The 288358-nt window shown below is 42.1% G+C and overlaps 15 protein-coding genes, 1 long non-coding RNA gene and 1 pseudogene across 33 annotated transcripts in view; 12 read left to right on the top strand and 5 right to left on the bottom strand.

The window, feature by feature from the left end:
* Positions 1 to 52893, top strand: part of osbpl8 (oxysterol binding protein-like 8) — a 52967-nt gene extending 74 nt beyond the window's left edge. The window contains exons 1-25 of one of the 9 annotated variants that reach the window (XM_058076959.1): positions 1 to 229; positions 3106 to 3155; positions 6903 to 7004; positions 25645 to 25681; positions 27732 to 27902; positions 38418 to 38491; positions 39706 to 39786; positions 39973 to 40074; positions 40224 to 40427; positions 41380 to 41464; positions 42938 to 43094; positions 43186 to 43411; positions 43567 to 43751; positions 43877 to 43958; positions 44028 to 44126; positions 44337 to 44433; positions 44514 to 44612; positions 45217 to 45314; positions 45650 to 45739; positions 46659 to 46795; positions 46872 to 47057; positions 47307 to 47460; positions 47954 to 48056; positions 49117 to 49222; positions 49410 to 52893. The exon at positions 1 to 229 is cut by the window's left edge and continues 74 nt beyond it. In XM_058076959.1, coding sequence (XP_057932942.1) covers positions 6954 to 7004; positions 25645 to 25681; positions 27732 to 27902; positions 38418 to 38491; positions 39706 to 39786; positions 39973 to 40074; positions 40224 to 40427; positions 41380 to 41464; positions 42938 to 43094; positions 43186 to 43411; positions 43567 to 43751; positions 43877 to 43958; positions 44028 to 44126; positions 44337 to 44433; positions 44514 to 44612; positions 45217 to 45314; positions 45650 to 45739; positions 46659 to 46795; positions 46872 to 47057; positions 47307 to 47460; positions 47954 to 48056; positions 49117 to 49222; positions 49410 to 49539 — 2754 coding nt within the window. In that variant the 5' untranslated portion in view covers positions 1 to 229; positions 3106 to 3155; positions 6903 to 6953 and the 3' untranslated portion in view covers positions 49540 to 52893. Of the gene's footprint in view, positions 230 to 3105; positions 3156 to 6902; positions 7005 to 11743; positions 13118 to 25644; positions 25682 to 27731; positions 27903 to 32390; positions 32554 to 34651; positions 34912 to 38417; positions 38492 to 39705; positions 39787 to 39972; positions 40075 to 40223; positions 40428 to 41379; positions 41465 to 42937; positions 43095 to 43185; positions 43412 to 43566; positions 43752 to 43876; positions 43959 to 44027; positions 44127 to 44336; positions 44434 to 44513; positions 44613 to 45216; positions 45315 to 45649; positions 45740 to 46658; positions 46796 to 46871; positions 47058 to 47306; positions 47461 to 47953; positions 48057 to 49116; positions 49223 to 49409 lie in introns of those variants that run through there. The other 8 variants (XM_058076960.1, XM_058076964.1, XM_058076967.1 and 5 more) reach the window with 8 other exon arrangements.
* A 1039-nt stretch (positions 52894 to 53932) lies between these two features.
* LOC131132285 (uncharacterized) lies at positions 53933 to 61122 on the top strand. The gene is made up of 6 exons (XR_009130339.1): positions 53933 to 54060; positions 54156 to 54197; positions 54429 to 54502; positions 56775 to 56828; positions 59339 to 59375; positions 59449 to 61122. It is a non-coding gene; the product is annotated as an uncharacterized LOC131132285 (long non-coding RNA).
* Positions 61123 to 64097: 2975 nt separating this feature from the next.
* Positions 64098 to 82404, top strand: nap1l1 (nucleosome assembly protein 1-like 1). 3 transcript variants are annotated; one of them, XM_058077778.1, is made up of 16 exons: positions 64098 to 64228; positions 66180 to 66216; positions 66479 to 66567; positions 66922 to 67024; positions 67635 to 67776; positions 76140 to 76232; positions 76371 to 76499; positions 76682 to 76753; positions 77292 to 77431; positions 77527 to 77672; positions 79014 to 79033; positions 79117 to 79239; positions 79405 to 79437; positions 79614 to 79664; positions 80213 to 80249; positions 81299 to 82404. In XM_058077778.1, exons 2-15 carry the CDS (start codon positions 66200 to 66202, stop codon positions 80216 to 80218), a joined length of 1164 nt encoding a protein of 387 aa, XP_057933761.1. In that variant the 5' UTR covers positions 64098 to 64228; positions 66180 to 66199; the 3' UTR covers positions 80219 to 80249; positions 81299 to 82404. The 3 variants fall into 3 exon arrangements, with proteins under 3 accessions (XP_057933761.1, XP_057933760.1, XP_057933759.1); XM_058077777.1 differs by lacking the exon at positions 80213 to 80249 and having other exon boundaries at positions 76140 to 76220; XM_058077776.1 differs by lacking the exon at positions 80213 to 80249.
* A 726-nt stretch (positions 82405 to 83130) lies between these two features.
* On the top strand, positions 83131 to 86434 carry phlda1 (pleckstrin homology-like domain, family A, member 1). Its single transcript, XM_058077779.1, has 2 exons — positions 83131 to 83769; positions 84318 to 86434. Exon 1 carries the CDS (start codon positions 83244 to 83246, stop codon positions 83727 to 83729), a length of 486 nt encoding a protein of 161 aa, XP_057933762.1. The 5' UTR covers positions 83131 to 83243; the 3' UTR covers positions 83730 to 83769; positions 84318 to 86434.
* Positions 86435 to 129298: 42864 nt separating this feature from the next.
* Positions 129299 to 139893, bottom strand: LOC131132433 (cAMP-regulated D2 protein). Its single transcript, XM_058078041.1, has 8 exons — positions 139412 to 139893; positions 138186 to 138387; positions 137906 to 138039; positions 137710 to 137837; positions 137460 to 137578; positions 134905 to 135045; positions 134642 to 134814; positions 129299 to 129967 (listed from the first exon to the last, which is right to left on the bottom strand). The coding sequence occupies exons 1-8, from the start codon at positions 139853 to 139855 to the stop codon at positions 129515 to 129517; spliced, it is 1794 nt and encodes a 597-aa protein (XP_057934024.1). The 5' UTR covers positions 139856 to 139893; the 3' UTR covers positions 129299 to 129514.
* Positions 139894 to 141048: 1155 nt separating this feature from the next.
* LOC131132432 (uncharacterized) lies at positions 141049 to 149695 on the top strand. The gene is made up of 19 exons (XM_058078040.1): positions 141049 to 141203; positions 141277 to 141335; positions 141397 to 141457; positions 141683 to 141825; positions 141906 to 141970; positions 142043 to 142136; positions 142528 to 142797; positions 144522 to 144806; positions 145056 to 145292; positions 145524 to 145841; positions 145935 to 146038; positions 146919 to 147138; positions 147226 to 147378; positions 147598 to 147788; positions 148151 to 148302; positions 148502 to 148759; positions 148853 to 149006; positions 149089 to 149221; positions 149551 to 149695. Coding segments are annotated over exons 1-19 (3024 nt in total). The 5' UTR covers positions 141049 to 141201; the 3' UTR covers positions 149676 to 149695.
* A 175-nt stretch (positions 149696 to 149870) lies between these two features.
* krr1 (KRR1 small subunit processome component homolog) lies at positions 149871 to 153015 on the top strand. The gene is made up of 10 exons (XM_058078042.1): positions 149871 to 150024; positions 150409 to 150584; positions 150643 to 150777; positions 150865 to 150990; positions 151084 to 151167; positions 151671 to 151727; positions 151940 to 152110; positions 152198 to 152275; positions 152514 to 152610; positions 152674 to 153015. Exons 1-10 carry the CDS (start codon positions 149949 to 149951, stop codon positions 152823 to 152825), a joined length of 1152 nt encoding a protein of 383 aa, XP_057934025.1. The 5' UTR covers positions 149871 to 149948; the 3' UTR covers positions 152826 to 153015.
* A 1764-nt stretch (positions 153016 to 154779) lies between these two features.
* Positions 154780 to 158267, bottom strand: cdnf (cerebral dopamine neurotrophic factor; the record flags this gene model as incomplete). Its single annotated transcript, XM_058078043.1, has 4 exons — positions 154780 to 156425; positions 156855 to 156996; positions 157193 to 157320; positions 158252 to 158267. Coding segments are annotated over 4 exons (453 nt in total), but the record flags the coding sequence as incomplete, so codon positions are not given.
* A 459-nt stretch (positions 158268 to 158726) lies between these two features.
* Positions 158727 to 162356, top strand: hspa14 (heat shock protein 14). The gene is made up of 14 exons (XM_058077742.1): positions 158727 to 158820; positions 159089 to 159169; positions 159354 to 159436; positions 160115 to 160163; positions 160238 to 160343; positions 160409 to 160499; positions 160568 to 160672; positions 160770 to 160931; positions 161013 to 161168; positions 161245 to 161347; positions 161422 to 161637; positions 161751 to 161915; positions 162034 to 162101; positions 162170 to 162356. The coding sequence occupies exons 1-14, from the start codon at positions 158764 to 158766 to the stop codon at positions 162246 to 162248; spliced, it is 1521 nt and encodes a 506-aa protein (XP_057933725.1). The 5' UTR covers positions 158727 to 158763; the 3' UTR covers positions 162249 to 162356.
* Positions 162357 to 162686: 330 nt separating this feature from the next.
* Positions 162687 to 165015, bottom strand: LOC131132396 (prolactin-like). The gene is made up of 5 exons (XM_058077988.1): positions 164974 to 165015; positions 164720 to 164898; positions 163901 to 164008; positions 163556 to 163735; positions 162687 to 163056 (listed from the first exon to the last, which is right to left on the bottom strand). The coding sequence occupies exons 1-5, from the start codon at positions 164993 to 164995 to the stop codon at positions 162862 to 162864; spliced, it is 684 nt and encodes a 227-aa protein (XP_057933971.1). The 5' UTR covers positions 164996 to 165015; the 3' UTR covers positions 162687 to 162861.
* A 3648-nt stretch (positions 165016 to 168663) lies between these two features.
* Positions 168664 to 176778, top strand: rint1 (RAD50 interactor 1). Its single transcript, XM_058078072.1, has 15 exons — positions 168664 to 168923; positions 168991 to 169116; positions 169373 to 169488; positions 169572 to 169745; positions 169811 to 169951; positions 170030 to 170219; positions 170328 to 170438; positions 170519 to 170744; positions 170810 to 170947; positions 171014 to 171108; positions 171378 to 171482; positions 172363 to 172583; positions 172665 to 172845; positions 173331 to 173449; positions 176005 to 176778. The coding sequence occupies exons 1-15, from the start codon at positions 168690 to 168692 to the stop codon at positions 176216 to 176218; spliced, it is 2391 nt and encodes a 796-aa protein (XP_057934055.1). The 5' UTR covers positions 168664 to 168689; the 3' UTR covers positions 176219 to 176778.
* On the bottom strand, positions 175745 to 177458 carry nopchap1 (NOP protein chaperone 1). The gene is made up of 4 exons (XM_058078083.1): positions 177294 to 177458; positions 177057 to 177125; positions 176852 to 176985; positions 175745 to 176782 (listed from the first exon to the last, which is right to left on the bottom strand). The coding sequence occupies exons 1-4, from the start codon at positions 177352 to 177354 to the stop codon at positions 176609 to 176611; spliced, it is 438 nt and encodes a 145-aa protein (XP_057934066.1). The 5' UTR covers positions 177355 to 177458; the 3' UTR covers positions 175745 to 176608.
* Positions 177459 to 177595: 137 nt separating this feature from the next.
* On the top strand, positions 177596 to 241905 carry slc41a2b (solute carrier family 41 member 2b). Of its 4 annotated transcripts, XR_009130368.1 has the most exons (12): positions 177596 to 177762; positions 178418 to 179048; positions 179265 to 179372; positions 183467 to 183538; positions 184323 to 184467; positions 184563 to 184709; positions 187867 to 188014; positions 188623 to 188702; positions 194317 to 194448; positions 194521 to 194669; positions 226531 to 226616; positions 240779 to 241905. XR_009130368.1 is itself a non-coding variant. In XM_058078076.1 (11 exons), exons 2-11 carry the CDS (start codon positions 178512 to 178514, stop codon positions 226561 to 226563), a joined length of 1551 nt encoding a protein of 516 aa, XP_057934059.1. In that variant the 5' UTR covers positions 177596 to 177762; positions 178418 to 178511; the 3' UTR covers positions 226564 to 228752. The 4 variants fall into 4 exon arrangements, 3 of the variants coding, with proteins under 3 accessions (XP_057934059.1, XP_057934057.1, XP_057934058.1); XM_058078076.1 differs by lacking the exon at positions 240779 to 241905 and having other exon boundaries at positions 226531 to 228752; XM_058078074.1 differs by lacking the exons at positions 226531 to 226616; positions 240779 to 241905 and adding an exon at positions 198195 to 200548.
* On the top strand, positions 179385 to 181623 carry LOC131132456 (uncharacterized; annotated as a pseudogene).
* chst11 (carbohydrate (chondroitin 4) sulfotransferase 11) lies at positions 206704 to 267033 on the bottom strand. 3 transcript variants are annotated; one of them, XM_058078078.1, is made up of 4 exons: positions 265924 to 267033; positions 224710 to 224795; positions 211639 to 211868; positions 206704 to 210459 (listed from the first exon to the last, which is right to left on the bottom strand). In XM_058078078.1, the coding sequence occupies exons 1-4, from the start codon at positions 266024 to 266026 to the stop codon at positions 209832 to 209834; spliced, it is 1047 nt and encodes a 348-aa protein (XP_057934061.1). In that variant the 5' UTR covers positions 266027 to 267033; the 3' UTR covers positions 206704 to 209831. The 3 variants fall into 3 exon arrangements, with proteins under 3 accessions (XP_057934061.1, XP_057934062.1, XP_057934060.1); XM_058078079.1 differs by lacking the exon at positions 265924 to 267033 and adding an exon at positions 251679 to 261042; XM_058078077.1 differs by having other exon boundaries at positions 206705 to 210459; positions 265909 to 267020.
* Positions 267034 to 272355: 5322 nt separating this feature from the next.
* LOC131132458 (nuclear transcription factor Y subunit beta-like) lies at positions 272356 to 276293 on the top strand. Of its 3 annotated transcripts, none has more exons than XM_058078080.1 (7): positions 272356 to 272536; positions 273550 to 273640; positions 274578 to 274708; positions 274809 to 275006; positions 275419 to 275488; positions 275568 to 275647; positions 275808 to 276293. In XM_058078080.1, exons 2-7 carry the CDS (start codon positions 273550 to 273552, stop codon positions 275838 to 275840), a joined length of 603 nt encoding a protein of 200 aa, XP_057934063.1. In that variant the 5' UTR covers positions 272356 to 272536; the 3' UTR covers positions 275841 to 276293. The 3 variants fall into 3 exon arrangements, with proteins under 3 accessions (XP_057934063.1, XP_057934065.1, XP_057934064.1); XM_058078082.1 differs by lacking the exon at positions 272356 to 272536 and adding an exon at positions 272614 to 272676; XM_058078081.1 differs by lacking the exon at positions 272356 to 272536 and adding an exon at positions 272673 to 272822.
* A 7330-nt stretch (positions 276294 to 283623) lies between these two features.
* podxl (podocalyxin-like) overlaps positions 283624 to 288358 on the top strand; it is a 12641-nt gene continuing 7906 nt past the window's right edge. The window contains exon 1 of the mRNA XM_058078010.1: positions 283624 to 284023. Within this exon, the coding sequence (XP_057933993.1) occupies positions 283981 to 284023 (43 nt within the window). The 5' untranslated portion in view covers positions 283624 to 283980. The remainder of the gene's footprint in view (positions 284024 to 288358) is intronic.

Below are 288358 nucleotides of genomic sequence, written 5' to 3'. Positions count from 1 at the left end.
CTATTTTTTTGTTTTACTATTCGTAGTTTACACTTGATTGGACTCATATATTTGCTTTAAATGGAATAAAATGGACCGCTGTGGGCTGAAGTTATCGACGCGGATGTGGCTAAACGTCTGTCACAGTTAAACTAGTCAAGCTAACAGCTAGCAGACAGCCACTCTGTGAAGACGGATATAATCAGTCAGCATTTTCCTTCAATGAGCCTCTGTGTAAAGATAAGCACAGGTGAGTGGCAAGCAAACCAGATAACATATTTTAGAATGGCATCGCTGTTTTTCTTTTTACAGCTGTGACATAGGCAGCTGGCACTGCTAATGTTTACGGTGGGTTCCTCTTTGAATACGAGCAGACTGCAATGTATTATATAATAATCTAGGATTTTCACGTTTGATCAGAAAGCTTCAGCCTTCTGCTAAACCCCTGCATCAAGTATGTCTACAAGCGGGTTGATCATAGTTGCAGTGGATTGGTGTGTGATTCCACAAATCTGCATTTGCAAGACATGCGCTCCTATATTTAGCATCTTATGGAGCTTCTAATCTCACACTCCCCTTCTGTGTACGTTACTTTCCCTGCATCACGTGACCCCCCCACACACACGCTGGTGTTCCACCCAGGTGCTATGTTACCACTTACCACGTTTTTGTGCCATTATTATTATTATTTTGACATTTTCCACATCATTGTGGGTGTGTCAAAGGTGAAACATTGTAGTATTGTCATCTGTGTTAGCTACAACCGCTACAAAATAATGTCCTAATTGAAAATGCCATTTTACATTTTTGAGCCTGGTGGCTTTTTATGGAACAGGAAGTTTGCACGATGCTGCTATTCCAATTCCCTGCAAATTTGCATTGTTAATGAATGGTTATTCCAGACTTTACATGACAAATGTTTGTTGAGTCAATTCTCAAGCAAGCCACTTGCACATTTTCCATGCAAATTATGTTTCCATCCTCTTCCCCTCCGCCCAAACCCTAGCTCACAATAGCTACACTTGATTCTGGTTATATCTTATAACCAAGCCAGAAAATCTGCAAATATACAGTATGGAGACAGTAATCTATCTTGGGAGACAGCTTTGTGTAATACTGGCTTGGAAAGTAAACAGACAGTAATTGGTTTCAGTTTGCAGTGTTATATCACAGAGATAGAGATTATGGCTGGGCGTGGAAAATGTTATTTTTTTTTTTTAGTGACGCTGCCATATTGCAAAACCGACAGCCTTACATGACACTTAGTCATCATATGTGATGACTCTCACATGTTCATATGTTCAAATGCTACAGTGAGTTTGTTTTCACCCACAGCAACCTTCTCTTTGACCGCTTAAGCAAAGGACTCATAACAAATTCTGTTTGACTCAGAAGGTTATCAAAATGCCAAAGCTGGCACATGATTTTTCACTCTGCTGGAACACCCATGTGTTGTTTCAAATACATTAGCTGATTGCCTTTTTGTTCTTGTCATTGTGGATTTATGCAGTAGCACACAGATCCAGCTCTGGATGACAATTTTCTTTTCCCGTCCTCTGCCTACTATTTTGTTTTGGGGGGAAATCAAGTGACTTGTTCAAGATAACACCAACAAGGCTGTTGTGCAGTTGTGACAACTTGAGGCAGTGGAATCATAATTGTTTACATTTTCAAGTCAACGCGTCAATAACATGTTAATGAACATTTCCTTTAACTGCACTATTTTTAAAAAGTGCGATTAATGTGTCTAAATCTATATCTATACTTAAATCTATAAATTCATTTATTCATTCATTTTCAACTGCTTTTCCTCACAAGGGTGCGGGGGGTGATGGAGCCCATCCCAGCTGTCTTCGGGCGAGAGGCGGGGTACACCCCGGACTGGTCGCCAGCCAATCACAGGGCACATATAGACAAACAACCATTCACACTCACATTCATACCTATGGACAATTTGGAGTGGCCAATTAACCTAGCATGTTTTTGGAATGTGGGAGGAAACCGGAGTACCCGGAGAAAACCCACACATGCACAGGGAGAACATGCAAACTCCACACAGAGATGGCCGAGGGTGGAATTGAACCCTGGTCTCCTAGCTGTGAGGCCTGCGCGCTAACCACTCGCTCACCGTGCAGCCCTAAATCTATAAATAACAAATTTAAATATTTGTAAATAATAACACATCAGAATTCAAAATGCAGTTTATAAATGAAACTTTCTATTATTAAGGAGAAAAAAAATCAAAATTCACAATGGTGAACCTTCCCAGCAGTGGCTGGCCAACCCAAATTACCCTAAGAGAACAGCAATGACCCACCCAAGAGGTCACAAAAGACCCCACGGCAATAATACCTGCAGGCCTCGCTTGCCTCAGTTAAGGTCAGTATTCATGACTGCACCATAAGAAAGACACTAGGTGAAAACGGCATTCATGGCAGAGTTCCAAGATGAAAAGCACTTAACAAAATTTATCCAGAAAACTTCTTGATGATCCCCAAGACCTTTGGGAAAACACCCTGCGGTCTGACAAGACAAAAGTTGAACTTTTTTGGAAAGGGTGAACCCCTCACAGCTGGCATAAAAGTACCAACAGTAAAATATGGTGGTGGTAGTGTGATGGTTTGGGGCTGTTTTGCTGCATCAGGACCTGGAAGACTCACTGTGATAAATGGAACCATGAATTCTGGTGTCTACCAAAAAAATCTGCAAAGATGAGTGGGCTAGAATTACATTTGTTTGATGAGCTTAAATAATTAGTGTGACAAAAATTTGACATTAGGATGGGGGGAAACACTTTAACACTACTGTATAAAATGCAAGATCTTTCTGTGGCTGGGTCACATTTATTTTTAAAAAGCTTATAACCTAAAGGGGCTACAGTTGAAATTACAATTTTTTTAGTGTGTGGACCTTTCAAAGAGACATGTCTCCACAATAAAGAAAAGGTTGTGCTGCACAAACATAGAAAAACATGCACAGGAGTTGGTCTGTCTTGGGCTTTTCCTCCGCAGATACTGACAGCCCTGCAGCACCAGCCTACATTTATAGGGGGCGGGAGAAAAATGTTGGTGATGTCATCTTAATGTGCGTCTCTCTTCCCCCCACTCTCTTTTTTCCTCCATCCAGGATCTGTGTTGTGAATATTATGGTGCTTTCTTCTGCCCCAGCCGCATGAGGTACGTCCTATCATCACTCTCAACTAGTGCACGCCGAGTTAGTCCGATTTCCTGCATGCTTGCATGCATGTGATATAATTCATCTGTTGTTTGTATGTGATCCCGTTTGGGAAGTAATCCCACTCGTGTGTCCTGTCTTGTGAATTGGTATAGCATGGTTCTCAACAGAAATGACCTTTGCACTTCCTCTTTTTGACATTTGAAATCTCCAGGCTGCTTATGACAACATCTGACTGAGCACCTGTGTTTGTCTTTCTTTTTAGTCTTATGTAAGAGGTATCGCTTGCTTCTGCTTGCGCACACTCGCGCGCTATAACAGAAACATTCAAATCAGGCAGCATGCGTCACATTATTTTTCCACTGTGCAGCTTTATGTGGTAGATTGAGCCCTGTCAGTTAAAGAGCTAAACAGACGCATTGTTGTGCTGCCACAAGAGGATGGAACACGTTCGAGGTCGCCACAGTCTCCTTGACACCTTGCGGAGTTCAGTCTGGCTTGTCATCGAGCTCATCAGCATTCTCATCCGCATGTCGCTCCAGTGGATAGCTCCATCAGATAGCTGGATGTTATTCAGAGTGTTGCTGTCACAAGCATTGCATGGTTTGGGATATTACAAGGTGACACTCTAGCAAGCTCTGACAGAATGTATAAGGATGGACATGGTTGTACCAATGCACCATTTGACAGTGTTTGTGTTGTATTGAATTTTGCCTCAGAGCTCAAGTGTACTGTACTGTATAAAAGTGTAAGCCAGGTGTGTCCAAACCTTTTCCACCGAGGGTCCCATACTGAAAAATGAACGGATGCAAGGGCCACTTTGATATTTTGTAAAACAACACATGTAGAGATGCCATTCATCCATCCATCCAGGTTTATGGTATGCTGGAGCCTATCCCAGCTGTCTTCGGGCGAGACACGGGGTACACCCTGGACTGGTCGCCAGCCAATCGCAGGGCACATATAAGACAAACAACCATTCACACTCACATTCATACCTATGGACAATTTGGAGTCACCAATTAACCTAGCATGTTTTTGGAATGTGGGAGGAAACCGGAGTACCCGGAGAAAACCCACACATGCACAGGGAGAACATGCAAACTCCACACTGAGATGGCCGAGGGTGGAATTGAACCCTGGTCTCCTAGCTGTGAGGCCTGCGCGCTAACCACTATTATTATATTATGGACAATTTGGAGTCACCACTTAATAAGAAGTTACATATGTATCAAGAAAAAAACAATCTCACCTTTGTGATATAGGTGGAAAAACGTATTATTAGCATGAACGTTGCTTTTTTTTTCCCCCATTTTAATTAAATGTATTAAATAATGAATTAATTTCACTTTATTCCCATAATATCATACTTTATTTTGTTTTGTTTGTCATACTATTACACTTTTAAAAATAACCAATTTTTTGGTTTCACATTTCAAATTTATGCTACTAAAACGAGGTTACAGATATAAAATTATGAGTTTATTCCAGTAAAATTGCAACTTTTTTTCACGCAATTACTTTTTTTCGCTTCATATTTTGACTTTATTCTGGTAAAATTACAGCTGTTTTTGCTGTTGTTGTTGCCATAATATTTTGACTTCAATCTCATAACATTCTAGCTTTTTGTTGTTGTTGTTTTCTTTCTCACAATATTACGACTTAAAAAAAAAAAAAAAAAAAAAATTATACTTGAACTTTATGTTACTAAAATACCAACCTTTAGAATGTGCCGCAGACAAACTAAAAAAACAGCCAGGGGCTTGCAAATGCCCCGCTAGCTACACTACTGGTGTAAGCTCACTCTTCTATATGAACCGTTTGGGCAGTACTTTCATCACTCTGGTTTTCTTTTTCTGACAAGTACACCACATGGTGGCGCTGTTATTAAAACCCAAAGCTTCACCCTGTAAATTGGGTTGATTTGAGATTTCTCACACAGCCCAGTGCGCTCTAAGCCCCATAGGGAGTGCCACAAACGTCATTTACAGCCTCGACAGGTACACATGTAATTGTACATTGTTGAATTCTCACTGGTCAGCCATGGTAATATTACACTGTTCTTACTCACATGTTTGATTAATATTCTGCCATCCCTATGACCTACATGGGCTATTCCATTTGCCTCCCCCTGGAGCATGTACCAAACTGGGACAAGCACATGATTTAATTGGATCATGCAAGTTAAATTGCCCATTTCCCCTTTCTCTTGTTTCCTCCTTCAGCTTAAGGTTAATTTAGGAAAACATAGTTTGACTAGCAGCTTTATAAATAGGCGTATATAGTGTATTTTGGTCGGGATATTTTGTAGTTTATTTTCCAGGTTGTAGTCTGCTTTTCTTCATAAAGGGATAGTTATGATTTTCTCATCAGCAGTGTAGTGCATCAACAGCGACATTTCCCCCCCACTTTGTCCCGTTTTTCCACCTCCCACTTCTGTGGCTGACACGTTAGGCTGATTCATAGACTTGATTGCTGAAGCATATCCTTGAGACCGAAGGCCACATCAGTATTGTGTGTGTGTGTGTGTGTGTGTGATTCCAAGAGGTCTGTTAGTGCAGCAGAGTTTTATCGGTCCTGGCCATTTGTTGCATGGTAGGGACCAATGGACAGGGAAGGAATATAAAAAATCCTTTTTTGTTGGTGCTGTTTTTATATGAGAGCGGACAAAGAATCTGTAAAAACTGGAGAACATAACAAAATTATACTTGTTTTGTCTTGGTTAATTGGTTCCAGATCCGAGCGAGATAAGTGAATTTATGTGAAGTGGGATTCAATATGAATAAATTCTATATTTTTGTAGTTAGAACATATAAAACTTTTCTACCCTGATAGTCACCTTTGCACTTTTTTATTACCCAATGTAGTGGACATAAAAATAGCAATTAAGACATTCATGACATTAATAAGCAAACATTGACTCAAACGTTAGCATTGACAGCGTACTTCCTGCGGTGGCTATTATCTCATCAATGCCACATTACTGACACCTATGCTTCACGTAGTCCCTGAATATGTACAGTTTTCATAGATTTGCATATTCTACGGCAAGTAGGGAAGAGTGAGGGCGTGATTTTATACAGACAAACAGTGCATCCACGCGTTGGTGACTCAGACCATGTGAAGAATGGATGGAGGTTGTTTTAGTAGTGTTTTAGTAGTGTTTTAGTGTTTTAGACACGAGACAGTTCCAAGTACAGTTCGAACCGTCCACTCTTTAAAGTCAAGTGTGTAATGCACTAGCATGAAACAGCATCTGCGTGGCTTTTCTGTCCCGTCTCCTCCTCCCAGCACACATTTCTGTGTTCACCATAAAGGTGAACATGAAAATCAAAAGGCAGGGGGTACTATCCTCTTATTTCTTGAAGGCTGGCCACTCTGCTAGAGTCCTGAACGATGCTGGTATCAGCAACTCAATTAGTGGTTTGTCCAGTTAATGGGCTAAGCAAGAACCGGAAAAGATACAGGTATAGTAGATAGTAGACAAAGGTTAAAACAATGCCATGCCCCAGTGCTTCCATAGGAGAAACAAGCTCAGGTGGAATGGGAAGAGACAGACTGAAAGAGTGGATTTCGAAGACTCACTGGGGGGGATGCTGACCAGGGGGCCTGGGCCAGCTGATCTTCCATCCTGATGTTTCTTGTTTATTGAGGGCATTTTGAAAATCCACACATTTTCATGTTGACAGTTGCTGCTGTAGTCATTTCCTCTGCCAGTAACACTTAGTATTGCCTCACTCTCCTGACAGATATACAGTTATCTGAGAGGCGCTGACAGGCCCACGGCTTTCAGCTTTAACATGACCATGGAGTCCTCTTCTGAGTCCCAACAGGAGACCGAGACAACTTTGGTGAGTCGGTACATATCCAGCATATACTGTTGCGATATGTTTTGGTATGCTCTTATCCACATTTTCAGATTTTTTCCCCTCTTCTTTAAATTATAAATAATTTGTATTAGAGGGTGTTGTTTTACAAGTCAAGTCACTCAGTCAGATCAGTTCTGATATGATGGATTTCCTTAATTGGTAGCAAGTGGAGGGCACAGTCCCCTCCAGGCTACCAAATGGCTGACATATTGTCGTATCACAGAAGAAAGTAAACCAATTTCTTGATTGTATGTAGTGATTTACTGACAGATAAACATTCCCTTCAATGCGCAAACTTCTGCACGCTATCTGCACTCCTCCATGCTTTTCCACTTCCTGCTTGCTTTGGAGCGCTTTAATACATGGCAAAGATGCCCTATAAATGTATATTGGGGATTGGGCATTCGGGTTGAAAAACAAATATAAATATGTCTTTGGTAGCGAATGAGTTAATAGGTAATGTATACATATGTTAAATGATATACTACAGTGTGTTCCCGCTCAAGGTAATGTGAAGGAAAATTACATTTAGGAAGCCCATACAATCTTGTCTAAATGGCAATTGACAGTGATGATTTGCTGTAATCAATGATGGCCTTTTATCAAACATCATGCATACACTCTAAACTAAATTAGTCAATAATGAGACATTGTTTTCCCAAGTGCTCTTGATTAGCCTTAATGATTACCTGAAAGTGCTTTTCATGTTTACCTGTCACAGACGTGTATCCAAGACAAAACAATTTGCTGTATACACAGCATGGAGTGTATCCGAAAAGTATTCACAGTGTTTTGTCTTTTCTGCATTTTTATGTGACAGCCTTATTCCAAAAATAGATTTTTTACAATTTTACACACTTCACCACATGATGACAACACGAACAAATACATTCTTTTGAAATGTATTAAAAATATAAAACCTAGAAATCATTGCAGCAGACAGTTTTTTGATTGCCTCAAGGCAATCCCGTCTGGGTGGTCTGCAGACAATTCCTTTGACTTCATGCTTGGTTTGTGCTCTGCCATGCACTGTCAACTGTGCAACCTTATATAGACAGGTGTGTGCCTTTCCAAATCATGTCAGATCAAGTACATTTACAACGGGTGGAAATAGGATGCACAAGTTCAAGTTTTGGTGTGACAATGTGAACTGTGAATACTTGCGGGTGCGTTGTAATATTTCAAATATAATATGAAAATTATAGTAGTAATTTACTATAGTAATCAAACCGCACCTACAAAATTTAAAGAGAAAAAAGTTCAACAATAACCTACCAGAAAAGGCATTCACCACTGTCCTCCCCATCGTTACCAAAACTAAAACCACTAAAGTCATCTTCGGCCTCACAATTGACACGCCTCATAATTTTTTTCATCACACTCTTTGTCAGCCTCTTTCTCTCATTCATTGCTGCTCTGGGAGACAAGACACTTGTCTTGAGCCACTTAGCTTGAATGATCCTTTCCATCACCAGGTAGTCCAGCGTTTCGAAACCAGTTGGTATAGTGGACGGTTGGCGAAGCTGTAGTAATTGTATACTTGATCAAACTTACTTCAGATGTGTCAGAGATTGCCGGATAACAAATGATAACGTGACATTAGCTTCTACTTTATTTGTCCATGTCACTGCCTCCCGAAGCTGCACTCTCAGCATCATGGGAAATGTCATTTTTAAAGTCGTAAATGAGCTGCATCACTGTACAAGCCACAGGGTTCAAAATGTCTGAAAAAAGTAGTAGGTTATACACTTGAAATTACAAGGGCTGTAAATTACAGCTGCTACTATTGCCATATAGACCTGGTCATGCCTTTTATGTCATGTAGACCTGATCATGCATTTTATTAGCGCTTCCAGAAAGTCTTAATACGTCAACGTCTTCCTTTCTTTCAACTCCCAAGTTTTTCACTGTGTCCTTTCATTTCACCTTAGCCGTAATCCTCTGTAGCCATTTCTTCTGCAGTGAGTGGGTGTGCAATTATAATTGCAGATAGCTCGCTTGATAACATGCATCTTTCCTCACGCAGAGAGAGACATAGAGGGGTCATTGGGTTGCAGACCTGAAAGCCTTTCATCCTTTCCTTGAGTCTTTTTTAGAGTGGGAGTAGGCTGCATGATTAAGTCGGTAATGACCAAAGGCTTCTGAAAGTCATTTTGATTGCTTCCTTGTCAAGATTTTTTGATGAAAGTGCTGTGGGATGCCGCAGCCCAGTGTGTTATCACCTGATCACTCATCTCAGAGCAGCAGCAGCAGTGCCAACTGGTGTGAGCTGTAGACTGTGGGATGCATTGTGTTACTGCCTCACTGTTTGGTTAATGGGTCCGGCAGTAGAGAGGATGGCTCTTCAGAAGAGATGAAAGCCTCTGGGAAATATGCCAATTTATTTTTTATTTTTTGGCCACTCTCCGCATGCTGACATCCACAGTCAAGAGATGTGTCGCCAAACACCACGCAGTCTGCTTTTGTTTTCAGGTTCCATTAGGCATTTCTTCATGCGTTCATTTGGATGATCTTCATGACTCTTGAAACATCAGACTCATATTACAAAAAATAGCGGCCTCCGCTCTAGTAGACGTGAGTAGCACAGTATTTATACAAATAGTAGTAATTCTGACATCAAGGAGATGTCACAAGATTAGAACTTAATTACAAAACTTTAAATAAAAGTAGTGATTTAAAAGAGCAGATTGAATGACAATGTAAATTATTTTCACAATTACAAATTAAACTGAGTGGTTAGCGCCCAGACCTCACAGCTAGGAGACCAGGGTTCAATTCCACCCTCGGCCATCTCTGTGTGGAGTTTGCATGTTCTCCCCGTGCATGCGTGGGTTTTCTCCAGGAACTCCAGCTTCCTCCCACATTCCAAAAACATGCTCGGTTAATTGGCGACTCCAAATTGTCCATAGGTAGGAATCAAATTCAAAGTTCAAAAACACTTTATTTATCCCCGAGGGGCAATTTAAAAGACACAGAGAGCAGCATATCGAATAAAAATGTAGAAAGCAGACAAGGACAAGTAAAAGAGCAGACGCTCCTGAACACACATGTACCTAAGAGAATAAATAGTAATTAAATAATTTTAAAAAGTATAACAAGCTAAAGGGAGGTTGTGCGAAATCTGGATAGGGAGGGGTCCAAGTTCAGAAGCCGGACTGCTGTAGAGACAAAGGTAGCCCTCCTCCTTTGTGTTCTACATCGTGGGCATCTTAGTCTCCGACCCGATGGAAGCCACTCAAACACGGGGTGTAGCGCGGGGGAAGGGTCCTGTAGAATCCTGTATGCAGTCCGGGTTATTTGTTGATCGCAGTGTATAGAAAGAGCTCTCACAGGATGGCCAATGATTTTGAAACAAACTTTTGAAATACTGATTAAACGAGTCCGGTCCTGTAGATGCAGTGAATAAAACCATGAAATGAATGAAAAGGTCAAAATGTTCTCAATAAAAGCATAATAGAAGGTCAGCAAAATGTTTTTGTTCACTCCAAAGGAACTCAGCTTCCTCAACATGCACTGCCTCTGATGGCACTTCTTGAGGATGTCCTCAAGAAGTGCCATCCTGACATGTGAGTGTGAATGGTTGTTTGTCTATATGTGCCCTGTGATTGGCTGGCGACCAGTCCAGGGTGTACCCTGCCTCTCGCCCAAAGACAGCTGGGATAGGCTCCAGCACTCTGCGACCCTCGTTAGGATAAGCGGTAGAAAATGAATGAATGAATGAATGAATGAACAAATTAAACTGCATAACGATTTTCATAAATTGTTGTCCGATTTCCCAGAGAAGTAAGTAATTCTGATAGGTTGTGCATTTAGTTCAGCATCAATACTACTACTGTAAATGTTAAAAGAAGTGGCCGTATAAAATAACAAAACCACGCCTTACCCGAACCCACACAAATAAAACTTAGTTTTTTCTAAACACAAGGGTCTGTCATTCTGCCCCTGTGACCCTTTGCAATACAGCCTTTCCTCTGATTCTAGCTTGACTAATATAAATTATTTCTAAATGCCAGCGTATGGTACAAACACTTTGTTCTCGGCCCAAAAATGTCAGCACACATGAGAGGAATGAGCTAGCCGCGAAGAAAAAAAAGGAAAGGTGAAGACTGAGTGTGAGAATGCTTCAACTTCTGTTCATCGACATGCTGACTCGGGCTTCTACTGGCCAGAGCCAACTTGACACCTATGGTGATTTTGACATATCGATTGCATGATAGTAAATGCTGGAAGTAAAGAAGAAAACAAATCAATGGTTTTATCTTGAATTTGGCATGAGATTTTGGGTGGGATTGAGAACAGTTGTCAACCCAATATGGATTTATTGAGGCTGTGATGAAAAGAAGATTGGATCAAAAGTCATGAATGTGTAGTCCCGTCACGATAATATTTAAATCGATTAATTGCACAATGTATATAAAAAAATAAAAACAATGTTGCTAATTTTTCCGGCCACGATAAACTGACATGCGCATGCGTGTGTTTTGCCTCATTTCTCTTGACCACACAGGCTGGATGACAAGAGGGTTCACTCAACAAAATTGATGGAGCAAAATGCGAATAATCATGATTAAATATTTTTATTGATTTGTCATATAAATTTTATATAGTGCTGTAATGTAATGTAATGTAATGTCGGCAATTTGTTTTTGTGTAATTCATGCACACCAGAGCAAGCACGCCTCGCTGTTACTTGTTACTTGTTGGAATAACTCCGTATTGCCACTTTTTCGTTCGTCCAGTCTTGAAATTTAGTTTTAATCAAAAACAAACTTTCTGCAGCAGTCCAGTGCTGATTGCTCGCCTACATTTTTTAAAATCGAATAACGTCTTGAGCTGCGTGTTACGTCATATCTCAGCATTCGCTGAAAGAACGCACCCGGGAACAGGAACAGGAAGTTCAATCTTGCTAATATTTTAGAATTAAGCTCGGCACATGTTTTATATAGATATGTATTTTCTTTTTTAATAAAACTGGACGTGTGAAGGGCGTATAGAAGGGTTTAGATTCTGTTCCACAGATGGCGGTAATGAACACGAAAGCTGCTTGCCAACCGCCAATAAACAACAGAAGAAGAAAAAAACCACGAAGAAGAACGCAGTCTGACAACTTTCCGTTTGAGCGGGTACAAGATACCTCAATCTGATTGGGGAAGGGAATATTCCACCCCTGTGAATCCGATTATATATTCATTCGGATTGGCACTTTTCTTTCGGAATGAGGTGTATACAAAGGTTTGATTCTTTCCGTTTGAGCAAATAACCCGAATGGAATTGGAATATTTGGGTCCATGTATACGTGGCTACTGACTGGCTGTAGCTTGTCATTTTTGACAGTCGTAGTCTTTATTTCAAATTTGTTCTGTGTGTTCCATCATGGAACTGGCAGCATTGACTCTTGAACTGCGTGTGTCAAGTACAATGTTTCCCACCCAACATTCATCCTATCCTTACAGCAGCACACTCACAGAGCACTCTGTGGAACATGCCAGACCTCTGTTTCACCTTGCTTAAATTTGTGGAGGCAAAACCACGCAAACAGTTACGACCAGTTAATGGAAATGGTAGTAGAAGAGCCCGCATTTATTGTTTCCATTATAATCATGCACTTGTCTTTCTCTGGGGTGATCGTTTATTGGTGCAGAAGGGCTTCAGTCAACATTAGCATGATGGCTGTCCCTCGGGACACATCCACACGGAGCTGTGACTTGCTCCAATAACTGCTCCCATACACACAAGGTCCAGATTGTGGCTTTTAGTTCGGCCCTGTGTAAACAATGCCTGCCCACTTCCTCGTTTTTGCTGTGATTTGTATGGTTCCCAAAAAAAGACATGGAGTCAAAGGCTGTTTTGTGATGTAATACAGAACCAAATTAACACAAACAGGTTGTGTTAAAAAGATGAAAGCTGAGGAAGAGTGATGCAACAAATAAACACAGAGGACATTTAGTCATCAAGGCTGAGAGAGGAGAGTCTTCATCAGTGAGAGAGTGCCTTGTCTCCTCCCTTCAGTGTTGTTCTACCCGTGCGGTTCTGAGCTCAGTCGTACAGCTTTCATGTGACCACGCCGCAGCAGCAAGCTCACCTCCCTCGACACGGTATGCATTTCCTCTATTGTCTCTGCAAGGGAGCCTTAAACAGGAAACAGACTGTATGGCAGGCTTGACTAGCAGTTTGATCCATGACTGATTCTGTGTATTATTGCATTTGGAGAGCGTATAATCTTGCTGTGAGATGAGTACATAGGTTACATCATATTTTCTCAGATGTTATATGTGTCTTTGTTGTTTATGGCTTCTTAATGCTTTTGCTATTTAGAGCTACTGCGTGTGTTTACAGTTATCCTGCTGCAGCAGTCTTACAACCAATAAATTGTTCCGATCAAGGTTATTGACTAAGAGGAGGTCTGTTCATTCAGTCAGATGGAAGACATGCACCTATGTATGATATATAGACTGCATTTGTCTATTTCAGAACGGTTTTAAACTGTGTGTTAGACTTGGAGTTTCATCCTTTACATAGTAAAAAAAAGTCCAATGTTGATTCTCGACATGGCAGTTTTCAACACATGCTGCTCTGCTTTACTTTTATGTGCAGAGTGTGAGTAATTTGATGATTGGTTTGGTTCAAACTCTTGATGCGTTTGCTCTGTATGGTTTGTTGGGTAAAGGCAATCATCCAAACCCTGTTGTGCACCAAACATGTGGAGCTATGCCGCTTGACAAATGAGCTGGCAAGTGAATTCAGGTGCTCGTGTTTACCACTTTACATTTTTTGTACGCAAGTTGCCTTTTAATAACAATCTTGTTCTGGGGGTGGAAAACAATGAATGATTGGTCAGTCAGACATTGATTGTCGTTGTGTTTCAACCTGTTTAGCATAAGCTTCCATTGTAACTGGGAGGGCAAAGAGAGGAGCGGAGAGGAGACGTGAAAATGGAGGAACATGTGAGAGTTGCTGGTCCAATGAATTCGGAATGCATATATCAAAAACACCCAATGGCATCATTGATAAAGAGTGATGTGCTTTCTTTGTAAGGAGTTTACCATCAAAGCAGCTCAACTTTGAATCTGCGACCGAATGTTTTTGCCAAGTGAATAGCTGCGGGCCGATAAACATAGTGGAAGACATGGGTAACATATGGGTGTTGCAAACTGCGTCCAGTGACTCCTCATGCAAGTCACCGCGCAAGACAGCAGTGATTACCAAAATCAGCATGATGTTCGACAGCAAAAAGCAAAACAGATTGTAACATTTTAGTTGCAGATTCGTCCAACTGTGTTGCTGCAACTATAGATCACTGGACGTCAGTTGGTTCAGTGTTCAAAACTATAATACAATATGTATGACACTTCTCGGATTGGCCTGTGGCAAGCTTCATACTAGCGTGTGATCACTCCCTTCTTACCAAACTTACTGCAGTTGAACTATTATTGTATCTTAGTTTATGCACTTTGCCTAGCTGTCAATGGCTGTGCAGCTAGCTAGAGATTTACGCCTAGCTTCTGGGCTTCGGACTCCAAATGTGACTTTTTACCACAGCGGCATTTTGTTTTTAAAACAAACAAGCAATGTGGGATTGTCAAACCAGGCCACTGACCAGTAGCATTCATCATAAATACATTGACCAATGTACAGTTAATCCATGTGATCAGTATTAGCTGATCTCCCCATGGATGATCGGTATCAGCAACATAAAACCCTAATCGGAGCTTTACTTTATAATACATATGTCCGATGGGCTGCAAATGGCCTCTGGGCTGCACTATAGAGAGAACCTTGAAAATTGTTGCTTTGACATATTCATTCACTATTAATATTAATTCAATATTAATTCAAGCCCTAATCAGGTTCCACCACAGTTGTTTTGAATTCTGATACAGATAGATTCACTGGCAATAAACCAAACAAATTTGGACAGAAACAGCATAACGGTGACATAAAAATACATGTAAAGACTGTTGTATGCGTTTAGCATGTAATTGACTCAGGACATCCCCATAAAGTACACACTGACACTTACTGTGTGTTCCCAAATGACCATAAAATTTGGTACACACACTGAGGAGACTGGCAACCACACTCTGTAAAATTTGAGCATGATTGGTTGAAAGACATGGTCACTGTCAAGGGTGCGACTCGGCAACGAATTGGCCATAAGTCTTTGACCATTTGTCGAATAATGACACATTTTGAGTGCATTTGTGTTCCATTTATGATAGCATGTATTCCAAAGCATTTTGAGCACAACCCATAGGTGGCGCCACCAATGTCATTTACAGTGACATGACAAAATGAGGACACTCAACAAAAGTAGTGCTGTTTGACAAGTTTGTACGCTTCTTCCTGTTTAGTCTTGGGTGTGCTGTGAACCTGCATTGCCATTCCATTGCCAGGTTACTATATGTATACTGTATACACACATATATAACCTTTTCAGCAGTCCAATGTCCCTACAACTACCCCTTGTTTCCAAGGTCAGCCACACAGTATCCCTGAACCTGATTATTCTTGCAGAGATGAAATCAAGTCAGTCACCACTCGCTCTTGGAGGCCAACAGACCCTCCTACTTAGCTTCACCCCCCACACACATGTTTTGTAGTGAGGACAGACGTGTTGAAACCCTATCATCTAATGAAATGCAGAGTGCGGGTGGTCCAGTATCAAGTTAAAATTTCCTTCGCACCACCACCAGGAGCATACTGTATACCGAGAGGTAATGTTTGGTGTGCTGTTGCTGGTCTCTGCATGGATTTCCTGCCAGGCCCCATGCACATTTCCTTTCAGTCGTCCTCCACCCTTATTATTATCTGCTCTGTAGTTTTTAGAATGTCCTAAATAGGTCTGATAATTGTAGCACTTCCTCTTTAAATATGACTCATAGACTGTACAGCATAACCTGTGCCTCAGAGTCCCGTGCTTGCCAGGCAGAAACCCCCCACATGTGCTGACAGATGTGCCAGTTCTTGATGGATAAAGCCACTGTGACAGTCCTGCTCGCTGTAGTTTTCACACTTGGCCAGTGATACACAGCAGGTAGTGTTGGGTAAATGAAGCAGACCTTGTACGGCCAGTCTTAGATGTTTTTAAATATTCAATGAATGCAGATCATGCAGTCTTGAATTATGCTTGAAAGTTGACAAAAACAATTCATTTTACCTGTCTTTGCATTATTATTAAAGAGTATCAATGCTTTCATTTTCTATGCCGTTTGTTCTCACAGGGGTCTCAGGGGTATGCTGGCTGGAGCCTATCCCAGCTGACTTTGGGCGAGAGGCAGATTACACCCTGGACTGGTGACTGGCCAATCGCAGGGCACATATAGGAGTAAATAAGAGTGATTCTATGCCAGTCACAGGAACCACTGCTCTATCATTATATTATTGTCATTTAATCCTGTAAAACAATGTTCAGATATGGAATAACACTTGGTAAAGTCAAGTACTGATCTCAGTATTCCAAGAATGTATTCTCAAAGTGTCTAAGCCAGGGGTGGGCAAACTACGGCCCGGGGGCCACATCCGACCCGCCAACTGTTTGAATACGGCCCGCCCGTTCTTTCCAAAGTATTTCATTTAAAGTCAACATACAAGCTGGCATCATGGCTTGAGACGACATTTTCATGGTTTTATCAATTTCGTTATTTGATGCGATCTGTTGTTTACAAAGTGCTCCTGAAAAAAGGGACACAAGCACATAATAATAATATTAAATAATAAATTTATTCTTCGTATTATAAATTGATAACGCACTTTACATCAAATAAATGATCTCAAAGTGCACATATAGCAGATTGCATAACACTTTTACAGATACAATAATTTTGTTATTTGATGCGGTCTGTTGTTTACAAAGTGCTCCTGAAAAAAGGGACACAGGCACATAATAATAATAATAATAATAACAAAAAATAATAATATAAAATAATAATAACAAATAATATAAAATAATACTAAATTTATTCTTCTTATTATAAATGTATAACACACTTTACATCATCATAATAATAATAAAATAATAATATAAAATAATAATAACAAATAATATCAAATAATAATAAATTTATTCTTATTATTATAAATTTATAACGCACTTTACATCAAATAAATTATCTTGAAGTGCACACATAGCAGATTACAATAATTTCGTTATTTGATGCGGTCTGTTATGTCACGTCCGGTTGCCCTTGTTTGTGCTTCTTTCTCCCTCCTGTCATTTTCTGTTACTCCAGATCCGTTGCACCTGGCTGGAGGCGGAGCCGTTGAACGCACCTGAAGCTGATGACCCCTGTCCGGTATTTAAGCTCACCTCTAACTGCTGGCCGTCGCTGGATTATTCGCCTTCGTCACCCGATGCTACCAAACCCTGTTTCTCTAGTTTATGCGTTCAGCGGCTCGAGCCTCCACCAGCCCTGCTCTATATATATATATATTATTTTTCCATGGTGTACCCCTTTTCCACACCATCGCCTTTTGTTACCCTTTTGGACTCATTAAACTGTTTGACTGAACTCACCTGCCTCCTGCCTCCGCGTCTGGGATCCTGGCCCAACCAAGCCGTGACAGAATAATCCAGCCAACAGAATGGACCCCGTCGACGCGGACCCCGTCAAGGAATCCCTTCGTCTCCAAGCCTTGCGCCTGTCCCAGCAGGAGGAACAGTTCGGCGTACTTGGAGCTAGCATGCACAACCTAGCAGAGCGACAAGACGCCCGCATGGCCGCACTCGAGGCTCAGCTCGGCGCCGTGCTGTCCGCCATTCAGGTCCACCCGGCTCTCACAGCACCACAAGCGCCGGATCCTCCTCCTCCCTCGGTCGCAGTCTCCAGCCCGGCAGCCCCGTGTCCCCTGCTCTCAAGACCGGAGCGATTCTCCGGGGACTCAGGTGACGTGCACACCTTTTTAACCCAGTGCGAGCTACATTTCGAGCTCCAAGCTGCCGCTTACCCTACGGAGCGCGCCCGAGTGGCCTTCGCCACCTCCCACCTCACGGGCAAGGCGGGGGCCTGGGCCACGGCCGAATGGAGCCGACGCTCGGCCATCTGCTCCTCCTTCTCCACTTTTGCGAGGGCATTGGAGCAGGTTTTCCAACGAGACCCTCCCGGCCGCGAGGCTGCCCGCTCCCTCCTGAGGCTTCGCCAGGGCAGGCGTCGCGTATCCGATTACGCCATCGAGTTCCGCGCGCTCGCGGCAAAGAGCGACTGGAACCCTTCGGCCCTTCTGGACGTCTTTTCCGATGGGCTCGCTGAGCGGATAAGGGACCATATGATTCCACTGGAGACGCCGGGTGAGCTGGGCGACCTGATCGCCCTGGCGGTGCGCATCGAGAAGCGCCTGGACTTCCGGGAGCAAGACAGGCTGCTCCGACGTGCCGACCCCCCCTTCGCCCGGGGCTCCTTCGATGTTCTCCCCTCCGACGGCAGGCAATCCATTCCCTCGGGCACGCCCCCTATGCCGGCGTTGGAGGAACCCATGCAGCTTGGTGGTCATCGTCTCACGTCGGCCGAGAGGAAGCGTCGGGTGCAGCTCCACCTTTGCCTCTACTGTGGCCATGCGGACCACTCGATCTCCCGCTGTCCCGTCCGCCCGGACAGCCAACGCTCCCAAGCGTCGGCCAAGCTTCTTCCTGGTTCGCCGGTGGAGCCTCCGACCACGCCCACTTCCGCGATCACGCCAGCGACCAATCGACTACAGTTGCCAGGTACACTCTCTTGGTCGGATATCTGTGTGGATATCACGGCATTTATTGACTCTGGCTCGGACGACTGTTTCCTCGACGAGGCGTTTGTTGTTAATTCTGCTATTCCTGTGATACCGTTATCCTCTGCCAAAGTTGTTCGTTCTCTGGATGGGCGTCATCTGGCTAACGTCACTCACCAGTCCCGCCCCCTTTCGCTCCGCCTGGCAGGCAATCACATTGAGAACTTGACTTTTTTTATCATTCCCTCACGCTCTGCCCCGGTAGTATTAGGGCTTAATTGGTTGAGCAGGCACAATCCCCACATAGACTGGTCTAAACCAGCTATCGCTAGCTGGAGCATTTTTTGTCACACGCACTGTTTCAGCGGGGCGTGTCCCCGTCCCTCAGACACTCGCGCCCCCGCACCAGAGAGGATCGACCTTACTTCGGTTCCCCCTGTCTATCATGACCTTCGAGACGTTTTCAGCAAGCACAGAGCCATGTCACTCCCCCCGCACCGTCCGTACGACTGTTGCATTAATCTCCACCCCGGCGCCGCGCTCCCTTCCTCGCGGCTGTATAACGTGTCTAAGCCTGAGAGGGAGGCTATCGAAGATTACATATCTTCCTCGCTCGCCGCTGGTCTCATTCGCCCTTCTTCCTCCCCGTTAGCTGCCGGTTTCTTTTTTGTAGAGAAGAAGGATAAGTCACTCCGCCCTTGTGTTGATTACCGCGCTTTCAATAACATCACGGTCAAGAACAAATACCCACTCCCATTATTGGATTCCGCATTTAATTCCCTCAGTTCTGCTAAGTTCTTCACTAAACTTGATCTCCGCAACGCTTACCACCTCGTCCGCATCCGGAAGGGGGACGAGTGGAAGACCGCATTTAACACCCCCATTGGCCATTTTGAATACCTCGTCATGCCCTTTGGTCTCACCAATGCACCCGCCGTTTTTCAGTGTCTTATTAATGACGTACTACGCGATATGCTTGGTCGCTTCGTTTTTGTTTATCTGGATGATATTTTGATTTTTTCGGACTCTCTTGAGGAACACACCCAGCAGGTGCGGCTGGTATTACAGAGGCTCCTTGCCAACAGACTTTTTGTCAAGGCGGAGAAATGTACTTTCCACGCTCTCTCTGTTTCTTTTCTGGGGTTCATTGTGGAGAAGGGGCAACTCCGAGCCGACCCTGCCAAGATCCAGGCTGTGGTCCAGTGGCCCCCTCCTACATCAAGGAAGGACCTTCAAAGGTTTCTGGGCTTCGCTAATTTTTACCGCCGCTTTATTCAGGACTTCAGTCGGGTTGCAGAACCTTTGAACCGTCTCACATCCCCTAAGAGTCCGTTTGTATGGACCCCAGATGCCAGTGCCGCTTTTGAAGACCTTAAATTGCGTTTCACCTCGGCTCCTGTCCTGGCTCACCCTGACCCCTTGTCTCAATTTTTTGTCGAGGTTGATGCGTCCGACACCGGCGTGGGGGCTGTCCTCTCCCAGCGCTCCACCACCGACCACAAGTTGCACCCCTGCGCCTTCTTCTCACGTCGCCTGACCCCGGCAGAGAGAAATTACGACATCGGCAATAGGGAATTATTGGCCGTTGTCTTGGCGCTGCAGGAGTGGAGGCACTGGCTGGAGGGTTCTGAGGTCCCTTTTGTTGTTCTCACGGACCATAAAAACCTGGCCTATCTCCGTTCGGCTCACAGGCTCAACCCCCGGCAGGCACGATGGGCGCTTTTCCTAACCCGTTTTGACTTTTCCCTGACCTTCCGCCCTGGCTCCAGAAACGGCAAGCCCGACGCCCTCTCCAGGATGTACTCCCCACCCTTGGACGCTCCTCCCAAGGAGACCATCCTTCCTCAGTCCCGTATCCTGGGGGGGCTTCAGTGGGAGGTAGAGAAGCAGGTAATGGATGCCATGGTGGACTCCTCCCCCCCGAGTGACTGCCCGGCCGGGCGTCTGTTCGTGGTCCCGGGCCTTCGCTCTCAGGTCCTTCGCTGGGCGCACGAGTCCAAGCTCGCCTGCCACTCTGGAATTGCACGCACAATCTTCCTCCTGTCTCAGCGCTTCTGGTGGCCTTCCCTGCGGGCTGACGTCAGGGAGTTTGTGGCCGCCTGTACGACCTGTGCAAGAAATAAACCGTCCCATCAGGCTCCAGCCGGTCTTCTGCGCCCTCTGCCCATCCCCACCCGGCCGTGGTCCCATGTGGCTTTGGACTTTGTAACGGGTCTTCCCCCTTCCAACGGCAACACAGTCATCCTCACCATCGTCGACAGGTTCTCGAAGATGGCCCATTTTGTTGCCCTCCCCAAACTCCCCTCGGCGCTCGAGACAGCTCAACTCCTGGTCCACCATGTCTTCAGGCTCCACGGCATCCCCCTCGATGTGGTCTCTGACCGGGGTCCCCAGTTCTCCTCGGCAGTTTGGAGGGCTTTTTGCAGGGCCATGGGGGCTACCGCCAGCTTGTCGTCAGGCTACCACCCGCAGACGAACGGCCAGTCTGAGCGAGCTAACCAGGACTTGGAGGCTGCCATTCGCTGCGTTTGCCACCAGCAGCCCGCCTCTTGGGCCATCAACCTGCCGTGGATAGAGTATGCCCGCAATTCCCTCGTCTGCTCGGCCACAGGCCTTTCGCCTTTCCACGGAGCGTATGGGTACCAGCCCCCAGCTTTTCCTTCACTGGAGGCAGAGTCTGCAGTCCCTTCCGTCTCTGCCCACCTACGCCGTGCTCGCCTGGCCTGGCGTAACACCCGGAAGGCCCTGGCACGCACAGCCGAGCGCAACCAGCGTCTGGCCAATCGCCACCGCTTGCCGGCCCCCGAATACAAACCTGGCCAGAGGGTATGGCTGTCGACTCGGGACTTGCCCCTCCACACAAACTCCAGGAAACTACAGCCCAGATTCATCGGTCCTTACCCTGTGGAACGGGTCATCTGCCCCTCCTCTGTCCTGCTGCGCCTCCCAGATGCCCTGGGAATACACCCCACCTTCCACGTCTCCCTCATTAAACCTGTCAGCGTCAGCGACCTCAGCCCTCCGGAGGCGCCTCCACCTCCTCCCAGGCTAATAGACGGCCACCCGGCTTTCTCGGTCAAGGCCATTTTGGATGTGAGAAGAAGGGGCAGGGGTTTCCAGTACTTGGTCGACTGGGAGGGGTACAGCCCCGAGGACCGCTCATGGGTTTCTCGTGCCCTCATTTTGGATCCTAAACTGCTCTCTGACTTTTACAGCCGCTTCCCGGAGAAGCCAGGTAGGCCGCCAGGTGGCGCCCATCCTTAAGGGGGGGATACTGTCACGTCCGGTTGCCCTTGTTTGTGCTTCTTTCTCCCTCCTGTAATTTTCTGTTACTCCAGATCCGTTGCACCTGGCTGGAGGCGGAGCCGTTGAACGCACCTGAAGCTGATGACCCCTGTCCGGTATTTAAGCTCACCTCTAACTGCTGGCCGTCGCTGGATTATTCGCCTTCGTCACCCGATGCTTCCAAACCCTGTTTCTCTAGTTTATGCGTTCAGCGGCTCGAGCCTCCACCAGCCCTGCTCTATATATATATATATTATTTTTCCATGGTGTACCCCTTTTCCACACCATCGCCTTTTGTTACCCTTTTGGACTCATTAAACTGTTTGACTGAACTCACCTGCCTCCTGCCTCCGCGTCTGGGATCCTGGCCCAACCAAGCCGTGACATGTTATTTACAAAGTGCTCCTGAAAAAAGGGACACAGGCACATAATAATAATAATAATAATAATAATAACAAATAATAATAATATAACATAATAAAAAATATTCTTATTATAAATTTATAACACACTTTACATCAAATAAATGATCTCAAAGTGCACATATAGCAGATTGCATGATACTTTTACAGATACAATAATTTCGTTATTTGATGTGGTCTGTTATTTACAAAGTGCTCTTGAAAAAAGGGACACAAGCATATAATAATAATAATACAATTAATAATAATAAATAATAATAATATAAATAATAATGCATTTATTATTATAAATTTATAATGCACTTTACATCCAATAAATGATCTCAAAGTGCCCATAAAGCAGATTGCATGACACGTTTACAGATACAATTAAGATATTTTAAGATATGCCTTTATTTGTCCCTCAGTGGGGAAGTTTGTAATCATTCAATCATTCCAGGTGGCCTCTTACGTGTAAAATATCGAGTCTGGCCCCTCGTGCGGCCCGCCAGTCAAAAAGTTTGCCCACCCCTGGTCTAAGCCAACAAATAACTGACAAGACAAGATGACTCATCTTTTCAGCTGCATGAAATATGTCTCTCTTCTTCCTGAGTCACATCTTTGCGTGTACATAATACTTGTTATATTTGACACACAAACCACAATGCTAAAATAGACCAGAAACTAAACTCCTAAAGAGTGTTTAGGTTTTGCATGATAGAGAAAAAGGGGCTGTTTTTATCCCCTCGTTCTAAAATAAACGGGCCAGAGACGGTGTAAGCTCTGAGAGATGTTTACCCATTATGTAATATGTGGTATTTTATACCACGTAAGCACTCATCATCTTATAGAGAGTGTGCTGTACTCAAGGCTGCATGCAAGAGATGATGCTAATTTATAAATACCATGCGAGTTGCATTCCTGCAGCGTCGGAACTTATACCTACATTAGTCACTCACACTGTACACAAAACACACAAAGGACATAAAATACAGTAATAAAAAATACAGTTAAATGGCACAATGTTCTGTACACAGCATAGGAAGGGGCGTTGCAAGGGAGGGAGAGACAGGCTTGACGTTTTCCGGGTGACCTAGTATTTTTCTTGTGAAAGGGGCTTCCAGAGTGGGGGAAAAAGTGTAAACACTGGCTTATTATCATCTTCAGTTTGCAGTTTCACAACACAAGCATAGCAATGAGCTCAGCCAAGGTTCAGTAGCAAAACCACTATATGAAGAGCTTGCAACCAAAAGGCGCTAAATCCATTTTGACTGATTTTGAGAAAATCAATGATTTTTAATTACGCACATATCAATCTATTTGGTCATCAAGTCTATATTGCAAATGAAAGAGCTATCAATATAGGTCATAAAAATGCATGCTATAAAAATCCTGCACACACCATGTATTTTATATATTTTTTTTATTTAATTTTTTTTTCTGATTTAGCGCCTTTTGGCTGAAATAAATTTGAAGTCACCTTTAACTTCTTCAATGGCATTGTTGTAAAAGAATGTAAGGTGCTTTAATGTGCTATGCTAATAAAATAATTACAACACAGAAGCCATTCTCAACATAAAACACCCCCCCCCCCCACCCACACACACACACACACACACATGCACTCGTTCACCTTCACACATTACAGAAACAAAATGTTATAACCTACCACTAGTACACAGTTACTGACAAAATTTTGTTAAGATATTATAGCACACATTAACATCATCCACATTCCATGATGATCAGCTTTAACACAACTCAACATACCCAATTATACAAGACAATGGTACAAGACATGTCATACATTGCAGGTGCATTCAACCTGTAGGCTGCAGTAGAGCGACACATGAAAAATAACAATTTGCAGACAATAATTTTATTAAAAGCAGTGCTCATATTTGACTGCACCATGAAGGTGACAGTGACAAAAATCATCTCATTACAAACTCTTTACATTGTATGTTTTTTAGTACAAGTAAAATAATGTTTCTCATGAAAGTTGGAGGTGTCAAGGTAGAGACATGCCTTTTATGGCGTAAAAAAAACTTCCATGTTACAGAATACTGTAAAAACACAATTTGTGTTCTCCTGAATTGCATAACATACTGTAACTATCATACATGTACTTAATGTACACAAACAAAACAGGATGCGCACTGATACTGGCTTTCTGTATGTGCAGTGCCAACTGTATTCTTCTCTCTGATTGGTCAGATTATCAATAGATGGGAAACTTGGGCCAATCAGCATAAAGAATAAAGAAAGGGATTTAGCTCCTTTTGGTTGAAATCTGAAATGGAAATAGCGCCTTTTGGTTGAAAGCATAAATTTCATATAACTTTTTTTTCATATTTTTTAAAATGATTTCAAGACCAAAATATGTGATTTGGATACACATGACATAGGTCTATTAAACTCATGAAAAACATGCAACTTAGTGAAAATTGGATTTAGCGCCTTTTGGTTGCAAGCTCTTCATATGTTGATGCCGTCCCACAAACTGTTAGCTTCCACCTCTGACGCTCATTGACAGCTCTCTTAATCCCTTTCGCCTTATTGTTTTAAGCGCCTCTTAGTAGTCGTTGATCCTCTCAGCGAGTGGCTCTAAAGGCTGGAACCAATCACGAGGCATCCTCTGTAGGTTTTCTCTTCCTGATTAACCGAGTAATATCCAATCATTGGAATCGGTGGCTTTGTCTTTGGGCTCACTGAGCTGCCAGTGTTTGTGTTTTGTCTGATTGAGGATTTTGGGAATCCTGACGGTGACCTCCGGTTTTCCAGGTGTAGAAAGTCCAACTGAGATTGAAATTATTTTGAGTACTCTGTAATATGTGTCAAATGAGTCCAAAGAAATGTATTTTATAAAAGGTCAATTAAAATCAAGGAGGTGGTTAGCCATTGTCGTCATTAGCCATACCCTTTCCATCATGTCACATGTTTGTATCCCCGGTTCATATTTTGGTTAAACTAATGTCTGTTTTTCCATTGTGTTTTTTGTGTCTATTTTATTATATTCGTTGGCTGCGGCTTCCCCTCCTGCTGTTGATGCCTCTGCACACAAATGCGTCTGCCATCATCGGGTCGACAACGCATGGTGGATGCCACCCGCCGCCTCACCCCGCTTTGTCTATCTATTTGTTTCACAAACTTTATCCTTTGCTCGTTCCTTTTCACGCTGTCCATTTCCTCTTTCTTGTATTCCTCTTCCCCGTCTCTCTACCCTTCATACCTGTTAGAACCTTACAGAGTTGAGAGAGCCCCATGCCACCTCCGGTAAGCCAATACACTTTATTTTTTGTGCAAACATGACAACGATCGGTATAGATCAGGGGTCGGCAACCTTTACTATGAAAAGAGCCATTTCACCCACTTGCCCACTAAAGAAAAATAGCCTGGAGCCGCAAAACGTTGTATGTTTAAAACAACATTGGAGGGAAAAAAAAAAAAGACGAGTTGGAGTACTCTTGCTAGTACTGGAGATAAACTTTTGTTTTTAAATGAGCTCTAATTTATTTTTTAGAATCGTCAAATAACTCATTAATAATAATTAATAACTCAAATAACTCAAAGTATTACTCATTTCCCTTCATGTTAACCTGTCAGAGAGAACTGGATAGCATCCTGTCTGCTCATTCAGTCACCAGTCAGAACTCAGTCAGGATGCATTCATGGTCTCACACAAAGTTGGATTTTTGTAAACTCATAACGAAGATGTGCATTTTCACCACTCGGGTGCTTAAAAAATATTCAAGCATTGCAAAGGGAGCCGCAACAAAGAGACTGGAGAGCCACATGCGGCTCTGGAGCCGCGGGTTGCTGACCCCTGGTATAGATGAAACGCGCAACATAACGGCTGCATATGTGTAGGAACTGGACCTGATAGCTGAGACAGGTGTTAGTCACAGAAGCCCCCAATACACTATAGAATTGTATTATTACCGTAAATGTTGTGGTTATATAGCGTACCTATAAATAAGAAGTAGGGTAGTATAAGTAAGAGTAGGGGACCTTAATGGAATTCTTTTGAGTGCATGAGAAAGTGGAAAGAAAATGGTAGCTTATTGTAAACACTGCAACAAGCAGCAACAGAACCCATGTTGTGATACCCGTCTGGAGCAAGCTACTCAGATAGCATTAATACAGCTGAAACAAAGTAAAAGTAAGTTGTGACATACCAGCAGGGTCTGCTGGTTGAAACATATTACAGTGCATGCAGAGGTAGGTGAACCTGCTGGATTCTGACCATTCATGATACCTCATATGCAGTCATGGCAATGTTAATTAGAGACCATGGCGCCGATGTGCTTTTGGCGGCGAAAGGGGATTTAGCAGTCAATTGATTTGAGGTGTTCATTGCATGATTCATGGTAAGATTATTACAAAAATGCTAATATACAATGCAAAGGTCTCACTCATCCAAGCCTGGCAAGATCTCTCATATATTGGCTCCATATATGGAATTTTGAATTGCAAACAGGCATCCCCACACAATAATTGGTAATAATGAAACCTTACTACTAATTTGTATGTACCATAGTTCATTTTGGCTGTGTAATGACATGTTTACACCAGCAGAGGGTGCGGCATGGAGCTGAATCAGACGAGAGACTGTGCGGTTAGCAAATGATCATGAGAGGATGCTGACTTTGGATGTCTATATTTGTATTGGCAACACAGTGCTCTCTTTTTTGTGTAACATTTGCTACTGGTCCAGATTCCCATTGGCCTGATGTTGCCACATTGCAAATGAATTGCTGCTCTTTAACAATTGAAAAGCCAGCATTTCAAGAAATGCTCCAAATGTTATATAGACAGTACAAATTACCTGTGATAAAATACATGTCACAAGTCCACAATTTTACAGAGTGAAAGATGACATAAAGGAAATATTGCATTATTATGATATATTATTATTATTGTTATTTATAATAACATTAGTGCTTTATTTGCTCTCAAACAGTGCTGACAATAATATCAGCTAGCTTCACCTGGTGGAACAGTAATCATTTCAAAATGCACCAGCTTTGTTTTTGTTTGTCCAGTCAAGTCATTTTCTTTGTGCTTTAAAAAAAAAAAAAAAGTAACGTTAAAATCTTGTTTCATCTCGTTCTCAACCCAATTTTATTCAATGTCTTGTCTTGTGAGTTCAGTGTCTCGGGACACCTCTATCATGCGGAAATATAGTGTAATATGTGAGGACCCTTTAATTATACAGTACAACGTGGTGTTGTAACGTTATACACATACACGTCATACAGAGATAATGTCCCAATTTGATGGAGTATTGATGGATTCCAATGTCTACATGTGTCTGTGTTTGCAGCAGCCATAGTGTCCGGCGATGAAACGGTCCTTCTGACACCAGGCAGGATGAGCCAGCGCCAGGTGAAGGAACGGGACAAGGAGAAGGAGAAGGAGGCAGGCCTCCAAACACCCAACCGGGAACACATAGCCTCTCCCTCGTCACTCAGCCCTGGTGTCAGCTATAGCCATGGTGAGTTTGGAACGTTCCACGGCATGGAGTCTTGATGCTACATAAATTCTTGATGCTACATAAATGCAGTACGTTTGGACCTGTTGTGATAAGTCACATTTTTTGTGTGCCTAAACTAATTAATGTAAAATCTAATTATTTTCATTGATGATTTTTTTCATGATCGATTTTTTTAAAAATTACTTAAATGACTTAATCAGGAAAGTCTACTATTTTCACTTTTAAAAATGCAGCGTGTTTTACGTGTGCCATCAAATGTCTTACATTTGGAATTGGTTGATCAGAATAGCATCACAGTCACAGCACCGAGGTTATGGACATGGACTCTCATGCAACAAAATGAACATATTACCCACACTTTATTTATGGAGTGATTAACCTTAAAAAGACCTCATTTTTGCAGCCAGCTGTTGGGGTTGTACTCATGTCTGCACCTTCCTCCCAGACAATGACTCATGCAGTCTGAAGTGGTTTATAGCAGCCTGCCTGCTGCTCATTCAATTGTTGGGATTGCTTGAAATTAAGAAAAGGATTGGGTTTTTAGTTGAAATTTTGATTTTTTTTTCTTTTACCTACAAAAAAAAGTTAATTCCAGTGTAAAATGAGATTGAGTGATTCTCTTGTGCTTTTTGGTCTTGTGCGCCCTCTGGTGGATTGAAAGTGTTGCTGGGGAACAGGATTGCTGTACATTTTGTTTTTACTGAAATGACATAAAATATAATATAATAGCATTCAACTGACCTGTTGGATGACTGTTTCATTCTTATGAATACATTTTGTGCATCTAAATCATGGAGGGGTCTGAAATTTTCATCGTAGGTGCATGTCCACTGTGAGAGAGATAAACTAAAAAGAAAAATCCAGAAATCACAATGCATGATTTTTTTAACAATTTATTTGTGTGATACAGCTGCTAATAAGTATTTGAACACCTGAGAAAATGAATGTTAATATTTGGTACAGTAGCCTTTGTTTGCTATTACAGAGGTCAAACGTTTCCTGTAGTTTTTCACCAGGTTTGCACACACTGGAGGAGGGATCTTGGCCCACTCCTCCACACAGATCTTCTCTAGATCAGTCAGGTTTCTGGGCTGTCGCTGAGAAACATGGAGTTTGAGCTCCCTCCAAAGATTTTCGATTGGGTTCAGGTCTGGAGACTGGCTGGGCCATGCTAGAACCTTGATATGCTTCTTACGGAGCCACTCCTTGGTTTTCCTGGCTGTGTGCTTCGGGTCGTTGTCGTGTTGGAAGACCCAGCCACGACCCATCTTCAATGCTCTGACAGAGGGAAGGAGGTTGTTCCCCAAAATCTCACAATACACGGCCCCAGTCATCCTCTCTTTAATGCAGTGCACTCGTCCTGTCCCATGTGCAGAAAAACACCCCCAAAGCATGATGCTACCACCCCCATGCTTCACAGTAGGGATGGTGTTCTTCGGATTGTACTCTTCATTCTTCTTCCTCCAAACACGCTTATTGGAATTATGACCAAAAAGTTCTATTTTGGTCTCATCTGACCATAAAACTTTCTCCCATGACTCCTCTGTATCATCCAAATGGTCATATGCAAACTTAAGACGGGCCTTGACATGTGCTGGTTTAAGCAGGGGAACCTTTCGTGCCATGCATGATTTCACATCATGACGTCTTAGTGTATTACCTACAGTAACCTTGGAAACGGTGGTCCCAGCTCTTTTCAGGTCATCGACCAAGTCCTGTCGTGTAGTTCTGGGCTGATTCCTCACCTTTCTTAGAATCATTGAGACCCCACGAGGTGATATCTTGCATGGGGCTCCACTCCGATTGAGATTGACCGTCATGTTTAGCTTCTTCCATTTTCTAATGATAGCTCCAACAGTGGACCTTTTTTCACCAAGCTGCTTGGTAATTGCTCCGTAGCCCTTTCCAGCCTTGTGGAGGTGTACAATTTTGTCTCTGGTGTCTTTGGACAGCTCTTTGGTCTTCGCCATGTTACAAGTTAAAGTCTTACTGATTGTATGGGGTGGACAGGTGTCTTTATGCAGCTAACGACCTCAAACAGGTGCATCTGATTCAGGATGATACATGGAGTGCAGGTGGACTTCTAATGGGCAGACTAACAGGTCTTTCAGGGTCAGAATTCTAGATGATACACAGGTGTTCAAATACTTATTTGCAGCTGTATCACACAAATAAATTGTTAAAAAATCATGCATTGTGATTTCTGGATTTTTCTTTTTAGTTTATCTCTCTCACAGTGGACATGCACCTACGATGAAAATTTCAGACCCCTCCATGATTTCTAAGTGGGAGAAATAGCAAAATAGCAGGGTGTTCAAATACTTATTTTCTTCACTGTATATACGTCTATATACATTATGTTAAGATTACTCACCTTAAATATCTTTCACTGTGTTATTCAAATATGCTGGAGGGCCAAAATATATACAGTATATCAGAGCCCAAGCCCATAGTATATACACACCTGCTATAGTGGAACCTTTTATTATCCATGTGGTTGCCGGTTTACGCCACTAGAGGGAGTACAAACAGCAGGAAATGACTTGACAAGCTCCCATTGACTACTATGGGGAGATACTGTATTTAGCATTGGCCATTAAAATAAAATCAAAATGTAATCAGATGAAGGTGTACCTCGCCTCATACCTGAAGTCAGCTGGGATAGGCTCCAGCATACCATGAATTGTGGTATGTGAGAACAAATATAAGGTGGAAAAATAAATAATTTGAGCGTCTGACACAGTGTGTTAAGTAGGCGGTGTGAGATATTGTCCAAGATGGCACATATCTTGGACTGGTGCCAAAAAGCCCAGATGCCCCCACAGTTTTTATTCTGGCCCTGCCAAGCTGCTCATCGGGTTCCACTACATCCTTCGATCTGCTGCTCCAGCAAACATGAGGAGCTCTGACTGTACATCATAAATTCATAAAACAACCTCAGTAATAGAGTCTAATGGAATTCAGTGTAAATATTTCCTTTATCATTTCAGATTCTCGTGTCTCAACTAAGGAGTATTTTTTATTTTTTAACCGTGAACCGTCTTCTGGTTGATCTTTTTGCTTTGAACTGCGAGTTACAATTTGGGTGACGAGTTGCTAGCTCCTGGCAGGCATAGCCGAGGACAGCTATTTGGAGGCTTTTGTCAATGTGACCATGACCGAAGACAAGAATTGACCTAAATAGCATTAGCAGTATGCTAGCCAGTCACTGGGAGAGATTTTCAACACGTCAGCAAAACATCCGTACATTATAGCAATCTAATGTATCTTATTTAAAATGTATTATGTAAACTTACGACAGGAACAACATCAAATTAAACCCGCTAAATGAAAATAGAGCCACCATCCACCAGTACAAGCCTGGAGAGGTGCGTCACACATATACTGTACTGTATGCACGTTAGCACTTGGGACCAAATACGAGTTGTGCAATGTGTACCAAATCGGTTTCCGCAAGGAGATTTACATCCTTTCTTATTATAGAGAAAAAAATATTGATTGTGATTAATCGAGTTAAATTGTGGGTGTGATTAATCACAATTAATTGATTGACAGCCTTAATACAAATATTACATAGTTATGGATCCTATCATAACTATGACTACTACTGGTTCCCATGATCTGGGTTTGAATCTCTGTTGGACATCTCTGTGTGGACTTTGCATTGCTCCAACATGACAAAAAAGTGAATGGTTGTTTGTCTATATGTGCCATGCGATTATTGGCATCTTTTAATGATTAAGGGCCTGGGGTTTTTTTTTTTTTTTAGAAGTGAGGTCTGCTACTGACTGAAGGGTAAACTCTTTCCTCAATTGTCAACACGTTAGCAGTGAGTATTGTAGCTTAAAATGAAGCATGTCATGTTTTTGTTGGTGGAGTGCATGGAGTGCATCACTAATCACCAGAGTGACTCTCCATGGTCTGCCTGCCAAGTACTTTCATTATGACTCACTGAAACCAAAAGAAACCTAGAAGCTTTTCGAAAATTAAAAATGTTACTTATTTGAGAAAATCCATAGAAAGGGATGAGGTCCATAAATAGTGTTTGCAATAAAGGGCAGCTGGGGTCAGCCTGTAACTGTCAGTTTCTCTCATTAGTGTCTCGTCAAAAAGCACTGATTTGTACGAAACCTCTTGATGGTAGTAGCTGCTACATCTGGTAGATTTATGTACCTCTGCATGCACTTGAAATGGTGGTTTCACCACTCAGCTGTTACTTTTTAGCAGTGTTACAACCTTGGTTCTGTCACTGCGGTGTTGTTGTGCAGTGTACTGTTTATAAACGGCATACGGAAGGGATGAGGTTAATAAATAGTGCTGGCAACAAAGAGCAGCTGGGGTCAGCATGGATTTAAGGTTCATCTTGTGGGATTATGGCCTGTTAGACGGGGCTAACAAGATGGCAGTTAGGAGGCCGGGCTTTATCCTCACCCTCGGCCAATCTCAATCCACTGCTGCTTTTTTTTACCTATGATCTCATCCAATGAATGTGAAGAGTCCTAAGAGAGGAGACTCTGCTTGACAGTGAAGAGCCATACGGCATAAGTGGAAGTAAAACAGGGCGGTATGATGGGAAATTTCGTGGTTGCAAGGACTTGGATCGGCTTGGATGGCCGGAGGCTTGTCTGGGCTGACGCGGTGTGGATCTAAAGTAAGCATGTTTTGATCACAGGAGATTAGGCTGTATTTATACGAAAAGGCTGTCTTTTGCAACTTTTATCAATCATAATTGTACTCGAGGTAGTAAAGGAAGTAAAGGAAATGACCATAAATGTAATAAATGACAGTTGTCCACAAGTTAAGTGGAATATAGCAGCAGAAGACGTCCGTAGGATGACAGCGTTCATAAAGCTTCTTTGTTTAAATCTAATCCCAGGCTTACAGGGTCTACTAGGAAACTGGAGTTGTTTATCTGCATGTGACCACTTGTTTGCAACAAGTAATACTGGAGTTGCATTGTATCAAGAAATTTACTCCATTGGTCACAGTACCATTGATAGGTCACCTTTTTTTTTAGCCCTGTATAGATTATATGCAACATTTCCCACCCTCCATGTATGAATGACTGTACAAAAGCGGTCACAACATGACTTATACTAACCCGAAGGAGATGCAAGACATTATATGGTAACTTTAATAAGAACTAGTGACTTCATGAGACTAATTTGGTTTCTATTATCTTCTGCACTCCGTGTGTGTATGCTAGCGGCCCCGCTTCCGCCCACCGAGATGAAAGACTGTATGCCAAGGCGCTGAAACCAATGCACAAAGTGAACCAATGCCACAAAATTGTATTTATTATTTTAATTTATTGTGTGATTGAGTCATGTCGTCGTAGTCATCGTAGGCCTAGTACTCACATGTCCGTTTTTTTTTCTGAAAGAAAAATGTTCACGTTCTTATCGATATCTTGTGACAACCCTAATAAAAATGGAAAAGTAATTTTATTTTGTATGCTAAACCTTCAGAGTTGGTGAAATACATGTCATTACAACCGACAACCATTTCAGATAATGAATTACACTACATACGTAGGTCGTAGTTCGAAGTGGTTCAAACTTTCCTTTCTGGGTTGAAGATTTGAAATGTTAAATAACAACGTGGAACTAAAAACTAATCAAACCAAAAATGTCTTCCATTGTCAGTCCAAACTCAGCATTAATATCATCTTGATTGATGATATATGCAAATACACTCTACATATACTGCACATACAGTTTATAATAAACGGTGCAGTTAATGCTTCTATTCATTGAGTCAGAGTCTCTGATATTTGCCTGGTGTGTGTGTGGCCAATAAAAGTTAATAACCGCCATTCACCGTAGGTGGCTCTACTTAACTGTTCCTCGTCAAACACCTTCTGACAGCACTGGCTACTTTTGAAGTGTCACGACTGGTGTACATCCGGCAGCTTCATCTACCTTTATCTACCTCTATCTACATACAATTTCAGTTTGTCGCTGTCCAACTCATGCGTGTCACTTTCTCTACTGTTGGTCACAATGAACTCATCAGCACTATCAAAGCCGACTTTGCAGTTTACTCCTTTCCACGATTACAACATTGGTTCTACTGCTGCTGTATTGTGCGACATACTTGTTCATAAAAAGACGCTTTCTCGTGCACTGCTAATCATTATTAGTTTTCAGTTTAGGCCTTACCAGTGTTACAACATTGGTTCTGCCGTTGCTGTTGCTCAAGACCTGACAATTATCTTTCCACTTTCTAATATGCACCAGATCTTTATGTATCAAGGTGTAAGGATTAAGGTAAAAAAATGAAAGTGTTTATATATAATTAGTTTTCACAGCATCAGCTATAACTAGAGTATTTGTGTTAATCTGGCAGTGTGTGCAACTTGACTGTAAATACAATTAGTCTTTTAGGATGAAGCTGTTTTTGTATTCTATTTCCACCCCCATAATGCTAATATACATGAAGGGGCCGTACATGACTTGATGAACAAATGATTGAGCTGGATGGAAACGATGTAAATCAGCGTCCTTGGTCAAGCATGAAGCTCTAGCATCGGTCTGTTTTCCAACTTGCATGCAGCTCTCCTCCCCATCCGGAGGGGAGTGAGTAGGAGGGGCTGTGAGGTATTTACAGGCTGCTGCGTGTGTTCTCACTCTCAGTCTGGAGTGTTCATTAGGGAGAAAGACAGGCAGCAGTCGAGGAAAGACACAATACAGCACTAGAGTCTGAGCTCTCTCTGTCTCTTTTGGTCCACTGGCTCCTCTCACTGGCAGCATCAACCCAGGACTCCCCTTGACCCTCTACTCTTGGGTTTTCTTAACCACACCCTACCCTTTTGTCCCGCCCTCAACCGACGGATCACCCGCCTCTCCACCCGCCGGCCCCATGATGAAGGAGGAGGGCCTGCTGCGCCGCCGTTTTTCCACGTGTGGCGGCACGACCTCGCTGCGACCTCCGCACCCGGACGGACGCAAACTCATCCGCAATGCCTCCTTCGGGGGCTATAATGAGCTGTCGCCCATTTCACTGCCAGGTGGGTTGTCAGCGCTTTCTAGGAAGTAGGTAGATGTAGTTTGGTTCCACCTTGTGATTGACACGTGTTTGGAATAGAGAGTTGCTGAGTCATATGGTAGTTTTTCTGTTAGTGTGATGGTCATTTGTTGCGCTTTCAACACACACACTGCCTCACTAAAGAGCTCATGTTGAATGGAAAAGTTGGACGGTATGGTGAACTCTACCATGGAGAATAGCGTCACTGCTATTTCCATGGCAACCCTGCATTAACTTCTGGAAACCTTGTGTTTGCATTAGGAGCGTGCAGTGCAGTATGTGCATCTTGTATTTCATCTTATTACAGTGGCTTTAAAGTAAACATTACTTACCAACCCTTGAGCCCTGAGCCCCCCCCCAGAAAAAAACAAAAACAAGATAATATTCTGCAACATAAAGTTAAGGATGTATGTTGGACAATGTCAAGTTGGACAATACATTTGTTGTTTTTTATGCCCCTGATTTTAAGATTAGTAGTCGTTGTTAATGTTGTGTACTGTACATAATAATGTTGTTTATGTGTGGATTGTAGTCATGTGCTCACTCGGACCAACAATGTTATCATTCTTTTTAATTGAGTGTGTTTTATGTCACCTTCTCCTTTATAATTAGCGCGTCCTCCAGCAAATACTTGAGTCATTGTATTTGTCTCCCAGTTACACTCACAGCCGAAGTGCCTCCTTAGTTTACATGCTAACAGGCACGTTTTTGTTTTTTTTATGTAGCAGGCAACATCTGCTGCAGTCACACTTTGTTTTATCCTTGCAAATGTCTGCTGAACTGTCACCACTCGTGGCGTCTGTCTAGCTTGAAGTAATTTCAATTTGTTGGCGTGGAAAACAGATGAGGGTATTTTGATGAGTCATGTTTGTTTGTATGCAGCCTTTCTGCAGAGTGTCTGCACTGGCTCAAAGAAGCGCTGAAGTAATGGTCAATAATGTGTCATTTGGGGTCATTTTCCAAACCTAAACCTTTTAACAATGCCAACATGTCAGTTAGTCATGTGCCGGTAACTGGTTTGAAGGTACTGTATATGACGGTATGAAAAGATAATGTTCTTTTAAAACCAAAAAAAAATTTCTGTCACACCGTTAAGTGGAGGTCCACTTAACAGGCGTGGGCTGTATTGCCAAAAATCAGGCATGGATGGCGCTGAGGTTAGCTGCCTCGTTAGCATGACTGGGCTACATCCGGCAGCTTTATGCATGTTACTTTCTGTACTGTTGCTTACAAGGAACTCATCCACGCTATTAATGCTGACTGAGCAGTTTATTCCTTACCACGATTACATCATTGGTTCTATTGCTGCTGTGTGTGAGACAAAGAGTTATATTTTCCTTCAAGCTTTCTCATGCGCTCAAATCATGAATATAAGTTTTTAGTTTAGGCAAATAAAGGCACCAGCAATTAGAGCCTTTATGGTACACTGTATTGTTAAACAAGGAAGAACTGTAAAAGTCTACCCAATAATTGCTTTAATATAGTCTCCCCTATGGTAAGTCCAGACTAACCATCCTAACACTTCCACTCTTTGTTGTTGTGTATTCTTAATAAAGCATGCCCCAGATAAGGATTGTTCCCAATTTTTGTTTGAGTGGAGCTGCCATATTTTTGATTTAGACACACTGGAGAGGCTGTTTCCATAACAAAATTGCTAAGATGTGTTGTTTTCATATTGATAGCAGCCAGCCCACCAAAATAGGCTGCTGTTTTTCCACCCTACTTCCATATTTACCATAGTAATGATTAAGAGTCATTATCAATTATCACAACAATGTATTTATGTACTTGAAATGGCAATTAAAGAAGCCTTACTGCATATACATCAGCTACCATTGATTCTCAGAAATGTGGTATCTAATAAAATGGCCTGCATGGTGGCCGATTGGAGTTCGCATATTCTCCACATGTGTTGGTTTTCTGCCAACTCAAAAGTGTCTATTGGTATCAATGTGAATGGTTGTTGTCTATGGTCTATTTTTGAAATACAAGTGATATGTCGTATTCTGGTCAAAAGGCGGCACAAAACAAAACATTGACACATTACATTACATTACTTTAAAACTGCAAGAAGTCAGCCACGGAAAAAAAGTTATCCTCCCATTCTGTGTGGAAGTGATAGGTTTTGGGCTTTTTAAGTTTAGAAGAAATAAAATTGAGGTGAGCTGATTAATGTCTAGCTAGCCAGCTTGCTAGGTACCGGCTGTTTTGAGTCCAGGCAGCATAAGAGGTGCACCATGCGTTGTAAACAATGAATAATATTTGAAGTCTACAGGGCTCTAATGATGTTAAAAACCATAAAGTCAAGGTTTCTGTGCTCTGTGATGTAATCATACATTTGTATGGTAATCCCTCTCCACTTTACGGCTTTAAAACTTCGGCTTTCCTTCTGTCAAGGATGACTCACAAACACCTTCCACCACACTCTCATCTCTTTAGGATGCATTTGTACAGTAACTGCCTCCTGTATGACATTTCTTTGTATTTGATTGTATGATTAGCAAGGATAACGGCTCATGGCTGTGTGAGTGGTTGTTTCCCAACCTGAAAGTTGTGCATTCAGTCGATGATGTCAAAGTATCCTTTGGGCAAGATACTAAACCCCCAGTTGGTCCAGAATCTGCGTCATCAGTAGGTTAATATGTCAAAGCGCTTTGAGTGCCTTGGAGGTGGGAAAGGGCTATACAAGTGAAAGACCATTTACCATTGTGCCTGTTATGAGATAGCAATAAAAGCCTGTTCTCCCTGTAATCAATTCTGGCTTTTGTCTGTTTCGCCAGACAGAAAAGTAACATGACTAACACATGCAGGATTACATCTAACAAGCCCTTTTTTTAGTATCCTTGTGTCCAGATGGTTGCATTCAAAATAAGCCAATTGTGGACATGTCTCTGTTCTTGCTTAAAGGTTATGCTTTCTACCAGTAGTTATGTAATATAAGATATGTAAGTGCAAAAAAGGACAGTGCCATCCACCCTCAAGCCATACCATTATGAAGATAACAGAGGCAGAGAAGTCTAGACAGGGCTCTGACTTTATCTAGCCTCTGAAATCTATCAGCGGTGTTGTCATTAGCTCAGTGGCAAAGGACAAATAAAAGCAAAAATCAGCACCAAAAACAGCAGTGACATCTGGTTTGAGATCAGGTTGTCTGATGGCAAATACACCACAGCACAATATTTTGGATTTCAAAACAGGAAAGACATCCTCTCCATGAATTATTCCACCCCCAACACCCTCTTGATACGTTGAAACTGGAGGATGCTGAGTCATGCAACCCTATAATACGTGAATTGCTCTGGAGTTGTTTACCGACAGATGCTGTCAAGTGGTGCAGGTGTCTGATGGGTTGTACATAATATTTATAATTATATAACATGTTTATCACTGTTTATATAGCACCTTTCAAAACGGAGTTACAAAGTGCTTTACAGAACATCAGTGTGATTCAAAATATATTCAACAGTCTTGTTTTTTGGTTTCTTGCAGGGTTCGAGAGAGGGAAGGAGGACCTTTTGTCTTTGCCTTTGAAAGAGGACTCAATTTCCATATCTAAAAGCAAGGTGCACACATAATATGATCAAAATTGTTCAATGAATACCTCTACGTACGTAATGTACGTAATGTACATAATGATGTGGAGGTTTTTTCCTTTCCTCATGTTTGGGGATTTATTTAAGACCACATTTAACCCTGCTAAAGAACCACAAGTCATCCCCGTCTGTTGATTGGCTTGTATAGATACAGGCATACACACACCTGCAATACACATTCAGTGAACTGTGCATGAAAGCCATTGGCCTTACGAGTAAAGCAATGCAAACGAACCTTCCAGATTATTACATATAATACTTACCCGTAAATTGCCATGTATGCTGTAGTCAAATATAGAATATAGTCAAGAATATAGTTAATATTAAGACAAAAAAGAAACAAGAAAAGTCGTAATTTTATGATAACCATCATTTTGAAGAGAAAAAACATAATTTTAGTTGCATTTTTTTGAAAATTAGGTTGAGGAAAACATTATGCTATGGGAATAAAGCGATATTTTACGAAAAGTACATTTACGACGATTATTTGAGAAGAAATATTAGAAGAAATCTAATGAAATATTTTGAAAATTTCTTGGGAAAAAAAATGCAAAATGGGCAATAATTAGGCAATCAGTAGGCATCCTTTGCCCATTTTTCAGGATATGGCCCTCTTTGGAAAAACTTTGGACACCCTTCATCTCCACAGTCAAATAACGACTGGGGTGTCAAATCAGCTCCAGGTCAAAAAACAACTGTGGCTGTAGGCAACCTTCTGATGGTCATAGTTTATTACAGTCATGTGTAACAGACTTTCAGATTTTGAAGAGTTTGTTCACTTTTTGCGATGAATATGTGCCATAGTAAAGTTAATCGGGTGTGTCCATAACAACCTCATAAATCTATTAAAAATAAATGTTGACAAAGACGCTGTGCCCCAATAAATTGAGGGATTAAAAGATATACATTCGGGTATGTAGTAGATAAACAGGTGTGTGTACTGTCGTTTACAATGAACTCATGATATTAAGGCAGACTGAGGCTCCTTATTGTTGTTACAACATTGGTTCCGTTTTTGAAGTGTTGTACAATATTCTTGTCAATAAATGTTCATTTATTTTACTCTTCTACTTTCTCATGCACTCCTAATCATTATTAACTTTACAAAAAATGACATTGCTGATGTTTGATGGTGTTACTGCAGTAAAATCAGTCCTGATGATGTGTCATTGGTGCATTTGCAGTCTGAAACAAAGCTGTACAATGGCTCTGACAAGGATGTTTCAGCGTCTGGTGGCAAGCTCACAAAGAAGGAGTCCCTCAAGGTAACAACAGTCTTAAATCGGTGTATACATGGTTAATCTGTAATAACCAGTAATGAAGGAAAATATGTTTACATTGTAAGAGCAATGTATGTGAATTAATCACATACACATATGTGTAGTTCACGTAGAGAACGGGCAGGATACGATACAAGGATACAAAGTCTGATTGTACTCAACCGTCTGTAGGTCCAAAAGAAGAACTACAGGGAGGAAAAGAAGAGGGCAACGAAAGAGCTGCTCAGCACAATCACAGATCCTTCTGTTATCGTCATGGCTGACTGGCTGAAGGTGAACAACAATTTACATTTTGATATGTTATTATGTTAAATCTATACCTGTAAATATAAACTGGTTTGAATCCCAAATGATCCTTGTTCTGTCACATTCCACATGGCAAGTATTGTAGTTGCAGTACAACCTGTCATATTCACCTGCAGATCCGCGGAACCTTAAAAAGCTGGACTAAGCTGTGGTGCGTGCTGAAACCGGGGGTTCTGCTCATTTATAAAACCCACAAGAACGGCCAGTGGGTGGGGACGGTGCTACTCAATGCCTGTGAGCTCATTGAAAGACCCTCCAAGAAGGATGGCTTCTGCTTCAAGCTCTTCCATCCTCTCGAGCAGTCCATCTGGGCCGTCAAGGTCAGAATGTGTTGCCACATATGGTCTATGGAACTTATATGAATTCTTTTATTCATATAAGTGTCAGAAAACATCCCATCCCCCTCATTATAGACCATAGCTACATAGTAGATTAGGCCTGGCATTACACAGTCATTGGTGCACAGAAAGTACAAAATTTGTGTATATTCCTGAGTCTATTTCTTATTTTTGTGACCCGTATCATTAAAAAAATGAGCTTTAAAATATACAATCAAAGAATTGCGCTCATCAAAATGAATTACAACCATTTTGGTTAATGAACATAGATTCCTGGTGGTGTATTGGTACGCTCCTGCCCTTCATGGCAAAAGGCATGGGCTCTATTCCCGGCCACGGTTGTGTCAGGAAGGGCATCCGGTGTAAAAACTAGGCCAAAACCATTCATTCGATTGTTTTGTTGTGGTGACCCCTGACAAGGACAAGCCGAAAGTGGTAAACAGAAAGTGCCAAATCGTCATTATTATGTTATATTGTTGTTATTGTTGTTAGGTTCTAGCTCAGACATATTATTTACTGCAGTGTTATATAAATGTCAACATTTCTCGAAAAAAAAGGTAAAATGAAAGACTGAACCTTTTATCTATAATCCAGAACTACCCCTTCAATGATGTAACACATGACAAAGGATGGTCACATAAAGCCATGCAAGATTATTTAGTCCAAATGTGACCTTCTGTGAGTGAAACAAAGACAAAATGGTATTTTCACTTCAACCCAAATCCTCTGAGTGAATTAAATATGGAAACAGATGTGAATGTCAAGTGCAAAATGAAGGGATTGTCTCATCCACTCCAGTGGCGATTTGTTATTCATCGTTTAAAGTGTCTTCCTATTTGTCTGCACTATGGCAATCATAATTGTTGATGTTTATGGATGTCATTTTGTTTTCTGTCTGTACATTATGAATAATTCAACACCCTTTTGTCTGCAGGGTCCAAAAGGGGAAGCGGTGGGCTCCATCACTCAGCCGTTACCCAGCAGCCACCTCATCTTCCGTGCCGCGTCAGAGTCCGACGGTAAAAGATAAGCTGTTGTTCATACTTGCAGCCTTAGTTGGATTAGGAGAATAAAGTCATGATATTATGAGAAAGGTGCCATTTTACTTTGCAGAAAAGTTCTTATTTAAGGAGAATATCAAGTAATATTCTGATTAAAAACATGTAATTTTTAAGAAGCTTAAATTGAAATATTCAAGACCTGACAAAACGACAGTAGTCAATGCAGTTCATGAACAAACCTGACTAATCCTAACCCTCACTACTACTCATTAGTTCCTCATTAGTTCTTTATTAGTGCCTCAGTCAGCACTCTAAATTCATGTACTTTAGTTCCTCAGTAACTACTCATTAGATACTCATGTCTTTATTAGTTCCTCAGTAACTATTCAAAATATATCTGCTTTAGTTCCTCAGTAACTACTCATTAGTTCGTTATTTCCTCAGTAATCACGTTACATTTGTTTTAGTTTCTCAGTAACTATTCCTTAGTTCCTCATCCGTTCTTTATTAGTTCCTCTGTAACTACTCTTAAATTTCAGTGCCTTAATCATTAGTTTTTAATTAGTTTTTCATTAGTTCCACAGCAACTACTCATTAGTTAATTAGTTCTTCGGTTGCTACTTAAATGTATGTGTTTTAGTTCCTCAGTAACAATTCATTAGTTCCTCATTAGTTATTAGTTATTAGTTATTCGATAACTACTCTAAATGTATGTGCCTTAGTAATTAGTTCTTAATTCGTTCATTAGTTCCACAGTAACTACTCTTAAATGTATGCGCTTCGGTCATTAATTTCTCAGTAACTACTCGTTAGTGCATTAGTTCTTCAGTGAATACTCTAAAATTATGTGCTTTGGTTTCTCAGTAACTAGTTACTCATGAGTTCTTCATTAGTGCCTCAGTAACTACTCTAAACGCATGTGCCCTAGTCTTTAGTTCCTCAGTAACTATTCTCAATTCATGTGCACCCATTAACTTAAAAAAAAGCTGTGGATTGAATATACCCCCTCAACTCCCACCTGCCCCCCCAAATTTAGCTTGACAAGCTTGCTTGTCCTTTGAGAATCTGTCCTTGGTGCTAGAACACACACGCATCTGTCCATGGTCCTGACTCATATACATTTTCCGTACCTGCACTGCGTGTCTTTGGTCCCTGTCCTTGGTGCTGAAACACCGGAACGCACACCTCACACCAGTCTGTGTTTCTGCAGCAGGAGTGCCAAAGCTTTGTGTGAATTCTTATTTTTGTCCTAATGATAATGACAAATATTGTCAACACAAAAACTAATACACATACAGTCCAAACATATCGCAAAATGCTTTTTTCAGAATAGAGAATTTGTCTTTAGTAGTAAGAAACATTTAGCCTTGAACATAGATTGTTCATGGACCGGATTTAGTCAAGTTTCAAAATGATTCGCTTGAAATTCATTAGCTTAAAAATGAAAAGCTTTTTTGAGCACTTGAGTAAGTTTGGTTATGTGTCCCACAGGTCGCTGCTGGATGGACGCCCTTGAGCTGGCGCTGAAGTGTTCTGGCCTTTTAAAAAGAACTATGATCCGGGAGGGAAAGGAAGACACAAGCACATTGACATCTGGAGGAGACCATTCCCTTAACTTTTACAGCCTCCTGCGTGCCCACAACATGCAGTCAGTAGAACACACACACACACACACACAACACACATCTCTCTCTTCCTGGCTGACCTTTCTCATATTTGCTATTATTCACCCGGAAAAGGTTCAACGACAGTGATCATTTGAAAGACCCGGATCTATACTCCGACAAGTCCGACAGAGAGGGCGAGCAGGACCACGAGGAGTCTGACCCGGAAGGCTTGGAGAAGAGTGAGGAGAGTGACAGTGACACATCGGAACGGCAAGATGATTCGTATATTGACTTGGACCCCAATGAACATCTGCGGGAAACTTCTTACCTGGAGCAGTCACATGAGGAACTGGGAGAGGTAGGGGAAGATGTATAGAAACAAAAGAAGGAACAGACTAATTAAACACCCCCAGAAACTCAAGCTAATTCAAGCATTTCTGTACACCAATGAAATAATCAAATGTATAGATTATTTTAGGCGTGCATAGTTATTAGGGCTGATTTCTTCCGCAGGCCGGTGAGGCAGCCCAGACTGAGACAGTGTCCGAGGAGAACAAGTCCTTGATATGGACTCTACTGAAGCAGGTGCGGCCCGGTATGGATCTGTCCAAGGTGGTGCTGCCCACGTTCATCCTGGAGCCAAGGTCCTTCCTGGACAAACTCTCCGACTACTACTACCATGCAGACTTCCTGTCTGAGTAAGAGCTTCCCTCGTATTCCCTGTTCCACTATAAGTCATTTCTCACAGCCAATCAATGAATAATGGAATGGTCGTATTTAAACGTGATAGATCATTTTTCTTTTTTTTTTTTTTTTAAATCAGGGCTGCAGTGGAGGAGAACGCCTATAACCGGATGAAAAAGGTGGTGAAGTGGTACATCTCTGGGTTTTACAAAAAGCCAAAGGTCAGAATTTGAAACATATTTCACCACACTATTAGTCTGGTGTCACTAATGTGCTTGGAAAACTGACAGGGCTTGAAGAAGCCTTACAATCCTATTATTGGAGAGACGTACCGCTGCATGTGGCTCCACCAGAAGACAACCAGTAAGACCTTCTACATTGCCGAACAGGTAACAGCACCGCCTCAAAACTTGTGCAGTTTTGAGCTCAACCAACCACAAAAGTCCCAACAATTATGCAGTGGGCAATTTGATTTTTTACTTGCATGACAGTTTAAAATGAATACATTTAAGGGTTACAACTTAGAAATCAGTCATTGTGGTTCCACTGCAAAAGTAGTAGTTATATCTGATATTGTGTCTTTGCATCAACATGTTTAGGTATCCCATCATCCACCTGTGTCAGCCTTCTACGTCAGCAACAGGAAGGATGGCTTCTGCCTCAGTGGTAGCATCCTTGCCAAGTCCAAGTTCTACGGTACACCTAATATGCTAATATTTCATTGAGAGTGACCTGTCTACTGTGTTCTCATGCATGTCTTTGGTATTACCTTTTAGGTAACTCCCTGTCAGCCATATTAGACGGCGAGGCTCGACTCACGTTTCTGAACCGAGGAGAAGACTATGTGATGAACATGCCCTATGCTCACTGTAAAGGTCAGCATGAGTCTCCTCCTGTTATCCGCTTCCCTGTGGCTGCATTTCATATTTAATGTCATTATTGAAGACTCATTTAAATGGAATTACAATGGAAGTATTTGTCAAATTTGAGGGGCCTTTTTGCTCATTTTTTCCACTTGTACTTATGTTTAGTTTTTTTCAACTTTTCTTGTTTAATTTTACGCCACAGATGACTAAAAATCAAGCTCCTGGCCACACTTTGGATATATATGCTCATATTAATGCATCATAGTCACGGGGAACGTCTAATTAGCAAGCAGCAGGCAATTACGTATTTTTGATCAAATCCACAAGATGTGAAGCTTCATACATACAACTTTACATGCACTTTAAAGTATTGCTTCTCAGCGTGGTTCACCATTTTGATCCTTGTCACTATAACAACATTGGTTCTGTTGCTGTGTGTTGGGCCATATACTTGTTAATGAATGAAAATACAGTCGAATAAAGCTGCTGTTCTTTCTACTTTCTCATGATGATGGTTAACAATGAAGCTGTTTTATTTAATATTGAGGTTAAATAGGAATGTTGATGTTATATTGAGCATTCATGGTGTGTTTATTTTCATATTTTCCGACAGGCATCTTATACGGCACCATGACATTGGAGCTGGGGGGTCAGATAACTATTGGGTGTGAGAAGACAGGTTACAGTGCTCAACTGGAATTCAAACTCAAGGTATGACAGCAGATTTGATGTATTTTACCTTTTTTAAAAAAAATCAATTTTTTATGCGAGTTTGGTGAACATTTTTCACTCCCACAATCACCCTCTCCGCCTTTTTGCTTCTTCCCCTCCCTGCGTAAAACCCCACCTTCCATGTGTCACATCTCGTAATAGAGACAGGTACTTTACATTAAAAGCCACTGCAGATGCATTAAACCTCTAAGAGATCTAGTGTCATTTTGCATAGTAAAGTCAGCTTTTTTAAATCTCCCTTCATACCCCATTTGGCATATATGTCTCCTTTCCCTGCCTTTTTTCTACCCCTATCCTCTCTTTCTCCTTTCTAGCCATTTTTGGGAAGCAGTGACTGTGTCAATCAGGTGTCCGGAAAGATCAAGCTGGGAAAGGAAGTCTTAGCAACACTCGAGGGACACTGGGTAAGAATAACCTAGAAAAGCTCATAAAAATGCCTATGATGTTGAATCGTGCGTCACATCATGTCGTGGCAATACCCAGACACCACGCAAGCATGTTTTTACATAAAATAATAAGTGCAAAAATGTAACAGAATTGATGAATTGTAGTTGATGTTTCATCTCATCCTAAAGTACCCAATGAAGTCTCCAACAAGTGCTTTTATTTAAGAGGAAGGGGTGTTAATTAGGAGCAGGCAAAAATTGAAGAGAAATTTTAGCATTGATTAAACATAACTAGGAAAGAACTCGGCAAGCTCAGACCCCTGCCAAGCATAGTGAAAAAAAAAATCATAGCCCTTCATTTTATGGATCATTATTTGATATTTTCTGTTCTTATGGTCAAGTGCCCTGACCATTTTTTAGTGGAGTTATATATGCACAAATGCCAAAAACACTCCTATCTCGCAATGTTAAAATATAATCCTGGATCCAGATGGTGGTCCGGATCACCCCCCGAAATTGAATCAGTTCTTGTGTATGCAAATTCTGAGAATTCCTGAAAATTTCATCCAAATCCATTCAGAACTTTTCATGTAAAAGATAAATGTTTCAGATAAACATTGGCAAAAACAGAACTTGGCCGAGGTAATAGCTCCTTTTTTTTTTTTTTTACTTTAATGACTTGGAGTGCATGAGAAAGTGTAACGGTTTGACTACATGGTCCAACAGAACCAATGATGTAATACTGCTGATAAGTTCATTGGAAACAACAGTACTGCAAGGTAACAAGCTAAAGTGCATGTAGAGGTAGATAAAGTCTGCTGACCACTCATGATACTTCAAATGCAAATGCCCACGGCATGTACCAGCCACTTTGAGACTCGATAATAATGATGTACAATGGAAGCTGTGTAACCTGTATACATTCTGCCATTTTCAGGACAGTGAGATCTTCATCAACGACAAGAAGACAGGAACAGTGGACACCTTCTGGAACCCTACACCGGACCTCCGGCAAAGCCGTCTGACCCGCTGCACCGTCCCTCCAGAGGAGCAGGGGGAGTTTGAATCGGAGAGGTTGGCCTATTGACACCTATTAACGTCTTTCAGGTGGTAAAAGTCTCCACATAATGACTCCTCTGACCTTTTGTAGACTGTGGCAGCACGTGACCCGCGCCATCAACAACAAGGACCAGACGGAAGCCACCAACGAGAAGTTCATCCTGGAGGAAAATCAGAGGAAGTCTGCACGGGAAAGGAAAGCCAAATGCGAGGAGTGGATCCCCACTTTGTTTGAGCAGGACCCTGTCAGTGGAGAGTGGCATTACAAATACGCTGAGTAAGTTTCATTTGAGGAATATTTTCACCCAGGACATTTATCAAATGCATGTCATTGTCACGGTTGGCATAGGTGAGTAGAGGTTACCATAACAACAGGCTTATTAGAAGTATTAAAATATTGTGAGCGTTGGCCCTCTAGTGGTTATAATTTGTAATTTTCATGCACAAGTCGCCATCATGGTTGTGTTTTGTTATGGTATTGTATAACACCACCCATCTCCTCCCCACACATGCTCTTCTTCTGCAGCACAAGACCGTGGGATCCCCTCAACGACTTGATCCAGTTTGAAAAAGACGGTTGCATCCAGACCAAGGTCCGACACCGCACCCCTATGGTACGTTCTGGCAGTCTTATTAGTCTGAGTAACCAGGGGTCGCGGCGGGACAATTGCAAGTGCCAGGTAGGTTGTCCCCTTTCAGAAACAATTTTCAGCCATCCATGCAGCACTTGTTTTGTCTTCATTGCTTTGCTGCCACCGCTTGTCATCGCCTCTATTTTTTTTCTTTTCTTCATCCAACCAGCTTTTTTGGGCTTTTTTTTGTTCTTGCCTGCCTTCTTGTTTTGTCTGTCTGGGAGGAAAGGAGATCAAACTGCATCAGATGATCTGCTTTCTCTGGCTGGATGCAGCATGAGCATGTAGCCTGCACTTCTGAATTTGCACATTAGTTCATTTGCTTTCAGTTGCACACCTTGTTACAATTCCATTGACCACGTGATATTATAATATAATGGCACATTAGCTTCATGTAAATGCTAAATGAACGATGTCCCAGTATTCCTTGCACCAGTGCTTACCATCATGTTTGTGTATGTAAAAAAAAAATGCATCAGTATATGTTGCATGGATTGACTGAGCAGTCTTAACGTGTTTTTTGCTGTTATGGTATGTGTAGGTAACGGTGCCAAAGAGGAAACACAAAAGTGACAAGCCTAAAAGCCCAGAAAGTGGCTGTTCTTCACCAGAACTTGACCGCCAGGACTCCTCTGGAAGTGAACGTGAGTGTGACAAACACGCACCCACTAAAAATAGAATCCCTTGTTGAGTTTCTTGTCATTTTTTTCTCTTACTGGCTGACAAATAAATCATCATAATGACATACATACCCACGAAGCATGTATGCAAACCTCAACGGTACACAGGCAGAAAACCATAAGCAAGATTGGGTCTACAAAAACCAGACAAGATTTTATCATTACTTTTAATTATTTTCTAATTTAATTGCTACTACGTTACAATTTTCTGTACTCTGTGTGTATGCTACCAGCCCCGTCTCCACCCACCGAGACTGTATGACTGACAAAAAGGGCTCACTCTGTTCATGCTGTTGTTCTATGGATAAATAAAACTACTGAAACCAACCTCTCTGCAAGGAGACAAGGAAAACAGACACGCTATCTTGAGGCAGGCAAAATTATGGAGTTCGTTTTTATTTATTATTGTGTGATAAACTGATTGGGGCTGCGCGGTGGTTGAGTGGTTAGCACGCAGGCCTCACAGCTAGCATGTTTTCAATCCCACCCTCGGCCATCTCTGTGTGGAGTTTGCATGTTCTCCCCGTGCATGCGTGGGTTTTCTCCGGGTACTCTGGGTTCCCCCCACATTCCAAAAACATGCTAGGTTAATTGGCGACTCCAAATTGTCCATAGGTATGAATGTGAGTGTGAATGGTTGTTTGTCTATATGTGCCCTGTGATTAGCTGGCGACCAGTCCAGGGTGTACCCCACCTCTGGCCCGAAGACAGCTGGGATAGGCTCCAGCACCCCTCGCTACCCTCGTGAGAATAAGCGGTGGAAAATGAATGAATGAATAAAATGTTTCTGAATGAATATTATTCTCCCAGGCATTGTGCCAACGTGCACATGTCATTTTTATGTACGCTTTCAGAGACAATAATTTAGCAAAAAACATGCAAAGTGCCAAAAGTATGTATGAGTTCCAAATATATGTATGGAAAACGACAAAGTCTTTATTGCTTCTAGTCATGTGAATAACTTGGTAGATGCTCCTGTACTTGTGTGACACACTTTCAACAGATGCAAAATGTGTCGTTCCAGGACATAAAAGTAAACACAACAGTCGTCTGCGCAAGAAAGGTGCAGACCTGAGTGAACTACAAAGTGCCATTGAATCCATAAAGCAGACACAGGAGGACATTAACAGGTGAGATTGATGTGTCAGCCTACCCTTTGTCTTGCAGGGGGCAGCAGCCCAAGCAGGGAAGCCCAGAAAAAAAACCTGGAGCTGATTGGTGAACAGTTGTAGCTCCAGGTTTTGTTTTAAGATGTGTAGTGAAGCCTTGTTTGCTTTTGTTGTTGTCAAGATTAAGATGTCCTCCCTGTCTTCTCAGGAGCATGAGCCTGCTCCGGAGTCGTACCGCGAGCCGAGCAGAGGGCGCCTCTTTCCTGCAGCAGCGCGATTATGTCATCATAGTGGCCCTCATCGTCCTGCAGGTTCTGATTAACTACGTCTTCAAGTAGCAGCCATAACACACGCACGCACACACAGATTGGTCATCACACATTCCAATGTGGGTTGCAGACTTTTTTCTACCCACAAAGTGATGACGGCATTGTCAAATCAAGTTAACAAAAAATATATTTATTGCTCAGCAATCCGTTCCAAAATGCTCCACAGATTTCAAAGCAGAGAGCACGGCCATTTTCAAGGGAAGTGGAAATGCTGTGTTGTTTCACATTTCACTCCGAACCACAGGGAACACGCAAGAGCCATGGGACTGTTCAGGCTAACACACTATATCGATTTATATCTATAAATCTATATATATTTTAATTTGTATTTGTTCTCAGAAACACATTGATACGGGAGAGGAACCAAAAGTGGTCCAAGCTGTGTGAATTGAAGCGTTTTTATCACATGACAAGGGTTTGCAAAACAGCAAGAAAATATCCAAAATGTCATGTTTAAAAAAAAAAATGACATGTACAGGTAGAAGCACATTAGAACTTTGTACAGTATGTTGTCTTCTGCACAAGTGCACTGGAAACGTCCAAACTGTGATTATTATACTTTTTATCATTATTATTAGTAGCTTGTAATCTACAGTGACCACTGCCCTGCATTGTTTGCCGACCAAGGCTGAAATTACGGTTTTAAGTGTTCTTAAGTTCAGTGAAGCTAAAATGCCTTCCTGGCGGTAAAACATTCCTTCCTAAATGTAAATTCCACAATTCTTATAATTGTAAAAAGCAATAGGAAGCTGTTGCTTGTCTTCATTTAGCTTAGCTTACAATGAAGGTCAGGGAATAGAAAGCTATTATTCATCTAAAAACTGCCTTTGTGGAGTTGATAGCAATTTAAAGTACATAGTTAAACATTCCTTAATTATGTACATTTGCGCATACTGTAATACCCTTTATTCGCTGCTGTCGTAAATGAGCTTATCTTAGCTTAGCTTATATTAGCTTAGCCTAGCTTCGCTTAACCTAGCCTAGCTAAACCCCTCTTGGTTTAAAATCAAAGCCAGGGAAGATGGAGACCAGCTAGCCATTAAAATAATTCACTACTGGAGTTTTGTGGTGAAATGCAGATATTGTTTGACAAATTTATGATACAATGATGCCAATTTTGACATTGGAACATTAATATTAATAGTGGTCGTCAGCTTTAGCTTAGCTTAATTAACCACAAGAAGTCACTCACACTTTTCACCCTGATGGAAAAAAACTTTTAAATAATAAAATACGAAATAAAATCAGACACAGTTTTACTTGTTTCCACTTTAAATTTGCAAATGAATCTTTTAAAACTGTACCACTCTGAAGAATACATGTCAAATACCTTTTAACCATTTAGGTTTACCAATCATTTTTTATTAGAAAAAAACTACACAGAAGTATGAAATATTTATTATTATTTTTTTTTTTTTTACATATTTAAAATATTTTAACACTTCAAAGGCCAGTATGATTGTATACTGGGTTTTTTTTTTAACAGAAAACAAGCTAAAGTAAAATCATACATCCTGGCATAGTTGTTTTCGCCTGTTTTAAATTGTAACCCCATATTTATATAGGTAAAGAATACTGCGCCTATGGATCTAGTCTCACAAATGGATTCACTCAACATTTTCCAGCATGAAGATGCTTTGACATGCTGTTGTGTAATTGCTGGTTTTGTAAGTTCAATACAGTGCACACTGTACGTATGTAATTGTTTCTTAAAACGGGCTTAATAACCGTGTGAGAGGGTTTAAGAGTATCAAAATGGGCATTTTTTTGTGCTTTTATGGTTTTGTTCATGTTTTTGCTGCATGCTTTGAATGGGCAAACACGTTCGGCATCTGTTGGCTGAATACCGAAATGTATTTTTAAAAAAGCAAACTGATCTTACGAGCCTAAAATAATTGTTTTGGTTGTCCATGTTAGGATCAACGTGGTATCAAAAAATAGCTTCTTTTAAAAGGTTTTCAGTGGGACATTTTTTGCCGTTTTAGGCTAATTTAAGGACCACTTGAATTCATCAACACAAGAAAATATACATGTTAATGTCAATTTCATATCGGAAGGATTTCGATATAAAGTGTGGGCAAATTTTGCAAAATCACCGCTTCCAGTGCTTTTGTGCCGCAGTGCAACCGAGAATAGACATTTGAATCGTAGCGAAATTCGAGATCAAGCTTTTTACTGGTACCAACAATCACTTTAGTATACAAAGCTTCCGTAAGTAGCAGTGTGTAGATTGTTAGTTCCTGTGTCACGGTGTAAATAATAATAATAATAATAATAATAACAATAGCAGGACTTTTTACACCCCTTGTGTCCAAATTAGGTGGAGGGATATTATTAATGATGTGACTCGGCCAATGAAATGTATCCACTCTTTTTATCCAATGACATTATAACGTAAGCCTTGTCGACGTTTACATATCCTGTTGCCTCCGCCGTCAGCAGACTGTTACGCCATGAAAAGCAAGACTGGTAGCAGCAGCATCATCGTCGTCATCCCCCAGGGTGTTAACCCCAGCCGACCCGTGTGTGTATGTGTGTATGTTTGTGTGTGTCGCATCTTGTGTGTCCTCATTGCCTCGTTCATGTCATGAAAAGGACATCCAGTTGTTAGAATGTGGGGAAATAAAAGTGCCTTTTACAGTTTAGAGGGGGATGAAGAAGGTAAAGTACTGTTTTGTTTTTGGGTTTTTTTTGGAGGGGGCGGGGTGGTTAGTGGTTTTTAGAGCGGACGTGCCATACCAAGCCTTAGAAACAAGCCTGACTCTGCGTGAGGCCTCCCCGCCCCCCTCCTTACGTGAAGGTGTCGCCATAGTAACGCACTCACAGGTGTCCGGATCATTGTCTCCCATCCATCACATTTTATTTATTCTTTTCTATGTTTTGTCTCACTTTTTACACTAAGTACCACCTCCAAAATATACCAGCGTTTTTGCTACCTCTGCTTACCATCACAGCTGAGCGTTGTGGCTCGCAGGTAATTTGGCTTGTGGCTCAATTTCAGCAAATCTTTGCTTAACAAATGTGAATTGTACAATAATTTCATTTGTACAATCATTTCATATGTACTGTATATGTCTGTAATTGTACTAAATTCTGAGTACCACTAGATGGAGCCCGCGTGCCGCCAGTGGTAGTTGTACCACAGTTTGGGGATCAATGTTACTTGGTTTTATTAATTTATTTGAAAGTGCGCCTCAGAAACTGCCCTCTAAATTGTGTAAAGTCAACCCTATCCATGTACACCCACATACACGCAACCCTGTGTACCTTAAAATGTATTAACTGTATCCTCAAGGCAACGGTGACATGTTGACGTTTATGGTCATGTGTGAAATACCCACATAATAAAAAAAACTAATAACAGCCAGTGTGTATTTTTATTTCAATATACACTTTTTGTTACTGTTACTAGTCTAAGGATGGTCAGACAATTTGTGATCAAGGAAAGCCAGGAAAACGCTGGTGAGCAAAAAAAAAAAAATCCCAACCTTTTAATCAACAATTATGTTTCCTATGAATATTAAAAAAAACTATAGACACAATTTTAAGTGGTCTTTGAAACATTACTATTGACACTCCCTAACTGGATTGTATGTTTAAACTCCCCAACTAGTATTTTCAAGACCTATGGATGACCGATTTTGTCATTTATTATTTTGTAGTTTTTTGTTGTAATTTTCTCATTTGTGAGCAGCTTAACAATATATCAATATATCATTGCCAGTGGTGTGCAGTCAGTCAGTGGCCTATTTTACAGATTCATAGATTTGCTCCTCGGGGCCAGCTAGCAGTGACTTTCCCATCTTCTGATTGGTTGATCAGAGCAAATCTACAATGACTGGCTGAGGAGGAGAACTTGACATCTCTAGTGAGTACATGTATTTTATTTCAAACATTTTATTGTTTGTCACGTTATTAGATAAATATTGACTGAACTGCTTTGGATGATGAAGTCGTGTACTAGTTCCATCTGTGTAATTTAAAACCAGTAATGAAGGTCAGGGGTATCGATGGCAATGTATTAAAAAATAAGGAGACAATATTAGCAATGCAGTATAGGCAACATGGCGATCTGTCAGACACAGACTGTGTTGGAGGTGCTTGAAGTTGGAACAGTAATGTTGCCATTGTTAAATATGGGCGAGGCTGGATAGAAATTGTCATGTTTTTTTAACCTGCCAAAAGAAATGCCCCTACTGAAGCCCCCCTTTATTATTACTGTTATTTTGATGGTTTGGTTTCAATAAAGTTTTGTTTGGAAAAAAGCCTTTCTATACGGTAGCTGTAATGCTAATTAGGCTTAAATAGCAAGTGCCCACCTTGCTAGCCGAATGTTTTTCTTTGCGTTTGAGAAATTTTAAACTCCATGTTTAAAAAAAGACATTCTTACAATATAATTTAGCAATATTTTTGTTTTGTTTTTTTATTTTTGTAAATGTATTTACATTACTTATTGCTGTCCTGTCGGTGCCAAAATGTGTTTTCATCATTACTCGACAAAAATATTTATCTAGTACTATACTGTGATCTGTGAGTATTTTTTTTTACTATCTCAAACAGTGTTTATAAAGTTTGATGTGTATTTCAAAATGGTTTAAACGTGTTCACTGGTGCTGGTTTCACAGTGGCCACTAGGTGGCAGCAAGCCAATCAACTGAGTATACATGGTGAGTCATGGAAAACTATGTGTTTCGAATGTTTAAAGTACTTAATAAAAATAGGATAAAATGATGAATATAAAATGTTTCTCTTGGAAAATAATGGAAACTAAAACATCTGTTCCAGAGACCATGAGCGACTAAATGCGATTTTTAATCGTTTTTTTAACTGTGCTTAACTGTTTATTTTGTTTATTGTTCAGTATAAAAAATGAATTTTCCCTCTTCATCCACTTTCAGCCTCCTGAAATGTGAGCATGGTTTTGACGATGGAGTGAAGCAGTGAAAGGTGGAGGAAATGGACAGGTGGAAAGGTGGGTCAAAAGTTAAGATTTCCCGTCACCATGGAAACAGGATGAGGGAAGCGCTTCATGTTGTGTAATGTAAACCTAACACAGACTCCACCCCCTTGGCATTGTTGTGGCCACAAAGCAGGGTGACTTGCCTTTCCATCTTGCAGCACTTGATATGAACAAAAATGGCAGCATTGCATGCCTAAACAGGGACTTTCTGTCCATCACTCGTGCATAAGACTACCTGGAAGCCCCGATGGGCATGAGTGAGTTCATTGATAAATACATGAGGTCATGCAGTGCAGCGAGGCTGGCGAGGTTGCGATGGGTGCTGGCTCAGCATTGTGTTTATCCCCCGCCCTCGCCCTTCCGCATGGTATAAACAGAACATGAAAAGAACTGCAGCAGTGAGCTGCTCTCATTCACAGCTGGATTAGGCGTCTTTCTGGAGCCTTCCTTTTCACCATTCATCAACACACTAAATAACATTGTGGCGAGAGCTCCGCATCATGTTGCCAGGTCTCCTCCGGCTTCATGTCCAAGTGGGAGGGGGGTGCTGCTATTTTTAGAGAGAGGAATTACTTGGGGGAACACCTAGAAGTACAACGGAAGATACAGTAGCTCGCAAAAGATGTGATCACAGGATATAATAGACATGAAACTTGGATGTACTTTAGACTAGTCAGTGTACAGCTTCTGTAGTGAAAATCTACTGAAAAGATTGTCACAATGTATAATAATATTAAGACAGAGCTCAATTGCCAGAGAATAGAGACTGTGTGTGCTACCAATGGACATTTTAGCAGCCGATACAACCTTATAAAGGAGGAAATGTAGCCTTAAAGGTGTTTATTGTCTATTCTCCCCTGCAACTTGCATCAGCGGGGCCATAAATAACCGCTGTAACCCGACTTAAAGTATTGACGTCTTCTCCTCTAACAGTCTTATTAGCACTGCAATTAATCCATCGACACTCATGCAAACCACCCAAGCCCACCCACTCTGGAAGACACCCTGACTGGCTGGCATTCAAAGGAAACAACACGGGAAAGAGGCGCCACCAGGATGAAGGGTGGGGTGGTGGGGTGGTGGGGTGGCTGCTTCACAATCAAAAGGACGCCAGGCGATGACTCAGATTTCTGAGGCGCTGTCTCCTCCGGTTGCCAGCCTGCCGGTCAAGTGTGGCAGACAAAGTGCTGACTCGTCGGCGTGTTGTCAGATGTTTGCCGTCCACACAGACATATAGCTCAGTCTATAGATGCATTTGTTATGCTCATCATATTTTACACCTGTAGAAGGTGACCAGCAATTGTAAATGCCTTTTGACTAGTATATTGATTATATATAGATTGATCCCTCTCTGATGGTGTCATTCAAACCAGCTGTACAGGCACTATTTGAAATAAAGTTAATAACTAAATGATAAAAGTGTAAAAAGAAGTTAACCACTATGACGGAAAACACTCATTTAATGTGTTAATGGCATAATAGCATAAAGCGAAGGTTAGTTGTCAAAAGACCTCATTTGTCACAGACAAGTGACAATGACTCACATAAGTGGTGGTCCTGGACTCACGAGGGTCGGGGTACAACCTGGACTGGTCGCCAGCCAATCACAGGGCACATATAGACAAACAACCATTCACACTCACATTCATACCTATGGACAATTTGGAGTCACCAATTAACCTAGCATGTTTTTGGAATGTGGGAGGAAACCGGAGTACCCGGAGAAAACCCACGCATGCACGGGGAGAACATGCAAACTCCACACAGAGATGGCCAAGGGTGGAATTGAACTTTCTTTTATTATATCTACTGTATTGTGTAATAGAAATGTAACTATAGGGTGTTATTTAATGTTTACAGTGCTCTAATAATGTATTTAGAAAATCAAACAGGCTTTCTAAGCTCTAGCTATGAAAATAGTCCATTTTGCAGGCCAAGCACAAAGAGCAAGGACATGGGCGCCTCTGTGGCACCCATTTAAAACTTAGAGAACTCCTCTTTCAAACTGTCACTTGACTCATTACGTGATGATACTTGAGAACTGAAGCAATGCGTAGGAAGTAGGTTCATTCGTTTTAAGTAACCCAATGTTATGAGAATAAAGAGCTGTTGTATGTTGACGTCAACTTAATTGGGCATTTTTTAATAATAATGATAACACTGAGGTCGATGTAAGTGGGACAATACTAATACTGCTACAATACTAATGCTAATGTTGGCCCTTTTTTTTAGCTGTTTGATTCTTGTTGAAACAATACCTTCTCCTCTTCAAATCTGCCTCCAGACTACTTCCATGCAAAAGGAGGCAGGCCAAGTACATGCGAGCAGTGCTGCGCAGGTAAGCATAAAGTGCTTCTAATAATACCGCTCAAAAGGGGAGCAGTTAAATGTTATATTCATAACATCAGAAAAACGCTATGCAGCTTCAGTTGGGAAGAACGGTGGGTTTATCATTAGCTTAGCCACACTCCGGAGTAAATAAATGTAATGAAAATAGAGCAATTCAAGATAAATGACCCTTTCTATTTAAACAGAAAGGACAAGGACAAATAACACGGCTGTCGTCGACAGATAAACATGTGATGTAACGTGTGGAAATTGTCGCCGCTGTGATGACTCAGTAGTCGGTCGCTACAAGGGCGGATGCTTTTTACTACCAAAAGATCCAGATGTGCAGTAGATGTGGTGATATCAGGATTAAAGTGCGATAGCTTTTGTTCGAGGATCGGGCCAAAATATGCTTGCAAGAGCTGATTCGTGGGAAGGACAAGTCAGATTTAACTGTGAACAGTCCAAAAATATGTTAAGTACACTGGTGGTGAATGAGTGATAATCAAGGATTTTTAAGTGTATGACGGTTTGTTGACTGTGCTTTCCTTTATTTGTGCATGCGGTTGTGAAAACAAACGTCTGAGAAGTCTACCGTTGGTCTTTCATGGTAAGCGGCTGTTCCTGTCCTGTTGCCCTATCGACTCGACAAACTCCTCAAAGACTCAACTTGGACTTTGACTTGAATGACTCAGGACTTGCCTTTGACGTTAGTCTGATGACTTGACGATATCTGAGGATTTTTAGTGAGTGTTTTGAGTAAAATGTCCCACCAAGTATTCAATATATCATTTCCAGCGTAATTGAATTGAATTCAAACCGACGACTTCACTCTTGAATCGACCTCTCTTTTCTTGACTTGAGACATGACTTGGACTTGAACATCTTTACTGGGATTAAAGACTCAAAACTTACTTGAGACTTGCAAAACACTGACTTTCTCCCACTCCTGGTATTAATGTACCGCTCCCAGCTTGATGCAGTAATGTATGTAGTACTCAGCACATATAGGTCGGCCTATTGCATTCCTTCTTTTGACCGCTGACAATGACCTCAAATGGGCCGACACGGCACTTTTCATTGAACCTGAGGATTAAAACCCACTCCATCTTCTCGGAGGGCCGGCCCACTCCGTGTTGTAAACCGCCGCCCGGGCCTCACATCGCCATGAATGGAAAAGTCATTTTTGCATGCACAGTCATTTTCCTCATAGTGTACTGGAATTGTAGTGGAGGGGGAGGAGGGTTCTGGGAGCTGATGCGATATTTACAAGCAAGGTTGCACATAAATAAATGAGCTAATTCAATCAAACTATACATGTACTATACACTGTACATGTGGTACTTGGGGTATGAATGAGTCCAGTACCTAAATTATACCTGAAAGAGCGTCTAGTACTGTACGTATGTATCCAACCGTTTCATTTGCCTTAGCATGCATCAGCTGGCGATATCGTCATCATACCCCGTATAGCTTCAAAGTTCCAAACTCATTTAGAATAGCAACTTTGGAAATAGCTTCTTTGATCATATATTTGAATCCCTGTCAGGACAGATTAATGTCAGCGGGACAGATGCTGGTTATATGAGTGTTTTCGGCGCATGGAATAGTGACACCAGTGAACAGAATTACAGAGCAGCTTGACAGCACAAAGCTGAGCTGTTTTTCATTTCACTGCAGGACTATTTATAAGTGCTGTTAAATCTGCCTGGAGAGGCGGGGGCGTGTGTTTATTATTTAATATTTTACCTTAATTAATGATAATGGAAGTGCCATGATGTTGCCGCGACGACAGCGGCAGATTAAACTCACTTAGCCGGTAAACAAAAACAACATTTTTCACTCTTTCAGATTGCTTCCATCCCCATCCCCTCTATTTTGGGCAAACAATGTCTGTTGTGTACAAATAGTACCATTGTGTCCTGTGGGGGATGTTTGAATTCATCATTTTTTGATGTGTTCGTCTTGTTACCTAGTTGAAATCTGTATTTTTATTCATTATAATGATGTTCAGTAAACCCTGAGAATGCCCGATCTCGTCCCCACCCTCGGCCACCTCTGTGTGGATTTTGCATGTTCTCCCCGTGCATGCGTGGGTTTTCTCCGGGTACTCCGGTGTCCTCCCACATTCCAAAAACATGCTAGGTTAATTGGCCACTCCAAATTGTCCATAGGTATGAATGTGAGTGTGAATGGTTGTTTGTCTATATGTGCCCTGTGATTGGCTGGCAACCAGTCCAGGGTGTACCCAGCCTCTCGCCCGAAGACAGCTGGGATAGGCTTCCAGCACCCCCGCGACCCTCTTGAGGATAAGCGGTAGAAAATGAATGATTGAATGTTCAGTAAATTAAATTAATTGTGTGCTTGTTTTAATGCTGTGTAACTAGACTCGTCGTTCCATACAACTGCTTTGCAATAATGATAAAGTTAATACTACAACAAATAACAATAATAATAATAACAAAACTGATCAATTTTTGGAGAAATTACCCCTTTGGGTCTCACATTTTTTGTCAACAGGAGCGGTTGACTGTATGTTGACGTGGACTTACTGTAGGTGTGTACTTTTTGGTTACAAGAACACATGATGAGCACGACCTTTAACATTGACCTTCAGGCATGTCTTTCAGATTTCCACAGCTGGAAAAGAAGTGAAGGCTCAGGACTGGTGACGCAACATCCTAACAATACTGAGAGCATCATAGCTGGCAGCTAAGCTTGTAACCCTTGGCTACCATTACCCCATCTTCCTCCTCCCTCCCTCCTTCTCCTGCCTCCCATATCTTATTGTTATGCAACAGGGGTTTACGCCATGTGCTACTGACTAGTTAAGTATTTATCAAGCCTCTTGTATAAGCGGCGGACAGGAGGCGGCTGTCGGTTGACCCAGCTCCGTCTTTCCTCTGTGCTTGATCAGTTTTCCTCACATTCTGAGTGAGCTCAGTGTGTGCTCCCCCAGGAAGCCCTGACTCATCCCGTCAATTCAGCACTTGTCGTGTGTTGTGCCCGCGTGAGAGGAGCTCGGTCTCCCATATTTCCTGATAATGCCCACTTTCCATGCAGCGTCACAACTCGGGAGCTGTGTGCCACACTCAAAATCACACGACAAGGCGTTTGGCAGCCTCACCATAAAACTCCCTGTTTTGTATGCAAACATGCGGGGAAGCGAGCAAAAAGGTGAACCTTCTTCAGGTTTTTTTAACAACATTTCCACCAGATTTATAAAAAAGATTTTTCATAAAACTGCTTAGTTTTTTGTTATTAATTTTCAATTTGCTGGAGCCTATCCCAGCTGATTTTGGGCACACTCTGGACTGGCTAAAGACAAAGAATGCACAATTTACAGTCACCAATGAAACCTAAAATGCCAAATTTTTGTACACACAGGGGAGAAAATGCAAGCTCCACACAGTGATGCCCATACAACATCTTCCTGACTAAGATGCTAACCACTTGCTAACCACCACAGTACGGCACCCTGATTATGCAGTCCTCTTCAAATTCCATCTGTCATGTGGTCAATACTATTATAGCTGAGACAAGACATCACTCCTTCCTCATCACCTCCCTGCTGTGTTTGCTCAGCCAGCTGAGGTTTGGCCATCATCAGCCCTCTCTTATAATCCATTTTAACTGACAGAAAGAAGTCGGGCGAGAATAAGATGACATCGGTCATTGTTCAGGCTGATATTCCAACATGAATATTTCAAACTGGCACCCTAGCCAGACACCTCTTGACAGCTGCCAAGGAGATGTTGACGACGAGGGGATTGTTGTCAGATGAAAGATGTGATCAAAACAACCTGAGGTGGATTGGTTTGACACATCTGAATGTGCCTCATTAATGTGTATGGCCTCCACGTACTTGTATGCGCTCCCTAAGGTGTGATACTGATGAGACCACGGATGGTTCCAGGGGCATCCATCAAACTATTACCGTATGACAAAAGATATTTTTCATCGTGCAACAGCACACTCTGACACCAAGTGTTTGTCATGAAAGTAGAAGATTGGAATATTCACCCTCACACGCCAGTGCTTTTGCCTAGCGCAGGGGTCGGCAACCTTTACTATGAAAAGAGCCATTTCACCCACTTGCCCACTAAAGAAAAATAGCCTGGAGCCGCAAAACGTTGTATGTTTAAAACAACATTGGAGGGAAAAAAAAAAGACGAGTTGGAGTACTCTTGCTAGTACTGGAGATAAACTTTTGTTTTTAAATGAGCTCTAATTTATTTTTTAGAATCGTCAAATAACTCATTAATAATAATTAATAACTCAAAGTATTACTCATTTCCCTTCATGTTAACCTGTCAGAGAGAACTGGATAGCATCCTGTCTCCTCATTCAGTCACCAGTCAGAACTCAGTCAGGATGCATTCATGGTCTCACACAAAGTTGGATTTTTGTAAACTCATAACAAAGACGTGCATTTTCACCACACGGGTGCTAAAAAATATTCAAGCATTGCAAAGGGAGCCGCAACAAAGAGGCTGGAGAGCCACATGCGGCTCTGGAGCCGCGGGTTGCTGACCCCTGGCCTAGCGCTTGATCACAACTAAGGCCCCATTTGCAATTGATGGTCGCATTAAACAATCCATTAGGGAGCCTAGCAGTGTGGACTGCAGGCATTGGGTGACAATTTGGAGGGTGCTTGTCACAGCTAATCTGACAGCTGTTTGCTTTTACAGTAACCTTTATCTGAGTCAGTCAGTCCATCCATCCATCCATCTGTTCGCCCGTCCGTGTAATACTCATCTACAGAATGAGTGAAAAGTTCTTCGCTTTTTCAGTGTACCCACACTGGCCTCAGAACTTCAAACGATTGATTGTCGTGATTTATGCCTGTCCATCTCTCCATCTATCATCCGGCCATCTACAGTATGTCACAAAAATGAGTACACCCCTCACATTTCTGCAAATATTTTATTATATCTTTTCATGGGACAACACTGAAGAAATGAAACTTTGCTACAATGTAAAGTAGTCAGTGTACAGCTTGTATAACAGTGTAAATTTACTGTCCCCTCAAAATAACTCAATACACAGACCTTAATGTCTAAACTGCAGGCAACAAAAGTGAATACACCCCTAAGTGAAAATGTCCAAATTGGGCCCAATTAGCCATTTTCTTTCCCCAGTGTCATGTGACCCATTAGTGTTACAAGGTCTCAGGTCTGAATGGGGAGCATGTGTGTTAAATTTGGTTTTATCACTCTCACACTCTCTCATACTGGTCACTGGAAGTTTAACATGGCACCTCATGGCAAAGAACTCTCTGAGGATCTGAAAAAAAGAATTGCTGCGCTACACGAAGATGGCTTAGGCTATAAGAAGATTGCCAACACTCTGAAACTGAGCAGCAGCACGGTGGCCAAGACCATACAGCGGTTTAACATCACAGGTTCCACTCAGAACAGGCCTAGCCATAGTCGACCAAAGAAGTTGAGTGCACGTGCCCAGCGTCATATCCAGAGGTTGTCTTTGGAAAATAGACGCCTGAGTGCTGCCAGCATTGCTGCAGAGGTTGAAGGGATGGGTGGTCAACCTGTCAGTGCTCAGACCATACGTCGCACTCTGCATCAAATTGGTCTGCATGGCTGTCATCCCAGAAAGGAGCCTCTTCTAAAGATGATGCATAAGAAAGCCCGCAAACAGTTTGCTGAAGATAAGCAGACTAAAGACATGGATTACTGGAACCATGTCCTGTGGTCTGATGAGACCAAGATAAGCTTATTTGGTTCAGATGGTGTCAAGCGTGTGTGGCGGAAACCAGGTGAGGAGTACAAAGACGAATGTGTTTTACCTACAGTCAAACATGGTGGTGGGAGTGTCATGGTCTGGGGCTGCATGAGTGCTGCCGGCACTGGGGAGCTACAGTTCATTGAAGGAACCATGAATGCCAACATGTACTGTGACATCCTGAAGCAGAGCATGATCCCCTCCCTTCGGAAACTGGGCCGCAGGGCAGTATTCCAACATGACAATGACCCCAAACACACCTCCAAGACAACCACTGCTTTGCTAAAGAAGTTAAGGGTGAATGTGATGGACTGGCCAAGCATGTCTCCGGACCTAAATCCTATTGAGCATCTGTGGGGCATCCTCAAACTGAAGGTGAAGGAGCACAAGGTCTCTAACATCCACCAGCTCCGTGATGTCGTCATGGAGGAGTGGAAGAGGATTCCAGTGACAACCTGTGAAGCTCTGGTGAACTCCATGCCCAAGAGGGTTAAGGCAGTGCTGGAAAATAATGGTGGCCACACAAAATATTGACACTTTTGGCCCAATTTGGACATTTTCACTTAGGGGTGTATTCACTTTTGTTGCCTGCAGTTTAGACATTAAGGTCTGTGTATTGAGTTATTTTGAGGGGACAGTAAATTTACACTGTTATACAAGCTGTACACTGACTACTTTACATTGTAGCAAAGTTTCATTTCTTCAGTGTTGTCCCATGAAAAGATATAGTAAAATATTTGCAGAAATGTGAAGGGTGTACTCACTTTTGTGACATACTGTATGTCTCTGTCTGTCCGTCTGGCTTTCCAGTCATCATTCTCTCCACCCATCCAGCAATTCATCCATCCATTTTTGTATAGCACTGAAGCAACCCTCATTTGATTTTTCTTTCCAACCTTCCTGCTGACCCAGTTTCCTCTCCTGGATATGACAGCAAACCACCTCCCATTATCTGTTGCAATGTCTGTTCCCGAGTCAGTTGCTGATGTGACTCAGCAAAAATGTTTATTTGTGGGTATCAGTTATGGATATCAGCACGTGGGCACACTTTCTATTATGGGATAAGGCTGTGTTCTGACATTTCAGGATTGGGCTACAGTCATCAATTTTACCTATTAGCAATTAGCTGCCAAGTCCCTGCCTGCCGAGATGTTTGACTTGATGGAGGCCATGTTTTTCATCAAGGTTGACACCCACAAAACATCCAGTCCTGTAAAAATAATTACAACACCCCATATGACTCTAGATGGATAAATTATGAGGTTACTTTTTGTGCACTCATTTTTGAATGAGGTTGTGTCGATGTTGAAAAGAGATGGTCATACCGTTTTAATCAAAGGTATTTTTCTGCATACTAGTATTCATATTACTGTAATGTGTCTATGTATATAGATATATATATATACTTTTTTTTTATTGTGGCACAGACGAACACGTGTCCCTCTCCCTCCAGGGACCCTCACAGCCACAGCCCCGCCCATTTCCAGTGTTACCCGGGTGACTGCCAGTGTACGTGATGACGTCAGATGTATATGAGCGCAAGCGGCGGGATCTCTCTCCTTTTTTTTTACCGCCATCGGAGCGGAGTCTTTTTCCTCCTTCCCCTCTGGTACGGACACACTGCGTAGCGCCGCCTCAGCAGCACCAGCCGCCTGCCACAGAGCGAAGGTAAGCAGCATCGTCGCCAACGCCCTAGAAACTCAAGCGGCGCTTTGGAGGCGACGTTCAGACATTTTAGCGACATTTAATAACACGCGACGGTGGCGGGAAAGACGGCTAACGCTAGTGAAGTAGCAGCCATTGAGACTGTCTCCTCCATGTTAACGTACCGCACGTTTGGAAAACATTGAGGCTGCCACGACTGGCATCATAACCGGATGAACAACACATTACAAAATACAACACAAAATGTCGCCGTATTTAGATTTTTTGTTCACGTGTTGTCTATGTTTGAGTTAACCTTATTTTCGGAATGCAGGGACTCGCACTGCCATAAGTCGCGTATGATGTTACGGATGGGTGGTACACTAAAAACAATGTCAATTAGGAGGTTAGTAGTGGGCACGCATCTTCAACACTTGTTTAAAGGGGTTTAAAAGCGGTTCCTCCCAGTAGCCAGCTAGCAAGCAAGTAGCGCTTAAGCTAGCACGCGCAAGTGCATTGACAATGGCAGCAAGGCCAGCTAAAGTTAGCTTGCGCACTAGCTTCTTTTCGTGCATTAGCTTGTTGATGATACATTTCGTTATGTCTCTTTTAATCAACTGCGTTAAAATCCATGACAGTGATCTTATAGTGCACTTCAGGCAGTCGGCTCATGTAATTTCTAAGTCAATGATGCCATGCTGCACTTGAATGTGCAACACGTGGTCGCAGGGCAGCATCAGCAGATTTGACAAAGGTCAGTCACGCAAAAATGTCAATCTTCAATGTCTAATATGCCATATAATTGCTAGAAATGCTTGTGAAATGTGTAGGTGTTGCTCGGACATGGATACTTTCGTCACCATGGCAGTTTTTAACTGTCCATATTGCATGCAGATGTCAACAATCCATTGCTTTGGTGCATAATTACTCTGCAGTTACTAAGGAAACTTTTTTTACACGTTTTACGCAACATATTAGAACAAATGGCCTTTAACAGCTACTAAAAGCCCTTTGCGGTCAATAATTTGTTGTGGTATCATGCAAGACATTTGCTTGGATGCCTCATTTCTGCTATTTTTCAAGCTCATGCATGGTCTTTAACAAGTTTTGGCTTGTTAAATAGCATATATGGGTTTTAATTTTTAAAGTGGTGTCTGTTATGCGTACGCTATGTGAGACCCACGGGCCGTGCTCATCTCTCGCAATTCCGCTTAGCATTTTGAGTGCATAAGTGCATTCGCACTGAGAAGTACACCATAATGCAGTGTGCCTCAGTACCTGGATTTTGCATTCAACACGTCCTCAAATGGCAAGTGTGCTGCGATGGACACTAACCGCTGGGAAGGGAGGGACTAACCTGAGAGGTTGCAATTCACAATTAAAAAGCACTACATTGGCAATGAAAGTTTGCAGTGTACATTGTGTACCTACTGCAGTGCAAGTGTGGAAATGTGCATTTTGGAACACAGCCCCAGAATGCTGTTAAGTGCAACAAAGCCGGAAGTCTGCACCCTCTCTCCATCATCTGTGCACTTCATCTCTTGCATCCCGATCCAGAGTGTGAGCTACATTACAGTCACATGTTAACAGCATCATTATGCTAGGCCTGCCTATTTGCTAGAGAAAAACAAATTGATGCAGACTAACAGTTTGCAGAGCCCCGGGTTTATTTTTAAAGATGTGTAGTGAAGCCTGTTCAGGGAGGGTCAGGCTTGTCATAACTGTTATAACGTCATGGAAAAAAGTGTAATGCTCACCTTGTTTCTCCCCAGTCTTAATTGGTTGCATTGGCAAATTATGTCAAGTGCAATGGAGAACATGAGTTAAGAGTATGAGCATTTACTGTGGGCGGGGACAGAATTCCCATGCACCCCCACCAAAATGAAGATTGGTTCGATGTGTCGTTAATAATTCAAGAGGCCAACCTGTTTGTGTCATCCAGTACCTCTTACCCATTTTTCTTGTTATATTTTAGTAACTCAAGACTCAGCAGAGATGGCAGACATTGACAAGTGAGTATGACTGAATATCAAATTTGAACAATTTGGGGGTATGCGACACCTACTGGTGAAGATTCTGCATTCAATAACCCTGCAGTTCATCCATGTGTTGGGGTGTCATGTTTCATTCAGTGAGTGCTTGCAAGAACATCATGGCTTCTCTCAGAACAGTGTGACATAAGATGATCATTTCAACAACCAGTGTGTTAGTTTGAAAATATTTAGCAAATTGAGCACATTGACTGACCTTCACCCCCTGTTTCTACCCGAGCAGCAAAGATCAAGCTGAAATGGACCCGGCAGATATGGAGGACGTGGAGGATGTGGAGGAGGAGGAAACGGTAGAAAATTCCAAAAGCAAAGGTAAGATGACGGAAGATTTCTTACTAGGAACCACTTGCTATAATGTGACACTTAACAAGCCAATTCCACCATTAGAAGGTGTTAGTGGCTTGTGTACTTCAATAATAAGTACAGTACTTGTTTTGTATATTACTGTGGGTCAGAGGTGTCCAAAGTGCGACCTTCAATGTAATTATTGGCTGTGGCTTCTTTTAGAACACTTAAGGTAATCTGGGGTTACTTTCCCAAAGACTGAGGCATTGCAGCCCCGAATCAAATAAAAGGATTTTTAATCTGACTTCATATTCGATCAAACTTTATTCTGTTCTTACTAATTAAGTTTGCCCGTATGACAGTACCTTTGTGTGTCCACAGCTCGTCAGCTGACAGAGCAGCTTATGCAGAATCCACAGATCCTGGCTGCGCTACAAGGTGGCCTTGAAGGCCTGAACGGTTCACCATCAGGGTACATAGAGAGGTGAGTGTGTGTTGGCGTTAAGTCATTATCGCGAAAGTAGAATTTTAAAGACTGATGACTGGTTGTCTGGTTTTTGAGATGCACCCACTTTCCATCCCATGTGAATGAGTATTTGACAGTCTTAGCTCGCAGCATCCAATAGCTTTGGACCAAGCAAGTATTCCCTGTGCCAGGCTAGTGCAGGTATATTAATTTACCTCGCTGTGCAGAAATTTGAGTCTGTGCTGCTTCAAAAAAGATTTCCTGGCCGCCACTCCAGGGATAAAACAATAGTGGCTTGCAAAGGAATGTTATACATTTTCATCACAAGCAGTGTTAAGTTGTGTGATGGTGCTGAATAGCTCCATTTAAGTGAAAGCCACTTTGAAAGCACCTAATGAGTAAACAAGAATTGGACAAAGTACACTGGCATGCTCTTCAGTCACAGCAGGCAGTCTGGCCGGTTTATTGTGTCTGCAAGTATGCTGCTCATTCAGATCCACAATGCATCTTATGCTAAATGTGTCCCCTGCATGCATTCGTTACATCCCTTCCTAATAGAAGTTCTTGTTTTGGGGTTTTTTTATTTACCGATTTTTATGCAACATAATTTCCATGTGTCCTTCCACAGTTTACCAAAGGTTGTAAAGCGGCGCATCAACGCCCTCAAGAACCTGCAGGTGAAGTGCGCTCACATTGAGGCCAAATTCTACGAAGAGGTCCACGAACTGGAGAGAAAATACGCTGCTCTTTATCAGCCGCTCTTCGACAAAGTACGGCACTTTTGCTTTTATTTTTTTTACGTTTAACTTTTTTAAAAACTTAAAGGCACTTTACAATGGGGCAAGGCATGCTGTTTACAAAATTAGCCAAAATGGGGTTAAAGAAGCAAGTTTGAAGAGATTAATTTTTACATGAGACTAAAAGGACAACAGGTCAGTGCAATTACGGAGAGTCCAGAAGGAGGGGGCAGCAAAACTAAAGGCTCTCGCCCCAGGTATGGTGCCTGGCTGTTGAGGGTGGAGACAGCAGGTTGGCGTCGGAGGAATGAAGGGTACAGTTGGGGGGTGAGGAGGAGGCCAGTGACGAGGGACGGGAAGCCAGGGACGGGAAGCCAGTGGAGGTTTTGGATGGGTGATGTCATGTGAGCGAGTGAGTAAACGGGAAGCAGAGTTCTGAATAAATGGAAGTCCAAGTCTAGTGGTGATGAATATATGAATGAGGGTTTAACCAGTAGAAAGAGATGGACGAAGACTGGCAATGTGTGTGTGTGTGTGTGTGTGTGTGTATATATATATATATATATATATATATATATATATATATATATATATATATATATGTATATATATATATATATATGTATATATATATAATTATTATTATGGACTGGCTCAGTAGCCAGCCCATAGACTGCTACTTGCAGTAGCAGTCTATGGGCTGGCTACTGAGCCAGCCCATATTGTTATTCCTTGTGGTGTTTACCAATTTTTATTATGGACTGGCTCAGTAGCCAGCCCATAGACTGCTACTTGCAGTAGCAGTCTATGGGCTGGCTACTGAGCCAGCCCATATTGTTATTGCTTGTGGTGTTTAGTTATTTTTCTTCTTATTATATCTTAATCTTCCCATTTTTGCGCGCGTAATGCGGCCAAAACCGCAAGAAGGACCCCCACACATGTTACACCGTCGGAATCGTGACGCTCGGGACTACAGCGGTATTTATTTTTTGGAACGTTTCGTGTAACCATGGCGACGCTATTCGCGATAGAAAAAAAAATCGGCCACTAGATTAGGTACACCATTCTATTTTTAGAACAGCCGCATTCCAGAGAAAACGAGAATTTACAGACTTTTCACAGCCTTGTAGCTCAGCCATACGGCCACGTAGAAACGTGATTGATGGCTCATTTTTTAGATAAACTTCTGAACTCTCTCTGTGGCTAAATGCTAATTGCTAGCATGTTAGCATGTTAGCATTTAAGCTAATTTACTCACGTTTAAAGGCAAATACACACATGGCATGATATAGGGAGGTTATAGGACGACCTTGGCACTTTCTAAACTTGAGGCTCTCTTGCTAGGTGCTAGCATGATAACTGTTAGCATGTTAGCATTTAAGCTAATTTACTCACGTTTAAAGGCAAATACACACATGTATGATATAGGGAGGTTATAGGACAACCTTGGAACTTTCTAAACTTGAAACCCTCTTGCTAGGTGCTAGCATGGTAGCCGTTAGCATGTTAGCATTTAAGCTAATTTACTCATGTCTAAAGGCAAATACACATATGGCATGGTGTAGGGAGGTTATAGGACAACCTTGGCACTTTCTAAACTTGAGGCTGTCTTGCTAGGTGCTAGCATAATGATTGTTAGCATGTTAGCATTTAAGCTAATTTACTCACGTTTAAAGGCAAATATACACATGACATGATGTGGGGAGGTTATAGGGCATCCTTGGTAGTTTCTAAACTTGAGGCTGTCTTGCTAGGTGCTAGCATGTTAGTCGTTAGCATGTTAGCATTTAAGCTAATTTACTCATATCTAAAGGCAAATACACACATGGCATGATGTAGGGATGTTATAGGACAACCTTGGCACTTTCTAAACTTGAGGCTCTCTTGCTAGGTGCTAGCATGATAACTGTTAGCATGTTAGCATTTAAGCTAATTTACTCACGTTTAAAGGCAAATACACACATGTATGATATAGGGAGGTTATAGGACAACCTTGGAACTTTCTAAACTTGAAACCCTCTTGCTAGGTGCTAGCATGGTAGCCGTTAGCATGTTAGCATTTAAGCTAATTTACTCATGTCTAAAGGCAAATACACATATGGCATGGTGTAGGGAGGTTATAGGACAACCTTGGCACTTTCTAAACTTGAGGCTGTCTTGCTAGGTGCTAGCATAATGATTGTTAGCATGTTAGCATTTAAGCTAATTTACTCACGTTTAAAGGCAAATATACACATGACATGATGTGGGGAGGTTATAGGGCATCCTTGGTAGTTTCTAAACTTGAGGCTGTCTTGCTAGGTGCTAGCATGTTAGTCGTTAGCATGTTAGCATTTAAGCTAATTTACTCATATCTAAAGGCAAATACACACATGGCATGATGTAGGGATGTTATAGGACAACCTTGGCACTTTCTAAACTTGGGACTCTCTTGCTAGGTGCTAGCATGATGACTGTTAGCATGTTAGCATTTAAGCTACTTTGCTCATGTTTAAAGGCAAATACACACATGCATGATGCTGGGACGTTATAGGGCATCCTTGGCAGTTTCTAAACTTGAGGCTGTCTTGTTAGGTGTTAGCATGTTAGCCGTTAGCATGTTAGCATTTAAGCTAATTTACTCATGTCTAAAGGCAAATACACACATGGCATGATGTAGGGAGGTTATAGGACAACCTTGGCACTTTCTAAACTTGAGGCTCTCTTGCTAGGTGCTAGCATGACGACTGTTAGCATGTTAGCATTTAAGCTAATTTACTCACATTGAAGGCAAATACACACATGGCATGATATAGGGAGGTTATAGGACAACCTTGGCACTTTGTAAACTTGAAACCCTCTTGCTAGGTGCTAGCATGGTAGCCGTTAGCATGTTAGCATTTAAGCTAATTTACTCATGTCTAAAGGCAAATACACACATGGCATGATGTAGGGAGGTTATAGGACAACCTTGGCACTTTCTAAACTTGGGACTCTCTTGCTAGGTGCTAGCATGATGACTGTTAGCATGTTAGCATTTAAGCTACTTTGCTCATGTTTAAAGGCAAATACACACATGCATGATGCTGGGACGTTATAGGGCATCCTTGGCACTTTCTCAACTTGATGCTCTCTTGCTAGGTGCTAGCATGGTAGCCGTTAGCATGTTAGCATTTAAGCTAATTTACTCATGTCTAAAGGCAAATACACACATGGCATGATGTAGGGAGGTTATAGGACAACCTTGGCACTTTCTAAACTTGAGGCTCTCTTGCTAGATGCTAGCATGACGACTGTTAGCATGTTAGCATTTAAGCTAATTTACTCACATTGAAGGCAAATACACACATGGCATGATATAGGGAGGTTATAGGACAACCTTGGCACTTTGTAAACTTGAAACCCTCTTGCTAGGTGCTAGCATGGTAGCCGTTAGCATGTTAGCATTTAAGCTAATTTACTCATGTCTAAAGGCAAATACACACATGGCATGATGTAGGGAGGTTATAGGACAACCTTGGCACTTTCTCAACTTGATGCTCTCTTGCTAGGTGCTAGCATAATGATTGTTAGCATGTTAGCATTTAAGCTAATTTACTCATGTTTAAAGGCAAATACACACATGACATGATGTGGGGATGTTGTAGGACAACCTTGGCACTTTCTCAACTTGATGCTCTCTTGCTAGGTGCTAGCATGGTAGCCGTTAGCATGTTAGCATTTAAGCTAATTTGCTCACGTTTAAAGGCAAATACACACATGCATGATGCAGGGACGTCATAGGACATCCTTGGCAGTTTCTAAACTTAAGGCTGTCTTGCTAGGTGCTAGCATGTTAGCATTTAAGCTAATTTATTCATGTCTAAAGGCAAATACACACATGGCATGATATAGGGAGGTTATAGGACAACCTTGGCACTTTCTAAACTTGAGGCTCTCTTGCTAGGTGCTAGCATGATAACTGTTAGCATGTTAGCATTTAAGCTAATTTACTCACATTTAAAGGCAAATACACACATGGCATGATGTAGGGAGGTTATAGGACAACCTTGGCACTTTCTAAACTTGAGGCTCTCTTGCTAGGTGCTAGCATAATGATTGTTAGCATGTTAGCATTTAAGCTAATTTACTCAAGTTTAAAGGCAATTACACACTTGGCATTATGTGGGGACACTATGGGACTGCATCAACTTTTTCCGTACTTGAGGCTTTCTTGCTAGGTGCTACCGCGGTAGCCGTTGGCCCACCGGGCCCGAGGTTCACAGCACAGGTGGCCAGTCCATCAAAATTTCCGCGGGAATTTTCTAGTTATTCTTATATCTTAATCTTCCACTTTTTGTGCGCGTAATGCGGCCAAAACCGCAAGAAGGACCCCCACACATGTTACACCGTCGGAATCGTGACGCTCGGGACTACAGCGGTATTTATTTTTTGGAACGTTTCGTGTAACCATGGCGACGCTATTTGCGATAGAAAAAAAAATCGGCCACTAGATTAGGTACACCATTCTATTTTTAGAACAGCCGCATTCCAGAGAAAACGAGAATTTACAGACTTTTCACAGCCTTGTAGCTCAGCCATACGGCCACGTAGAAACGTGGTTGATGGCTCATTATTTAGATAAACTTCTGAACACTCTCTGTGGCTAAATGCTAATTGCTAGCATGTTAGCATGTTAGCATTTAAGCTAATTTACTCATGTTTAAAGGCAAATACACCCATGGCATGATGCAGGGAGGTTCTAGGACAACCTTGGCAGTTTCTAAACTTGAGGCTCTCTTGCTAGGTGCTAGCATGGACCCGTTAGCATGTTAGCATTTAAGCTAATTTACTCACGTTTAAAGGCAATTGCACACATGACATGATGTAGGGAGGTTATAGGACAACCTTAGCATTTTCTAAACTTGAGGCTCTCTTGCTAGGTGCTAGCATGGTAGCCGTTAGCATGTTAGCATTTAAGCTAATTTACTCATGTCTAAAGGCAAATACACATATGGAATGGTGTAGGGAGGTTATAGGACAACCTTGGCACTTTCTAAACTTGAGGCTCTCTTGCTAGGTGCTAGCATAATGATTGTTAGCATGTTAGCATTTAAGCTAATTTACTCACGTTTAAAGGCAAATACACACATGACATGATGCAGGGACGTTATAGGACATCCTGGGCAGTTTCTAGACTTGAGGCTGTCTTGCTCGGTGCTAGCATGTTAGCCGTTAGCATGTTAGCATTTAAGCTAATTTACTCATGTCTAAAGGCAAATACACACATGGCATGATGTAGGGAGGTTATAGGACAACCTTGGCAGTTTCTAAACTTGAGGCTGTCTTGCTAGGTGCTAGCATGATGACTGTTAGCATGTTAGCATTTAAGCTAATTTGCTCATGTTTAAAGGCAAATACACACATGCATGATGCAGGGACATTATAGGACATCCTTGGCACTTTCTAAACTTGAGGCTCTCTTGCTAGGTGCTAGCATAATGACTGTTAGCGTGTTAGCATATAAGCTAATTTACTCACGTTTAAAGGCAAATACACACATGGCATGATGTGGGGAGGTTATAGGACAACCTTGGTAGTTTCTAAACTTAAGGCTGTCTTGCTAGGTGCTAGCATGTTAGCCGTTAGCATGTTAGCATTTAAGCTAATTTACTCATGTCTAAAGGCAAATACACACATGGCATGATGTAGGGATGTTATAGGACAACCTTGGCACTTTCTAAACTTGGGATTCTCTGGCTAGGTGCTAGCATGATGACTGTTAGCATGTTAGCATTTAAGCTAATTTGCTCATGTTTAAAGGCAAATACACACATGCATGATGCAGGGACGTTATATGACATCCTTGGCAGTTTCTAAACTTGAGGCTGTCTGGCTAGGTGCTAGCATGTTAGCCGTTCGCATGTTAGCATTTAAGCTAATTTACTCATTTCTAAAGGCAAATACACACAAGGCATGATATAGGGAGGTTATAGGACAACCTTGGCACTTTTTAAACTTGAGGGTCTCTTGCTAGGTGCTAGCATGATAACTGTTACCATGTTAGCATTTAAGCTAATTTACCCACGTTTAAAGGCAAATACACACATGGCATGATATAAGGAGGTTGAAGGACAACCTTGGCACTTTGTAAACTTGAAACTCTCTTGCTAGGTGCTAGCATGTTAGCCGTTATCATGTTAGCATTTAAGCTAATTTACTCATGTTTAAAAGCAAATACACACATGCATGATGCAGGGACGTTATAGGACATCCTTGGCACTTTCTAAACTTGAGGCTCTCTTGCTAGGTGCTAGCATAATGACTGTTAGCGTGTTAGCATATAAGCTAATTTACTCACGTTTAAAGGCAAATACACACATGGCATGATGTGGGGAGGTTATAGGACAACCTTGGCAGTTTCTAAACTTCAGGCCCTCTTGCTAGGTGCTAGCATGGTAGCCGTTAGCATGTTAGCATTTAAGCTAATTTACTCATGTCTACAGGCAAATGCACACATGACATGATGTAGGGAGGTTATAGGACAACCTTGGCACTTTCTAAACTTGAGGCTCTCTTGCTAGGTGCTAGCATGATAACTGTTAGCATGTTAGCATCTAAGCTAATTTACTCACGTTTAAAGGCAAATACACACATGGCATGATATAGGGAGGTTATAGGACAACCTTGGCACTTTGTAAACTTGAAACCCTCTTGCTAGGTGCTAACATGGTAGCCGTTAGCATGTTAGCATTTAAGCTAATTTACTCGTGTCTAAAGGTATATACACACATGGCATGATGTAGGGATGTTATAGAACAACCTTGGCACTTTCTAAACTTGATGCTCTCTTGCTAGGTGCTAGCGTGGTAGCCGTTAGCATGTTAGCATTTAAGCTAATTTACTCATGTCTAAAGGCAAATACACACAACGCATGATGTAGGGAGGTTATAGGACAACCTTGGCACTTTCTAAACTTGAGGCTCTCTTGCTAGGTGCTAGCATAATGATTGTTAGCATGTTAGCATTTAAGCTAATTTACTCACGTTTAAAGGCAAATACACACATGGCATGATGTAGGGAGGTGATAGGACAACCTTGGCACTTTCTAAACTTGGGACTCTCTTGCTAGGTGCTAGCATGATGACTGTTAGCATGTTAGCATTTAAGCTAATTTGCTCACGTTTAAAGGCAATTGCACACATGACATGATGTAGGGAGGTTATAGGACATCCTTGGCAGTTTCTAAACTTAAGGCTGTCTTGCTAGGTGCTAGCATGTTAGCATTTAAGCTAATTTACTCATGTCTAAAGGCAAATACACACATGGCATGATGTAGGGAGGTTATAGGACAACCTTGGCACTTTCTAAACTTGAGGCTCTCTTCCTAGGTGCTAGCATGATAACTGTTAGCATGTTAGCATTTAAGCTAATTTACTCAAGTTTAAAGGCAATTACACACTTGGCATGATGTGGGGACACTATGGGACTGCATCAACTTTTTCCGTACTTGAGGCTTTCTTGCTAGGTGCTACCGCGGTAGCCGTTGGCCCACCGGGCCCGAGGTTCACAGCACAGGTGGCCAGTCCATCAAAATTTCCGCGGGAATTTTCTAGTTATTATTATTATTTTTTGGGTGGAATGCAATTCGGCTTGTCTGGCTGATGTAGTGGTCAAAGGTGCTGTCAAGGAAAAGGACAAAGATATCAGACGTGAGTTGAGGAAGAAAGCGAGACAGGAGGTGTGCGTGTGTTGAGGTAGTGATTGATATGGAGAGGTGACTATCGTCGGTGAAACTGAAGAGCATGACGGCAGATGATGCTACTGAGGGCAAGTAAATGCAGGATGAAGAGGGGGGGACCAAGCACCAATCCCTGGGGGACTCCTTGGACAGGTAGACAGTGTAGGAGCCGTGGTTGATGTGTCAGTGAGGTATGATTGAATGAGTGCAGTTCCAGTAATGGCGAGGGTGCATGGAAGGTAACAGAGGAGGATGGAGTGACTGATGGTGGCGGGAGCTGCAGGATAAGGATGGGTGAGGTGGTCCGAGTCTGAAGTGAGAAGGTCATTTCTGATTTTGAGAAGGGCTATTTCTATACTGTGGTATGAGCGGAATCCAGATTGAAATGGTTCAAATAGGTTATTGGAGTTGAGATGAGTTTAGCCGAGCAGTGACGACACTATCCGAAGATTTTGTAGAGGAATTGGAGGTTAGAGATTGGCCCGGTCATAATGTCTTGGCTGATACTTGTAAAGAGTGGAAAACCTACATGTTATGATATAGGAAGCTTATTAAACACTGGCCATCCAGAAGTGACACTGGCTGTATCTCTGAAGGAAAAAAAAAGCCACTTAAGTTTTGTTTGGTTTGCATCACATACAAAATGGGTACAGCCATTGCTTGGGGGCCCAAACTTATTTCCTCGTTGTTTTTGCAGAGAAGTGACATAGTCAAAGCAGCTTATGAGCCCAAAGATGAGGAGTGTGAATGGAAGGCGGATGAGGGGGAAGAGCTGACAGTAAGTAAGCAGGTACAGGTGACTTGTACACTTGCATATCTTTTCATTGCACTTTCTTTGTTTGCTACTAATAAAAAGCAATTAATGCTGTCGCTTAAAATGAAGGTGCATACTGTAGTATTGTAAATTTGGAAAATGTTCACCCTGCAGGATGAGATGAAAGAGAAGGCCAAGCTAGAAGAGGAGAAGAAGGACGAGGAGAAGGAGGACCCCAAAGGCATCCCAGAGTTCTGGTTAACTGTTTTCAAAAACGTGGACCTGCTGAGCGACATGCTGCAGGTACGTTCACGGCTAAGGTGTGCCTCCATCTGCTGGACAAAATGAAAATGGAACCCCACAGTAAAAGTGATTTTTGTCAGTGGTGCTCTGGGGCACATTCCTCTCATGTCATGAAAAAGTTGATTTTGTATCATGGGGAACCTTTTAAATTATACATGACTGATGTTGTGTTGTCTCCTCAGGAACATGATGAGCCCATCCTTAAACATTTACAAGACATCAAAGTGAAATTCTCAGATCCGGGCCAACCCATGGTGAGTAATTGGGATGCAGTGGAACCCGCTTGAGTTGGTCCCATATGTCGACAACTCATCAAACCCTGGTCCACTTTGTTTTTATCACTAAAAAGTGCAGATTTAAGTCGAAGTCAGCCACTTTTGTAAACTTAAAAAGGGGTCATTTCGTTAAAAAAAATGGTCTGTTTATGTTGACTTTGTAGTGATAATGTCCTAATTAGGAATAGTGCAATCCGGATGCTGCCAATTTCAATACTGATCATCAATGAATAGTCAAACATCAGAATTTCCTGGCTTCCAATGTTAAATGAAATTCAAGCTTTTTAGCATGCTGCCACTGCAAGATTTTTCATGGCATGTGTTGCAGAATGAAAACTTGACAAACGTTTAATATACGTTTGGCCAAAGTCCCAAGTAAATGTTCCAGCAATTACTAGTTTTGATGTGAACCACTTAAGTTGACAATCAGCACATCATGGGGTATCCACTGAAATAGGTTCCACTGTGCTTGTACTTATAAAATATTGTCTGAACACAAGTTTGTGTTTTTCTTCAGAGCTTTACGCTAGAGTTTCACTTTGATACCAACGACTTCTTCACAAACACAATGTTGACAAAAACCTACCAAATGAGGTCGGAGCCTGACGAGAGTGACCCTTTTTCATTTGACGGACCCGAGATCATGTCTTGCACAGGGTGAGGAAACTGAAGTGTACAAGATGCAAATGTGTTTTTTCCCCTCCACTGAATGATTCCCATGTACGAAACTCTCTCTTGCTTTCACATCACAGTTGCACGATCGACTGGACAAAGGGCAAGAACGTCACGTTGAAAACAATCAAGAAGAAGCAGAAGCACAAGGGGCGCGGCACAGTCAGGACGGTCACCAAAACAGTGCCCAATGACTCGTTTTTCAACTTTTTCACTCCACCAGAAGGTATGCTTCCAGAGGTCTACTGGCACAGTGGAACACGTTTACATTGGCGTTTGTATAGCGACATGACTGACTAGAGAGATGAGAATGAGTGACAATTAAGGATTGTGATGTCAGCCATGTGTAGGCTTGACAATCATTTCAATTTGAACCATTCCTCCTTTGGCTTCTTGATTCTTGAAAATGAGGCTTTTTAATGGCAGTGTCAAGTTTTCATGGTTTTAATTGAGGGCGCAAGCTAGAGTTATTTGGTTGAAATTAGTGGTGAGTCGGACAAGTCCCACCATGATTTTATTCTAGCAGCTGTTGAAATAATACCGGGACCAAAGAATAAGTACCAATTTAATCTTCTATTGGATTGAATACAAAACAAGATCATACTATTGCGTACCCAAGCCCACAGAAGCAGTTAGCAATTTCTCCTGATTTTTGGGTTTCTCTTTCTATGAAAACCTTCTCTTCTCCTCCCCTTTGGTGTTTTTGTCAACCACCTCAGGCAAAGTTAGGAACACCTCTCACACGACTGGAGACATGTCCTTCAACAGGACAATGAGTGTGAGTCATCAGGATAAGAAGTCTGAGTGGGAGATGTCCTTTGACTAGACTGTGTGTGTGTTCAATATAATAAACAGGAAGTGATATATTGTATCTTCTTTCCTGAGGAGGATAGAGCGTACACTTGTACAGATATAACACACAAACCTAGTCAGATGGAGAAATATTTCCTCCATGTTCAACCAGTATAAAAAAAAATATATATATATTTTTGCAGCCGAGTGCAAAACTTTTCATGCAGACGGTTCCCGTGGTCGCACAGAACTGGGCAATTTGATGCGACAAACCTCATTCCTCAAACGATGACTGTCTTAACTATAAGAAAAAGGAACGAGCCCCTGGGTTTAAACACTTCATACTTGGCTGCCACTGCATTGTCCATAAAACTAAATACCACACGCATAAAGGGTGAATGAGTTTTTCCTCATACTTGCTGTGGCGGATTATTCTGATTGACAAAGCATTCCACACTACTACTAAAGTGTAGGATTTGTTTATCGGATCGATATTGATGTTCTGGGCTACAATAATGTATCTTATTGGAAGTGAAAAAGGCACCCCTGATAAATGGACCCATTTTTCTTGCAAGTGACCCAATGGGGTCTTATATGGTTTAAGACTGGTCAACCACATATGTTGACTTAAGAGGGCACTAGTCGTATTTTAGGAATAGGAACAGTAATTTGATGAGTTGGTCCCACACAGACGGGTTTTCAATATAAATGTATTTCACTGTAATAAATATTTCATTTGAATATCTCTTATACACACGTTTTGTTTCTTCCCCAGTTCCTGAAAATGGAGAATTGGTAAGTGGAGTTTTGCAAAGCATCAATCAGCTACTTGCTTGTTTTCATATTGCCATCTAACGCGTCCAAAATCTATTCATCAGGATGAAGACTCTGAGGCGGTCCTCGCTGCCGACTTTGAGATCGGCCACTTCATCCGTGAGCGTATTGTTCCTCGGGCTGTGTTGTATTTCACGGGGGAGGCCATCGAGGATGACGATGACGATGTGAGTGCCAGCATCTCCAACTTTCTTTCCTGCTTTTTATTGAAATTTGTTGAACTTGAACCTAACAGGCTTTTTGGATCGTTCATAATATGCACATTCCTATAGGTTTAATAGTCATATTGTCTGTATATTGCTGCGTATCTAATGCCCGTGTCTGTTTTGCAGTATGATGAAGAGGGTGAGGAGGCTGATGATGAGGTAAGGCTGCCTTGGCTCTAGATTGGGGGTGCTCATTACGAAGGTTTAGTAGAGTTGGTAGCTCTTTGGGACTGAAAGTATGAGCACCCCTGCTCGAGAAGGCTTAAATTATAATTATATAATTAAATTATCTTTTTTGGGGTATTAAATCCTCTTTTGGCTGTCGTTTCGTTCAGGAAGGTGAGGAGGAAGCCGATGAGGAAAACGACCCCGACTACGATCCCAAGGTGAGTGGGCTCCTCCCTTTCTGGGGTGGACACTATGTTTTGGTGTGGCCTTGCACAGCAGTTCTCAGCATCAGCTGGTGACATTTCTGCAGCTTGACCTTTTTTAAAGCCTTTGACGGGGCATGAGTCGGAGTGTCCTGTCATATGACAACATGAAACCCTCAAGGGCACCTGATGAGAACTGCTGTTGTAAATGGCAATTCAACATACAGATCACATACTATCTAATGCATCTCATTAGTATGTTCAGCTGCAGCTTTTTATTTTGTAGCTTCTGGGCTAAAACTGAACACTCATAACACACGCTGCTTTTTTTCACCACTATATTTTATTGAAGTATCCACATACAATGTTAGGTCACCATGTGAACCAGCATGCTGCTTTTTGGTTAAAAAAAACCCCACCAACAACCTCTGACATTTTGTGATGCTAGTTGGGCTCCTTTTTTTTTTTTTTTGCTGCTTCTACTCATTGATGTTTCTTCATCTCCGATCGGTCACTTCTTTTGGCATATTTTGTCAGCTCCTCTTTAAATTTTTCCTCACTAGGTTTAAGTGGTGACAGTAGAAAAATAACCCTGTCCTGGTAGGTACAGCTTGTCAACTGTCAGCTTACTACCACCACCTTTTCACCCCTTCACCTCTTTGGTTCTTGGCCGTCTTCTGTTATTCCATCTCTTTGTGCACCCCGCCCCCCCAACGCACCACGCCCTGCCCGCCCAGTCTCATTAACCCATTGGTTTGCGTGTCTGTTTTGACCTTTAACCCATAGTGCGTGCTGCATTTGTACTCATTTCTGTATGTCGAAGCTAGTCTAGCTGTTTGGTTTTTTTTTTGGTTGCTATTGGAATTGTATGGTTTTGTGATGGCTGTGTTTTTTTTTTATACCATTTGGAATGTCACAGCTACATTTAATTTTTATCATCCTGCCTCACTGATCTCTACTAAGTGCTTTTTAATACAGTAGATCCCCGCTGTGATGGCTGCTCTTATTAAAAAGCCTATTTTTGATACTCTTAAGCCATATGATATGCCTCTCACCGTTTATTAAACGCATTTCAAATTCAGCTTTACCTATTTAGGCATACATGCAATACAGCTATAAATGTGCAGTTACACAATACGGCTTGTCAAAGCGTCCTGCTCTAAACTGAGGAAATGAATTTGAGACAGCGCCCTCTGCTGGATTCATAGCTGCAGCACTTTCCCCACCCACCCTCTGCAGATAGCGCCATCAAGCCACTTTCTATTTTAATAAATGCTGAAACGTGAAAACACGGGGTATGCTATATTTTGGTCACTAAACAAGCACGAAATGCAAGCAGCAAAATTTTGGATGTAAACCTAAAAACTTGCTAACCTGGGCGGATGTTAACTGAGGTACCATCATCTTGAACGCAGAAAAGATGTTTGTGTCTCTTTGCTGAAAAGTCTTAATATATTCCAAACATCCCTAGTTTACGTACTAGTAAAATATAACTAATTGTGGGGAAAATAAATTTGACAAGTTTAAGAACACCACCCGAGTAGATACTTTGCAGTTGGATAAACATGGCATATATGTGACAACAATCTATGTAGTACCTGAGCTTAATGTGTGCTCCCATCCCCCCTTTCCTTATTGGTGTCTTGCAGAAAGATACAGCCTCCCCAGCTGAGTGCAAGAATCAGTGAAGCCTGACTTTGCTGCCTTGAGAGGATCAACTGCACTGTTAACTTCTAAATTTAAACATGGGATCTATATATATATATATATATATATATATATATATATATATATATATATATATATACACACACACACATAAAAAATAGTAACTTACCGCCTTATAATGTTTTTGTATTTTTCTTGGTAGAGAATTTGAAGGGTTTTCGTTACAAAAAAAGAAAACATGGTAATATACTTGGAGCCGTATGGCTCACTATATAGTATTTTACTAGACCTGTTTTTTCTTCTCTGTACAATATAGACTAGAGGAAAAAACTCCAGAAGCATGTTCACTGCTAAACTAGTTGGGATTCTTGTGAAGTTTTTTGTGGTATTTGCTCTTAGACAACAGCTGTGGTTGAGACTGCATCCTATTAATTTGTCTTGGTGGGGGCTTTAGCACTTAAACACTGTCAAATAGGTTTTTTTTGGCCATAGTTTCCTCTCGAAGCATTCCAGTAAACAAAGTAATCAGTTCCGTTTGATTGTGAGACTCTACTAAAAGATTGATTCAACAAGTGAGGCAAGCCGCTGACATTCCGTAGAATGAGGAAGAGGGTGACGTCTTTTTGGATAGCACTTTATCGTGGTGTACCAGTCCTTTCATCCCTTTTTTGTGTAGAACATGCAGTAGTAGCGCGGTGTGTAACAAGATTCCATTTTGTCGTTATCCCTCCCTCATTCGCCTCCCGTGTCTATGGAACTCAGCCCATTTTGAACACTGTGAAAGAGAAGAGGGCATGTGTGGCAAGTGACCCGCCAACCCTCCTTTGTATTGTAGAAGGCCACAGGCGACTGCTCGTCATGGCAATGATAAAATCAAAACTGAAAAGGCAGTGTAGCTTGCCATATAGCCAGTGCCCGTGTAGAGTCGTCATAGTGGTCACGGGGGAAACAAAAAAGCAAGAGTGCCTGTTGGGGGTTCTGTTTAAAGAGCAGCTGTTGTCGAGGCAAAATTGCGATGCTACAAATACTAATGTACTCAATAACTGTACGTGTATGTATATGAATAAATTGGTTAAACATGTCACAACTTTTTTGTACACGTTATTGCTAGAAAATCAACTTGCATGGCTAAGGGATCAGCAGAGGTCACTGTTGTCCTTTGCCTTACTACAAGATGGCGACCAAAGCACTACTATTTTTACTACCTCGATTAAATACCCCAGTTTACCTTCAAATACATATGGCTTGTGGCATGCTATGTGAAATATTAACCAATTTAATTTTTAATTTCAGCATAATTCAATGTTATTTTTTAAAGGTGTTCAGAGTACCACTAGATGGAGCCCACGTACCACCAGTGGAACGTGGTACTACCACTGTTTGAGAATGAAGGATACACGAGAACAAAAATGTTAAAATAGGCACTATTTAGGAATAATTCTGGGGAAAACATTTTTTGCAGTAATTTATAATGGATGATTAGGACTGCATTTTCACAATTGATGCTATCACAAAAGGTTATTTATATATACTTAATTGTACAAATGAGATTATTTTCATGAGCAAAACGAACTTGAATATATTAATACATTAAATATGTAATGTTTTTATTTGTATTAAATTACTTCATATTTTGGCCATGTATTATAGCAATAAATGAGATTACACCTGATTGCCCGATTGTGGAGCGAAAGTGCCCCCCCTCCCCGGTCGGTAGTAGCAATTATGTCTCAGGAGCCACTCTTATGGGCGGTGCCGCAGTCGGACCACTCCCGCCCCTCTCAGACAACCAGACGTTCCAAACAAGCAAACCTCTACAGACATACCCCCTCCAACACTCTGCCGGTGTCCCGTATGCCTTCACCCGCCCCTGGGTAGACCTCCGCGTCTGTGTCGGACCGCGCCTGGAAGAAGGTGGAGGTGAATATGTTGGAAAACGGGAGGAAGGTGTTGAAGGAAGGCGTGCTAGAAAAGAGAAGCGACGGCCTGCTGCAGCTGTGGAAGAAGAAGCTGTGCGTCCTGACAGAGGACGGCGTGCTGCTCCTGCCGCCCAAGCAGCACGATCACCCGCAGCAGCAGCACCACCACCACCACCACCACGGCGGCGGCGGCGGTGGAGATACGGGGAAAGTCAAAGAGCTCCACTTCGCCAACATGAAGACTGTGGACTGCGTGGAGCGGAAAGGGAAGTACGTCTACTTCACCGTGGTCATGTCTGAAGGGAAGGAGATCGACTTCAGGTGCCCGCAGGACGTGGGCTGGAACGCGGAGATCACCCTGCAGATGGTCCAGTACAAGAACCGCCAGGCGATTCTGGCTGTCAAGTCCACCCGGCAGAAGCAGCAGCTGCTCGTCGTCCACATGCCCGTTCAGAGCCACAAGACCCTCCGGAGCTCGCCGAATGTGGCGTGACCTGCGAGAGACCCCAGCCGACAATCGTGCGCCATTTGCGGTAAGAGGGAGACGACAAAGGGGGGCGACGGTCCCTCTGGTCAGGGGACCACCTGGGGAATCCCCGTGTGACTTGGACCGGTTCCTTTCCTTTGTTCTTTGTCCTGGATATTATTCACCACTTGGCTTGATTTTGCATCTGAAGTGACAGTTCATACTTTGATACGAATACATATAACATGGCTGCATACATTATTTAGTATATTTATGCATTATTGTACAAAAGTAAATAAAGTGCAATAGTAAAAATGTCACATTAAATTGAAATGCATGCCAAAAACAGACCATAAATGAAGACAATTACAGCTTTTGATGGATGTTGAAACATACAAATTACAACATATAACATACAACATATACATTAAAATTAAATCTGAGTAAGAAAAGGGGGAAAAACTTAAAAGGCAAATATAATCTGAATTTAGCACAGCTATATGGAGTTAACTACATCAATATTATGTTTGGAAGTTATTTTATTACATTTTTAGGTTAACATTTCACCCGGCTTTCCCCTGTGCGTCCACTGTGTCTAATTGATTCCATCCACAGGTTAATTGGACACTGGAGGATGAATATGGACCCCCTCTCACCCTCACATTTTGCGCATCTGCACCAACCAGTTCTTCGGGACAAGTCCTCTTTTTCCATGTTGTGGTGCCCCTCACCAATCTCCCCTTTTTTCAATACACAGACTTACTTCACTAAAGACTGATGGACTAAAAGCCTGTGGAAGTGTATTGTCATGTGCAATTATTTATTAGATGTGTATATATTTTTTCTATAAAAGTGTTGATGAATGTGGTTGTTGGATGAGCGCAGGAAGGAAGTACATGTCTTTGTCTTATTAGGATGGTCATTTGTTAGCACAACCAAAGATTAGCTCATCATTCTCAAATACAGTGCTTTTTAAAAAAAATCAAACTAATAGAGATGTACGTATACATATGAAATGTACAAAGAGGCGGTACTTGTTAAAAGGAACAATTGAATGGAATTATCAGTCCCAGTATCGACCATTAGCGACGAACAAGGTAAGTATTAAGATACACCAACTACTGTAAATGCTTAAAGGTTGCCACTATCGGCTACGTGTATTGATCATACCCGCCTTGGACAGGGTTAAAGGCCGATTTGACCGAGCTCCGTTGCTAACAGCTGCATGTCCAAAACAGAAGCTGTTAGTTTGTTAGCTATGTATCACCCTCCCTGACAAACACTCCCTTTATGAGAGTTGAAAGTGTTCCGCTGTTCCATATGTGAGCCATTTTAATGTTAATTGTCACCTTTTATGTTGGCCATAATGGGCTTTGTAGTGTTAGCCTGGAGCTGGCTAGCCTCCTTGTTAGCTTTGTGCTAACATGGTTGTGCTGACATTATCCTTTTTGGAAAAAATAATATTGTGAGCTAAGCTTAGTTTTTGTTCATTAACAGCTAATTATCCCTAAACATTGAACATTACACTGTCAAGAAAGGGTGACATTTGACTATTGTTCTGATAAAGGGTTATAAAAAGGGTTGGTTAAGAAAAATGTGTGTTTTGAGCCAATTGTTTGATATGTTAGCTAATTTTGCTCAATGTCTCATTTAAATTAATAGTGTTAGCTTAAGGCTAACATGTTCCCACAGTCGGCCATTGTTAACATGATGCTAGCAACGTTATTTGGCAACCATTTGACTACTCTCCTGCTAAAGGGTTAAAAATAGCTTAATGATGAGCTTATGAGCTTTTCAACATGTTTGAGGTTTGCTTGGGGAAAAAAGTGTGTTTTGAACCAGGTTGATATGTTAGCTATTTTTGCTCATTAGCTCATTTTAAATTCGTAGCGTTAGCTGGGCGCTAACCTGTTCCCACAGTTGGCTATTGTTAGCATAATGCTAGCGATGTTATTTGTCAACCATTATACAATTGTCCTGAAAAAGGGTTTATACATTGTTTATGAATATCTTAATAATGACCTCATCAACTAGTTCTTCATAATATTTGTAAAAATGAAATTGTAAAATTTCAATTGGGCCTTTGTAGTGTTCGCCTGGTGCTAATATGTCCCCACAATCAGCTATTGTTAGCACATTTGGGCTTTATTTAATGGCCAGAATTATCCACTTAAGTAAAGTTATTTGGGTATGAAAAGGAAATGATAAATATTATGACTTTATTCTCATAATAATATAACTTTCCCCATTACTTTATGCTACTAAAATGACATTAAACATCCTCATATCAGTTTATTATTGTAAAATTGCGACCTTGTAAAATTGTAACATTCTAACTATTTCCGCAACCTAGTTTTCCAAATTTGTTTTGTTATTTTTCATAATATTATGACTTTTAAAAAAGCCATCATCACCGACCTTGAGATCTATTTTCATACCTCCGAATGATACATTCCATTAAAAAATGAAGAGAAAACTGCACTGGTGCCTTTTCCTTCTTTCTCAGTTCATCAGGGTCACTCGTGCGCCCTTTCCAGACTTTCGTGTTCGACAGTGCCTCCCGTTTCCTGGTCTAAAAGTAGCAGGTGTGTAGGATTTCAGTGCCAGTTGCTTTGTCGTGTCAAAATGCATCTGGCCTAATTGGATGAATGACGACATTGTATGTGACGCGTGACCACTGAGATTGTGGTTTTCTATACAGAAGACCGTTGTTTGAATGGTCACCTTTTACCGAGAGTGCTGAAAACTAAAAAGGCATAGAAAAGTAACGACAGAAACATTTAAAAGCATGCTTCAAAGATGGTCATGGCACTAACTCACCTTAATATTGTTCAGATATAGGCTGTAAATGCCCCCCTGGGGCCACATTCTTAACAGCACTGCTTTAAATGGACACTGTTTGACAATGATAGCATTATTATAGGCATGCAACCAAAACAACCACAGCACTGTTGCAGAGTGTACATTTAAAATTTAGGACAACCTGCACACCATATTACAAGCACATTATTGTTTGTATTGGTTGTAGTTGGATTGCTGCCCTGCATCATAAGAGCAACAGGAACAAGGTACATTGATAAGTATTCAGGATATAGATGATACGTATTTGAAGGGGTTACTTCTATTGCAGTTGTCCTTGAAGCAGAACAACTCGTGAGTGGAGGACATGATTATTAAGTTACTTCCTCCCAACAAGGCGGCATCTCCCTTTGAACGAGCAGGCAGCAGCAGCTGCTGCTGTTGCTGCTGTTGTTACCCAACACGTCTCTTTAGCGCCACGTTGGCAAATGCACACTGACCGCCAACGTATTCCTCGCCACTGCCAAGTCTTTGGGACTTGAGCTTGTGACACTGGGAGTGTGCTGACCTGTGAGGTAATAGCAACCTGACAGGGAGGCAATGAGGATGGAACACAGCAAAGCTGGGGGTGGGTGGATCAAGCCAAGTAGCCATCCTGTCAACGGCAAGGGTGACATCAGTATCGAATCAACACTTATGTGATGAGATTGATATTTTTTAGTTCTCGTCTGTGTATATTGAGATACATAGGGCACAGTTAGCCCTGGTTAGTGTTGATTTCAGTTAACTCATTCAATCCCAGCCATTTATTCCAAAGACAACCCTTAAGGACTGATTTCAGATGATTTTGATGATCTTTCAAGGCACACAGAATATTGTGTTCTATAGCTATATAAACATGGAACCTATCAAAAGAAAGATTAGACTCTTGTCTTTCATCAGACAAAAAAGTAGTTACCTTTTTCCATTCTTTAGTAGTCAGCAATAGAACATATGTAAGTTTCAGTGTTGTGACAGCTCAAATATCGAAACATCAATACCAACATACTAAACAATACAACAAAGGGGTTGTTTTACTTCAAAATAACCACTTATTTGCAAAACACCATAAACAAGTTAAATTTTTCATATTTATATTATATTATGTTATATTAATAATATATATTATAATATGTTATTATTATATTAGATTTAAATATTTTTATATTTATGCATTAAAATTTCCTTATAATGTGTAACCTTCTGCACACTACACTCCTCCACTCGATCTCACGTCCTCCTTCCTGTCAAGTGTGCCTTGCCCTTAACATTATCCCTGACGAGCTCTTATCAAAAGCACTTCTGCCCCATTGTGGCCGTTTTTATGGCTTAACAGTTCTCTGAAGTGAAATTAATTTTGTGTGTGTATACGTATATTTTCTTCTGATTATAAGTTAACATCACCACATTTTCAAGTAAAAAGTCTCAGTATTGGCTAGTATACTGGCCATGCATTTCATTGGTATCAGTTCAATACCAAAATTTCCACTATCCCAAATCGAAGACATCCCTGCATGGCCTTGTTCTGATTTTGCGCATTCAATTATGTCATTGGTTTTCTGGTACTGCATCATGTTTATGGCACCCACGGCCTTCTTTGTAATGAGTAACGTGCCGGAATCGATTTTAATGTGATGGAGCGTAATAAGATGATGAACACAACATCACTTGAGAATGCGTATTGATCTAATACAAGCACGTTTATTACATACAGTTGTCAAAGTATGGGGTCCGTAGGGGAAGATGGGGGTGTGGGGTGTTCTGGTCGGTACCTGTTGGTTGGTTGCTGTTGAAGTGGAGAACCCAGAACCCAACAACCGCCCTCTGGATGCCATGGTGCCTTCGCGAAGGCACTTCCGGATCAGAGGGGTAATGATGGTTGGTGGCCGTTTGATCGTTGGTTATGTGGCAATGTTGGGGGTGCTTTTGGTTTCTATAAGACTTGGGTCTGCCTGCCAGGGCACTGGCCCTCTGGACTATATCTTGTGTGTCATACTGTACTCCTCCAGGGAGTGTTCCTTCAAAGTGTGTTTGTATGAACGTTTAAGGACCTTTCTGCACTTCGGCATTCCCCAAACTGGGAACTTTGTATGAAGGTGGGGCCCCTGCTACGGTTGGTGGTGCCCTCTTGGTTCATTGGCAGGTTGGCGATTTGGGGGGTACTTTTGTTTTTCACCTGCCCTCAACTCCCCGGGTGGACACACACCCACATGGCAGTCTGAATTGAGAAGGAGCTTGGTTGGCTATGGGCTGTCTGTGTTGTAGGGTGCTGATCCCGGGTGGCACGAGTTTCACAAATATGCTTCAGTCAGTGAATAATAAGTATTCAATGAGTTACCTTTACTGTACATTTAAGATTAAGATTAAGATTAAGATATGCCTTTATTCGTCCCTCAGTGGGGAAATTTGTATTGCACAGCAGCAAGAGTACAGAGTCAGTTAAGCAGTACAAAATACACAATATAGAAAAATAAACAATATAAACAACCCAAGTATTAACAAAAATCAACAGTTTTTCCCAGAGTTATATACAATACAGTATGTAGATAATATGAGACGAGATGAGATATATGACCAGTCTATACACTGAGATCTTGTTAGAGAGTTAATATGAGGCATTATGGAAATACTTCACAATGGGGTCTGGAGTAACTATACTGACTATAAAAAGCAAGTATTACACAGATGTACATAGTGGTGTACAAGTCTATTGGGAGCAGTGCTGGTTGTACAGCCTGACAGCTGCAGGAAGAAAAGACCTGCGATATCGCTCCTTCACACACTTGGGGTGAAGCATTTACAAATTAATCATGAAATTTACTTGTTGATAAGGAAGCCAACCTGCACGGTGGGCGAGTGGTTAGCATGCAGGCCTCACGACTAGGAGACCTGAGTTCAGTTCCACCCTCGGACATCTCTGTGTGGAGTTTGCATGTTCTCCCCGTGCATGCGTGGGTTTTCCCGTGTACTATGGTTTTGGTTTCCTCCCACATTCCAAAAACATGCTAGGTTAATTAGCCACTCCAAATTGTCCATAGGTATGAATGTGAGTGTGAATGGTTGTTTGTCTATATGTGCCCTGTGATTGGCTGGTGACCAGTCCAGGGTGTACCCCACCTCTAGCCTGAAGACAGCTGGGATAGGCTCCAGTAATCCCCACGACCCTCGTGACGATAAGCGGTAGAAAATGAATGCATCATTTGTATAATATATTTTGAGATGATTTTACTTAGCTGTTGGTCATAATCATTGCCCAACTTGAGGCTGTGGAGTGGATAGTCCTACATAGCAGACCTCCATTCTAAATGCTCAGTGTTATTAGGCACTCTACTTGATGTAATGAGCCGTTAGCCATCCAAGTAGAGGGCGCAATGGGATATAAAAATACAGAGCGACTCTATGACGCTGCTTCCCATCTGCTTGTAGATTTGTGTCTTTTTTAAATCATCGATTCTCAATCGGTGGTGTAGGCTTTTTAGGTGATATAAGACGTTTGAGTATCTTGTGTTTTTATTCCAAATATGTTTTTTATGCAGCAGGGTGTGGTTTATTAATATTCCTATATAGGTGGTGATAACACTAGTAACAGTCCTGTATCTTGTTGAGCCTTAGAAAATGTCTGACATGTCAGCTGTTTATGTGGAATGAGCAATGACACTGGACTGACATGCTGTGCCTGCTAACAGCTAGCCCCGATGAGCTCACGTTGGACTGAAACGCTGCAGGCAAAAATGCTAACATGATCATTTTTAGCATGCTAACACCTAACATGGAAACACTACGTATGTTGTGTCTCTGTTGATTAGTTTGCGCACTGCTGCCACCTAGCGAGAACGTGAGTTACAGCCCGGGAGTCTGGTTTAGCATGCTAGCTTGTTCAAGGTTGGGTTGAATAGGAACAGAAGGGCAACTTTTAATGCTGTGTGGATTGTAGTTTTGTTGCTGTTGCTATTTCACACAGCTTTGCGATAATGATGAAGTTAATATGACAAAACATTCCGACATGAAGAGACCCATTTTTAATGAATATTTTCACATTTTCTACCGACAAAGCTATGCTTATAGGTTGTCAATATAAGTGAGTTCTACTGTAGCAGTGTTCATTTACTGCCCGTTTTTGAATTCAAAATATGTACAGCATAAGGTCTGAATCTGACTGAACAGCATTACACATCTGGTGACTTTAAAAAGTCCTTCGCTGCGTGTCAAGCTTGACTATCCCGTGCATAAAAGAGTCTATTAATCGCCAGGTAACTGCAGACAATTTCAAAAACAGGGTGCAGATATTTGTGCAGGCCTCAGGCTGTTTGTGAGGCTCTTGTGTTTTTATTGTACACACACATTGCAAATCATCCCTGCTGTCAGCGTGAATGTGCAGGTGGTTTTAACTGCAAATAAAAAACACACACACAAAACACAGCTGCACACCCACAGGTGATACGGCGTCTGCCGTGATAACAGCAGCCGGGTATAGTCGAAACAACCTCCCTTCGCTTTTCCTGAAGGTCAGCGACGGAGGCGACAGCTGTCTCACCGCCAGTTGCCGGCCTCCCACTGTTTGTGAGAAAAGCTTACTTCCTCTTTTACATGCGATAACACCGTTGTCACAGTGGCATTATCATCTCCCAGGAGGCAAACAACAGTTAAGAATCATGCAAATCGGGACGGACGCTGCTTTGTGTGTGCAATGGAGCTGGTTTGGTGACTAAGATGCTTTCTCCTGATTGTTTTTTTCCCCTGTTTTATTTCCCCAGGCAGCATGGCATTAGGGAAACACATTCTAATAATATATTATGATTTCCTTCTCATTGCTTTTGTGTTGCCTTTTTGGTGGCTTTCAATGTGATGACTCACATTGAAAGCCCTTCATGCCCATAAAGTTTTTATTTCTCTAAAGGTCCTGAGGACCTTTTCGTGCAATTCAGGTTCTTTTTTTTATTTTGAAGGCATTTTGACTGTGTTGAATGAATATAGGTGAGATGCAGATTAAAAATGTCCCCTCAGTTTCTTAAATTAACCTACAACGGCAAACCTGAACAATAACCGTATGTCCAGACAGAAAAAGTCCCATTTCTCTCAAACTTTCAATTTCAATTTGGACTAGTGGCCTTCAGTTTTTCCTTTTTTTCTATCTATCTAGGAAATGATGCTGCGTTTTCCCATTCAAAGCATGCAGCAAAACACACATTTTATTGTTTTCTGCAAGGGTGCCAAAGCCATGCGTCTCCGGGCATGCTGTCGGGTCTTAAATGTTTGACAGTTTATTTTCAAATACATCCATTTTGACTTAACAGCCATGTCCGTTTTTTGTGATTTTAATTTTAATGGGGATCTACTAGGCTCATTTGTCGACCTTTTGTATTGAGCAGCTACACTAGATTTCCCAGAATCTGCACCTATTCCAGTTTCCTTGGATTGCCAAAACGGTTTGTTTAAATTTCTGCCTCCGTGAATGATCACTCCGCTGTGATTGGTCATGCGGACTACCTCTGCAGTGCTGCCAAACCGAATAGGTGTAGGAGTTGATCATAAATAAATGAAACCTTTGGAGAGCGACTTGAAAAGGATGGTTACGTAGGTACTGTGGAGCTCAGGAGAACCGGGACGTGAGGATGCTGCGTCCACCTCGTCTGCCTGAGGAGGAGCACTCATTGTCGGACACACTTAGTCAGAGGCCGTGGACTCAGAAACCGGATGTGAGGGTGCTGTGTTTACTAAGTGCACACATCAGTAGTGGAAATGTGGTCATTACACATTTTTTGCGGGACTACTAGTTTTTAAAAACACTTGGGTAGACCCACCGATTGCGGTGAAAGATGCTGACATCGATGAGCTTGTAAATTGCATGCATGCACATATGGCGCTCCCTGTATGCCCACTTCATAATGCTAAACATACAACTTCTTGCTTACACTAAATAAACACGTTGCTCACGGTGAAATCTTCCACAAAGAAAGAGTGCTACAGGGCAGGAGGAAGGCAGGCGTACCCTGGCATGCCCATATAAGGAAGTCACATGGAGCCAGTGTTAGAAAAAAAACTCTGAAACTTCAGAACCATACCAAATGTCTTCCAGAGCTCACTTCCACTTCCAAATGCACGAACCTCATTATCTCAAACTTTGGCATCATTTAACACGAGAATACAAAATTCTAACAACAAGCGGAAAAAGCATAATAGGTCCCCTGATCTGGAAAGAGTTGTCTGCACTCAGTTTTACGTGTGAATGCTTCTACTGGAAAAACAACTGGGAAATCTTATACACATGTTCATCATGACAGGTGTCATGGTGTAACAAAAGCAGCTGACCTGACATTTGTATAACATCGCAACCTTTTGTTTTTGCAAAGCAGCAACACGCTTGACATTTTTCCGTTCCGCTTGTTCATCATGCGTGAAAATCTATCCAGTTACAGGGCTCTACGTTAAAAACAAAAATGACTTGCCCATGGGGAATCCTTAAGGTGAGAACTACTTGCCCGAGCTTGCCCCATGTAAAATGAAAAGACTGCCATAATGATATCATATATCAATATATGCTGATAATTCATCAGATAATAGTACTGATGCATTGTATTTGGAGGAATGTCTGAAAATTTGTGGAGATGTATGTTAACATGGCAAGCCATGCTACCTTACACATGGTAGTCGTAGTAAGCAGTGATATTTATAAGTTGTGCACCACAATGAAACATTAGACACATTTGTGTACTAGTAAAGTGTTTTTAATCCAGAAAAAAATGCTCAATGGTCAAACAATAATTTGTGAAGTAAAGGTGAGAAAAATACACAGAGAAATGAAACCGCTAGGTTTTGTAGCTTGTGCAAAATCAGCACTTGGTATTGGATCTAATGGGTGGTGTTTCATTGTGACCACTTCAAATTGTCACAGCAATGTGATTCACTCACCTGTGCCATCATTTGATTTGCTGCCGCTAATAAAATACTTGTTTAGGAGGCACTGGTTCATCACTTTTTGCTCTTTTCCTTCAGAAGTTGTTGAAGAATTAGACGATGTTGGCAGGGACGCCATGATAGATGTTTTCCTAGTCAAACGATCGCTGATTGGTTGATCGCGAACAAGAACAGGTGTGGGTAAAACGCGGATTGTGGATTACGGACCGTGGTCTAAATAAACGATTCTGATTGGTCCATTTCAAGATTTGCAAGGATTGGTTTGCAAATTACCACCGGAATTACACAGTCCGTGTTTTACCAACACCCAACAAGAACCGCTTTAAAAAAAACTCTTGGCAGTATGGCATGCTAAAGTGCACTTGCCCGACGGGAATATTAATGATTGGAATTACTTGCCCGAATTTTGTTTTAACTTGCCCCGGGCCATCGGTACATCGTTATTGTCGAGCCCTGAGTTAGACACACACGGTATTGGACCATTTTAGTTTGCAGGTACCATTTGTGGTGGATTTAGTCCATCCTCTTTAGTTTCTGCATGTGAAAGTGTGTTTAGTTGTTAAGGAGGCCCTTAAGTCGATAATATTGTTTGCATGCATGAGAAAACAGTGTGTACAAAAGTGCCTCTAAGGAATTGTTCAGCATAACAAGTAACAAGTTACTGCTCCAGTAAACTAAACATTCACACACAATTTGTACAGAAACTGCAAAATTTGCAGTTGCGATACAACCAGGCGGTCGAGACCCTCACGGATGGGGGATGGGGGTGTGAGGTGGAGGATGAGAGCTGGATGATGAGTGGGAAGTGAAGAGTGGAGGGGGGTGGATATTGATGCTTCTTTCAATGTCACCCTGGAATACAACACACTTCATCACTTTCTCCTCTTGTCATCCTGTGACTCCGCCCGAGCTAGTATTTCATAACACCCCCCAACCACCACCACCACCACCTCATAGTAATCAAACGCCCGTCACGCAGACAGGTAGGGGCATTTTTTTCCCCCTCAAGCGATACTGTCAGCTTTATGGATGTTCCGCAGCCTGCGCAGTGACTCATCCAGAATCAAAACCAGACGGGCTGCGTGAACTTCATTTAAACGGTGGGATTGTCTCCTCATGGCCACTGGCACGCCTCACTGAGTTGGGTTAGATAGGAAATTTTGTGTTTGAGGTTTGCCTCCTTGATCCATCACACACACACACATACACACACACACACACACACACACACACAATATGACTGTGAGTTTGAACCAAAGGAAAATGATGAATTCATTGGTTGGAACTGTGAGATAGGGGATGGGTACAATGGCTAAAAAGGTCAGCTACTAAATTTAATTATACAAGAAACTGCTAGGTGCATTGAAAATGATTCAACACACAGTCATTATTGTCTAAATACACAATCCTCTTACACTCCTCCATGATGACATCACTGGTGGATGTTAGACACTTTGTCCCACAAGCGCTCAGTTGGGGCTCAATTGGCTTTTTTGTCAAAAAACGATATGCCGATATTGTCCAACTCTCACCGATATCAGCCGATACCGATATGTCTAACATGACATGTGGAATCGGGAAAATAAATCAGATACCGATATCAACCCATACCACATTTTTATGCTGATATCAGGCCGATAATTATCGCTACCAATAATTATTATCGGACATCCCGAATTATTTTCATTCATTCTTTCATTCATTTTCTACCGCTTATCCTCACGAGGGTCACAGGGGGGTGCTGGAGCCTATCCCAGCTGTCTTCAGGCGAGAGGCAGGGTACACCCTGGACTGGTCGCCAGCCAATCACAGGGCACATATAGACAAACAACCATTCACACTCACATGCATACCTATGGACAATTTGGAGTCGCCAATTAACCTAGCATGTTTTTGGAATGTGGGAGGAAACCGGAGTACCCGGAGAAAACCCACGCATGCACAGGGAGAACATGCAAACTCCACACAGAGATGGCCGAGGGTGGAATTGAACTCGGGTCTCCTACCTGTAAGGTCTGTGCGCTCCTAATTATTTTCTTAGTCAATTCATCTGTATGCCGTTTTTCAAATAATCAGGTAATTTCAGGTGATTTTTGTACATATTCAAATAAGTAAACGATAAATCGAATAATAAAATAGTTATTGATTAATTGGATAATGTATTAATCCTCAATTAATTATTGCAGTGCTATAGTACGTATATTTCTCAATGAATGGTCTTTTGTTTTTCAATGGAAACGATTTTGGGATGTGAGTAATTGGTCGTCTTTATGCCGTAAAGCTTTCATCCACCGCCATAAAAGCAAGAAATTATATAAAAATAATTCAATACATTAATACCACAAAGTAAGATTGAAAAGCAATACAACTGAATCCTAACGACCCTTCACCAACATCAGTTCAGGTTGTGAGATGTGCAGTGAAATAGAAGTGTGGCCTCTCTAAACTCCAAAAATGGTCTTGCAAAAACATTTCTGCTTTAAAATGGAAGCTCCTCAGCAAAGCAGCGCCGTCTCGCAATTTACCTCACTGAATAAATCATTAACTCCGGCCTCATGCGGACGCTTCCATGCATCTGCAACCAGCGCAAGTAGGGCGGAGGCGTAATGGGGTTTTGTGTGTGTGTGTGTGGGGGGGGAGGGGGGGATACACTCTGAAGAACTGAAGAACTTTTTAATTTAGATTAAGGGCAGTGCAACTACAGTGTATTCAATAAATCAACCAATCAGAGTCCAGGCTTTTGAATGTTAATTTCATGGTATACAATAGTAGTACAACTCTGGATTTTAGCAGATGTACCTAATGCTTCAGCGAGTCGTCTTGGAAAAATGTGCGGCCAGCCTCCAGCTCGCTGTGATGAAGATGAAATAAACTATACTTAAACATGGAAGGGGAAAGCTATTCATTATTGATGATCCACTCTCTGTGAAGATGCCCTAAATAGACTTGTGTAGTTAGAAATCCAATGCTTGTGAGCCGCTGAGCACTTGTGGTCATTATCACAACATTTAGTACCTACAGGACTTTTGTTTTCTGTTTACTTCCTCGTTAAATGACTCGCTAGTGGATAGCTGGAAGGGGGGAGCGATAGTGAGCTTTGTCTTTCAATGCTACTACAATAGCTGGACCAGAAAAGCATCAGTATTCAGTCAAGGTTCTGTAGACACCAAGCTAAAGATGAAGCTAATGTTAATAAATGATACCTGTGATTATATCTGAACGAGATGCAGTGGCTGCAATGCATCGTGGGAGTACACATTTCGAGAGGTGTTTCAAAAGTTCAGAAGTGTTTGGTATCAGATTGCTTTGGGTTTGTCGTCCTGTTTCATGAACAAACTTTGAATGATGATTTGTCTGTCCCATACCTGGAGTGGACCCAATCAGCAGCAAATGAGGAAGAGCACTAGACAGGCATGGAGCAGCAGTATAAAACCAGCTTTTCTTTTCTTTCCAATAACAACAAACCTCATGTAGTCAAATTGTTTCATCATTCGGCAGCTTGCACTGTGGCATGATAGTGACCATGCCCGCTTCATTCGTGTTTTCCCATAACCACCCGTTCCTATGGCAGCAATGGGGGAGAATGACGAGACTGGCGCTTGAGTGACTATTGTCAAGCAGTGTTTCGAAGATGACTTTGATGTTGAAGTTTGGATGGAGAGCTTTGCTGAAGTCATACATACCATAATGTATGTATAACTCATCCTATAGGATCTTTAATTGTAACTGATGAAAATTGAATACTTGACAAAAATGTAGTTGGATGATGTGTATGTACAAACAATGTCATACAGCAAGAAGTTAATTAGTAGTAAGTGTAGTAGTGGTTAGACATAGCATTGCATGTACACAGTGGTCCTGCTGGGACCCCCAATGAATGTGTGGTGGGTTTGGCCCACCTCCTGGACCAGAAAAGTGTCATTTCAGCAACTTGAAAAAACACAATATGGTGACAAATCTGAAAAAACGGCAGAAAATCGTCAGAAAAGTGTTTCTATCAGGTTTGTATTAGATAGAACAATATAATTTCACACAATGACAGAAAAAAAGTTAATAAAGCCCTGGCCAATAGCACTCCTAATAAATGAACTGAAAAATGTATAGTCAATCCATGTGATCAGTATTGGTATTGGCCGATTTCTCTCATGGATGATCGGAGGATCCCTTAAAATAATACAATTATTCTCTGAGTTTATGAACAATATAAAAATATGTATAAATATAACAATACAATACAATATAACAACATATTACAATATCAACAAGGTGATAATATGAAAAGAACAAAAATACATTTCTGAAAATAAACACAAGATGAGCGGTGACCTAAAGGTCAAAATTCAGTTGTCATCTGACTGGTTGTCCTGTATGTCAATCAAGTAACGGGGATGGATGATAGGTTGACATCGTAAGTTCTGCTGCACTTAGAGACGTTGTTTGATTTGATTGGTCGCCCGAAGGGCAACATTCAGTTGTCATCTGAATGGCTGCCCTGTATATCAATCAAGTGACGGCATTGATGCTAGGATGATATTTTTTTAATGTCACGCCGCGATCGACCAGTACCACCTCCGCGATCGACCGGTAGATCGCGATCGACTTAATGAGCACCCCTGTCATAAACTGTATACTGTAGAACAAAGGTGCAGTATTCTATATCAAGTCTTTGATCGCTAGGGAAAAAACCCCCCATGACAAATAAACTCATGCTGTGGGAGTCAGGGGGCAGACCCACTCGTCTAATATCCTCCAGGTCTGTCCGAGACTTCAAATGAACATCAACAGGAAGTGAAGGCAACATGTGACAGCCATTGGCGACTTGGCGGTTATCAGGCATTGCACTCCTGCAGAATTAGATCAGAGAAAGCTGTCACACACACACTGGTATAGGAATACACACACAAATAAAGAGGAAAGGAAGCAGAAGACCAGTTAGAGCCATTTCCTTGTTCCATGTCCTGCTGAGTGGACTAATTGGAAAGTAAAGTCGTTAATCTGCCACCGGGTTCTGGTTGCACCCTCTATAAACAGTCTGATGTGTGTTTGTGTGCGTGTGTGTGTGGGCGCGCAAACGTTTTGTATTTCTTCAACAGCTGTCTCCATCAATCAACACCAAGCAGGCATTTGCGTTGGCTGAGAGACCCCCCCCCCCCCAAGTGTTTGACAGGCAGGCGGAGCGGTTGGACAAGCCAGATGTGAGAAACCTATTTTCATCTAAGCGAGAAAATAACCCAGAGCCATCGCAACACTTTTTTCTTGTAGTCACGGAAACAACTTGATAACACTTAGATAAGAGTCAACATTCCTGTGGCCGTTGCTGGCACAAGACTGCGGAGATGGTTTTTTTCAACGCCCTCTTCTGTGATTCTATTCAGCAATCCATTATTTTGGTACTTCTATCTTTGAAGCATTCAGTAGAGGTCTCGCTCTGATCAATATTTCACTGCTGACTGCAGTGAAATGAGAGGCACGTGCGGCGAGAAACTCCCTTTTTATCAGCATCGCCGGTCACTTCGTTAACTTCTGCACAATCCAATCCAATAATCCAAAAGTTATGCTAAATAAAACTAAAACAAACAAAAACAACAGCAGTACTATTGATGGATCTGTTGTTTTTGGATCATATCCATTGTGAAGGTGTACCTAATGTTGAGACCAAGGCTAAAAAAGTCCAGTCGAGTCCACAGCTGGCACCCAGAGCAAGGCTCCTTTGGACTCAGTGTCATCATCTAGCTCTCCTTTTGATCATAGAGGAAGCATGGCGGCCTGCAGTTGCTTTATCGCCCTCATTCATTTCTTATCAGACACACGGCAGCAATAAATCCCTCCGTTTTCTTTGGCCCCCCGCCTCCGCCCCCTGCAGCAGCGTTACAGGAAAGGCAATAACTTACCAGGATGTGGTTTTTGCTTTACCACTGTGCCAAATTCCTCATGCTGCCGACACTAACCGTTTCTGATTGAACGCAGCAGACGGCGATTTGTCTGGCTGTCAGATGGGGGTCTGCTGAAGCACGAAACGGTCTAGGAGAGACCCGTTTCCTGCTCAGGGGTCAGAGGGCAACACAGGGGTGAGGTCAGATGGTGGAAGGTCTCGTTCCATGTGTTATATGAGCAAGAGAATACATCTGGTTGTCCTTATGTTGCACGTCATAGATAATTACTGTAGAATTAGACACAAAATTAGACACACTCCTACGCTGTCCTCTTCTTGTTTCTTTGGATTTTTGGTTGATTTTATTCAATTTGGATGCATCTGGATTTGGTAAATGATGGAGTATATATTGACCATTTTTAGCATGTTTACAATCATTCTTAAATAAGCGAAAATATTAAGTAGTTAAATATGAAAAGTTAACTTTTCAGTAATAATAATTCAGAACTCCCCAAGTACACGCCCACCACGTAGCTATGCTACAGCATTCGTCACATTATTGCATGTATAAAGTAATTCATGGCCGTTTTCACCCTCCTTCTGAAAAATATAACCACTAAAGTTAGCTTCTTCAGTGTCGGAATTGAACAACCTGACAATTCCTTCATTACACAGTTTGTAAGTCTCTCACTCTACGCAATAGTCCAGCCTTTCACTATACTGAAACTATACAGAAAGACACACTATAAACCAGGGGTGCTCACACTTTTTCAGCATGCGAGCTACTTTTAAAATGACCGAGTCAAAATGATCTACCCACTACAAAAATGCAAAACATCTATTTATTTTCAAATGTATTGAGGATTATTTGTACGTACAATGTATGTTGGTGTACCTTACATAACCAAATGAGCCAATATTGCAAAACACACATAATTAACTATTAACATTTTTTGTAATTACCTGAGTTTACTTTGATGACTTGCACTGAATTGAATCAGCCAGGGATGCATAGTCCGGACAGTAGCTGCTGATAGCCAGGTTAGCCAGGCAAACGCACTTCGAAAAAGACATTGTGAAAAAAAAGTCCACCTCCCATTCCGTATGGAAGTGATATGTTTTTGCCTTTTTACTTGGTCCAGCTCCTTCACTCATTTTAGTGACCATAAACTTTAGCGAGGGCTTAAAATCTGACGCAATTCGCCGACTAGCTTAGCACTTTGCATCGCTGTTTACGCATGAGCGGTGACCTAAAGGTCAAAATTCAGTTGTCATCTGACTGGTTGTCCTGTATGTCAATCAAGTAACGGGGCTGGATGATAGGCTGACATCGTAAGTTCTGCTGCACTTAGAGACGTTGTTTGATTTGATTGTAGTAAATCTACTCTTGATCAAATGTACTTGAGATTTGTCAGATCAAAACACGATTGTGGGATAAGACTTCAAAACTTGATATTGATATTCCAATACGTATAATTGCTGGAAAAAAGGTGTAATGTTGGACCTCGGAAAAAAATGTTATGTGTCTCCTAACTATCAACATGTCATGTTTTTTTGTCAGATTTTTTTTTATTGTTGTCTTTCTCCTTTTTCAAAATCATTGTATTTTAATATAAATAAAAACAAACTGCTGGACAAGCATGGCTGAGATGAAGGCGAAGGCTTAATCCGAGCAATACAGTGCTTGTTCGAACAGGACTTCACTTGAACCTCCTCGCGTAACCTCCAAACCTCCAAAACGGCAAAAATCTGAAATCAGAACATTGAAGGCTAACTCAGAAATACACATAACATGAAGTGATGTGATGTGTTTTGTGTGTGTGTGTGTGCTACAGTTCCATCCAAATAATGTCAAGATAATGACTTCAAACTCGTCTTTGTGTGTACTCTTTGCATGCAAAACACATCAAACTGGGTCAGCTTTGTCAACTAGACATTAGCCCTTAGCCAAATGCACTGTGAATTGCGCATTGTGTTGGACTGTTTTGCCTTTTAAAGGGCCATTTGTCTGGTCATTGGTCAGTAATTATGATAGAGTTGTTTTGCTGATACTGGTCAACTGGATGTATTTGCTATACGTTTCAGCTGCAAGGTTAATGTGTAATATTGAAAGCAACTAGTTCTTATTTAATGGAATCATAATTTAATGCTATGAAAGAGCTACTTTAATGTGGAATACATACTGTATGAACACATGCAACAAAAAAAAGCTGTCTAGGCCATGTCATGTCATGCCTCCAGCAGAGAGCAGGAAACAATAGACTGATTGTGCGTCCAGCATGACTTTATTGCCATTGGAAGATTCAGTCTTAAATAACCAGGAGGTCATTGTGGATTGTGATTGTGAAGAGCTTGAGAGGGCAGAACACTGAAAAACATTCTGGAACTACAATTTAGCATCTTAAATGTGATGAAAGAAATGCAATATGAGTATGCTTTAGACTGGACCTTTGAAAGGTTTGAGGCTTGGTTTGTTTGTTTCCTAATATCATGTGCCATGAGTGGCTGCCTCGGACAATGACGTCCTTGTGTTATGTTGAAGAGAGCCCCAGCCCGCTAATATTTATTATATGGAAAATAACTCATTTTGTTTGTATTTTTCTAAGTGAAAACTGTGACATCATTGACTCAAATTGACATTTAGAGCGTTAAAATTATAAAAACATTTACGTGTAAAGAATCCAAATAATTTCTACTACTGATCTTGTCTATAGTTAAACCTGATTTTTGCACACTAACATTTATTATATGGAAAAAACTAATTTCATTTGTATTTTTTAAGCAAAAAACTGTAACATCATTCAATCACATTTGGTATTTTCATTTAGAAATTAAAATTTGAGCAAAAAAGTTGAAAAACTATTCAATTAAAGAGACCCCAGATGGTTAAACCCGTATCGGTACATGTTTGTATATTTCCCAGGTATACCTTTTGAGTGTTCCGAAGCTGTGTGATGAATTTAGTGTTCATCATTTATTAATTAATATAGTTTTCTAAAACCACAATAGTGTCAGGACCCGATGTAGTGAGATTTTTTTTTACATTGTTAGCACCGGAAGATTTACTTATGTATGAAAGCTTTGTCATTGTTGTCAAGAAATACGTATTAGCAAAGCTGACCTCCGAAGAAACCCCCTATTATTTTCCTTGCTAAAGATGTGGTTTTGTTAAGAGCAGGAAGACGGATACTGGCACAGATTGCGTGTGTGTGTAGAGTGTGAATGCTGAACGAGGTAATTAACATTTTCCCCAGCATCAGCGTTGGAATGCTCAGGGCTAAAATGATCCACAGAGGCCTTCCAGGCTGTAATGATGATGCGCCATTCACATTGTCAGGATGGATGCACACATTTCCAGGGCCGTGTAACCTTGCTGCAATGGTGCTAATGTTTCCACTGTGGCAACGTACGTGCATCGTGACAAACGGACGTCATCTAAATAAATGGACCGGTGCCAGAAGAAACAAAAATGGCATTCATAGTGTAGTACTAATAGTATTATTATTGCATTATTACAAGGCTATTCATAGACTACGATATGTTAAAGATCAGTGCCAAATATCATCATTCAAGCCACAGCCGCATGACATTAGAACACACAATCTGTTTCCCCTTCGTGTCTCATGATTCCCGAGGTCTATCATCTTCTGTCACGAATGATTGACAGCATCTTAGTTTTCTCCTAGAAGGTGACCCCGCCTCAACATGTCAGCAACCTGTCAAGTCAAAAGGGTTGGTCAGCGAGTCTCCAGCATCAATGGAAACCAAGACTAAGATTATGTTTTGATGCCCACTTAACCGACCAGAAAAAGAACGTCATGTAATGGATCGGTCGACTTGATGTCACAATGATATCAGGGTGCACATCAATCATGATGAATGTTGTACTTCCTCCAAGCAGTATGAATCAGGGAAGTTAAACAATAAATAACATCTGTCTCAAGCTGATGTAACCCACAGGGTTTCAGGATGCTAGCTGTTTGGTGTAAATAAAGAAAGGCAGCAATCCTTTGCACTGGGAGTGACCAGGATGGATAGGATCAGGAACGAGTACATCAGAGGGACATTACATGTTAGAGGCCTTGGAGATAAAGTCAGAGAGGCCAGACTGAGATGTCCAGAGTAGAGATAGTGAATATATTGGTAGAAGGATGCTGCCAGGTAGGAGGCATACAGGAAGACCAAGAGGAGGTTTATGGATGTTGTTTTATTTGCATACATGTGCATTCACTTTCAGGATCTTATGTATGAAAATGGTAATATAAATCCGCTGTGTGTCTTGTGTTTGTGTGCCAAGTGGGACTCTCAGAGGACCGAGAGGAGAGCTGGGACATGATTTGAATGCAGGGTATACATCCAGGCTCTTGTTTGTGTGCTCACTATGGAAATATTGCGATATTGGCATCCAAAAAAAGATCTCTCACCAGAGGAGCCGAGGATGCACCAGGCAGACTTCACAGGTACAATTCACACATTGTGATCCCTTTCAAAGGGTTGTGTTGTTTTGCAATGCATGTTGGCCACACAAGTCAGGAGATCTGGCTTTTAATCTCTGTTAGACATGTCTGTGTGGAGTTTGCATGTTCTCCTTGTGAGTGTGTGGGGTTCCTCCCACATTTAAAAAATATGCATGTTCTAAATGACCCTGTAATTGGCTGGCCGAAGTCAGTTGATATACATAGGTAGGCTCCAGCGTAATGAGGATTAAGCGGCATAGAAAATGAATGACTCACACTGGGACAAAAATGACAAGGCCACCAAGATAATTGGATTGATGTTGGAATGTGTGTGTGGGCTTCAGGTTCCTGTTTAATTCCTCTGACTGTCTCATTAGACTTAGAAGAAGGGCTTTAATTATTTTCACGACCGACTAATTAAGGATGGCATGAACGAAATGAAATGAAAGGTAGGCTTCAGCGTGTTTGTTTATTACATTTTTTATGATTATTTTAGTGGCAAGCATGAAAAGAAGTGGTTTTGACGTTGGATTTGATGAGAGGCGTCGCTGGGTTTTAAGGACAGAGGAGGCTTTAGCCCCCAGGGGATGCACAGCATGTGTACTTTAAGCAAATACATTTTCCCATAAGAAATACTGCAAATCTAATTAAATCCGTTCCAGATGCCCCAAAATGTGAACGCAACACTTTTAATAGACAACAATTATGGTTTTACTTACAGAGAACAATTTGAAATGCATGTACAAGAAGGCATAATAAACATTGAACGTGACGTTTACCTCATTTGAAAACCTTTTCTTGACAACTTTGGCTTCATTGTGGGTTATTTTGCAGCCATTGTTCTGTTTTTAGAGCAGGCTATGTCACGAGCGGGCCAGCAACCCACCTCCGGTCCCCCTCGTGACAGCTCTCTTAGTTTCCTTCTTTGCTTCTGTTCCGGTTTCCATGCCCTTATTTTGGTAACCACTTCCTTTGTTGTTCTCTTCCGTTTTCCTTACCCCTGCTCTTTTCACACACCTGCTTCTAATTTCATTATCCCTATTTAGTTCAGGTGCGTGCTCTTTCTGTTGTGGCTTCATTGCGTATTGTCTTTGCTTTGTTGTGGCTGTTGTGTTTTCCTGCTGCTGCCATTTTGCATTAAACTACCTTTTATTTGCACGTTTGCTCTCTCAGGTTGCTCTCTGCAACCTGGGGTGGTATCGCAACACCGCCAAGCGCGATCGTGACAGAATGAAGCCACCAAACGACGACCTCGCGGAGAGCGACTTTTTTCACTCCGGAGGAACTGGAGGACATGATGTGGGGGCCGGATGGCATGCTTGTACCTATGGCATGGGTATATCCGGGCTCTGTAGACGACACACCGGCCTGGCCGCGACGCCGACGTAAGTCTCTGCCGCCTCCAGCCAGGGCTCCACAGCGTCGAAGGGTGAAGCCGCTCATTTCCTCCTCGCCATGCCAAGCCAGGGCGCAACCCTCAGCTTACGAGTGCTGGCCCATCTCGCAGCTGCCGATGACTCCCACGTCACGACTGCCCGCCGAGCCCCAGCCGCCCACCTCTTCGGAATCCCCGTTGCCTCCCATGCAACACGAAGAGGACCACGGCGCACGTTCCCCTCCTGTGCCCAAGCCACGCAGCCTCAAGGGTTCCCAAACCCCGGCTCCCGTGCCAAGCTGCGTGACGGCCCAGATTCCTCCTGTGCCCAAGCCACGCAGCCTCAAGGGTTCCCAAACCCCGGCTCCCATGCCAAGCTGCGTGACGGCCCAGATTCCTCCTGTGCCCAAGCCACGCAGCCCCAAGGGTTCCCAAACCCCGGCTGCCGGGCCAAGCAGCGTGACAGCCCGGATTCCTCCTGTGCCCAAACCCCGCCTGAGGTCCCTTGTAGACCTGGTCCGGGCAGCAGAGCAGGCGGAACTCAAGACCCTCCTCCAGGTCCCCCGCCTCCCTTCCCCGGTTCCACGTCCAGCGGCATACGGCGTCTGGAATCCGCCTTCGGAAGGGGGGGCTAGTACGACCAGCCGTGCGTTGGAGGATGCACATCTCACCCTGTCCGAGGAGTGTGGGGATGATGCCCTCAGCTGGTCGCCTGTGGAGGAACAGCCCGCCGGACCGCCAGCGCAACCAGTTCTTCCAGCGGACCGGGATGTGCTGTCCGGTAGGTTACCTCTCGTCCAAGACTCACTTTGCTGTTCCTCTGCTCCACAGTCCAGCCAAGACCGAGGGTCTGCTTCTCCCCCTCCGGCGCCACCTCTTCCACGGCTGGACGCCACGCCGCCGCCGCCGCCTCCTCCGGCGCCACCTCTTCCACGGCTGGACGCCACGCCGCCGCCACCTCTTCCACGGCTGGACGCCACGCCGCCGCCTCCTCCGGCGCCACCTCTTCCACGGCTGGACGCCACGCCGCCGCCTCCTCCGGCGCCACCTCTTCCACGGCTGGACGCCACGCCGCCGCCTCCTCCGGCGCCACCTCTTCCACGGCTGGACGCCACGCCGCCGCCGCCTCCTCCGGCGCCACCTCTTCCACGGCTGGACGCCGCGCCGCCGCCGCCTCCTCCGGCGCCACCTCTTCCACGGCTGGACGCCGCGCCGCCGCCGCCTCCTCCGGCGCCACCTCTTCCACGGCTGGACGCCGCGCCGCCGCCGCCTCCTCCGGCGCCACCTCTTCCACGGCGGGACGCCGCGCCGCCGCCGCCGCCTCCTCCGGCGCCACCTCTTCCACGGCGGGACGCCGCGCCGCCGCCGCCGCCTCCTCCGGCGCCACCTCTTCCACGGCGGGACACCGCGCCGCCGCCGCCGCCTCCTCCGGCGCCACCTCTTCCACGGCGGGACGCCACTCCGGCGCTGGCCTCCCCTGCTAGGCCCACCACCCTGGCTGCCCCCCAGAGGGGTCCATCCATGGCTTCTGCTGGGCCTGCCGTCATGGGAGTCCTCCAGAGGCGCTTCGGGCTGCTCACCCTTCAGGCCGCCCTCCTGCATGGCCCTGCCACCCTGGCCGACCTCCGGAGAGGTCCGGCCAGCAACCCACCTCCGGTCCCCCTCGTGACAGCTCTCTTAGTTTCCTTCTTTGCTTCTGTTCCGGTTTCCATGCCCTTATTTTGGTAACCACTTCCTTTGTTGTTCTCTTCCGTTTTCCTTACCCCTGCTCTTTTCACACACCTGCTTCTAATTTCATTATCCCTATTTAGTTCAGGTGCGTGCTCTTTCTGTTGTGGCTTCATTGCGTATTGTCTTTGCTTTGTTGTGGCTGTTGTGTTTTCCTGCTGCTGCCATTTTTGCATTAAACTACCTATCAAAACTAAACTACTATCAAATATTTTCACCACAGCCATGCCTTATCTTCAGTCTTGTATTTGCAAAAATAATCCCTCTGATTTAGGCGCCCAATTAGGCATTTTCGCTGGCTTGAGGCTGAATAATGACCGTCCATGTTTTTTTTTTGCAAGGGTTTCATAGCTTCGCGCCTCACAGAATGGAGGTTTTAGGATCAGATGCTGACAGATAATTGAGATTAATTACCAATCCATGTTTGCTTTAATAAACTATTGCCTCCTACAATTCCAAATAATGAGTGTTTTGTGCTATAGGAGCATGATCCACTAACAACACGTGTACCAAAGCTCTTTGACAAGCCCCGAGTGCATCTAGTCAGAGATCTTCTATACGAGAAGACTGTACTTAGAGATACTGCAAAACACTAGTAAAAGATCCTGTAATAATAATGGACTACCGGCTTTCTGTGGACATGGGGGTCACACCGATACTGCCTTTTCCTTTTAGGGCTACATTCCAAGCTGGGGAGAGACATTTGTGCTGATCTTGTGCCTCGGCCGTCAACTGTGACGTCACTCTGCCTGCACGTGACCCCCGGGAGAGACAGTTTACTGTAACACTCCCGCTTCAATGTGCTCTCGTTGCAAACTAGCCTGAAGGTTGTTATGATACATTAGCTTTATCACCTTGTTTTTTCCCACCAACACTATAAACACTACTGCCTGCTCTCTGGTCTAAATAATATGATTTAGTGGCGCAGTCATGGCCGCAGTGAAATGCCATTCAAACAAAGTGGGGACTAAACTGAATATAGAGTAATAGGCTCATCAGTCACTTGCTGACTCGAGGTGTGTTGTACTGCTAATAGTTTTTTTTCCAGGCTGTATGTGTTTGTGGCAATATTTAGCACAACAATTATTGCTATATCGCGGTTTTACATAAATTGATGAATAAATGATTGCTATTTCATGGTAGACTGTGGTCTATCTTTAATCCAAAAATGTTTACATACAAGTGATATGTAGCATTCTGCTCACAAGGTGGTAGTATTGACACAGAACATTGATACATTACCATAACAATGAAGTCACAAAGTCAGCCATGGCATGTCCGACCTCTCCTCCCATTCCATGTGGAAGTGGTAAGTTTTGGCTTCTCATGTTTTTAAAAATTTAATTTGAGGCTACCAGATTAGCTTGATAGCTTGCTAACATCCATCTCGAGGCCCTGCAGCACAAGCGTAAAGGGGTGCTATTTCATGTCTACGGGGCTCTAATAATGTTACAAAATATATTTAGAAAGTCATAAACTGATTTTGTATGCACAGCTTTCCTCCATTTGTGCATATTTTTATTCAGATTCTTCTATTTTCATTTGAAATGTTATATTCTTATCTGTTATTCTTATCAGAGCTGCTGCGGTAATTTCATTGCATGTCTTTACCTTGACAATAAAGCTTTCTTCAGATGGCTAACAATCTAAAAAAAAAAGCTATACATGTGCACTGTGGTAGAATACAGGTTACTTCTACCGTGCTTTTACCTCGATGCTTACTTTGCACTGAACAGGAAGTCACTGTGCCCACATTTTAATTATGTTTAACAAGACTTAACAATACTACAACAATACGTCAACATAAACTGACTCCTTTTTCACAGATATAATCCCTTTGGGTATTGGATTTTATGTCAACAAAAGCGGTCATCCATGTATGTCATTGTAGACCGTGGACCAGGTTCCACCGTAAAACAGTAACTATGGGGAGTTTTAAAAAGAGCTACAGTGCTAAGACTGCATTTATCCTACATTTTGGCTTTCATCTTCTCCCTTGAGCGTCATATAGGTTGCTTTACAACCCTCTGTTCCTCAATAAAAGACTTGAATTTGGAGGCTTGAGCATTATTGCTCCACAGTGTTTTTCTTCATAGCATCAAATTTCTTTGTAATGAAATCAAAACAAAACTAAATAAGCTTGCATCGGGTATTGCAGCACAGGTCTGCTGCAGAGGATTAGCTTTCCAGCACGCACGGAGGGTTGTCATTTAGGTTCTTTCTTTTAGGGCGCGCATACCTTTTCCTGCCATTTTCCGCAGACATGGAAGCCTGCACCGATGCATGAAATTGTCAAATCACTAATGACATTTTGCTTGGCATAATGGCTTCCCCTGAAATGGTGCTTAGATCATAGCCGTGCATTGATTGAGGAGCATATTAGACGTATGTGTGTATGTGTGTGTTGAGGCTGGCGCATGCCTGAGGACACACGTCCACCATTTTTCAATTTCTGGGAGCCAGTCTGCCAAATATACTTAGTGCAGGTTATTCATTTGATTGGATGGATAACCATGTCTACTTTTTATGTCTCTTTTTAATACGTATGTCCTTGACTTTTTCCCTTGGCTGTCTACATTCTCTTCTCTGTCTTGTCTCAGCCTGCCATTGCAGTACATATGCAATGTTTCTCGTTACGTGCATTCTATTATCTTTAGAAGGCACAGCAAAGAGAAAGGATTTGTTCCTATGTGGCTTTCGAAATGTAGTTTTGTGTCGCGATGGCAATTATTTGTATCATGTCCTTCAATAAAGGCACTAAAGAGAACAGCCAGGCAGATGATAAAACCTTCATTCTCTGTCGTAATTAACTGCTGCTATTTCAGTCCCAGCATTTGCGTGTGTCTCTGTCCACACACACAAGCCCGTATTGTCCGTGCGTGTATATTTTTCAGCCATTTATTCACTTTTGTTTAAAAGTTACTAATATTCCGTCCGCATGCTCACAAGTGAGTGAGGAGAATAGCCGGGTTGTGTTCAGGGTCAGTCTTGGACTGCCCTCGGGCAGTCTCGTCCAAGTTTCAAAGAGGATCCTCTCGTCAGACAAATAATAATTAGGATACTGAGCTCCAGGACACAAAAGAGTTGGACCAGCTGGTGTAAATCCTTTTAGCGCCACACAGTCCCTGCTGTCATGTGTCTGATGTACGCTGCAGATTTCTACCATGTGGCGATAGTGTTCTTTTTATAGACGCTACTACACATTCGTTTGTAGCCAAGATGCAATGAATCATGGGAATTATGTATGAAAGTCTTATTTGTGCTGTTGGAGATTTTTCTTGTTTCAGGAAGACATTTTTCCCGTGTGAAATTGACAAGTTAATTAGGAAATCATTTCACCCAATCAGGCGATGACCTTTTGAATTGAACTGAACAACAAGAGAGTAAAAATGGGACTAGCTTATTTATTGACATTTTTTTGTGTATTTTGTTTGTTTTTTAGAAACACAGTGAGTGTCATCCAAAACTTACAAATACACAAACCTCGATAATACAACATTCTAAAAGCATTTACAGGTCGGAAAAGTGGAAAAAACATCATAGGTCCCCTCTTTAAAACCCTATCAAAACTTCTTTTCTAATCGCATTGATGCACATACTTATGCTAGTTCCGTCAGCAACAGCTACGACAACACTTATGATGTCCACTCGTATAGCTGTGTCTTCCAGCACAAGACTCGTGGTAAAAAATGCTGACGGCAAACAAGTATCTTGTTGAGTCTTTGTAGCCAAATGGCGAGCTAGGTATCCACTCTTTTTTCTGTGAGTGACGCTGAGAGACGTTTCCTGTTAGTCCGCCACAAAAACCTAGTTTTTCATGTTAGATGCTACAATAATAATATCGTTTGAGCTTGGTTCATATACAAGTCAGTTATGTAAATGAAACACTGTTCTTTTGAGGTTCTTCTGTGAGGGCTTTAGCATCAAAATGGGTGTTTCCCATAAGGTCGTTTGTTAGCTAGCTCATATTAACTTGTTTTCTTGCGGTAGAAAGCGCAGATAAGAAAGGGAAATATATACGTATGTGTTCATGTTTCACATTAGGATTATGAATGATGGTCAAAATGACCCCCAAAAAGTGCAGTTTTTTCCCATTCATGTTTATAAGAAATAAATTTGAGGGTAACTGGTTATGAGTACCTACAACAATACGGTCGGTTCTATAAATGAGGGACGGCTGCATTTCATATGTAGGGCTTATTTATCCTGAGCATGCATGTACTAGCAGTGATATGCAATCATTGCTCTAATATGTTGGATGTTTTTGCCGGGAAACTTACGACAATAATTACAAAAAGTACAATACAACAACAAGTAGAGCACACATAACTTCTACATTTGGCCATGGGGAGTTGTGATGACGTGGCTATTGTTCCTCATCTCTGACTGATGGATGCTGCTGATAAAAGTGGATCAATATGACAACGATGGTGTTTTATGACACCAATAAGACGCTCCCTGATCATTCCTCTCAGTCACGGCGTGATCTGTACATGTAAAAGGCAGCCCTTTTAACAAATGGAATTTCAGTGTTTAGCATAGGTTAAGTCGTTTCCTCCCTCCCTGCGTGTCACATCCCCCAGACACATCATGAATAATGGATTGTGCAGTGGCTCCCAGTGTGCACACAAGTGTAGATGAATCCATTTAGTACATTGGTGTGAAGTGCTTTTTGTGATGCACCTTTTTCAAAGATGACCGCCTCTATATTTTACCACCATTCGGTGACAAGCTCTCATCAAGTGGGACACTGAAGTGCAAAGCCCAACCTCTAGCGTGTTCAGCAACTTTATTTCAAAGTTTGTAGGTGATTAAGATAATATCATTTCAAGTATTTGTAGTAACATTAAGATATTAATGTTGATGATACCCATAAAATCTTAAACTTTGCACCAAATTGAATAAGTACAAGTAACAGCCTGATCAGGGAGTCACACACTGTTGGTGGTACTCTACATCTGTAGTCACAGCTGCATTGGCGGTAGACTGACTGAAATGTAGCTGGCAATTTGCACCATTCACATTCATACACCATTGTGGCTAGCACACAGAATTCTGTGCATTATTATTATTATTTTATTCAATTTAATAGTAATTGATCATTTCAAATGTAGAATATCGTTTGAATAATATCTACCCATCATAAATGTCTTTTTTTTTTAAATACACAGGAAGCTGCTTAATAATGCAAAAAAAAAAACAAAACAAAACAACAATTTCATAATCTCATAGAGGCAGAAGTCCTTTTTCAAATAACAAACCTAGGGATTATTGGGGCCGATAATTATTGGCCCGTTATCAGCATAAAAATTGGTATCAGATTTTTATTCCCTGAGCTGGCATCAGAACGCCTCGCTGAATGCCTGGAGGAGACGGCTGGGGACCAGGAACCGTGACGTGGGGGCCTACCAGTGAGACTGCTGCCCCCACAAACCGGACATGGATAAGCGGAGGAAAATGGATGGATGCTTCTAAGATCAAGGACCTCCCATCTCTGAATGCTGCATCATTTTTATTCATTCATTTTCGACTGCTTATTCTCGCGGGGGTGCTGGAGCCTATCCCAGCTGTCTTCGGGCGAGAGGCGGGGCACACCCTGGACTGGTCGCCAGCCAATCACAGGGCACATATAGACAAACAACCATTCACACTCACATTCATACCTATGGACAATTTGGAGTGGCCAATTAACCTAGCATGTTTTTGGAATGTGGGAGGAAACCGGAGTACCCGGAGAAAACCCACGCATGCACGGGGAGAACATGCAAACTCCACACAGAGATGGCCGAGGGTGGAATTGAACTCGGGTCTCCTAGCTGTGTGTCCTGCGTGCTAACCACTATGCAGCTCCAACTTGAATTCCTTAATTTTGTAATAACAATTCCTTCATTTGTCATGTTCAATTGAGCCAACGGTACTTTTTTCTGCATCCCAAGTTGCCAAAATTGATGAACCACCTGGAAATGTATGATTTCTCTTTTGAATAAAAAACCTGAGACGAGCAACAAGTAATCCTGTAGGCAAAGGACCAAGTCCTTGTAGGCAGGCATCAAAGAAAGAACCAGCGTCTCACAGCTGGAAGCGGTCAGCTTAAGTGGACAGCAAAGCAATCAGCTGCGGGTGTGCCCAGTTGTCCCACCTTCAGCCAGATCAAGGACATCTGAAAGGGAAGAAAAACACAGGCGAGGAGACAAAATACAAAGAATAGAAAAAAAATACAACTCATAACTCGGGATGCCAGGTAAAGCCGTATGCCGATATTGTCCAACTCTCAACTGATACTGATATGTGTAACATGAGATATCTTCTGTAGTGGAACGAACACATACTGTATGTGTCGTATATAGCATTTTTTTAATATCGGTTTTCATGAGGCGGGAAAAAATCTGATACAGATAACAACTGATATTGGGCCAAAAATGATTGATACCCATCATTATCGGACATTTCTCCTAATAACGTGACTTATGGCTTATCAAGTCATTTTCTATCCAGAATGTTGGAAAATCTCCTAAAAAATGATTATGAATGGGTAGTGATGATATTTGCATCTCATCTCATCTTATCATAACTCCAGTGTTTGGGAATAAAGGACACTTCCCAGCCTGTGTTAGATCTTTGCACATTTTCCATGTGTTTTCTTCAAGCAAAAGCCATCTGTCAGCTCAATTGTATCAAATCCATTTTCAGTTGTTGCTGTGTTCTATTTCTGTCTCACCGCCAAAAAAAAAACAAAACTGTGAGATTGTGGACAACCAGCATTATGGTGAGAATAATTTCTACCCTGTCAGCAATGCGTCCGCATCCCTATTTCCAGTCGACAGTCTTCTCACATCAAATATTCTCTTTGCAGACAAAAAGGGGAAAACCTCCAATGTTACCGAAAGTTTGACAGTGCTGTGCAAGCAAGCTGCGTTTCTTTTATGCAACAAGACATGTAATACCGTGTCTTGTCTTTTTCTTTCACAAACACACAAGCAGTCTTGAAAAGTGTCCCCCATCCCCCACCCCAGGACAATCTGATGACCTTCGCTCATTGAGTTGCTGCAGACAATTGAAAGGAGAAAAAGAAAAAGCTCTTGGGAAATAAAAAACACATACGAATTCCATGTCATGTCAATAGTCCCGTATAACGACATCAATCCATGTGTCAGCACAGAGATTCAGGCACCTGTCCAAACAGCATGGAGGGACTCGCTACGTTGACATGCACAGCGGTCATTCCAAGCTAACCTCATGTGTTGTTTAGTGGCTGATTGAGCTGTGCTGACTTGCGTGTTAAGCGAAAGCAGCTGTATCACCATGGTAACTTAGGTTAAGCCAGGGGTGGGCAAACTATGGCCCGGGGGCCACATCCGGCCCGCCCAGTGTTTCAATACGGCCCGCCTGTTCTTTCCAAAGTATTTCATTTAAACTCAACATACAACTTGGCATCATGGCTCGAGCCAACCTGTGGATGGTTGAAGTAGCTGTTTCAATTTTGTTACTTGATTTACAAAATGCTCCTGAAAAAGGGACACAAGCACATAATAATAATAATAATAATAATAAAACAGGCGGGACGGCGGTCTAATGGTTAGCGCGCAGACCTCACAGCTAGGAGACCAGGGTTCAATTCCTCCCTCGGCCATCTGTGTGGAGTTTGCATGTTCTCCCCGTGCATGCGTGGGTTTTCTCCGGGTACTCCGGTTTCCTCCCACATTCCAAAAACATGCTAGGTTAATTGGCGACTCCAAATTGTCCATAGGTATGAATGTGAGTGTGAATGGTTGTTTGTCTATATGTGCCCTGTGATTGGCTGGCGACCAGTCCAGGGTGTACCCCGCCTCTCGCTCATAGACAGCTGGGATAGGCTCCAGCATCCCCCGTGACCCTCGTGAGGAAAAAGCGGTAGAAAATGAATGAATGAATAATAATACATTTAATTTATAACACACTTTACATCAAATAAATGATCTCAAAGTGCACATATAGCAGATTGCATGACAGTTTTACGTGTAAAATATACGTGTAAAAATGGACTGTTACATGTAAAATACTATATAGTCTGCCCCCCTGTCAATTTTGTTAAATCAATGCGGCCCGCGAGTCAAAAAGTTAGCCCACCCCTGGATAAGCTCATAGTCTGGCCGTGACCAGGTAATGTCCAGGCTTAGGGAGGGAATACACAAGATATGGTCACATTAGAACCAGAAATAAAATGTAATATGAAATATTAGTAATTAATGTTAACAGATGTAAATAGGACAGGAGTCCTTGTTTGAGTACTCAGTCCATTAGTCTTCATGCGTATGTCACCTTATTTGCTGGAGAAGCAAATACTCTTCATATTTATAGGTGTCTTGAGCACAAAACCTGGGTTTGTGGAGCCACTTCCGCCGTATACCTCATCAGTCATGTTCTTGCGATATACTTAAGTGTGTGTACCCACAATGTTGGCGATATGTTCTGTACCGTAAAAGGCACCTGAGGTTGCATCCAAACAGCAAAGGAGGACGAATAAGTTGTGGCTTTAGGGTGCCATTACACAAAGAGGAGGAAAATATGAAATATGTTTGAACAAGGACACAAAAACGCTACAGTGCAGTGAAACAACAACCTAATGGGATAATCATTAAAATTCAAATGAAGGTTTGAACTTTGTTGAGTGTTTAAACAAAAGAGAATTGCAGATTTCACACATTGCGGGGTATTTTGGGAACCTACCAGAAACGGTGCTCAAATGGACACAATACCGTCTCTGACCCGCCACATCGAAGATGATGCCACCTGCCACTCACCTACCCTGACATCGTGTGACATTCAGTGTTAATATTAATTACACCATTATCCTCATTTGATAGCATTCAACTCCAAAGAGCTGGGAAAGAACCCATCTGATAGTCGGCTGAATGCAAATAAAAGGACAAGCTAATTATTCTAATTAGTGCGCAGCATCATTTAATGACCTTTTAGCACACTTCAGCTGGCAACACCGCCTCCCGGCTCTGAACTAAACCCATCATCCTCACTGCTACAGAGAAATGGCTACAGATTTTGCAGTACTTCATCAGGATGTTTTATGTTTCAAGTTTTTGGACAAGACTCCGTAATCATTGATCAGTCAGGGTTGTCTCGAGCTCTGATTAATCAACATAACAGCTCTGATTAATCAACAGCTATTTAAACAATAATGACCATGTATACTAATGTATACTGCTATACCAGATGTACAAAGACGACTGAAAAGTACATCCAGTTTCATTTTTTATAGAATTTTCCTTTGAGAAGACATACTGTACAGTAGATCATCTATCTATCCATCCATCCATCCATCCATCCATCTACATACATTATACAGTATTGTACTTACAAAACATGCAGTTACACAGCAATCACGTCTTGACAAAGCATCTCCCTGCTGGAAAATGTTGACTGTGCTGGATTCATAGCTGCAGCACTCTTTTTTTTTCCTCCCCTGCAGATAGCGCCATCAAATCACTTTATAATTAAGTTACAACCAAACAAAATTATTTGCATCCATCGGCAAAAAAGCATGTGATCGGCATACGTCTTTCAACACGGATCAACCCTGGCTCATACTATTTCAGCCACCCGCCACACCCAAAACAAAGTTTGAAGAACACTTGACACAGTATGGGGAGTTTTCATGGCCCACAATGAGATCCTCAGTCAAAGGACAGCTCATGTCGTCAAAACGCTGGACAACACTCACATTCATAGTATGCAAGGCAGTCAGCGCTCTATAGCAAGTAACCCAAACAATCTCCTTAAAGTAAGTTTCACAAGTGATGTCTGTTCTCTTGAACTTGGTCAGTTTTCCCCCTTTATACGGCACCATGGGGCCAATGGCACTCATCATACGTAGATACATGTTAATCATGTTAATCTATGTGATTGATATGGGTCCATTTCTCTCACAGATGATCGGTAGCGGGCTGCATGGCGACCGAATGGTTAGCACGCAGGCCTAACATCTAGGAGACCCGAGTTCAATTCCACCCATGGCCATCTCTGTGTGGAGTTTGCATGTTCTCCCCGTGCATGCGTGGGTTTTCTACGGGTACTCCGGTTTCCTCCCACATTCCAAAAACATGCTAGGTTAATTGGCGACTCCAAATTGTCCATAGGTATGAATGTGAGTGTGAATGGTTGTTTGTCTATATGTGCCCTGTGATCGTAGCCTCCCTAAATTAGCCTCCATGGAGTGCCCCGATCATTTCATCCAAACGTCTCATCCATCCTCAAAATAAGGTATTAACGCTTTATGAGCCGCTTCACAGGACACAATCTCCATGATGAATTCTTGTCTACCACAGTATAAACGCTATTTGTTTTGAGAAGTGTTCTGTCAATATTGGACCTGGCTGACATTTTGTTGTGTCATGTATCAGATATATCTGAAGTGAAGTATCACTGTCTGACCAGGCAGGCCTAAAAATAGCTCCACATTTATTCCAACAAGCCTTCATGCATTTATTCATGTGGACTGTTAGTGAAGCCTTGTTTGCTCGCCTCGGCTCACCCGTATTTATGAATCAGAAGACAGGTGCATGTGTACAAATGCACACATGCATGACTCACTGCGCACGTCCTAAGTACTATGTGCAGTTCTTAAGTCTTTTATCCAAAACCGCCAGCAGTCATCCTTTGATACGTGCCGCTCCCGCTGGAGAGCAAAACCCAAGGAGCAAAGAGACTAACTCAGTGGTGGTACAGCTCATCAAGGAAGTGAAGTGTTTGTTTATTCACTTTAACTAATGACACAGGGGCTCCTCAACTTCTATCGGGATTGCTCCCAGAGAGCGCTTGGCCGAGACTTCAGAGGGAGACTCACATTAGCGAAGAAGCGCACTGTTTCCTCAAAGAGAATATAAAATGGGTCCTCCGTCTAGGTTGTGAACCTCTTTGTTCGTGGAAGATCTGACTGCTCCATCTTTTCTATGTAGTAGGTCCTCAACTGTTTTGTTTCTGTGTTTAATTGGTCCTTGGCTTTAGGAATACATATACGTACAGTATATATACAGTCATATACTGGTGTGAAAGTACAGCAGCACGTATCACTGTTGGAAGATAGACTTTCAATTAGTCTTGATGAAATCATAGCCGACGGAGGGGGGAGTACTTCAGCTAATTTATGTTGAGCACGTCTCCTTTGAGGTGTCTTTAGATTTCAATGTACAAAAAATGTATTTCATTTAGCGCCTTATTAGTGTCAAATACAAGCTGTAGTAGCAAAGGTATGTTAAACAGTATGTATTTTTAAATTCAGGCTTTTTTTTTTTTTACTGTCTGCAATGGCCTTTTATGTTTGCCCTCCGTGTAATCTGCTGCTTCCAGAAACCTCATGGCCGCTGGACATGCGGTTACCATGGAAACGGCAACACTCAAAAGCTGCCAGAAAAGCTTTTGTTTTATGAAATAGCTTCAAGGAATGACAAAACACGCGTGGGCTGTGGTCGCAATGCACCTTCAGGTTTGATTTTTTTGTTTTTTTTCCTCTCAAAATAAACATTTGATTTCATTTCAATAGCAAAACATTCTAATTCAAATGGGCGTCTTTCCTGATTGAAAAGTCAGCCAATGCTCAGCGCCTGTCACTAACTATTTCTGTCTTCTTCAGTGAATTCAAAAAAAGACAACAGTTTGACTCCAATTTGACAGCTTTGTATTTCTCTTGTCGTCTGCATTGTGGTAGAGAAAGACTTTGAAAATCCCGAGGCGGGTATAGACACAAAGCGGCCAATTATGGAGTCTGTTTTAATTGACATTCAAAGGCCTGTTCGCTATGTCTTTTACAAAAACCGGAACATTTTGGAGATGTTTCCGGGAGTCCAACAATATAGTCTCACCTGTCACCATTTGCATTTATTTCCCAGGAAAATAGGGGACCTGACCTTGCTTTCGTTAGTACATTGAATCATTGAATGTTTTCTTGCATAGTCTAATCCAGGGGTGCTCATTAAGTCGATCGCGATCTACCGGTCGATCGCGAAGGTGGTACTGGTCGATCGCTGGTCGATCGCGGCGTGACATTAAAAAAATATCATCCTAGCATCAATGCCGTCACTTGATTGATATACAGGGCAGCCATTCAGATGACAACTGAATGTTGCCCTTCGGGTGACCAATCAAATCAAACAACGTCTCTAAGTGCAGCAGAACTTACGATGTCAGCCTATCATCCATCCCCGTTACTTGATTGACATACAGGACAACCAGTCAGATGACAACTGAATTTTGACCTTTAGGTCACCGCTCATGCGTAAACAACGATGCAAAGTGCTAAGCTAGTCGGCGAATTGCGTCAGATTTTAAGCCCTCGCTAAAGTTTATGGTCACTAAAATGAGTGAAGGAGCTGGACCAAGTAAAAAGGCAAAAACTGGACCAAGTAAAAAGGCAAAAAACACATCACTTCCATACGGATATGGAATATTATACGGATATTATGATACGGATATTATCCATGACTGATAAACATTTGGAAGTGTGCTTGAGGCTGGCTATCAGCAGCTACTGTCCGGACTATGCATCCCTGGCTGGTTCAATTCAGTGCAAGTCATCAAAGTAAACTCAGGTAATTACAAAAAATGTTAATAGTTAATTATGTGTGTTTTGCAATATTGGCTCATTTGGTTATGTAAGGTACATCAACATACATTGTACGTACAAATAATCCTCAATACATTTGAAAATAAATAGATGTTTTGCATTTTTGTAGTGGGTAGATCATTTTGACTCGGTCATTTTAAAAGTAGCTCGCATGCTGAAAAAGTGTGAGCACCCCTGGTCTAATCTATACCATCATTGGTAGAGCAAACAGAGATTATTATTTATTCTAAAGTCTTAAACTTTACAAGTTATGGTCTAATTTAAATGTGGGATGGTGCAGCAACTCACATGCTATTATAGCGTCCAGATACTGGCTGTCTTATTTATGGCAAGCTGTAAAATAAAGATGGTAGAGGCCATTCCTGTAAATGCTGTGGAACTCCACAATGGCAAGGCTCAACAAGCAGGCCAGTATTTCTAACGAGGCTGAATTCATGTACTAAATTGGAAATACTCACACAGATGTGCTGTTTACTAAAATGTCTCCAGCAGGAGAAACCTCCATGTGTGTCCAGTGTATTTACTCAGACGAGCGCTCCAGCAATTAATGGAGTCTCTGAGCTTCTGGGGGTGGGAGGTGAGGAAAATAAATGGCTCACTGAAACTCTTCCCGCAGTCGACTTTTGGCGGGGCTCGGTGCCGAGGTGACGCATGGCTATACGCACGCTCCACTTTTTAATTAACTCTGCATTGGAACGCGCCGTGCATTTAAACCCGCGGCCGCATCCCCCTCGCCGCCTCCTCTTGTCATCAGGGCAAGAGTGATGCAACTCGTGCAATTTTATGATCCACTGAATGCAATTACTGGACCTGTCAGAGTTTTAGGCCGTTTTTTTTTTTTTTTGTCTGTGATATATGCACTTATGCACCCCCACACCCCTCCTCCCACCCCTTGGGATAATATATACATGCTCTGTCTTGGCATATTTGAGAGTATGCTGATGCATGCACTGTGGGCGGTTATGAGTATTAAAAATATATGGAAATATATTCCATGTATGAATATGTGTGCACACACACTGTGTCTGGCTCATTAGTGTTTGACCTGTTTTTGGAACGTATTTGTTCCAAGCATAACCTTTTTTAAAGTTGCACTAAGAAACATTTGAGTCCCCCCTACCACTTTGCACTTCGAATTTTATGACATCATGATATTAAAAAAACATATTCATTAATAAATCATGGGGTTTCATGGTTCAATATGGCATATTATTTGTGCAAATTGTACCTCTTTTTTGCATAAATAAATCATTTTCAAGCACACCAATAGCTAAATGAACTAAAATACAAATATAAGGCATTCAGAAGATGCATTCAAAGACGTTGCGATAATGTAGCATTCTACACTGATCACTATGTGAGGCACACAAGTTCCAGACTTGAATAACTGGCAACAACAGGCTTTTGTTGTTGGTTTGAATGATCTCCCAACAGGCACAATAACCCCAACACAGGCTACTACCGTGACCATAACCCACTGCAAGCTAAACTCTGAAGACGCAACGTCGCTTCCTGTCCAACACCCTTCTCAGCTCCTCTCGCACCGGAACACAATTACAGCAACATACACAAAAACCAGTCTTCTAGTCTTAAATGGTTCATTTTCTGTTATCATGTCTCCTGCTTTGGATAATATGAGTGTAAAGGTGACAATAGGGGTGTTGATGTTATGTTATGGAGCAGGTCACCCAGAAACTAGAAGGTTGGTGCCTTGGTACATTGCACACTGGTGTCTGAATGGTAGGCCCAAGGGCAGCTGTGGACACAGATCTAGATTACCAGCAGTATATGAAAACATTTATTCATTCATTTTCTACCGCTTATCCTCACGAGGGCTGCGGGGGTGCTGGAGCCTATCACAGCTGTCTGCGAGAGGCAAGGTACACCCTGGACTGGTGGCCAGCCAATCACAGGGCACATATAGACAACCAATATAAATATAAACAAATATATATATTATAATAATAATATAATATATATATAAACAATATAAAAAGCCATTCACACTCACATTCATACCTATGGACAATTTGGAGTCGCCAATTAACCTAACATGTTTTTGGAATGTGTACCCAGAAAAAACCCACGCATGCACGGGGAGAACATGCAAACTCCACACAGAGATGGCTGAGGGTGGAATTGAACCTGGGTCTCCTAGCTGTGAGTTCTGCGCGCTAACCACACGACCGCCGTGCAGCCCTATATGAACAGTATAATCCAAATAAAAGTATGCACAAATGGAGGGAAACCATATCAAAAAATGCCCTTCTTATGTCCTTCATAATCATCATTCTCCTTATGAGGCTGGCCAAGTCAGAAGGAAATGTGCAAACCACAGCGACTTTACGTCAACAACAGTATCTTGACAATACAATGGCAGGGATTTACTGCAATACGTATCATTAAAATTGAAGAACAAATCATCGGAAATGTCCTAACTAAGTCTCCCTGTTACTTAATCATGGATGACAAGACCACTTCAGAAGGTCACTAATAAACAGCATTTCAAGGCTACTCTTTCTTTTATTTGCTGGCACACGTTCCCTTACTTCCGCCGAGGTCTGCCCTGTTAACATTCCATGACAGCCCTCCATCAGACTTCCACTCGTATCTCATTAAAGCCAGCGAGCGTTGAGAGGTTTTATTCCGAGAAAGCGGAACGAGAGGGGGAATCGCCGTTCTTAGCATCACCATCCCCACACCTGTGAAACTTTAGCTAAGGTGTTGCTATGGAAACTGTTTGATCCGAGATAGTTTCAGTGTATCCTGTTTTTTTTTTGTTTTTTGTTTTTTTTTACCCCTTTAAACACACCCACACATGGGACTCTATCCTTGGAGGGGAGCCATGGGGCCGAATGTGGGAATGAATCCAATATGGGTCGGCAGTCAGAAGCGAGGATGGTCGCAGGTGTGCTTGTGTTTCCTCTTTCACGCAATATGAAGTGTGAAGGGACCTGGGAGCATTGTGGGTAAATTATTGCCAATTTCTGGTCTGAAAACCAGCCAGGATAAGAAACACATCGGTAATACCCAATGGTTAAATGATGTGCGGTATTATTCAAAGTGAATTTGCTAATACCCGATGGGTAGCATGTTTACTGTCGCTAGAGACAATGTGAGCTTCTCTGACCATTGTGTTGACATTTGAAGCTATAAAACCCGCTATTCTGTCTTTTGAACAATAAAATATCATAGCAGTTTCAGCTCCACTCAACTGATCTGTGTGTTGAGTGCATGACTGGAACAACTGCAGGGTGACATTCTTGTGTTTCCCACCAGTATAACGTCTCACTTCCCAGCAATGTGTGAATGAATGCGCATAAGGCGGTGGAGGTATTGAGTGACAACCTAATAAAGTGTCTGTAATGATAATCCTTTACTATGAATCACATTTTGTGGGTGGGTCTAACAGAATACAACTTTATATGTGTGTTATAGTGGATTATCAATCAAACAAAGGTAGAAATGAATGGGAATGCAAGATGATGTATAATTGGTGCATCTAGGCTGAGGATAGCTGAGGTAAGGCTGGCTCTCCGTCCCCTGGGGGGGTCCTCCTCTGTGTACTGAGAAATGTATAGTAGAAATACGTAGAGACGGCACTGCTATTGTTCACATGAAAGACATCTCACACAGGACACCTGAGACACTGTTCCTGAACACAACACTCAACTGACGTCCAAATGATGCATTGCAACTTCATGTATTTGTATTGTATATTGTATATTGTACTGTGTGGCTGCATGGCGGACGAGTGGTTAGCACACAGGCCTCACAGCTGGGAGACCCGAGTTCAATTGCAGTTTGCATGTTGTCCCCGTGCATGCATGGGTTTTCTCCGGGTTTCCTCCCACATGCCAAAAACATGCTAGGTTAATTGGCGACTCCAAATTGACCATAGGTATGAATGTGAGTGTGAATGGTTGTTTGTCTATATGTGTCCTGTGATTGGCTGGAGACCAGTCCAGTCCAGAGGCGGTGTACCCCGCCTCTCGCCCGAAGACAGGTCGCGACCCTCTTCAGGACAAGCGGTAGGAAATGAATGAATGAATGAATATTGTATTGTATGTATTTATGTACCCGACTACTGCTGAACCACACTTTGGGTGGTTCAGGGCCCAAAAGTGTCACCCCATAAGTTGAGTTGACAGACCAACGATGGCGGTTCACGGGTGTTCAAACACCTGACTGTTCAAACTACCCGCCATCTCAGTAGCATCCTTGAGCATGCATGGGAGTTTGCCAAACCAGTCTACTTTGGGACTTGAGGAAGGTATCGGACCGTGTTGGAGGTGCCAGACCACCTCATTTGGGTGATTTTTGAGGGGATCCGTTCTGGTGGCCACAGAATTGTGTCTCTGATTTTTGTATGTGATGTGATCTTTCACTCTCTCTGGATTGGTTCATAGCTGAATCAGCACCTCCAAATCTGGGTCCATGGTTCTCGTGCCATCTCTGGGTTGGGGATGAGATCCTGCCCCAAGTGGAGTAGTTCAAGTAACTCAGGGGAAAGATGAAACGGGAGATCGACCGGTGGATTGGTGCGGCGTCTGCAGTGATGGGGACTCTGTGAAGAGAAAGCTGAGCTGCAAGGCAAAGTTCTCAATTTTCCAGTCAATCTACGTTCTTACCCTCACCTATGTTCATGAGCTTAGGGTAGTGACCAAAAGGACAAGATGGTGCAAGGGTGCAAGGGTGCAAGTGGCTGAAATCAGTTTTCTCCGTAGGGTGGCTGGACTCTCCCTTGAGGTGAGAATTGCTGTCGACCGTGAGAGACTTGGAGTATAGCCGCTGTTCTTCCACATCGAGAAATGAAGTGGCTCAGGCATCTGGTCAGGATGCCTCCCAGACGCCGACTGGTAGGAGACTTCGATGAAGACCGTTCTCAAGGGGAAGCCTGAGCTTTTCAGGTGAGGATGCTACTTTGAAAGAGGATGGATGGGTGGAATTCATTGAGCTTTAAGGTGCTAAGATCACAAAGTAGCATATACTTTTAGGGGACTGTCAAGCATGTGTGTGCAAAAGTTAAGCAAGATTGGTTGAAAAACATGACCATTGTATCGAACTTAGTAACTTAGTCTGTAAACCACTGACCATTTGTCTAAGGATGCTAAAACTTGTGTGTGTTTGCGCTGATTATTCTGCATCATAACATTTTGGGAGCGTTGTAATGAAACACACAAACACACTCACACAATGGTGGGTCTTCATGTTGCTCACTGTAAGAGAACCACAGCCAAAGCCTTATAGAGTCGACACAGGCGAGCAGCCGCTGTGCTGACACGGGACAATGCGATATGTTTTGATAGACGCTCAAGGCTGAAGACCAAAGAAAAGGCTTAAATGTACTGCAGTACAGCGAGTATGTTTGGAACTACAAACACGATATTCACTCACCCGTGGCTCAGTATGACAATAATATATTTAAGGCTTTTGCACAGTCGGTGCTCATAATCAACACCCGGCACATCATGTGTGGCCATGAGAAGTATGTTTCATTTTTATTTCATTGTCTTTTTTCTATTTGAATCCTATTTGAATCACCTTGATCTATAGGTCACCAGTCAGTCATGCACTGGTCACGCTGTATCCTCACATGGAGACGATCAGAACGAGGTGAGAAGATGTTTTTTTATTAATTACAGTGCGGATCTGAAGGTTCAGGAGATAAAATTAGCCATCAGTTGTAGTTACTGTTGCTTTTCAGAGAAAAAGGAGTTTGGAAATGAGTTTTGGCTGGAGTAAGGTGTGAAAACGTGTAGGATATCCATGTGCTGACATCTTGTACTGCAAGTAGATTGTGAATGTTTGCTACTTCCTACTGACTATTCCAATCTATCCATCCATCCGTTTTCTATGCCGCTTATGCTCACTCGGGTTGCGGGGTTATGCTAGAACCTATCCCAGCTGACTTAGGGAAACAGGGCACATATAGACAAACAACCATTCACACTCACATTCAGTAGCAATTATTAGATATTTTGGGCTTATTTTGGGGTGGGATCAAACTAAGTATTATTATTATTATTATTATTATTCATTCATTCATTTTCTACTGCTTTTCCTCAGGGTGCTGGAGCCTATCCCAGCTGTCTTCGGGTGAGAGGCGGGGTACACCCTGGACTGGTCACCAGCCAATCACAGGGCACATATAGACAAACAACCATTCACACTCACATTCATACCTATGGACAATTTGGAGTGGCCAATTAACCTAGCATGTTTTTGGAATGTGGGAGGAAACCGGAGTACCCGGAGAAAACCCACACATGCACGGGGAGAACATGCAAACTCCACACAGAGATGGCCGAGGGTGGGAATTGAACCCTGGTCTCCTAGCTGTGAGGTCTGCGCGCTAACCACTAGACCGCTGTGCCACCCCTATTATTATTATTATTATTATTATTATTATTATTGTTGTTGTTGTTGTTGTTGTTGTTATTACACAGTGGAGTACAGTACCAACACTAGCAGCACTACCAGAAACACTGACCCACATTTACAACTTCCACTACTCTGATATTGGCTTTTTAGCCGATATCGTCCAACCCTCAATTTCCTCTCTCAAATAATGGTATCCACCGAGCTGAAGTAGAGATCCACCTCTGAGTATGCAAACCCTGACCAATGACAGCACCAAGGACACAGAACTTGGACATTCTTGTATTCCTGGTTAAACGTGCAAACCAGAGGTGCCGAAAGTGTAGCCCAGGGGCCATCTGTGGACCATAGCTCACCTCCCATAGGCCTGAAGAATAGTGTACTGTCAAAGACGGTTGGATCCTTTTTTTTGTCCCAATGACAATATTTCAAGACGTGAAAAGCCTTGGTTATGCAGCTCAATAATCTGACTGCGTTCAAAGCGAGAACGTTTTTTTTCTTTGGCATCAAAAGATAATGCCAGTGTCACAGAATTTTTTTGCCAAGACTTTTGCTTTTAAAGGCTGTGGTCTTTCAAAAATCAAAGACAATTTGTCTCTCTTTCTCTTTGAAACTCCAACAGTGAAAAATGTAAATTCTTGCAATTTTTCAACTGATCTGAAGATTTTGATGAGGACGATATATACAAAAATGATGCTTTTTTTGAAGATCATTTAGAGTTATTATTCTTATGGTCTATTATAATATTTCCAAATTTATTTAATTTTATTTGGATTTATAAATTTATTTTGGGTGGTCAGGTAGAGCATTTGTGTCCCAAATCAATAGGATTATATTTTATAGAATTCATTATATTTCATTTTAATGATGATACCAAATTCATAATGTCATTTTCAGAAAGAAGTCATTTAATCAACTTAACTCAATGTGGCCTTTTACAATTAAATTCAATAAGAGAGACCACAAACGTCAGTCCATTCTACACAGTTAAAGAAATAAAAAAGGAAACAAGGACTTCTGTTCTGAATTGTGGAGAAGGTTACTAAGAAGGGTTTGAACTTTCCTATCGAGTTCATCTGTCACCTCTTAACTCAAAGGACTCTTTGTATAATGGTCTTTTCTTCCTTATGTGACGTGCTTTGAGGGGGTAAAAAGCCCATTTTATGACGTAACACTGCATTACGTTCCAATGATAATATGCTCACTGTTTACAAAAACAACCGCCATTAATGATTCATCCAATCACAACAAAGCCAAGCAGGGTAAAGTTGTAACCACTGGGGAATGCACTGAGGGATCAATACATCTTCTAGAGTGGGGTTAATTTATTGGGCCCCCAACCAGCCCAGAGCCCCTCATCATGATAACCAACCAGTGATGAAGGTGCACCTGGCCGACCCTAAACTTAACTACGCTGCTCATCACGCACACAGCCTCACAGGCTGTCAGTTTTATGGACATTGAAATGAAGTTGCTTTATTAGGCCATCTCCTCTTTATGGGGGGATAATCAGTGAGCGCTCAAAGCAGCGCAGACTTTAATTGCACAACACTGTTTTAAACTAGAAAGTGATAAAAACAGTATTGAGGTTGAAAACAGGTGGAGGTATTTGAAAAGGACACTTATGGCTGCCCTTACGTTTTGGACCTGGCGTGCATATAATCTTTTTAATGGTGTGAAAACAAAAACAAGCAGCCAACTTCTATATCTTAGTCAGGCAAACTGCTGCTGTTATTTTCTGCAACCTACCTAATGCTTCTCTACACAGGCCACCGCTTAGAATTTCGACATTCTCTGTGATTTATGAGCAAACTGTACGTAGTCTATACCCTTTCAATTTGCACTAATATGTCTTGGGGATACTGCATTTCCAGGAAAATAAATTGTGTGCTGTTTCCATTATATGATAAATGGCATGGGTTTGCATTTACATGCATGGTTTATGCGTCACATTGTAACGGGATTCAATGTGCTAAACATTCTTTAGCACATTTTTAGACCACATGAAGACACATAATTGTATTGATTATGTGGCGCCTTCTTCAGTGAGAAATGTGTTAGAGCGAGTGTGGCCCATTGAATAACACTACAAAAGCAATTAAGTGCAGAAAAACTATTAATTCTACTTTTATTTTTTCATTATGTGCGTCCCTTCTTTATTATAACTTCTAACTAATATGTGCATTAGTATGTTTGGAATATGACCTGTGATTGATTAGCTATCAGCCATTTCAGACAGCTGAATGGGGTGCGGGGGGGGTGCTTTGATAGCGGATGACAGCAAAGTAGATAATGAGATGGCCGGGGTGCACCTTATTTGTCACGACACACAACACTGCTAATCAATGCAAGTATAGACAGGCATTTACATTGAGCTGATGCACGTGCTTGCATGCATACGTGGTGGTTTAAACCTGATGGAGACAAGATTGCTGGTCATGCCGGATTTAAGCAACATGGGAAAAAACACCCTTATAGAAAAAAAATATTATATGAGAACAAGCAAGCATGACCTAGAATTCTTACTTATTACTTTGGGATTACTCAAAGTCTTTCTGTTTATTTCCATGATGCAAGATGGTGGTTATCATTAATAACAGTCGAAATGAGCAATCACATAGTGATTTGTGCATACATGTTATCATGTATCATGTATCATGTATGCTTGTGGGCAACCAAGCATATTGTGGGCTTTCACTTTGTGGATTATTTTGTATTTCTGGTATACGTATATGCTGCAAGGTGGTGGTTATCATTCATAACTGGCGAGATGAGTGATCACGTTAATGATATAACTTGTCTAGTTTGCACATTCTGATGCTCATGCATGACGAAGCATACTGTTTTGTGGATTATTTTCTGTTTTTCTGGTTGTTTCTATTATGCAAGGTGGTGGTTATTATAAATAACTAGCAAGGCAAGCGATCACTTTTGTGGTTATTTCTACAATGCAAGGTGGTGGTTATCATTCATAACATTACATTAATGATATAAGTTGTCTAGGTAGCACATGTGCTCATGCATGACCAAGCATTCTGTTGTTTTTCTGGTTATTTCTATGATGCAAAGTTGTAATAACTGGTGAGATGAGCGATCACATTAATGACAGAATGATTTGATCGAGCTTGACCGAGCGTTCTATGGTCTTATTTCAGGTTGTTCTCGTTATTCATGTTATACAAGTTACCATTACTAACTAGTAGGCCCAGTTATTAATGCTACAAGTGTACAATGCTTGAGTACAGATTGGAGCACTCATACTAGTCAAATAAACCGGTCTATAGAAGTCATGGAGTGACTGGTGTCGTGCACCGTCATTCTGCTTTTGATCCATAGACAGAGAGATCATTCGTTTGGAAAGAACAAACTGAACAGATGAGGACTTTATTGTTGTAAATGTTTATTGGCCACTGATTTCTCTGTTGTAAAGACGTGGTAATACAAATACAGAGTACTTCTCTCGGAGGCCCATTTCCACTAAGCAGTACAGTTTGGGTTGGGTGTTTTTTAATGGAACATTCCCATTGCTGTGATCTAGACACAGGTTAAATGGCCAACAAAGAATGCTAATCATGGTTAGCGTGAGCTCATGCCATACACAGTGAAAACGAGGCCTTCAAAGAAAGTCGACCTCTAGTAGATACCTAGATGGTCCCAGAAGTCACACACATGGCTTCTGGTCCCGACTTGTGCATGTGAACGCACCGTCAGGTTCATGACCAGCCATCCACTGGTGTCAGAGTAGCGAGGCCACAGTGGCAGACGCTGCTTCCTGCAGAAGGTCGTCTGATGGGCCCGCGAGGTCGGGTCGCCTGTGTGGGCGAAGGTGCCCCAGTAGCACAGCACCCGATTGGACAGCAGCTTCTCGGGCAGCGTCATGGTAAAGTTGGCAACCGGTGCGGAGTCGAAGACGAACGGCAACTCTGCGCCGTGGCAGGCGTGATGGTAGCAGAAAGTCAAACCGGACCAGACGGCAGGGTCCGACACCACGTGGTCAAAGATGTACATCCATACTTTGCTGCCTGCTTCTGTGCCAGCACGTGCCGACCTCCGTGACGGACACAAGAAAACGAAGTCTGTGACGATCTAAAAGGAATTAAAAGGATGGTATAATGGTATCAATCTCATCCAAATAGTACAATTACAGTACTCACAATTGTTTGAGCTAAATTAAGTCCAAAATAAGTAAACAATAGCAAAATGGATTTCACTTTTTTCCCTCAAAGCCCTCCTAACTGAAACATATCGATCTGATCAAGCAAATATCTCTACACTACTCATGATATCGGTACTATCGATGTTTGGATCGATCCTCCCACTTTGTGTCTGTCACTTTGTGTTATCTACAAAACAAAATAACGATAGCCGCGCTTGTAAAGCTGCAGTTCAGCTTCAACTATTTTTGACTTCCTGGCTAAAAAAAAGGAAACAGCAGCCTTCATCGATGTTTTACCGGAACCTGCACCCACACAGCTGTACAGCTGATGGATCCACACACCTACACATTATCACACGCACATTATGGTATTTTTCTCCAAAAGAGATGAAAGCTCGCTCTTCTCTGGGACAAACACTTTCACTTGTTTCCAGCAGCAGTTATGGATGGAAATAAAATGCTGCTGCTTTGAAGTATGAACTGTATCCTTGCATGCATTTTCCCCCAAAATGATGCTGATCCATTTGTTGTTCTTACAGGCATAAAAAATGCTGAGCTCTCTACATCAACCTTCTCTGACATTTACGCTGACCTCCCCTCAAATCTTCTGGAGAAGTGGCATTCAGGGTATGTGTGTGTGCATATACGTGTGTGTGTGTCCACTGTCTCCCCATGCTGCACATTGGACTGTCACTGAATGCTAAATAAGAACGGGAGCATCAACCTCTTGACCCTCGATGCTTCCCTGAGGCGCACACCTTGCACTGAAAACTGACAGAGGCTGCAGTTTACTGCAAAATCAAGAACCCCCCCTAGAATGTAGTGGCCAAAATGTCATTTGCTACATTAAGATTGCTTTAAGCCAGGGCTGTCCTAACGTGTTCCACGAGGGCCACACGCCATCTTCAAATGGCTGCCATGGGCTGCCGGCAGCCATCCATGGCAGCCATCCATGGCAGCTGTTGGGCCCACCGAGTGTTTGAATCCAGCAGTATCTCAGTATTTCAACTTTTAACATACAAACTGGCAACATGACTTCAAGTCGTATGTCTTATTTAGTAAAAAAAACAACAACCAAACTGTCAAATTAAATGACATAGTTTGATGTGGTCTGATGTTTAAAGTGCTCCTGAAAAAAGGGACATGAGAACATAGAGCTGATAGTATAACACCTTTACAGATGAAATTGGACAAATAATTCAAGGAAAATTATAAACATAAAATAGTGGGTGTGTGTTAAATATACGTTCTGGTCCCCCAGACAATTTTGTTTACTCAATGCGGCCCACGAGTCAAAGTATTTGCCCACGAAGCTGGTATTGGTACTTGTGTTTCCTAGCTACTTTTGGGGTGTTAAGTTGCTGTCTGATGACTTTAGTGTTCTTTGTAAGATGACACCGTGAGTTGTTTTTATGCATGTCTATGCGGGGGGGAAGGGGGGGTGCTGTAGCTATGAATACACCAGAGGACGCTGTCTCACAAGTCAATTCACTCAATATTTTCCAGCCGGGATATGTGTCGTCAAGACGTGATGTTTGTAAGTATTGTATACTACAAGTTTGTAATTTGTAGTAATGTGTAAAATTGTAAAATGTGAATTGTTACAGTGAGATGCAGAATGAAAGTATGATGAAAAAACAAGATGAGTGTAATAGCTAACTTAGCATTGACATTCCAGTTGGTGTTCCTGCATTGGCCAGCCATCTCTGTGTCTCTTCATCAATTGTCTCTTCATCAATTATTCTGGGGGCTATGACCCATCACCGTGGGTGTTTATGACAGACCAATCACTTCCTGGTGTTTGCGGTCTGGCTGCATCTCAATCAGCCCAACTCTGGTGACTCCCATGGAGATGGGTCACATGCTTCACCAACATACTAATGAGAAGGGGTAGGGAGTGTTGCCTTTTAAGCTAGAGATTTAGCTCCCTCTGGAGGCAGGAGAGATCTACTAAAGTGATGATCATGGAATAGGTCGCAAGCAATAGTAGACGTTGATCCACACATGACCATCCATCTGTATTATGCAGCACGTGTGCACATGTGACATGTGTGTCATTTGAAAAGGTATCCATTCAAGAGTTTGATACCTACTCCAAAACATCCCTGTTAGCTCTTCAGACGAGAAGACAAAAAGTGGCAATAAACAGGAGAACGATAATTAAATGCAATTTGGCCTCAGTCTGAGCGACTGTATCTGTTTCTATGAGCTGAGAAATTCAAATTTGCACACATTATTGTCTCTTCTGCTTAATTAAATGTGCCCTACGGCGGAGCTTTAAAGTGACTTTAATCATCAGAGATTTCCCTTTCTGCGCTCATTTTTACAGCCACATTTACAGTCGTTGGGCCTCAAGTGCTAGCTTTATATGGTCTTTAAAATACTAATGATGCAAACAATGCAGACAATTTAGGTGGAAGGGAAAACACTGAAGTAAAAGTGCATTGATTCTGATTTGGTTTTCAGCATGTGAAGCACGAAGCTGCTTGAACTAAAGACATTTCTTTTTAAGCTGCTACGCTAACTCTTAAAACCGCAGGAACCCAATGTTCGGTTGTGTCTGTGTAGCTATGGTACAGTCATTGCTGAATATCAGTAAACACATGTACACATAACTAGAACAACTCACTTTCTGCTCTTTTCACCCCTATTTCTTCATGCAGTTTTTTTTCATTTTCCAAATATTCTACATAATATTTGGAAATGTCCTTCTCTGTGTTATGTGTTATGACTTTATTCTCATAAAATAACTTTAGATTATAATTATTACAATATAACTTTTTCCTCCAAAATTCTGTTTCAAAAATTCATTGTTTTGTTTTCCATAATATTTAAACTATATGCTACTAAGATTACATCATCTTTCCTCATAATATATTCCAAGTTTATTCTCATAAAATTGAGATGTTTTTTCTCATCAGAATATTACCTTTTTTCTCTTACTATTTTGACTTTATTCTTGAAAAAGTTCAGCATTTTTTTCCATCTGTTTTTAATATTTACGAGTTCATTTTGTTCTCATAATATCTTGACTTTATTCCCTTAATATTATGACTTTAGTCCCATAATATTAGAACTTTTCCCTAACCTAATTTTCATATTTTGCTTGAATATTTTTGTATATATTTTTTTTTAAGTTTTTTTTTTTGTTTCCAGCATTATTGAATTGGATTCTTAATTGTGAATGTATGAAGATGAACTGGTCATACTTGGTAGTAGGAGAAGAGGCTTTTTTAGATGACAATGGGTCATGATTTTTCAAAATGTTTCTTTTGTTGAGACAAATTGTTTCTAATAAATATGACAGTCGATTGGTGTCAAACTTGTTTTCAGCGTGGGTCACATCACAGTTGTTGTTGCCCATAGAGGGCCACAGCTTTGCCCAAAAAGACACCTCGCTTGATTGACATCTCAATTCCACATACAAACCATCGTTAAGATGCAGAGGAGTGAGACCGACGGTCTTTTGGGTGGCAAATGAAGTGATGTTTAATTCCTACGGCAAGAAACTGCAACAAAACAGGTTTGTCTGAGAGTCTCTTCTATTCTATTTGTTTATCTTCACCTGAGTGCAAGTCTGATAAATAAAAGCAGTAAACCCTGCTATAGTCCACTTGTACGTATAAACAGTTCTCAATAGAGAAAAACAATCCAAATGCAATCAGTGAGTCTCTCTGAGCATAAAAACAAATAAGGAAACTTGTTTATGTCTGAAACTCACAATTGGGGAATAAAAACAGAACAGTGGATGCCTCCTCCATACTTAGTCTTTGGATATCCCTGACTTCACATTTGGCTTCCACATGATCATATCGCTCACAAAGGCCTGCAGCACATTACAAATAATTGCAACGTGAAATGTGAGCAATGAGGCTTGAAGTTCAATTGAAGAGCCATTATACAGCTTTGCAGACATCCTCGTGGTCGTTAGTAAGATTCAGCACTGGCAATGGCCGCTATAAAAGATGCCGGGGGGCTCGCTTTGATACATTTTCGACACTAAAGATGCTAAAACCAATGCGATGCGGGTCAATGTATGCTGAACAAAACAGCCACATCTTAGTCGTTGTGTTATTGGTGACACAAATGTAAACGTTATTTGCAGAGGTGTTTTTGCAAGTCAAGACAAGACCAGTGTGGCCGTGGGACATATCATGCTGTTGACATAGCATTCAGTGCACACAAATGTAATCCACACCTTGTATGTTTGTTCTCAAAGCCGATTGGATGTTAATCGGGGCATCCAATTAGGCGGACGCTCCACACGCTCACCTAAAATCTGGAGTATTTTCCAATCATCTGAATAAGTCGAGTCCAAGTCATTAAAGTCAAACTTCCAGGTGTTTGATGATATTTTCAGGTCCATCCAAGTCAAGTTGAGTCGTGTTATATGTAAAAATACAAGTGGTTATGTATAAGTTCTGTTCCTAGACTGTGATGAGATTGGTCATCAACCTCCCTGGCATCCTTACAAGGTCCCTGTAGATGTTTCAAGTCAAGTCAAGAGACAATATTGATCTCACTGTGTATATATAGAATGGAGGGGTGTTCTGCTGTTCTACTGCAGTTTGAACAGTGCTCTGTTAACCTCCAGTTTTTCTTACCTGAGCCAGCATATCTCTACGATCGGCATCGCTATAAAGAGGCATGTACTTGTGCAGGATCCTCAGAGCATGTTGCTTGAAGATGGCTGTAACATACATGATGGACTTCACTGCAGACACAGGCTTGTTAAAGATGCCGTACATAAAGATCACGCCTTCTTCCGAGGTTGTACCTGCAAGACAAAAACTAACCCTGTAACTAATTGTTGTCTATGATATACGTATATATGTGTGTGTGTGTGTGTGTGTGTGTGTGTGTGTACCTAGCAGCACTGGTTTCTCTTTCTGCCAGTCGCCCGTCTGGAAGGCAGCGACCGCCTGTTCCTTGATTAAGTCGCCATCAATGAACGGACCCCACGTCTGAAACACCTCCAGGAACCTGAACGGGTTCACAAGCCTCGAACCTACAATCATCACAGAATTGTCAGTTCGCTTGAAAAAATGATCTCACAGGGTTTGATGGAAGGTCAGAGAGAGAGAGAGGAAAAAATGATTACAGCTTCTAACAGCTTCTTTGAGGGTTTTTTTTTTTTACAACTGCCCGTGGTTCTCTTGTGGGACTCCGGAAGCAGCTGACAGGTACCGTCAGGCCAAACGGTTCGCGGCAAAAACTCGGGTGTGGGAGGAATTCGGTGAGGCCATGGAGCACGACTTTCGGGCCTCAGAAAAGGGAAGCAGTGCCCGGTCCACACCGTCTATAGTGGCGACGGGGGCTTGCTGACCTCGACTGGGGATGTAGTCGGACAGTGGAAGGAATACTTTGAGGCCCTTCTCAATCCCACTGACATACCTTCCAATGAGGAAGCAGAGTCTGAGGACACATACGTGGACAGTGCCATCACCGTGGCTGAGGTATCTGGGGTGGTTAAAACGCTCCTCAGTGGCAAAGCTCCGGGGGTGGACGAGTTCCGCCCAGAATTCCTCAAGGCTCTGGATGTTGAGGGACTGTCTTGGCTGGCACGTCTCTTCAACATTGCGTGGAAGTCGGGAACAGTACCTTTGGATTGGCAGACTGGGGTGGTGGTCCCCCTTTTCAAGAAGGGTGACCGGAGGGTGTGTTCCCTCTACAGGGGGATCACACTCCTCAGCCTCCCTGGGAAAGTCTATTCCAGGGTGCTGGAGAGAAGGGTACGACCGTTGGTCGAACCTCTGATACAAGCGGTCCAATGCGGTTTTCGTCCTGGTCGTGGAACACTGGACCAGCTCTACACCCTCACGAGGGTGCTTGAGGGTGCATGGGAGTTTGCCCAACCAGTCTACATGTGCTTTGTGGATCTGGAAAAGGCATTCGACCGTGTCCCTCGTGGCGTCCTTTGGGGGGTGCTCTGGGAGTACGGGATTGGTGGTGCGCTACTACGTGCTATCCGGTCCTTGTACAAACGGGGCAGGAGTCTGGTTTGCATTGCCAGTAGTAAGTCGAGCCTGTTTCCGGTAAACGTTGGCCTCCGCCAAGGCTGCCCTTTGTCACCGATTCTGTTCACAATTTTCATGGACAGAATTTCTAGGCGCAGCCAAGGTGTTGAGGGAGTCCAGTTCGGGGGCCTTAGAATCTCATTTCTGCTATTTGCAGACGATGTGGTGCTTATGGCCTCTTCGGGCTGCGACCTTCAGCGTTTACTGGGACGGTTTGCATCTGAGTGTGAAGCGGCTGGGATGAGACTCAGTACCTCCAAATCAGAGCCCATGGTTCTCAGTCGGAAAAGGGTGGAGTGCTCCCTCCTAGTTGGGAATGAGGTCCTGCCCCAGGTGGAGGAGTTTAAGTATCTCTGTGTCTTGTTCACGAGTGAGGGAAAGTGGGAGCGTGAGGTCGACAGACGGATCGGTGCAGCTTCGGCAGTAATGCAGTCGCTGTACCGGACCGTCGTGGTGAAAAGAGAGCTGAGCCGGAGGGCAAAGCTCTCAATTTACCGGTCGATCTATGTTCCCACCCTCACCTATGGTCATGAGCTTTGGGTCATGACCGAAAGAATGAGATTGCGGGTAGCTGGACTCACCCTAAGAGATAGGGTGAGGAGCTCAGCCATCCGGGAGGGGCTCAGAGTAGAGCCGCTTCTCCTTCACATCGAGAGGAGTCAGTTGAGGTGGCTCGGGCATCTAGTCCGGATGCCTCCCGGACGCCTCCCTGGTGAGGTGTTCCGGGCATGCCCAGCCGGGAAAAGGCCCCGGGGCAGACCTAGGACACGCTGGAGGGACTATGTCTCACAGCTGGCCTGGGAATGCCTTGGTGTCCTCCTGGTGGAGCTGGAGGAGGTGGCCGGGGACCGGGAAGTCTGGGCTTCCCTACTAAGACTGCTGCCCCCGCGACCCGGACCCGGATAAGCGGAGGAAAATGGATGGATGCCCGTGGTTCTAAAAACACCCCAAAAAAACATCAAGATTAAAACTGCTTATAAAATACTTAGCGAATGTAGATATGCTTATCTTATTATGTATATCTCATCAGTATGCAGTATAGTAATATGTACTCAAATTTGAGCTGTATTATATCAAATAAGAAGAAAAACCAATACAATTTGACTTGCCAAAATGGCATGTTGACTTGTTTCAAGCATTTTGGCAATATAAAAATAAACAAATATTTTTTTTTCTCACTTAAGATAGGAGGACATCATACAGACAAATTCAAAGATGCTAAAACCAATCCAATGCTACGATATCTGAACCAAACCTTCAGACTAATTAAATCTGTGTAATATCTCATAATAATATAAAAACATAATTTCATTCTATCATAAATGTGTCAGTGTATCCCCCATCTTTTATATGTAACGGTGTTGCTAAGTTTGCTAAGTGTGGGTTGGTGTTTTCGTCGTCCTACTTGTTTTTATCTGCGCCTCCAAGATGGCCTGCGGCGTGAGGGACAGCAAGCAGACCAGGTCGCTGATGGAACAGTTGGTCTTCTTTGCAAAATCCTTTCCCAGCGCCAGGGCATTGTATCTAAGAGATTTGGAGGGGAATTGAAAGATGTATTCTTACTTTATTTGTTGTTTTTACTCTGCAAGCTATTACTGTCTTCTAATCTATCTAGTCTATCTAATCTGAATTGTTCCAGTCTGGGGATCACCTACCTGGTCTTTAGAGGAATAGAGAAGGGTAAACTCTGCAGAACAGCCTGTTTGAACAGAGGCTTGCTGCTTTGGATTATCAGGTGAAGACTCACTGACTGAGCGCCAGCGCTCTCTCCGAATATCGTCACCTGACACAAAACATGCTCTTCTTACACTTCAAGCTTGCTGCCATCATTTCATTTGTGTATATACTCACCTTGCTGGAGTCTCCTCCAAACATAGGGATGTTCCGTTGGACCCAAAGGAGGGCCGCCTGCTGGTCCAGAATCCCATAATTCCCAACAGCGGATGTGGCAGGATCTTTGCCGGACACAAGGAACCCGAAAGCGCCTTAAATCACAAGTCACCAACACAATAATTAACTTCAGCGTGTTATTTACCAAATGACTTGTGTTGGCTGGAAAGTGGAGTCATTCCAATCAGCCATTTCCAATCATGATGCTCACACACGTGTACTTTGTGTAATCATTTCTCACCCAGTCTGTACTCCAGGCTTACTACAATAGTCCTTGTGAAGTTACTCATGAAGCGGCCATCATACAGCGGCTTGGAGGCCGAACCAGCAATGAAATCCCCTCCGTGGATCCACACCATCACAGGAAGCGGACTATGAAGAGGGGAGCTGAAGTTCACATCCAGGGGGACGAAGATGTTGAGGTAGAGACAGTCCTCGCTGACCTTAATGGGCACAATATGAAGATTTAACTACCTTTTAAATCACAAATCTAGTTTTTAGTAAGTAAGACTGACTCACTACTGCCCCCTGAGGCCCAAAGTGGAATAGACAAGCCAATACCTCGCCTACATGGACTGTAAGTAAGAGTCGATATTAATTAACCTGAATATGGGGTTATTTTGGGGTTAGAGCATAGAAAACCTGTGGCATTCTGGCATTATGGCATTCTAAGTAGGGGTTTAACATTATTAGAGTATGAAATAACACCAATAGTCACTTTTACACTCTTATTATTCTTTTTACATTGCATTGTGCAGGCTACATTATCACTGCAGGGACATAAGAGACCGCCGGCGCTAGCATAGGAAGCTACCGAGCTTATTATTAATTGTGATTCTTAGGAAAGAGTTTTAAACGTGTGGAAGAAGAACAAACAAGCCAATATTACCACTTCCACATGGAATGAGAGCGGAACCTTTTTTCACTCAGTCACAGCTCAGTAGCCGTCTCCATGCATGTCATGTCTTAGAACATCAATGATGCCTATTGACCACAATACTACATATATTTAATCTTCCAATATTTTTGACTAATAGTAGGCCATAGTCAATCACAGTGATCATTTATTAATTATTTTTGGAAAAAACACGATAAAGTAAGGGAGAGATATTTGAAGTGTGATATAGCGAGGGACAACTGTAAACGGTTATGGACTTATGGACAAAGACGTTTTGGTTGATAGCAGCCATGTTTTTCGACCATTCTTACTCAAAACAGTGTCCAAACGTGTACGTGGTTTTGTGATAATTCGGCAAAACAAGTTAAAGTTCTAGTTTTGTAGAATGCCTGGAGCTTTATGACAAATTTCAAGTCAGCCCATCTTATGGGGTTTTATGGCGCCACACAATAATCATGAATATATAATAATACAAATAATAGAGTAGTAATAATAATAGAGTACAATGTTTTGCTCAATTTTGTGGCCTAAACTGTTGAAAATAAGTTTCAAGTTGTCATTTTGCTTACGTTTTGAGGACATTCCTCAGCAATTGGTCCTCTGCAGCCCTGCATGCATGGCGCCCTGGGGAAGGTGGCATCATAAACCCCCTTCCAAGGACTCACAGGTCTGGGGGGCTTCCAGCGGTAAGCCCCCACAGGGGGGTCTGCATATGGGATCCCGTAGAATATATAGGCCTTATCCACTGCAATACCCTTGATTTGACCATTTTTGGTCCCAACCACAGGCCCAGGAGTCCCACTGATGTCCTTCTTGACTGGTTTGTCCTCCAGCCTCTCCAAAACCTCAGAAGAGTTTATCTCAAATTCTGAGTTCATGACAAATTGCCCATCCCGCACCGTGAGTCCAGGGGACATTCCTCTCAGAAAGGTGACAAGGTCGATCTCATCATCAGTTTTGGTCGCCAGCACCAAAGGAAAAAACAACAACGACAAACACGTCCAGCTCCCCATGTTGCAATTGAACAGCTCTTTTTTTCCTCCACTCTCAGCTCAGATCATGATTTGACTTGAGTGATGTTCCAGCAAAGTCACAAAACCTTCACCAGCCTCAAACACACTGCCAGGCTTGTGACTCCAATTTGAGCAGTTGCATGGTAAGATTTGTCAGACAAAAGTAGCTCTGTCTGACTGTGCACAGTGCTGTCCACCAGACCTCGAGCACCTTAATACAGGCATCGTATGTAGGACTGTAATGGAGGACACATCGTCTTTACTTTTCTCAATTTAATCAGGCTACACGCAAGGGAAACTATGATTAGTGGGGGTAAATTCGCCCATTCTAAAGTGATCTGGTTCAGCTGAATTGCTTTGAGTCAGTGTTGTGCGCAAAATATGTGAGCTGCATAATAAACACGTTTTGTTAATAATGAAAATGTTTTTTTATCCATTCAATAGTTAAATTATACAGTAGAAGTCAGTCCTGACTTTATATTTTAAATCCCAAATATCGTTTTCAGTTTTCAGGTCATGGTAAATAAGAATGACTCACTACTGCCCCCTGAGGCACAAAGTAGAATACACAAGCCAACCCTCACCTACATTGCCGCAGCCACTAGCATAGCAAGCTACCGAGCTAATTAGTTGGCCTCTCCAATTGGATTCATCTAAACAGAAGAAATTGTTTCAAACGGAGTGGGTACATTTTATGTCAAGTCTGGTTGTATTGGGACTCAGGAGAGTCTAGGGGCAAAAAGGGAATAAGATAATAGTTGTTAATATTGTTACATTGTCTTATAATTGTGTTATTTATACTATATACACAAAATTGTTCAAAAATAAATTTGTTGATAAAGCATCTGACCCATGTTTCACTATGATTAATCGTGAATTAAAGCAAAGTTACAAAAAATATCAGTATCGGCAAAACTGCTCTTGTATTTACTTGGTATCAAATTGCATTTGCAGTATCACCCACACCCACGACACACGTTGAATGTATATTTGGGTGCACACTGACATCTACTGGCCATAATAGGAAGCACTTGTGAAACCCATATAGAGACTGCCCAGTGTAAAATTTCTGACTAAATGTCACCACGACAAGGTAGTATACCAGTTAAGAGTTGATAGGTCTGAACATATTTCCCACATAAAGTGCAGTAATCCAAGTAATCTAAGTAATCCTAAAATCGTAAACTTTTGACTAGTTTGGGTTTTAACTTCCGGGTTCACAGGTGACGTAATCACACACCTGTCATTTATTAATGGTGTAACAGTTCTCGCAAGGCCTTCCATTAACCAAAAAAATAAATAACTAAATAAAATACGTTATTTGTTTTGCTGGAATCACGAAGAAAATGTGAGAAAAATCAAAATTCAATTATTAACCGTAATGTTTTTGATTAATACTAATTTGATATCGTTATCAACAGGAATTCCGTAGACATTTTTCCATTCGTCCTTGTCACGCTGCTGCTTCATTTACTATACGGTAAGTATGGCGGTGCGTTTAAATATATATAATTATGCTTTTGTCATATTCTGTTTATTAGGGAGTGCAGGTGGCGTTTCCTTTTCCATTTGCTGGCTGGACATGAACGATTTTCTTAAAAGGTGAAAACGTACTTTTTTCATTGTTTTCCTGAATGTTTCTTCTTTCCGCTCCTGGGCGCCATCTGCTCATAGTTTGCGTTTCCAAATTAAAGCTTTGAATAACATTTAGAAGGAAAAGGAAAAAAGATAAATGAAACAACTGTTACTGTAAATGCAGCAATACTAAATATGTAGTTGTTTTCTGATACTGAATCCAGTTTTGTCTATTTCCGACTATGATGACAGTATCTGGCTCAATGACACAGAATTAAAAGACATTGAGACTTTGGGCAAGGTGACTTCACTGGCTCTACCTCCAGGTGTAGAGAACAAACTAACCCTTGAAAATGGAGACACAATTCACACATGGACTTTAACTATCTCCCCAGGTAAGCATTTTATCTTGTAAAGTGTACTGACCTGCCGAAATGATTTGCATTCTTATGATGTGCTGATCTGTAATTGTAAGATACCATGCAAACCAAAGTCACTGGTCGACAGAAACCCCAGGAACATCCGACAGTTACCACACAGGTGATGGAATACTATACTAACTGATTTTGCTCAATGTTAGAAACTGTTGTCAGAATCCTTCTTTGTTTTTAGGTTATGCTGGATTTGTTGGGTCCCGCTGAGGTGTTTCCGTGTGCAAATGGCACACTCTTCTTCTACCAGGATGAAAACGTCTTCCTGGCTTTCGGTAAGAATACATGACTGTGGATTTCTTTGGTTATTTGATCACACAACTGGACCACCAGCTTTTCAATTTTTTATTTGTATACTATATTTGTCCACCTGATGGTGCTGCTTTTTCCCAGTCAAATCGTGCAGCAAAATGTGTCACTTTTACTGTTAGATTCTGCATTAGTGCATTGTTACTGAAATTATGGGGTTTTTTTGTTAATTTGAAAAAAAACAAGCCAAACTGGAGTTACATAAACATGGCCTTGACTGTGTGAGTGATTTGTAAGGACATCTTCAAGGTTAATACAAAATTTCAGGACTATAAGATCGTTTATCTTAATGATTGTTGCATCTTGAATACCTCTATTTGTTTATCATCATTTATTTAGTCATTGTTTTCATCCCAGGTCACTCTGTGAGCTATCCGATCAAGCTGCAGTCCAGGTCTTCCTCCACGTTGCTGTTCTCATGGAGAGAGGGCCAACCAATACCAGTCTCTTCCAGCAGCAGCACTGTGACACTGCACCGTATTGACCAGGACTTCAGTGACATCCAGAGCATACTGATGACCACCTCCAGCCATTATCTCTTCACGAACATGCACTCCTGCAGCCTCTATATAGTATGTGTGGACATTGCAGATGCCCACCTTGTCAGCTGCCTCTCTACTGTAACTGGTAAGGCCTGGGTGGATTACAGTGCATCCGGAAAGTATTCACAGCGCTTCACTTTTTCCACATTTAGTCATGTTACAGCCTCATTCCAAACTGTATTAATTTAATCTCTTACCTCAAAATTCTACACAAAATACTCAATTGACAATTTAAATTTACTCAATGACAATGTGAAAAAGTTTTTTTTTACTTTTTTTGAATTTATTAAAAATAGAAAACTAAGAAATCACATTTACATAAGTATTCACAGCCTTTGCCATGAAGCTCAAAATTGAGCTCAGGTGCATCTTTTTTCCACTGATCATCCTTGAGATCTTTCTACAGCTTAATTGGAGTCCACCCATAGTAAATTCAGTTGATTGGACATGATTTGGAAAGGCACACACCTGTCTATATAAGGTCCCACAGTTGACTGTGCATGTCAGAGCACAAACACCAAGCATGAAGTCAAAAGAACTGTCTGTAGACCTGCGAGACAGGATTGTCTTGAGGCACAAATCTGGGGAAGGATACAGAAAAATGTCTGCTGCTTTGAAGGTCCCAATGAGCACAGTGGCCTCCATTATTCGTAAATGGAAGACGTTTGGAACCACCAGGACTCTTCCTAGAACTGGCCGGCCTTCTAAACTGAGCGATCGGGGAAGAAGGGCCTTAGTCAGGGAGGTGACCAAGGCCCCGATGGTCACTCTGTCAGAGCTCCAGCGTTCCTCTGTGGAGAGAGGAGAGCCTTCCAGAAGGACAACCATCTCTGCAGCAATCCACCAATCAGGCCTGTATTGTAGAGTGGCCAGACGAAAGCCACTCCTTAGTAAAAGGAACATGGCAGCCCGTCTGGAATTTGCCAAAAAGCACCTGAATGACTCTCAGACCATGAGAAACCAAATTCTCTGGTCTGATGAGACAAAGATTGAACTCTTTGGTGTGAATGCCAGGCGCCATGTTTGGAGGAAACCAGGCACTGCTCATCACCAGGCCAATACCATCCCTACAGTGAAGCATGGTGGTGGCAGCATCATGCTGTGGGGATGTTTTTCAGCAGCAGGAACTGGCAGACTAGTCAGGATAGAAGGAAAACTGAATGCAGCAATATATAGAGATATCCTGGATGAAAACCTGCTCCAGAGCGCTCTTGACCTCAGGCTGGGGCGAAGGTTCATTTTTCAGCAGGACAACGACCCGAAGCACACAGCCAAGATCTCAAAAGATTGGCTTCAGAACCACTCCGTGAATGTCCTGGAGTGGCCCAGCCAGAGTCCAGACTTGAATCCGATGGAACATCTCTGGAGAGATCTGAAAATGGCTGTGCACAGACGTCTCCCATCCAACCTGATGGAGCTTGAGACTTATTGCAAAGAAGAATGGGCAAAACTGCCTAAAGATAGGTGTGCTAAACTTGTGGGATCATATTCAAAAAGACTTGAGGCTGTAATTGCTGCCAAAGGTGGATCAACAAAGTATTAAGCAAAGGCTGTGAATACTTATGTAAATGTGATTTTTTTGTTTTCTATGTTTAATAAATTCAAAACATGTCAAAAAAACCTTTTTTCACATTGTCATAATGGAGTATTTTGTGTAGAATTTTGAGGTAAGAGATGAATTTAATACAGTTTGGAATGAGGCTGTAACATGACAAAATGTAGAAAAAGTGAAGCGCCGTGAATACTTTCCGGGTGCACTGTATATTGAGAGTGGGCGCCGCTGTTAAGTATATTGTTCTTTTTCATCAGATCCAGTTGTTCCTGTCAACTTTGAGGTTAGCTCGTGGAATAGCACTAGCATATCTTTGACTTGGGACTACCCTGAGAGGTCCAGGCTCTCCTTTTTCCTGCTGACGTCCTTCCATCTCAATGGGACAGACCGCGTTGTGGAAGAGGTGCACACGATGGACAATTTTACACGGACCTTGTCTGACCTGCAACCCTGCAGCAGAGTCAGGTTTGGCCTGCAGACTGTTTGCCGGTCAGGGAGTGAGTCTCGCTACAGTGGAATGATCCTGAACGATGGAAATACTGGTAAGCTCTTCATGTTGGCATTTTCTCAAATGTGGTCATAGACAGGCTCTATAGGGGTAACACATTACATTCTCATTAAAACTTCAATTTCGCTTTAATAGCTTTGCTTCTTCCTACTCCTTTTGGACACGTGGAACTGTGAACTGATTATATGATGCACTCAATTGTAATCTGATGCATGTTCAAATGAAATTAAACCATTACCAATAGTGGACCTACGTACCTAACCTACTCCCCTTTGCAACGCAGCTCACTCCAGCATTGAGGCCTTGCATCTGATATCGTTGGGTCCCGACAACTACACGCTGGGCTGGGAGGTGAGGAACGCCTCGTCCATCCCTATGGTCAGGATCTACCATGAGGGCACCCTGCTGAGCACCACCCATGTCACCAACTACACGGTGAAGGGGTTGCTGCCATGCCGCCTTTACCATGCAAGGGTGGAAGCGCTGTGTGGAGATGGAATGATGCTCCCAGTACACACAGGTAACTATTGATGATTAGCAATTACTCTTACATCAACAGGATAAATACCTCTTAAGACAGTTGGGCTTTACTCCATCGGAAGCGAACATAGAAGTATACTATCTGCCAATGATGTAATCAAAGTACTGTGCGTTGTTTATTATTGTAGTTGTAGTTTGCACTGTACTGCATTTTACAAATTGTCATAACATTTTTGCATCCTGACCTTTTTGATTCTGCACATGAATCCAGCACCTCGTGGTGTGATTGAGCTCAGGTACCGCACAAATGACTCCATGGCCTTGTGGATTCCTGGCACACACAACTCGGCTTTGGTATTTTCATTTGCCCTGTCCCTGGAGAATGGCACCACGCTGCAAACGGGCAATATGACTGAGACGCAGCTACGTCTCCCGGGGCTGGACGATCGGAAGGTGTACACCCTTGAAGTGTGGGAGCAGTGTGACGGGCAGTGGAAGTCAGAGCGTACTCTGTTGTGTTTCAAAGTCGATAATTCAACCTATGGCTTCCTTGTCAGGGGGGCTGGACTTCACGGACATGAAGACAAAGGTCAAATCTTGTCTTATGTGTATTTTGTACCATTGATGGGTAATCGTTTGTATATTTCTCTCAGCACTGATGAGATTTGTTGTGCTGCTGTAGAAGTTCATGCGATCAGAGTCGTCATGCCGGGTTCCCTCCCGGAGGACATGGAGGATGAGTTGTCCGAGGCAACAGCCGCAATGGTGGAGAGTGCCCAAAATATGGTAAGGCACAGCATTTTACGATATTTTCATTCTCCACCTTCAACATTGGGCTGTTTTAGTCTCTGCACTAAAAATTTTAAGCTAAAACAAGATGAAAATATCTGAAATCACGGGCTTTAACATTTTTGTACATCTACAGTTAAACTTTGGTTTTCTTACACCTCAGATTTCGATGAAGAATTTTGCCAAATTTTAACATCAACCTTCATCACAGGGACTGGGGATGGAAATTGGCCTTTGGCTACAAACTCACATATTTACAGTACATGTAGAGTGTTCATTAATATGTATTGTCCCTTTCAAAATAATTACGTTTAAATCTAAAATCTATATCCAAATTCTTCTTCTGTTTTCATACAATACATTATTGCACGGAACAAACTACCATAGTCCGTTTCCTCTGTACTATCTCAGTCTGTACATTTTTTTTCTTGAGTCTGACACTAATGAATTCGATCTCACCATGATGTACAAAGTCCACATCAACAATAAGTTCCATCCATTCATCATTTAGAATTATTTTTGTATTGTTTTCCGCTTGTAAAAGTGTAATTATTCCCAATAATCTGCATTTTGTTTACTTTTGGGTATCTGTAATGGATTAATTTGTTTGAGATTATTTTGGATTTATTTCAGATTTTGTTGGACCATTTGGAAATAAATAATAAAAAAAACTGAATGACCACTATATATTGATGAACAGAAAAATCTGAATTGGCAACCATGTCAGCTGTGGCAGCTTTTCCAAGGCTTCTGATTGGCCTAGATGTGCATGACAGTGGGTGAAATAGTGTGGAAAATGTGTGTTCTTGAATATATCCGTATTTGTGTGGACAATATTCCAAGTGTCATTCATGTTTTCATTTTGTGTGTCCTCCAGTTGGAGTTGTTGTTGAGTGATTTCCATCCGGCAGTCCGTGTTGAGCTGGCTTCCATAGAACCTGCAGCCGAGCCAAACAAAACGGAGGTTCTTTTGATGCTTTTTGATGCGGCCCAACAAGAAGACTACATGCCTCTGCCAGTTCAACTTCACATGGCTTATATTGAATCTCTACACAGTACTAACATCTCAGTTAGAGATGGGGTTCTTTTTTGGGACGGTAGGAGAGGATTGCAATCAGAGAATAGTTTGAAGTCATTGTACATTTTGTGGAATTGTGTGTGTGTGTGTGCGTTTGTTGTCACAGGTCCAGATCTTTGTGCGTCACAAGCCCAATCGTGCCCCCAGAATGCACAGTGCGTCAACACTTTGGGTTCATACCACTGTGCATGCAATACAGGCTACTATGATGTGGGCGCTGTGCTTCAGCCACCTGCACCTTCCCAGCGTATCTGCAACGGTACAGAAAATCCACTCATCTAACCTGTGAACAGCAAAAATATGACTAGAACACTAAATATTAGAAAAATATTTCAATAATATATTTTTTGCTTTTATCATCGATGACTAAAAGAAATTCAGTCATGCTCAAAAAAGTGTGATCATCCCTCTTTGCTGTTGACATTTAAAAGTCACTTACCTCTCCTTTCCATTTCTGATACCTCAACTTTTACAACAGAGAAAGGCCTTTTCAGTCAGTGCCTGGATACGGTGATGACCGGTGGAGTCGCCAAACCCTACCTGACCTCTTACATTGGAGGGAAGGTGGACGTGACGCTGAACGATGGGAGATGTGCAGTGGAGGAAAGCGGGTTGATGTACCACTTCCACACCCCCAGAATTGCCTCGGAATGTGGGACGCAGAGGCGCGTGAGTGACTAGACCTGTCTTCTACCTATCCGATCTTATCTGTTACTTTTACATATTTATAGTCAACGGATGCATTATGCACCACCTTGGCAAAAATGTACACTTACAAAAAATGCTATTGTATCATTATTCCTTTCAGATTTATTTTTATTTATTTATTTCCTTCAGATTTATTAATAGCGCAAACATTAGTACCAATTGCTTTGCTTGCATTATTTGTTTATGCATTGCCAGACATGACACCATCCACTACATAACCATGCATTGTGTAATGCAAGCATTTCATATTTCACCATTATTTCTTCAATTTTATCATGGCGATGTAATATTTTTTATAATAAATCATGAATTCATTTACCTAGCTGAATAAAACTCACATTGAGTTTCAAAACACCCTCACTGTGACGTTGACCAAGGACGAAGCCATCAGCCGGAGGGATCTGAAAGTTGTGTGGAAGTGCGTCTACCCGCTACATTATGTTCACAATGCCCATGTTGGCGTTGATTTGAAGTGGTGAGTTGACATTAAACTCTCTCTGAAAATACATTTGTGGACATTAGAAACAAATAGCAAGGCAGATGACGTTTGTGGCGCCCCCTATGTACCATAAAAGGCATGCCAGTTTAAGTGGGAGTGGAAGGGTTGGCATACACAAATGCATACCAGAGAGTGTTGTATAATTTGCATATATATTTTCCTTATTGTGTTGTAGGCTCTCTGCCTACTCTCTGGTGGAGTTCAACGCTTCTCTGCAGCTGGGCTTGACCATGAAGCTGTTCAGAGACGTGTCCTATAGCAGCAGCTTTCATGACTTTGTGGGTATGGAGCCAGAAGACACGCTGTTCTTTGAGGTTGCCCTTGATACCAACAACTCTTTTGCCTCAAATGTCCTGGTGCACGTGGAGTCCTGCTGGGCTACGGAGAGCTCCGAACCACAGGGTGACCTTAAAGGCATTTTTCTTCAGGATGGGTGAGGGAATTACATGTGGTATTTACAAGACCCAGAACAGGAATCACCCAATGGGTATTCAATGACTTGGGATTTTTTTTTCTTTCACTCTAGATGTTCCATTGACCAGACGTTCCGGTGGGTTTCTCCTAACAGCGTGGATCAGAAAAGCAGATTCAGCCTGCAAATGTTCCATATGCCTGAAGAACTGCCCCTTTATTTCCACTGCTTGGCCAGCGTATGTGGACATAAAGACAACTGCACAAAGGTAACGCCTGTGAAAGCCTCACTTACTTGCACTTAATCATGATACTAGTAAATATAATGCTGTTATTCCTTCAATCATGTAGAACTGCACCAACCATCAACGCGTCAAGAGAGAAAGCAATCAGATAATGGACACAAAGTGGAAACAAGCTGCTGTGGTGTCCGCTGGACCTTTGATGGTCAGCCGGGGGATGTCAGGTGTCCGGCCGTCTTCTTGTGAGTCAGCTTGCCTGTTAAATATTGGCATTCCTGTCTTGCATGCATTTTCATAACTAAATGTTTTGAAAATCTGAATGTGACATAACAATAACACATCTATTTCATTCACCCTTGTAGTCAACCGGGTGTGTGGTCCACAGTACAAAAGCAAATAATTCTAATTAGTACCAGGCCCACAAATATAAAATATTGCCATTTTTCGCTTCACAAGATGGCAATTGTTACATCTATGGCATGAGTGGTCAGCATCCAGCAGCTTTATCTACCTCTGCATGCACCTGAAAATGCTGATTGTGTTACTGTTACATTTCCCCGTGTTTTTCTAGGGACGGAGCATGTGACAATGATCTTCGTTGTGGTGGGTCTAGTGAGCATTTTGGGAGTAACACTACTATCAGTGAGTGCAACCAAAGCCATCACAACCTTTTATGACAGACCACGGCTGAAATAAAGTGTTTTTCTCTTCTCGTGTGTTTCATAAAGTTCCACTTTACTGTCATTGAGTCCTTATCTGACTTTTGTTAAATAATAAACAACTGTTGGGTTATGTTTTTAATAGGACCTAATAATAGTATTTGAAGTTTTATGTAATTATTCCCATTCAAAATCTGCATTGTTTGTCATGCTGCCTGCTGGTGGCGCACTAGTCAGCAGTGTTCTTCATCCGAACACTAGTAAAACCCCGAAGAATAAAATCTCACGTCACTTCCTCTTTTGCGTAAACATGGAGTCTGGGAACACGGCAGACAACGTGAGGGACGCAAAACCTATGGAAAAATCTAGAAACAACAAAAAAACAGGTAATTTCCTAATGTCTTATGCCATGTGTTGTTACAAAAGTGGTACCAGTGTTCACTCGGTGGGATGTTTGAATCACTGCTAACCACCTTGTTTGTTAACGCGCAGGAATTCGCATGAAGCTAATTTACTAGGGTACACGATGCGTTGTTTGTAAACTATTTGGATTGTTATTATTATATATATATAACAACATATTTACTGGTCTTTTATTGAGTTGTTACCCTTTTTGAGTGTGATTGAATATGTATAGGGTTATTCTGCTCATCGTCCACCACAACTAAGTCAGCTTCCTTGTGTTCCTAGCACATAACGCTACAACCCAACCTTTGCATTGAGGGTCATTGTTTACCAAATCATCTCCAGTGTTTCTTTTTCCCGCGTAGTCGATGAAGCTGAACTTCTGACTGTCCCTGATGGATGGAAAGAGCAACCCTTCACCAAAGACGACAATCCCCGTGGTTTGCTGGAGGAGAGTAGTTTCGCCACACTCTTCCCAAAGTACAGAGAAGCCTACCTGAAAGATTGCTGGCCGTTGGTGGAGAAGGCTTTAGGAGAGTTGGTGAGTACACTGATGTACCACATAAAGTCGATTTAATGAAATGAGTTCCATTTTTTAGCACATCAAAGCCTCCTTGGACCTGATTGAGGGAAGCATGAGCGTCTGCACCACCAAGAAGACCTTTGACCCTTATGCCATCATTAGAGCAAGGGATCTCATTAAGCTCCTTGCCAGGAGTGTGTCCTTTGAGCAGGTTGATGCAGTGCACATCGCTGAAATCCAAAGTCTACAGTGTCCATATTCATTTCAAACATGTCTTTTTTTCCTTTCCACCCCCCAGGCAGTGCGGATATTAGAGGATGGCATAGCGTGTGACATCATCAAAATAGGGACCTTGGTGAGGAACAGGGAAAGATTTGTGAAGCGAAGACAGCGTCTTATCGGCCCCAAAGGTTCCACCCTTAAAGTGAGTCCCAACATTTGCCACCGTTGTTGGAATTTTTTGTTTGTTTTCTGAATTCTGGCTCTACTGAATGTTTCATTTTTCCGTCTTCTCCAGGCTTTGGAGTTGTTGACCAACTGTTATGTGATGGTGCAGGGCAACACAGTGTCGGCATTGGGGCCCTATAACGGCCTGAAGGAGGTGAGCACTTTGTCTCCTGTGCCTGCATAACCATAGACTTAGACCTATAGACAATATCATTAATACAAAAACAGATTTTAAATCATTCCCTTTTGAGTTTCAACCCCCTGTGCAATTAAGTTTGACATGCCATCAAGTGTACAACAAGCACCTTCTGCTGGCGGAAATATAGACTTACTACCACGCAGCTTAGAACTGCAAATCCTTCCCTAAAAGCACTCCAGTGTTTTTGCAGCGGTCCACTAAGAATGGTGGGGATTTTCAAATTGCCTCCCATTTTTAAGGGCCTATTGCATAAATATGAGTCAAAGATCCTTTCTATAACACAATCATTCCCGTTTATTAGGATACAGCTTTTCATATAAAACATTTTTGCAGTAGATTCTGCAAAACTGGTTGATTTTGTGCAGGACTTTTGACCCCGGTCCATGGCTTTGCGAAAACAATGCAGTTGAATATCCCTGACATATGTAATATATAGATGAAATGTTGTTGTTTGGTAGGTGCGCAAGGTTGTCATGGACACAATGAAGAACATTCACCCCATCTATAATATCAAGGTAAGCCTCACAAACAGAATTTCTTCACTTCAGCTTCACGTGCCCAATGAAGATGTTTTCCATCCTTGTTCTGGACCTACTGACAGACACACGTCTCTCTGGGTTTCCCTGCCAAAACAGGGTCAACTTGGAGCTGAGGGCATTAATAGTGCCAAGTGATTTATATAAAGTGACAAGTGTCATAGGTGGTTATCAAAATCCTTTTTTGCCAGACACTGATGATCAAACGAGAACTGTCCAAAGACATTGAGCTTCGCACGCAGAACTGGGAGCGCTTCCTGCCCAAGTTCCGCCACAAGAATCTGACCAAGCGCAAGGAGCCCAAAAAGAAGAGTGTGAAGAAAGAGTACACACCATTCCCGCCACCACAGCCGGATAGCAAGGTCAGTTTGACGGTGAAATAAGAATACAATTATAACTGGAGACCTTTTACCATGTTGTCACACTTGAATGTGTTGCCCTTTTAAAAGGTTGACAAGGAGCTGGCCACGGGAGAGTTCTTCCTGCGGGAAAGTGTGAAAAGGAGGAAGAAAATGGAAGAAATAAAGGTGGGACGCATGCACTATTAAAGTTTTAAATCTCATATGCCTGCTTGTTAAGCCCTTGCCTGCTTGTTAAGCCCTTTGAGGCTCTTTTGTGATTAAGGGCTATATAAATTGACTTGACTTGACAAGCCAATTATTTGCTAGTACAAGCCACATAGTACCAGTAGGTGATGGTACTTGTGCTATAAAGTACACCTTTCGCCTAATATGACATGACTTTGTTGTGTGTATTTTATTTTAGGTCAAGCAGGCCAAGGCGCTGACCAAGAAGCAGGAGGAGCGAATGAAAGCTTTTATTCCTCCAAAAGAGAAGCCTTTATTGAAGAAGGCTGCAAAAGGTAGAAACTGTCACGTATCTTTGAGAAACATTATGTGGCTAAAACCGTGAACTGTTGTTTCAGCTCCTCTGGAAAGCAGGCTGGACATCGCTGCCCTGAAGGACAAAGTGAGAAAAGCCAAAACCAAAAAACTGGGAGCACCACCAGTGAATCCAGCACCTCCTCCTAGTGTAACCACAGGCAAAAAGAACAAAAAAACAAAAATCAAAAGCTGAGCACCGCTCGAACTGTATTGTGATATGTGATATTTTGTTTGATGGACTCTGGAAGCACAAAAAGATATTCCACAGGTGGATTGATTACCAGAAGACCAATTTCACCCGTGTTTTCTACGGTCGGTATTTATATTTGTAAGCATATCGAGGAGGGCAGCTGACTGAAATTAAATCAACATGTCATGTTTGATTCATTTACAGTGGTATGCAAAAGTATCTGAACCTTTTGGAATTTTTCACATTTCTGCATAAAATCGCCATCAAATGTGATCTGATCTTTGTCAAAATCACACAGATGAAAAAACAGTGTCTGCTTTAACTAAAACCACCCAAACATATACAGTGAAGAAAATAAGTATTTGAACACCCTGCTATTTTGCTATTTCTCCCACTTAGAAATCATGGAGGGGTCTGAAATTTTCATCGTAGGTGCATGTCCACTGTGAGAGAGAGAAACTAAAAAGAAAAATCCAGAAATCACAATGCATGATTTTTTTAACAATTTATTTGTGTGATACAGCTGCTAATAAGTATTTGAACACCTGAGAAAATGAATGTTAATATTTGGTACAGTAGCCTTTGTTTGCTATTACAGAGGTCAAACGTTTCCTGTAGTTTTTCACCAGGTTTGCACACACTGCAGGAGGGATCTTGGCCCACTCCTCCACACAGATCTTCTCTAGATCAGTCAGGTTTCTGGGCTGTCGCTGAGAAACACGGAGTTTGAGCTCCCTCCAAAGATTTTCGATTGGGTTCAGGTCTGGAGACTGGCTGGGCCATGCTAGAACCTTGATATGCTTCTTACGGAGCCACTCCTTGGTTTTCCTGGCTGTGTGCTTCGGGTCGTTGTCGTGTTGGAAGACCCAGCCACGACCCATCTTCAATGCTCTGACAGAGGGAAGGAGGTTGTTCCCCAAAATCTCACAATACACGGCCCCAGTCATCCTCTCTTTAATGCAGTGCACTCGTCCTGTCCCATGTGCAGAAAAACACCCCCAAAGCATGATGCTACCACCCCCATGCTTCACAGTAGGGATGGTGTTCTTCGGATTGTACTCTTCATTCTTCTTCCTCCAAACACGCTTATTGGAATTATGACCAAAAAGTTCTATTTTGGTCTCATCTGACCATAAAACTTTCTCCCATGACTCCTCTGTATCATCCAAATGGTCATATGCAAACTTAAGACGGGCCTTGACATGTGCTGGTTTAAGCAGGGGAACCTTTCGTGCCATGCATGATTTCACATCATGACGTCTTAGTGTATTACCTACAGTAACCTTGGAAACGGTGGTCCCAGCTCTTTTCAGGTCATTGACCAAGTCCTGTCGTGTAGTTCTGGGCTGATTCCTCACCTTTCTTAGAATCATTGAGACCCCACGAGGTGATATCTTGCATGGGGCTCCACTCCGATTGAGATTGACCGTCATGTTTAGCTTCTTCCATTTTCTAATGATAGCTCCAACAGTGGACCTTTTTTCACCAAGCTGCTTGGTAATTGCTCCGTAGCCCTTTCCAGCCTTGTGGAGGTGTACAATTTTGTCTCTGGTGTCTTTGGACAGCTCTTTGGTCTTCGCCATGTTACAAGTTAAAGTCTTACTGATTGTATGGGGTGGACAGGTGTCTTTATGCAGCTAACGACCTCAAACAGGTGCATCTGATTCAGGATGATACATGGAGTGCAGGTGGACTTCTAATGGGCAGACTAACAGGTCTTTCAGGGTCAGAATTCTAGATGATACACAGGTGTTCAAATACTTATTTGCAGCTGTATCACACAAATAAATTGTTAAAAAATCATGCATTGTGATTTCTGGATTTTTCTTTTTAGTTTATCTCTCTCACAGTGGACATGCACCTACGATGAAAATTTCAGACCCCTCCATGATTTCTAAGTGGGAGAAATAGCAAAATAGCAGGGTGTTCAAATACTTATTTTCTTCACTGTATATGTTTTCATATTTTAATGAGGATAGCATGCAAAAAATGACAGAAGGGGGAGGAATAAGTAACTGAACCCTCTACCAAAGGAGACAATTGAAACCAATTTTTACCAAACTATTTAAGTCAGGTGTGTGCCCAATCACTGATGAGTGGCTTAAATTGAATTGTCTTGATGAGAAGCATTGTCTGATGTGCACCACGGTTCGCTCAAAAGAGCTGTCTGAAGACCTGCGATCAAGAATTATTGATTTGCATAAAGCTGGGAAAGGATACAAAATCATCTCTAAAAGTCTGGATGTTCATCAATGGACAGTCAGAGAAGATGTCTACAAATGGTGAGAGTTTGGCACTGTTAATTCTCTCCCAAGGAGTGGCCGTCCACCAAAGATGATGCCAAAAGCTCAGCGCAGAATACTCAGGTAAAAAAGAACCCTAGAGTGTCTGCTAAAGACTTACAGAAATCACTGGCACAGTCCAATATCTCTGTGCACACATCAACTATAGTATGTAAAACAATGGCCAAGAATGGTGTTCATGGGAGGACTCCACGGAGGAAGCCACTGCTGTCTTAAAAAAAACATTGTTGCTTGTTTAATGTTCGCAAAAAGGCACTTGGACACTCCACAGAAGTTTTGGCCAAATATTTTGTGGACTGATGAAACCAAAGTTGAATTGTTTGGGAGGAACACACAACGTCATGTGTGGAGGAAAAATGGAACAGCTCACCAACATCAACACCTCATCCCCACCGTGAAGCATGGTGGAGGATGCATCATGGTTTGGGGCTGTTTTGCTGCCTCAGGGCCTGGACAACTTGCAATCATTCATGGAAAAATGAATTCAAAAGTTTATCAGGATGTTTTGCAGGAAAACCTGAGGCCGTCTGTCAGACAGTTGAAGCTAAAAAGAGGATGGATGCTGCAACAAGACAATGATCCAAAACACAGAAGTAAATCAACTTCAGAATGGTTTCAGAAGAACAAAATACACGTTCTGGAGTGGCCAAGTCAAAGTCCAGACTTGAACCCCATTGAGATGCTGTGGCATGACCTCAAGACAGCGATTCATGCCAGACATCCCTGGAATCTGACTGAACTATAGCAGTTTTGTAAAGAAGAATGGGCCAAGATTAGTCCTGATCGATGTGCCAGACTGATCTGCAGCTACAGGAAGCGTCTGGTTGAAGTTATTGCTGCCAAAGGGGGAGGGGGGGGGCACAAAATATTAAATGTGATGGTTCAGTTATTTATTCCTCCCCCTTCTGTCATTGTTTGCATGCTATCCTCATTAAAATATGAAAACCTATAAATGTTTGGGTGGTTTTAGTTAAAGCAGACACTGTTTTTTCATCTGTGTGATTTTGACAAAGATCAGATCACATTTGATGGTGATTTTATGCAGAAATGTGAGAAATTCCAAAAGGTTCAGAGACTTTTTCATACCACTGTAGTCCTTTTGACCCTGATCTGCATTGGTGTATCGATTTTGTTCACAGCTCCGCTTTCTGAAGTGGTGCTTTTTCCAGGATGAGGCTGACAAACTCATGTTTCTCCAAGCACCCTCGACACTCTTCTCCCCAGGATGCTAAAATATTCCTCAGCTGCAACACCTTCATCTTTTTCAGGCCTTCACTGCTCAACTGTCTCGGCTCAGGCTCTGTAAAAAAAAAAAACAACACATTATCCAGTCATGTTGATTATTTTTTGTACATTAAATATGCTAAAACCCGTCAGTGTAGGTCAATATAGGCTAGTCTGCAGGTTGAAAATGGTCCCCAGTCAGCACTCTGAACACCCCTGGTTTAAGTGGACATACACACTTACCAAATATTACGTTTCATTTATTTATTTGCCCTTTAGAGGCCAGTATGTTTACATAACTCAGCTGTTTTAGTGACATCACAGAAACCTGCATAAGTAGATCTACAGTATTTTGCTGCATGTGTTGAAGCGGGAATGGTAGTTTCTCTAATTGAACAAACATAGATGACAATGATTTTAAAATGATCCAATGTCATCAATTTCCTTTTTTAAATATCTTGAAAATGAAACCAGCTGAATAGCATCGGGGTCTCAACATAATTACCATATTTGAGCTGACAGATCTGCATGTCCCTGCTGCCGAGACGCTGGCATATCTTGTCAACAGGGATGTGGGAGGCAAGAAGCTGGGACACGGATGCTGTGACACGGGTGGCTGCATCACTGCTCGCTCCTAGGTAGTAACACTGGTACAGCACAACAACATGCACTCCATTATCTCCTTTTGTGTTACTCATAGCTATAACAAAATAGTTTGTACTTGTATTCATGTAATGAAAAAAAAGACAATGCAAAATTGTAAATATTTAATTTTACAAATATGTTATTTATTTACAGCATGTACTTTTTGCCATGACTTCTACCATTTGTCATTATTCTCACCAGCCTTGCCTCCTTCCCCTGGGCAACAGAACAGGCCTGGAACAGCTTTTCCTCCACCAGAGCAGGAGTGAGCTCCTTATGGGTAGACGCCACATTTCCATATAGTCTGTGGAGAAAGCCCACGCACACTGCAAGGCAGTTTTGTAGTTAGTCGTCATAAAATGTGCTTTTATCAGTGAAGAAGCCAGAAAACATGACATGCAAGATAATAAATACAATACTATATACTGTACATACAGTCAGCAACTGCAAGATATATAAAGCTGTTGATCAATTGCAATATCGACTATAAGCAGCTGGCTCTCACCGTCACAGTTTCCTGCTGCAGAATAAGACACCCCATTTAACAGCAGCAACAGAGTGCTGAGAAATAGCGGCGACATAGTGGTGCTTGTTATTAATAGCTACATGTACTTCCCCGAGCCCACTTGCACTTGCCAACGTCACTGTACTCACAACACGACAGATAATTCTTCATTTAGAGTCATTTTATTATTACAATTCAACTTTTCTCTTATATCCACTCGCTTTTTTAAATTGTCATAGACACTACTGTACAATGCAATACATTGCATCAAAGCAAAACCCCCATAACAATGTAGCCCCCTAGTGATGGTCATCACTATAGTAATGACAAAATATTTGATTTGATTTCCTTAACACAATATTTCGAAAGTTCATGCGAGAACAAATTTAGTCATTTTCATTAATTCCTGGAAAATGTGAACAAGAACAGGAAGAGTATCTATTTACTATGGATGCAATGTTTTGTTATATTTGTGAGGCCAAAATACCTTGGTACCGGGGGATATTAATAACAAGCAATAGTTTTCACTACAACAATGCTGTACTTAACGCAGCAAAGCTCAGCAAAATCAATTGACGGAAAATTCCAACCACAAGCACTTAAAAAGACAAGTAACATTCGATAACATAAATCCATATCAGTAAACTTCGCCTAGCTTGAAGCTGACGTTAGCAATTTAGTATTATCATATGTCTAAAATTCACTAGACATGAAGACAATACAGGACAAAAATGACCGTTTATGAATCTTACCTTTGCTGTCTTCTCTTCATTACAATTTAATATGAATGACGAGTTGATTCTTATGTTATTAGTTGTATACCAATTGTTAGGTGTTACACTGAAATAATTTCCACCAGAAACTATGACACGTTCCTTATGATAGGACCTCCATAATAAAGTGGGTGTGTAAATTCCTGTTTTCAGATAAATTTCGAATTAACCTCTTGGCCCGATTTTAATGTGGGGACGGAATCTCGTTTCAATTGGCTGTGCTGTCAGCTTTCAACTGACATGTCACTCATTCAGATGAAAAGTGAAATTCGTCAAATTCGTTCACACTCGGAACACATTTTAGACCTTTAGATATGATGAAAAACCTCACCTATTTGGATTTTTTAAATTATGTTAATTACTACAACAGTTTTCTGGCTCTTCTATTTTATTTTTCTTACAACACAATTCATGCTTTTGTTTTGAAAATTTTGCCCCGGAAGCTATTGTTATGCCCCGTCCCTACCGACACCGGTCACAGTGCTTTAAGCATGGCTGCCATTGGCGTTCACTTCGGTTACACATGCGCTTGTGTGGCTATATTGAAGGTATGCTTCACCCACTCATGTTTATATCATCTGTCATTTTGTTACCTACGGAAATTAGCAGTAAAGACTGTTATTACGACGCCATAATTCCACGAAAACGTCTTACAACCTGTAAGCCAGCTTTCCTAGAGTTGCTGTATGGCACATTTTCAGCTAAAGAGACCGAAGTTGTTAGTAATGGATAATTCCTATAATTTGTGGGTATATTTTTGTGTTTTATTTGTGTATTTGTTGTAATAAGTTTATAACGTATTGTATGTGTGTTCAGGAGGGCCGAGCTGACGTCATTGCTAATGATGCAGGAGACAGAGTGACTCCAGCTGTTGTCGCCTATAGAGACAATGAGAAGGTAAGATTTAATAGTTTACGTGATTCTCTCTCACTCTCTACCAGTATTAACTTTTTCCGTGCTTTGTCTTGCCTGAGGTTGCTTTGCTCTCCAACACTAATGCATGTCTTGTATTGTCTAACCAATGACACTTATACTGTACTCGCTGATATAGATGTGTAATACATATGCTTACCGTCTGCAGCTTGTGGGTATCGCAGCGAAGCAAGGACGGGTCCGCAATGCTGCCAACACAGTTGTCAAAGTCAAGCAAGTGCTGGGCAGAAGGTAACATAATGTCATGTTCTACGTGTTATTTTTGTTAGCTTCATATCTCCCAAGATGAGGTGTCCAAAGTGTGGCCCATGGCTGTTTTTTCATCAACCTTTATCAATGTCAAGTCAAGCCCTTAATCACAAAAGAAACTCAAAGGGCTTAACAAGTAGGCAACAGTAGAGAACAGGACATGATAGACAATAGACGACAGACGATATCCACTGATCCGAACCCCCATCAGGGCAAGGAAAAACTCAAAATCCATTAGGGAAAAAGAAACCTTGAGAAGGGATCACAGATGGGGGAATGCAATGGCTGCAATGGATGTTGAGAGGTTATCATGTGACAGTTAAATATAAACAGAGAGTCAGCTTTCCAAAAAACTGTAACATCATATATTAGACATTCTAAACATAATTAGAGACAAATCTACCATTTCAGCTGCAAGACTCTGTGGCAGAAAACAGTGAAAGGTGCTTCATATTCTGAATAGGGGAAAGTCTCGAAGGAAATAAATAAAACCTCTTCCTGCTGGAAACTGTTTAGTGAATTGACTTGTGAGACAGCACCCGGTGCTGGATAACGATATCAAACCACTTTCTATTTTCTGCGGGGAGTGAATGCTGAACTGCCATTTTAGTGTATCCCTAACAATTTCACCATATTCCATTGTGTTTCTCTACGGGGCAGCTTTGATGACGCAGAGACACAAGCTCATAAATCAGAGACCAAGTGTCAGGTGAGTGTTTTGTTGGTAGTTATTTGTTAGTTTTGTGTGTGATGTGAACATGACATCAGTGTTGTTCTACCCAGGTGGTAAATCGAGTTGGGAAGCCGTATTATGAGATTACTGCAGGAGAACAACCACAGTATGTTGCACCGGAGAATGTTGCCAAACTCATCTTCCACAAAATGAAGGGTAACTCCTGCAGTCATACGTGTGCCCTACAAAAATTCCAGCGACGTAATGCTCTGCTTTTGCAGAAACGGCTCAGTCAGCTCTGGGCTCCGATGTCACCGATGCCGTCATTACCGTCCCATTTGAGTTTGGAAACACTCAGAAGCGTGCGCTGAGGTGCGTCACATTCTTTTAATGTAAATATTATTATTCTTACCCTTCACATTCTGTGTTTTGTTGTGCAGGGAGGCAGCTGAAGCCGCGGGGTTCAACGTCCTCAGGTTGATCCATGAACCTTCTGCAGCTCTGTTAGCCTACAACATCGGACAGGACTGTTCCGCTCCAAAGAGGTATCACACCCGGCCTGATTCGAGGATATGACACTGAGGTTATACAGTTTTGGACTACAACATTACAGTATATATATATATTTATGTATTTATGCAGCCATGTTCTGGTTTACAAACTGGGCGGGACCTCTCTGAGCGTGACGGTGCTACAGGTCAACGGTGGAATGTTCCGGGTTCTGAACACCCACACCGACCACAGCATCGGTGGGGAGAGTTTTACGCAGGCCTTGGCCCAGCATCTCGCCACCGAGTTCAAACGGTACAGACGACACTGACTCCTCCTTCTCTGCTTCATACAGCAGTAGAGGTTTTATATGACATTGGGTTTTGTGTGGTGCAGCACCTTTAAACATGACGTGAGCAGTAATCCGCGGGCCATGCTTAAGCTGATGAACGGCGCAGACATGGCCAAGCACTCACTATCATCTCTGGGATCAGCCAACTGCTTTGTTGACTCCCTGTACGATGGCGTGGATTTTGACTGCAATGTCTCTCGGTGAGTGACAACCCGACTGAAAGTGGTTAAAAAAACCCCAAAACATTTTCATTTTGTGATGGTGTTGTTTTCTCAGAGCTCGATTTGAGCTGCTCTGCTCCTCGCTCTTCAACAAGAGCATCCAGCCAATCAGACGGCTCCTCGAGGAGACCAAACTCTCCAGCAGTGACATCAACAAGGTACGGTATGTGAAAGCCACACATTGATCAAGTACAAGATCCGGTGTAATCCCCCAGTTCTTAATTTCTTGTAGGTGGTTCTTTGTGGCGGCTCGGCCCGCATCCCTCGTCTGCAGCAGATGATGCGCGACATGTTCCCTGATGTGGAACTCCTCAGTTCAGCTCCTCCTGATGAGGTCATTGCAGTGGGGGCGGCCCTCCAGGCAGGTTTATTGGTCGGCAGGGACCACCTTGTTGCTGATGACGAATCTGTCCAAGTGGATGTGTCTGCCTCAGACATACTAGTCAAGGTCAGCAGACTCTTCATTTTGACCAGTGCATTTTGATGTATTTTGCTGACACATGAGACATTTTAGTTTGCACGTGTCATGTAGAATGGAACTTGTTGCGGGTGTTTTGTCAGGAGGTGGATGAATCCGGAGGGGAGGCATTCACCGTTTTACTGCCATCCGGCTTGCCGCTCCCTGCACGCAGACATCACACCCTTAGCGGAGGAGGCCAACTCTCATCGGTTTGCCTCGAGATTTACCAGAGATGTGCTGCAGAGCAGCCAGAGAAGCTTGCCAAGGTACCCAAAAAACCTAAACTCTTATTTAAAATGATAGATCCCTCTGCGCTCTGTTAGAATTGATAAAAACTAGCAATGCGTAATGATAATGACGCGAAGCATTCGTTCCCTGGTACAGATTATCCTGCGTGACCTGCAGCCGCAAGAGGCATACCACAACTTTGATACTGTAGTCACCATGACAAGGTACGGACCATGATGGTAAAACATCGCCGTGTGTTTGCTTCACAGTCTAGTATGTGTTTGTCTTGCAGGGATGGTTCCGTTCACGTTTCCTGTGTGGAGCAGAACTCTGGGAGGTCAGAGGTCATCACCATAGCCGCTGCATCCTGATATAACTGCTGTACAAGTCCAAAACACAGTACATGCCATCAAACGCGGTTCCAGTCCAATTCTTTTTTTTACCGCATAGAATTCAATAAAAACTTCAATTCAAGTCTACAGGCTTTACTTCTTAGTATGAGCAGACATATGCACTCAAAATTCAAGTGTGCCACTCTTGATCTAATATTGTGACCAGTCGGTATCAATCTGTTTTGTCATAATGGATGCGGTATGATTCCATTGTGTAAAATATTTAGACCCTCAGTGGTGTGTGGCTCATAACAACTGGAAGATGCCCAGCGGGGTACATTGTGATGGTTTGAGTTGGCTCCTTTCATCATGGTAGAGAATGACAAAAACATTGCTCCAATGTTTGTTCAAACATTTTATATTGCATTATATTTACATGATATGAACAGAAACAGGAATACTAACAATAGTCCTTGTCTGTGCTGTATTAAGAATAGAGATTGTCAAAGTCTTTGGGTTTCGCTATTGCTTCATAACAGCAGTAAACACATCCCACAGTAAACTACATCTTAATCTGTGTAGTTTAAAACTCCTTTCCGATGTATATTCCCTGAAGTGGAGCTCTGTATTATTTCTTCCTCTCTTCTACTATTTAGCAGCCGTACTCGGGGACGATGCGACACTTGAGGATCTTCAGGTAGTTCTGGATCTTGTCGGAGTCTCGGCGAAAGCAGTAGAGGAGTTCGTAGTCGTTCATCAGGCGCCACTCAGCACTTTCAGAGGGCAGTATATCCTCCAAAGATGACAGGCTACTGACCGAGTTGCTTATTATTCCCAGCGTCTGCATCTAAGGTAGTGTGGTAACACAATAACAACATACACTAGGTACGTATATGCTGTGTGTGGGTATATTTCTATTACTTTACATGCATTATTAGACTACAATACATTTAAATGCAACATCTTTATAAAGTTTAGCATAACTCATGAGTGCAGAGACAATTCAATATAGAGAGATATAGTGAAGTATGATAGGCTGGAGTCTATCCCAGCTGACTTGGAGTGAGAGGAACTGCCACTGGCTTTCAAAATAATATTAAATAAAGTTATAAAGTATTTCTCTGCATGTAACTTTGTTACATTTTCTATTTGCATTCTAAGTTATATGAATGGTTTTATAAGAAAAAACATGGTCATTATGTGTTTTAGCTCAGTTGCCCAATTCAATATGTGCCAAAAGAAGTTAGGAACAAGCAGAGCTTATTCAATCCTACCCCTTCTCAATTTGTTCACATCCATCCTATGTTTAGGATTCCAGTGACTTATGATTAGCTGGTGATGCGTACCTTCTCGGCCACTTTCTCCACGCCTTTGCGTAGCTCGTGCACCATGTTGCTCATCTCGAGAGTTTTATCCAAGCTGAAGTTGGCGAGGTCATGCTGGTGGGCGGTGATCTGGTGGAAATGCCACAAGGGGTCCTTCCACGCCACCAGGAGCTTCAGGATCACCTCTGTTAGCTCCTCTCGCTACAGTAACACAATGGAAACGTGTTGGAACATGGCCAAAACTTAAATGTCACTGCACAATAAAGTAGATGATTATAAATTCAGTTTAGAACCTGCCCCCCAAAAAATCTACAAATACACAAGTACAGTGAATATCACATGGACACTGCAACGCGGTTCACTCACCGCCATTCTTTGAGCGTTCTCCTTGCCGTTGGGGGTCAGGAGGGTGGAGGTGTGACAGTTGCGGCTGACCTTGCCAATGTGATTCCTACTGGGCAGGAAGTACTGCTCCTGGTCAGCGGACGTGGAAATCCGAGAATGAAATGCCAAAGGGGGGGTCATGTAAATGTCATGGTTTCGGGACAGTAGTAATGAATGAAATAGTAGAATTCACTCAACATCCAATCAGATCCTGCTCAAATATCAATCATGCTGTTGCACTCTTAATTCAACATTATGTATATTAATGTAGTGATGGGGTACAACTTCAATGCAACATATTGTTTCTCCATAAGGTAGCCAAAATAATAGAGAATGAATACATATACATATGAATGTCTAATCATAAAAAATATCCAGCTATTCACGATACAACGATTATGTCAGTTCTACGCCTGTTTTTACTATTTCCATCCATTTTCCATACCGCTTTTCCTCATTTAGGGTTCCTGCCACATGGAGAAGGGCTTTGGTCAAACAAGCTCTGTTTCTACCTAGTACTTTTCAGACATGTTGAGTTGTGTAAATGAGATATACTTCAGTGATGCATGTTCCAGATAAAGTAAATAATGACTATTACAACTTATGAAATTAAATTAAAACCACAGTGATGAAGATATGTTGGTAAATTAATACATCTCTCACAGCATCATTAAAAAAAAAAAACAAATTTTTTTTCTATTGTGTACCTAGCAGGTAAAGTATTATTTTTCACCCCCAAATTGAATGTACCTAAATAGTTCACAACAATAATGCATACATTGATGAAAAAAACGGACTTACAAGCTCCGAGTGCAGGCCATTGGAGATGCCGTGCATCCTGGCTGAGTGCTGGATGACTCGGTCAAACAGGTTGGCCAGGGCGAGGATGCGACACCTTGCCGGGGCGTTGGTACAGAGGGGTGCGGCAGCCACGTCCGTGAGTTGGCTGCCCAATGTCAGACACAGCAATAACACCCAAACTAGTGGGACAATTAAAATAGATGCATTCTTACAGAGGGGAGAGAACAGGATGACATTAAGTTAAATAGGTATACCTGATGTGAGGTTTCCCAGCATCCTGCAAAGTGTGGAGGAGCTCCTTGGTCAGAACAGATCTTGTGAAGGTCCCTCCCTGACTCTTGGCTTTAATAGTCAGGAGAAAAAGCCACGGGCGGGGAGGGATAACAGGGAGGTTAAAGACATGTCACATTTGACATTGGAGTCCTATGAATCATGATTAAGAAGAGTTTGACATCACACACACTCAAAAAAAACAAGTGATATCAGTTCATGTTAGTGAATTTGCTATAAGTTAGTTCATTTGATAGAAAATTTTAATCTGACAGCCAAGGTGATAAAAGAATTACTGTAGTTGAGTATTAGGTAGTTATAATAATTGCACAGATGCTATAATATATAGACTAAGGGGAGAGTTCCATGTGGTTCCGTGTGACAGCAAATCAATCTCCTCCATCCAACCCTGTCTTCTGCATCGTCTCTCTCACACCAACTACCCTCATGTCCTCCTCCACTACATCCATAAACCTCCTCTTTGGTCTTCCTCTACGCCTCCTACCTGGCAGCATCCTTCTACCAATATATTCACTCTCTGCCTTTATCTCCAAGGCCTCTAACATGTTGTCCCTCTGATGTACTCGTTCCTGATCCTGTCCATCCTGGTCACTCCCAATGACAACCTCAGCATCCTCATCTCTGCTACCTCCAGTTCTAGTTCCTGTCTTTTTTTTTTACACAATATCAACTTGTCTTTCCATACTCGATTTCTTCATATAACTTTAGATGATTTATTACATCTTTTAAATACATGTATTTACAGTAAACATTCTCTCTATATTTATCTCTGGTGGTGGAATATCCTTTCATTGCATTGGCCATCTGTTTGTTTCCCAGCCAAGAAATGCCTTCAGTGTAAAAACGAAGCCAAAAACTGAGCTTTTTTTCCCCATTTTTATTTTAAGTTTCTGCACTTTCACTTGCACTTTCACTTTTTCTGCACAAGAAAATAGCAGCAGAGGAGATTCCTCTAATTTTGCTAAATGGTTGCTGCCCCACCTCTTTTTATATGATTATATTGAGCTACATCTTTCTGTACTGTATGCTTGTTGTCCTTAAATGCACCCGTCTTCTTTTGGTGCATTCACAAGTGACAATCTGAATGAAGTAACCCAAGGCGGCCTACGAAAGCAATGACATCATTAAGCGGGGCTGTCATACCACTGCACACATCTTGAATGTTTCGGTTACTCAGCAGACATTCACCGTGAGTATGATTCATGTCCCCATGAAAGGTCGTTGAGCTCACCACTGGCACTAACAGGAAGGGAAGAAAGACCTTCATAAGACCTGACAATGACACTGTACAGCAGTATACATGTCCTTTAGACCGTTGCTTGGATTCATCTCGTAAGCAGGTGACTCACCCGGAAGCACGTTTCTTGTATCTTCACAAAGGGCAATACTATAGCAATGCTGGTGTCATGGCCTGGTGCTGCACGAGTGCTGCCAGTAGTGGAGGAGCTGTGGTTCATTCCAACATGTACTGTGACATTTTTAAGCCATTACTTTTACACAGTAATGGCTGTAAAAGCCATACAAGCTAAAGTATATCATTTCTATAATATTAGCCCACAGGAAATTTTACACAGTCATCATTCCATATCGTATTCAAACCTTTTGCATACTATGTCAACACCTAAAGCCCTAATAATGACTGTGATATATATACACTATATGTATACTGTATGTGCTTCCTTGTAGAAGTGCAATTGCCAAAACCAATCATGCCCGTCCCGTTCCCTCAGGACCGACGCAATGAAAAATGAGGGGATCCACGTGATTTTGCTGCACTTTCACTGACACAAACACAGCGTGACATACTAGCTGTCGGGCAGATAGTTGCACGTTTTCCTCTTGTCCTCTGCAAACTGACCTGCACAGAAACCTGTGGGGATTCATGCCCAAAGGCACTATATAGTCTTGTCAGGACGCACTTCTAGACTCACTCTTCATGGCCACATGGATATATATGTATACTATATACGTATATATGTTTGTGTGTATATATATGTGTGTGTGTATATATATATATGTACGTATGTATGTATATATATATGTACATATATTTTATATATGTATATAAAAATTCCAATATGGCCAAAAACTTTATTTTATTTCATATTAAATGCATTCATTACAGAGAGAGGAATATATTTCAAATGTTTTGAAATGGCCAAATTAAGTGTTGAGTAAGGTGGACTAAAATTTTGTGATTTAAGTGAATTCACAGTGTTTATACAATATGTGCATGACCATTTTGGACACCCCTGCCTTAATTGGCCCTTTAAATTCACTCACACGTTTGGCCCTAACTGCAAAAGTTCATTTAAAACTATACATACCAAGTATGAATATAATTAAAACTGCAAGCAGTGATGAGCAGGCTCGAGCACCCCGGCGCCGCTTGGGGCTACGCACGAGTCGGGGGTACACGCGCGAGTGGAGGGGCGCGCGGACACCCCGTAAAAAAACGGGGCGATTTGATAAGGCGTAAGGGAGTTACGGCACTTATAATTTTCTACCAGGAGGGGGCGACACCGGTGCCAATGCGGGTGTGCGATCACGTCCTGTCTGACGCCCCAAATTGCCATGAAAAATTATCGACAATCTGACCGTGCGGAAGGTACATACGGCAGATATACATTTCCACCGGTGGTTGGCGCTATATAGTCTATGCACACACATGGTAACGGACCGGCGGGTACCCCAAACCACCAGAAAAAAATTCAGGCCGATCCGACCATGTGGAAGGAAGTTACGGCAGATATACATTTCCACCCGTTGGTGGCGCTATAGAGTCTATGTACACACACAGTCACAGAGGTTGACACAACCCACCATTAAAAATTCGGGCGGATCGGACTACACAGGATAAAAGTTCGAGCAGATATACATTTCCACCAGCTGGTGGCGCTATAGAGTGTATGTACACACAGTCACAAGCCAGAGGTTGACCCAACCCACCATAAAAAAAAATTGAGACGATCCGACCATGCATTGGTAAGTTACGGCAGATATACATTTCAACCTGTGGGTGGCGCTATAGAGTCTATGCACACACATGGTAACGGACCGGAGGGTACCCCAAACAACAAGAAAACATTTCGGGCCGATCCGACCATGTGGAAGGAAGTTACGGCAGATATACATTTCCACCAGTTGGTGGCGCAATGGAGTACTCTGTATGTACTCACACAGTCATAAACCAGGGGGTACCCCAAACCACCAGAAAAAAATTCGGGCCGATCCGACCATGTGGAAGGAAGTTACGGTAGATATACATTTCCACCAGTTGGTGGCGCTATAGAGTCTATGTACATACACAGTCAGAGACTGGAGGGTGACCCAACTCATCAGAAAATTTGGAGACATCCGACTATGCATAAGGAAGTTACGGCAGATATACATTTCCACCAGCTGGTGGCGCATTAGAGTCTATGTACACACACAGTGACAGACAATTGTAAACATTACGATTACAATAGGGCTTTCGCACTGGTCAGTGCTCGAGCCCTAATAATCTTCAATACATCCATCAACCCCGTCTAGACCGGTTGATTGACTGGCGGCGAATGCGCGTTTCTTTTGCATAAGTCACCGCCCACGGTCGACGCCGAATTCAAAATCAAGCGCCCCCCCCCCCTTCCACGTAGCATCCGTGGCACTCGAAGCGGAAGTTTTGTTGACAGCCAAGATGGCGGCGTCCGCAGCTAAACAAAACACCGCCGACCAACCTTTAGAAGACTTATTAAATCCCGCTGTGACAGTTACTCAGGACGGCGGCTGTTGTTCACTCATTTCCGACGAGTTACGCGACTATGTGGTAGACTTTTTGGACAAAGAGGTGGGCAGCGACGTCAAATCCCTGAAGAACGTTGGGAGCCTGCTGCACAAACTCAAGGAGGAAAACAGCTTGCTGGAAGAACAGGTGATCATATGATAATATGATGTGGTCATTGTATAATATAATGTGCATGTGTTTGTACGTCTCTTAGGTCTTGACAGTGTCCAGCTCTGTGCCTCCTCAAGTGTCTGCAGCTCTCTCTGCAGCGGAAGATGCTAGATGTTCTTTGGAGGAGCTCCTACAGAGAGAAAAACATATCTCCGAAACACTGTCCCAGGTACTGTAGATAGCATATTGTAGTATACTTTATTTTTACATGCATAGTAAGCATTTTCATCATTAACTGCACTCCTTAAGTACTGCATAGTGGATACACCTGCTCACAAAAGGATTCGGACATAGGGATTTTGGATAAAATGTTAAGCTGAAAACAAAATGCACTATTACTTTACCTTTACTTTACTTCATAAATCAATATTTAATTTCTATTTTCAATTATATTTTCCATGAAACTGTCATGTATCATCTTGTAGCATCTTGAAGAGGTCCAGCCATGGATGGATACCCTTGGCCAGACTCTTCACCAGGTTGAGACAGTGGAGAGACACATGAATTATCTCCGTTGCCTTCAGCACATTGAAGAGCTGAGGTACGGAAAGTAGACTATTTGACAGTCGAAGTATGTTAGCTTTGATAGAGTCAATAACAATGCATTGAACTGTACACCTACAGTGCTGTCGTCCAGCAGTGTCTAATGACCAGCAGTGTGTGGGAAGCCATCAGGGCTGTTGAGAGCATGGCTGTGATGGATGCTGGACTGAGTCAGTCAAGATGTTCTCACCTCCGTGACTTTCTCAGAGAAACTCTACAATTTTGGCACAAGATCATCAAAGATCGCCTGGCCGGGTAAAAAAAGCTCTAAAGCTCCAGGGTTGTAAAATACATACAATATAATCCTATTTCGTTCGCAGTGATTTGGAGAAGGTGTTGACACAGCTTCACTGGCCCATTATCTCCCCTCCGACCCAGTCCCTGACACCCACTGCCAATGGGCAAGAGCTTGCCAGTCAGCTGGAGCTGCTCGTCACACAGCTGCTCGCCCTGCAGACACCGTATCCTTTCATTTGGAAATCCACTCTACATCCTATGGCTCTCTCATACATCTGTACTCCTTAACCAACCCTCTCCAGTGATGACCTCATCTCTCAGCGGACGTTTGCTCCTTCGAAAGCTGAACCTTCCACCCAGGGCGCTCCTTCAGCACCGCCTTGTCCTCAAGCTCCCCCCCTTTGCCTGCCCATCCAGATCATGATGCAGCCGCTCAGCAAGAGGTTTAGATACCACTTTTATGGCAATCGACAGACCAACACCCTCAGCAAGGTTTGTCTCCCAAACAAATACAGGGGATCCCGGAATATTGACCAGCTACAGTTATTGTAGCTGGTGTTAATTGGTATATGAAACTTGTATTTGTTTGTGCATTTTCAGCCAGAGTGGTACCTCACTCAGGTGCTAATGTGGATAGGGAACAGCACAACCTTCATGGAGGAAAAGATCCAGCCTATCCTGGACCGAGCTGGTGCCACCATCAACGCCAGGGTGTGTATAAAAATATAAAATAGAGTATAATATAATCAAACAAATGAAACACAAAGAGAATGTACTATGTCCACATGCAGGTGGAGCTGTGTCGAGGCCTGCTGTCTTTAGTCCAGGAGAAGGTAGCTGGTGATGCATCCCGCCTGCTCTATGACGACGCGCTCTTTTGCCACCTGGTGGAGGAGGTGCTGCAATTTGAGAAGGAGCTACGAAGCAACCACTCGTACCCCGTGTCGCTTCCCGGTCTGCTCCACCTCCTGCTGGAGGACGCCATCCTTCAGAAGTGGCTCACAGTGGAGAAGAAGAGTATGTGGGCAAAATTTCACCCGTCAACATATAATTTGTTGTGGACTCACCGGTTGTATGTGCAGTGGCTGTGGAGAAAGTGGACGCCATGCTGTCAGCCGAGGGTGCATGGAGCTCTCAGTATAAAGACATCCGTGACATGGATGAGCTTAAGTCTCCGGACTGCGCTGAGACGTTCATGACTCTGCTCCAGGTTATTACGGGTAAGAATGACCTTTCTGTGAGTAACACATTTGTGTGTTTTAATGAATTGAACTTTTTTTCCTCAGACCGCTACCAGGCTTTACCCTGTGTCTCTGCACAGCTGAAGTTTCTGGAATTACAAAGAGAACTGGTCGATGACTTCCGTATACGACTCACCCAGGTAAGAATGTCAACAAGACTTGTTTGACATCTTGACACAGGCTACGCTAACCAATGCTAGCCTGTTTGAGCACCCAAACCTATTGGTGTTGAACGTTTCTTGCATGTTTCTTTACATGCCTATCTGTCACTGGCGGCTACCACCTAGCTAACTAGAACGGTCCACTGAGCTTCTCATCACTTCCCAGGGGCCCTTGGAATCTACCATGTGCTATTCCATTTTCTCATAGGATTTTTCAATCTTGGTGGTGGCCATTTTTTCTCTCCTAGGTGATGAAGGAGGAATCACGCTGCCCACTCAGCCTGCGCTATTGTGCCATCCTCAATGCGGTCAACTACATTTCAACCATCCTGACAGACTGGGGAGACAATGTGGTACGTTTGTCTGTTCCCTTGTTTTCAAATGGCAGCTACTATATCGAGCATGCCCCAGTACTTATTTGTGTTGGCAGTGGCTAACTCATCATAGTCGTCCCTTGTTGATCACGGTTAATTGGTTCCAGACCTGCCTGTTTTAGGTGAATTTCCGCAAAGTATGATCTTCTATATACGGGTTTTTAACATAACTAGTGCCCCCTTGACATGAAGTAATACCTCTATTGTTACCTTTACATTTGTATTGCCCAATTTAGTAGATATAATCAGAGAAAACAAGACATAAAAATCATAATATAGACTCTTGACAGTACTTCCTGCGGTAGATTTTTGTCTCATCAATGTAGCTTTTAATAGCTTTACTTATATTAGTCAATATACACACTAGACTTTGTCAGAGTAAATATGCCATTTAAGATGTAAATCAAACTCCTGCTCATGTGTGTCCCAATAAATGTGTTCCCTAAGAAAAATTGGTGGTGGGGAGGTTCAGAGTTGAGTTTTAGCTTGTCATGGGTTATGGCCCCAAGAGTAGCCTGTGTTATTATTATGGTTATTATGATGGTGCCTGTTGTGAGATCATTTAAATCTGCAATAAATGCCCGTTCTGCCGATCACATCGGATGCTTGTCAAATAAAAATGTGTCAAATTAAATTTGTATATATATATTTTTGTTGGTATAAATCAGATGCATTATTGTATTGTTAATTTTTGGTACTGATAAATCTCATATATGTTTGATTTTCTTTCCGTATAGAAAATATGTGTTGATTAGAGAACATGCAGCACCAAGCTACCACACGATGCAGCATTTGTTTATAAATACTCCTCCAACACACACACACACACACACACACCTTTTTATTGTTTCTGTTGCAGTTCTTCCTACAACTTCAGCAGGCTGCAGTGTCCCTGGGCGATGAGACAGTCGTGGGAGGTCTCGGGGTGATGGAGATGGGTCGTCTGGCTTCTCTGGAGGGCTCGTTGTTTGAAGGTCTGCTGGCCTTGCTGGATCGACTCAAAGGTGACATGATGGGGAGGCTGCTGGATGGAATCATGAGAGACATCACGGAAAAAGCCACAGCGTACTGCCAAGACAGGTGGGACACACAAACATCAAAATCCCCTTCATTACGCTTAACTTGGCATTGATGGATTCTATTTCTGTCTTTTCCTTTTAGATGGTTTTGTCATCCATCCCAGCATGACATGTCTGCCATGACTTTGTCCAGTTCTGCATGTCCCATGATGCTTTGCATCAGGGATAGTCTGTTGAACCTCCACCAGGTCCTAAGTTTGTCTCTGTTCCAGCTGGCTTGGCAGGGCCTTGCAGAAAGACTTGATAGTTTTCTCTACCAAGAAGTAAGGACTGTGCATGCTGCATAAAAAGTGAGTACACCCCTCACATTTCAGCAAGCCTTTTATTTTATCTTCTTAGGGGACATTAGTATGTAAAAGAAACTTTGATATCCTTATGGAGTAGTCAGTGTAAGAAGTATTAAGTCTGTACAAAGCCACTATTGTCTAAATATATACATTGTTACACTTCTTCATCCTTCCTTCATCTTCTTACTTGTGCTGCCAGGTATTTAGACAATTATGGCAGTGTGTTGTCATTTTCTGTACATCTATACTGCTATACAGGTCAGACTACTACTTTAACGTATAACAAAGTTATGTTTTTCTATAGTATTGCCCCTTAAGAAGATATGTTATGATAAAAATCGCTGCTGAAATGTGAGCGGTGTACTGCTTTTGTTTTAGATACTGTACACATGTATGCAAAATAAATTCACGTGTTTTACTTTGACCTTTTACCTGTATTTTACTCATACTTTATTTTTCAGGTGATTCTGTCTAATCATTTCAGTGATGGTGGAGCGGCTCAGCTTCAGTTTGACATGACCAGAAATCTTTTTCCTCTCTTCGGTCACCACTGCAAAAGACCGGAGAACTTTTTTAAGCAGTAAGTGGACTGGTAGATCACAGCATTTTAGGCACAGCTTTTACATTCATCTGCTATTGGAAGAGGAAATACAATATGCAGCAAGCATAGCCAGAATGTACAAAGTGGACATTTCTAACACATATACCCAGCAAAATTGGAATATTAATGAGAAATATAGATAATAATAGTTGTAGAGGTATTCATTTAACAATGTATAGCATAAATGCTTGTTTATTTACAGTAAAGAAAATAAGTATTTGAACACCCTGCTATTTTGCTATTTCTCCCACTTAGAAATCATGGAGGGGTCTGAAATTTTCATCGTAGGTGCATGTCCACTGTGAGAGAGATAAACTAAAAAGAAAAATCCAGAAATCACAATGCATGATTTTTTAACAATTTATTTGTGTGATACAGCTGCAAATAAGTATTTGAACACCTGTGTATCATCTAGAATTCTGACCCTGAAAGACCTGTTAGTCTGCCCATTAGAAGTCCACCTGCACTCCATGTATCATCCTGAATCAGATGCACCTGTTTGAGGTCGTTAGCTGCATAAAGACACCTGTCCACCCCATACAATCAGTAAGACTTTAACTTGTAACATGGCGAAGACCAAAGAGCTGTCCAAAGACACCAGAGACAAAATTGTACACCTCCACAAGGCTGGAAAGGGCTACGGAGCAATTACCAAGCAGCTTGGTGAAAAAAGGTCCACTGTTGGAGCTATCATTAGAAAATGGAAGAAGCTAAACATGACGGTCAATCTCAATCGGAGTGGAGCCCCATGCAAGATATCACCTCGTGGGGTCTCAATGATTCTAAGAAAGGTGAGGAATCAGCCCAGAACTACACGACAGGACTTGGTCAATGACCTGAAAAGAGCTGGGACCACCGTTTCCAAGGTTACTGTAGGTAATACACTAAGACGTCATGATGTGAAATCATGCATGGCACGAAAGGTTCCCCTGCTTAAACCAGCACATGTCAAGGCCCGTCTTAAGTTTGCATATGACCATTTGGATGATACAGAGGAGTCATGGGAGAAAGTTTTATGGTCAGATGAGACCAAAATAGAACTTTTTGGTCATAATTCCAATAAGCGTGTTTGGAGGAAGAAGAATGAAGAGTACAATCCGAAGAACACCATCCCTACTGTGAAGCATGGGGGTGGTAGCATCATGCTTTGGGGGTGTTTTTCTGCACATGGGACAGGACGAGTGCACTGCATTAAAGAGAGGATGACTGGGGCCGTGTATTGTGAGATTTTGGGGAACAACCTCCTTCCCTCTGTCAGAGCATTGAAGATGGGTCGTGGCTGGGTCTTCCAACACGACAACGACCCGAAGCACACAGCCAGGAAAACCAAGGAGTGGCTCCGTAAGAAGCATATCAAGGTTCTAGCATGGCCCAGCCAGTCTCCAGACCTGAACCCAATCGAAAATCTTTGGAGGGAGCTCAAACTCCGTGTTTCTCAGCGACAGCCCAGAAACCTGACTGATCTAGAGAAGATTTGTGTGGAGGAGTGGGCCAAGATCCCTCCTGCAGTGTGTGCAAACCTGGTGAAAAACTACAGGAAACGTTTGACCTCTGTAATAGCAAACAAAGGCTACTGTACCAAATATTAACATTCATTTTCTCAGGTGTTCAAATACTTATTAGCAGCTGTATCACACAAATAAATTGTTAAAAAATCATGCATTGTGATTTCTGGATTTTTCTTTTTAGTTTATCTCTCTCACAGTGGACATGCACCTACGATGAAAATTTCAGACCCCTCCATGATTTCTAAGTGGGAGAAATAGCAAAATAGCAGGGTGTTCAAATACTTATTTTCTTCACTGTATCTAAACTGCAAACTGTGTTAATAGGAATCAGGCAATAATTTGAGAGAGAAAAAAAACATAATCATCCAACAGCTGGGTTTCACGACGACCAAGTGGTTAGCGTGCAGGCCACACAGCTAGGAGACCAGAGTTAGAGTCCACCCTCGGGCATCTCTGTGTGGAGTTTGCATGTTCTCTCCGTGCATGCGTGGGTTTTCACCGGGTACTCCGGTTTCCTCCCACATTCCAAAAACATGCTAGGTTAATTGGCCACTCCAAATTGTCCATAGGTATGAATGTGAGTGTGAATGGTTGTTTGTCTATATGTGCCCTGTGATTGGCTGGCGACCAGTCCAGGGTGTACCCCGCCTCTTGCCCAATGACAGCTGGGGTAGGCTCCAGCACCCCCGTGAAGATAAGCGGTAGAAAATGAATGAATACAACAGTTTTATTTTAGAACTTTAATAATGATTTGGTGTGCATGAGAAAGTGGAAAGGAAAACAGCTTTGACCACCAAATTATTTAGTTACGTGTACATCCCACAAAACAGAAGAAACAGAATCAATATGGCAATATTATTGCAACTAATATATTACAAATACAAAATACAAAAAATATGTGTAAGTTACAATCATAAACACAGCTAAATGAATATTTGTTGTTGTTGTAGCTATATTTTAAAAGCATTTTATGTCTCCATGATTTGATGTTTAGAAAGAAAAATAATCTACTATGTACTTTGCTAGTGTCAAGGAGGCTTGCATCATCTTATGTCTCAACGTGGGTTCTGCCATCCTGTTGAGGACTCTCATTAAGGAGTCTGAGGAGACGACCAGAGATTGGACGGGGAGGGATGACCCTTCACCGCAGTCTGTGTTGAACGAGTTGGGCGTTTATTACTTGGCTCCCTGTGATGTCTTCATTCTCCTCAACCTCAGAGCCTCCTGGCCCGGACAGTGAAGCGTATGGGTTTGATTTCAATCGAGATCAATATGCAATCTAGTTTAATATCAACAAAATACCTATCGACTTGATCTGAGGTCAAGGGTCATTTCCACATGAATCCAAGCTGGTGTGGATTCTTTTATTCCGACAAACAAAGCCAAACACGCACAAAAAGCAATTACATGTAGAAATTATACAATAAAGCATTGTTTCCCAACCTTTGAGCCATGGCAAATATCACGCCTTGACTTATGTTGTATGAATGGCGCTGCCTGCTCTGAAGGCACAAACTGTTCCCATGGGGCTGAGGAAGCTCTTCCATCGTTCTGTACAAAAGTATTGTGTCCTACAAATGCCTTTTTCATCAACGTAAAGAAGTCCCATTGTTGATATAAAGTCCTACATCTAGTCCACGTTCTGCTCCACAACCTGGATGTTGATTTTGTCCTTATTGCCTCTGTTGTGTCGTGGTAGTTTGAGGTTCTGTTCAGTTAAACCACTCTCCTCATCAGAGTCCTCATCGGATTCTGATGCATCCTCCTCACCCTCAGAGTCGCTGAGCTCCACCAATGCAACATCCTGGAAAGATGGCAAAAAAATCAGAATAATCAGATGAAAAGACATTTGTCAAATGTGTTTCACACTCACCATCTCTATCACTTTTTCTGCCTCCTCTACATTCTCTATGTCGAAGTGTGCTGCAGGAGATCCCTCCATCTGCTGCTTGAGCTTTTGATTTGCTTCTGCAATCTGAGGGAGAAAACTCTGCAACCGCTCCATCACTGAAACACAAAAAACAAACCATTATTTCTCAATTTAAACATTGCAAACTGCAATGCAAAGCACATCTCACCGCTGCTTGGTGGAAGTCTCTCAGTTTTCAAGGCAGTCACTGGTTTCAGGAGTAGCTTCTCAGCAAGACCTGTGACGTCATTCAATAAAAACAAATGTGCATAGCGTTGATTGTCTACCAATACATGCTAGCATGTGTTCCAATATAAATGCTGCGACTCCAGCCAACGCGAGCGCCCCTCCCCACTCGAACATCTAACCTCCAGTTTAACAGCAAAGAAAAAGCTTTCTTACAAACCTCCACCGTTGCCCCATGACAGCAAATCCTTTGAACTCGATTTATTCGTTTTTTCATCCATCGCTAAAGGGACACGACTACAAAACAATCCTTACATGTGTTAGTCAGCGTAACATCCGCGTTGAAGGAATAACAAATAATGAACTTAATGTTCCAGTTACGCCCTCTGTAGTTTGGGAGTAAAATGACATACAAAGAAGGCACGATACATCGAATGACTGCTGAAAATGTCTGTTTTAATAAGTGATGACAGATAAGATGAGATTAACAAATAATAAATAAATTATATTATTTTCCTATCTTCAAAAACGTATATGTGATCACACGTATTTCATGAAAATTAGCTCCTTCAAGTAGTGGCCAATTGTTTCGTCATAGACGATCTTTGGCTGTGACGCGGCTGGCTGTCATTTAGGAAACTACACTAGCATCTTCCTTTTCTCGGATGCGATATCGACTCTTCGCAATGGTAACTTTCCCAGTCGATGAAATTCAACTTGAATAATGAGGATGTGGTTGTTGTGTGGGCTAAATAGTCACCGTTTTCTCAGTAGTAGATGGAGCGGTCCAGCATTTGCATTTTCTACACAGCTAACGTTATAGCTAATGCAGCACAACGCTAGCGAACATAAATACGGAATGACGACTGTACTGAACATTAGTGGTTCGTTGGCGAAAAACAAACGTGTGAAGCTGTGTGACGCTTTTACATTTTAGGCGTCAGATATTTTAAACTAAGAAAATGGGCCTGAATAATGTTGTTGCCCCAATTACTTTAAGGGCTGCATTAGGGCTACATTAAGACTTTTTGGCATAGTTGTCCAAAGTGTGGCCCGAGCGCCATTTTTTGCCTTCAGCTCGTTTTTATTGGCCGTAGTCATCTTGTAAAATGTAGTTAATTCATTACTAATGAGGTTTATTGTCATACGATGAAGAAATTTACTTTGTTAGCTATCACACAATGCTAACGTGTTGTTTTCTTTGGGTATTATTCACCTACATTGTATTGCATCCTTTAATTTTTCTTGTTTTGACACACTGGCTTTATGTACTACTACTGCTGTCTTAATATTTAAATGTTACAGTGCAGGTTTACAGTATTTATTTTTGGTGTATTTTTGCAGACTAATGGCCGACCTGTACCTTTGTAAATCACCATCGACTGACACTTGTACTCTGGCTTGTGGGAGATGAGACACTGTTGTTGGAGGACACATCATGAGTATCCAGAGTCTAGGGGGAGCAATAGGGGAGTCCCTGGGCTCTAGCCTTACAGTACGCATGAGTGGAGCAGGCGGTGGCCGGAGTCCTTTCGCCTTAAAATCATCTGGTCGGATCACGTCTCTCCTGCAAACAATGGTGCCGACTGGGTACACCAAACTCCAGGATGAGCGTCTGGCTATGGTGGACCTCGGAGCTAAACATGAGGCCACTTCCCTCCAGAATGGCTACAGACAAGAAGCACCGTCTCAACTAGAAAGCCGACGGCTGCTGGACCGCGCATCTCGGTCATCTGTGACTTTATCCGACTCTGGAGATGGGAGCTACTCAGAAATGGTGCCCATGTTGGCTGAGAGGAGACTGTCCGAAGAGGATGCTGATGAGGATGAAGGCGGGGAGGAGGAAAGACTGGAAGCGGCAGTGCATATCCTGCCCAAGGAGTCCCCTCTTGCTATGGCTTTGCAGATCATCGTGCCTTTCCTGCTGGCTGGCTTTGGAACTGTATCAGCTGGCATGGTGCTGGACATTGTGCAGGTAAGATGAGCTACAATTGTCAAACTGTGGTTTGTGGACTTTGTCTGCACCATATTTTAATTGTATGAATTTATATTAAAGATTGAAGGCAGTTGGTTTGTATACCCAAGGTCACAGATTCAAGATGCTTCAATTGATCTCCCTTTAAAAATAATATCCCATGACTGATATGTTCTGTCAAACAATACATGCCTTGCTCCCTTTTCTTCCCTACAGCACTGGGAGGCTTTCCAGTACATCACAGAGATCTTCATCCTGGTTCCGGCTTTGCTTGGCCTGAAGGGCAACCTGGAGATGACGCTGGCCTCACGCCTCTCAACAGCGGTTAGATCAAAATAACCACGTGTACACATTTGAGGTTGACGGCGTAGATGATTTGCGTAATTGTCCACAACTCAAAGCCAGAGTGGAAATATGTGTGAACGGGTTAAGTTACAATCAAACCTTATTTAACAACAGGTCTCAGTGGGCTTCCCTGTTATTTGCCACTTGTCAAACCCCAAAACGCAGCACGTAGAAATCTCTTTATTTGCTTTTGGCCCCACACAAGCCCCATACAGTGCATCCGGAAAGTATTCACAGCGCTTCACTTTTTCCACATTTTGTCATGTTACAGCCTCATTCCAAATTGTATTAATTTCTTACCTCAAAATTCTACACAAAATACTCCATTATGACAATGTGAAAAAAGTTTTTTTTTTGACTTTTTTTGAATTTATTAAAAATAGAAAACTAAGAAATCACATTTACATAAGTATTCACAGCCTTTGCCATGAAGCTCAAAATTGAGCTCAGGTGCATCTTTTTTCCACTGATCATCCTTGAGATCTTTCTACAGCTTAATTGGAGTCCACCTGCAGTAAATTCAGTTGATTGGACATGATTTGGAAAGGCACACACCTGTCTATATAAGGTCCCACAGTTGACTGTGCATGTCAGAGCACAAACACCAAGCATGAAGTCAAAAGAACTGTCTGTAGACCTGCGAGACAGGATTGTCTTGAGGCACAAATCTGGGGAAGGGTACAGAAAAATTTCTGCTGCTTTGAAGGTCCCAATGAGCACAGTGGCCTCCATTATTCGTAAATGGAAGACGTTTGGAACCACCAGGACTCTTCCTAGAGCTGGCCGGCCTTCTAAACTGAGCGATCGGGGAAGAAGGGCCTTAGTCAGGGAGGTGACCAAGGCCCCGATGGTCACTCTGTCAGAGCTCCAGCGTTCCTCTGTGGAGAGAGGAGAGCCTTCCAGAAGGACAACCATCTCTGCAGCAATCCACCAATCAGGCCTGTATGGTAGAGTGGCCAGACGAAAGCCACTCCTTAGTAAAAGGAACATGGCAGCCCGTCTGGAATTTGCCAAAAAGCACCTGAATGACTCTCAGAAACCAAATTCTCTGGTCTGATGAGACAAAGATTGAACTCTTTGGTGTGAATGCCAGGCGCCATGTTTGGAGGAAACCAGGCACTGCTCATCACCAGGCCAATACATTTGCTGCCAATGCTCATCTTGATGACAGAGGAAAGGCTCCACCAGATCTACAACCTAAAACCCCCAAGGTGATCTCTTCTCTGAAGTTCTGGCCCAAGATCCTCATCAAGAAACTTCGCAACCTCGATACATCGAAAGCCAGTGGGGCTGATGGCATTTCAGCCACCGTTTTGAAGAACTGTGCTCCAGAGCTTTCTCCTGTCCTGTCTAAACTTTTCAACATCTCACTCACAAGTAAGACTGTCCCTACTGAATGGAAGAGGGCGCATGTAGTAGCCGTACCGAAAAAAGGCAGCAAACAAGATCCATCTAACTACAGACCCATTTCCCTCCTACCAATTATCTCGAAGGTCACGGAAGGCTGCATCAGTGACCATATCCGCAAATTTCTGGGCAAGAACCAACTTCTCTGTGACTCTCAATATGGGTTCCTGGAGAAGAGGTCTACTGTTGACATGCTGGCATATATCACTCAGTGGTGGAATGACTGTCTAGATACTCAACAGGAAGTTCGGATTATTGCTCTCGATATCAAGAAGGCGTTTGATCGAGTATGGCACCATGGTCTACTAGCCAAACTCACATCTTTTGGTATCTGTGGTGACTTACACAGCTGGATATCTTCATTCTTAGCTAATCGTCAGCAGGCTGTGGTCCTGGATGGATTTATCTCCACTCCTAAAGCTCTATCTGCAGGCGTGCCACAGGCAAGTGTCCTTGGTCCCCTTCTTTTTCTGATGTTCATAGATGATCTGGCTTCACACCTTGACAACGATCTTCACCTATTTGCTGATGATTCATCTCTCCATGCAGTCATCAAGAATCCTGCAGATCGTGCCATGTGCACTGACAGTTTGCAGAAAGACCTACACGCAATTGAGAAGTGGGCATCTGACTGGTGCATTACTTTTAATGCTAGCAAGACAGAGGAGATGATTATCAGCAGGAAGCGTGACAAGACACACACCCCTCTTCACTTCATGGGCAGTCAGCTGAAGCCTACCAAGAGTATCACCCTTCTTGGTGTTGTTATTACTTGGACCCCGTATATTACATATCTTGCTAAGAAGACTGCAAAGCGGCTCTACATCCTAAGTCGGTCAAGGGATCTTCTCCCCTTCAAGGCCAGAGTTACCATCTACAAGGCCTACATTCGACCCCTCATGGAGTATGCATCACCCATTTGGAGTGGAGCTGGCAATACTGCTCTCAGTATTCTATGCAGACTTCAGCGGAAGGCCTTGCATCTTCTGAACATTGAAGACCCAATCAATGCTGGTATTTACCCCTTTGGAGCTTAGATGTTTTTACAGACATTTCTTCTTCAAGCCATCGTTGGAAATTGGTTCGATCATCCCCCCGGTGTTTGCTAGTTTGAGGACAACAAGATCCTCCTCTACTGCACATCCATACTGTGTAACTATCTCCAGGTCTCGCACACATCTTCACCAATCCTCTTACGTACCAAGGGCATGCCGTCTATGGAACTCGCTGCCAGCTCACACCTTTCCCACCTTACCAAATATGGATATATTCAAGAAAAATATTAATCAGCATTTAGTTGCTATTTTGACTTAAAATAATTAGTATTATTTTGGTCCTTAAATGGAAATTAACTTTAGCTTAGTGGACCGCTTTTCATCAATTCTCTGATGGCAACACCAGGTCCCATAGTTATTGTAAAAAAAAAAAAAAAAAAATACCATCCCTACAGTGAAGCATGGTGGTGGCAGCATCATGCTGTGGGGATGTTTTTCAGCAGCAGGAACTGGCAGACTAGTCAGGATAGAAGGAAAAATGAATGCAGCAATATATAGAGATATCCTGGATGAAAACCTGCTCCAGAGCGCTCTTGTCCTGCTGAAAAATTAACCTTCGCCCCAGCCTGAGGTCAACGACCCGAAGCACACAGCCAAGATCTCAAAAGATTGGCTTCAGAACCACTCCGTGAATGTCCTGGAGTGGCCCAGCCAGAGTCCAGACTTGAATCCGATGGAACATCTCTGGAGAGATGTGAAAATGGCTGTGCACAGACGTCTCCCATCCAACCTGATGGAGCTTGAGACTTATTGCAAAGAAGAATGGGCAAAACTGCCTAAAGATAGGTGTGCTAAACTTGTGGGATCATATCAAAAAGACTTGAGGCTGTAATTGCTGCCAAAGGTGGATCAACAAAGTATTAAGCAAAGGCTGTGAATACTTATGTAAATGTGATTTTTTTTGTTTTCTATTTTTAATAAATTCAAAACATGTCAAAAAAAACTTTTTTCACATTGTCATAATGGAGTATTTTGTGTAGAATTTTGAGGTAAGAGATTAATTTAATACAGTTTGGAATGAGGCTGTAACATGACAAAATGTAGAAAAAGTGAAGCGCTGTGAATACTTTCCGGATGCACTGTATTCATAGCAGAGTAGATTCTCATGTCAGTGTTGTTCTCTTATGTCTCAAAGGCACACAGTGTGCCAGAAAAGTCTAAACACTAGTAAATTAAATATTTTGCTTCATAACACCTGTTGGCGTTTGAACAAGGCTAACTAGGTAAGGAGCGTTTACTGAAGGTGCTGTTATGGGAAAAGCAAGTCGGCACATGTTTTGTCTCTGCTTTTTTGCGGCTTTATCGTTTGTTTATGAAACAAAATCTGTCTTACCCAACTGCAATTTTTGAGGAGCATTTCTTCTCTCGTGTGGTCCAGCCAACGTAGGTAACATAGTCTAACATAATATTTAATTATGAAAACATCCTCCAGATGCCAACCAAACAAGATGTACCAGCTCTGAGCAAAGCCTATTAGCATGTCTGATTGAACTCAAAACCACAAGCGTTTGAATAGAGATGCCAACATTACTCAAAACAACAGCGAATTAATCACCAAAGCTGCATGTGACTTCACTGCTGTTTTGCTGCTGTTGTTTGTTTGCAACACAGGTGAACGTGGGCAAGATGGATTCTCCGATAGAGAAGTGGAATTTAATAATAGGCAACCTGGCACTCAAGCAGGTAATCATTCAACTGTGGATACACATCAATTATATGTCATTTTTGTTGAAATAGTGTGGAAATTTGTGCTTTTTTTGTAATGCTTCTTGGCAATGAATGTCTGTAGCCTGTTGAAACCATGGTCTATTTATCAAGAGCATGAGTTTGTCAGATGAGCGGCACAATTATGCGTGGGTAAAATACAGTACCCACATTCCATAAACATGCATGTCAGGTTAACTGGAGACTCTACATTGTCCATTGTGTGAATGTGACTTTGACTATGAATGGTTGTTTATATGTGTAGTATGATTGGCTGGCAATCAGTCCAGGTTGTACCCTGCATTTCGCCCAAAGTCAACTAGCATAGACCCCAGCTTACCCGTCACCAGAACAAGTACAGTAGTATAGAAAATTGATGATTCCAGAGCCATTGGGTGCATAAGTAACTGTAAATATCGACATTGTATCCTTTATTATCACATACAGTATGTAAACCTAGTGTGGCCAAAAAGTACAAATGGGAAAATACAATTTATATTTATTTAAAAATGAAATGTGTTTTTTTCCCACCACAAATAAAAAGTTATGCTGAATCATAGAGTCTAAATATGGAGTTGAATGAAGCCAAATTATTTGTTCCTGTAGTAAGTCTGAGCGCAGACACTGTTACTCATATACCGACATATTGCTAAACTCGCCATAATATCCCTGTTTGCCCAGTGTTTCACAATCTGTTCTTAGTCAAGTGTCAGCAAGTAAATGTTTTTTTTTAACCACCCCCTCTTTGTCCTTCTGTCGGCAGGTTCAGGCCACTGTGGTGGGTTTCATGGCAGCTGTCGCAGCTGTGGTTCTTGGCTGGATCCCAGAGGGGAAGTTCCAGATGAGCCACGCCGTGCTGCTGTGCTCCAGCAGTGTAGCCACGGCCTTCATCGCCTCCATGCTGCAAGGTAAACTATTGATTCCGACCCTCCAGCTGAGTTACTGCTGTCCTCTCCACACAAAATCAGTATGGACTTCTGATTGCTTCATCTTACTCGCTTAGGTTTCATTATGGTGGGCGTGATTGTGGGTTCCAAGAAGACAGGCATTAACCCGGACAACGTTGCCACCCCTATTGCAGCAAGTTTTGGTGACCTCATAACCTTGGCAATCCTGGCCTGGATAAGTCAAGGCCTCTACAAGTGCCTAGGTGGGTGAATTAACCTGAACATCAATATTCGGGGCACCTACTGTTCCCATAAGAACTGGATGGGTGACGGATTATAAAGTCAGGCACTATAACTTTACATTGATGAAGCAGTTGACGGCAGCTGCTCCGTCTTCACACCTCCATAACTTACTGCCCCCTGACTGAGAGAGTGGTAGTGCATAATTTTATTCTTATTCATATGGGTCAGATGCATAAACGTCACTTTGTAGATGTCGTATGACATCAGTCTGCTGTCATAAAGCTTCCCTCCTGATTCGGCAAAGGTGAAGTGGTAAACCGACGTCTCAAGCTACATACAGAGAGGCCACTTTCATCGTTATCATTCGGATTACGGATAAACTAACTCAGTGGTAAGATGCCTATATCTAAAACAGAAGTTACCCGTTCATCTGTAGGTAGTTATGTAGACAAAAAGGGCAACTGTTTAGTGGCTTTGCCTCGCGTCCTAAACTCCACACTTTGCATCACAGAGAAACTTTGTCAACGTTCAAGTTGTTGGTCTTCTTGATGTTCTGTGTCGCAATTCCTCAGTCAGCCAGTAGAGGTCACTGCCGCTTCACCTTGTGCTCTCACCGTTCCCTGTGTGGAGAACAGATGCGCCTCTCTTCTCACCGCACATTCCACATGTTTAATTCATGTCACACCCAAACCTGCTTGTAATACAAGGATACAGTCAGCGATATTTCCTCTGAAAAGCATCACATACAGCCTGTCCCTGTCAGCTTCAAGTGCGTGACACAGATGTCTGCTCTGAGAGAAACAGAGACACACTGTGAGCTAAATTTATTAAACACCCTTCAGATTTAATATTTCCACAGCAGAGCGGCTGTCTGGCTGCGTCTCTTTGCTGAACAATGTTCGTGTTGTTCCCGTCCAGCCGTGCTGAAGTGCAACAAAAGGATGTTTTTTCCCGCTCACACCTGGAAACCAAAAAGTGATCAGCTGCATTGGGGGAAAACATGAAATCCTGAGTAAAGCACCATCACTCGGTTTTAATTACAGACTGCTTTAACGGCTGCCGTTCACCCATAGATGAATGGTCAGTTTTTTATTTTACTATTAACGAGCAGCATACAATGCCAAATATGACAGATTTGACACAAAAATCTTCCAAGTTTTCTTTAACGATTCAAGCTTTTTGTTGTACCATTTTACCACCCGCACTTTTAACAGTCGTCATGTTGCCCAACAGTTACAGATTATTATATCAGCTTTGTTTTCTGTTTCTCTGCTGCACAAGTACTGTGACATCCTCATCCAGGGAATTAGTTGCACAGAACCAAATGTATATGAATCACTGCCTATATACACAATAGCAATAAGAAAAGTGGCCGTTACGATGAGGTACAAGAGTAGAAACTGAAGAAATGTGGAGTTGGTCTCCCGTGGGGTCTTCCAGCAGTCTTCGAAGGAAAACTCTCTGCAAGATTTTAATGGGATGTGTCTGTGAAAACCTTGGGGGTCAGAGGTCTTAAAGCAGAGCTGGGAGTCCGAGTCAAACTTCCACAACCAGCTCATCCAAACTGGCTACTTTGGATGGGCATTCCCTCAAGCTGTTTTCCAAAATGTAGAAGCATTTCCAGTTTGTTTGTGTGGACAGTTAGCATGTCTGGAAACACCACTAAACAACCGCCTCCTGAGTAAGCACTTGATACAGGTGGCAAGGAAATCCATGTAACCTTAAAAGCCCATAACGACCAAGACTGTTGTTGCAATCTTCAAACTTTTCTCCAGAAGGTCACATCTTCTACCTCTGTGCTTCATTAAATGTGCCAAAAAGTCAGATGCCCCTGTATTCAGTTGAACAGCCAGCCCTTTCTGTTCTCTTACTTTCACACCATCCCGATATAAACCTTGGACTGTTTTCCAACCAGAGTTATTTTGTATTGGCAAGGAAAAAAAAATCCAGCTGGTGGGTGGCGGCTTTAAGCAGGTGCTCAGGGTAATTAGCCTTAAGCAACAAAAGGGTAGTCTTGGAAAGCTTTGTGTTATACATGCTGAACATACAAGATATGATATAAATATTGCAGTTAAGAGTGTTGGGGAGATGGGGTGGGCATGAAAATTAGGTATGTCTGATGATATTGGCTTAAATAGGATTTTTTTTTTGTCATGGCGTCAGGCTCCACAGAACAACAAGCTTGCTTGCTCGGTATGTCCAAAAGCTATTTCCACGTTTTGCCTTCGGGTTGTAAATATGCAATTTCTAATGATTGTGGAACGCTGTGAGAGGGAATTAGGTGTCTTCCTTTAATACTTCAAATCCAATATCACACCTCGGGGAAGAATCACCCAGAGTCACACGCGGCAAAATAAGACGCAACCGGCAGCTGAATAAGCACAGTTTATAATTTTGCTGTACTAGTCCATAGTTTCATACTTTACTTGTTGTTTGTGCCACATAGAAATATGCAGCGTTTTATTTGTGAATTTCTTAAGACTAACATGTCTTACAGTTGATAGTCGTAGAACATGTTATTTTAGTTTGACTGGTCCTATTTTTGATGAGACAATGTTTAAAAGTTACATTGACTATTGCAGCGGCTGCACGGCGCCCAAGTGGTTAGCGCACAGGCCTCACAGCTTGGCCATCTATGTGTGGAGTTTGCATGTTCTCCCCTTGCATGCATGGGTTTCCTCCCACATTTAAAAAAAATGCTAGGTTAATTGGTGACTCCAAATTGTCCCTAGGTATGAATGTGAGTGTTGTTTGTCCATATGTGGCATGTGATTGGCTGTCCAGGGTGTACCCCGCCTCTTGCCCGAAGACAGCTTGGATAGGCTCCAGCACCCCTGCGACCCTTGTGAGGATAAGCGGTAGAAAATGAATGAATGAATGAATATTGCAGCGTTTGTTTATCTTACACAATGTGATATTTGTGATGCATTTGTGATGCATCACAGGAAACCAAGCATAATATGTTCATTACACTTTATGCTGCCAATATAGTGCATGTAAAACTATAATTGTAAAACTCAAAAAATGTGTTTTGTGTTGACATTTTTAGCAGATAAATTGGATTTACATTATTTGTGATGGGAAAAATTGATTCGGTTTTCGTTCATTTCGGTTGTCAGACCTTCCGGAATGAATTGATTATGCTAACCAAGGTTGTACTGTAAACTCCCTTTCCAGATTCCTACCCATACGTGTCATCTGTGGTCTGTGCCTTCTTCATGTGTCTGACCCCTCTGTGGATGGTCATCTCCTCCAAGCACCCGGCCAGCCGCACCCTGCTGTACTCAGGATGGGAGCCTGTCATCACTGCCATGGTCATCAGCAGGTATTTGCCTGCTGTGTGTGTGGGCGTGTGCCGGTGACTTTAAAAGAGAATGGAAGAAAAACAGTTGTTCTGCGTCTGTAACCCAAGCGTCTGCTTTGCCCGATGACTCATCCTCTGAACAAATTGCAACAGCACCTAAGCACAGATGCTCCTGAGGTCCCTTAAGCTCCGAGCTTTAGCCATACAGCATTTGCCTCCTTTGTGCTCATTTCTTACAGTGGTGTGCACTTGAAACCATTTAAATTGGGGCTTTACAGCTTGAGCTGAAAACAAATACTATTTATTTTCATCATACTGTGGAACCAGTGAGCTTTGGAACATTTATAAAGAAGCGTGCCCACACACACACACACACACACACACACACACACACACACACACACACACACACACACACACACACACACACACAAAAATCAGCTTTAGTTTTGGAAGAGTCCTTGACTATAATTCATACTTATGCTGGCCTGAGTTTGTGTTGAAGCATCGTCAACATGTGAACGGTCCACCAAGGTCCTTTGAGCACCATTAAGCTGGAAAGGTGCCATGTTGGTGCATCAGGTAAAAGCGGGCTTGTAAACTATGTTTAATTATGTTGTCCTCTGCAGCATCGGAGGACTCATCCTGGACAAGACGGTGTCTGACCCCAATCTGGCTGGAATTGTCGTGTACACTCCGGTAATCAATGGTGAGTCAACGCTTGCAACTGCAACTTGATGATGCCTCAAATGGCTGATGGTGATCATGGTGGTTCTTAACTTACTTATCAACTTGGGACATTAGACCAACTCTTGAAGCCCCGGTCTTCCATGTTCCTATTGTCACTAACTAGTGCCTGTTTAAGTCGGCATACATGGTTGACTGCTTCTGTCAAAGGTGTCATTTTCATGAAAAATGGATCTGTTTATGTTGATGTGTTGTAGTATTGTTAACTTCACCATTACCGCGAAGCAGTAGGGATGTTGAGATCCCAGGAGATTAAACCTGATGAGATTTCTTGTTGGGAGAAAAGCTGTATCGTGAGAACAGGGCGACCAGACGCCAACCACGACTGTGAACTACAGCATCACCATGAATGACAATACTGTAATATGGAAGGTGCAATGTGCAGGGCGTTGCTTGCACTGTACAATTAAACAAACAAACAGCAGAAATGGGAAAAGTAATTTTACTTGAATGACATCAAAATATTAGGCCAATAATGTCACACTTATTTGAAGACAATAAAGTCGACAACCGCGTATGTCTACGTCAGACCACTATTCTGACAGGTGTCGACATAAGCGTGTTCCACTGTATGCTATTCCCCATCTGTATTTTTTATTTTTGTAGGGAAGCCCTTTGGGCGATTTGATTTTTAGAGCGCTGATATGCAGTCGAACATGAAGGTAGTTGTTAAAGTAAATGTTCAGAGGCGCCTTGAAAGGTTTTACAAACACTTCCACACTCTTTGACTCTAAATCCACAGTCGTTCAGACACATCACTCCATAGGGAACTGTATGTCTCTTTTTCAAATGTCACTTTAACTTGATGCAGCTTATCATATTGACCTAGACTTAAAAATATGTAGCATAGCAAAAACTGTAAATCTTCTTATTTCGCTGTCACAGTTGACGCTGAGTCATCATCTGATACTGACCTTCACCTTCAAATGTTATAATGGACTTGCAAATTGTAGCCAAGCCAGCATATTTGCATGGAAATGTGTTTTTCACCTTCTCAGGTGTGAAAGAATAAATGCTAAATCAAAAAAACACAAACTATGCTCTCTACCATAAATAAAACAACCCAATAAGATTGAATTGTGGTCATTTTCCCTCCTATTTTCTCCCGGCACCTCTTTCGCCCACTTCTCACCGCTAATGGGCTCAGTCGCACTGTCCATGGCGGTGCAGCGGCAAGCGATAAGGTTTTAATTAAATGTTAATAAAGAGAGACGGTCAACGAGACGGAAAGCAATTCTGACTCAAATTAGTTTGCCGCTGAGAGGCGTCCAGGTCGCGATCAGAGAATTTGTGATGTGCGAGTGATCTATTGAGTCTCATCTTTATTGAAATGCACCAGTACATATTAAAGAAAAATGTAGTTAGCAAGGCCACACTGTAGTGAAGGGAGGATGTGTGCATAGTTGATAAGCACTGCATAGAGCTTGATTAGGAAAAATAAGAAAAACTGCACTGTGAGCTGTATTCTCTCATAATAAAATAAGAAATGTACAGCTCAGAAGTAGTCATACCCCTATCAGTTTTGGAGTATTTCCGAACTATTTCTTTCTATATTCCATTTATTCTACAACAAATGACATTAAATGTTACAACAGGTTTTAACAAACACAGCATAAATGTTTGAGACGAATGTCTTTCTTATTTCTACTTTATTTCACAAATTTGCAAAACATCTCATGTTCAAAAGTATTCATACCCTGCTTTATGATGTCACTTAATAGTCAATGGCATAGCCTTTGTTTGCAATGACAGATTCAAGACGTCTCCTGACTACCAGATTCTGGCACGTTTTCACAGGGATTTTGGCCCATTCCTCCTTTGACATTCTCTCCAGGTCCTTCAGATTGGATGGCTTCCTTGCACTGACCTTCACCTTGAGTTCCCGCCACAGATTTTCGATAGGGTTGAGGTCCGGGCTTTGGCTTGGCCACTCCAAAACATTAATTTCATTGTCTTCAAACCATTTCTTGACTTTTTTGGTGGTATGTTTGGGGTCGTTATCTTGTTGGAAGAGCCAATGTGGCCCTAAACCAAGTTTTTCAGCAGGCTGCTGGATGTTCTGCTGGAGGATCTCAATGTACTGTTCCTTCCGCATAATGCCGTCCACCTTAATGAGGTTCCCCGTCCCACTCGCAGAGAAACAGCCCCACAGCATTATGCTTCCTCCTGCATGCTTAACAGTTGGCACCGTGTTCTTTGGTTTGAAAGCTTCACCATTCTTTCGCCAAACGTAAGCAACATCTCTGTGCCCAAAGAGCTCCATCTTCATCTCATCTGACCACAGAATTGACGACCAAAATGCCTTGGCTTCGTCTAGGTCAGGGGTCGGCAACCTTTACTATGAAAAGAGCCATTTTACCCCCTTGCCCACTGAAGAAAAATAAACTGGAGCCGCAAAACATATAGTATGTTTAAAACAACATTGAAGGGAATTTGGGGGTATCAAAGTAGTTCAGATAAGAAAAGACGAGTTGGAGTACTTTTGCTAGTATTGGAGATAAACGTACATGAATAACAAACTAAATAAAAACTACTGTAAAGTTACCTGATTTATTTACTCTGGCGCAAACAAGTTCCCATGCCGCTGTTTTTAAGTGAGCTCTAATTTAGTTTTGAGAATTGTCAAATAGCTCCGGGAAAGTATTACTTATTTTCCTTCATGTACTGAACTGAATAGCAGTCAGAACTCAGTCAGGATGCATTCATGGTCTCAGACAAAGTTGGATTTTTTAAAACTCATTACAAAAGATGTGTATTTTCCCCACTCGGGTGTTAAAAAATATTCAAGCATCGCAAAGGGAGCCACAACAAAGAGGATGAAGAGCCACATGCGGCTCTGGAGCCGCAGGTTGCTGACCCCTGGTCTAGGTGTTTTTGGCGAAGTCCAGACGTGCTCTTGTGTGGTTGGGTTTGAGGAGTGGAGTCTCGCGTGGTCGGCGTCCATTGAGTCCTTCCCTATTCAATGTCCTGTGCAGTGTCTGTCTCGAGATATTGCTTCCCTTGTCACCGAGGTCACGCAACATCATCTTGGTGGTGATATGGGGGTTAATGGTGGCGGTACCAATTTTCTCGCCTGCCTGGCTGAGACTTTGGGCTTCCGTCCAGGTCTTCTCAGGTTCTTCACTGTGTGGAATTCTTTATACTTTTTAATGATGCTCTGGACTGTGGCTCTATGGACCTGAAAGCTTGGATATTGCTTTGTAGCCCAAACCATCCTTGTGTGCATCCACAATACGCGACCTCAGGTCCTCACTCAGTTCTTTCTCCTTGACCATGGTGGAGAATCTGGCGATGACTTCGAAATGACGGTGACCTCACCAATCCTCTCAATTTATACTTAATGTTTACTTGGATTTGTTGAATAACATTGCGGGGACCAACAAGACACATCTTGCAAGTAGTAAAATACTTGAACAATGAAAAACAGATGACTTTATACTTCCGGAGGAAAAGGGGATGAATACTTTTGAACAGGCGATGAAATACAAATGTTATCATAAATGTCATAATGCCCGTCAACCCAAATCAAATGTGCCTTGGATTGTTGCATAACAACTATGTCTCACTGAATCAAGGTCTATTCCCAACATCCACGCACAATTGTAGAAAAGAATTGAATACTGGATTTTTTCTAGGGTGTATGAATACTTATGAGCACAACTGTAGATATTACAACATAAGTAACAACGTGAATATAGTACAAACAAAATGTGAAGCTAAAACATGTTTTGCCTAAAAAGAGGTTGTACGTAGATAAAACATGTTGTTCCTCCATTTAATATTCATTCTCCTCATCAAAAAAAACTCTTTTAGTGGCAGACGGGCTACCAGAGGACATCTGTTTAGCACTAATGTATTTGTCAGTCATCTAATGCACTAGTTAGTATGTTAATGTCCTCTATTAACCATTGTTTTGCAGAAGCATCCTGATGTGGGACCTGAACCCCCCCTCACTCCATGAACGGAGCCACCAAATCTGTGTTCTATTGACAAATTGTCCAATTATACTGGCTATTTCCAGATTTTCCATCATATATCTGCTTATTGACGCTTCTCTCATTATGTAGTTGCTGTGCACTGTTGTAATATATTCCTTAACCTTTCTGTCTGGTTCGCTAACACTGCAGTCATGTTATTGTAAAACATATATTTTCTCACCACAGTAAATTGATACAGATGAGTTTTTAATCTTGGCTCATCATCGCCCCATAGTTGCCTCTTGGTGTTTTTTTGTTTAATTTCAGATTAGCTACCTGTCAACTTTACAGCTCACTTCCACGATAAATGATGTCTTTTCTTCTCATTATATTGTATCCCTGTGGGCAGAATGTCCCAGGTTTAGACAGACACAAAGCCCACCCACCCCATCCTCTTTTCTTGCAGCCTTGCTAAAACCCCAGATCTCTTCACCATCCTCAGCCTCACTCCTGTCAGACCCAGTGACCCGAATAAGCCAAATTTGCCTCAAACCTACATGGCGCTACCTCCTCAATCCTAAAACCACCTTGTGCCAATTCTTGCCCACAGCCAAACACACAGTAACCTAAACCACTATTAATTGTTTAGACTACATTAGGGCCTGGATTTTATTTCCAAAATGGTTGGTAAAGACATAATTATTTATTGTAAATGTATAAAATTATTATTCTTGTTACAGTAAAAAATAAAAATGAAAAAGTGATATTAGTAGGATTATACAGTCATGACTGTAATCCTGAAGGGGGGACACAAAGGTGGGAAAATGCAACTATGCATGACCCCAATGTAATTTGTAGGATGTTTAGCTGAATCATCACCATAAGTATCATTTTCAGGTGTCCTAATTTTATGATGCTGTATATAAAATGTCTTAAAAACATATGTATCAGAATATGATTAGTAAATGGCATTGGACTGAGCACAGAGCCTTGTGGCACTCCCATGATTAAGTTTGTGAGGACGAGACAGCTCTTTAATTGACAGGAGCCAATCATCAGAACACGTTTATATCTCACAAGTTTATCATCGTATCGGAAAACGCAGGAGGTCATTACTCAATATAACAGTCTGACTCACGATGTCATCTTAGATAGAAGGGTGAAGTCATCACACTGCAAGTTAACACTCAATAGGTAGCTAAGATTTAATAGCCTGAAATATATAATATCCCAAATATCCACTAACATCCCATAATGCGTTTGGCTGCCATGGTTGCTAGGCCGCCCGAAGGAGCTCATGAGCTCAGCTCCCAAAACAACATGCGTTCAAAAGAGTACATTTTCATGAAAAAGTCAGACCTCACAATTGCTCAGCATTATTTTCTTCCTTTGTGTAACTGTGTGCTGCCGCCAGAAGTAAGTAAGAAGAACACTTAGCACTTCCACAAAGAATCTGAGGAGAACTTTTTTTCCACTACGTCATATCGGGCAAGCCAGGGCTGACTCTGTGCAGTGTGAAAGTAAGCTAATATTACGTCATGTCTTACCAATGTAACATTAGCGACACCTAGTGTATAGAATAATACATATTCTACATATACATAATACTTGTCTTTATTAATGATTAATTAATTAACCACCTTTTTTTTGTCTTTGTAGGTATCGGGGGTAACTTGGTGGCAATTCAGTCCAGCCGGTTTTCCACTTGCCTGCACTTCCACTGCACCCCCGGGGAAGTTCCTGATGAGTTCAAGGGCTGTTACTACCCTTGTCGCACGTTCTGTGGGACAGGTAAGTCTCGCACAACCGTGATTGAACGATTCCGCAGTTCTCATTTGTCTCTACGTTTTGATATTTAATCAGGAGCCAATCACAGATCTGCTCAGGTACTCCTTCTTTTGGTGATCCCTGGTCACGTCATTTTCCTCTACACCATTCACCTGATGAAAAGCGGACACACTACCCTGACACCTATCTTTATGTCTGTATACCTGGCTGCTGCACTGCTGCAGGTAAGCATGGTTTGATTAGTAAGAAGCAACACCATTTGCATTATAGACAGGAAACATGCAAAGCCAAAATTAATTTATTGTGAGGTAGTGTTATTAATCTTTCAATGTGCTTTTCAGTTCACACTTGCAGTGTACAGGATGAAGATGCAGCTGTGTGCATCATCTCCATTCCTGGAGCTATGTGGTTTCAGGCAATGTCAGACAGAATGACTGAATATTCTTTTTCTGTTCTATTCTATATCAGATATTCTTTTGATTTGTCGGTAGAGGGAATGCTTTGCATTGTGAACAACTACCTCTGCTATTTCCAATGCAGCATGAACTGTCTTAATGTTTGTGAGGTTTCACTAGTTGATTTGATGGCACCACTTGTGTAATTTATGTCAATTCCACTACAATGCCACCCTTGCAAATAGGTTACTACTGAGCAATGACACTGGTGCAATAATGCCCCAAAATAATCATACTGGTTAATAAATACCCAATTCCTAGCCTTGTGGAGGCAGAATCTGTGATGCATTGAATAATATGGTGCAGGTACAAGAGTATAGTGCAAGAGTAAACACACTTTTAAACATTCTTGATAGTCCTTCTGAAAAAGAAAACAACATTAAAAGTGAAGAACACTATTAGAAAAGTCGAGTAGATGTGCTGGCAGCTGTTTCTGCTCAGGCTATGATTAAGGAGCCAGGCAGACGTGAAAGCTATATTTGCTCCCATTTTAGTTGTTGAACCAAATTTACAGCAGGGGAAATTATTTCATCCCCTGCTGAGTTTGTAAGTTTACCCTGACAGAGACATGAACATTCCACATTTTTGGGTAGTTTGCAAATGAGGGAGACAGAATAAGCTCCATAGAAGTTCGAAATAAAGTTTTGGAAGCAAAACGTGACCTACAGTGGTACTTGGTGGAGTCAACCCTGTTGCCAAGCATAGAGGTCGGATGTTTCTTGTAGGATTGCACACATCTCAGGAAGGATGTCCTCTTTACAGATCATCTCCAAATCCTGAAGATTACAAGGCTGTTGCTTGGCAACTCTACATTTCAGCTTGCTCCACAGCTTTTCCACAGATTAAGGTCCCCAGACTCCAGTATCTAAATGTGTTTCTTCTAGAATGCACCCCTATGTTGCATAAGCTGTATGTTTTGGGTCATTGACCTGCTGTAAGATTCATCACTGACCCATCTTTGGTGTTCTGCCTGAAGATTCTACATAGCAAGGGCCCGTTCATCATATCTAATTCTTTCTTAGCAGAAAAACAGCCCCTAAGGAGATTTTATTTCCATGTTCCATGTTTGACAGTAGGAATGGTGTTGGTTTGGTTTGATGCCAAAGAGGAACATTTTGGTCTTACCTGACCACATCACATACTCCCAAGTCTTGATGAAGTCATTCAGGTGTTGATTGGCAAACTTCTGGCAGCCTCAGTCCATCACGGCAAGGTGTGTTACTGAAGCTTTTCCTGGTGACCGAGCTCCCAACTCCCTTGACATCATCAACAAGCTCCTTCCTTGTAATTTTAAGGGCTGATCCCTCACATTTCTTCCATTAATGCATTATTGCACCAGTTATGGTCTTTATAGGGCTGCACCGCGGTCCTGTGGTTAGAGCGCAGATGCTGGTTCAATTCCACCCTTGGCCATCTCTGTGTGGAGTTTGCATGTTCTCCCCGTGCATGCGTGGGTTTACTCCGGTTTCTTCCCACATTCCAAAAACATGCTAGGTTAATTGGCCACTCCAAATTGTCCATAGGTATGAATGTGAGTGTGAATGGTTGTTTGTCTATATGTGCCCTGTGATTGGCTGGCCACCAGTCCAGGGTTTACCCCACCTCTCCCCCGTTGACAGCTGGGATAGGCTCCAGCACCCTCGCGACCCTCGTGAGGATAAGGGTAGAAAATGAATGAATGAATGGTCTTTATATTTACCAAGCTGAACTACAAGAGTAATTTGTGTGCTTCATGTGTGCTGGAGATGTCAGAATGCATGCTAGTTGCCAGGGGATCAAATATAAATGTATTTATAACATGTAGTTAATGCTTTTGGTACTATTCTTTATCTTCTGTTGAACTTCAAAACATTCTGTACGGTTGATGAAGGGAATAAACTTACAAAATCAACAGGGGATCGAATATTTCCCCCACTGGAATTTCATATTAGTTCATCTGGATGACTCATTGTATACTAAATTAATAGCAGCGACACCGTATGCAGTACACAAGGCACTGTTAGCAATATCGGATAGCATTCGTCAGGTTTGTTGTATGTTGTTATAATCTAATAATGACTAAGCTGGATTTCTACATTCAGCTACTGTCAGCTGGTTATCACGTTTGATAAATCAGTGTTTAGTTTTTTTTCTTCATATATACTACGTATACTTCCTCTTCATGCTGCTTGTAGTCCCATCTATCTTACAGCGAGATACCACCAGCCCATTGGTTCAAAGGCTGCATATAGCCTTAAATGACCGCAATACTTTTGGTTTATATGATGCTTGGACAGACAATTCCCTTAGAGTTATAGACTTTTCACCTTATCTTTTAATAGACTTATCTGTTTCTTTCTGCTGCACTTTCCTCATGCATGACTTCTGAATAACACTCTTACTAGTCACAGCCTGCCGCTCTTCCCACTGCGCTTTTCTTTCAGGGTTATGACTCTTAAAATCCTTCATCCCAACAGTCTTGATCCTACTAGTTGTTTGTTCCTATTATTTACTTCCTATTCCTTTGCTAACTTTCCGGAGTAACGTATGCTTTTAGACATGGCTGTCTGGACCAAACTCTAATATAAATCATCAAACATGAATAACTGGCTCCTTAATCTTTATTCTATTATGCCATACGTCAGTATGCAAATATTAAGCTGTGATTTTTCTTAGCATTTTGGAAAATATTGTTACTGTTACTAATAATAATAATATCAGGATGTGTTGTTTTCAGTAACGTTATGTTGGTATTTCAAAACAAATCTTTGCATAGGACATAACAGTTAACTCGTTCCAGTGTCTGGAACTGTGGTCTTACTCGTTTATTGTGGTGAATTGGTTCCCCGCCAATAAATGGACTATTTTCATAGTTGGAGCATACAGCATTTTTACCAATATTAGAGCCCTGTAGACATGAAATAACACCCCCAGTCGCCTTTACTCTCGTTATTCTTTGTTGACACCACATTGCGCAGGCTCTGAAGGGACGGCCGCAGCTTTAAGCATGGCAAAATCTGAGCTAAGTAGTTAGCCTCCAATTTATTTATTCTAAACGTAAGAAAGGTTTAGAAATGGAGTGGGAAAGAAAGGTAAAGTAAGAAAGAAGCCCAAAACTTAACACTATTGTATGTCATGTTGGACTATGCATCCATGGCTGACTCCATATTGTAGGGTAATGTAACATTACTGACACCTAGTGACCAGAATACTATGTATGCTCACTGGAGTTAGGTTTACTGATGCCTTTTTAATAAAACCAAGATAAGGATTTGTTACAATTTCACATAAATGCCCAAACGTTTGTCCATCCAGGTGTTGCTGCTGTTGTGCATAGCCGACTGGATGGTACATTCCATGTGGAGGAGCGGCAAAGACCCTGACAGTTTTTCCATTCCCTACCTGACTGCTTTGGGGGACCTGCTGGGCACCGCCTTGCTGGCACTCAGCTTCCACTTCCTGTGGCTCATAGGCGACCAGGACAGTGATGTGGGCGACTGAAAGTGAGGCCTGACGCCATCTGACTTCTAGTACACTAATGCCTTTTTTTAACTCTCCGTGAACAAGACACAACAGGATTCCAGACTTTTTTCATGATGACTTTAGTAATTTTTGCAACAAAGCACTTCCTTTCCATGAGGAGATCTGTTGGAACTATTCTATCAGTCAAAAGTCCCCAACTTCACAGGAATCACTGATGGATTGTCCTCGTTTTTTAACCTTTTACGTACCTTATCGGGGTGATGTAAAGGTCAGAATTTCCAAATAAGATCATAATTCTCTCTGATATGTTAGTCCGTAGGTTACTAATAAGACACATGGCGATGCTGATGAGCCTACCATTTAATTCACATTGAATTGAGTCCTGATTGACCTAAAGCAGGGGTGTCCAAAGTGGCCAGCCCACCACTTGTTTATTATTGGCCCAACAAAAGTTTCCATGCCTGTTACCTATAACGCATTACATTACATGCGTTGGTTTTAGCCTGTTTTTAAATATCAAAATGACACCTGAATCATTGGAATTTTCAGTATGTGCCCCTCGGTGGAAAAAGTTTGGACACTCCTGCCCTAAAGCCTCATTCATCACCTCTTTATATTTTGAGGTACAGTGCAGCAAATGGGATAAAGGCCTTGGAATGTCTCATATCTTTTTACGTGCCATGTTGCTTCTAGCAGGGTTAAAAAAAAAGGGAATAGAAGCACCTTCAATTGTCAAATTATAGCCAGGGTGTTTGTTTCCATAAACTGCATTATTACTGGAATGAGGCGATAATTGAAGAGAGGCATTTGAGAGCTCATCATAGGTATCAACTTCATGTTTTAAACTTGGATAATGATTTGCAGTGAAGGGGAAAGTGGAAAGGGAGACAAAGCTCTTTGTTTTATTTATTAGCAAGTCTATTGTGCAACAACCAGAAATAATGTTGTAATAATGCTAAGGAGCAAACTGCTCAGCAAGCATTGATTGGCTGATGAGTTGATTGTAAACAACATTATGGCAGGTGTTACACGTATGACTTTCACACCAACGGCTGCCTGCAGAGGGAGATAAAGTTACTCACAAGACTTCAAATGCTAATGCTAATGTTTGTTTTTAACCCGATTGTTATTTGCTTTGATCGTACTATAGGAGACTCGTGGTTGATTGAATTGAATCGGAGCATTTTCAGCAGTGGTTGTCAACTGGTTTGGCTGCCGGAGCCACCATCACATGTCTTCATGGTGTGCTCTTCTCCAGCAGATATCTGCAGCTGTGTGTTAGTAGCGACCCACTCCAGTGCTTTTCCCCCCTCCTGCTCAAGCTTGACAAAGTTGCCCCTAAACTTGGCTTGCACCCCATGACGGTGAAGCAAGCGATATAGGATATTTGGGTCGTACCCACCAGTTGAGATTTTGTTACTTTTTATTTAGCATCATTAGGTGGGTTTGTGGAGGGTGCCAATCGAGAGATTTGTATCCATTTTGAAAAAAATGAATACTTTATGGGTGTAAATTATTCCACAGTAGACACTTTTCAAGGTGGGCTGAACAGTCTTTTTCTGTTCTCTGACTTGGCACACCAGCATACACCCAATGTTAAATGCAGACATGCAGTATTTCTCCACTGTGTGGAAGTTGGCTGGTGATATACAAACAGTGTTGGTCTGCACTATGCTCAGCGCAATCAAGTGAGATGTTTGTTAGTCAAACACATATTTGACCCTCTTTGTCGCAATGAATGCAGTACAGGATTGGTCACTGTAGCACACATGAAGTGGATTGTTTACACATGCGTTACGACAACATGCATGCATACCGTTCTCATTTTCATGTCAGCATGATGTGATCAGACTGAAATGTCAGTGTTACTTTTATTCCTTCTCTGTGGTGCGGTTTGTACAGTATGCCATTCAAATTAAGTGTTGTGTACTTGGGAGGGACAGGAACCAGTACTTCTCTTCAATTCCGATATGTGCCTCTTGGGACTGACTGGTTGACGAGGTGTTTTTTGTCTTGTGTTTGTGTTTTTTCTTTCATTACATTTCCAAGTGTTGATCGTTTCATGCCAGAGCTGGCAAAGCTACTGACAAAGTAGCAGTTGTCGCTATATGGTGGCGGAAGTATATATCCTTTGAACATTTTTGTCAGAATATATGTATTTAGAATAAAATTCTATATATCTCTCATGGGTCCATTGATTGGGTTGTGATGCTCTTCGGGACCAATTCCACATGTTCTTCCATTTTCTCTTCCTTTTTTTCTGCATAAAATCGATTCCCGGTATCATGAGAAGCTGCTGTATCTCGTTTCTGAGGGGCAAAATTGATTCACGTGGGAATGTTGTGGTTAAAAGGCTAAACTAACACGCCATCATGGGATCAAGATCTGCTGCTTCAAGGTCACAAGACGTGGACGCAAGATCGCCGCTATCATTAAAGCAATGTTCTTGAAGCTCATCTGATCAAAGCTCGGTACAGTAGCGTGCATTTCCATTATTCATGCTCACTGTTTGCCAACTGTCAGTCATAGTAACGCTTCTCACCAGCATTGCTAATCATCAAACTTAATAAGGTCAATTATTTACAACGGCTGACATTTTGGAGTTCCAGAGCTGCCTGTCAGTTCAGCAGCACTGACCCAGACTCAACCAGAGGTCCCGTGAAACCCCCTGCATGTCTGTCATCTAATCACCCTCCGGGCTCTTAGCACTATGTTTACATGAAGCCTGCAGACAGGAAGGGGGTTTGGGGAGGTCTGATTGGAGCTGACCCCCCAAAAGAAACGCAGGGAACAATAGCTGTTTTATGCAAACCGTAGCTGAAGTTATTATTTTTTTAGATCCAAATTAGACCAAAGGTACATACACAAGACATGGCACACCATAAAATACCTTGTTGCTGGGCAGATTTTGTAGGCTACTATTATTTTGCTGCGTTGTATCCGAAGCAAGAGGTCCTTCCTGCCCCAAATAGCCAAGAAAGGATGAGAAGGGTCGGCAGGAGCACAGTCGTCCCTCGTTTATCGCTGCTAATTGTTTCCAGAGCCGACTGTGATTCCATAAAGCAAGATTTCTTATTTATTACACATTTTTTTTTTGCAATGAATGCTTTTAAATGCTTGATTTTTGGCACAAATGACATTGCATTTACTTAAATATGCACATTTTCTCATTGTTCAACCACAAAACAGCATGATTTATTCATATATTTTTGAAAAACCATAATGTGGTGAGGGACGACTGTATATGGATTATGATACAAGGATATTTAGTATCAATTATGTTGCGCAATAGACCCAATATTGTAATAGTGGTAAGGAGCACTAATGGCACTGATGGGTTCATTGTAAGCAAGTGGAACATGCATGACTTCCCCACCGCCAGCAGCTTATTAAAGTGCATGCAGAGCTAGCTAAAGTCTCATGATACCTTAAATGTTTTATGACCCGGCGTGAATTTTAGACAGACACAACAATGTTCCCTTCTAGAGATAAGCTATTGAATTTATGCAAGTTTTTTTGGGGGGAATAAAGGAATAATTCCTGCTGGCACCCTAGGGTGACATTGCTGCCGTGCATTGCTCTACATACTAATCATGTTCTCAGATAAACATAATGTTTTAAAAAGTCTGTGCCACATCCTCCTCATGCATATTTCATCTCTCAGACGGCTGGCAGTCAACCTGAATGTGACCTCTGACCCCTCCACCACCACCAGTGTCCTCTATCTTTTACACAGACACTATCTGAAATGTGGACAGGGGGGAGATGGATTGAGGTAGTGCAGAGGACAGATAGTCAGCCTGTACTAGGTGTTGGGTAAAACGCCAGTCCATTTGTCTTTATGTGGGTGGTCCTCATTGGCATTCAGCTATGCCGCCAGAACAAAAAACAGTGTTACAGTAATACAAAAGTATTGGGACACCTGACACATTTGCTTGCAGTTCTGCAGCTCAAATTCATACAGTTGTTTTCTGCTTTCCGCTAATATAGACCTTTCACTATCCTATCATAGGTAAGACGTCACTCAGTATGGCATGGACCAGGGGTGTAAACTCATTCATCATTAACCCTTTGGTGTCAATGCTTATTATAGCTAGAAAAGCACTCTGCAAAATGCCATAGTTCCCCCCATATTATGATTCATATTAGAAGTATTAGTCCTACAATTATCTACATAGATCCGTTGAAAACATCCCATGGATGGTTTTGAATGAATGCTAATGCTAGTATGCTAACCCATAGTTTGTATAAAAGCTTACATCTCAAAATACTAAAAAAGGAAAAAACTGCAAGTATGCTCATGTTAGCATACTTGCAATGCTAACATACTAACGTTAACATGCTAACGTCTAGCATAATAGTGTCGACCTATAACAATGTCTAAATATGCTACTATGCTGTTACCATGCTAGCGATGCTAACATGCTAATGTTATCATTGTAACACCTAGCTGTTGTGTTCACATGAGCAGGGCTTGAAGTATTCCGGCACTGTGCCGGCTCTTTGGCATTTCAATATGACCAACGAAAAAAAAAAAAGCTTGTGTCCAATCCTATGATTATGCTGCGTTCAAGACAACTCGGGGAAAAGTGTGTTTTTTTGTGTGCTGTACTCCAAGAAGCTGGTGCTATGGGGTGGAGCCGAACCCGAACACGGTATTCAGAATGGCACAAATAATTACTTTTTTATGATTAATTTATTCAAACAAATACTTTTAAAATGTTTGTATATGTTTGTATTAGCTCACTAACATTAAGGCTGTTGACAGTATAACCTTCAAATTAGGGGTGTAAATCTCAACTCTGAGGATGATTCGATACACATCTTGATGCACTGCAAGCGATACATAACTTTAATGATACATGGAATTTTCTGGGGCTACGATGAGATACGATGAGATACAATGAGATACAATTCACCCAAAAATGGCATTAAATGCCAGTATTTGAGGGTGGTGATTGTTGCCAAAAAACGTAAGGGGTTAGTGTGTCGTTTTTTTTAGCTTGCTTCTGATGCACTTTTCTGGTCAAAAAACGGGGGAAACCTCACACACACTAAACGGGGACATGAGAAGCATCCAAAAATGGCATGGAATGCCAGAGTTTGAGAGCGGTGATTTTTGACAAAAAACGTAAGGAGTTAGTATGTTGTTTTTTTCTGTTTTTTTCAACTTGGTTCTAATGCACTTTTCTGGTAAAAAAAAAAAAACCAAAACAACAAAAAACGGGAAATCTCACACACACTAAACAGGGGCCTGAGAAGCATCCAAAAATGGCATAAAATGCCAGCGTTTAAGGGCGGTGATTTTTGACAAAAAACGGCGGTAAGGCGGTATGTCGTTTTTTTCTGGTTTTTTCCAACTTGGTTCTAATGCACTTTTTTTGGTAAACAAACAAACAAACAAACAAACAAAAAAACGGGGGAAACCTCACACACACTCAAAGGGGCCTGAGAAGCATCCAAAAATGGCAGTAACAGTGTCTTCCCAAAATGTTCCTATGCTAATGTTAGCATGCTAACACCTAGCATGATAGTGCTCAGTGTTCATATTAGTGTCTACCCATGAAAATGGTTAAAAATGTTACTATGTTCATGTTGTCATGTTTTGAAGAAATGCCATAAAGACGGCTGCAATGATATAAAAAAATGAATGTGAGTGTGAATGGTTGTTTGTCTACATGTGCCCTGTGATTGGCTGGCCACCTGGGCCGTCTTCTTCTGAGGACACTTCATACCAGCATCATCGGCGTCCCAAGCTTGCTTCTCAGTCATGGGGAGTCATGACCAATCTGGTGGAATGTGTGCAAAACGTGTTTTCCACCAAAAAATGTTGATTGGTTTAGGCCTGAGCATGTTTGCAGCGGTTAGCTTGGTGAATATATCTGCACTGTTTGCACAAAAAGCAAGTCCGTGGTGAAATCTTCTCCCATTATTTGGTTTTATGTGCTGTTTTTGACTGTTCTCCGCCCTTAATAGCGGGCCATTATGGCCTAATGAGGGGGGCTGGGGGTCTTTGCAATAAGCCCACAGAAGTAGACGCTGGAGTTTTAATGAGACTTGCTTGGAGCCTGAAGGTAAGCAACATGACGAGCCACCGGAGACCAGCGCTGCTGCACGTCGCCTCATAAATGTCATCGCTCTGATGGTGTATGAATAATAGAAGAAGAAATATGACCGTTCAAGCGTGTTCATGTGTGTGTTGATAATCCTCTTAGGAGCCATGGTTTGACTTCTATTGATTTGATGACATTCCCACACAAGCTAATCCGAGAGGTCACAGTGTTTGATTGTCTGGTCTACGGGATTCCAAATCATAACAAAAGATGGAGCATGCAGGGTTTAAAAAAGGCTTCGTGCTGCCACTTATTCTCTAATCCCGTCACTTGGTTTCATGCACGGGCACGGACACGATGTCAAAGGCTCTTCAAGTTTGTTTGCCAACTAATCCTGGGTGTCATGCTACACAAACAGTCACAATGCCACTTTCTCCCCTCAGCTACTGTACGTACAGTAGCTGGCGTATAGCATGGTGGATCTGTACTTAACCTATACTGTTTGTGTATTGGCTGTTTTTTGCTTTTTCGCTCTTCTGTTATTTTATGGACATCCACTGTCTTTCACAGAGACAGTGAAATACAATTTCAACTATTGCTCATCATTTTTTGGTGAAATTTTGTGACTGGGTGGCCTACATGTTAACCATTCGTCCACCGTGCGGCCCCAACATCATTGTGGATGATTTAATTCAATATAAGTCTTTCTTTCAATATTATTTCTGACGGCCATAAATAAAATACCAAAAATAAAAGGAGTGAGACATCCATAGATGTTTTATGGTGTCATATGCACGTCCACTGAGACAAGAGGACACTAGCAAACATAAACCCAATTGAGACTTTTTGTTCGCTAATCTGGGTTTATATTATACTATATTATATTAGTATACTATATTATATTATCATATATTAGGGATGTCAATCTCAGCACTGAGGATGATTTGATACACATCTGGATGCACTGCCAGCGATACCATACTTTAACGATACATGTGATTTTCTGGCGATACGGTTCACCCTCTTCGCAATGTGATACTATGCTATAAATGCGATCCGATATGGTGCAATTTCTTGCGATATGATGCAATTCATTATGATGCATATAAGCAAAGAAAAAAAATGGAATTCAGTATGGTACTACAAAAAGGATTTGGCTTTATTCCTTCTAGGCACTTGGCAGTAAATTCAACAGGCGCTGTTTGTCTTTTTTTACTATGCACCACTTCTTCATCATTCTTTCTGCCATCTTAAAACAGCTATGACTTTTCAAAAACAACTTTTCTGCACATTTTCACATGAGCTATGCAATTACAATAGCAGTGGTTCAGTGGTGGAGTAAAACAAATGTGTTTTTTTGTTTTTTTCAACTTTCTTCTAATGCACTTTTATGGTTAAAAAAAAAAAACAGGGGAAACCTCACACACACACAACAGGGTCCCCAGAAGCATCCAAAAATGGCATAAATGGCCGTGTTTGAGGGGGGTTATTTTTGACAAAAATCATAAGGTTAGTATATATATTCATTCATTCATTCATTTTCTACCGCTTTTCCTCACAAGGGTCGCGGGGCGTGCTGGAGCCTATCCCAGCTGTCTTCGGGCGTGAGGCGGGGTACACTCTGGACTGGTCGCCAGCCAATCACAGGGCACATATAGACAAACAACCATTCACACTCACATTCATACCTATGGACAATTTGGAGTCGCCAATTAACCTAGCATGTTTTTGGAATGTGGGAGGAAACCGGAGTACCTGGAGAAAACCCACGCATGCACGGGGAGAACAGTATATATATATATATATATATATATATATATATATATATATTTTTTTTCAACTTGCTTCTAATGCACTTTTCTGGTAAAAAACAAAAACAAAACGTCATACATGCTCAACAGGGGCTCCAGAAGCACCCAAAAACGGCATGAAATGCCATAGTTTGATATTTGACCAAAATCATAAGGGGGTTAGTATGTCGGGTTTTTTTTGGTTTGTTTTTTTTTTTTCAACTTTCTTCTAATGCACTTTTCTGGTCAAAAGAACAGGGGAAACCTCACACACAGTCAACAGGGGCCCCAGAAGCATCCAAAAATGCATACAATTTAAACTTTGCGGGTGCATTAAATATAAAAACTGCTGCTTGTGCCCGAAGTCCATGCTATTTTACTAGTAGTTGTATGTGCCTCTCCACCCTCGGCCATCTTTGTGTGGAGTTTGCATGTTCTCCCTGTTCATGCGTGGGTTTTCTCCGGGTACCCCGGTTCCACATTCCAAAAACATGCTTGGTTAATTGGAGACTCCAAATTGTCGATATTTTATATCAATATTTTTCCACACATATGTATGTGTATACATGACTGTAGTTTGATGGACTGACATATGTACGTTATATGTATGTGTATAATCATAGCCAACGAAGCAATCAAACCAATGAGACGAACTCGGTTGTCATTTTTATTCCAAACAGCACTACAAACCACAATATCGAAACAATATGTTTCACAACAATCCAACCACAATCCATTTCATCTGTCCTGTCTCCAAGCAGAAAGTGATGATCTGCTGATTGGATCATTGAAAGATCCAATACAATCGGGTTTGACAACATATCAGCTCTTCCTTCCTCTTCTTCCTCACCCTTTTTGCTTTGTTCCACTATGACACCAAATCTGTGCATCCATGGCAAAATGAAGGCATAAATACTGTATAAAATCCCATTTTACAACAAAAAACCCTTCTGATGTGTTTTGAAGACTTGAGCAAATATGTCATTCAGTCTAATAATAGACATCGTTGGAGCAAAATAATTATTTCTATTCAAGGATAGGGATTGAGTTAGATTTTTTGTTGTTGTTGTTGTTGTGGAAAGCCATGCTGAGAATCCAATCTATTTTTCTGCGGGGGTGCCACAGAAGGCGGAGTTTTGATATTTACAAATCAAATGCGGATACATTTAGTCTCCATTCCATCTGTACAACCACAGTTGGCATCCTTTTCATATATTCATGAAAAACATTTGAAGTAGACCCCATTCACTAAGCAGTGCTGACATTTACACTTTCTTCAAAAAGTTGGATTTGATTTTGAAGTCAAATGTCATTTCTATTCTTCCATCTGCATTCATTTGTCTTTTTTTTTGCTTACTAAGGTCACTCATGACATGTACAGGTAGATATGCTTCCCCCTCAGTTACACTGTTTTATGGAGGGATTTGTGTAGAAGTATGTCTATAGTGTGAGAAAGCATTAGGGCCACACTGAAAAAAATGATGTGATAAAAAAACAAATGAAACAAATTTTATTCAAAAGTGAATGTCAGATTTCACACAATTGTAAACACCCACTGTCTCTTGAGAGCCACAATAAAAAGAAAAATATATCATTTTTACGATCAAGTCTTACCATAAAATATTATGTGGATGTGGAGTTAAAGTGAAAAGAAAAAAAATAGGTGAATATATCGGAATTAGGGTTGCTCCCATTGAAAAAAATAAAATCATGTGACCGGTATATGCTGATAAAACGCCGGTCAACGCAGATCACGAAAGACGATCAGTCAGACCAGTGACATATTGCACCCAAGGGCTTTGTAGGACTTCAGAAGGTTTGCCACCAGCTGCTTATAACTCTGGAAACATTGATGCATTTTGTCCATTTTCGAGACAAAGATTTCTACGACTAAAAACTAAGCAGTTGATGTAAAAACTGTAGACATTAAAATGAATGTATTGGAATGTGCAGACAGGCCTTCGGATAGAACTGGTTGCTTGGAGACACGCTGTACCTTCTAATAAACTACAGCTTTTGCCTTATTTTGGATACATTTCCTATTCTGACCCAATATTGTATCTTGAAAACTATAGGCAATCTTCATTTTTCAATTTTTCTTTTTCCAAGAAAAAATAATTATGTTCCAGAAGAATTTTGCTTGTAGACTGGAGTATTCCATATGTATTGGTCCTGGATGATGAGAATTGGCAGCATAAAACCCTGATCGGAGCACCCCTACTATTATATATTCTAATATTTATACTTTTTTGTCAGGCCACAAAGGTCAAATTTCAGGAATAAAGTCTTAATATTATGTGTAAATATTTTGAGAAAAGTCCATATAAATGACACATTACCAAAGTGATGACTTCTTTTGTATTAGTGTGGCCCTAATACTGCCTGGTACAACAGAAAGATGTATCATTGTCACCATGTCGGATTTTGATCCAGACAATACAAGACGCTTGTGATAATGTACAGTGTAGGTCACATGTGTATAAACCTTGCTAGTTCACACTGTGGTGGTCTGATAAGTCAATTCATTAACCCCCCCCCAAAAGACGATTGCATGTTGAAAACAATGTCTGCTGTAGTCAAGTGCAAAAAAATGATAACTTGCTGAAGCTGGAGTGGTTTTGAATTTGCAAAGATGTTTTTTTTAATAAAAGCCTGTGGTGTATTGCTTCCATAAGAGCCTGTAATGTACTTCTTCACAGTGTGTTGGGGAGATCTTATTAACTTTGACCTTGCCCAGCATCGCTCATGTTCATCCATTTATAAATGTGATATACTTACTGCATGGTGCTGCCTCTCAACTGGTGCACTCAGTGTACTTAGTGCACTTAGTGCGTTCAAACGGAGAAGAAAGGGCACTACCCGGATGTTGCACTCGCTCAAAATGGTGAGTACGCAGTGGACACTTACCATCCTCAAAACCTAAGTACACTTAACTGAAGTGTACTGACGGCAGTGTTCCATGTGAGACACAGCATTGAAATAAAACTGATATGAGCACAGCGTGGTCAGGAGGCGTCGACCCCAATGGATTATGACAAATTGTACCAACTTTACAATATTTCCACCCAGGAAAACTAAATGAAATACTTTAGTCGACAAAGCAGTTTAAATAATTCTTGCTGTCTTGCAGCAAGGCTTCAGAAGACAATAAAATACAAAAAAAAGCATGAAGAAGGTTCTTGTTCCTGTGGTCTGTGGGCGGGGTTCAAGAGATCCAGTGTCTTAAAAACCTGCACACCCACACAGCCTGCAAGCCGCTGGATGGCGTGATGCGTTCACAGGCATCCCTTAAAGTGTCACTTGGCACTTTGTACAGCAGGCGGCCGACAGAATTTCCTAGAGGATGGAAGTGTTGTCAGCTATGACATCACATCCTTAGAGGCAGCAGGACAAGGCGTGGGCATGTCATGTGACTTCTAACGTGTTTCTCTACTGAGCCGGGGGAAGCTTAGAGAAACAAATCCTAATTTGTTTGAAAACGTGTTGGGATTAGGGAGAAGACACCTTGAAGACCTGCTTCAACGTTAACTACAAATGAGCTGATGTGACATTCTACAATCTTCCAGCATCTGTTTGGATGTCAAAGTCAAACCCCGTGACCGCCGTTGGACCAACTTTGGACCCCCTTATGAGTCCAGTCGGAGGTAGCTTGGGGTGGAGTAGTTGAACATGAGGAAGTCCAGCTTGTAAAGCTGGTAGAGTTGGACCTGCTGCCGAGTGCTGATGTTGCTGAAAAACTGCGCCGTCATGGCGTCGGTGGTGCGGGTGGACTTGGCATAGCTGGGGAAGCGCAAGGAGTCGCCGACGCCCGCAAGCCTCAGGATGTAGTTGGCGTCCTCCTCCAGCGTTTCGTACTTGCCCACCAGGTCGTAGTGGATGTGACACGGGTGGCAGAGCTGGGAGACCGTCTGCCAGTGTTCGTTGAGTGGGCCGTCGCGCTGAGTGGCCGGATCCACGAGGTATTCGGCAAACTCCTTGAATTTGACGTCGGCGCCACTGAGCAAGGCATCCTGCGTGGCGTTCTTACGGTAGCGCCGCACGATGCGGGTGCCGAAGCGCTTGTGAAAGGACGAGTTGTACTTGAGGGTGAACTTGTTGCGGTATGCGGACACCAGCCTCTCGAAGGGCTCCCGGACGAAGAGGAACTTCAGGTAGTTCTTGAGGCGGTGGTTGATCTCGGCGATGCTGTACTGGTTCAGCGTCTTCAGGTTGGACGGGATATGGGCTTCGTTGGAGGGGATTTCCATTGGGTCGCTGTGGAAGACATGAAGCCAAATACGGTAAAGATTAGTCAAGTTAACACATTAATAACCAGTGAAGAAAAGACTATTTTGAATGGTTAGTTTAGCTTCAAAACCCTTTGACAAGACCAAAGTACTTTCTCCATGAGCTGAGTAGGTCAAGCCTCAAATGCCACTTGCTGGACTGATTGTGATTTTTGATATTGTCATCTAAAATAGTGGAATACAATTGTCCCAACTAACGAGTGGTATTAAATACCAATCGTCTGTCTTTGGTTGTCCTCTAGCTGTCCTCTACCTGTGTCACCTTAGTAAGTGGTAGTGGTCTGTTGGTCATGAACGAACTAGTCAAAATAACTAGTTCTTTTTTGTGAACGGGATGATCGAGGTCAACGCCCCTAAAATACCCGTTCAGTCAGTTCAGTTGCAAATGCTTATTTTTGATTGGCTGTAGAGTCAGTTCACCGTTCCTTTTGCAGGGCGGGACTATCTGCGTGCTCGCCTGTCTTATCCTATCATGCCTTGCTCTCTGGGTGGGTGGGGTTAGCTGACTGAAAGAGCGAGACCGAGAGATTGACCGACACTGTCGAGCACCTCGTTCATTCCGTTCACAAAAAATAAGTAGTTCTTTTGACCGACACATCACTAGTCATCACGTGTTGTTGCGCTGTTGAGTCAGAACAAATGTGAACGTGAGTGAACGGAGTGACTCGACACGGCTGACCGGGTCTATGCACAGGGGGATCACAGGACCACAGGATCACAGGGGGAGATCACAGGACCAATTGACCAAAATGACCAAAATGACCGAATCTTTTTACTGAATGAACTGGAATGATCCGGTTCACTGAAACGAACGGTTTTGTCCACCACTAGTATGTGGGGACAGTTGAGGAGGCTCGGGCATGCCCAGCTGGAAGGAGGCCCAAGGGCAGACCTAGGACACACTGGGAATTCCTTTGTATCCTCCTGGTTGAACTGGAAGAGGTGGCTGGGGACTGGGAAGTCTGGGCTTCCCTACCCGGACCAGATGGCAGATGATGGATGTATTGTTGTACAGGACGGTCATCACCAACAAACAACAACCACATGATTCTACCTTTGCAGAGCCCAAAGACACAGACTCTGTCACAGACTCTCCAGTTCTCAGCCTAAATGTGTGTGCTGTAAACGGTGTAGATCTGGGACACACCTGTATTTTCCCCGGCCTGTGAGAACCATCATGACACGTTTCCAGTTGGTACAGGCCACTTTGGGGACATAGCAGTAGATGAGTTCATGGTCCTCGTCCACCACCAGATGTTTGAGGTCTCCTGGCGTGAGGACCCTCCGCTTACGGCTAGAGGCGCTATGGACCCGGCACGCATCCGCTACTTGATCCCTTCTGGTCTGGTGAAGGATGGCTGCTCCGGACAGCTCAGGCTGAAGGAAAAACACCGGGATGTTATCTTTAGGATCGATATCATAGTGTCTCTGTTAACAACAAATACAGATACCAAGGGGTGGGGCCCTAAATGAGCCATGGGTCACAAGTTCAATGTTATCATAAAACACAACAACTCAAGGAAATATGCTATTGGGGCAAACTTTCTTCATACAACATGAATTATACACCATTGATATGAATTATTAAGCAGGGGTGTCAAGTAACAGCTGTATATTTTGTCGTTAAGCGCAAAACATTTTTATATAATTACAACGAAACACGCGCAGGCCTCACAGCTAGACCCAAGTTCAATTCCACCCTCGGCCATCTCTGTGTGGAGTTTGCATGTTCTCCCCGTGCATGCGTGGGTTTTCTCCGGGTTTCCTCCCACATTCCAAAACATGCTAGGTTAATTGGTGACTCCAAATTGTCCATAGGTATGAATGTGAGTGTGAATGGTTGTTTGTCTATATGTGCCCTGTGATTGGCTGGCCACCAGTCCAGGGTGTACCCCGCCTCTCACCCGAAGACAGCTGGGATAGGCTCCAGCACCCCCGCGACCCTCGTGAGGATAAGCAATAGAAAATGAATGAATGAATGAAGCTCTGCTGAATCCTGGTAGTCTTGGGGCGTGTCATCACACCTTCAGTTTGAAAGTAGTGGTTTAGATTCTTATGTAGAAATGTATGAGTCTGAAATGGAAAAGACGTCCCCATTCCCCTTGCAGGGCAGTACCCACTGAGGAATTTCAATGGATTGGAATGCCGCCTGCATATTTCCCATTGCCAACAAGTGAGGTCTTTCAGTGCTGCTTACTGTGAAGAAATAAGTTCAAGTCAGGGACCACCAACCGCCATCACGTGCTCTCCATGAACGGCGTGCTTGTATGACACTCTTCCAGCACGTCTGTGAGCAAGGCATTCATATGCAGTGCTGCAAACCACCCTTTTCCATCTTTTTTGGGGGGGGGGGGGGGGGGGGTAAATTCCGATGACAGCATATAAGTGAGGATCTGTATGGTCGATTCCACAGTCGCACAACTTCTGACCTTTTATGGCCATCATTTACAGGAAGCTCATTAATACAATATTAATCCAACAAGTAGATGAAGAATTTTAGCCTTATAGTCTTATAGGATAAGGAAATCAGTGACAACTCTATTAGATGCTGCTGTTTTCCATTCCATTTCAGCCGTTTTAGATGATTTTGACTGATCTTTCAAGGCACACAGGATATGGTGTTGTAAGGCTATATAAATATGAAACCTACCATTTTCCATTCTTTAGTAATCAGCAGCAGAACTATCTGTGAAAAAACACATGAATATGTTTTCCTTTTGTGACAGCTCAACTATCTACACAACACAACACTAAAAGGGTATCACACCATGATGTATTTACATTTGAACTATGTGTGTGCATGCGTGTGTGCACATATGTGACTTTTCCATCTGCATGATCCCTGTGGAGCTCTTATCAAATGGGCTTCTGCCCCCTTGTGGCCGTTTTTATGGTTTAAAAGTGCTTTGACATATTAATGCATCAGTGCAGCGTTGCATCATCACCCCTTTGAACAAAAAAGTAGTCATGCATTGCTGGGATCAGGCTATTGGGTTTATAAAAAGGTATAAATGCGTCTTAGGTAATGAAAGAGGTAATAGTTAACCCGCATAGGTTGATGCTGACATAAGTGGTTGTGGACATAAGCGAAACCAACCATAGCTTGTGACTTTGACTAGCGTCATAAGGAGAACGGGTGATGAAGGAATTTTAATATTTGCATAGATTTATACATATGCTATTTTATTCTCGAACAGAGCTGCATGTCTTGACCATAATGACAAGTGGTACGGGTCATTAAAATCCTTGTTTTGTTGGTTATAAATAATGGGCTTCACAAATTCTGCCTAGCAACAAGTGAAAATGAGGAAAAAAGTGTAATACTATAGTACATCAGAATTAAAAAACTGAATTTGATTTATGTTGCTGCATCTGTCAGCTATAATCTAATTTGTGATGGAAAGTTTTATGATGAATACTGAATAATTTGTGTTTTACGTGCAATTAGAAGCTAAATGAAGATTTTGAAATATGAATCTCCCCCTTCCGTCCTTTTTTTTCCCCTGACATCTTGTCTGAATCCCACTAAATCTGATTAAAACCCGTTTATTTATTTATTTTTTTACCTTTTCCCGTCATGTCACAGCAGAAAAATCTCTTTAAAGCTTTTTGAGAGGTGTGTGGGCTGTCAGGGTCTGACGGATCTCCAACATCTCATTTTAATCTCTGGTTTGCGAGACATATCAAAGCACGCTGCTGTGCAGCGGAAGACAAAATAAAATTCAGAGCTATAATTCACACAAAAGTAGCAGCGAGCGTGGGGTCCTTGATCCTGGAAGAGGGTGCAAGGGATGTAATTAACACGGGGAAAAGAGACGTGGTGTAAGATTTGTGCATACGTTATCTGCTTCTTTTGAGTCGCTGGTGCAGGATTCTGTGATGTGTCATGATGGGTGGATGCATGGTGACGGAGGAAGCACTGATGGAGGTTACTGACCTCTGGTTGTGTCAAGCTGTAGAAAGCAGTTAGGAGCCAGTTTGTACTGCAACCTACCTTACTAATGAAATAATAAGGTCATAAAGCATACATCTGTGAGCATAGTTAGCAGTAGAAGGTACCATGGATTTCATTTCATCTCTTCCTATAGGTCCCTAGAGAACTCTAACCTGCAGCTTGATGTGATGAAATACTTGCAGATACCATCTATTGATTTCAAGGCTGTGGGAGCAAATGGAAGCTGGTTCAAATCCCTGCACCAGCAGTGTTCAAAGCAAAGGGGGGGGCTATATTTTAATTGGCCCTCAGCAGTTTGTAAAAACATAGACAAGAAAACTGAAAAAAAGAAGAAGATATTATTAGGAGTTAAAAAGGGGCAATCTTACGAAAGAAAGTCATTATTTTACAAGAATACATTTTTTTATAATTCATAATTTTTTTAATTATGAGGAGGGAATTTTGTTGCAAATTTGGGGGGAAAATTTGGTTTAAATATATAAACCCAGAATAAAGTGAAAATATTATAGAAATAAAGTCATGCTATTAGGTAAAATAATAGTTGCAAATAAAAAAGTAATCCCTCGTTTATTACAGTTAATTAGTTCCAGATGTGTGGAGGACACAAAGTGACGTCAGTAGTTCAGAGCTCTGAACCTGTCGTGGATTACTGCCACAACACTGTGGTCTGTGTTGTTATTATGGGCCTGCAAGCAAAGCTACTATTCCAAATTTGTTCTTTATTATGAAAATTATGTTATTCTGCTACCGTTAATGCTGGCTGGTGTGCTATTTACAGCATGCAACATTTTGTGGAACAGTAGCTTACGCTGCCGTCTTGTGGTTTTTAGGAACATCAGGTAATTTTCAAGGTAGACACTATTATGGTGTTAGCATGCTAACATTAGCATGTTAGTATTGCCAGCATGCTAATTTTAGCATACTAGCATTCCAAGCAATTTTCATAGTTACACACTATCCATAGTATACACACTATTCATAGTTACACACTTAACGCTATCATGCTAGGTGTTAGTATAGTAATGTTAGCATGCTAGCAATGCTAACATACTATCATTAGCATGATATCATTTTTTGTCATTTTCATTGGTAGACGCTATTATGGTGTTAGCATGCTAATGCTAGCTTATTAACATTACTTAGCATGCTAATTTTAGCACAATAGCATTTATAGCAATTTTAACAATTTAATAATTTTCATAATATGCATATTTCTTAACTAATAGGCCGTATTAAACCACAAAATAATATGCTTTGTCACCTATAACACATATCTAAACTTGGTTGGTTTAAAAAATATATAAAATATCGACACTTTTCAGTTTTCTTCCATCAGTGGAAAAAATTTGGACACCCCTGCATTACACACAGATCTGTAATATTGCATATCCTGAAACTCATCCAAGATAAAGCTTGCGCGTTTCTCCTTAAACTACGTCAGAAACAGATAAAAGACACCCCAGAGACGCCTGCTCCATATGTCCATGTTTATTATTTCCTTTAGAATTATTATAGAATTATTATAGTTTATAGTTTATAGTTTAATTATTGTTGTTATGAGTCTGAAGTCTGCACGGAAGCATCGTGATAAGTGCAGACGAAGCAAGAGATGGAAGAGGCTCACATGAGAAGATCTTGTTCTCACCAAGGAACCATGTTTGTGTGACAGCTTTATTAAAACATTTTAAATGGTATTCCTTTTTAATAAAAAAAAATTAAGAAACACAATATTTATGACTTAAAAATCATTTAATAATCAAGTACAATAATTATTATACTTTTGCCTACAGTACAGTATCATACTAATTTTAATGTCATATTAGTCACAATACCTTAATACAATACAATAAATACTCTTCCAATGTGCCAGTTCTCTAAAAGAAGCAGCACAGTGCATTCTCTCCTAACTAAAATGTCTCCCTAAATGAACCGACAAGTTTTTATTTTGGAGTGCCACCAATCAGAGGCACTATTCATTCCCCTTGAACTGCCAATGCGCTCCCAACTTGCAGAAGTGACGGATTCAGCAAAACGTTTAATTGTTTTCCCCCCGAGACTTTCCTCTACTCTGTCAAGTTTCTAAAGAGCTTTATGACTTAAATGCACCAAAATAGTTTCTGCAGGCACAAAGGGAAAAAAAAGAACAAAATGTGCGCAGAACATCTGTTGTTGTGTTTCAGCCACATTGAAGCATGAACCACCTTTTCAGGTCACGCCACAGGATTGAACCCAAGTTGATTTCAGCTTGGGGTCATGAACTGACGACTGTTGTTTTTGATAGACTGCACAAATCATAATTCCATTTATCACAGCAAGTCATCCAGGTCCTGAGGCACAAAAACAGCCCCAGACCATCACACTACCACCATATTGTACTATTGGTGTGGTTTTTTTTTTCTGAAATGTAGCGTTACTTTCACTCCAGATGTAATGGGACACTCACCTTACAAAAGTCCAAAGGTCGTAGGGATCATCATGGTGGAGTCATGAACATTAGCCTTAACTGAGGCCTGCAGTTGTTTGGATGTTATTGTGGGGTCTTTTGTGACCTCTTGTACATACATTCTGTAGTTACATACTGTCCGTTTCATATCCGTGTGTCCGTATGCTATAATTGTATTTTTATTTGAGTAGCCTTTGAATGTTTTTGTGTGCAGTGATGCGAATTAAGTCCAAACACTGCGGGAAAGAATCAAGCACGAGATACATTCACCAAAAAAAATATTCTTCCTTGCAGACAGTGGAGCTCTTAGAAGTCGCAGGAGTGTTTAGAAGTAGGGAATTGGTGTCATTTATCAATGCTGTCAAAGTGAATAAGGTATAATAAACTTTCCCTTGGGAGAGAACTGAAAGGGGAAAAACACAATGCATAGCTTTCGGAGGGGATGTAGATGTGGCGTATGCCTGAGCTCTAGAAGATCCGGAGCTGCTGGTGGGCAGCTAACCACTGCCCACCAGCGCCAACCAGGAAAGGACTACTTGTTATACAAAAAAAGATCAATATGATCTTCTGTCTCTGTGCCCTGCTCTGCTCACAGACTGGCATTCATAAGAAAAGGTGAGAATAAAGATGTCAGTGTAGCACAAGTGCACCACACATACAGTTTTTAGCAGCGTCATGACCACCTGAGCTCATGAAAAGGTCAGCAAAACAAGATACTTCCATAAAGACAAACAATGCTGAATGCCATATTTCTCCTTCCCATATTGTCCTGCACCAGCAGAGGGAGACCAGCACAAGGAGATGACCACCTTCACTCACTGTGGCATCCATAACCCCAAAGAATATCCTTCTTTCACCTAAGAAGGAACCGTTGTCCCCCACCCCACTGATGTCCTGTTTCATATTCATGCAGCTCAGCACAAACACAGACATCTCCTGAGCATCATGCTTGGAGAAGAGTCAGGGTCGGAATGCATTTTGGTTAATGAGCACGCTACGGAATCACAAATACATGCTCCGTCACTGTCAGACTCCAGTTTGGATGAAAAATGGACTTCTGTTTTTTTAATTCAAAGGAGTTGTCTTCTCCGTGACATGTTACTGCTCAGCAAACCATCAACAACACTTCATTAGCGACAAAGAGAGAACGTAAAACCGCTTGGGTACCTGATTGACACGGTGAACATTATAGCTATTATTCTACCGAACACCATCATTGGATAATCAAATAACAGCAATAATTTGGATCATTAGTTCATTATCAATACAGACCACGTGGCCTGGTGGTTAAGCATGTTGGCCACACTGTCAGGAGATCTGGAGGATCTCTCTCTGTGTGGAGTTTGCATGTCCTCCTGGATGCGTGCTTGAGTTTTCTTCCTCCCATATATTTACATCAGGTTAACTCCAGACTCTCCATTTTTCATTTGTATGAATGGTTGCTCGTTTTGTATGCGCTCTGTGATTGGCTGGCGCCCAGTCAGACTCCAGGGTACACGCCGCCTCACACCCAAAATACCCTTCACCGTACTGTACACATGAAAAGTTAGGGATACAATCAGGATGATGCACGAGAAAAACTTTACAGATTTTGACCTTCTGTAAACTTTTCAGTTTTTCTACTTTTTGCCCAACTCGCTGTTCTCTCACAAGGAGCCAAAGGCCAAAATTCACTAAGTTGATCCACGAGGGCATGCCATGTCAAACCAATACTCAAACTATTTGTTTGATTATAACAAAAACACAATTTGTAAGCTGTTTATGTTTAACATGACCTGCATTAGATATTAAATGTATAATTACAGTAAACCTCGGATATATCGGATTCAATTGTTCCCACTGGTTTTGTCCGATATAAGCGAAATCCGTTATATGCGTATACCGGAAAATGTCCGTTTTACGCATATATGGGATTTATATCCGGTATATGCGTAAATGGGATTTTATCCGTTATAAAAAGGCACTTCCTTGACTATGTTTCCAATGTACCTGGACGCGCAGGCAACGCTGCAAATGACGTCGTATAGCGGCCTGTCACGATTCGGCGAATCGGAGCGCCACGATGCGGCCATCCGATATATGCCAGGGAAATTTAATGGAAATGCATTGGAACGGGACTGGAGATTTTGTCCGAAATAGGCGAAATCCGTTATAAAAAATCCGATATATGCAATTAATTTTTATTGGAAATGCATTACAGAAAAATTGGTTCTTTTTTATCTGTCCGTTGTGAGCGAATTTCCAATATATCCGAGGTTTACTGTACTACATGGATGCAATGAATACAGCATAATGGGTTCATGCAGAATACCATTTGTGACTAAAAGTGAGTTTAGTGAGTGTCGCCATGCTGTAAAATTATGGATACTAAGTAAGTCAAAGCTTCAAAGGCAACCAGTAGAACTTAACCATAATATTCATAATATAATTCAAAGACTTGAAAATGTACTCCCCCGCATGGGAGTACCTCTAAGATGATTTACAACAGCCCTTCCACAGAACAAGCATGCACATATGACTTTAAAGGTGACCCTTTGTATTGAGTTGTGGACTCCTACAGGCAATAACCTGCACAGAAAACTAGAAAACTTGTTATTCCACCCACAGCCCGCCTCCAGGCACACCCGCTTCGCTGTGATTGGTCACATGCCCAAAGTGCGTCCTATCGACAAACGAACACCATTTTCTTATATAATGGGTATAGGAGTTGATAATAAACGAATATAGTCTTTGGAGAGCTAATTGAAAAGTGTTTAGGAGCTACTGGTAGCTCATGATCTACTGGCTGGAGACCCCTGACTTACCGTGGATGAACTTAGAGTAGCAACATAGCACTGCTGGTGTGGTAGAGCTCAAGTGAAGCCAGACAAGTGGCAACCACGCCTGTCCGAGGGATAGTGCTCATTGTCGGACACAATTTGTCGAGGTGCTCAGAAGTAGAGAAACTCAGAAAAAGCATAATAGGTCCCCTTTAAGAACAGATATTTCCATGGTAAAAGTGACAAAATATATATCCCATAATTTGATCCCTCAAAAAACGACTTCAAAAACATGATAATACATAATCAAATAATAGCCATGCAGACGTTTTTGGGGTAATATAGCTTTAAAAGTCATACATATACATCTAAAATTGTATTTTTTGTGGCTCCAAGGCGCACCATTGTGGACTTTTTCCAATTTTTCCAATAAACACTGCAACTTAAACATGATAGATGGCATACTGTAGACCACATACAACAATGTAACATTCCAGAGTGGGACAGGAGGAGACAAATGTTAGTGACACTAGCCATAGCTATGTGAGCTACCGTGCTAACATTACACTCACATGGTAAAACTTACTTCGTACAAACAAAAGGCTTGTACGAAGCTGTCCTCTCTGAAGTGACGTAGATGATTGATTTTGTCAATTTGGTGGCTACGTATAGGAAAATATATGACTACTAAATGTCTATTTTGCATTATATAGGGACAGAGGAGAAAGGGTTACATAACATAGCATTAACAAATGGTTACTTACACAATCACATATGCACATGTGCATATTGACACTACTACTCTGTGATTAACATTTCTAAAGGAGAAACTGAGTGTGAACATCTGTGTACCAGAGTTCACTTGGATGTGGGTGGACGCATGGAGACCAGTCAGTGGCATGTACACAGTGTAGACTGTACAGTGGAGTGTCTCCTCCAAGAGAACATTTAGGATGTAATTACGGCGCTGCAGGACAAGATAATGACAAGCTCGCTTTGACTTTCCCCCCTCTGAAGAATCAAAGTGCGTTGCTTCTTCTTTGGGAGGGTTTTTAGGCTTTTTCTATCTTCCTGGCTCGGTTACCTCGCAGGAAGCAATCATCAGAAGAGAGCTCGGGTGAATCAAAAAAGGACTCTTTTCTTAGCATTCATTAGCAACTCAAATACTTTTTACAAGTTTGATGCCTCATCATAGCCTGAAAGGACACAATAAATGAAGTACAATACACATACGAGGTATTACTGTAATAATACTGGAATAACAACCTTCATTGCAGGTTTGCATCCCGACACAGGCTACCCATGGAAAGCCGATACTCGACTCTGAACCACCAACTTGTCCTGTATGTCTGTCATTCTGCTCCTCTATGGTACACATTTACATTAAGACACATATAGTAAGTCTTATTTGTGTCTTAAATGTGATATTTACTCTTGTTATGCCTACTATGTTGGGTAATAGGAGTGGAAAGGTGTATGTATAGGTGTGACTATTTCATGTCTAGAGCTCTCCAAACCCCTATTAAACCCCTATTTAAAAACGTACGACTGTATTAATAAAATGACAAGATGTTCACCATGCCGCACATGTTGGGCACACAGTCAGAAGATCGCAAAGCCATGGGTTTGAATCTCTGCTCGGGCATCGCTGTGTGGAGTTTGCATGTTCTCTCAGTGTGTGCGTGATTTTTGTCCGGTTTTCTCCCACATTCCAAAAACATGCATGTTAGGTTCATTGGCCTGCGATTGGCTGGCGACCAGTCCAGGGTGTACCCCGCCTCTCGCCCGAAGTCAGCTTGCCTACACCAAAAAATATGCTGCAGTGATCCTGTAGCCATTACAATTGAGCAATGTGGCGTAAACAAAGAATAATAGGACTGTAAAGGTGGCTATAGGGATGCTATTTCATGTCTACAGGGCTCAAAAATGATCTAAAAAACTATTTAGAAACTCATCTGGTTTTCTAGGCTCTTAATATTGTATCTTACTTAGCGGAAATTCACATATGGCTGTCGGGTCTGGAACCAGTTCACTGTGATGAACGGGAGACGAGAGCTGTATTCCAAACATCATCATGACTCACATAGAAGAAATATGGATATACTATAACACTAATTGTCAATGATTGTAAATTATAATACTCTATGTTCATTGTGAACATCCATTGTTACTTCCACTAGACTATTGGAACTGTTATGTTACGCAATGTAAAACCAAGAAAGCAAAGCTTTGGAGACTTTCCCTTCCATTTCTTGATCTTTTTTCAGGACATTAGCATTTGAAACAGCCTCAATTCCATTACTGCCCACATTAGCCTTGAGTCATCCTCCATGATACTCACTCGCACCGAGACCTCGCATACATTTGCACATCATTTTCTCCGGCCCACGTCCTCATCTCTGAATCAGCATTTAATTGTGTCTATGACGCAGTAATAACAGTGTCTCCACGCCAGTCTGATTACTGGTAGCAAGACCACTATTTCCACTGCGGGGAGAGTGGGCTCGTTTGGGGGAAAAATAGTTTCCTCCCAAGATTTTCATGAAAGCTGACAACATTAGTGGCCACTTGCTTTTGGCATTTTGGATTTTAATCAAGATAAGTTAAATGTGTATTCGATTCAATCCTATTTTTAAGAATGTTACCAAAAGAGCATTTTTTCATCTTTGCAACATTGCTAAGACACGGCCTATTCTTCTTCTTTCCATCTGTTTTCTGTCGATACACATCATTCTAATTAACATTAAGCAGATGTATTTGCGACCCGTTTTGGTGGACAAAACACATTGAATTACATCGCCCATCAATTTTCTGGTTGCATGCAATTTCTGATTTGATATTCCATCAATATTGGTCTTCTTGATTAAAGTGTCAACATATATCAATAGCACATCAACTTAATGTCACGATATGAGGGCATACGTGTTTACTGCTGCTAAGAAGATGCTTATAGTGTATTGTCCAACTGATCCGAAATAGCAAAAAGGCAAAAATGCATCCCAAAAAAGAGCATAGGTGTCAGGATGTGATGTCTCGGCTTTGAATTGCACTCTGCAACATAAAGTTGAGAGGATCCTCACTCTGGCACCTGACAAGTCAAAAGTGGTTCTCACAAAAGACATATGAGCGTGCACACACACACATACACAAACACACACTGAAAAACTCTTGACCTCGAGCACCCTGCTAAAGTTTACTCTGGCTGCAGCCAACCTTCCCCCTGTGCACACACAACTATATGAATGAGACTTCACATGGGTGAGGTGTGGAAAAATCCAGCGCTGAAAATGAGGTGTGCCTTTGTGCCCCTCGTCTAATCTCAGACTTTAAAAAAAACCCCCACACACAAATAAGACCCAAGGTGCTTTATGATAAATGGCCAGTGGCGAGAAAACAGAACATGGGAATTATTGGGGACGGGAAGTAGGAGGGCAGAGAAAAGGGGGGGTTAGTTGCAGAGGAAAAGTGTCACACTGACGTATGATTTATAATGAAGCAGCCACAGAAAAGGACCCGAAACTATCCAATCCATCACTATGATAGCATCGCCCTGGGCTGTGTGCCCATCAGCTACTCCACTAAACTACTGGTGGACTTGCATTGCCCACTGGACAAACCCCCACCCTGTAGGTGGCAGTAGATTCCAATGCAAATGATGCAAGCATTTTGAATGGGATACAAGAAAGTGGCACCAGACTAAGACGTTATGTTAAGAAATCATTTCATTTAAGAACTTATCGCCTGAACTGCAAATCAAGTAGTTCTGGCAGAGCTTCAATGAAGCAGAATGTACTCCATGGTGCGGCAGATTGCTGTGGTAGACATTTTGGGTCAGGGTGTTCTAAAATGTCTTACTAGCAGTGTGTAACTGTGAAACATTTTTTAACTTTAATAACTTAATAACTTTTTAAAAAATTTTTAACTTTAATAATGATTTGGAGTGCTTGAAAAAGTGGAAAGGAAAACATGGGTATACTTGTTAGTAAATGACCACATGGTCATTTACAAACAAGTATATTGCACAACACAGCAGCAGCAGAACCGATGTTGTAATGGCCGTAAGGAGCTGATAAGTTTATTGTAATCAACAGTATGGCAAGTGTAACATGCATAGGTTTCATGACAACATTTTAAAGCATAGATGCTGTCATCTTGTGGAATTTAGAAAAAAAAACACATCGGGAGGGTGCCTACAGCCACAGATTTAATGTCAATATTTTTTGACCTGCCGCTCATTTAAAGATTTGGTGGTTATTTGCTTTTGCAGACCACATACCTGGCTTTTCGTTGTTTTTTTATTCACCGTACCTTTTTATACCCCCGTACCATCTGTGGGGTCTGCTGGGTCACAGAACTACTTGGCCCCGATGCAAACAGACTGGAAAGGCAGAAAGGCTGAAGCAGTAGGTCCTGTAGTAGGTTCTCCTGCTTCCGGCGATGCAGTCAACAACACTGTACAACAAACTGTTATTTTAGGTAGTAATTGCCCTTTTGATGGTAGATTACTACCACATTTTTAATACCATTACTGCTATTGATACAGCGATTGTTTTTCCTTATCCCAGAAAAACATGAAACCTGCTTTGTGCCTTTATTGGGTCACACCTCTGACAGATGGTTGAGCATAGTGAGAACAAATGAGAGTCGATGAAGGTCAGGAGAGACAGGCAATGAGATACACGAGGTGAGAGCAGATGTGTTAGTAAATGAGTCAAGGTGTCCTGAGCTGACACTGATCGAATATCGGTCTGCACCTAAAATCGTCGATACTGCCAGTCCATTCCAGACCCCATTACTAAAACTTCTTTCCAGCAACAGCGCTTCCATTCAGCATGCAGAACCCATATCGATGACACAACACACCTGATGCATCAAAATGTAAACAGGTCCTCACACCGACTGTTGCTGACTGTAGGTATGACTGTACTCTGAGTAATAGCCTCAAGGAAGTAACGCAAATACGTATGTATGATCTGTGCTGTTATTGCATCAATATCGGACTAAATTGAAGACTGAAGTGAAAAAGTGGTATCGGGACACCCCTGTGAACAAGCATCCTACCTGGGAGGGGTTGTAGAGATCCTGAAGTGCGTTGCGGGACCCTTTCCTACAGCAGCCTTCCACCACAAAGGGGTTCCTTCGCATGACTGCAAAACACAGAGGAGAAACAGCACTTGAAAAATACTCAGCGGTTTTCCAATGTTGACAGGTTATCATTGATAACACCATTATATGGAAGGTCCTTGTCTTTGTACGAGCGGGAGATGAATTTTAAATACAACCCCCGGAATCTGATGAAATTCAGTAGACGTGTCTACTACGAGTAGAGGCACCAAAAAGTCTCAAGAACCCTTGCTGTAAAACAAACAGGACGTGTGTCATTTTGGTGTGAAGCACCAATTTCTGGGTTATGTTCAGGGATCCTTCGAAAGCTAACTCGCCCTAGACGATTTGTCTAATTGCTACCGAATTTGAACCACGCATACTAGACAGATGGGCGTGGCAGAACTGTGAAACTTTTTATGTTTTTGTCAATGTTTGCGGGAGGAGAAGCTCCGTAAGAACATTACATCTTGACCAGACCTCTTGGGTGTGATGGCGGTCCCACCCTGAAGAGATGAATTCATTCATTTTCTACCGCTTATCCTCATGAGTGTCACAGGGGTGCTGGAGCCTATCACAGGGCACATATAGACAAACAACCATTCACACTCACATTCATACCTATGGACAATTTGGAGTCGCCAATTAACCTAGCATGTTTTTGGAATGTGTACCCAGAAAAAACCCACGCATGCACGGGGAGAACATGCAAACTTCACACTGAGATGGCCGAGGGTGGAATTGAAGTTGGGTCTCCTAGCTGGCCCGCGTGCTAACCACTCTTCCACCGTGCAGCCTGTTATTTAATATATAATAATATAGGGACTATACTGCTATTTGTGGTATCGTGCATCACTATTACTTCCAGGTTTTGCCACAGTGCAGCCCTGAAGAGATTCAGTCATCAAAAAATGTGTATAAATGGCTCAATGTCATAGTAGGACCTTTAAAACTGACTTCTAAAGAACTAAGTTTGAGAAGTTAAAAAACGAATCTCCCCCCGGGGGTATCAACAGAAGCTTTCACCTTTGCTGCTGAGTGGCATCAGAATGCAAGCAGTACAAAGCCACGCAGTTCATTTGGCTGGATGTGATACACAGCAGAAGCCCTCCATCCCTACTAAAAAGCCCTATCCTATTACTCTTGGTGGAAAAACACTGACGAATGACGCAGAAGGAAAAGAAGCTAATCCACTAATGAGAGTCCAAATTAGACTTTTTTTTTTACATGCCTCATGTTCATGGATGAGCATATGTTGCTTCCATCGAGACACCTGAATCATTTCTGGATAGATTTACATTCACGCACATGTCTGTTGGTTAACCTCACTTGATGGTGTTATGCTAAAAAATCGAAATTCTTTTTCCTTGGATTTGTGGGCGGGTAAGCGAAAAGGCACTCAGGGAGAACATGCAGCCTTGAGGGAAAGCCACACTTCATTACAAGGTTGAATTATATATCTAGATGATGTTTACCACTCTATTAAACCCTTCTACAGTAAATGTTGCTCGGCTATCTCAAAATCGCACCCAACAATGTTCGCCCTGTCATGAATAACGTGAATCTCATGTTCAGGGTTCCATGCTAATTGTAAAATTGGACATGCTGGCTGGCATGAAAAAAAGCAATTAAAGTAGGACATGATTTAAATTCCAATGCACATCTGCTGCGTCGCTGATAGAATCCATATTTGTTCATTCCACGCACCTGCTTGTGCGTTCAACTGTCAATTTACAAATCTGTTGACTGCAAACATTCAAATCTGTCTCTGTCTTCAAGCCAGTACCCACTCGCTACCGGCGGGAGAGATGATGTCTCCTGTGAATGTCATGGCATCCCATTTGTGCTGCGAAGAATGCAACGAGGTAAGATAACCGCAACTGCCGTAACGGGACCGCACACCATGACCTTTAAAACGCCACGGGGAGCAAAGCGGGGTGCTGTATGAAAACGATCTGCTCGTGTGAGTGATTGCGGCATGTGGTGCTGATAGGTTACACGGCTACGCTTGACGCTTATGTGTTAGCACCTGCAAGTCGGCTGTTAATGATGATGGATGTCAACATAAATCAAGATGAAGGTGAGTAACAACACATTCAACCGTGCAAGACTTTTCAACGGCTCTGTTTGCAGTACCACTGTCTACTTGATGCAGGTAAATGTGAGTTTGTGTAAGTTGTGTAATAGTACAACATCAGCAAAAGAATCCCTAACTGTTTGATGCAATCCGTTGACATGTGTGACTGGAACAAAAGCAGCAGGGAATGTCATTTCTGACCGTAGCTACATCGGTTATCTTGCTAAATCAGATCAGATAGAAAAAGTGACAAGCAAATGTGGCATGGGAAATGATTTTTGACCTTTAGGAGGTTCACAATTTCAAGACCAGATCAAAACCAATAGAGGTCTTGTTTGGAACTTTTGTCATTATCACGTTTGTCCTGGAAGTGAATACATTTGTAATAACAATAATAATATACAGGAATTTTCTATACTGATGTCGTTGGGGTATGCTGGAGCCTATCCCAGCTGACGTTGGGCAAGAGTGCTGGTCGCCAGCCAATAGCAGGGCACCTATAAACAAACAATCACTCACATACGCCAATTAATTAAAGTCGCCAATTAACTGAACTTCGCACATGTGGGAAGAGAACCCACACATGCACAGGGAGAACATGCAAACTGCACACACAGATGCTCAAACCCAGATCTTGGCCAACTTGATAACCACGAGGCTACCGTGCAGCCAATAATAATAATGGACTGATTTTATATTGTGCATTTTTACAATGTACCCAAAGCACTTCACATTATTCACTCACTCCTCAGTGACACACTGGTGGTAGAGTATTGGTATCTGAGTGATGGAAACATGGCTGCCGATTCATGCCCGTACAGCCTCTCCGACCCCTACCAGACATTCATACACCAGTATGGGCACCGGTCCCACTCGACTCACATGGACGTTTACAGTGGGTTTAACCTACTTCTTAAACACCACTGGAGACAACAGGACAAAAGAGCGTGCGTGTACTTCAGGTACATGACCACTCACTAAGAAAAAGACAAAGGAGCTGTTTAATCCACCTTTGGGGCAAATAGTACTTCTGTTCTCATGCAGAAGTGGGCGATGAGTAAACCCTTTAAAAGAACCTTTCCCCACTGTGTCGCTCTTCCTCCTCCCTCCTCCTCCTACCCCCCCTCTGGCGTGATGCTGATGGTGTTTTTGGCAGCCCAAACACCAGCTGCCCACTGCACACCCTAGAGCTAACAGACCAGGAGTCAATGCAGAAACCTCAGCTGGGATGGTCACGTGCCGCTCCAATCCCCTTTGCCTTTCACTGTCATCATGCTGCTGAAATTTCTGGAAAATTTTGCATTTATTAGCCCTTTGAAAACAGAAGCCGGGCAGCTTCCAGCTCTGATCACAAGCTCAGTGACCTATAGTAAAAATGAATCACAGCTTTCTATTTAGGGGCATGGCCACCGTGGAGGTCAGCTTTAGACAGACTTGATAATAAAACCTTAACTACTTGTCTGTCTTAGCTTTAAAGGGAAAGGACAAAGCAGTGGCATCCCATCATAAGCACTAGCCAGTGTTGGATGTGCCAATAAACCAGCACTGAAAATGCCATAAATCATGAGGAACAATGAAGGTAACTAATGATTGTAGATGATGACAATTTATCACACTGGACATCCTACAAATGTTCCTACCGTGATCCTGGTGATGACAAGCAGTCTAGAAAATGGTGGTGGAAGTGTGTGCTTCATCTATCCATCCATCCATTTTTTATGCCAATTATTCTCACTAGGGTTGCGTGTATGCTGGAACCTATCCCAGCTGTACACCCTGGACTGTGCGCCAGCCAATCACAGCTCATACTGTTATGAAATGATCACATTCATGCTTTACATTAAAATCGGCATGATTGTAGATTAATGGCAAACTATAGCGATGCAAATCTCAACTGTATCATCCATCCATGCATTTTCTATGCTGCTTATCCTCACTAGAGTATGCTGGAGCCTATCCCAAGTGACTTTGGGGTAAAAGGTGGGGTACACCCTGGACCGGTCGCCAGCCAATCACAGGGCACATATAGACAAACAACCATTCACACTCACATTCATACCAATGGTAAATTTGGAGTCACCAATTAATTACATAATTAAACATGTTTTTGGAATGTGGGAGGAAACCGGAGTACCCAGAGAAAACCCACACAAACACAGAGAGAACATGCAAACTCCACACAGAGATGCCCGAGCGGAGAATCGAACCCAGATGTTTCCAATCTCCTGACTGTGTAGCCTACTCAAGTGTATTATTTCCGTGGAATTACACTACGACATCTTGACAACTTGGCTATGACATTTTGTAATTAAGGTTGACATATTTAGTAGTTGGTGATGCAAGGAAACCTTAAAAAAAAAAAAACAAAAAAAGGCCCATCACATGCACTTTGCCGGTAATCACACACAACATCTGCTGTCATCCATCAGCAAAGGATTATGGGCTGCTGGAGGAAGATTAATCTGAGCCGCACACACATCAAGTGACACACACAAAAGTGACAGGACACTTCTTGTGTGGGCCCCAAGTGCTGCAACGTCACTAGGATCTAAATGCACAAGTGTTGCCTAGAATCAGAGATACAGGTGATTAGGGATGTTGGTACAACTCCATTTGACAAAGCAGCCCAACAACTCAGTGAAAGTGATTTGAGCATGTGTGTGTGTGTTTATGAAAAAGCAATCAAGTCTGTAGTGAAGATTGGCTGCGTATGTCTGTTCCTGGGTTGCATTGTAATCCCCTTAATGATGATTACGAACACAGCGATACTACACGAGCAATTTGGGCTTCAGCACTTCTTACCTGAGGCACACAGCGAGGGTGAGACATAATCAGATATCACTTGGAACTGCTTTAGATGTATCCTGATATCCTGATGTAGTTATTTATTAAATCCACTAGCCGGCCGTGACTGCGTTTGAAGTATGATGAGTGGTCAGCATCGAGTTGCATTCGCTTTAGAATGGAGGTTGTGCTACTCTTGCATGTTACAAGTGCAGTACAACTGGTCTTTGCAAAGACCTCATCAGCACTATTAATGCTGACTTAGCATTGGTTCTGTTGCTGTGTTGTCCAATATCCTTGTTTTTTTTCGAACACCCAGCCAGTGACTTCCTTTTACGGGCCTGCCCGAGTATAAGTTGAACATGTTGAGTGGGACCAATCACAGTGGAGTGGGCCATGAGTGGACTAAATGAATGCACCGTTTTGGAAATCCAAGGAAATACGTCTGGAATAGGTGCAGATTCTGGAAGATATAGAAAACTTTATGTGCGGGGTAATTGCGTGGAGCTGCTTTATAGAAGTCCACAACTCAAATACAAAGGGCCGAAAATGAGCATAATAGGCCCCCTTTAAGTTAATATGCCAAATTTCAGAAAATAACAGCTTCCGATTTACACCACATCTTCTATAACTACAGAATTTATGGGGCGTAATACCAAGATATGTCAATTTTGTGGCTTTACGTAAATAAATATAACTACATTTCCATCTACAGCCAATACGAAACATCAATTAATGGTCTCTGAATTCCTCTTTGTCATTTTGTAATCTTTGTAATAATGTTATAACATTAAGATAATAGATTAAAATTACAAGTATATTACTTATTTGGCTATGAACATGGCCGCCAAAAAATTGACCTCAATTTTAGGTCAACACTATTCTTACTTAATGTAGGATATTTTAAATTTTATTAACTGTCACTGTGAGTGTGTAAAAATAAAAGGTAAAAGCAATGACATACAGTACTTACATACAGTGCTTTACAAATTAATTCGCAATTCTTTATGTGAGACATGAACACACTTCTTTCCTGTTTCAGCTAAAAAAATATACGCAATAGGAAGTGCCTATTGCACCGACAAAGCCTTTAAAAAACTGCATTTAAATAACTTCACCTCCACGTTACCCAAGCTACCGCCAGCGAGAGCAGACATTGTAAGCGACTGTTTCATGATGGTTTTATTTTGTCAATAGAACAATTAGCACTCGTGCATTAGCACCACATGCTAACGCTATGACAATATGTTTAGCGTTTCATGACAGCTGGACCTTCCTAGCACCCAGCAACATTATTCTGGGCCTTGGGGGTGTAAAAGTAAAACCTACCATGATAGCACCTACCAGTCTGCCATGATTAGTGGTAGCAAACGCCATCGTTGTTGACGGAAGTAGCAGTGTTTGCTATGAGTGCTGTGAAATCAATACCCCCCAGGAGTTCCGCTAATGCTGAAAAGGACCAAAATACGGCAAATTACTGAATATGACATGTAATCATGAATGTACATGTAACTATATGGTCACAGCATGTATATAAACCCATAAAATGTTTTAATAAAGGGCTTTATAGGTGGAATAAGTGAATCCCATGACATTGCATTATTAGCTGCCCCGTGGTAGCAGTTTCATATTTCGAACGTGACGTGTTCATGTGTCACATAAAGTGCATTTTCCCTTTAAGTCACCCACTATTAATAGTGGGTGTGAAAAAGCAACTTCAATAACAAGTTGTAACTTCAGGGGCATTCATCCTCAGAAGTATAAGAAAACAGTACCTTTTGCAGTTGAAGGGACTCAAGTGTGACAAACTTTTCAGGGCATTTGAACACATCAGACTCGCCAAGCAAGTCGGTTTAAAAAGAGGTGAGTGAGATCAAGTAGAGTCAGCAAGCAGGGAGATAAGTTTCACTTACTTAGACAGACTCTGCCCCACGCCGCTGCAGGCTTTCATTCATTTAACATGAGCCCAATTCCATTATTGATGCACTGCTGGTAATACTGTATGTACGGCATGCACAGACCGCCTGGGCTGCATCCTGACAATCAGCAATATAAATGATCATTTAACTCATGCTTCATTCTCAGGTGTGTTGGGGGTGATTTCACAGCTAATTTAATGCTCTTGATAAACATAAACATAACGAATACGCTCATTACAGTGGTGATCATGCTGAAGAATGACTTGAAACAGCAAATGGCTTAATGATGATAATACTAATCACTGTGTATTGTTTTAGGATTATTAATAATAATATCTGGGTGTAAGTCAGCACCTTTCCACATGAAAACTGCCAAGCCAATTTATTCAAGGCATCATCATATTTTAGCAGCTGTTTTTACTCACAGTGAATAAGTACTTTACATCTGTTTTTCTTATTTTTAATGATTTTTAATACCGCTGTCTAGTCTTGTTAGTGACATCACTACCACATTTCCCAGGACTCCAAAGCCAGAGCCTGCTCTGACTCGTTGAGTCATAACCTGCAGTCAACACGTGGCGAGAGGGCCGCAGATGTGTTGAACGGTCATGGCATACACTGGCCGCATCATTAGGTACACATAATGCACTACAAGGGCTGGGTGGAATAGTCCGTCTTAAAAACCGTAATAGAGGTCAGTTTTGGTTGACAGGTATTAAAGGTCCCACATTAAAAATACTTTTTTGAACGAGTCTCTGAGGTCCTGTAGTAGTGAACCATATACACCGTAATGGTACGATGGAAGAAAATGCCATTTATCACATACAACAATGTAATATTGGATGAGTGGTTAGCACACAGGCCTCACAGCTAGGAGACCCAAGTTCAATTCCACCCTCGGCCATCTCTGTGTGGCGTTTGCATGTTCTCTGGGGACTCCAACATCCTCCCACATTCCAAAAACATTTAAAAACGGTTAATTAGTGACTCCAAATTGTCCATAGGTATGAATGTGAGTGTGAATGGTTGTTTGTCTATATGTGCCCTGTGATTGGCTGGCGACCAGTCCAGGGTGTACCCCGCCTCTCGCCTGAAGACAGCTGGGATAGGCTCCAGCACGCCCGCGACCCTCGTGAGGATAAGCGGTAGAAAATGAATTGTCCCACTCAAGAGGACACGAGTCAACACGAGTAGGGATGTCCGATATTGGCTTTTTTTGGGGGGACCAAAAACGATTTTATCCAACGCTCAACTTCCGATACAGATATGTGTAACATGACATGTTCGGTTTTCATGATGAGGAAAAAATCTGATCTCGATATCAACCAATATCGCATTTTTATGCTGATACGGGCCGATAATTATCAGACATCACTAAACAATAGCATAGCTAGCTAGGTGAGCCTGTTTGAGCTGTATTGTTAGCACTTGGTGCAGCCACATTTTAACAAGTTTGGTTAGATTATTCGCTGAAGAAAAACAAAATGATCAGCCTTGGTGTTCCCATATCTGCAGCTGATTGACTGACTGATAGCTGGGGTGGGCAAACTATGACCCGGGGGCCATATCCGGCATGCCAAGCATTTGAATTTGCCAGTAGGTTCCAGACTACTACCTCGCTACTAGTCCCGGTTCTCGCTTGAGATCGGTGACCAACCCCTAGTGATGGATAAGATTTTTCTTACGTTTGGTTATCATAAAAGTTGCGTATCAACATGCTACAGCACGAGTACTGACTAGAACAAGGAGACGAGGTCCTAATGATGTGCGATGTTTGTTGTTTTGTTGTGAATGGGCAAATATGTCTCTGTAGGACCAGTGGAGTGGTGAAAGGCGGTCAAGCCAGAGTCAGTTCAGTCAGAAGGTGATCAAGCGTGGAAGAGACCCGGTCACATGAGACAAGCTGCCTGGCTTGCTGACGGTGAAAGCACAAGACGACGTGATGCAGACCCTGCGGGGGGTTGGGGGGGGCAGGTACCGGGGTGGGAGATTGGAGTCATGAGAGCCAGAGATGGCTACAGCCGGGTGGACCGAAATGCCCCTATTGAACCCACTGAACCGTTTTGAGTCATAAATACACATTCCATGTCTCTGTGCTCCATCAGCGCTAACACCCTTCTGCCATGAAGGAACAAGCGAAGAAGAAAAACCTGCTGGGATCACACAGCCAAATCTCATCCCTGTGGCTTGACTGCAAGCTGACAAGTCAAGCTGTCACAGATGAGGCAAAAAGGTAGAAAGGGGGTGGAGGGTGCGAGAAGTGCAGTAACACAGCCACTTAATTCAGCTCAAAGGAAAATGATTTTAGTCCTCCCTGGTCCTCTGTGCCGGCACTCCGGGGTCTTATGCATAAAACATCTAACACTGGATAAAAAACGCTTTCAGTTGCCGAGAGATTGTGAGTAATTCATGAGTTCTAAGCCCACAGATTCCTTGAAGAAAGGGGAGAGATATTGAGCAACGTGGAATGAGTGGAACCTGTGGGAGCTGGCTGCGCTAAAAGGACTCGTTGCAGGGTGCAAATCAAAAATGCATTCATTTGGATACAAATACATAAAGATTGCTGATGTTTCATGAGTCAACTTTGACCAAAACGCTTTATATAAATGATGTAAAACGGTTTGTGGTTCAATACTTTTCATCTTCAATAAGGCTTCTTAAGGTTTTTATTTAATACAGAGTAGTGTTTAACTGGGAAATGAATAAATACATGTCTCTAATCCATAGAAGGGCTATTTTTGAAGGCAGTTAGCTATTCAAGAGGGTGTGGTTGGCATATGCCATCTTTTGCCTGGTGCAGTTGAAATGGAAAATAATAATAATAATAATAATAATAATAATAATAATAATAATAATAATAATAATAATAATAACAATAATAATAAGAATAAGAATAAGAATAAATTTTATTTCAAAGCACCTTTCAGGACACCCAAGGTCGCTGTACAGAAGATATAAAAACACAAATATAAAATACAAGATAAAAGAGAACAAACAATGAATAAGAACATACAATAAATGGGGGGGGGGCATGTGAAGCAGTTAGAGAGTAAGCTAGTTTGAACAGATGAGTTTTCAGTTTGGATTTGAAGATGGGAAGGGTGGCAGAGGTATGAATTCCAGCGAGGAAGAAACTTGGTGCGCTTAGCCTGTTGAATGTTTTGACATTTTGAAGGTAATACAGCAAGATTCCAAATATGTGTAACTTTACAAAGTGTTAAAAAGGACAGCGACTAACAAATGAATAGAAAAACATCTTTCAGACCTTCATATCTAACGTCACTTGGGGGAAAATGAGAGAGGTATGGGGTGAGCAGAAAATTCGTTTTTCAAGCGGCAGGAGAGGCCTTACGGTCACAGTGTCACACTTTCAAAACCTCTCATGTACTCTGTAAAATGGCTGTTAGAGGGCAATTTTTAAAGCTGGCAATCTAGTAAGAGGCTTTCATTTTGCTGTAGCATCAAAGCATCTTCCTGCTGGAAAAGGTTAAGTACATTGACTTATGAGAAGTTGTAACGGTTGGAATCATGGAATTGGCCACTAAAAACACAAACCTCGTGGAAATCGACACAATGTGAATGAAATGCTGTCATCGTGCGGAGAAGGAACATTTGTGCGGTGACGTCCCCCCCCCCCTTGGGCTGCTCAATCATCGCGGAATGTCAAAAAAAAAGGCTTTTTTCAAACTAAAAATGACACAGCGGAAAAACTGTCATTGCTTAGTTTAGCAGAACATGCTAGTTTGGCTGTGTGTGCCTGAGCGTCTATATTATAAACTATGTTATATTTATTTAATTCCTAGCAAAAAATTACCAAGGTCGGAGCTTCATGGCGGACGAGTGGTTAGCGCACAGGCCTCACAGCTAGGAGACCCAAGTTCAAGTCCACCCTCGGCCATCTCTGTGTGGAGTTTGCATGTTCTCCCCGTGCATGTGTGGGTTTTCTCCGGGTATTCCGGTTTCATCCCACATTCCAAAAACATGCTAGGTTAATTGGTGACTCCAAATTGTCCATAGGTATGAATGTGAGTGTGAATGGTTGTTTGTCTATATGTGCCCTGTGATTGGCTGGCAACCAGTCCAGGGTGTACCCTGCCTCTTGCCCGAAGACAGCTGGGATAGGCTCCAGCACCCCCGCGATGGGGAGGATAAGTGGTAGAAAATGAATGAATGAATGAAAATGACCAAAGTAGTGGGGGGGGTCATGTGTTCCTGAGCCTGATTTAAGTCGGGAAACAACTAATCCTCACCTGCAACACCTCAGACCAATTCGCTTGCTTACATGTGCAATCTAAACGAAAATCAATGTTTAATTAAGCCCAGCTCCTTAATTTAGACCGCTTTTCCAATATTCCCAAACACCCCATTCTCGAGTTCAACCTACCCACGCATAGATAGCTCTTTGCTTGTTCAGGAAATTTGAATTTTTGGCCCACAATTTGGGCCAATGAACAGGAATGTTCAAGTCGCTAAAGACGTTGTTCTGTTGAAAAAAAAAAAAATGGACGTCCCCTTGAGGGACTGATGAAAGGGTTTCCTCTACTTGCAGAAAAGCTCTGGATGAACATTACACAGATTTAAGGGGGGTATTAAAATCCCACTTTTCATCTACAATATGTTACTTTTGTTGGACTGGTACCAAAGAGATGTGATGCTAATGAGCCATATGTTTCCACCAACAGATTTATAGCGGTGTATTGACACAATCGACCATTTTTGCCACACAATATTCCTATTTGCACCCCACTGACATGTGCCGCCGTGCTCTCAACAGAAAAAAAAACAAACCCTGATTGTTTCCATAATGACTTTGTCTAAATTTGTTCTTGTATTTAGGAAAAACAATGCAATGTCTTCATTTTCCTTACAAGCATCATCATTATGAATTCATGCAGCTCATCCGGAATGTCCTGACAGCAACTTCTCACACACAAAAGCGGCAGTCAGTGTGTGGCTGTGACGGGGAGGGTCATATGAGACCGCCGTGTGAGAGAAAACATGAATGCATTTTACGACGTGCCTCACAATGTGCTCCTCCGTGCGGCTGACCTTTGAGCCTCAATTGGGTTTTATTGTTGCTAATTAGACACAATGATTGAGGCGGAATTAAAAAAAGCATGCTGCTTAATACCCAGGCGGATGCTGACTCCTACTAATAATCACAGCTACATCTACTGTAGCGGAGGGGCGGCATGAAGCTTTGGAATAACCCAAATGATTTTGAGCAACTTAATGAGACGGGGGGGGGGGGGGGGGGATGACTCCCTCCATCCCTTCCCAACACACACACACACACACACACACACACACACACACTGCAGAGTGTTTGACAAAATAGGTTTAGAGTTCTTCAACTAAGGAAGCAGACATTATTTAAATGTTTTGTTAACCGATTATATTTAAAGGGGAACTGCACTTTTTGGGAATTTTGCCCATCATTCACAATCCTTATGTGAAACATGAACACATATTTCTTTCCCTTTTCTGTGCATTATAACATGAGAAAACATGTTAATATGAGCTAGATATTATCACCTATTTTGACTATGAAGACCTCTAAAAAAAACCCTAGAACAAGGTTGCATCATTTCATATACACACTGTGATTATGCATTAACACATGCGCGGATGATAACATGTAATAGTTGCATTATTTTGCCGTATTTGGCGATTTAAAACACTACTGAAACTTCTTATTGAGGCACAATGATACACATTCTTATGGTAGTTTTGGCAAAACAAGAGCAGCAACAACACTTAGGATGTCTGCTCTCCTTGGGATGGCTGTGTCTTCCAGCACAAGATGGCAAACAAGCATCTTGTTGAGTTTTTGTAGCGAAATGGAGAGCTAAGTATCCACTCTTCTGTGATGCAGATGATGATGCAGAGACTTGCAGTTAGCGACGCGTAGTGTTGGTCCGCCAGATAAAAATAGTTTTTCATGTTAGCTGCTACAATAATAACATCACTGTAGCTTGGTTGATATGCAAGTCAGTCATGTAAATGTTATTTTTGTGAGGGCTATAGCGTCATAAGGTATTTCTTATGAAGTCTTGTTTTTTTACGGGAATGAGAGCCATCATTATGTAGTGACTTTTTAATGATGTTATAACAGTAATAAAAAGTAAAACAGGCTTCGCTACATTTCTTAAAATAAAGCCCCAAGCTCTGCTAGCCATGTCAGCTCGATGTAATTTAGTTTTCATTCTGCGAAATGTGCAGTTTAGCACCCTAATGAGGGTTCATTAGCAGGCTCCATCATGAGATCCTTTAATTGTGTCAAAAAGGCACCCCAAAGCATCTTAACAATAATGAAACAGTTTGTGTGCAGTAGCAGAGCAAACACACTCAAACACGTGTTGTTTTACAACATGAGTCCTGTGGAGATGTGCATTGTCTCAACCCGACCTCCCGTGGTGCTCTGGAGCTTGAGAACAAGTCAAAGCCATCTGCTGTGCAGGAGGTCTGCGCTACAACAAGAGAGTCAGCATCCTGGTCTTTTACTCCCAAAAGCAGTTGAGAATTTGTTTACTTTGCAGAATATACAGTGGCTGCAAATGGAGTGCTAATGTAATTGCATTCATGATATGGGCTTCATATGGGTCGAGTGGTTAGCATGCAGACCTCACAGCTAGGAGACCCGAGTTCAATCCCACCCTCGGCCATCTCTGTGTGGAGTTGGCATGTTCTCCCCGTGCATGCGTGGGTTTTCTCCGGGTACTCCGGTTTCCTCCCACATTCCAAAAACATGCTAGGTTAATTGGCCACTCCAAATTGTCCATAGGTATGAATGTGAGTGTGAATGGTTGTTTGTCTATATGTGCCCTGTGATTGGCTGTACCCCGCCTCTCGCCCGAAGACGGCTGTGGTAGGCTCCAGCACCCCTGCGACCCTCGTGAGGATAAGCGGTAGAAAATGAATGAATGAATATGGACTTCCTCTCATCTAATTAATGATTCATATTCTACATTTTTCAAAACTTTTCCAGCAGTTTTCAGAGATTTGTAGACAATTTAGGCCAAATGACATGACTGGACATGCTATTTGAAATATATTTCAAAATGCTTTGAAAGACGTGCTACATGTAATACAGATAGTATCCTCAAAGTTTTCCAATCATTGCATAAATCGTTGATGAGTTACGGTCAATTGGTGCCGCCTATGCACCTGCACAGATGTTTTGTTTGATGGCGGCCATGTTTTTCAATCAATCCTGCTCAAATTTTTATCCCACGTCCCTGTGAGTCCCCCAAAGGTGTGTACCAAATTTATATGTATACCAACATTTTGTGGTGATTGCCAAAACCCACTAAATTGTTTTGGTCAATTTTCACTTTTGCCTGTGCAGCAGTTCAGGAGCAGGTATAAACATCAATCACAATATTCTTTCAACAATGTCTGACGACTGAGCAGGTACACCTAAACAGGCGTCCGATGAAGCTTCCTGCTGATTGCGACAAGTCAGCAATCGGGTCTAATGAACTGACAAAATAAAGGAGACGTAAGCAAATACAGCAAGTGTCATGTGTGTTTCCCGCGCTTCCCAGCTCACCGAGCGCACCTTGTGCAGGCCTCGTTGTGTTGACGCCATCTCCGCATTGGTGTGCTGTTGACACAACACCTTCATCTACGTCACCCGGTGTGATACAGTGAGTCTTTCAAGACGAGCGAGAGAGAGTGGAGTGGAGTGGAAAGCCAGAGTCAGCAGAAAAAGGCAGGGTGTAAAATAACTGATGACTTTCTGACAAAGCAGAAGTGTGAGCGAATGTGTGTGTCAGAGCCATACAAGGCTACCAAGCAGATAGGACTTTGTGCTGTCAGACTCTTAATGGTGCTTTAGTGTCAAACAGTTTACCATACTGGTCACCTTAATACTCAGCTATATACACTTACACGCAACCCATTGGATGCCCGTGGAGGTCAGTATACACTGCATACCAGTATAACAACATCACGGCGTCATCTTTTAAAGAACACTTAACTGTGGTAAATTCATCACACAGCAGCTTAATATTCAAAAGGTTTTTATACAAATACACAAACATGTCCCAGTATGAGTTTAAAATTTAAAATACAATTTTAAAGTTTCCCCACAAGGTAAGATTTTCCTCTGGTCTCCTCTGGTGGACAGAAGCAGCATTGGAGCGCCATTTTCTATGTTTTCTATACTCCTCCAATGTTATGGGAACACTTGAAAATATAGTTTTTTCACATTAAACTTGTGTTGAATTAGAAACAAAGAAAGATAGTTTGTGCGGGATGAGCCTCCACCTGGGAACACACGTCTACAATTGCAGTAATGTTTTACTTAAGTTCGATTTTGTGGCCGATGTGGGGTCAATTGTTCCATATGTGACCATTATGTGCAATCAAAGGCTTATTGTTGTGGTGAAGTCCTCTTTTTTATAGTTCTTGCCTTCCCTGAATTCCCAGCATACCTTTTCAATAGTCCACTGAACCAGAAGCCAGATTCAAACCAAGGATGTAGAAAGAAAAGACCTATTTTTACGAAGAAAGTGGAAAACAGAACATACTATAACTATATTTGAGTTTAAACCACAAGCTGCCATGCGACTCGTCTGGAACAACAACACCATTGTAACCCTTGCTTGTTGCCTAATATATTGTAGTCTCAAACAAGTTAAGTTTAGTGAACCCCATCACCAAACGTCAGAACAGATTGCGTGATGACTGATGACTGTTTTGAGGTGCTGCCATGACATCGCTGCCACATCTTGTCTTTTCAATGAGGATGAAATTTCACCACGAAGCACATTCTGTTTCCACACTGCCTGCATCCCATCGCAGGGCTCTTCTCTGGGGTGCGGCCTGTGCATGTGATAAAAAGGTTTTGTGGGGGTGGAGTTCAGACTTGCAAAACCTCCAGACCCGCAGCTGGCTTCAGGGACTAAATTTAGAGTGTGTGTGTGTGTGTGGGGGGGGGGGGGGGGGGGGGGTAATTTAAAATTAAGGGCTTTGCAATCCAGAAGTGAAAACATAGGGTAAAAAGAATAAAAGATTACTTTGGATAAACAGGAAAGGTATAGTAGTATCATTATTATGCATACATAACCACTATTATCAATATATATTTGAATTATTATCATTATTATTGTTATCATTATTAGCATTATTATTATTATCATAATTATGCATTATGCTTTCAAGATGGCGGCGCGCACAGACGCAGCGGCTCACGGCTCTCCCTTTCAGTGCTTTTTTGCTTATTTGATGTGTGTTTGTCTAGGGTCTCTATCCACGTATACATCGGCATTACACCACTACACCCGACAGGACCTTGTGGACATCGGCTACCGACACAAACTGGCAGTTTGCAGAGACTTTCATCGTCGACACAACATCCCAGACGAACTAGCGAGACCACCGGGCGCTCCGTGGATTGTTGTCGGGTCTGGAAAGAGACGCAGGCGCCGTCGGGAGCGCAAGCAGAAGCTTCAGGTTCCTGGGAGTCCAGATCTCCAACGACCTTTCCTGGCCAGACAACATCACAGCTGTCATAAAGAAGGCTCAGCAGCGTCTACACTTCCTGAGAGTCCTCAGGAGGAACAACCTGAACAGGGAGCTGCTGCTGGCCTTCTACCACTCATCCATCCAGAGCCTTCTGACCTACTGCGTTTCCACCTGGTACGGAAGCTGCACTGAGGCGGACAGAGGGAGGCTTCAGAGGACAGTCAATGCAGCGCATCATCGGCTGCCCTCTCCCCTCCCTGACGGACATCTACTCCACCCAGTGCCTCAGCAGAGCTCGCAACATCATCAAGGACAGTTTACATCCCGGTGCTCAGCTGTTTGACCTGCTGCCCTCTGGCAGACGCTACAGGTGCATCAAGGCAAAAACAAGCAGACTGAGAAACAGCTTCTTCCCAAGAACCATCACCACCCTGAACTCAGACATACAACGTACCCGGACATTAGCATATTGCAAATACTACCTCAATCATATTTATTTATTTAACAACCATTACAATACACTCATATGTAACTTTACTCATCTGTACACACCAGTCATTATTTGCACTATGACCCATTGATCATTGCACTAAAATGAATATATCTGCTCCTGCATATCCTCCTGTGCAATACTATGTGTATATTTTGGATATCTGGTATATATCTTGTTAAATTGTCTTTTTTACTCTACTTTATATACTTTTTTGTTTTTTAAACTTGACTACTGCACTGAAAAGAGAAGCTCTCCAATTTCGTTGTACATCTTGTATAATGACAATTCCATTCCATTATCATTATTATCAATTACTTTACTTTATTTTTATGTATTATTTTTATTCTCTATTTTTATTTTTGTGTATGGAAGGCATGTGTGTTATATGGGGACCGTGTGCTATCGTCCCACTTTGTGCAGCTTGGGCTCTGGGTGGGGGAGGTGCGGTGCTGGGGTGGGGCATTACCTGCTTCTCTACCTTTGGTAGGGGGGTGGCTGTGTTGTGGCGGATTTGGGCGGGCGGGTGGGGGGTCTGGCTGTTGGTGCGTGGGTACCGGGGCGGGTCGTGGTTGGGGAGCTCTGCGCAGCGCAGGCCGGGATTGGCGGGGGGCTTGCTTGGGGGGCGGGGTGGTGGGCTCTGGGTCATAGGGGAGCCTCGACCAAGGGTTGGGGGGTGGGTCTGGCCGGTGGCGGTTTACTCGGCGGGCCCGTGGGCGGATGGGAGATGTGGTGGAGACGGGTCGGCGCTGGGGCGGAGGGTGGGGCATTCACTTTTTACGGCTGTTGGGGTGTCGTTTTTCTTGTGGGCTCTACTGTATGGTGTGTCTCTGTCCCGCCCTGGCACTCCTGGCTCACGTGCCCTGGGGGCGTGGTTGTGCTCTGCCCCATGCGGGTCCCGGTTCTCCTGCGGTCTCTGTGGTGTCACTCCCTGGGCTGCCATGGTGACGGATGTGTTGCCGGGGCGCGGTCCCTGCTGTTCTGGTGGTTGTAGGAGCTGCCTCGGGGCGTGTGGTTTGTCCGCGGCTCCTGGTGGTCCGGGGGTGGCGTAGCTGGCACAATCTCTGGTGGGGCCCCCTGCGTGGGATGGCCGGTGACCATCCCTGGGGGGGAGATGGCAGGCCGGACTGGCTGCCACGATGGGCTGGGTGGGGCTTGTGGTTGGTCCTGTGGCCCACGGCTTGCTTCGGGCGGCTGGCTTGCCCCGCTCGGTTGGTCGGTAGTGCGGGGTGGGCGTGTGTGGTGCCCCGGTCCTCCCTGCTGCACTGCACCACCTCACATACATGTAGGACTTTGGGGGATGTCCTGCAACTGGTTATGCCGGGGGCGAGGGGTTTCCTTGCGGATGCCCCTTTGTCCTCGGCATTCCTCTGGCTTGGTCACCCTTCAATTTTAACCGCACCTTAGACACTCAGTTCTGGGGGGGATCTGGGCAGGCATGGGACCCACCATTGCTCAGCTTCCCTCCATACACACACATACACCACACACATAGGTCAGCCATATGGGGCAGGCCTATTTTTAATTGCACAATCTACACAATACCATCATTACACACACAGGCGTAGCAAGCTGGACTGGAGAGCCTTCTGCCTACCCCCGCGATTGGCCCGCTGGCTGCTGGGGCTTGGCGGCTCACTCGGGGTGCCCTGGGCTGCAGGATATTTTGGTCTGGTCTGCCTAGCCTTCCTGGGGGTCCCGCTGGAACCAGCTGACGCCGAGGCTTGCCCTTGGGACACGGTTGGCGCTACCTCCCTCGGTCTGTCCTGGGTTGCGGGCACCAACGTGCCCTTGAGGGGGCGTTCGCCGGCCTCTAGGCAGTGGGGTCCGCGCTGCTGGTGGCTTGAAGTCTACGGTGGTGGCTTGGGGTTGCTGCGCTGTGGTGGCTGCTGGACCGGGCTGTGTGTTGGGAGGGGGCCTAATCTTGCTCATGGGGACGGGGGCCTGGGTGGCGTGTGGGGATGGGGGGGAATGCTCCTCGGAGTGGGGCCTGCTGGGGGGACGGGTGTTTGGGTGTCTGCTGCCACTGGTCCTATGCTCTGCTGCATCGCTGTCCCTGTCTTTGCCCATCCCCAGTCTTGCCTTAGGGCTCGTCGGGGATGGTTCACCGGTACGTGGGTGGTGTGCTGCTGGTTCTGGGGGCGTGGCTCGGGCCTCCGGTGGATGGTGAGGTCCGTCGGTGGCCTTGTGCTGGTCTTGACTCCTCGGCTCTGGTGCTTGGCCTCCTCATGACTTGGAGCTATGGCTCTCCCTCACGGGGTGAGCTGCCCGGCAGGTGTTGGCCGGTGCGGTGGAGCGCCTTACTACTCGCGTTCATACCCCCTCCGCTTGCTCATGTGCGGGCCTCCTCCCCTCGCCCGCTCCTTTGTCTGCCACACTGCCGTAGCCCCGACGCCGTGGTCGAGGGGTGTCTGGGGGTGCTATCCCTTGGCGGTCCGTATCTCCCTGGGCTCGGGGCCTATGACGCCCCGGACGCCTGGGGTTACCTGGGGCGGGCTGGGTTCCGCTTCCTGGGGGTGGGTGGGGGGCGGGGGGTGGCGCCTCCGGCCGTGGACGGTCTCCCATCCGGTTGGCGGGGGCGCCCTTGTGACACAGGTGTGTGGGCCTCGATGCCCTTCTGCCCTAGTGGGGTATGGTCTCCCGCTGGTCTCGGGGGTGCGGCTCTCCTCCGGCCTGCTGGGGCCCTGTTGCCGGTTGGGATTGCTCCTCCATGGCCTCTTGCTGGTCTCTTCAGGGAGATGCTTCAGGGGCGGGTCTTGGGGAGTCGGCCCTGGCTTTGCCCGCACCCACGGGGCCGGAGGGTCTCTGGCGGTGGGGGCTTGACCTGGCTGTGCGGGGCGGGGTTTGCTGGTTGGTAGAAAGCAGTCTCTCTCCTTTTGTCATTCTCAGTGACAATTACACATTCACACACTCGCATTCACATACACGAGCACACTTACGCACACATATATGAATATATACACAGAAGTACACACCTCCATATGGGCACTCACAGCACATGGGTGCTTCTCTACACAATCTACCATCTTATCCCTGATGTCTATATGATATTGGTATGCTATTATTACAGTAATAATGATGTCAAGCAGTGAGATTTGAATTACTGTAACTGTATGGTTGCAATTGTGTTTACTATCATGGGTCATGTCTTCATCGTTACTATTGCTACTGGTAAGTTGGACTGTTTCATTTCACTGATATCATCTCCATTGTGACCCTTAGCCATCATTGACATTTAACTGTTCTGTTTGTCACTGTTGTTGTTTTGGGAATTCTTGTTGCTGCTGTTTTTGTCTCTCCCTCTACTGCCCCCCCCAGTTTCTCTTCTTCTTTTCTGTGTTTCTTCTTGCTCCGGTACGGTCGCTCCAAATGCGCATAACAAAAACATCAAGTAACGGCAAATAAAATTTCATGGATAAACAGGAAAGGCATACCAAAATATTAAAACCCCCTCCCATTATGATGCTGCACAGCATTTTGAAGGTAGCATTGTTGATGTTGCAATGACGTTTCCATTTATAAATGCTAAGAAAAATGCTCACAATTTCATTAGAATTTAACTCACTGCACTACATTACCAGGTTGAGGTGTGGAGCAGAAGCTTTCCAACAAAATGTATATAGTATATACATATAAAATTGGCATATTAACCAGTCGCACATGCATGAGGAGATGGAATTTAGTCACAAAATGCATCCAAGTTAGAGCCCTGCAATAAGACCCATGCCACGGTTCATCATCAGGTACACTTGAATAAACACCACATCTCAAAAACACATGCCTGACATGGCAACTTTTGTTATTTGACTATTATTAAGACTGTAATTTAATATATAGTAATATAGTAATATATTATGTGTAAAAATAAAATGTCTACAAAGTAATTGGACTTGTGTATCAGTACTTGTGGTATTGTGCATCACAATTTCTTCCAGTTTTATAGCTCCTGACCCGAAAGCTACTGATCCTCAACCAATGAAAAAGAAACATCGATAGTAAGCCATGGGCCAAACCGATTTGCTGCAAAAATAACAATCAAACCACTGATTAATGACAGGGTTGTCACATTTACACAGCCTTTGTAGCACATTCAAACACAACACAATACCCCCAAAAAATGCAGTCAGTAAATAAACACACAGGACTAGCAATGGCGAGATGCTTTCTTTGTGAAAAACAAGGTGAACCAAAGCATCTATTGACGCGGGGACGATATAGAAGGATAATAGCCACTTCCAGAAGAAAAGAAAACACCTGTGCACGCCTGCCGTTGACACAAGGAGGAATACAATTCATTTCACACTCAGCCAGAAGAAGAAAAACGAGCCTTCAAACATCTACGGCAGCCCTTGAAGGTGATCGAAGGGTCACGCAGACGTCGCTCGATTTGACCCATAGCGCGAAAAGGCACACTACATTTCCAACATCAATCGAAAAGGCATCAACTCCGCAAGGCTGAGCAGCGAAATAAAGCGGATACTGTGATTTTTTGCAGGGGGCGTGCACGGCTGTAATCGAAATAAACAAGAGTGCAGCGGAGGGCGAGATCGACACTTCACTTTGTTTTGACCACTTTAAAGTCTCATTTCAGCCATATTATAAAAATGAAACTTTTTGATTATGGCCTCCAAGCTGTAGTTTTCTTTGTAGTATATAATTATTGTTTATTATTGCTTGTGGATGTCTACAAAGTAATTGGACTTGTGTATCGGTACTTGCACGTGGGAACTATAGTATATACAGTAATCCTACCTCAAAAACGTAAGCACATCCCTCATCCCGCAAAAATGTTATGATTTTTTTTATGGCACGACACTTTAATAGAATATCAAAAACAACAGTAACATTTGGAGAATAAAGCTAAAGTATTCAGAGAAAAATAGCATGAAGTTTAAATATTAAAAGGTTAAAATTAGGGCTGTCAGCTGATTAAAATATTTGATTGTGATTAATCACATGTACTCCAGAGTTAACTCAGAATTAATCGCATTAAATCGCAGATTTTTTTATCTATAATAAATAGTGGAAATTACACACACAAAAGAAATTACTGCCGTTAAAAGAAAACAGTGTTAACTTTGACAGCTCTATTAAAATATATATATATTTTAATATTCTGAGAAACAGACAAAACAAAGAACAATTATGGCTGCATAAAATGTATAATATCACGATGAAGTCAGAATAATGACAATAATATTACAAGATACAAAATATCAGGAAGACAGGGGTTCGATTCTCCGTTTGGGCATGTTGTGTGGAGTTTGCATATATATTTCTCCAGGTACTGGTTGTTTGTCTATATGTGCCCTGTGATTGGTTGGCAACCAGTCCAGGGTGTGCTGGGATAGGCTCCAGCATACCCACCACCCGAGTGAAGATAAGCGTCATAGAAAATGGATGGAAGGATGAAAGATACAAGAAGAAAAAAAAACGTCAAAGGAAAATCATATATACCAGTAACGCATTGAAAAATGCAAACATGGCCCACACATGCTTTGATTCTTCAGTATGCGGCCCTCGGGGGGAAAAGTTTGAACACCCCTGCTGCATCTAGCTGAAGCAGATATTAAATTAAAAAAAAAAAAAAACTCTGTGGTGCATCTCGTTTACTCCATGTTGCGTCTATTCCCATAATATTAATAATAATCTCCTGATATGTTAGTCTATATGATTGTGTGATCAAAGTGCAATTGTTTGAGAATATTGCTAAACTAATACAAAATGTATGCGCATTTCCAGCAGGCAGACACAGGAGAATGAGCTATGTTTTTATTTTATTGCTAAAATCAGCTTTTCTACATCCAAAATAACCTCTCACTGGGGCTTCATGTTGATGAAAAGACTGCATTTAAACCACTTGAGTAGCTGAAGTCAAGTTAGCACGCTAGTGTGAGATGATGATGTGTCTGTTCCCTTTATTCCTGTTTTTTAAGTGATTTTAACAAGATGAATGATGTCAAGCCGATCTTCTTTAAAGTGCAAACAAGCTTGGCTCCGATGACTGGAATTTTAAAAGCCTTAATGTGTGTCTGCAATAAGTCATGCTTGGATGGGTCTAATGACATGCACTGACAAAGGGGGTTAAATTTGGACTTATGGTCTGGGGGTGAGTGCATGTAAAATGTGTACTTATGGAAAGTGTGTGGTATAGGGTGTGTACAGCCAAAAATATAATGGGACCGGGTGTGTCCATTTCAAACTCTGAATCCTATAGCAAGGGGTAAGAAGTACTTTGTTTAGTCCAGAAAAAATAAAATAAAAAAAGTTAAAAAAATTAACAGGAAAACTAAAAAAGAATAACATCAAAATATTAACAGAAAAAGTAAATTTACAAATGTACAATATTTAAATATTCAAGCAAAAAAGCCATAATATTATGAGAAGCAAAAAAAAACCAACAACTAATAAAGATGTAATATTTGTCAAAATTAGGGAGTGCAAAAAAGCTAAAATCTTAGGAGAATACGGTCAAAATATTATGGGAATAAATTTGGAATTACAAGAAGAAAATGTACAAGAATTAAGTTGAAATGGTTGCAAATTTTCAAAAAAAAAATTCTGACAAAAAAAGTCAAAATTTTAAAAGAATAAACTCGTAATATACCAAATATGTTACTTTTTTGAGTCGTAATATTATGAGAAACAAACAACTGTGGAGTCTCACACCAATAGCACCAATATTTTATAGGGCTTGATTACACTCACATCGGGAGGTTGTCTACAGCCACAGCTGTTAATCCCAATGTTATTTGATCTGGCGCTAATTACAGAACTCTATGGTTCTTTGTAGACCACATACTGTACATAGCGACGATAGGAAACATGAATTGAGGCGTTCATTGGCGCATTTACAGTCAGTCAATCAGATAAACAGCGTTCAGGCACTACATACAAGTCAGAATAGTAACTTTTCCAAGGCGTCCTGGCTGGTTCACTAATGGCAATGGCAATTAAAGAGATGCTATTGTTATAGTATAGTATTTGTATTGTCCTTATTGTTTGTATTTTTTCATATGAAATCCTTCATATCCTTTATAATGTCATTAGTGGCAACACAACTGAGTGAAAGTATAATTACAGAGTGTTGTTTGGTTGGTCTTGTTGGCTTTAAATATATAGCACCCATCGTGTGAGCATGTGTTTGTACTGTAAATGTGACGCAAGAACAGGCACAGAATTCTCTTAATTCACACAATGTTCCCATGCTCTTAAACGTCATTCCACTTGTTTATTATCTATTTAGCGATTAAGCGATTCCTCATTATAGCTCCAAATATAATGAACCCATGAACACAGTTTGTTTCTCTGCATGCAGAAGCTGAAGACTGACAGGACTTCACGTATGATGTAACAACGGGGTAATAATTACTCTGTAACTGTTTTGGACACTACAACAACAATTTTGAGCTGTGGGACCTATAAGAAATAAAGCAAGGAAGTTTCCAAGTCAAGCATGGTGGAGGTAGCATCATGGTCAGGGGCTGCATGGGTGTTTCCGGCACCGGGAAGCTGCGGTTCTTTGAGGGATTCTGATGCAGAGCGTGACCAAACATAGTACCTTCAAGATGACAAGTGCTGAAGAAGCTGAAGGCGAAGATGATAGAGTGACCAACTATGTCTTTCTGCATACAACAATTCAATTTTGCGATGTGGTGTGGTAAGTTCACTTGTCACTGTCAGGTTATTACTCCAGTAGCATGCACATCCAACAGCTACAGGCGTCCCAAGCTATTGCAAAAAGCAAAAGGAAGATACATTAGTACACACGCTCTGTTTCTTTTCATCATCCTCACTCCGAGTGCAGGCCAAACCAAAAGCGGCTGTCTGCTTCCATGTGGGCGTTGAGCCATTTCAGCTGTTATAGCAGATGGTCTTGTTATTAGATTTTAACAGGGTCACTTGGTTAAGAAAAAAAGAATCTTAGGAGCAAATTGGCGAGAACATACCGTTAGCCTGCGTAAGATTGATTTCAATGCGTCCTCCGTGTCTAGTCTTCTCTGACTCAGATACCTTTAGTGCTGCCTGCTGCAACACGGCATTTATGCACCGTTAAATTATAGTGTGTCTGTGGTTTTTTCCAGCGCTGCAAGTCCTCCTAAAATAGACAGCGGTGGAAATGATGGGTCTTGTGTGCCCTTGAGTGAGTGTGTATGCGATTCAATAAGCTTAGGGACTTTCAGAAACAACAGTAAGAAGGGTTATGAAGCTACCTCTCGGCTGCCTCCTCGTCTTCACTGACCTCACCAACCTCACTGACTTGGCAGGAGGATGTGTGCAAATCGATCCTAGATGGCACAGATATGGCAAAGCGTGTGTCCGAGTCATCGCAGTTAAAGACAGAAGTGGAGACGGGTAATTGTGGAGAACTAGACAGACAAAACTGGAAACAACTGACAGGAAAGTGGCCAGAATAGGCTACAGTCCCCCGGGTGTAGAGTGGAGCTAAACACATTTCCATCAGATGAGTTGTCAAAAGAGAAACCGAACTGGACCCCTCGCAGAATACACAACATGCGATACACTAATCCATTCCCATTGGAGCTGTCAGAAGAAGATGTTTTCCACTCAACACAGAACACAGAGGACGCAGCAAGAGTGGGCAGAAGTGAAGCATCTTCAACAAGGCACCCTGAGTGAGTGTTTAGCAGGTAATTGTCTGTGCCAATTGAACGCCTATAAAAGAAATAAGTGGGTCATCAGCCGTGGAAAACTGATACAGCAGACGTATCGCTTAGCGCTGAGGCTATGCTCCATTTCTTCCACATTAGAAGTAATGCGCTTTGAGCATTCGGAATGTGTTTAATGCAAAAAACCTAAAAAAGTGAAGAAAATAGCTTTACACCATAAAGGATAGGGTTGTGTCAGTGACGTTAAATAAGGGAAACCTTTTTATCATAGCTTCTTATTTAACCCCTATGTATATACGTGACAGAAAACACTCAAAATATTCTTTTATTCATTCATATTCTACCGCTTATCCCCACACCTTTACATGCTGGAGCCTATTCCAGCTGTCTTTGGGTGACAGGCGGGGTACAGCCAATCCCAGGGCACATATAGACAAACAACCATTCACACTCACATTCATACCTATGGACAATTTGGAGTGGCCAATTAACCTAGCATGTTTTTGGAATGTGGGAGGAAACCGGAGTACCCGGAGAAAACCCACACACACACATATATGCAAACTCCACACAGAGATGCCCGAGCAAATCGAACCCAGGTCTCCTAGCTGTGTGGCATGCGTGCAAACCACTCTACCACCGTGCGTCAATACATACTTTGGAAAACAGCCATTTTTGTGTCTTTTCCGATATGTTGTGGACCAAACTAACCGTCTTTTGGTTTATCTTTCCTATTGATTTGTGCCGTCTAGGACCAAACTGATTACGTGATAAATTGAAACAAGCTTTTGATTAACTGACTAACACAATTATAGTTGCAGCCTTGTATTAAATCGTGAAATTAATCATCTCTTGACACCAACTGAGGGGAAAACTGACTAAAGCAGTTTGATGTTTAAAGAACAATAACATTTCACTGTTGGGGATGCTTACATGCCTGCATTCGATAAATTGACTGTTTCTTTTTGTCCGCATGTTCTAAACTGCTGTTTGAATGCTGATGTGAACCATATACTGCTGTCTCAGTTGCTTTAAGATGCGATTAATCACATAAATTAATCAATTACACACATTCAACAGTATCAATCAATTATTCTCTTTGGATTCTAACATCAAAACAATAACCATGAAAAGTACTATTTAGAAAATAATCAGTACCAATACATTGATGATTCATTTTCCCTGAACGAATCAAGGAATCGAGCCTAAAACCCTGTGCTTAGTATTTCCAACACCAAAATGGACCCACACCTTTGCTGTGGCACCAATCAGGCCACACCCAGCCAACCAGGACATCTCTTACCATTGTGGTCCTACCATCACCATGGCAACACCATCCTGTTAGCAATGCCAGCTGGTAATAGAGGAGGAGGAATGTGTTTTGAGCATGTTAGCACCACCCCCCACACACATACTTCCATCATTGTGTGTACCCCTTCCCACCTGACGTTTCTGCCATCCTTTCTCACCCTTCCAGCTTGTTGTAATAAATATTTCCAAAAGCAGATGAATATCCTCAGAGTCCATATATAGTGTGAATATATGTGCACACTTACACAAGGAGAAGACAGATGGGTCCTCTCAGATTGAGAGTGACGGATGAGCTTCTCTTGCGGCCGCCTGGCAAAAGCTGCGAAGCTCAGAAATGAGTGATTACAGGAGAGATGTAATATCCGCTTCTAGACATTTTCTACATCAGAAGTGTGGTATAGACATCACTACGACAAGCAGCCTCCAGTAAACCTCAACCTTTATCTCTCCAGCACACGGTGGGAGGAGTGAGACAGGTCTGCAATTGTTTGCGGCACATGCATCTGTCAAGAGAGAATGGCACCAAGAGTGGAACTATACAACGGGAAACAATGTTAGTGCCCTGTTGGTGTAAATGTGTTCCTGGAATATGCAGCAGCAGCAGCAGGCAACAGTAACATTCATCATCTCAAAAGGATTAGACTGACAACCACAAACGGTTACCTTGTTGAATGATTTCACTTCTACAAGTTACAATACCTTACATGTAATACATGTACAGTCGTCCCTCGCTACATCACAGTCCAAACATTGGTCCCTCAATCTATCGTGATATTTCAAATATTCGTTGATGGCTGTTTTGTGGTTGACTATAGCCCATACGCAGTATTCTTGTCACTAGGCCTCAGTAATGTAATATTAAGTTATATTATATTACCACCACATAGCATGGAGTCCATGCCATGTCCGACATGATAGAGTGAAAAAAGGTTCTCCCATTCCATGTGGAAGTGGTATGTTTTTTGGACTCTATGGAGTGGGGAAGAAGGACAAAGTAAGAATGACCATATAAAGAAATATATAGAAAGAAATATAAGATTATGTATATGTATATATACGTATATATATATACATATATATATACACACATACATACATACACACACAAGATAAAAATATAAGAAATATAAAGAAAAGATTTCAAATTTATTTGAAACCTTTTCTTGAAGGGGACCTATTATGGTCATTTATCGATCCTTTGTGTTGAGTTGTGGTCTCTGATAGAGCAACTTCACACAATAACCCGCACAGAAAACTTTTTAGATTTTGCTGAATCTGCACCTATTCCAGCTGTATTTCCTTTGATTTGTGCTTCCCGCCAAAACAGTCTGTTTTAATTTGGGCATGCCCACTCCACTGTGATTGGTCACACGCCCAACGTGCTTCCTAACTATGAACCATATAAGGAAGTCCGCACCTCAATGAGATCACAAAGGGGCGGTTTTACTACGCCTTTTGAAACTGAGCTTTTTGAGCCATCCCAAACTTCTTTGCGGGCTCACTTCCAAATGCGCAAACCTCATTACCTGAAGCGTTGGCATGGTTTAACACACGAATACAACATTCTAACTACATTTATAGGTCAGAAAAGTGGAAAAAGCATCATAGGTCACCTTTAAAGAAATTGTTTCCAACACAGAGGAAAAAGAAGAACAAAGGAAGAAGCCAACAAAATACCATTTCCACATTGAATGGGAGAACTTTTTTTACTAAATCATGTCAGATCCACTATGCCATGGTATATAATATAATCCGTGTCTCATCAATGTAACTTTACCAACACCTAGTGATAAGAATACTGTATATGACTTGTCTTTCCATACTTTTGACTAATAATAAAAAGAGCAATCATTTATGAATCAATATATTTTTGGAAAAACCCCAGATAGAGTGAGAGATGACTACATATAACCAAATGTCATTTCGAAGTAAATTTGAGAGGCTAACTATGGCTTCCTATGCTAGCGGCAGCCATCTGGTGTCCCTGCAGGGGTCCTGTAGCCTGTGCAAAGTGGTGTAAAAAATGTTTTCTATCGTACGACAAAAACTGCAACTGTGATAAAGAAGGGATTACTGTACTAGTATAAAGTAGTACACATAGTAACCAGGTTGTGCACAAATCAACATGAAACTTCGCAACCCATTGAAAAGCCTTTTTACATCAAAAGGAAATTTATTGAAATAAATACTAAAGTGATTAACTAATTGATTCTTTTCTCCACATCTGGTCCAATATTTTCAAAGTATTTATTGAAGCTTTCGCCTACTTTGCTCACGTTGTCCTTGTTTGCATTTCTATCAATAAACTATTGATATCGGCTTTCTTAGAATCCTTGATGATGCTGTGGCGGATGTCCCAAGTTGCTCTAATGTTGTTTTTGTTCTTGTTGAATCATCGACTGTAGTATTCTCTCCTGCATCAGCTTGTGTTTATAGGTCTTGTACTTATTTTCTCTATTTGTTTTTCTTATTACAAGTTGCTCAATGATTTTTCTTTCTTTGCCTCTTTTATCTTCCTTGAGCACTCCATGCAGAACAGCATTATCCTCTTGCAGGACCTTTGTATCATGGTGCAGCGCTGTTTTCCTCCCTAAGATTCTCCATCTCATCATGAATCTCTTTTTTATCCATTTGATTTCAGAGAGGATCCTCTTTAAGCTGTTATTCTGTGAATCTGTGCTTACAGGCCTCCGAGATCTTGTTGTATTTGTACTGTAAGGGCTGTCATTGTGCTGCAGTAGCTTCTATAGGACACATTCCCTCTCATGACTCCCTGCTTCGCTTGTCTCTCACTGTGTGGCATCTTTGCCAGGCAGCCCCTTTCAACTAGTCAGCTTGGCTTGTACATAGTCTACAGTATTTCAACAAATCCATACCTCATGCTGGTTTGAGTTCAAGGACGTGAATGCGTGGTCGGGAAAGCACCATAATAGTTCAAAGGAAAGGAGCTTTTTGCCTTGGACGGTCCACAGGAAGTGATATCAGGCCCTCCACTTCATTTCAAACAGGCTTTGCTACACATCTTTAAATAAACCCTAATCCTCTGCCAATGATCTGTCAGTCAGGTACATCATTTTGTTTGTCTTCAGCATATAGGCTAACCTAGCATGATTGTGTACCGAAATGTGCTCACGTACTAGCTATGCTAGTCCTACTAGTGTTTCTGTCCGCCTCGAATCCTTAATGTTGTGTTGTTGTGTGTCATATATGGCAAATTTGAAATGTAAAAAGTGAATAAAGTGCCCAATAGTGCTTGACACGCAATGACACACAAAATGTGCTTTTAAGTCTTCCTTAACAAATAGTACCACTCTGAATTGGGTCACTTGTAAATCCCGCTTTAAGCTAACGTCCTGCTTCCCCAACACATCTTTAAGGGCTCTGCATCACACCAACATGGTGTAGTGGACACACTGAACCGGCTTTACAACAACAGACTGCGATTCAAATGTCACGTTTGAAAATTCAGGTCAGTGTTTGCCAACTCATTTGGCTTAATGAATATGAAAGAAATCTGGAAAGCTCCACTTCATATGCCGCTACAGTGCAGTGAAGCACTGCGTTGGCGTGTGCCCACGTCTTGCTGACTCAGCCGCAGGACGAGTTTGCCTGCTCGCCTCTGCCAACACGACCGCTCTGACCCCTTTTGGAGGAGACTCGACATTGAAGGCGTCCACAGCCCGAGCTGACTGATGCTTGGAATCTGCAGGGAATCTGCATCATACTGTACCATCAGCGAAACAAATTGGTGGGGGAAAGAAGAAACAGACATGTGACATATGATGGGCAGAAGATGTGCAGCCACTACTAATGTGCTGACATTGAACTGTTATTGAATCGAATAGAATTGTCCATTGACTTTTCACCTTAGCAATACCTGTCATGTTATTTATTCGTAACAAGACCTTATATTAACAGGCGAGAGTCGGGATACACCCTGGACTGGTCGCCAGCCAATCACAGGGCACATATAGACAAACAACCATTCACACTCACGTTCATACCTATGGACAATTTGGAGTGGCCAATTAACCTAGCATGTTTTTGGAATGTGGGAGGAAACCTGAGTACCCGGAGAAAACCCACACACACATATATGCAAACTCCACACAGAGATGCCCGAGCAAATCGAACCCAGGTCTCCTAGCTGTGTGGCATGCGTGCAAACCACTCTACCACCGTGCGTCAATACTTTGGAAAACAGCCATTTTTGTGTCTTTTCCGATATGTTGTGGACCAAACTAACCGTCTTTTGGTTTATCTTTCCTATTGATTTGTGCCGTCTAGGACCAAACTGATTACGTGATAAATTGAAACAAGCTTTTGATTAACTGACTAACACAATTATAGTTGCAGCCCTGTATTAAATCATGAAATTAATCATCTCTTGACACCAACTGAGGGGAAAACTGACTAAAGCAGTTTGATGTTTAAAGAACAATAAAATGTCACTGTTGGGGATGCTTACATGCCTGCATTCGATAAATTGACTGTTTCTTTTTGTCCGCATGTTCTAAACTGCTGTTTGAATGCTGATGTGAACCATATACTGCTGTCTCAGTTGCTTTAAGATGCAAACTCCACACAGAATTGCCCCAGGGGAGAATCGAACGTGGGTCTCCCAGCTGTGTGGCCTGCGCGCTAACCACCATGCAGCCTCTGTGTGCATCAATTGATCGTAAAAAGAACGAGCAAATGCACTGGGGGCGCTATAGTGGCAAATTTGACAGCTTTTTTTGCCCAATCAGAGGCCTGAAGAAAGTCAATCTTGGAAAAGGCACAGCAAGAAGTTTTACAAAAGTTGTTGTTTGGCTCAAATGAAGTTTGCATGAGTTCAAAAGAGAAACAACAACAAAAAAGTAGTTTGTAGACGACCACAATGGCTTTCTCAGCACAGCAGACATTACACTACTCATAACAGCAACTTTGAACGCTGCAAACATGAAGCAAGTTTCTGACTTGAAATTGCCACACAAATGCTGAATTGCAACACACACACACCCCCACACACAAATATTCATCCAGCGAATGCTTCGAATACCAAAGACTGGTGGCATTTATCTGTATTTAAAGAGCATCCCAGGGTCTATTAGTTCCTGTCCTTAGGTGCAACAGTCCAAATTTACAGAAGCATGAGGACAAGGACAGGTGTCCAGTCCCAGTTCTTCTGTAAAGTCTCCCAGTAGCTTATTTGGGTTTGAATGTTTCTCCAGCAGCCGTTTAATGAGGCATGGCTTGGCAGTTCCTCCTCTTAATTAAAGCCATGACTCACTTCTCTTAGACCAGGCTGTCTACATCTGGCAGCAGAGGACACACACTGTCAACACATAACACTCACTGTAAACGCTCTTGGCAACTTTTCGGGCAAGGGAACCTTCCCATACCAAGTGATAATGAAAGTAAAAATGATCTGTTCCAGGGTCAAACTGTTGCCATCATAAAACTACAAGACTACATTTGCTTGATTGTTATTATTTTTGAAAATGTTATTTTGATTGGAGAAGCTCTCTGAATCGCCCACCCACTCCTTCAGGGCGTAAACAGACTGTGAGATCGGGCCTCAGCGTCATTCATCAGCATCTAAAAATAAGCTGCACCCTTTTGCCGGGCTCTTATTAATGTCCTAATGTGTCTAATGTGCGACGGTGAAGACCTAACAACTAAATCAATATTTATCGACGAGAGCGCGTGCGATTACATTCTCACTGCGAGCTGTGCTGTTGAGCCATTTTCAAGGGGATCGTCTGTCAATACTGTGATACAAGCTGTACGCTGACCACTCTAAAGTACAGTTGTCCCTCGTTTCATTATCGTTAATTGGTTGCAGACCGACCGCACCTTTACACTCCCATTATTCTCTGTTTACATCACATTGCGGAACACTAGTAAGCAGGCTATGAGATCACTGCAGGGACATAAGAGGCGCCTGCCGCTTGTAGCATATAGCAAACTAGCTAGCCTCCAATTAATTTGCTCTAAAGTTAAAGGAGACCTATTATGTTCATTTTTCGCCCCTTTGTATTGAGTTGTGGTCTCCTATAGAGCAGCTACACACAATAACCCACATTTTTTTTAGATCTTCCAGAATCTATTTCCTTTGCTTCATGCTTCCTGCCAAAACCGTTTGTTTTAATTTATTCCACCCATGGCCCGCCTAACTATAAGCCATATAAGGACATCCACCCCTCTGTGACATCACAAGTTTTACCATGCCTTTTGAAACAGAGCGTTTTGAGCCATCCCAAACTTCTTTGAGGGCTTGCTTCCAATTGCGCTAACCTCATGATCTGAAACTTTGGCATCGTTTAATACAACATTATAACTACATTTATAGGTCAGAAAAGTGGAAAAAGCATCATAGGTACCCTTTAAAGAAAGGGTTTCAAACACAGTGGGGAAAAAGGACAAAAGAAGCCAACAAAATACCACTTCCACATGGAATAGGAGGATAACTTCTTTTTCACAAAATCATGTCAGATGCAGTATGCCATGGTATATACGTAATATCATCTATGTCTCATCAATGTAACATTACCGACACCTAGTGATAAGAATGCTGTATATGACTTGTCTTTCAATATTTTTGACTAATAATAACAGCAATCATTTATGAATGAGGTGACGATATATCCAAATGTCATTGTGATGGTATTACACCCTTTGTCGTTGCGATATGAGATGTGTGTGTATCTTCCTGAGATTTTAACCAACGATTGTCCCGTTTGTTTAGACTGCGGGTGCACAACCCCTGGTTGTCAAATAGTCAAATTGAACAGCTTTGTCATCTCCTCTGGACCTCTGGGTGGTCTTTGTGAATTTGCGAGGAGGATGTACAAAAAGCAATTTTCAACATTTTCCCCTTATTTTAACATCTTTTTAGTGTCAGTCTTAATGACATAATGGCGTTGTGTATCGTGGGAGATAATGAAGTGGTTTATTGCCCAAATATTAAAAGTCTAATGAGGCCTGTTGCGCTGCTTGCAGTGATTCAAGGAGAGATGTCCAACCCATCAGACACACCAATGCATCATTTATCAAACTTCAAGGCAAAGCAGTCACAGATGGGCGCTAACAGGGAGAGCAAGGTAAGCGTAAATGCAAACCACAAGAACTTGACAAACCCTGAAAATGTATTCAACTCAAATGAAAAGTAAAACCAGTCTGGACTCAATTCAACTAGATGAAAAAAAGAAGGTAATGATTAAATGGTCCTAATCATCTTTCAAAGCCATTGCTCTATTCACGGATGGCAGGGCCAACAGTCTCACTGGGAAGTTCGGACTTCCCAGTGGCTGGACATGTCCAGAACACCTCACCAGGGAGACGTACGGGGGGCATCCGAACAAGATGGCCAGCCACCTCAAATATCTCTTCTCAAAGTGATAGCACAGCGGCTATACTCTAGTAGGAATGTCTCAACCTCTCGCACAAGCCCGGGCTCCTTCCCCACTGGATTAGTGACAAGAACCAATTTGACCTTTGACTGCCATCCAAAGCACATTGTACCGGACCCTTATGCTTGCCCCGGCAGGTGGGAGGAGGGGGGGGGGGGGGGTTGCTAAGTGACCTAAATACACCATATTCACAACTAAGCAGTCTCTCAAAAGTAGACACCCTTTCCCACAAACCTGCCAGATGTCAGTGTGGGATATTGAACATCTGCAGGCAGATGGTTTCCATGTTATAGTTAATTGCTGCATGTGGTTCAAGCAGCATTCACCCATTTGAACATTGGGAACACCCATTGGGGTGACAGAGCCTTCTCCATCGCTGCCCCCACCCTCTGGAACTCTTTGCCCCATTCACTCCGTGCTTGGCCTGACCTTCCCAGTGTCAAAAAACAACTCAAAACCCACCTCTTTAAATCTGTTTTTAATGCCTAACTTTTTATACCTGACTGCTGTGCCTCGCTTTTACTCTTGTTTTAGCTGTGTATTAACGAATGAATGTTGTATTTTAATGTATCTTTTACTCTGTTTACTTGCTTTTATTCAACTCCATTCTTCTGTAAAGTGTCTGAGTATTTTGAAAGGCGCTATACAAATAAAATGTATTATTATTATTTATTTAAAAATGTTACATCTTTTGTCAGAATCCACTGTTTGCCCATGGAAACCGGAAGGAAATTAATTACACAAGCCAATTCTACATTTTATGATTGTTGCGGACAGATGCTGGGGAGCAAACAACTCAGCAAACGGCTGACTCAGCTAATCAAGTCGTTAATGTCGCTACCTCCCGGTGCATGAAAGATCACCTCATTCAAAACTTACAACCCCCACCAAAAAACATTTGCTATTTGAGGTTGTCTGTCACACAAAACAGATGTTAGCAAGCTCCCGACCTTAAAAACCATCATTTATGTCATACACTCCTTTGAGTGCATCTCTGGGAAGGAGTGTTGCCAACCAAAAGAAAAAGCCAAAGCAAAAGCTCAGTCTTGCGTTGTGAGATATGTTAAGGTTCTCATGCACAACATCCGATAAAAGACGATAAAAACCATTGGGAAAATCCAGCCACTTAATGACATAGAAGGTATGGCCCCACCTTAAATCATAGGTTGCTGAGAAAAGCAACAGAGCCAAGACCTGCACACAGAAATATCTGACAGAAATAAATGCTCTTCTTTTATGAAAAGAAGACTGACCGGTTCTGATAAAACTGTTGCTATGGCCTTGTGGACGCTAATATATTCAGGAGACAAGGTTCACAAGGCCACAATTCAGTTCATTCTATTCCTGCCAATGCAAATAATTGCCTATAATGTGAGAGGCGTGGGTTGTTTCATTAACCTACGGAGTATTTGTAAAGGGTTGTTGTTAACTCCGCTTTGCATCTTTCACACTAAGGTCATTTATAATAGCAAACTCACTTTTATAAAAGGGAGGCCAGTGTCTGATATACACTAAAGCCTGATAATCTGCATGGATTTAGAATGACTGTTGATGCTGGAAAAGTCCAGTGTTCATCCCTCTCCACCCCCGCCCCCTGAAGAGCTGCCATGGTAGATGTAGGATTTAGCAGCACAGCTGGGCAGGAAAACAGAAGATAACACAAGCAGGACGGACGCCCGGGACACGCACTCACAAGACACACCCAGTGTAAGAGTGGTGTCCAGTACCGAGGCAAAGGGGACAGCGTCTTTTGTCGGGAGGGGGTGCCGTGTAAACATGCCTGCAGGAGCATGAATGTAAACAAACATACAAACAAATCCTATATAACCCGAGTGATAATGTCAAGAAAGAATGAACCCTCTGGTAAACAAACCAATGCAAACTCAGGAGAGCGGCGCCAAAGTCAAACAATTCTAACATAGCCGTCTAACGATCAAAAAATCCTAACATGAGTGCATACTGCTCCACTCTGAACTTAGGGACCTGTGATTTCTGTGTTGAAGGATCACAGAATTGTGCAATAAAAACATGGAATCTCGCAGTGACTGACATAATGTGAATGAAATGCTGTCATCGTGAGGAGAAGGAACATTTGTGTGGGGAAGTATTTCCCTGGCGGACCAGTCAATCATGTCAAAACGGTCACCTGAGTACTGGTAATATGTCAGTCAAAATACAGTATGTCACAAAAGTGAGTACACCCCTCACATTTCTGCAAATATTTTATTATATCTTTTCATGGGACAACACTGAAGAAATGAAACTTTGCTCCAATGTAAAGTAGTCAGTGTACAGCTTGTATAACAGTGTAAATTTACTGTCCCCTCAAAATAACTCAATACACAGACCTTAATGTCTAAACTGCAGGCAACAAAAGTGAATACACCCCTAAGTGAAAATGTCCAAATTGGGCCCAATTAGCCATTTTCTTTCCCCAGTGTCATGTGACCCATTATTGTTACAAGGTCTCAGGTGTGAATGGGGAGCATGTGTGTTAAATTTGGTTTTATCACTCTCACACTCTCTCATACTGGTCCCTGGAAGTTTAACATGGCACCTCATGGCAAAGAACTCTCTGAGGATCTGAAAAAAAGAATTGCTGCGCTACACGAAGATGGCTTAGGCTATAAGAAGATTGCCAACACTCTGAAACTGAGCAGCAGCACGGTGGCCAAGACCATACAGCGGTATAACATCACAGGTTCCACTCAGAACAGGCCTCGCCATGGTCGACCAAAGAAGTTGAGTGCACGTGCCCAGCGTCATATCCAGAGGTTGTCTTTGGAAAATAGACGCCTGAGTGCTGCCAGCATTGCTGCAGAGGTTGAAGGGATGGGTGGTCAACCTGTCAGTGCTCAGACCATACGTCGCACTCTGCATCAAATTGGTCTGCATGGCTGTCATCCCACAAAGAAGCCTCTTCTAAAGATGATGCATAAGAAAGCCCGCAAACAGTTTGCTGAAGATAAGCAGACTAAAGACATGGATTACTGGAACCATGTCCTGTGGTCTGATGAGACCAAGATAAGCTTATTTGGTTCAGATGGTGTCAAGCGTGTGTGGCGGAAACCAGGTGAGGAGTACAAAGACGAGTGTGTTTTACCTACAGTCAAACATGGTGGTGGGAGTGTCATGGTCTGGGGCTGCATGAGTGCTGCCAGCACTGGGGAGCTACAGTTCATTGAGGGAACCATGAATGCCAACATGTACTGTGACATCCTGAAGCAGAGCATGATCCCCTCCCTTTGGAAACCGGGCCGCAGGGCAGTATTCCAACATGACAACGACCCCAAACACACCTCCAAGACAACCACTGCTTTGCTAAAGAAGTTAAGGGTGAATGTGATGGACTGGCCAAGCATGTCTCCGGACCTAAATCCTATTGAGCATCTGTGGGGCATCCTCAAACTGAAGGTGAAGGAGCACAAGGTCTCTAACATCCACCAGCTCCGTGATGTCGTCATGGAGGAGTGGAAGAGGATTCCAGTGACAACCTGTGAAGCTCTGGTGAACTCCATGCCCAAGAGGGTTAAGGCAGTGCTGGAAAATAATGGTGGCCACACAAAATATTGACACTTTTGGCCCAATTTGGACATTTTCACTTAGGGGTGTATTCACTTTTGTTGCCTGCAGTTTAGACATTAAGGTCTGTGTATTGAGTTATTTTGAGGGGACATTAAATTTACACTGTTATACAAGCTGTACACTGACTACTTTACATTGGAGCAAAGTTTCATTTCTTCAGTGTTGTCCCATGAAAAGATATAATAAAATATTTGCAGAAATGTGAGGGGTGTACTCACTTTTGTGACATACTGTAGCTACGTAGAATTAATTACACGCAGAGTTGGTGTATTAGCCCAGTTAGCATTTGCTATTACATTTGCCTTCAAAACAGTGTAAATTGCTCTGGAGTTGCTTATCCTTCAATTATTGTTTTAAATCAGCGCAATGATTTTTTAATTGTACATCGAGGATGAATGTTCACGTTTCCGCCGCCCTCCACAGTAAACACATCCCTGTCAAAAAATAATTATATAACATGATGTAATGGTCGTTCTTTGTTGCCTTCGTTGTCAATCCAAATGTTCTTGTAAAGGTGTTCCTTCAATGCAGCCATCTGTGAAATGATCACTGCAAAGAACAGAACTTGAGGTGGCTGTCCATCTGTCTCTTGTTCCCTGCACTTGCTTTGTCTTTTGTAGTCTTAAACCTTCAATTGGAAAAGAAAACAAACTTACAGTATCTTTCAGATATTTTGAACATCCAGCAGCAACGCGACATTTTGGTATGACTATTATTTGAAAAATATATTGAACCAAGTTGACAATCTAATGACCGGTTCGACTAACTTTGGCCTCTTTATCATTCATTGTAGAAAAAAACAGTGTGAGGTTTCCTTACTTAAGAAATCTGAAAAAAGTGCATACAAAAGGATTCAGCCTACATTTTGCCTGATTCCTAATTATGGCTGTCCCATGTTTCAGTTGACCCCGGTGCAGTTGTCAGATGCTGCTGACAATGCTGCACCGAAGCAACTAAGGTGAGGAATTTTGAGTTTCCCAAAGAAATTCCACACTGGAATATGTCATTCTTTCCCAAGAAGCTCACATTCTATTCTTTCATTCTTTGTTCCCTGACAGATGTTAAATGAGTGCACATCACAGCTAGATGTGGCGGCATGAAACAGAACAGCGCTGCAGCCTCAGCACACACACACACACACACACTCCAAAATATCCCAGAGGCGTGTCACAAGGAAGGCAAACAAGCGGCGCATACAGCACACTTCAGGATTAGCCACAAAAAGGAGCGACGGAGACAGACCACTCAGACTTCTGTTGCAGTCAAAGTAACGCTTCGACTAAATTCATAGAGACAAGTCACATGTCCACACCCAAAGTAGTCACAGCGAAACTAAACAAAACAGCCCTGTTGAAAGAATCATAACAGAACAATCTCCAATTACCCCTTAATGAGGGTTATTTAACCAACAGTCTATTTCTGCTTATGCGCCATCAGCAAATAAAATCTTGTCTATGCTTTCAATATTAGTGTTTGTTTGGCAACACTGCGGTACCTGAAACTTTAGACTGTTGGACCTCTCAGTCATAACAGTATATTGTTAGAGATGTGACATCATTTCACTCAATATCCTATATACTGTACATAAATACGTACACTAAAAGGCCAATCTTTTTTAACCCACAGAGTCCACTTAAGTCTCTTCTACAAGCGGTCACAACCTCAGCCAGTGCTGGGAGAAAGGTGAGAGTTTACACTGGGAAACCAGACAGTATTCCCATCGCCCTCTTAAACATGCCGGAACCATGGAGACACTGTGCGGAACTTTAACGGACCAGAAACAATGGTGCTGTGTGTCAGATATTCCTTGTGTTGTGGCGACAGTGTCTGCCTCCACACGTTATATACAAGTGTGTGTGAGTGTGTGTGTGTGTGTGTAGATTGTGAGACAGCGATGGGGTCATCAAAGGAAGAATGTAAACAGAATAGAGGCACACAGGAAGTCAACAGCACAAGCACGCACCTTCATCATGCCATGCAAGTACAATCTTACCAATGAAAACTGGATACAAATAACCTTCTAATTAGCAGAGTCATAGACCGAGCCAATAAAAGTCAATCAAGACTCAATTCTATTATCTCAATTTCTTCCCTAGAAGCTCTTGCAAGGATGTGGAATGAGAGCTCTCACTTTGTACAACATTTCCAACTCAAGGATGGCATGGTGCATTTTCATCAACCTGAGCAAGATTTTGGCAGAGGCAGGGTGAGTGTAAATAGGACGCAACCAATCATTTATATTGACACCTCTCAAGGTACTTTTGGTATGGAGCGCTTTCCAGGGCCACGCTCCTCCGCTCCTTACATATTAATGCAAAGCAACAGAAGGCATATGTGGCAATACAGTATCGCATATCGATAGGACACTGCTATTTTCCGATACTTCTTACATAGCATCATCATTGTATGACACATCATTGCAGGACTAAATGTAAAGAATCGACTGTGGTTCATATTAATTCAATTCATCCATGAAATATTTTTTTCCCCTGATGTTTTTTCTACTAATTTCAGATGGCAAAGACGCTGGACTCCTTACGTTAAATGTATAATGCTAACTGAATAAAACAACAGCCCATGTCTTCAGGCAGCGAGCGAATTGAAACTGAACAGCGCCTCTGCTGGTCGCAGCCAAGTAATGCAGCTCAATTTGCTTCTATTGCAGTCAATTAATCAACGGATCCACTAGTTTTAACCCATTTAAGCGAAATTGCGCACTAGAATGTGCTTTCATTGGCCGCGCAGAGTTTCGTGTAAAAGGGAGCAAATACATAGACAGAGAGTGAAGCAGCAGCTGCTGTGATTCAGCTTGTACTCATGGAAAGCAAACAGGCACAGTGCATGGTTTCCACTTGATACAGTATTACAGTAAAGGCCGCCTCGCTGGAGGTCATCTTCTGTCCAGGAGGTGGATCGATACAAATGTTGATAGTGTCCATACCAAGGGAAGTATCAAATCGATACTTGAGTGATGAGATTGATAATTTTCATTTATCTTCTGTCCATTTTCACAAATATCTGTTGTTGTTATTGTTATATTGTTTTCAAACTTGGGGAATAAGTTCTTGAACACAGAAGGGCTTTGTTGTCCCGTTTGTTTAGTTATTTTGCATTATTGACTGCTCAAACAATTGTATTATTTTGCAGTTACAATGTCTTATTGTATGTCTTGTTGTATTCATAAAACAAATAAGTTTGTTGACATTTTTGTGGTTTAAATATTTGTCTCGTGTTGTATTATTATTACTGATTATAATCATGATCAACAAATTAAAGACGTTCAATAATCATGAAAGCATCTGTATGTATCGGCAATAATGGTGCTGCATTGGAGCGACAGTGAAATTAGCAGCATCGCCCAGCCCCACTGTCCAGTCAGTGCGCTCTTTGTCACATCTTTGAATTGAACCCGATTGTACGCAACATCAGAGGTCAAGAAGTGTGGATTAAGTGTCTACTGTAATGTATGAAGAAGAAGGGAGACAAGGCATCCTACCTGGTTGGAACATACTTTGGAAATAAAAGATGACCAGAATAAAGGATCCCAAACAAGTGGCAAGTACCATCCGGCATATCCTGCTCATCCTCATGAGTTCGCTTAAAGTCTGTTTCATGGCGAGGAGGACAAGGGAAGGAAAAGGTTCTGTTCGGTGCGAGGTGGTGCTGATGAGGAGAGAACTGTCCGCCAGCCGCCGGTCATTCAGCTAAACGCATCCGACACGGAGCGTACCATTGCCGGGCAGCAAGAAGGGGGAGGTGCGACTTGTGCGGAAGTGCACCCCCGCCTCTCAGGAAATGGGCGCGTCACTCGCGCGCTTCTTTCTATCACTTAAGTGTCCTGTTTATGAATCATTACATTTTTTTCAACCCCCACTATGAGTGTTCATTTGTTTTACGAAAGTGCTTAACGAGACACCCCTTTACTTTGGACAAAAATGGAATAGACCCCTAATTAATACCACTGCTAACACCTGTGTTTTGTCCCATTGTTTCACGATGTAAAAAATGTTAAAAACAACAGTTACAACACGCACAATGTTATTCTTTTTAAAATCCCCCCAAAATGATTAATTAAATAGAAACTAATTTATCCTTCTACCTACCAGCGACCTCGCTAACTAAGAAAGTGGGGCCCGCGGGCCAAATCAGGACCATTAATGAAATCACACCCACCCGTGTGTGAGCCACTCAGCACAGCACCCTTGTGATGTATAGGCGTTTTAACTAGCATTTAAAAACAGTCTTGTCATATACCCAGACTCTAAGACTAGTGTTTTGTTTTTGTTTTTTTTTGCAGTGGATTTTTAATAACAGCGGAACACTCCTGGTATAGAGGATCTTTGACCAGTGTAAACATATTGGTTCAATTTTTTAATTTGACTGTTTGACGTTATTTATGACTGTTTGACGTTATTTATGACTATGCTGTCTATGTGGTGAGGCAAAATGAATTCTTCGTATACACAAAATAAAAACACAAGTAAAATAGAAGTCCTCTGGTCATTAACTTTCTGAAAATAATTGAGTTGAATAGCCTAGCGATAGGAGCTCTATTAATAACAATATTCCACCTACACTTAATTACGTAACAGCCTAATGAAGTCCAATACAAAGGTACGTAGCCTTACTTGATTGTAGACTACATCCGAATTAAACCACTTTTTGTATAATTGTATTTGTATTGAATGGGTTTCAACTGTGCCGTGTGTCTAATGAAGTGTCCCTGTGAATGTACTATATGCAGTACAGCCTCGGTACTGTACTAACTCGGGCAGCGGTTACTGTAGTGTCTAGCATTGGTGCTCATTGTGGTAGTCTAAGCACTAGTGCCCGAAATAGCAAAGGCAGACAATGGCAACCCACACACATTTTTTTCTATATTATATAGTATTTTTTCTTTCTACTACTGTATGTGCTCAAAGCATCTCGCCATTTCCATCGCCACAGCTACAGTGCCATCTAGCGGTAAAGCATTCCAGCTACCTTGCATACTTAGTGATAAAAATCTGTAATGTTGTTGCAGCATCTTTACAGCACAGTGCAGTGGTCTATTTATTGAGCTGATTACACTCCAATGTCGTTTTCAGGTAGAAAGCTGCGGTGCAATCACTTATGTCATTAGGGATGCCGCACAGGTGGTGTGTTGATAACACACACAAGTGTGCGTCTGCACTACATTGAAGATGATGGATGGGAAGGAGTATTAAAATGACGTCCTTGTAGGTGGCACACATCCATGTCACATGCTTCCACAGTAGCATAGCTGCGGTGGAGAGCGGAAACATTCATGGTCAGACATATAGTATATACGCCACAGTTCTCCTGCAGCAGAAATAGGACGCAATAGCGGAAAAGCAAACAGTATACCTTAGGAATGCTGGCCTAATGACTGAGCAAACGGGGATCTATTAAAGGAGAAGCATTTACAGATAAACACTATTGATTTAGATAATTCCACGTTTGCCGTTTAGTTCACGACATGGAATTAAGTTTGTAACCCCCCTGGGGCTCGCAGCAAAGCAATAAAGACAGGCCATTAAAACCTAAAGCTGAGTCTTATCACTCTCCTGCAGCCTTTAAAAAGGTGTTAGATGGCAGCATCTTATCTTTCCTCATGCTGACTGCACAACATGAATACATCAGACATGGTGGATATTTGAAAACTGTGCTTTAGATGTGGGATATTAAGAAGTAGCATAGATTGTAAACCTAATTAAATTGCATAGCTTCATAGATTGTGCATATTAGAATATTGACATTTATGCAATGGACATTGATGAATAAAGGAAGGTGTATAACAAAAGGGGAAAAGAAAGGGACACTCCATATGGACACACATTTAGTAATAATACATTACATTTATATATCATCATTAGGCCTACTATTATTAGTAGTATTTTTAGTCGTAAAGGTAAAAGGTTATTTGAAAAAGCTTTTTATTATCATCATGGTTATTATTAGTAGTAGCATTGCATCTTTAAATACATTAGAAACCACTTATTTTTGGTTGTTAATGGTAATAATACATCTATCCATCCATTTTCTATGCCACTTATCCTCAACAGGGTCACAGCTGTCTTTGGGGTACACCCTGGACTGGTGGCCAGCCAATCACAGGGCACATATAGACAAACAACCATTCACACTCACATTCATACCTATGGACAATTTGTAGGCACCAATTAACCTAACATGCATGTTTTTGCATTTGCCTACTATCTAAGAAAGGGATAACCCCCTCCTGGTGGAGTTCCACATTCTTTGTAGTGGTGTCTAATTGTACTATACATCATACTGAGGTATGTTTCTGATATTTTGCCCCTCTCACACAGCACGTAAGAAAATCGGTCAGCTATTAGTATTCCTATGTATTCCACACACAGCACTGTCCCTGTGTGCATGTTTGTCATGTGACAGCGTCACTCGACAGTCAAGGTCACCATGCGTTCGTAGTTAACACTCTGGTTGTCACAGCAGTCAATACTGGTAACCCTCAGCAACCATGATTGATGCCTTAGGGCTAACTACAGCATTGCTTCTTGGACATCAGAGCTTGAACTGAAACATTCTGTACTCTTTTGTGTGCGAGTCACTCATTAACATCTTGCAGGTCCAGCAACGTCCTTGCTGAATGTCTTATGAATGACATTCGGAACAAAGTCCTAACCCCTGCAGTGTAGTGTGGGATTGCAGAGGTACCCTTTGAGTGACAGGGTTTAAAAAAAGATATATATTGAATAATTCAAACTGGCAGCAAACTCATTTGAATCCACCGCTCTGGCATTGACCTCAAGTCAGCCAAGCACTCTCAATGACGGACAACCTCGAGGACCTCAAACTGAGGAAATATTTGCTCACAATAACAGCAGATCGTATTTTTATGATGCCCTTGATACTGGGAAAAGTGCAGAGACTGATAAGCAAACACGGACATACTATTCTACACTTTCACAATTCATAATATCTTCAAACTTTTGCTTCCCCAAACCTCAATCATAAATAAAGTAAGGGAGTCATACTTTAAAACACAAGCAGTATGCTAATGCTAGTCAAAGATTTCTATATGGCAGGAGAGTTCTACTGTTTTTAAGGATCTACTGCAACTGCTAGTCAGAGATCCTCTATATCAGGGGTCTCAAACTCAATTTACTTGGGGGCTACTGGAGCTCGGGTCTGGGTGAGACTGGGCTGCATCAGGTTTTCCAAAAAAAAAAACAAACAACGCATTTATTAAAAAAAATAATTAAAATAAACTTTGCTTTGGCTCCAATTTTCTACAAGAAAAGCTCTGATAAAACATTCCACTGTTCTCAAATATCTTTTTTTTTTCTACACAAAATAAGATGAAAAATAAATAAACAAATCAAGAATAAAAAAAATCAATCAATCAGTAATAAATACATAAATAATAATAATAATAATAATAATAATAAAACGGCAAATAATAAAAACTTAAGAAACCACATATAGTTGGTGGGTAGACAATTTTTTTTTTCAGATTAAAATGAACAAAGCATTATTAGAGCCCTGTAGACATGACAAAACACGACTATAGTCACATTTATACTCTTTTTATTTACAACATATTGCGCAACTGCAGGGTCTTGAGACACATGCTAACTCGCAACTAGAGAGCCAGCGAACTAAACGGTAGCCTTCAAGTTATTAGGGAGGATAACTATTAACAGTTGTTTAACCTTTAACATGAACATGAATCAAACGTAATAATTTTTTCTGCGTACATGATACCATACAGCATCCATATCAAACTTGGCGGGCCGCACTAACATTAAACTTTCATATCAAGGCGGGGGCCTCAAACTAGTGTCCTGAGGGCCACATTTGGCCCGCGGGCCGCGTGTTTGAGACCCCTGCTCTATATGAAAGGACTGCTCTGCTGGTTTTAAGGATCTACCTACTACGAATACACTAATCAAAGTTCCCTGTTTTTAAAGATCTACGGCATGAAAAAACCCAATTCATATATTGTCTTATCGCAGGAGTGATGTGCTGTTTTTGAGGATCTCCCGCTGGCATGCCAGTCAAAGATCCTAACTGTAATAAACATGTAACTTTGTCACCACCTCTGTCTGGGTCCAACCAATACATAATCATCACAAGCAGCACACGGCTGTATTAAAAACGGGAGCCACTCTGATATATTTTCTACAATAAAGATGCTAGACCCAATCCGACGTAGGTCAATAAGAATCCGTCTTTATAGGCTTTACATCAAGTTTCACTGGGCTAATTAAAGCAACAATGTGTAAAAGGTGTGCTGTAAATATTACATCTTCAAAATCATTTTGATGCTACACTGCCTTCTCCGGGGATGGCATTGTCTCATTGTTGTTGCCATAGTGACAGCGGATCTATTCAAGTGGTCTATGGCCCTGGACCAGCCTTGTGTAGTTATCACACTGGATTAAAAGGAGAGGAATAACTGGAGCAAAAAAAAAAAAATATATATATATATATATATATATATATATATATATACTATAGAATTGTTTATCGTCTTACCTTGACTTTGTGCCAAGGAAAGGTCAATATAGTATTAATTATAAAGCAGTCAGTAAGCAAAACAATGGCACATTGGGGAGAAATGAAATAATAAAACAGCATCCTTCCACTTCATTGCAAAGCGGCTCACTGATCAGACCATTACCATAAGACCATTAATATGATAATTACCTGAGCTGCGCCAAGTGCGTGTTATTGACTAGATAAGTGGTAATGGCAGGGTTGAGCAGGTGATGCGGTCTTTAACCGGGCAAGTGGAGCACGAATTATAGCATGATGGCTGTGAAGGCAGTTGCAAACACAACATACGTTCATTATGAGCTACAACATATTTACATGCACGGTGACAAGACAGGAATCGCAAGCGGTTTACCTCCACCATCATCTCTAAGCACCAGAAACAGTCCATCCTCAGGGGCCTCAAGAAGGACATGCTGCACAAAGGTTGAGCCACAGGTTTGCTGCACTGTTATTGTACGGTTATTGCATGGGTTATTGCACGGTTTATTGATATCGCCCCTTCACATACTTTGGATGTATCATCGTGATGCAGCATAATAACAACATAACATGGGACAAATTGTCATTATGTAACATAAACATTCAATTAAGGGATTCAATAGCATTGGACATGCCATCACTTAAATAATTAGATTTTGAATGTAAAATTAGATTGAATCATTATCTTATAGTCTTAAATTAAGCCATGGGTAGTAAAAAAAATAAATGTTTGTTTAACAAAAAACATATTGCCTAAGGATAGGCAATACAGTATATACTGTAGTTTAGGTGTTGTACTAGGGGGACATCTTGTGGCCGAATGGTAATATTACAACCAAAAGGTGCCAGGAATCACTTGGGAGAAGAAAAAGCTGGAATTCCCATCCCTCTCGAGCACACTTCTGTCAGTGCACTTCAACATTAATATGATGGAAACTGCGTACTTATAGTTCCTGAGGCCGTTTTTGACACTAGCCCATATCCAGTACTGTCGTCGCGATCTTCCCGGAAATGACGATCTCAATAGCTTTCCGTCTCCCTTTCACTGCTTTTGTTGAGTAGTCCCTCCCCTCCCGCTACGTCGGCCAGATGGTGATAATTCTAAGTGTCCATCGCTGCACGCCCTACATTTGGGGTGTGTTGGGTGCAACATCCCGGTACTAGCGGCGTGCTTCTCATTATGAACGCACTGATCCAATCATAATTAATCAAGTATAAGTGCTGAAGTGCGCAAGTTGAAACCTAGCGATGTGAGGAGATGCGTTCTCGTGCTTACTGTAAATGTAGAATTCCCCACGACTGTGAATCATTATTGTGTTTCTTCAATTGTCCAAGACTGTTGAGCTAAAAGTTAATGTGATTTATGTGTACTTCTATGAATTGGTGTTGTTTGTGAAGTTTCAGGATACCTGCCGACATGTACGAGATTGTCGGGTACGCAGAAGTTAGGAGCTTTCGATGGGTCCATGAACGCAGATCCTCTAGTGGCCAGAGTCTGTAGTGCACCCACGGCCCCGCGCTGGGACTGGTCCTTTCGCAGCCATTTTCTGTCCAACCAAACAGCCGTCTCAGGGAGATAACCAACCAGGGCTTCATTGCAGGTCTGTGTCTGGCTCCGGCCAATGATTGCTAACCGATTTCTCGTTAGCTCGAATGGAAATGTCCGCCGCCGTCCGACTTTTTTTATTTGTCGCCTGAGTGAACGAGGAAGTAACGCTTTGGCGACACTTTTAAACTGACGGTTAGGAAACATTTCAGCCGCGACCACGTTCTTGCCGTGCTGCGTTCGACAAAGAAACGACAGGCCGACGCTTTTCGCCGCTGTGGGTTTAAAACGTCAACTCCTGCAATGGGAACACCGTGTCTGTGCGGGTTTACCTACTGCAGGTAACAGGCGGCGAATGGCCTCTTCTTTGTCAGGCAGAAACGAAACCAACGTTTTCGTTAGGCTCAGACACACAAGCTAGCGTTGGTCATTTGATTATCACTTGCTAGCATGCTATACGCTAGTTAGCACACCTTAGCCTTGCAAACGGAGACATCATTTTGGCGGCTGTTTTGTATAAATGTGCAATTACGTATACGAGTTTAGCTTTAAGTATGCCAACGTTAAATACATATGATTTTGTCCGAAGGAAACCAATGGTACTCGTTGACATGTAGCATAAGGTCCAATATTACGTCATTCCAATAGGCCACAACTAATGACGTCATTTTATATGACCTACACATGCATCTCATTATTTTTTACTTTTACAAGTAAAGTTGTTTACTTCGTTGTCACGTCTTGTAATATCCGTCTGAGACCAGCCAAAGTAAACGTTTTTTCCATTTCATTGTCATGGTTGAAGAAAATTTGTAATAAATATAATCAAATGCATTGCTGCTTTAGAGGAGAGCAAGTATAAAATATCAGTTTAGTGTTTGTACAGTGCACTCTTTGGAAAATAACTTTCAAAATGTGACAGGCATTTTCATTTATTAACATTTTGTCTGTCATTGTTTCCACGGGTGTGCAGAAATCCATCATAGTGGCGTGGGCAAATAAGCCAAAGGGTTCAATTAGACACCTGTCAGTGTGTAAGATGTGTGATGATGATTATTTGTGTCCCAGATGGACGGAGACGGTCCCACTACCGACGCCTCCCAGCTGGGAATCGCTGGAGAGTACATGCCGTCCACACATTATGTCCTCCAGCAAGATGGTGAGAGAATGCTGTCGTTTCTATTATCTCCCCTTTAAATAAGAGCCTAGACAGTAGGCTGAAATATGACATCCATCTAGTTACGGTTGGGAGATCCAGTGATTGTTATCTAACGCTGCCACATTGTCAACAAATCATCTTTTGTCTGCATTACGGCTTGCATACACGGTAGACATAAAAGGGGAAATTACTGACATCTTGTGGATGATTGTTCACAGTGCAAACTCTTAACACGTACAGTATTACCATGCGTTATTTCTTGAATTCAATCGTGTTTCTCACCTCAATAAGCCAAACAAAGGTGAGAAATACTGTTGAATCGAATACAAGAAATAACAGAAAGATGGTGCCCCAAATTAAGCCTTTTCAAGCATAGAAATGGCAAAATGAACAATACAAATGTAAGGCATTCAGAAAATGCCATCAGACATAATACTATATGGTATTCTACACTGGTCACTGGGTATCAGCCATGTCGTTGTAATGTTCAGTGAGGCACACAAGCATCAGACTCGATTACCGGAGCAATAGGCTTTTATTTCAGGTTTGAATTATCCTGCCACAGTCACAATAAAAGTAATATAGTAGTAATAAACATACTAACACAGGCTACATTTGCAGCCGTAACCCATGGCAAGCTGAAACTCCACTCTGAACCCCATGACGTCACTTCATGTCACATGATATTTGTATTGCAACACACACTATCATAAATCTGATTGGTTGTAAATAGCCTATTTTTTTGTAATTATATCTACTGTATTGGTATTACAAGTGACTATAGGGGTGTTATTGCCAGTGTAGAGGGCTCTAATGTTAAAAACAGATGTTTTTAACATCTATTAATAATAAACTGTGCTAAACAAGGAATTATACTGTATTTAAATTTACTATATTAATTTATATTATATACTGTATTTTAATTTTTTTCTCCCAGATGATGCGGATGAAAGTATGAACGATCATGAAGAAGGTGGCTCGAAGGACAACTACAGGGAGCAGGACATCTATCTCCCCATTGCTAATGTGGCTCGCATCATGAAAAACGCTGTCCCACAAACTGGAAAGGTCTGTCAGGGGCAACGCACGTCTTGTGTGAATTCCATGACTTCTGCTGCTATTTTTCCAAGTACACATCTTGCAAGACGTGTGTGCATTTTCCTTGCAGATAGCAAAAGACGCCAAAGAGTGCGTCCAAGAGTGCGTCAGCGAATTCATCAGCTTCATCACGAGCGAGGCGAGCGAGCGCTGCCACCAGGAGAAGCGCAAGACCATCAACGGCGAGGACATCCTGTTTGCCATGTCCACGCTGGGCTTCGACATGTACGTGGAGCCGCTCAAGCTTTACTTGCAGAAGTTCCGAGAGGTGAGACCTGCACCAAAAGTTCTACCATTTTAGAAAGAGCGATGCTTAATTTGGTGTAATTGGTTAGAACAACAAAGGTTCACCAGATTGTTAGCAACACCTACTGCTGAGATGCATTTCATTTGCAATTGATGCGTGCTGTAAAAAATAGCATCTCAGCCCATGGACTGTGTTTGGAGGGGTACCTGAAACTGCAATTCACTAACTCTGCCACTAGGTAGCGCAACATGTCAGTAATTGTGGTAAAACAATGGTCCACGGTGCATAGCGGTCATATACAGTCATTCATTTCTAGTGATCTTTCTAAAGGCAAGACTGTAACATAGTGCTCGTATTTTAGCGTAGCATTCTAGAATAGCAGCATCATGTCGTGTATTATTATCAGCGGTGTGCATTATTTTCCCCTCCCTAGGCAATGAAAGGGGAGAAGGGGATGCCTGTGGCGGACGGCCTCGGAGAGGAGCTCACAGACGATAGCTTCAGTGAGTTAACTTTTGTCTTCAAATTTCTCTGTTTTAGAAGCACACAAACGTTACATGTGCCTTTTTCTCCCCTCTGCAGCAAACCCTCTTCCAGCAGGAATTATAACAGCAGATGGTCAGCAGCAAAACGTCATGGTGTACACCACCTCATATCAACAGGTAGTGTACAATTTTTGGATGTGGCTTGAATGCAACAGCCACTAGACCGTAATTATTTGAAAATTCATATATAAATTAAATAATGTTAATTGGAGCATCTATAGTACTTCCTGTCTAAATGCCACCTGATTGTTCAAGCACCCTCCTGCCTGTGTTACAGATTCCCACCGTACAGCAGATCCAGTTCTCATGACAGGGTCTTACCTCAGCGTTAACAAGTTGCCCATGCTCGCCAGATGGCCTACGACCCATGGCTCTGGTGGAAAGGCGTATCTTTCATGTACAGAGAAATCACTGTTGAGTAGGAAGTGTAGTTACTAGCTGTGTGGTACCAAAATGTTTTGGATTTCATCTGAACCACATTGGAAACATGGCTGTTTTTCTTTTTAAAGGCTAGTCTTTACATGATAATCAGCTGTCTCATTTTTTTGTTCATGTGTGCATTGTAATGTTTGCTTTTATGCGTTTGTTGTTTTTTTTTTGATCTGGTTAGGGAGCAGGAGGGAGGGAATGGGAAGCTTACTTTTAGCGACTTTTCCAAATAAACTGCAAGAAGAGATGCTTCTGTCATGCCAGGTCTTTTGTAAATTCACCCAATTTGTCATGTACTGAAGTCATTGGAATAAAAATGTTCAAAATGTGTTAACTTACTAGCATTTTTATTTATAGCATTAAAACACCCTATAAAATAGATGCCAGTGGCTTCCATCCATGATTGCATATTTCCCATGTATGGTTGAACCTCTGCATCTTTAACACAGTGATGCATTTTAGCACAGTAACTAAAAAATATGTTCTCCGTTTGATTAGTTACTGCTGTTCAAAAGCTTCCTTCATCATAATGCTAATAATTATAATAACTATACATAGTATGTTGCCACTGCAAATGACTTGCTGACAAAGTGGTCCATTTAATGAAATGAATTATGCTATTATGAATTAGCTGTATACACTACGTATTATGTTTTCATTAATGTATTAAGCATAATGCAAGTATGCTTAGACTTAAGAAAACAGTTATCTGACCGTGTTTGCTTCTTCCTGTGTCTAGTTCCAAAAGTCAATGTTTCAACTTTAAATTAGTGGCAGTCACACTTCATGTTTCCAGTTTTGGTCTCGCTACCGTGTCGATGCAAGTCATTTAAATGTCATATTTCCTGTTGGGGCTAAAAAGGACATGTAATTTCCTGCTATACAAGCACAGGAACCGCCTTGAAAGGCTTTTCCCCGCTTGGAGCTTCCTGAGCCGCACCCACACAGCCATTCTGCTGGCGTCTCCCTGCACCCCATGATGGACAGACACATAGTGCCAGCATGTCTCACTAAACTTGTTTGCACATCTATGGCATATGTACACAATGACACACACGCACACACACTCCGCCCTTTCCTTTTCCTTCTTTCCAGCTGCTTTACACATCTGCCTGACTGATTGTTACCCCTCCCATCCCTTGCTGTATTGAAGTCACACTATAAATAACCCCAAGTGTAAGTTTATACACATTAAAGCACAGTTATACATCCTCGACAAGGAGTAGGAAGAAGCAGAGCTTATTTAATCCCACCTTTTTTCCATGTATCACCAATTGCTGATTTGCTGATTGTTGGCTCACATTCAGTTTTTAAACATGTACCACATGACTAGGAATTGTTTTTAATAATAAAACTTAAAAGGATAAAGATGTGTAGTATCAAAGTTAATACTGTATCACATGTTTTTGTTTGTATGGTCTACCTAGATGTGTATCTAGTCAGTTACCACTAAGATATTTACATCCCTATTTATTATTAAAAAAAACGTATATATTTTTGTTTAATTGTGATTAATTATGAGTTAACTACAGACAAAAAAGTTTAGTCTGCAAACTAAAAAAAAACACTTCATGACCCCCACCCCACCCCACCCCCTCACTCAGCTTTTCTAAAATATTTGATTGAAATCCAGCCCCCCTATCAATAAAGCTGCTGTGGACGTCTGTTGTGGATCTTGCCAACAGCCCCCGCCCCCGATAAGTGAGCCGCTATCATGCACAGATAGACACATATCTGTGCCCTGCTGTCACTCATCCCTTGACCCAAAAGCTGTCTCTTAAATCTGCAGAATGCCATCCCTGGACTCACACAGTATCACCTCCTTCCTGTCTTTCACCTTTAACCCCATCTGCCCTGAAAGGGGGATGCATGGCAGCATGACCCCCAAAGCGAGGAGGGCTGACAACAAAGCGCCCTACAGTCAAAGCAAAGGAAAGAGGCATCCCAGAACTCCCTGACACCAAACCTTTTTCACCCCCCCCCACACACACACCTCTTAATGCTCCAGATGCCGCTCCACTTGGTACCAGGTCTCTGATAACACGGTGTGGAGTGGTCTGGGACCTATCATGACTCCATGTTTCCTCCCACCGAGCACTACAAAACATTTGCTTGATGACATTTTTGTAATTTTCACTTCAGCCACACCATGTTGTACTTCAGTTATTCAAAAGTACACCACTCACCAGTGGTAACGAAGCATTGGTGCAATAGTACATCTGCAAATAGTTGATACTAAACGGCTAAAAAAACACACACACACTTTGTATGTGCAGTATATATATATATATATATATATATATATATATATATATATATATATATATTAAAATATCTCATGAATGTAAATCTACGTTCTACTCCTCTTGGCTGACCTGCTCAGATTCAACAACCTGCTGTCCAACCACGCCTACTTTGTTATTGCGATTGGTTGGGGTCCCGCACTTGTTTGCTTCACTTTTCAGAGAAGAGGCGTTCAAACAGTCCATCCATCTATCCCACGTCTCGGATTCCTGCTTGGTAGAGTCTAGTATTATCCTTCTAAGAGTAACATTAGCTTTATGTGTTGTAGCATAGGGACCTGAAAAACAGGCTTGAGATATCTTTTGATGCTTCTTGCTCTCAGACATCTCTTAAAATACCGCTGGCATAAAACACTACAGAAATCACAGCAATAAAACTCATGTTTAAAGTATAAACACACTGCATTGTCTACTATATTGGGTAATATGAGTGTAAAGGTGACTATAGGGGTGTTATTTCATGTCAGGGGGGCTCTAATAATGTAAAAAAAAAACATTTAAAAGGTTGTAAACAGATTTTTTAATGCTCCAAATACAAAATTATTTTATTCATAAATAAGGAATAATAGGCTCCAGCTTATCCGCAACCCGAGTTATTATTGTTGTGTCAAGGAGCAATTAACAGCGATAAAGAAGGGATTACTGTATAGAATGCCAGGCAGCCATTGTTTAAATGTCAAGTGTGGCCTGAGTGTATTCAGTGTATAGTTCCTTTAAGCAATAAGAGGCTCTGTGGATGCTTGGCCCAGGACCGGCTGCTGCAGTCTGGTCTGAGAGATTATGGGGCAGTGCAGCAGAAAACAGTCCAGAGGGAATTCCTTCACCACTATCCTTAAAAGATTCCACTTAAAAACAGAATATAGGCTATTGTCAATCAATCTCCTTCTTGTCGCTAGTAAACTAGCTAATGGGAGCTGCTTGCTAACTGCTAATAAACCATAAAGGAAGACGAAGAAGCTAACCGGCTGAATTAATCTTCGCTTCAAAGAGTTGGAGGCAGGAGCAATAAATTTTAACAAGGATACAAAAACTCAGGAGGGAATACATTTTAAGCATAACTTTCACTTTGACACAAATTTGGCCATGCTATGTATATATTCATCCAAAATGTCTAAACAATGATTCCACAACATAAACAACACAAACAATGGTTGGTTTACATGAAAACAGCTTTTTTTTTTTTTTTTTTTACCAATATGACACCAAGAACTATTAACAATTTTTCAACTCAACTGTGTGTGCATGCATATCAATGGCTGCTCGATGGCGGCCATGTTTTTTCAACAGTCTAACACACGTGTCAATGGAGGGTTGTAGCACGGCAGGTTTTCTCTCCAACCAGTTTCTCCAGCAGGTGATTTAATTGATGAGCTCCTTCCTTCAAATTGAAGGTGGTGTTGATCATTAAAATCACCTGCTTTGGTGATCGACTAGAAAGATAACCTGCAGTGCCGTGGCCCACCATGGCATGAGTTTGACACCCCTGGTGAAACTCATTCAATACAAACAATGATATTCTATGATTGAATTATTCTCTATCTACCTACCTTGATTGACTGTTGCACCGTTGTAGATTCAAGTCAGGTAAACCGTACATTTTTACAAACCATGCATACAGACAGTTTTTCCCTTTAAAACCAACATAATAGCAATATAACAATGGATGAAAAAAGAGGACCTTATAAGATTCATTAGTGCCACAGATGGGTAGAAGCTGAAGGCCCACACCTGTTATTGATTGACTGACAGCATAAAGCGAGCGGGATGACACGAACAACACAGGTGAAACTAATCAGAAGCTAATGGTAACCTTACAGGGGGAAAAAGCCAATATAATATAATTCAGTTCAGATGTTGTTCAAATAAAATGAACTAAAAATAATTTGCTTTGTCACCTATATCATTATTCAATATTTCAAATTCAAATAGCTAAGCCACCTCAACATCATTCCAACTTAAAGTGCACTTTTAACATTTAGTGCTATCACACTTTCACACAAATCAGGGTGGATCAGTATCACAGCAAACTTGTGGCCCCGCTCTCTCCCGCCCGGCATTTGAATTCCACACTCGTGAGCTCAGCCGCTCCATCCCGTCCAACTTTTCTGTCCTCCAGCCAGCTTCATTATCCTGCTACAATGACACAGGCATGCCAGGAATGTTGCACGCACACACACACTTCCAAGCGCCTCCTGGTTCTTCTTCACCCCTCCTCCTACCACCAGGAGTATCCTTGCACTCCTCCATATCAACTCACCCCCCCACAGCAAAACACCACCATGCCTGGTGCTCCTCATCGCCTCTATCACTACGTTGTGAAACGGTACCTACCACAGGGCGGTAGCATCTTAATCCACCCAGTAATTTACTGTGTTCTTGTTTTACTTAGTTGACAATTTACAGTGCGCATAAGACGTCTTGGTACTTTTTATCACCATAAATCCAAAACTTGTTTTCAGATAATCAGAGCAACCTTGAAAGTGAGAATGAAGAAATCGGTTGTTTAGCAAACTAAAAGATCGGGAAAGATTGCTTACATGACTTTGTTTAAAATACAGAAGGTCACACTGTAAACCTTGCAATCCTACCGAAACTCCCAGTGTCACTCCTGACCTGGAATACTTTTTTTTACCATAGGTCAAACAGAAGCTGTAGTAATTCTACATTTGATTAAACATACTTAAGATTTGTCCGATCAAAACACAATCGCTGCATATGACTTCAAAACATGTCATATTAGCTTTTACTGTGGGAATGCACTACTTTCCCTTTTGGCACTCCAAGCAGCATGAGACTTGTTGTTGTTGTTTTAGTCATAAATTAGCCCCATCATTGTTTAAGCCACAGAGTTCAATGCATGTGAAAAAGTTAGCCACGTCCAGTCCAGACACAGTTGTCGTTGTGTCATGGTTAACGTTAATGTGCAAAATTGTGTGTTGTTTACCAAACATGTAATGCATGCAAAGAGCAAAAAATAATTCTGTCCGTCAGCAAGATCATTTTGCTTTTCTTCAGCAAACCTTGCATGGTGTTCCTGTTCAAATATGAATATAATGTTCACACTGTAGATCACATAGCTATGCTACTGTTGCTATGTTGTGTCCCATATTGTTGAATATGATATATGGCATCTATTCCATTGGACAAGTGTATGCGTGTAAAAAGTCTAAATTCCAGCATGACGGCTTAACACACTATTGAGAATGGCGGAAACATAGAATAAGTACATAAATCCCACATACAAATCAAAGGGCAGGACAAAATGAAACATCAAATGCCAAACTTGATTCATGAACTCATGAACTTTCTTGTCTATCTTTAAATCTCGATCTTTGAAGCGTGTTTTTCCATTATTAACTAACAGATCCAGTGGCAGGAAACAGCCAGGAAAACTTCCACACCCCTGATCTTATCCAACCCTGTTTCTTCCCAGACACGGCCCAAAAGATCATTTATATACTGTGTGTGTGTGTTGCATTCAAGGCCTGAAAGCTTCTGGACTAACTTCGCTTTTAATATTCAGTCATAGGTGAAATAGAAATTCCATGGTTGTGATTGTTAATTGAATCTTGAATAATGTTTGGTCTTGGATATTGGAGAAAAAAACAACACAAAAACCTGACAGGAATATCATGTTTTTATTGCAATGTAAGTCATTACAGATGTTTGCAAAAATATGCACACAATTTCTACAGTAAACCTCGGATATATCGGATTCAATTGTTCCCACTGGTTTTGTCCGATATAAGCGAAATCCGTTATATGCGTATACCGGAAAATGTCCGTTTTACGCATATATCGGATTTATATCCGGTATATGCGTAAATGGGATTTTATCCGTTATAAAAAGGCACTTCCTTGACTATGTTTCCAATGTACCTGGACTGGGCAATGAAAAGAGACGTAAGGTAATGAGAATTGAACTTTATTGGACTCTGAGCATAACAAATAGTTAATTAAGCTAGGCCCTGTTACGCCCGTCAGGCCTACATTATTTCCAATAGTGAGGTTAAGATCTCATTCACTGCTGTGCTAGTATTATTGACGTCACTCACTTTTATATTTGTCCTAAATCTGGAGCCAGGAGAAAGACAATAGCCAGTGACATCAACAAGATTAGCATAACGATGCGGCCATCCGATATATGCGAGGGAAATTTAATGGAAATGCATTGGAACGGGACTGGAGATTTTGTCCGAAATAGGCGAAATCTGTTATAAAAAATCCGATATATGCAATGAATTTTTATTGGAAATGCATTACAGAAAAATCGGTTCTTTTTTATCTGTCCGTTGTGAGCGAATTTCCGATATATCCGAGGTTTACTGTACTTTCAAGCACAGGAATTGCTAACAATTGTTAGCTTTTGTGTCCTCTGCCATCACACGCGTTAATTAGCATGGAAGGTACCTTGAAAGCAAGAAGCTAGTCTATAGTTATAGGGCCAAATTACTCTGAGTGAATAAAACCTCATTAAGTTAATTAAGTATTGATATCTAAAAATGATGTGGTGTCCAATCATCACAACTGTTATCAATAACGCAAATGTCTTGTGAGGTTTTACTTGCTCTCTTCCTGATTTCTTGTGTTTGTCACACTTAAATGTTTGAGATCATCAAACAGATTCATTAAGATCTATCAGTGTGGAAATGGTTATAAAGCAACTTCTAAGCTTTGTGACTCCAGCAAACCACAGTGAGAGCCATTATCCACAAGTGGTGAAATGGAAAAGTGGCCAGGAGTGGCCAGCCAAACAAAATAGTTTGACTTGGATGACGCATTTCTGCAAAAGAACAACATTAACACAAACAGTAAAATATGGTGGTGGTAGTGTGATGGTTTGGGGATGTTTTGCTGCTTCAGGATGTGGAAGACTTGCTGTGATAAAGAGAACCATGAATGCTGCTGCTACCTGAGGGAGAATCTCAATCGGTTGTTGGTTACTTTAAGCTGAGACAAAGTCAGGTTCTGCAGTTGGACAATAATCCAAAACACCCCAGCAAGTCCACCTTTGAATGGCAGAAGACAAAAAAATAAGATATATTTTTCAAGAACAGTAGATATATTTAGCTTATTTGCTGTAAAATTGACAGTATCAGCAAGCCCTGCTTCAAATCTCTCAATGCTGACGGTACAGTTTGTGTATTTTGGTTGTTTGTATAAAGTGTCAAAAAGATGACAAGCTGACTCAATGCTGACTTTCCAGTCATCAAACATTCGGTGTTGATCTGACTTCACCCCTTGGCCTTGAGTCATTCACCATTTTTGGAGCGAGGGGGTCCACATTGTCTCAGAGTTTCCTTTGTTATTTAAAAACGCGGAGCGCCCACCGCTCTGGGATTGGACTACACACTTGATAAGGGGAGGCAGGGATAGTTTGGGATGTGCAAGAGCACTGGTCTACTGTGGTCTGCACTGGTCTGCTGGGGAGCAGAGCGAGGACTGCTTTTGAGCACAATACTCAAGCACGGAGAGAAAAGAGGGGGAGAGTTGCAGCCAAGGAGACCAGAGAAAAACTCAAATCCCCAACTCTGCAAAGAGGAGAACCATACACAAAAGCATTCTTGGCTTTCACTTTTAAGGAAGAAAACACAAAAGGCCCCAGGAGCCACACCGTTTTCTTCAAATTTGGGCAGAAAGGCGTGACGGGACAGCATCGCTCTGGTTTTCATCACACTGCATGAATGATAACTAGACGTGCGTCTACAAAGTAAAAGGATGGGCGCTACCATGAGGATGGCGTGTTTGCTGCTGTCACTGAGTGAGTATGCGTTGTCCACACTTTGCATGCTTGCAATGAGAGCAACAGGTGCAGTCTGCACACGCACGGGATGCACGTTGTGCTAAAAAGTTCCAATAAATGTGCACATGTACGTATACATCTGCATGTTAAGGTGCATGGATAATATTTGATTTGATTTTATTTTTTACATTTGTGTGCCTCCTTTAAAACCTGTGTTAGTGTACATTGTACGTACATTACATAATGTTGTCATTGACCATGCTATGGCTGCACAATACATAATGGGAACCAATACAAGAAAAATGTAAAGATTTGATTGTATCATACCATTGATTGTATTTTGAGCCACTTGCGTACAGAGATAATTGATAAAATTATTACTTAATATTAAAAATATATATTTAAAATATTTTTACATTTGTTAAACTATGCTCAATAAATATAAAAAATGTTAAATACATGTACATAAATATTGAAGAAAAATATAAACATACACAAATATATATTTATACTCATATATTACCAATAAATGTTGATACAAATATTTTTTAAACTACATTTAGATGATAAAATCCAATATTTTTTAAATTGTTTCATTTTTCCCTTTATAAATGTTTAAGTAAATACAATTCAAATTAAAAATACTGCATAAGGCACACAATAATGTATTCCAGAAGTGGTCGTGTGTGTTTGCACATTTATTTTGCATTGTGTACTCACTACATGTGAGCGACAATGCAAACATGACAATCACATTATAACAGCAACATCATGCTGAAAAGCGTACAACTCCCACGCCTGTGTGTGACTGATAGAAAGTTGGCGGAGCTCTTTATTTTAAGATGCGTGGCGAAGCCTCCTTTTATTTTTGCACCGCTGTCCCCTGTATGCAATCCGTCTGAAAGTGGTTGGCATTAAATCCAAAGGGCTCAGCAGAACTAAGAGCTGGAACATCTGCCCCCTTCAGTGAGGGGCTTCTCATTGCTCCTCCCACTTAAGACACACAGCTTGAATAATGAAGTGGACCCATGACCGCCCACCCCCCGACCCCTCTCCTCGCCACCCCCCTTCCCTGGCTGCTAAGTAAAGTGTTTTTCTTTAATTATGCACCTGCCTCGCTCTTGCCACGACAGTAAGTGAATTCAGATGCGGGGGCTTTTATTTTTCCGTCCTGGGAAAAAGCAATGTGTGACACAAACCCTCCCACCCTTGCCCAAAAAAACACAACTGAAAGCCTATCAGCACGACAAAAACGTCTAAAAATAGAAGGCCTGTGCGAACATGCATGGCTGTGTGTGCCTTTGCAACGTCACATTATCACATGAAGACTCATAATATTGGCATTAATTATGACATGTTAAAAATATGTTATGCACTATATTTTGTATTGTTTTTAATATTACTGCATAATATTTTTGTAATATATATAATGAAAAATAAAAAATGTTCTCATATACTTTTACAATATATATTACATTACAAAAATAATACTTTCAATATTATATTATTGACATGTTCAAAATCTATAATTATTGACCTTTTTAAAGTTATTTTCCTATATGTGTATATTTTAAAAGAATATTACTATTTTTTTATATTACAAAACAATAGATTTTCATATTTAATGATGAATTGGCTGACACTCTTGTTGGAAGTGTTTTAAGGCAAATATTATTACCATATAAACAATATTGGGCTTCTGTTTTTTATGGTAATATTTGTAGTCAAAAATAAAATTTTACTTTGCTCCAAAATTCCTCCTGCTATTAAACATTTGGACACTTATCAGTCCTGTGCAGGACTTCCTGACCCCATGTAGACCATGTCTCCTCTCCTTTTTTGGGGTTGTGTGACCTGTCCATTTCCTACAAGATAACAGGCGCTAGAGGGAGGATGGTGGAAAGGAGGGATGTAGGAGGTCGTTGAGACACACTCTGCTTGGCACATTGGCTTGGTGTCTTTGCTGAACATTGGAAGAACAATAGATGGACAGGAAATCATCTTTTTATCAACATCCTGGTTCCCAAGGAGGGTGTGGTGGGAGGAGATGACCATGAAAAGGCCGCCATGTAGGAGAAAACATTATGAACTAGAAAAGACCATGATAGACATAGACATAGACATAGACTGTCTTTATTGTCATTGCACAATAACACAGCAGTGAAATTGCCAACGAATTGTCGTTGCCTGGCTCCCGTATAATAATAAATAATAAATAATAATGTGGAGAATAAACATGTAGCATTGTCTCGTTACAGCTGTCAGCTCATTCGTATATAGTCGTATATAGTCTTCCTTGATTCAACTTTCATTACTTGACTATGCTTCCCCCCAGCTCTTTTAAACTTTTCCCATATGCACCATGACTGAGCAACGCGTTCATTAGGATGCTGCAATGACGTCAGCCTCCCTCTGGGCTCTGGGTTCCCTCTAGGTGAGGGAGGCAGCATTGCAGTACTATCCACCTTTTTCTGTACTGCTTGTCCTCCAAAGAAATGCTTTGCTCAAACAAAATGCATTTTCGGAACATTTTAAAATGTTTTTATTTTAAACTCATATTGGTACGTTTGGAGTGTTAAGTTGCTGTGTGATGAATTTATGATGACGTTGTGAGTCAAACTGTTATACAGTATATACTGACCTACTGCACTTTCCAATGGGCTGACAAACTTGTGTGCACTACAATATGCAATTATTATTATGACGGAGACACACCGGAATTTATGGTGAACTCATTTAAAAATTAGAATGTGCCTATGGCAAAAAAAAAACCCAGCTGTGAGCCACATTTTGGACGCTGCTGTCTTCAGGGTTAAAAAGTGACTGCTTGTGTATATTAGGGGTGTTACATTGAACGTTTATCATGAGCGCAGCTGGTACAAATACACATACCAATGAGGTTTCCGAGGAAAGGGAGTGAGTGTGTGTGGTCAGTGATTTCCATTTGGGGGTTAAATTTACAGCCTCTCTTCATGTTCTCGCCTCCCTTTCACTTGTCTTGCTCTTTATTCACCAAGTGTTTTTCACTTTAGCGCCTCCCATCACCGCGCAGTGGTAAGCCCCCCTCCCTCCCTTGACTGCCATCGTTTGCATGAGCGCACAACGTCTTTGTGTGGGGGTGTCACCAAATTAATGGGAAAAGTTTGCCCAACTGGCTCTTTAAATGCACAATTGTGGCTAATTGTGCATCAATCTTGGGCTGCAGTCGCACTTCTTGGCACGGCAGACTGACAATTGGCTTGGCATGCACACAAACACACTCATAAATATGTCTCGTTCTGGACTTGTATAGACCTGACCTCATCATTTCCTAATTGACCCGCAATCTTTTCACCGTATTCACTAACAAAGTAGTGAAAATAAAATAGAACATAGCATTACCTTTGACAGACGTAAATAATAATAACAATATGATGAAATACAAAAAAAACATATACAATTTTTTAATAATACATTATTTTAAAAATATATACGTATAATACAGTAAGTGGCCATTTTTTACTTAAAAAAATTAAATAATACCTGAATAATACCAAAAATACTAAATGTACAAAAAAACTTAATCTTACAACTACAATAAATTAATAAAGAATACAATATAAATAAACGCAGATAGACTAACACTGGTCTACACATTTTAAGGTTGATCTCCTTCTGAGATAAAAGTGGCTAATTTATTCATTTATTTTGATAAGATGAACTGTGCTTGGTTAGCTAATGTCCATTCGTCCATTTTGGATACCACTTATCTGGGTCACGGGCATGCTGGAGCCTATCCCAGCTGTCTGTGAGCGAGCCGGGGTACACCCTGGACTGGTCGCCAGCCAATCACAGGGCACATATAGACAAACAACCATTCACACTCACATTCATACCTATGGACATTGGAGTCACCAATGATAGCTAATGTATTCAAGATATTTCCTGTTATTGTTAGGTAACAATACCATAGGTTCCTTGATAATAATACAATTTATAGGTATATGTAGTGCTGGACTACAGGTGACAAATATTGTGTGTGTGGGTTCTTGCATGGTAAGTAAGGAACATGTGTTTGAGGTCAAAACAACCTCAGGTGGAGATAATCAATCACTCAATGCATGATGGTTGTCGTGAGGAGGTGTCATCTTTGGCCAAATACTCTCAATTCATTGCGTATTATGTAATGCTGTGGTGAGTTTCTCTTAGTCAGAGCACTGGGGAGAAGAGGAGGCAGAAGGTCTGATAAGCGATGAGCCCGTGCCTGGCTGCACCAGTCTCCACTTGACCACTGATCTACAAACAGCCAACACCTTCATATGTATCTGTCATACAACTGACAGTTGGTTTACATGCACAACCTGCAAAATAACC

Source organism: Doryrhamphus excisus, chromosome 7 (genome assembly GCF_030265055.1).
Source record: "Doryrhamphus excisus isolate RoL2022-K1 chromosome 7, RoL_Dexc_1.0, whole genome shotgun sequence".
Lineage (NCBI taxonomy): Eukaryota > Metazoa > Chordata > Actinopteri > Syngnathiformes > Syngnathidae > Doryrhamphus > Doryrhamphus excisus.
The sequence above is the reverse complement of the archived record's forward strand: the minus strand, read 5'-3'. Positions and strand labels throughout refer to the sequence as shown.

Bases quoted from the DNA above. Each gene is read 5' to 3' on its own strand.
- nap1l1 (XM_058077776.1), top strand. The intron at 76,233-76,370 runs GTACAGGTGACT...TTCACCCTGCAG, and splicing joins AGCTGACAGTAAGTAAGCAG to GATGAGATGAAAGAGAAGGC. The intron at 77,673-79,013 runs GTATGCTTCCAG...TTTCTTCCCCAG, and splicing joins CTTTTTCACTCCACCAGAAG to TTCCTGAAAATGGAGAATTG.
- phlda1 (XM_058077779.1), top strand. From the start codon at position 83,244: ATGTTGGAAAACGGGAGGAAGGTGTTGAAGGAAGGCGTGCTAGAAAAG.
- LOC131132433 (XM_058078041.1), bottom strand. From the start codon at position 139,855: ATGGGGAGCTGGACGTGTTTGTCGTTGTTGTTTTTTCCTTTGGTGCTG. The intron at 138,388-139,411 runs GTAAGCAAAATG...GTGCCCATTAAG, and splicing joins CTGAGGAATGTCCTCAAAAC to GTCAGCGAGGACTGTCTCTA. The intron at 129,968-134,641 runs GTAAGAAAAACT...AATTCCTTTTAG, and splicing joins GTAGAGATATGCTGGCTCAG to ATCGTCACAGACTTCGTTTT.
- LOC131132432 (XM_058078040.1), top strand. The intron at 141,971-142,042 runs GTGATGGAATAC...CTTTGTTTTTAG, and splicing joins ATCCGACAGTTACCACACAG to GTTATGCTGGATTTGTTGGG. The intron at 142,137-142,527 runs GTAAGAATACAT...TTTTCATCCCAG, and splicing joins AAACGTCTTCCTGGCTTTCG to GTCACTCTGTGAGCTATCCG.
- krr1 (XM_058078042.1), top strand. From the start codon at position 149,949: ATGGAGTCTGGGAACACGGCAGACAACGTGAGGGACGCAAAACCTATG. The intron at 150,585-150,642 runs GTGAGTACACTG...TCCATTTTTTAG, and splicing joins AGAAGGCTTTAGGAGAGTTG to CACATCAAAGCCTCCTTGGA. The intron at 150,991-151,083 runs GTGAGTCCCAAC...CGTCTTCTCCAG, and splicing joins CCAAAGGTTCCACCCTTAAA to GCTTTGGAGTTGTTGACCAA.
- hspa14 (XM_058077742.1), top strand. From the start codon at position 158,764: ATGGCTGCCATTGGCGTTCACTTCGGTTACACATGCGCTTGTGTGGCT. The intron at 160,164-160,237 runs GTGAGTGTTTTG...TGTTCTACCCAG, and splicing joins AATCAGAGACCAAGTGTCAG to GTGGTAAATCGAGTTGGGAA. The intron at 162,102-162,169 runs GTACGGACCATG...TTTGTCTTGCAG, and splicing joins ACTGTAGTCACCATGACAAG to GGATGGTTCCGTTCACGTTT.
- LOC131132396 (XM_058077988.1), bottom strand. From the start codon at position 164,995: ATGCTGGGAAACCTCACATCAG. The intron at 164,009-164,719 runs GTAAGTCCGTTT...TCCGCTGACCAG, and splicing joins ATGGCCTGCACTCGGAGCTT to GAGCAGTACTTCCTGCCCAG. The intron at 163,057-163,555 runs GTACGCATCACC...ACACTACCTTAG, and splicing joins TGGAGAAAGTGGCCGAGAAG to ATGCAGACGCTGGGAATAAT.
- rint1 (XM_058078072.1), top strand. From the start codon at position 168,690: ATGGCGGCGTCCGCAGCTAAACAAAACACCGCCGACCAACCTTTAGAA. The intron at 169,489-169,571 runs GTACGGAAAGTA...GTACACCTACAG, and splicing joins CAGCACATTGAAGAGCTGAG to TGCTGTCGTCCAGCAGTGTC. The intron at 171,483-172,362 runs GTACGTTTGTCT...TTTCTGTTGCAG, and splicing joins CAGACTGGGGAGACAATGTG to TTCTTCCTACAACTTCAGCA.
- nopchap1 (XM_058078083.1), bottom strand. From the start codon at position 177,354: ATGGATGAAAAAACGAATAAATCGAGTTCAAAGGATTTGCTGTCATGG. The intron at 177,126-177,293 runs GTTTGTAAGAAA...ATGACGTCACAG, and splicing joins GTCATGGGGCAACGGTGGAG to GTCTTGCTGAGAAGCTACTC. The intron at 176,986-177,056 runs GTGAGATGTGCT...TTTGTGTTTCAG, and splicing joins GAGACTTCCACCAAGCAGCG to TGATGGAGCGGTTGCAGAGT.
- slc41a2b (XM_058078074.1), top strand. From the start codon at position 178,512: ATGAGTATCCAGAGTCTAGGGGGAGCAATAGGGGAGTCCCTGGGCTCT. The intron at 179,373-183,466 runs GTTAGATCAAAA...TTTGCAACACAG, and splicing joins CCTCACGCCTCTCAACAGCG to GTGAACGTGGGCAAGATGGA. The intron at 194,449-194,520 runs GTAAGTCTCGCA...ATATTTAATCAG, and splicing joins TCGCACGTTCTGTGGGACAG to GAGCCAATCACAGATCTGCT.
- chst11 (XM_058078077.1), bottom strand. From the start codon at position 266,026: ATGAAACAGACTTTAAGCGAACTCATGAGGATGAGCAGGATATGCCGG. The intron at 224,796-265,908 runs GTAGGATGCCTT...TGTGTTTTGCAG, and splicing joins CCAAAGTATGTTCCAACCAG to TCATGCGAAGGAACCCCTTT. The intron at 211,869-224,709 runs GTAGGATGCTTG...TTTTTCCTTCAG, and splicing joins ATCTCTACAACCCCTCCCAG to CCTGAGCTGTCCGGAGCAGC.
- LOC131132458 (XM_058078080.1), top strand. From the start codon at position 273,550: ATGGACGGAGACGGTCCCACTACCGACGCCTCCCAGCTGGGAATCGCT. The intron at 274,709-274,808 runs GTCTGTCAGGGG...TTTTCCTTGCAG, and splicing joins CTGTCCCACAAACTGGAAAG to ATAGCAAAAGACGCCAAAGA. The intron at 275,489-275,567 runs GTGAGTTAACTT...TCCCCTCTGCAG, and splicing joins GCTCACAGACGATAGCTTCA to CAAACCCTCTTCCAGCAGGA.